At 37.5% G+C, this 288,358-nt stretch overlaps 6 protein-coding genes across 6 annotated transcripts in view; 1 reads left to right on the top strand and 5 right to left on the bottom strand.

The window, feature by feature from the left end:
- Positions 1-18,427: 18,427 nt before the first annotated feature.
- CXCL8 (C-X-C motif chemokine ligand 8) lies at positions 18,428-20,878 on the bottom strand. The gene is made up of 4 exons (XM_057728051.1): positions 20,752-20,878; positions 19,629-19,764; positions 19,258-19,341; positions 18,428-18,819 (listed from the first exon to the last, which is right to left on the bottom strand). Exons 1-4 carry the CDS (start codon positions 20,813-20,815, stop codon positions 18,798-18,800), a joined length of 306 nt encoding a protein of 101 aa, XP_057584034.1. The 5' UTR covers positions 20,816-20,878; the 3' UTR covers positions 18,428-18,797.
- Positions 20,879-110,860: 89,982 nt separating this feature from the next.
- Positions 110,861-167,962, top strand: RASSF6 (Ras association domain family member 6). The gene is made up of 11 exons (XM_057728050.1): positions 110,861-111,096; positions 122,680-122,775; positions 143,466-143,544; positions 147,443-147,582; positions 153,411-153,508; positions 154,832-155,016; positions 157,966-158,067; positions 158,611-158,662; positions 163,400-163,518; positions 163,609-163,706; positions 163,805-167,962. Exons 2-11 carry the CDS (start codon positions 122,711-122,713, stop codon positions 163,878-163,880), a joined length of 1,014 nt encoding a protein of 337 aa, XP_057584033.1. The 5' UTR covers positions 110,861-111,096; positions 122,680-122,710; the 3' UTR covers positions 163,881-167,962.
- A 1,352-nt stretch (positions 167,963-169,314) lies between these two features.
- On the bottom strand, positions 169,315-208,323 carry LOC130849277 (alpha-fetoprotein-like). The gene is made up of 14 exons (XM_057728049.1): positions 208,237-208,323; positions 207,086-207,137; positions 206,798-206,939; positions 203,853-204,064; positions 200,085-200,217; positions 196,771-196,868; positions 195,817-195,946; positions 191,134-191,348; positions 189,524-189,656; positions 187,797-187,894; positions 185,751-185,889; positions 183,096-183,322; positions 176,889-177,021; positions 169,315-170,135 (listed from the first exon to the last, which is right to left on the bottom strand). Exons 1-14 carry the CDS (start codon positions 208,319-208,321, stop codon positions 170,091-170,093), a joined length of 1,842 nt encoding a protein of 613 aa, XP_057584032.1. The 5' UTR covers positions 208,322-208,323; the 3' UTR covers positions 169,315-170,090.
- A 3,795-nt stretch (positions 208,324-212,118) lies between these two features.
- On the bottom strand, positions 212,119-233,800 carry AFM (afamin). The gene is made up of 15 exons (XM_057725487.1): positions 233,684-233,800; positions 231,254-231,302; positions 230,813-230,945; positions 229,103-229,314; positions 228,186-228,318; positions 227,487-227,584; positions 226,572-226,701; positions 224,009-224,223; positions 220,835-220,967; positions 217,939-218,036; positions 216,795-216,927; positions 215,828-216,051; positions 214,883-215,015; positions 212,959-213,020; positions 212,119-212,269 (listed from the first exon to the last, which is right to left on the bottom strand). The coding sequence occupies exons 1-14, from the start codon at positions 233,769-233,771 to the stop codon at positions 212,985-212,987; spliced, it is 1,815 nt and encodes a 604-aa protein (XP_057581470.1). The 5' UTR covers positions 233,772-233,800; the 3' UTR covers positions 212,119-212,269; positions 212,959-212,984.
- A 10,543-nt stretch (positions 233,801-244,343) lies between these two features.
- AFP (alpha fetoprotein) lies at positions 244,344-262,942 on the bottom strand. Its single transcript, XM_057728385.1, has 14 exons — positions 262,858-262,942; positions 262,322-262,373; positions 261,260-261,392; positions 259,032-259,243; positions 257,802-257,934; positions 256,759-256,856; positions 253,898-254,027; positions 251,806-252,023; positions 249,962-250,094; positions 249,331-249,428; positions 248,616-248,754; positions 247,184-247,407; positions 245,917-246,049; positions 244,344-244,399 (listed from the first exon to the last, which is right to left on the bottom strand). Exons 1-14 carry the CDS (start codon positions 262,940-262,942, stop codon positions 244,355-244,357), a joined length of 1,833 nt encoding a protein of 610 aa, XP_057584368.1. The 3' UTR covers positions 244,344-244,354.
- A 9,627-nt stretch (positions 262,943-272,569) lies between these two features.
- The window catches only part of ALB (albumin), a 16,105-nt gene continuing 316 nt past the window's right edge, over positions 272,570-288,358 (bottom strand). Inside the window, exons 2-15 of the mRNA XM_057729184.1 lie at positions 287,787-287,844; positions 286,795-286,927; positions 285,296-285,504; positions 284,600-284,732; positions 283,685-283,782; positions 282,069-282,198; positions 280,897-281,111; positions 279,627-279,759; positions 278,422-278,519; positions 276,864-277,002; positions 276,035-276,258; positions 274,817-274,949; positions 274,085-274,152; positions 272,570-272,738 (exon numbers count right to left, since the gene is read on the bottom strand). Coding sequence (XP_057585167.1) covers positions 274,111-274,152; positions 274,817-274,949; positions 276,035-276,258; positions 276,864-277,002; positions 278,422-278,519; positions 279,627-279,759; positions 280,897-281,111; positions 282,069-282,198; positions 283,685-283,782; positions 284,600-284,732; positions 285,296-285,504; positions 286,795-286,927; positions 287,787-287,844 — 1,745 coding nt within the window. The 3' untranslated portion in view covers positions 272,570-272,738; positions 274,085-274,110. The remainder of the gene's footprint in view (positions 272,739-274,084; positions 274,153-274,816; positions 274,950-276,034; positions 276,259-276,863; positions 277,003-278,421; positions 278,520-279,626; positions 279,760-280,896; positions 281,112-282,068; positions 282,199-283,684; positions 283,783-284,599; positions 284,733-285,295; positions 285,505-286,794; positions 286,928-287,786; positions 287,845-288,358) is intronic.

Here is a 288,358-nt window from a genome sequence, read left to right as displayed (position 1 = left end):
CTGCAGAGCTTTCATACAATCGACCATACACTCTTGTATTCTAGTACCTAGCACAGTGCTAGGTATCAGGTGCTCAAGGAATGTCACTTCCTTCCTCTCATCAAGAGCACCCTAAGAAGAATGCATGAATTAATTTGAGGTGCATTAACATCAGCCACCCAGACCCTACTTACCACTTGGAGAAGTGAAGTGGTGGTGACAATGGAAACCTACACTATTTGAATTGGGTAAAACACATTTTATCAACAAAATGTTACATGTCACCATCATTTCTAATCATCTATTGACAGATCTCTTTTTTGGGGAAGGGGGGATTAAAAAGAAAGACTTTCTTCCAGGAAATATATGTATATATACACACACAGGCACACACATATCTGTGTCTACCTGTCTCTCTATCTATATATATCATCAAGATACTAGACTGTAAATGTCTGGCCTACGGTAGGCACTTAGAAAATGAGGGAGAGGAAGAGGGAAAGGATGAGAAGGAAGAAGAGGTGAAAGAAAGGAAAGGAAAGAGACGGATAAGGGAAAAGAGAAGGTAGAAGAAAGGAAGAGGATGGGAGAAAGGGCCTGGAAGAAAGATAGACAAAACAGTATCAGACTATTGGTGATCAAATCACCCTGTAATTGGTACATAGGATTGTAGGAGTTCACCGCTGTGACTAACACGACGTAGTCTAAGGTGGTTCCATAAGGACAGATTTGAATCCCCCACCCATAAACCACTGCTGATTCATTTGTTATGTGAATTTTATGGGGATTCCCTTTATTTCATGTGCACGGTCAAAAGGAGATTTTCTACATTTAACTCAATACTTTTAAGTATTCAAAAAAGAAGTTTTTTTGGTCTGCCAACTTACAAAACCAGAATTTCATTTCTTCCCCCCAATTCATTCTCTCTATTTATTAAGCTTTGCATTGTTTTAAACACTGTTGTATTGTTGTAGACACCAGGGGCACAAAAGTAAACAAAATAGGCAAATACTTTCTAGTGGGGAATGATATTAACTAATAATAAGCTGATAAATATAAAAATTATTGAGTATGGTAGAAGGTAATAAGTGCTACAGCAAACCCAGAATAGAGCAGGCTAAGGGGGATGAGGAATGTGGTGATGGGTAGAAGGGCTCATCAATGGGGTTGATGAGCCTAACACATCAGTTTTCACTGCTTAAAAGAGGACTTTTATCTTAGCTGGGAATTCACATGTTACAGTTTGTGAGCTCTAGTTTATCCCTCACTATGGCTCAAGTTTTAAAGGCCCAATTGTTCTCTGATATCCAAGTATTTAAAAGTTATTACACAGTCATTATCCTGAGCCAACATCCAGGTGAGCAAACTGTGTCAAAAGAGGGAGAGAAATACATCATAATGAGGGAAACAGTGCAGACCCAGCTTCACTAGGGTGGAGATGCCAACATAAGGCTGTAGAGATACCCATCTCATGCATATGGTGCAAATGACAAGGCTTCCCAGAAAACTCACAAGAAGTAACTGTCCTCTCTAATAATTCTGTTAGCCCACTTAGAGGAGCATCCTCTCTTTGGTAGCTTTTATGCAATCAACTTACTTTAGGGAAAAAAAGAAAGAAGAAAATACAAGACTCGCTATTTGGAAAATCGTCTGAGGTTTTGCTCTTATAAACTTTGGCTTTGTCTTTGTTTATGAAGAGGAACTTTATAAGCAGTGATGTACCCATTGATACTGGCTCTTGAAAGCAGATTATTAGACACAGAAATTTACTAGCCAGCATTAGCAACTTAAAAAGAGCTATGGTGAAAGTATTTACACCTCAGAAATTAGCAAATGAAAATCAGGGTCTTTATTTTGGAAAGCTTTTACCAGCACTCCACTATCACAAGATTTTTTTTCCCCTCCTTGTGGTAGTCAAGAAAAAGTGCCTCTCAGATCTCTGACGGCAGGGTGCCTAATTGATTGTTGGCTTCAGGTGCTCTGCTCTGAAATCTACCACTACTTTTGCGCCAACGCCAGGCTTCCCAAGCTTTGCTCCTAGCTGACAATGATGGCAGAAATGCTAAGATAGACTCTTTCCTAGGAGATGCAAATCTCTGACAGGTGACTTTGACTCTAGGATTCTGCAAAGACCTTACCAAACTTTCTTTCACACTGCACTGCAGTCCAAGATGCCTCCTTCCGACCTACCGCCACTCCTCACGTCACCCTGGATCAGACCTGTACCATGGTCTGATGACTCTCCCAGCCTCTTCCAGCTCCCTCCACGTTTTCTTTCAAGTACATTTACTCTGATATACTTCTTGCATATCTAATCCTATCTACGTCTGTTCTTCAGAGGATCCAGACTAACGCACACATTTGCAAGCACGTCTTTAGCTGTACCCACCTTAGTATCTCTGAATTAAGACACTGTCCTGTATTTCATCATCCCTGATCTATTCTTCCACATACAGTAACTCTCAATTCTATCCGCTAGCTTCCTATTCCACAATGAACTCTTTCCCTTTCATCCATATTCTATTCTTCTATACTTCCTCACAGAATGTTTACTCATTGTTGTTTAAAGATTTTTATTGAAGTGCAACATATATACTGAAAAGTGCACATATTTATCACTGAGTTTCAACTGAACTAGCTCCCAAATCAAGATACAGAACATCATCAGTAGCCCAGAACCCTCTTTCTAATCACATCCTGTGTCCCAAGGGTTACCATGATTCTGGCTTCTAAAAGTACTTATTGCTTTTTGCCTATTTTTCTTCTCTATACAAGTGGAACCATATAGTATATAGTTTTTTTTTAATATTTAGCATTTATTAATACATGCCGTGTTCTATAAACTGTGCCAGGAGCCTAATACACATTATCTCACTTAATTATCACCACAGTTCTACAAGGAATGTTATGATTTTCCTTAGATAAGGATGCTAACCAAAGAGTTCCAACAACACAAAAACAGAGGAAGAATCAGTCTGCAAATATCGTATATAGATCATCATGTCCTGGCAACGCTCAGCCTTGAATGCTCCAGAGCATGGCTGGTGTAGTCTGATCCACTGAGTTTCTGTCCCCTCCCAGAAGGGTGAGGCCTCTCTGGCCTAATTTTAAAGAGAGGTAAATGTTGGTTGGTACTTGCATGGGAAAATATATGTGTCATCTTCTTATATCCTTTGTTGACATCCATCGAAAATGGCATCCACTTCTCCCATATGAAACCCCAGCCTTGAATATACAAATCTTCATTTGAAGGCAACAGACATGTTCACAAATAAGTGAGATCTATTTAAACAATAGGGTTTTCCATTAAAAAACATTGTAAAGAGATGACAAGAAAATATTTACACAAATCTCTGTTTGCTTCCTTTCCTGCAAAGTTAAATCCCTGTAATGTGCAAAGTTCATCCCTTTCTCCTTAATGAGCCATCGTGTATAACACATTGAGAACAATAAGAGATGCCCTTCTTCTGCTATTGTTAGTTTTTGAGCCAGGATTTGACTAACTTTAGAATCCATTTGTAAGTAACACACAATCTCATGAATGCCTTCGGGGTAGCTATTACAAACATTTTAATAAATTAATAACCTTAAAATGTTATCCGAAATGTTAGCATAGTTTAAGAATAATTTTATAAAATTTAATGCAGTATTTAATAGTATTCATCCTGTGTGGACACATTTATTTGTTCTCTATTCAGTTCTGGTGCAGCCTACTTGGTTAATCTTAAGTGTGTAAGAGGAAGCATGATTTGTCAACGAAAGATTTTTTAAAATGACTTTATTTTAGGTTTGAGTTTTGTGACTAAAGATATATTATTATTATATGCATTGGAAGTTAACTGCTTATCACACCATCCAAAGTAAAAATATGTTTTATTACCTTCTTTTGGGAGTTCTTCCATTTTCCTCTTTAGATACCCAATCAGATTAGTTCTGCTTTGTGTATTTGGGTTTGTTGTTTTTTTTTAAGATTTATTTTATTATTTATTTATTTATTTGGCTGTATGCGGTCTTCGTTGCTGAGCGTGGGCTTTCTCTAGTTGCGGCAAGCGGGGGCTACTCTTAGTTGCAGTGAGCAGGATTCTCATTGAGTATATAGGTTTTTGTGTCTGGCTTTTTAAACTCAACGATACGGTTGTAAGATTCATCCCTATTTTTGCTTATAATTGTAGATAGTTTACTCTCAATTCTCCAATGCTTTAGAATATGTGAATATATCATAACTGACATATATTCTATTGTTATAGACTTTTCAATAATTTCCAATTTAGCACCACTACAAATAGCACTGCTATGAATGTTCTACTATATGTCTTTTTAGGAATGTATGTGCATAGTTCTATTTGGTTTACATAAGAAAGAACTTACTGGGTCATATGTCTTGTGTATGTTAACTCTAGTACACGCCGAGAAACGGTTTTTCAAACTGTGCCACTTACATTCCCATCAACAGCCTTTGAGAGTTCCAGTTGCTCCACATCTTTACCAAGATTTGGAATTGTCTCTCTCTTTTTTTTTTTTCTTTCTTTCTTTCTTTCTTTCTTTCTTTCTTTCTTTCTTTCTTTCTTTCTTTCTTTCTTTCTTCCTGTTGGGTCTTAGTTGTGGCTGGCAAGCTCCTTAATTGTGGTAGACAGTTTCCTTAGTTGCAGCTCACTGGCTCCTTAATTGTGGCTCATGGGGTCCTTAGTTGTGGCATGTGAACTCTTAGTTGTGGCATGAATGTGGGATCTAGTTCGCTGACTAGGGATTGAACCCAGGCCCCCTGCATTGGGAGCACAGTCTTAACTGCTGGGCCACCAGGGACCCATTCTGATGGCTGTGTTCATTGTGCATCTGCACAGTTGTGTAGGTACTTAGATGGATCTCTAGTTGCTTTGTTTCTGATGCATTATATCACAGAGGGTGATTTCTATTGATTCTTATTCTACTTCTCTGTTAAGTTCTACTTGCCTTTGGATCAGGAATGTCACTAATTTTGTGTCTTTCTGGTATGAATAGAAAAATGGTCATCTTCCATTCCTCCTCCAATTCTTTGCAGTCATTGACGGATAAGGTGCTACTTCCTAAAGCAGCACTTTAGTTTATGGATCAGTGATGCAAATTTTAACACCTTACAGTAACCTGAATGTGTTCTTTGGAAATGATCTGCTAGGACAATTCCTTGCACTTAGAGCCACAGCCACCACATGCAGGCTGGCAGAAATGCAATATTCTCCTACTCTTGCCCTGAGGCTTACCAATATAAGAGGCTCATTCAGGTGGTTTCCAATTCTGTCGGCTTTGCAAGGATGGGTGACTTCTCTTTCCTCTCCTTTCTACCCAAGCCCCATAAAATTTTTGATATCTCAGAGTGTAGAATTTAGTCATGTGTACACTAAATGTACCCAACTTTGTTTCCAAAAGGACTCAAATTCATTTTTTTTTCCAAAACATCAAATATCAATAAAACCTTTATTTGCAAGATATTATCATCCCTAGCATTCAAATTTTATCTCCAGAATTGAAAGACTTTCAGAAATAGGTTTCTGAAATCTCTTGTGTCCCAGTTCTTTTTCTTATCACCCAACTGATCCCTAATTCTATACGCCTTGATTTCAGAGTGACAAATACAAATTCTACATTTTGGCCAGAGTTAGCAAAAAAAGAGTACAAAAAAAAAAAAAAAAAAATGAGGACGTGCAGGTGTTCCTCATGGTTGCATAACTTATTTTCATGACCCCAAAGCAATAACATATACTAATAATCAAATGATTACAGACTAAGTTCTGCTCTTGTCCCAATATTTTTTTTACCCACAATCATCTTTACTACTGCAGTAAGTGCAGGCTATGTGCTTGGAGAGGATTTATGCAACCATACAGGAAGAATTATTTTAGCAGGCTGACACATGTTTCTCTTCCCAAGGAAAACACACATGATTTATAACTTTTAGAGTTTCATTTCTTCAGATTGTTTTTCCAAGAATAAGTGACTAGATGATTATTAACAATCCTCCCAACTCTGCATTTTCATGATTCAGCACTTGGCAAGATCCCTAAAGGATGTAAACTTATGTTTTGTTTATTTGATATATTTTATAGTCCTCAAAACATTTGGCCCATGTCAAGGGCTCTTAATATATTTCATTTTAGTTTTAGTTTTTAAGAAAATAATTACTAATACTTAACAATTGCAGAATTAGAGACTGAAAATTCTCTTTAAAAGTAACATTTAAAGCCCTTATAAAAGGAGTCAACAATTTTAAAAGTGATCTAGTAAGACAGAGTATCAATAGATAATAACAGCCCCCACAATCACCACCACAACAATAATAGTAAAATGTGAGCTTGACCTGTCTATGATACAGTATTATTACTAGCAGTTACACCAATTCCTAATGATTCATCATAAGTCCAGTACTTTTCCATAGATACTAGTTGCAGTTGTTGAGTATGATTATCTGTAATTAAATGAAATATTAATCCCTTCAGTTGATATAAATACAATGTCCTCAGAGAACAGAGATCAGGGAGAGAAAGGAGAGGAAAATATAATGAAAACAAAACATTTTCCAGAATTCCCCATAAAAATAAAATTGTAATTTTTGACAAAAATACTGTAATGGGCAAATAGAAGAATAGGTGAGTTTTCCAAAAGGTGCTAAATGTGAGTGGAATTATTACATGTGAGAAAGGAGAAGAACTTGACGAGAGAGGAACAGAGAGTGGAGGAAATGAATCAGTGAGATGTAGACTACATGATCTACAATGGGCTCCTTTTCCCCCCAGCTTGTATTATGACAGGTTTCTAAATGCATAGACAGTATGGCATTTGGGGGTTTATGTTTGGGAATATAATCTGCTGAAGACCTGGGATTTTCACCCTGATGATCACAGCAGAATGAGTAAATTCCAGAATCTCACAGAATTTGTGCAGTAGATTCTGGGCTGTCACAAAGCCTTGGACATTGTAGTTAGGTCAAGTTTAACCAGATGCCCAAGGGCAGGAGGGTTCTAGCTGACGTCTAGTTATAAAAGTAATCACTACAGTACTAAACCCTTACTAAGACATGGTGGTTGTCTATGAGGATTCAGAGTTGCACAGCATATGGGATATGGCAGATTTGACTGTACTTACGTCAAATAATAGTACCTATGACTACTTTCTACCCAATACTTCTTAAGGAAAAGAACTGTGTCTTACTCATATATATCACCTGAAGTTTCCAGCACAGAGATGAATAGGTGTTTGATAATGAATTCTTGTGAAATTCACTTAAATGAGCCTGACATTTAATGGAGATATAATGGAGAGATGTAGTGGAGAGAAGATTGCTTTGGGGATCTGAAGACCTAGTTCAAATCTTGGCTTGGGGTAAAATTAAGCAAGTTTCTTAGATTTTCTGAATTTTAGTCTTCTCAATTGCAAGATGGTTTAATATTACATTTCTCAAAGTGTGTTAAAATGAGACTATAAAAGTACCAATTAAATAATAGGCATATGAATGCAACATACATGTTTAATTTACATTTCATTGTCAGGCCTTCAAAGGTTGCAAATCTTTTACACTAAAATTCAGTAGGGTAAAGACTATTTTTCTTATATATAGAACAATCCTTTTGCTTAATTTTGTATGGAAAACGGGCCCCTGTGAAAAGAGGCTCCATGAAATCTTTATGTGAAGTTTTCATCATAGTTTTTAGTATATCTATATACAGCTTTTGGTGGCAACACTCATCTCTGAATGGTGAAATAACTATAAATGTACATAGTTCTTTTTCTGTGTAAAATGAAACAACTATTACTACCATTCAAAAGAGTAAATTTTTATTTATACTGATAGTAAGGAAAAATTCTATTAAAAGTGTCTTTGTCACTAGTTTTTGTAGTAATATAATGTTTGCATAAAATACCTGGCATTATTTGCCCACTATTTTCATAGAAATTCAGAATTCCGAGCTAACTTTACTGTTGCTATTAGCACTATATCCCCTCAGTGGCTATGACCTCCTTAAGCTTCTAGAGGAAAAGCAAGGATAGAAATTGCTCAGCATTGCAGAATCTTGGGAAATTTTAAAGGACTCATGATGATTGTTGCAACATGGAATGAGGAAATGGTACATTTTAAGCCCAACTCAAAACTATAAATTTTTTCAAATCTTTATATAGGTTAATATTTATTTTTCTATGGCAATATCTTTTTCTTATACTCTCTTCTATACCACAACAGTCCACAGCCAGTGATTCCTGGCAGGGGAATTTCAGGAGGGAGAGAGATTGAACATCCTCAGAGAGCTCATTTAGTAATTGTATATTTTTCTCATGAGTCCTTGGTCCTTGTATCATAAAACAAGCACCAATGAGCAAGAAAACAATCCCCACATAAATCCAAGAATTCCTTGCATTTCGACTCTCAAGATTTTGCTTCCTTGTAAAGATATATTTTCTAGAACATCAGATAATATAAATCCTACAGATCAAATTGGGGAAAGATCTAATATCACAAAAGTTTTAACACATATGATATCAAAAGCACAAGCAACAAAAGGAAAAAAAAACAGATAAATTGGACTTCATCAAAACTAAACACTTGTGCATAAAAGGACACTAACAACAGAGTGAAAATGTGACCCAATGGAATTGAGAAAAATATTTGCAAATCATATATATATAAGGGGTTAATATCTAGGCTATATACGGAACTCTTACATCTCAACAACAAAGCAAACAACTCAACTTAAAAATGGGCAGAGGACTCAGACATTTCTCCAAGGAGGATATACAGATAGCCAATAAGCACATGTAAAGATGCTCAACATCTTTAGGGATCGTTAGGGAAATTCAAGTCAAAACCAGCTTAAGATACCCTTTCATACTCATGAAGATGGCTATAGGAAGGAAGAGGAAAGAAAGAAAGAGAAAGAAAGAAAGGAAGAGTCAAGGAAGGAAGGAAGGAAGAAAAGAAACAGAGCAGGAGAGAAGGAGGGAGAAAAAGAGGGAGAAAGGAAGGGAGGCAGGCAGGGGGAAAGAAGGAAGGAAAGGAGGGAGAAAAAGAAATTACATGTTGATAAGAATGTGGAAAAAATTGAAATCTTGTGCATTGCTAGTGGGAAAGTAAAATGGTGCCTCTGTGGGGGAAAACAGTTGGGTGTTTCCTCAAAAGATAGAATTGCCATATGATCCAGCAATTCCACTTCTAGGTATATTCCCCAAATAATTGAAGGCAAGGGCTTAAATAGATATTTGTACACCAACAATCATAGCATTATTCACAATTCACATTCAGACTATTATTCACAATAGCCAAAAGGAGGAAAAGACCCAAATGTCCATCTAAAGATAAATGTTTAAACAAAATATACATACGTACGGCGGAATATTATTCAGCCTTAAAAAGATAAGAAATTCTGACACGTGGTACAACAGGGATGAAGATAATGCTAAGTCACATAAGCCAACTGCAAAGGACAAATATTCCACTGACAGTAAACACCTAGAGTAGTCAAATTCATCGCTGCAGAAAAATTGAAGGGTGAGGATCAGAGGCTGTAGGGGAAAGGGGAGTGGGGAGTTATTGTTTAATGGGTACAGAGTTTCAGTTTGGGAAGCTGAAAATGTTCTAGAGATTATATAGTGGTGATGGTTTCACAGCGATATGAATACACTTAATGCCACTGAACTGTAAACATAAAATTGTTAAGATGGTACATTTTGTTATGTATATTTTATCACAATAAAAGTAAGTTTTTACACAATAGGGAATGCAGGTGACCCCTGACAAATAGATAAATGATAGATAGATGATAGATAGATGCATAGATAGATGATAGATAGATAGGTAGACAGATAGATACAGAGGATTTTTATAATTATATAGAAATTTCCCAACTTGAATTAAAAAAACACAGATAGGGCAGCCTTGAATTCAAACTTAAGTTTCATAAGTTGGGAATCCAGTATAGCTTATCCAAATTCCATTAACTATTCCTCACCTACGTGTACTTAACATATAGTACTTTCAGACTATCTCTGTCCTGGGCTGCTATGTTCCTTGCTATTCGGGCTCAATAAAAAATCTCAAAGTTATGTTAGAATTAGGCTGGAGGACATTCTGAACAGTCAGAGGCAGACACAGTACAATATGTATAAATACAGCTGATTCACTTTGCTGTACAGTAGAAACTAACACAACATTGTAAAGCAATTATACTCCAATAAGGATATATAAAAAATAAAGTAAATAAAATAAAAGCAGGCAAAAACTATATTGTATAGAACAGGGAATTATAGACATTATTTTGTAATAGCTTTTAATGGAGTATAATCCATAAAAAATACTAAATCACTGTGCTACATACATGAAATTAATATATTGTAAATTAACTATTCTTCAATAAAAAATATAATTAAAAAAATAGAAAATCAACCTTAAGCTATTTGATAAAGATAAAAAAAGTAGAAATTCAATCTCAGTTATTACATCTAGAGAACAAGTAGGGGAACGTAGTTAGGAGGAAAAAGAAAGGACCAGAAGCTGTGGTTGCCAACACAGATGACAAGGCAAAAGAATATGTCGTTCAAGAAAGGTGGTTTGTTGGTTTGGTGCTTATATTTTTATGCACCCTTCCAGTACTAGCTTAAGAACTTGGGAAAACTGAAGCTCAGGCTCAAGTCATCCTTTAAGCCACTTATCGGTAGCTGGGGAAAATTGAGTTTAAAGAGGCAGTAATTAACACTTTATTCTCTTAATTTCTTTCAGTTGTCTCTATTTTGTTGCATTTCTTTTTAATTGGGCATAGTATAGAACTAAAGAATAATTTGACTTTTAAACCATATTTATTGAACAGCATTTTATTTGTATATCCCAACTTTCTCCACCATTCCAGATGCAAAAAATAACACCAAAAACGTTGTGTTCAACTTATGTGATCCAATGTTGATTATCCAATCCTAACCTAAGGCAAGTAGGCTTGAGTGGAACCATGGAATTAATTAAAGAAGGAATACGTGTAGTGCTGGAATTTGCTATCAGACAAAAAAAAATTGCTTTGAGGGATTAGTTCTTACCAGTGAATGCTGTGGTCCATGTTGGCAGCCTAAAGAGTTTGACTTGGCAAGTTCTGTGTTTTAAGATAATGTTAATCACTATGACCCCAGACAGACCATGTATTCTCCAGTTTGCCACAATTCCTATGACCTCCTGCTGATGGTACTGAGCTGTTACATGTATTTTTCTAACCTATTTGGTCACCAAATATGACTATCATTATTGTGGTAGATCCTTGACATAGTATGAGGATATGGCTAGAGATTTGGCAAGTTCTCAAAGCCCAGCATACTTCAGTAGCAGACCTCAAGGAAGGGAACACAAAACCGTACAGATGTGGTTCATGGTCAGTTTAGCGCCATCGTTGCCTAAGGGACATGCTCCCCACACACCAGATTCGAAGCCCCTGTACCAGATTCATTGTTACTGGCAGAAAACGACAAATAATGCTGTAGGGTTTGTATGTATTTATTTTTGGTTCCCATCTCCCCACTTATTTTTTTATAGAAATTTTTAAAGAACAGTTTTAGATTTAGAGAAAAATTGAGAATATGTTACAGAGAGTTCTCATTTCCCATATATCCCACACCCAGTTTCCACTATTATTAACATCTTATATTAGTAGGGTACATTTGTTTCAATTGATGAACCAATATTGATACATTATTGTTATGAACTGAATGTGACTCCCCAATGTTGAAATCCTAGCCCCCAATGAAACGTTATTAAGATGTGGCGCCTTTGGGAGAAAATTAGGTATGAGAGTAGAACCCTCTTGAATGGGATTATTGCCCTCAGGAAGAGAGATGTGAGCTTGCTCAGGCTCTCTGCTTCCTGCCATGTGAGAATACAATCAAAAGTTGGCAGACTGCAAACAGACAGAGGATCCTCACTAGAACTCCATCATGCTGGCACAGATTTCCAGCCTCTAGAACTGTGAGAAATAAATGTCTTTTTTTTTTTTTTTTATAAACTACCAAGTACATGGTACTTTTTAATAGCAGCCTGAACTAAAACAATTAATATTAACCAAAGTCCACACTGTATTGCTATTTTCATAAATTTTACTGAATGTCCTTTTTATGTTCTAGGATCAATCCAGGATACATTACATTTCGTTGTCATGTCTCCTTAGACTCCCCTCAGATGTAACAGTTTCTCAGAATTTTCTTAAGATGAGCTTGGCAGTTTTGAGGAGCACTAGGCAAGTATTTTGTAGAATGCCTCTCTATTGTGATTTGTCTGTTTTTCTCATAATTAGACAGGGATCAGGGGATTTTAGGAGAAAGACCACAGAGGTAAAGTGCCATTTTCATTATAGCATTGCATTCTGTCAACACCATTTATCACTGTTGCTGTTGACTTTGACTGATGTAGTGTGTTTCAGGTTTCTCTACTGTGAAGTTACTCTTCTTCCTCCCCCTTCCATACTGTATTTTTCGGAACCAGGTTACCATATGCTGCTCACACTTTAGGGGGGCATAGTTATTCATCAGCTCCTTGGGGAAGAGGTATCTATGAAAATAACTTGGAATTCTGCATGAGAGGTTTGTCTCTTCTCCATTTGTTTATTGACTCAGTTATTTATATCAGTATGGATTTAAGAGTATTTGCTTTTTATATGGGGTGGTATATATTAATACTACTTTATTTTGTTCTCAATTTGTTCCACTTTGGGCCATTTTTCCAGGTTTCAGTTGGCTCCTGTTCCTCTTTGACATACTCTCACCAATTTTTTTTTTTTTTTTTGGAGAAAGGCACTTCCTTACTCTCTGATGCTGGGAAGATGCTCAAGATTCATCTTGTATGTTTCCTTACCCAGTCCTATGAGCAGATATTCCTCCAAGGAGCCCTGGTTCATTTTTTTAGAAAATGGTTTTAGGAACCAAGAAGTCAGTGCTAGGTGTGCTTGCTGCTGCTAGTGTCATTGCCTCTAGGTCCTTCCTGACAAAGGAAGGAAATCTGTGTTTACTAACCTATTTATATACACATATCCATAAATACTTCTACTGTGTCCATCTGTATCTCTATTAAGCTAAAAATGAATTCACACTGATTTCTCCATCTCTAATTCATTCAGACATGGATGATTTTAGCCTCCTCCTTTTGCTTATCTGAAAATTTCCACCGTAACAGTGAAGAACCTGGCTCTCATTAGCAGCCATCCATTTGTTTACATGTTCAAGGAAATTGTTGAGTTACAGATGTAACAGTATCAAAATTGTCAGCCCATACCCCTTCCTGCCATAGAGTTTTCAGAAGTCAAAATTTTAAAAGCTAAATCTATAAAAGCTAATGTACTGTTATGCATAAAGCAAGTATAAAAATAGCATTTACTCTATTCTTATTCTTATCCACACAGAGCATATCATATTTTAAAATCAGAGTTTATGTACCTTTGTTCACTATAAAATCTGGTCAAATTTTTAAATAATTGGAGAAGATATAGATTGGAAAACACACAGCTTATTTAAAATCTATGTAACATTACATGTGAAAGATGTTCAAGTTCCAAAAAGTAGGTGATATTAACTTTTATCTCTATTTTGAGAAAAAGAAAATAAAACTGAGAATTTTAGTAAACCGGGAGAATGAAAATATTCCCTCAGAAAAAATGTAGTGCTAGACAAGGAACTTATAAGGAGAAGTTAGAGTCTTTTTCATATTAGTACAGGGGTCTGACTCAAGCTTTACAGGAGGATCTTGTAAATATGAGATTTGTTTTAGCATCCAGATATATAATTGTGAATGGAATCAATAATAACAAAATTTCACTTAAGAAAATTTTGGAATTAACTGTTGGTGGAGGGGTGATTCACATGCCATGATGAGGCTGCTGAAGACCTCTGAGACCTGAGGAGAAACAAGTTGTCACTTTAATAAAACATGTCTCTACATGGGATTCCTGTAAAGGGGCATGGTGAATACCCATGGAAGCATAAAGAAGTAAATCTAGGCAGAGGTATCTACATTTAGAATGTGTTCCCATAAACATTTTATTCAGGGGAACACTGAAAATATAAATGTGAAGGCATTTTGAAAAGCATGGGATGAATGGCAGAAGTGGAAACAATCACATCAGAACATGATTAAAACATGAGCTAAACCGTGCCCATGAAATAGAATCGCTAGATACATTAAAAACTTATCTTCAGCCCAGCACCATGATCTTTTACAAAGCTATTAGAATGTTCCTCTAGATAAAGTCAGAAGCAGATTTTGGCTGGAAATAGCTACAAATGGTTCCCCATCTTAATTCTCCAACATGCTATGATTTTAAGTCCATTTATCATTTTGCCAAATAATGTTTAAAAGTCTTGTAACAATAATATTTATCCAACTTGATTTTTATGTATGGGAATGTGAAGAGCACAGAAAGCCCTCTTTCTCTACTCATTAAGAGTTGGGTTCTTTGACCCTCAAGTAATCTTTTGGAGAATTTCTGATTGCCCCATCTGTAAATCTTGTGGGAAGTAATAAGCCTGCTATTTGCTTGTTACAGGAAAAAATTCCCTATTTATTGTCTGTGATCTTTGCAAACTCAGCAGATGGTTACCAAACTTGAAGCTGCCCACCATCTTTTTAAGCGGGTAATGGGGAAATCGTTATCTAAGCTTTCTTTTGTTACTGCAGGGTTAATTCAATCTTAAGCAACTTTTTTTTTAGCTGTAGGGTAATGGGGAAATGGTTATCTATGCTTTCTTTTGTTATTGCAGGGTTAATACAATCTTAAGTAACTTTTTTTTAGCTATATTACTACCACAAGCAAAAATCAAAATAGTTTTTTATCCTTTCTTCTGAAGTTTTCAAACATAGCCTGGATAGCAAAATAGATCTATTACAGTAAAAATAATTACCTATTGATACTTATTTACTAAAATCTTGAGAACAAAAGATTTTGCTTAGGTAACTTCAACCTTTGAATCTATTTTCTGATGCTTATCTAGCAAAAAAAAAAGGGCAATTATGAAAATTACTTGATTTGTTTGTCGTATGTACAATGTGTGTGTTATAATATTTTACACAATTCAACTTTAAGTAAGCATTTTATTATCTCTCCATACTTTTTATTGTGTATATCTGTATATTTACATTTGTGTTTCTATTTGGAAAAATTTGATGTGTATTTTATAATCCACACAAAGGGATTAAATGTATAGGGTAACAGATTGCATGCTCAACTTTGTGTCTAAGTCTGTGTCTATACAAGAAACACATGTCTACATACATACTTTACTAACATCATTGAAGCAAAATAAAACAAAATTTTCAATTCCGCAAGTTTATAGGCTTTTCCTTCTCTCTCACTCTTGTTCTCATATCCTCTCCTCTCTTTTTCATTTTTCCTTTTTGGCTTATTTACATGATGCTTAATCTTCAATATGATCCACTTAATTGCCTTTTTGATGGAATATTTTGTTGTCTTATAGACAGTGATAATATAGATGAGAGAGTGAGGAAAATCATTTGGCATATTTTAAAACTGATAAAAATGGAATTAAGAGGTAGATTTTTAAAAATATTTGTTATGAAGATTAACCAAATTGGTGCGGATGTCTTTATTTTGCCTTCAGGGTTGGACACTGGTCTTATTAAGGATGTGTACTTATCACATTAAGAGGTTTTGTATAAGACTGGGAGTTTTTTGATGATTCAACCCGCAAATGATGCTAAAAAGCCCCCAAGATCAGATTTTTGGGTTGCTTTGTGTGGCTTCCTATTTCTTTTTGGAAAGAGACCCAGGAAAAAGAATAGCTTATAATGCTCACCATTTAAAATGAAGGGAATCTGAATCCTGGTTTTTTTTTTTTTTTTTTCAATTTTTTAATTCCAAATCTAAGCCCTTTAGAGCTTTCCATAGTCCATTTAGCATAGCTTTATCTGTTAGTACTTGTTCTTTTCTAAGCCAAACTCCTGTCATACTGAAATTCTTTCACTTCTCAAATCACACAAATTACTTCTCCCTTGCCTTCTAGACCACTTTTCCCCATGCTTCCTTCTTCCCTTTATGTGGCTAACTCCTACTCATCCTTCAGACTCTAGTTTAGATTTTCTCAGGGAAGCTTAGGCTACTTAAGTTAGATAACTCCTTGCTATCTGCTTCTGAAGAACCCTGTATCTCTCCCATCATCATTTTATTAAAATCATTTGTTTATTACCTTTTTTATTCACTGTGTATGAGATCCACAAGATGACTACAAAGGTGGGTAGGACAAGGGAACCTGAATTTGAAGAGGAGACTATGGAAATGAAATTTAGGCAGACCTCTGAGGAAGAGGAGGCCCTACAGCAGGGCCAGAGAAGATCTATTGGCAGGGAGAAATTAACTCTAAAGGGAAACAATGTTTCTAAGAACAGAAACTACTGGAGTTGAATTTTCAGTTGGTTCCTGTGTGTGCATCTTTTATTAACTCTATTATGCTGCACACCTTTGCATTAACGTGCATTGGGAATTAGGAGAGAATGGGCTTTGCCCCACACCACTGATCATGTTGACTCAGAAAGGAAATGGGAGTTGCAGGTATCCAGGGTGATTGTAAGGAGCTAAATGACATGAGAAAAGTAGATTGCAGTGTGAACTAACAAATGAGAAAGTAAGAGAGGACTCTTTTCCTCACCCCAAATTGTGGAGCTTTAAAAAAGGGGGGGGGGGAGGCTTATAAAACAGCAATAGTAAATGAGCTGGGAGGTGAATAAATGTTAATCAAAGACCTAAGATCCTTGTCTTTTTTTTTTGGCACATGGGCTTAGTTGCTCGGTGCCATGTGGGATCTTCCTGGAGCAGGGATTGAACCTCTGTCCCCTGCATTGGCAGGCAGATTCCTAACCACTGCACCACCTAGGGAGCCCTTGTTGTTTCACTAGAAATGTAAAGTTAAGAACTCATAAATTGGATTTCTTAAAACTGTGGATTGTTACTTTTTATTATTTCTGGGAAGTTTTCAACCATTCACTTTTAAATGTTGACCCTTTCCTCTCTCATCTGCTTGTAAAAAAATCCAGTTGGACACCAATAAGACTTTATCCCTGACTCCTCTATGTCTTTGTTTCTATTTTTCTTTCCAATTTACTACTTCTTTATCTCTCTGATTTAAATTCCAGATAAAGTTCTTTGGGTTTATTTTCTAATCTCCAATTTCCTTTTCAGCTGTGTCTAATCTGTTATAAAACTCATTCACTGAGTTTTTGTTAGAATGTGTTTTTACTTTTAAGAGTTTTGATTTGTTTTCAGACATGCTCAGACTTTAAGCATATTTAAAACTTTTTTGCCTCAGATGTACAGTTTTCCTCAATTAGCTGAGAAGTACCTTATAATGTGTACCCTCTTGCCTCTTTCACTGAGTGCCCAGCTGTGTTCAGCTGTACAGACACCTAGGCTACCTGTTGAAAATCTGAAGTCACCCATATTAGCAAAATGATATACAGTGGGGAGTTGAGAAAATTTCCATCATTCTATGGAACAGACTACTGATTGTAACCTATCTCTGGAAAGGAGTTATATTTTTCTGCAAATAAAGGTTGGTAAGTTTCCACTTAATATATAAAATACTAAGGGGAAGAATTTATGTTTTCTGAATCAAAATATGATTTTTAATATAAATGAATAAAAAAATAAATCTTAAACCTACCAAAGAAAAACAGACAAACCCCTGATGACATTGACAATGAATTTTATTTCAAATGTTTTATAGTTACATTCATATTTTCATACTCTCAAAAATAGCAGAAAGAGGCTCTTTGGGAACACATAAAAGCATCTTAAAGTAAAAAATAAAGTTTATGTTAAAATACACAATAATTTAAATAAAATTATGAGAATCTAACTTCAGAATAAATAAGAAATAGCAAGAAATTATTTTATTCATATTGCCTGGTGCATTTTTGCTGTTTTGAGAAAGTCATAACTCAGGATTCAGGTAATTCATCTCAGTACTGCACAATAAGGCTTGCAGTGATGAGACCAGACCAGGCATATCAAAAGCAGAATTGCCAGGCAATTAAAATTTCAGATAAATAATGAGGTACTTATGTTAAAAATTATTCATTGTTTCTTTGAAAGAAAAATTAACTAGATGTCCTTTTTGGTTTTTTCTTTCAGTTTGCAAAATCTGAGAGCTATGATCATAATATAACAACCTTGATCAAAATAGTTCTGTAATACAAAATCACTTAATATATAAAATAAATTCACTACCATCATTATACTCTTACTAACAATGCTTTTTTCCCAGTTCTCCAAGTTCACGCACAAACAGTACTATATTTGAGGCTCAAATAAATATATAAATAATAAATAAGTTAATAAGTTACACTTGAAAATAACTTATATAACTGAATAAAAGTTAAAGTGCTTCCACATGACCTCACATCTCTGTGAGGCAAAATGGTGGCTGATACTTTTTCTCCAGTTTGGGAATAAAGAAGAAACTGAGGCACAGTTGAACAGAGACTCATGAATCCTAGCCAGCAGACTAGGGTTGCAAGATTTAACAAAAAACAAAAACAAAAAACAGGATTTACAGCTAAATTTGAATTTACGGTATACAATGAATAATTTCTCAAATATAAGTGTGTCCTACATGGAACAATGTACATGGGACATTGAAAAAATATTCATTGTTTTACTTAATATTCAAATATAACTGGGCATCCTGTGTTTTATCTGGCAACCCTACACCAGATCCACACAGTACATGAGGCATTGAAGTAGATTTGCTTGAAGTTTCATGGGCATTTTTACCAGGGAATTCTTGGAAGCAATGGAAAATGGGGTTCTGGTTATTTTCTTTTTTCATGCGCCTTGCTGCTCAGCTCTGAAAATAAATAAAATAAAATAAAAAGTTTAAAAATTACTAATGTTCTAATAAGGAGGAGTGTATGGTTCTTGAAAATACATTTATTATAGAAATTAAGGTAGTCTTAGATATTCGTGTGTTAGAAATACTCTATATTTTCAATTATAAATAGAGAGATCAGATAAGTTATATAAACCAGCACACTTCTGCGATTGAGAGGGAGTCATACTAATGACACAGGGCACAGGCATATATCCACACTGCCCTGGACAAACTGAGATGTGTGACCTCCCAATCATGAGTACAGCAAACTCACTAGTGATGCTATTTTTTTTTTAATCAAAAAGGCAGATACTTAAAAGAAAATTTGCAGCAGCAGCAGGAAATTTATAGGTTGACTCTTGGACTGTATGTCACAGGATAAATAAAGAATCTAAATTTTTTTTAAAAACTTACCTCTTCAAAAATATCTCCACAACCTTCTGCACCCACTTTTCCTTGGGGTCTAGGCAGACCTCTTTTCCATTGACAAGCTTAACACTGAAATGAGAGAGATATGATTAAAATCAAATGTAATGGGTTTCCAGCATTCCTTTGCCATTCAAGTCTTGGTTCCTTAAGTACAGGCATAAAATCTAAGTCCAAACTAATTTTTAGCTGTGAGTCATGGAGGGTACCATACTTAAATGCCATGGAGACAAAGAATCTTTCCTTTCTGTTTTGCTCACGGTGTAATCCTAGTACCTAGAACTTTGTTGAATTCTTCCACCTTCCTCAATTCTAGGTTTACTAAAGTAAAATATCTAATCACTTTTGAAATTACTTACATGATTTCTGAATGTTCGCAGTGTGGTCCACTCTCAATCACTCTCAATTCTTTGATAAATTTGGGGTGGAAAGGTGTGGAGTGTGTCTTTATGCATTGGCATCGAAGTTCTGAACTCATTCTTGCCAGAACTGCAGCTGTGAAAAAAAAGAAAAAAAAAAAAAAAAAAAACAGCAGTTAAGGATTTATTTCAACAACAGGCACAGCTCGACTAACTTAGCGCTTGTTAATTCCAGTGTGATCATTTGGTGACTATGTGTTTGGTAAACATCACATCTTTAGCAAACGTATTCCTGAAATCGATGGCTGGATATTCTCCTAGCCCCTGACCTCAGTTTTTGTCTTTATGTTAAAAGCAGTCGTTCCTGACAACATTGAATGACATAAAGACTTGGAGTTGTCTTTGGGCAATGTTGACATCCTCATGGTACTTTTTCTGCTACTTTACATTGCATAATCCTCTGTGATACCGCAATGCTATTTATGGTAGGCAAACTAAAATCCACCAACAGGGAAATTGCCTTCAGGAAGAATTAATAGAATTATATGCGAGCTGCACAGAGATTGTCTTATATATTAGCAAATCCTTCATGTTTAAGAGTATATATATATACCATATAAAGTGTTTATGGTATATATTTATATATATATATGCACATACCACAAACATTCTAAACTGTATTCATTTCATAAGAGGGATCCCAATAAGGTTTATAATCTGTCTTTAAGCCAAAGAGCAAATGATAGTTGTCTGAAGCTCATCAATTAAATAGTACATGGAGTCAAATTAACTGAGCTACTTTACTCAATATTAATAGATAATATGGGTAAAGTAGACTCTAAGTGATAGATTTATGTTAAATATATGTATACTACAGAGTACGAATGATAGTAACAGAATGTCTATATAAATCAACCTTTATAATTTCTAAATAATTTTCAATTATATTATATTGATACAACCTAAAAAATTAAAACTTCAATTTAACATTAAATGACTACATGATGGTTTTCTCTTGCTGAATAAAAAAGATGTTTGTTACCAAGGCGTTCAGGATAACCTTGCTGTCTGAAGATCACATTTAGACACAGGAAACTTCTGTAGATCAGAAGGATGTGCTTACCTTCAGACAGAGCTGCAGAAAGCAGGAAAGCTGCCAAGAGAGCAACAGCCAGCTTGGAAGTCATGTTTACACGAGGTGCTTTCTTTCTGGTTTCTTCCTGGCTCTTGTCCTAGAAGGTTGTGAGCTCTGCTGTCCCAGAGGACCTGTGTCTGATGGGGCACTCCGTGGCTTTTTATATTATCGTACGAGCAGGGAACAAGTGCACCCTCATGCTTACATCATGTCAGAGGAAATTCCACAATATGCAACCATCTGCCCGCCCTTTGAGAGCAGACCTGAGTCATCTGACTCCTTTAGTGATTTGTTTCTAATCAAATTTTCAGCGTGATTGAAGTTTTATTTGATGTTTCAAATGATTTTATTGATTTTGTTTAAAAATGTTTCTTTTAAAATGTTTCAAAATATTTTTTTAAATATTCAAGCTTCTCGGTTTGATACATTATTGTCAGTGATAGTTCTTTTTATTTTTATAAATAACTTTATCATGGTTCTATCTGACAGCTGTTGGAGTAAGGTCATTTGTGATTGTTCTTTTATGGCATAATCATTTCTTGAGGTAAATTACATGTGCTATAGTGATAGAGAAGGTAATCTAGTCAACCACTTTTATTGCGGACATAATTTATGAGAAGTCCACTTCTAAGCGTTTTGGAAAGTTTCCAGGAAGCATTTCTGCTCTCACAGAGCACGTTACAACTTTTCAAAAGATTTGGCTTTTTAATGTATGTTTGATAGAGTGAAAGAGTATATCTTTCAGTTCAGTTTCATAAATATTTATCAAGCAACTTCTGAGTAATCTAGAAGATGGGTAAGACAGGAATCTAGAGATGGATAAGATGAAGTACTTGTTTCTAAAGAGTTCAGTCTATCAGAAAAAGAAAGCAATATAAGGACCAGATTATATTACAGAACAGACAAGTAGTACCAAGATGTTTATTCCAACAAGGGCACAAGGGTAGAATCTTCCATAAGCATTTTGAGCAGAGTATTGAAGTACAGAGGACTCTAATGGAGGAGGATGAAGGGAAACAGCACTTTCTAGATAGGGACGCTGTTCAAAGACACTCCAGTGATAAAATGAAGAATTGTTTATGTTCCAGGATGTGGTTCACTGGGCTTACTTGGCTGGGATGGGATGAGGTGGTACGTAGTGGAAAGCTAAGCAGTGTATGCTTAGTGGAAAGAGTATCTGGGCTTAAACCCTGGTTCAGCCACCTAATTTTTGTGTGGCTTTTAAGTTTTCTGAATTCCAGTTTCTATACCTATAAAATGGGTTTAATAACATCCACCTAGCTCATCAAGTTAATATATGTAAGCTTCCTGGCTTAACTTTTACCTGGTGAATTCCCATCTACCCCAAGAGCCATGGCTTGTGTGTCTCATTTTCATTGGATGATTGACTTCCAAACTGCAAAGATATTCCACCAAAAATTATTTCCTAAAAATCTTATTTGCCTTGGAGGATTCTTGAGAAAAGATTGGTTTCTAAAATACCAAGTTGAGCCAGATTTCAGCATGTAATGCAATAATGTAATAAAACAGAAACAATATCAATATGTTATGATTTGCTAGAATTTAAAGCTCCAGATCAAAATCTGATTGTGTTAGAGTTCAAGTTACCATTTCAGATTGAAAATCTGGCCTACAGAGTCTTAAAATCTGTGGAATTCCAGAATTCTTGAGTAAATAACTAGTTTAAATACTGATATAGGATTTAAATTAAATTCTTTGACAAAAAAAGTATTGAAAATTAAACCAAAAGTAATGATGTTTCAGAATGTGAACATTGTGGTTTGGGGAGAAAACTAACTTTGTTGAAAGATCTGTGTAGCAACCCCAACTAACTTCTTAAATATTACCTCATTTTACTTGATAGCAGGGACTGTGTTGTGTGTGTTTTTTAATTCTCACAACAGCGGGATAAGTAATAATGTCCTCATTTTGCAGATGAGGAAACTAAATAATGTCTCCAAGTTCATATATCTAAGTAGTGGTGGTGCTGATAGTTTTAGTCCTGGTCTAAAAGCACATTTTCAAAGGACAGTTAAAAGGACTTCAAGACACTGGGACACAAAACCACCTTTGTATGACTCAGTGAAGTTTCTTCGTGTCTCATGGGTCCTCAGAGATTAGTCTGGACTTCCTTGGAAAGGGAACGCTAAGGAAGGGAGCTTTCGGTAGTAAAAGTCTGCCCACCTCTGGGCAAGTACAAAATTTATAAAGAATGCAGCTCAATGCAACATCTTCCTTCTTTCCCAGGAAACTTGATAGAGCGGTGAACTTATCCACACAAGTGTGTGTGAAGGGGTAATGCCTTTCCGAAGAGGTTATTAGGTTTCTGAACAACCATGTTTCTTTCTTATTCTTCCTCTAACCAGCAGAAGACTGGAAGACAAAACAGAACCTTACATCAATTTCTGTAGTGAAGTAAATGTTTATTATATACATGTAGTTCTTACTGTTTTAAAATCTACTATTTTAGGAACTTGATTTTGTTCACTTACTTATTAATATATATTGATTATCTGCTAATGCCAGGTGTTACAGTAGGAGATGTGAATACTATGTAAATAAGATATAGTCTCTGACTTCAAGGAGTTTGCAGTCTAATGTATAACATGGACAATTAGTTACACAAGCAAGTACAATATAGTGGATGTGTATTATAATACAGATTAATTATACTACGCTCAGGGAGCAAACAAATGGGACCTCTGATGAATAGGGTTGTCTGAAGAAACAACTTTAAAACTGTGACTCGGTATTGATGATGAGTAGGCTTCAGACCAGTAGAGTAGGGAGAAGGGGTGGCTGCTTTGCTAGTGTGGGGAAAGCAAGTAAGAGGTAGTAAGATGTAAGAGAATATGGCCCAACTGAGTTCCTGAAATTGCTGAGCATTGCATGGAAAATATGTATGGAGTAAGGAGAGGACAAGTTAGGACCAGATATGAAACTAAGATCTGAATCTTAAAGAAAATTCTCAGTCTCTTTGCTTCAGTAATGCTAGTTTGTTCAGCAAAGACATATTCTCATAGGGAAAGACCCTGAAGTGATGAGTTCAGTGCATTGTCACTAGGACCCAATTATACTAGTGGTACCACTAAGACACTCAAGAGTTCTGAGGAATTGCAAACACTCCTCTACTTTTTCCTCAAGGTTGCCTTTGTATTATTGCAACTTACCTAAGCACCTCTTTTCCCTATCTATCCCTTCTCCTCACCTCTTCCCTTCCTCTTCTCTGCATCCTGACATCATCCTTAGAGGTTGAGCTAATGAGTTCCATTCAATCTACATGCTCACACTTTTCTTCATAATGGAGCATTCATTTATAAAGCAAAAGGATATCTTTGCAAATGTTGTTGATTTCTCAGTGTGTAACCTTGATGCGTTATGTCCTTAGACCCTGTTCACCAGAGGTAAGGATGGGCAAAGACCAAGCGACTAGAGGGAGCAGTATTTCTGGTCTTGTCCCACTTCTGTAAAGGTAACCCTATGAGTTATTGCATAGTAAGTAAAAGGGCTAAGTTGGGTTAAGTTAAAAAAAATGGCTAATTAACCTGTTTGAGAAATGCTGCTTCAAAATAGAGCAGAGTGGAGTCAAAAGTTTAAATGAAGAGCAAAGCTGCACATAAATACAAGTGATATTTTGTCACCCTCTAGGAATGAATGGGACTATTGACCATTAATCTGTTTATTTAAGTTCCAACCAGCACTTAACAAAGAGCACCCAGGGATCTTCACCATAGACATGGGACCAAGTCCATCATCCAGGAAAGAGAAGAGCCGAAAAAAAGAGCCAAGTCAAAGATAGGTATTTACTTTTTCCACCTTGACAAGAAACTCTTCTTCTTCCATCAAACTCCTCACAAGAAAACTGAATGTCTTTTTAGCGTGTTAATTTTTGTCCCACCACCACCTCTCCACCCCATTCCCACTTCAAATAGGTATTTCAGAATTAGGAATTTTTTTGTACGCCTAAACAAAGTTGTATTCACATAATAAAGCAAAATGTGGTGGGGAAAACATGGGCTTTGAAGTGAGATGAACTTGGGTTTGACTCTCTTACCCCTGCTGATTAACCAGGAGACGGAGAGCAAGTTGATTCTATGCTGGCGTTCCATCTGCTGCTGCTAAAATTTGAGGTGCCTTTCCCCAAACCAGTAGTAAAGTCTCAACTTTTTTCTCCCTTTGAGGAAATTAGCCTCAGCTCAACAATCCTCAAGGTTCAGAGAACCACAGACACATGCTAAACACATGTCACTGAATTTGACTTACAATGTTGTTAATACTAAGATCATAAGCATAAAATACCTGCCCCCTGAAATTTTAGTCAATAAGACTGAGTAGTTGAGTTAAAACATGTTCTTGCCTTTTACAGATAAAAAATGTTTATCTGTACTTTGTTAATATGATAATTTAATCTCCTCCAGTGCTATAGAACTTTTCAGTTCCATCTCCAAATTCAAATGTCTCCAGTTAACAATTTGTAAAAATACTATGAAAAGTTGGTCCATGCTGCTAAAAGTGTTACACCTTTTAAAGAAAAGACATTTTTCAAAGCCTTGACAAGTTAGAGAATGGAAACAGCTAAATGCTTTGGTTTTGAGCAATGTCAAGTTAGAGTAACTTAAATGTAAGGGTATGCATGGCTGTTGGACTAGGTCAAACCTGCCTTCAAGCCTGCTTCCACCACTTATTAGCCGAACAACCATGGGAAATTATTTTAACCTCATTGTCCCAGTTTCCTCATCTGTAAAATGAGAATAACCCTAATTCCACAGGATCACAGTGAGAGTTAAGTGAGGAAATATGTGAAAAATGTCAAGAGTCGTGCCTGGCACATATGAGGTACTCAATAAATGTCAGTTTTTTTCCCTCTAATCTGTCCCTTAAGTCACACTTAACTTTGCCTGGAATGGGAGAACTTTATTAAAAAAAAAAAAGTTTACCAATCAAACAGTAAAGATGTATTGACACAACAAATTTCTTAAAGCTTACAGCTAACTGCTTTTTTTTCTTCTAATTATAGAGCTTTCTCTTTTTTTATGCCTAAAAATCTAATTCACATTTAAGTGTTAAAAAATACACAGAGGATTGAGTATTGTTTTCAATTCTATCTCCCAAATCAATAAAGATTTTGAGATGGAGTTTGAAGGATGGGATTGGAGGAAGAGGCTGGTTCTGGAAACAGACATTTATTATGGACTTGGGAGATCTAAGATCAGCCTGTCTTTGGTATAAAAAAAAATTAAATGTAATTATTTTCTTGTAGTCACTTCTTTGTCTTATTTATGAAAAAAAAGTTTTATAGATTGTTTACTTCAGCCTTTATAATAAAATATATATCTTTGAAATAAATTGTTATTTGCCACTAGGACTTCTTTCATGTGAAGTAAAGATCATAGGAAATGAAATCACTTGGCAGAAAGGGAAGTTGCTGTATTAGAAATGACTGGACTTATGCGTGCATTTAATTATGCCTTGAGGTGACCAAGCCCCACACAAGCAGTTGAATCAAGGGACAGGAGATAAAAAAAATAAAAAAAGGTTTTAAAAATGTTGATTCGAGGTTGTATAATTTTATAAGTTTATTCTTCCTCTTTTCTTAAAAGTTTATTACTTTGATCTTTTGTTCTTATAGATGTGCTATTTTTAAAAGCTGAGTTGAGATGAAACTCTTAGCAATTTGAAGAAAGCTGAAAGTGGAAAAACAGATCTTATGTTGTAGTTTCTATATTTTGTTTCTCACAGTTCTCCTTTCTTAAAACTTTGTTTTGAAGTTTTTGTTTCAAAATATAAGCTTCACCTCAACTAGTTCTTTTCCCCACTTTGGCCTTAGGGATCATTGAAATATTTAAGACACAATTTGATTGGAATCCAAACTCCATGTCAGACTCTGTTAAAAAGAGCTCAACCCATCTGTGCCGTTGTTGATATAAGTCTTACTCACTTGACTGGAAATTCCACAAGGTCAGACACCATGTCTGCCTTATTTACACCGTGTGCCAGCTTCTAGCCCAATGTCCGCAGCAAACAGGTGCTCTACAAACATTTCTCAAATGCAAGTAAAAATTCCCCCGTTTCGCAGAAGTTTTCCCACCAAGCGCAATATCAACAAAAGGAAGTAAAAATGTTTATCTTTGTATATTTTTGTTAACCCTCGGGGACCATTGTTTAATTTACATGAACCCAGAAGGATCCATATGGAAACTACAGTTTTAGTTCATGCTCTCACTCAGTGGTAAAAATAGTAACAGTTCAGCCAGGCAGAAATTTCTTCCTTTGGTCAATTAACCATCCAATGCCTTGTAGGCTGCTCCTGGGCTGGGGTAAGAGGTGTAACACAGCAGGCAAGGGGAGGGGTGGAGAGCAATGTTCGGTGGCCATAAGTGACTAGCATTCACTGATGCAGGAAGCCTCTGCTGCTGCCTTCTTCCCATCGCCCATGTTTCACAGACCTTGCAGAGTCCAGAAGACCACACAGATAGTATTTCCAAAGGCCAGTGACTGAACTTGAATGGTGACCCACAGATTTAGTCTCATTAACCTTAAACGTGCTAAGACTAAACAGATCAGCTTCCCTTGTAGATATCACCGCAATGGTTCTTAACCTTTCTTATTTTAACCACTTAATCCTTTAAAAATATAAGGAAAGCTCTGTGCCCTCTCCTTACCCCTAAATCCACCTAAGCCTGAATATACAAAGTTGTGCAGTAAGTTTCAGGAATTCACTAAACTTCATTAGAAACTATTTAGGAGTAAAATCAGTAAAGGGTATATTAGAGGTAGAACACTTGAGAATAATGAGTGGATCCTGAGTTTACTGTCTCTAAGTCAAGTAAACTGAAAGAGAAATGATATTTTCTGCCCGCTGCTTGCTGTCCGCGCATAATACCTCCAGGACAGAGGCTTCAGGAAGAAATTCTTGACGTTCTCAAAAGAGAAGGTGGAGATGGATAAGGACAAGGATGAGAAGGTAGAAGAGAATCTACGTATTCAATGAGTTCAAGATATAAATGACCTTCAGTTTTCTTGTCGCCCACAGGAGGAAAGCCCAAATCCATCCACAAAGATGAAAAGTGAGTACTGCTTTCAACTGATGCAATCTCCTTAGCTAGTCTGCTGAAAGGCAGTGCCAGTGGTGTAAGGCGACTAAGATAGAGGGTGAAAGTTTATTCTTTTCACAATGCCCTTCAGCTTGCCAAATAGATATATAATTCAAGAAAAATCCATGTGATGTTTTCACATAAAAAGAAAACAAAATTAGAAAACAATTCAGATTGTGTATGGGTTTAGAGATGTGAGCCAGTCTTTCAGAATTTCCCAAACTTATGCAAATTAAGGATAGAAAACTTCTTTATCCATTTCTTCTTAATCTGGTGCCTTGTATTATCTGATTTCCAAATTGGAGACCCTTTTGTCTCTAGGCAGTTTATTTTCTCAGCTAATATAATTTGCTATTTGCCACATCTAGGGCATTCTTTTTCTTGATTATATCATGTTATCATCAAAATTAAATCCCTCCTCGTGGTCCCTAAACCAGGAAGAAGGAAATCACCACCCTCAGAATCTAGTGGAGTTTTGAAACAAAGGAAAAACTGTCCACTCCAAACCTGTTGGATGAACTTTCCATACACTTCCTTTTCCCTACCTGTGGGGGGTGAATCTGGAAAACACCACTGGCATTGTCTCCTACAAAGTTGAAGATAAAAGCAAAATGGGCAGAATGCGCAGCAGAGAGGAGAAATAGGTAAGAAGTGACACACCCAGCCAGAAAAGCAGGACCTTGAAAACACACACTAAGGACACTCATTGAGAAATGAAGCAGGTATTGGAGAGCCAAGGTTAACGGGGAGAATTAAAATGCTTTAATCTTTTCTGAGCTCAACTTACTTAGGCATTAGCGATGACTGCAGAGAGTCCTCTTTCAGGAATAATTGTGCTAACAGGACCTTATAACTTAGTACATTGTATGTTTTATTTTCTGTGGTAGGCACAATAACCCTATATTTTTGTATTATTTATTCTCTTTTAACAGATGAGGAAACAGACTCAAAGAGATTAAGCAATTTGCAGGTGGTCACCCAGCAAGTAGGAGAGAGAATTAGGATTTGAACCTAAACAACAAGTCCAGAGATTCTGTGCCACCTCAAGGAAGTTTCTCTCATGTGTCTGTAAATCTCTCAGACTTGGTTTTGAGCACATTTCCCTTCTTTCTCCCACCCTCTCCTGCCTGAGAGGATTTAGAAGGCTGGAACAGAGAAACTTAATTCAGCGAGGGGGACACCATAATCCAATAGAAGAACTAGTTCCTCCTCCTGTCAAAGCCTTGGTTTTCATTTGTAAAATCAAGGCGTTTGCCTATACAGTCCCTACTACCTGACGCTTTATTCTACAAAGCAGAGTATATGTGTAATAGGTGGAGAACTCTCCTTGGGAAACTTGACCACCAGTGCCAGGAGAGGACACTTGCCCAAACCTGAGATTCCACAAAACTTGAAGAGAATGTGCACTTGCCCTTAAATGTAGTTAACTAAAGAGTGTCACTTGCAAGGTTCTCATCAACTTTCAGAAGAGCTTTAAGTTTGATGGGTTGAATGAAGAGTCTAGAATTGGAGGTCACGGGGATGGTGGGTTTTACCATCAGATTCCTATTCCCCCACCTTCCAAGAATGAGAGGAAGTGCTTCCTGTGCTCCTGTCTCTTCTCACACCGTTTCCCCTTACTTGGTTTCCTCGTGACTCTTAGGTCAGTTGCAGCTGTTGACCCTTAATTGTGAAACAAGTAATGTGGTTGGAGTTGGAAACATTTTTTGAAAGAACTAAAGTCCATCTGATTTGTTGGAAAGCAAAAACGTCAGATTTAATGGCTATTACTTGAAAATATATGTAAAGAGACCTTATTTTCCCATTATTCATCCATTTAACAAATATGTACAGATTACCTTCTATATTTCAAACACTTATCTAGTTGCTTGGGATATGTTAGTGAATAATGTGAGTACAAATGGCTGCCCTTGGTTTTAGTTGTATAAATTTGATGGGGGAAAAGTAGGGCAGGGCAGCGGGGTCAGGGGGTCAGGTGGGTGAGGGGGTGAGCAGCTTACAGCACTGGGGAGTCCAGGGAAGCCTCCTTGAGAGGTTGAGATTGAGCTAAGAATTGAAGGATATAGGAGCTGGCTAAATGGCTATGTGGGAGAATATTGCAGGCAAAGGAACAGCTCGAGGTAACAGTTTGAGTTGGGAGCTTGGTTGTATACTTGAGGCATAGGAACGAGGTCAGCATGGCTGATGCAGGGAGAGGAAATAATGAAGAGGAAAGGAGGACAAAGAGTAAGGGGCTAGATCAGATAGACTTTGTAGGTCATTATAAAGACTTCAGCTTTTATTCTGCATGGAGAGCCATTGGAGGGTCTGAAGCAAGTTGGTGACATGATCTGACTCTCTAGCTGCTGGGTGGAGGTGGGGCAGGGTGTGGGGGGTGGGGAGGCAAGAGTTTGTAGGGAGAGCAAACGCAAATCAAGAAGCTAGTGAGGAAAGCCAGGAGGGAGATGATAATTGTTTATACCAGGCCAGAGTGGTAATAGCAGAGGTGGTAACTAGTGGTCAGATTCTGGATATTTTAAACACAACACAAAATCCTGAGAGATTGGGTATGAGACGTGAGAAAAAGAAGTCATTGATGATGTGAGGTATTGGAAGGATGGAGTCTCCATCAGCTTAGACACTGGAGACAGTTTCTAAACTACTGTTGTAGAATTGTTTAGGTATGGGGCAATTCTTGCTTAATAGAAGTCTTCCAACTGCATTCTGAGTGGAGCTCCTTAATTACATCCATCGTTGCATGAAGTGGTGGCTTTAACTGGTAGTGCAAAGAAGACTGAGGCAAGAAGGAGGTGGAAATGAGGGATAGATTAAAATTTATTGTGTTCCAATCACTGTACTAGGTTCTTTTTTTAAAAATAAAATTTGTATGTGTTTAAAGTGTACAATATGATGATTTGATATGCATATACATAGTGAAGTGATTACTACAGTCAAGCTAATTAACGTATCATTGCCTACCATTTTTTTGTGCGATGAGAACACTTGTAAGCTACCTGCTTAGCAAAGTTTCAATATTCCATTCAGTGTTATGAACTAGTCACCAAGCTATACATTAGATCTCCAGACTTATCCATCCTACACAACTGCAACTCTATAATTTTAACCAACATCTCCCCATTTTCCCCACCCTCCCACCCCTGGTAGCTACTGCTCTATTTTCTGCTTATATGTATTTGATTTATGAGATTCCACATATAAGTGAGATTATGCAGGGTTTTTTTTTCTTTCTATGTCTAGCTTATTTCAGTTAGCATGATATCCTCCATATCTATGCATGTTGTTGCAAATAGAAAAATCTTCTTTTCTAAGTCTGAATAATATTCATATATATACATAATTATATATATATATATAAAGCAACTTTTTTTCTTCCAGCTTTATTGAGATATAATTGACATACAACATTGTATAAGTTTAAGGTGTACAATGTGTTGATTTGATTCATTCATCCATTGATGAATGCTTGGGTTGTTTTCATATTTTGGCTATTATGAATAATGCTACAATGAATATGGGAATGCAGATATCTCTTCAATGCACTGATTTCACTTTTTTTAGATATATGTGCAGAAATGGGATTGTTGGATCATATGGTAAATTCTATTTTAGTTTTACAAGCAACTTCTATACTATTTTCCATAGTGGCTGCACCAATTTATATTCCCACCAGCAGTACACAAGAGTTCCCCTTTCTTCACATCCTGGCCAACACTTATTATCTTTTAGGGTTTTTTGTTTTGTTTTTTTTTTTTTTGCTTGCTTGGTTTTTGTTTTTTGGTTTCGTGTGTTTGTTTGGTTTTGGTTTTGTTTGTTCATTTGTTGGTAATAGCCATACCAACAGATGTGAGGTGATGTTTCATTGTGGTTTGCATTTCCCAGATGATTAGTGATACTGAACACCTTTCTATATACCTGTTGGTCATTTGTATGTCTTTTGGAAAAAAATGTCTGTTCAAGCCCTTTGCCTATTTTTTAAATCAAGTTGGGTTTTGGGGTTTTGTTGCTGCTGTTTTGCTACTGAGTTGTGTAAGTTTCTTATATTTTGGATACTAACCTCTTACCACCTATATGGTATGAAAATGTTTTCTCCCAATCTCTAGGTTGACTTTTCAGTTTGTTGATTGTTTCCTTTGCTGTGCAGAGGCATTTTTAGTTTGATGTACCTCCTCTTGTTTATTTTCCCTTTTGTTGTCTGTGCTTTTGGTGTCATATCCAAAAAAATCATTGCCAGGGACAATGTCCAGGATCATTTTTCCTATGCTTTCCTCTAGGAGTTTTATGGTTTTAGGTCTTACATTTTAATCTTTAATTCATTTTGAGTTGATTTCTGTATATGGTGTAAGATAAGATCCAGTTTTATTCTTTTGCATGTGGATATTCAGTTTTCCCAATACCATTTACTGAAAAGACAATTCTTTCCCCATTGTGTATTTTTGGTGCTTTTGTTGAATATTAGTTGACTTAGGTTTGTTTCTGGGCTCTCTAATCTGTTCTGTTGTTCTGTGTGTCTATTTTTATGCCAGTACCACATTGTTTTGATTACTATGGGTTTGTAATATAATTTGAAATTAGAAAGTGTGGTATCTCCAACTCAATTCTTCATTTTCAAGATTGCTTTGACTATTCAGGGTCTTTTGCAGTTCTACACAAATTTTAGATTTTTTCCCCATTTCTGTGAAAAATGCCATTGGAATTTTGATAGGGATTGAATTGAATCTGCATTTAGTTCTGAGTTTAATAGGTTCTTTCTAAGTTAATGTATTCAATTCTCACCACAAATGTATGTGTTTGGTGTTATCATCTTCATTTTACAAGTGAGAAAACTGAGGCTAAGAGAGTAAACAAGCAGCTGGGCTCAAATCTGAATTCAAGTCTGAACCCTGGACTTTCTCACCCCAAAGCCTGGGCCCTTTCTCCTCTGTAGAAAGAAGACCAGGCTGGGTGCAGCTCCAGCAGCCTATAGACAGTTTATACCTCGATGGCCTAAGTTCTGAAAACTATAATGCCAAAGATCATTTTAAGCTTAGAAATTAAGGGTTATAAGTACATCAGGAAAAGCTACTGATAGGTCTGAAGCTGCTTAGAAGAGCGAAAAGTGCCTCATCACCACCACCTCCATAAATCTATTTAGTAACATCTGTGGTTTATAAACAGAGTTTATCAACAGGGTATGGGTGAGGGGTGGAAGTATATTTGTCCAGAGTCTTGCATTCACAAAAACTCTTACAGTTGGTCTTTGCTGTTATCACTGAATAAGGTCACACCCTCAACTACAGAGATATATTGACAGGATTGAAAAGATTAGATATTTAGTGTTTAACTTCAAACTGTTTATCCCATCCTGGATGCAGAGCCTGAATGCACTATGAAGTGTTTTATTTTTAATAACGTGACTATTGCAATATATTTGTTCAATCTTAAGAGTGTAATTTATTCAATACAGGCAGTTGGTTTATTTTTAAAAGTCTTTTAATCCTGTTTTGACATTTCTTCTCTTTTTTCTTCTTTCCTTTCCTTCCCTTCTCTTCTTCAATATACTCATATTCTTGAAAAAGAGGGAGTGGCTCATGCTTATCTTGACCTTTCAGGCGATTCATGAAGGAAGCCTACAGAACTGCAAAGCATTACCTACTTTCACAAATATACCATGTAGATGAAAAAGAAATTCTGAAAAAATAAGATATGTTGTCTTTCCTGTGTTAAATAAGTCTTCCTGATGCAGGTCTTAAACTGTGCTCGACGCTCTGGGTGCTTTAGGAGTCCTGCAACCTGGTAAGGTAGTGTGTAGTAAGTTACTATCGGTTGCCCTTAATCATATCTAGGTAGCACTGTAGAAAGGTTTCTAGATGGAAAAGGCGAACACAAAGAATCCTTGAGCTGTTCATTCTGTCCCAATACAAGCCCCACCTTGTGGTCGGAAAGCAGCAACAACATCCTCTTGTCTACAAAAGAATTGCCAAAAGATGGGGCTCAGAGAGTTTTAGGAAATGCAGCTAGGACTTCCGGCAAGCAGGTCATCCTCTGTTCCTCAGCTTTTCTCACTTCTCTGGAACTGTGCCAGTTCACTTGTTCATTTCCTGCATGCGTGCGTGCATGTATGTGCGTGCATGTATGCATGTTTGCTGTTGCATTTAAACAAACATGCTGAGCTTGGCGTTTGCTATGTCTACCTCCTTTCAGTTTCATCTTCATCAGAATTTTCCAAACCTCTTGGAAATTTGGCTTCCCAGATGCTTATTCTTCCATTTACAGTGTTAGGTCAAGTGAGCTTACTCTGAATTGCCTCAGCTTGGAATCACCTTGAGAATTAAGGTGTAGCCTTAGCAACGTGGCTGCACAGAGAGTCTATGGCTGTGAAATGTGTGCGTGTGTGTTGGGGAAAGGGACAGTCTGTCTGTCTGTCTGTCTATTCAGGGTGGGAAGGGGTGAATGGAGGAGAGACAAGAAAGGATGGATAGGAAGATGAGGAAAGGTTTTAGGATTCCTCAGTTTTTCTCTCCAAAAAGCAGATATTACCTTAACATCAAAGACTATTAAGATGGTCACATCAAAACAGCTCTGGAACATGTACCTATGCAGTGTACAATAGTACAGCCCTTTTCAAAAAATTGTGATAAAATACACATAACATAAAATTTACCATCCCAACCATGGTTAAGTGAACAATTCAGTAATAATAAGTACATTCTCATTGTACGACCATCAATGTCATCCATCTTCTGAACTCTTGGTACTGACTTCTGAATAAAAATTATCTTAGTTCAAATTGAGGTTCTGATATTTACTGGAAGCGTATGCCTGAGGCCTCAGTTTATCTCACCTATAATTTTTTTTTCTTCAAAGCAAACTCACAGGGCTGTTGTGAGGATTAAATAATAATGTTTGTAAAGTGCTTAGTATATAAGAAATGATTCATTACTATTATTAGTAAGATTTCTGGAATTCTAGCCACTTGTTACTTCGCCGTGAATGGCATGGAAACTTTTCACCATGATCTTGTGATGTCAGATCCCTGGCAAATACACCATGTTGCTGAGTAGATTCCTTGTGTTATTTTTATCATTTTTATTGTTATTATTTTTAGAGCTGCTTGTCATTTACTATAGCAGGGAAATGGGCCCATATTTTTAACAAATTAAAAAAAAAAATTACCTGCCAAGGCAATCAAGGTATAGTCATTTGAACAACTCTTTTACAACACATTCAAATTATCTACTTATCTCAACAACTAGAGCGGCAAATGCTCTGAATCAGTGAGGCAGGCCCTCGGTGGGGAGGGGCGGGGTTGGGTCTGGGCAGCCAGATTTTGGCACAGCTTTGATAGGGCAGTCCCCATCCAAGAAGTCAGGCTCAGAGACCACAGCTCATCCACATCCCCTTCTCGTGACTTCTGTAGCGCTTGCTAACCCAGCGGACCGTCAGGGAGGGCACAGCCTACTTATCCCCCTAGCTCCGCTCCCACCTGGTGTCCAATCTTCCCCCTTCCTCTCCCAACCCCCACTGCCCCAAAGTATATCTGAGTTCAGTGCCATAGCCTGTCAGGGCTGCTTTATAGGCAATTTTAAGACAGATTAAATTTTAAAAACTCTTACAGGAATTATAATTTATCTCTTTTTTTGGAACCATTCTGGCTTCCCATGCATTATCCCATTCATTCCTCAAATATGACCCTTCCTCCCTTTCTCCCTCCCTTCCTTCTTTCCTTCCTTCTTTCCTTCCTCCTCATTTGTAATTCTTAATTATAAATATGACTCACATTCAGTATTAGAGAATTTGGGAAATAAAGAAAATATAAAGAAGAAACCCCAAATTACCTGTAACCTCACCACCCAGAGACAAAGATTTTTTAATATGTATGTTCCAATGTTGTTTGTTTTTATAAGCATATATTTCAAAATTTGTATTGTACTGTACAGACAATTGTCTGTTCTGTTTATTTCACCTTCCACTCTCTTGTCAGCATTTACTATCAGTCAGTACTGATGATTTACATCTCATGATTTTTAGCCTTTATAATCTATTATAACGTGGTTTTTCCAAGTCAATTTTTCAAACATCTCTTTTCTTTGGGGCTCTTTCCCTTTCTCAGCCCCACCCACTGCTCTAGGCAGAGCGCTCCTGTCTCTGGTCTGGATCATCACAGAAATCTCCTCATTGGTCTAACCTCAAGCTTCATCTCTCCACCATCCACTCATTTCTGCCAAGTGAACTTTCTGAAGTGCAAATCTAACCATGTCTTTCCCTGGTTCTAATCTTCAGTGATCTTCAAGATAAAGTTTACACTCCTCGGTTTGAGAAAAGTCCTTCTCCGCTGGGCACCTCTGGGCTCTCCAGACTCGATCTGTCTGCCTCCTCTCCTTTGGCTTCGGTCCTTCCATTCTTGGCTCTTGAAGCCCAGTGCATTTTGTCTGGAACACATTTCTCCACCCACTTCCCCTTTTTTCCTCAGCAAAGCTACTGACCCATTACAAAATCTAGGCAAAGTCTCAGCAAACCTACTGATCCTTTACAAAGTCCTCTCCACCTCGCCCTCAACCTGCCCTGTCTGGGTTTGGGTCTCCTGATTTGCCCTCCTTTAATTCTGTGAGCCTACCTCCAGCCAAGTGAGAACAGCAGAATCACCTGGAAGCCTTGTTAAAACAACTCTTGTAACTCTACTCCTAGAGTTTCTAAGAAGGTTTGGGGGGCCCGGGACTTTGCCTTTCTGTAAGTTCCCGATGTGGTCTATCTAGGGAAGAAACTTTAAGACCCAAAGCTAGAGCCCAACACACTGTATCGTAAGTGATTTCCTTTGTTTCTCCCTTCCGGTCAGTGACTTCCGTGTAGCAGGGTCTGATGTGAATCCCAAAATCCTAGTGCATGGGGAGTATATTAAAAACACCTCCTGAATAGAGGAGGCCTTCCAGGAGTCCTGACTCAGCAGCAGAGTGGTCACCGTGACTATTCGCAGTCCGCTTCCTCCCTAAGCTGTACTGCGATGAATTCCTGAGGCGTGACTCAGCAGAAATTCCTGTGCAATGCCGTTTACAGACATGCTGCAGGAGTCATGAGTATGAGCCCTTTGACCGCGTGTGGAATTTCCTGAGGATTGTGGAAATCTCCCTTTAAATCCCCTTTCGTCAATGAATTTTCTCTCACAAGATGCCTCAAAAGTAAGAATAATAAGGCATTGTTTTACTGTGGATAGATCATCCGTTGTATAAATGTATCTAACTTTGCTATTGAGTCACAAAAAGATAACAGAGGAAGCTACGTGAGGTTTATCTTACAATTTTGGTAAAAATTTTTTCCACGTGCAGGTTATTTGTATTTCTGGTAGAGGGTAGGGAGCAAGAAAGGCAGAACTCTATGTCAAGGAAAATATAATGTCATGGAAGGAAAATCCCCTTTGGATGTGCCTTGATAAAGCTTGCCTGGGTAAGATTCTGTTGTATCTACTTCCCTACTCACCATACAGACGACATGTCGAATCTAAATCTAAATTTACAAAATTCAGGTAAACAACTGTTCATTCAACTTCTCATAAACACATAAAGCTAGAAACCTAAGTGCTGCTTCCCTAAATTGTTCTTGTTTGATTTTTACATGTTAAACTTGTAGGTGTTAAGACAGTCTTTTAAAATGTGCTAATAACTTTTGTTAGTAATTTCTGTAAAACAGTGCAAATAGTTTCTATAGTGACAACAGATAAAATGATTCATGCTAGCTCCATCTTTTCGACCACCTTCTGAAAGAAATTTCAGTTTCCTTAGGCAAGCTTGCAGTAGACAGTCTCAGAAGCTAGCTTGCCTTCCCAGTACTGAAAAGAGGAAGCAAGGCAATAGGAGGATCCAGCTCCCTCGGTGCCTTTTCACCTAAATTTTTTGCAATTATTGCCTAGTCTTTATGGGGCCACCCAATTCTGGTGTCTTTTTTTCCTTTCTTTCTTCATTAATGCAAATCACTTAGTACTTAGTATGTGAACATATGTAGGGAGCTGAACTAAAAAATGACCGTTCCGTTACATATCTTGCGGATGATTGATAATTATTAGATGACTTATAGATAATACTTAATCAACAATGACAAAAAAGGTAGCCAACAATGCAGACACATTTCACCTAATTTCTACCTATAAACAAAATAAAGTATGGGGATGAACGGACCTTTTCCCCTCCCTTCTAAAATAGAACAAGATTTGCTTTGAACAATTCGGATGGCTATTTCTTTAGTTCTATCCTCTTACTAGGCATATGTAGTAATTCAATAACCAGTAAATAAAAACTCAGGAGTTCTAGTCTCTCACTCCAACAGAAAGTGGACAGTCCTAGGTTGCAGCCCAAAGATAAACTATCATCAACATTATTCAACCCTGAGCTGGAATTCAGAGACTCTAAAAGCTATACATGGAGACACACACATACATAAAATGTTTGTAATAACAGTTGATCAAAATTGCTGAATGGTAAAATGATGAGTCATTTGACTTAAAATGAAAATTTTAAATTTAAAAATGATTTTCAATATAAACTGACAAAGCAATTTAATTGAAGTTTCGATGATTCGACCTTATATATTAATTTGCCAAAATACACAATGTCAAGAATTTATCTAGCATATAATTATGACAGTGCTTTCTTCACCTTTTACTGTGTTCTTAAAAGGAATTTTGTGATTAATTTTGTCCATTGATGTGTTTCTTTCATTCATCCATTGGATTAATATTTATTGAAAGCCATTAAATGTTAGACGTGGTGTTAGGTACAAATGAATTTTTATTAAAATTTATTAGTGCTTTCCACTAAATTTTTAATAAAAATGTCTAAACATCGAATCTAAGAAATTAGTAATATCAATATTATTTTAAACACAAAATTTATCTTCAGAATGTTCAACCTCAAAAATATTTTATAATAAAAAATATTAGTTCAGCCTGGAAATTATAACAGATTATAATAGATTTCCCTTATTGTACATACAAAAGAAGACATAGTATCATCATTATAAAAAACTCTGACTAATGTCCAAAGGGGAGAGGTGAGGGGGAAGTAGAGAACGCTCATACCATGCTTCAGTTTAGCTTTATTTATTCCCCAAATGACCATATACTAGCATCCTCTTTTTTATGCTGCTTAGCAAAGAAAAAAAACAAACCTATAAATATTGGGTTACAGACAGGGAAGCTAGACACACAATAGGCACACTTGACAGCACTAAGAACTCTGAAGGGTTACGACCACCATGAAGCTCCTACGTGAATTTAATTCTTCCCTGATTCTCCCCTCCCTCTGCCAGTTATTCATCCAGATGGTGTTGAGATGTCCAGCAGGTTGTAATCAGTATATGGAAGAGAAAGCATAGGCCATTCTAACGCTTTCTTCCTGGCCATGACTCAGAGTTTTTAATGGACTGTACAGGCAACTGGACGAATGGCAACAGGAACACAGGAAATGAAGGTGTTAGGCTGCATGCTTCCTTACCATCAAGTACCAGATTGGAGCACACTGGTCCTCAATGTTCCACAGCATTGTACCACATTGCACAAGAAGCCACGGATCAATGTGGGCATCTCCTTGGAGCATCAGTTTCAATGGGTATAAATTAAAATATTACTTTTATAATACATTAAAATAATCAAGGAAAAATTATTAAGTAGGAAATGTTGCTTGCATCTTTAAGTTAAAACAAATGCTTTCAAAGGAATTTCACACTTGTATGGGTCATCAGACTTCTAAACCTGGCCCCAAATCCCTAGACTCCCTCTGCACTCTCCTGTGTCATCAGAGCTACCCCGCTTGCAGGCGCAAGGAGTGCTGGTCTACTGCCATGTCCCACTGACTCCTACTCACACCCATAATTTCTACTGTGTTTCACAATTTGCTGTAGTTACTTACATGTGTTTGTTTTCTGTCTCCCACTAGGTTGGCACTCTGTGAGGACAGAGACTGTCTGCCTCTTCCACTAGGCCCAGCATGTGGCTTAGTGTGCTGCAAACAGTGAGACTCATTAATTTCAGGACATATGTTATTTTAGGAATATTCAGGTGGAGAGTTGATTACAAGTAAAGTTGTAGAGAAGTCTGCTATCAAAGTTCCAAAGCCAAACCCCAATTCTATGCTCTACTTCAAGGGCCCAGGATCCTTGCTTTCTCTTCTTTCCCCCTTTTCAAAATCTCCCATTTAATATGCTTTTTACAATATGACAAAAGTGATTAATAAAACTTGAAGTATTCTCCCTATTAGAAAAATGTGTGTTTGAACAAGGAACAAATCCTTAAACTAAAAAGAATTGTAAGCATCTCTCAGTGGGTGGACAGAAATTATTTTTGTCACAGGACATTCCCAGTCCTCCTAACACACAGACGATTACAAATTCCAATGACTTATAAGGCCAGATTTGAACTAATCCTATGTTGGATCACATGAATCAGATTGAACTCACTTTTCTTCTGAGAAAAAGTGATTTTCAAAGTCCAAAATGAGCAGTCATTACCAGATGACATTACACAGGGTAGAAACCATAGGGATTAATTGCATGGATTTAAATCTATAGCAGGTAAAGCTCTATTCTCTGAAATATAAAGAAAATCACTTGATCCTGATAGCTTTCACTTTCCTCATCTATTAAATGAAAATCTTAGGCAGTTAGAGCAAAGATTACTTCACAGCACATTTTCTATGTGACAGGAACTTTCTTCTGGGCTTCCCATGTAGTAAGTCCTTTAACCTTACAACAACCCTAAGAGGTTGGTACTACTATTGTCCCCAATTTGCAGATGGGGACACTGAGGCAGAAGAGGTTATGCAGTTTGCCCAAGGTCCCACAGGGACTAAGTGGCAGAGCAAGAGTCAAACTCTGATATCAAATTCTAGAGCCTGCCTTCTTAACCCTACACAACGGGCTATGATGCTCTTCCAACACTAAGGATCTGCAAGTCTCTTGCATTCACCCTTGATGCACATCTGATAGAACAGTATAAGCCCATGAAGCATCATAATAAAGAGACTGCACAATCTGCAACACCTGCAGAGTGAAGAAATCATGCAGGTGATGATGTGTGCTTTGTGTGTCCATGCTTCTCACTGTTACAACAGTTATTTGAGAAAGCCTGATCTAAACCTCTCTGTTTTCAGGCTATTTTAAATTTCTATGGTATTTGGATCCTGGAATACTGAGAACACTAATAAATAATCATTAATGTGGAAAGCTTTTTCTCCCATTTGCTGATTGTAGAAGAATGGATAAATTTATCTCATGTAATCCCATTGTACGCAAGAGATAGTAATTACTGGGCCAGGGTTAAACCTAGGATTTGAGAGCTGTAAGTGTTCTTAGAAGTTATCTAGTCCAAATTCTATGTTGCAGATTATATTTCCTACTTTTCACTTATCTTGTATCCAAGGCCTAAAGTGCAGTGACAATTCAGGGAATCAAAAATAGTTGGCCATGTTTTTTCACAGGCAAGGGAGTTCTACTTACAAAGTGGGAGAAAACTTCTAAACATTGAAAGGACAACATTATTTATGACACCAGAACTAATCTATATGTCAAGACTTCTATAAAGAGTCCTTATCTGGTAACCTGACTTGGATTTGGGGTTTTATCTAATAGACTGATCTAAACAAATCATTTCCCTTTATTTCCCTTTCACTCAGAGATTTGGGTCATTTTGCACAATAATACATTTATAGAACTCAACTCTTAAAATCTTGTCGCATGCTCTCCAGACCAGACGAACTTCAGATAATGAAGTCTATCCTGAAATATCAAAGGCTGATAATTAAACACATTAAATGCTGTTACTCAATTTCTCCTTCCCTTAAAGCACTTTCTGGGCAGTGTACACTGGCTGGGATATCAGGGGATTGGTTTCTGAGCTCTTGCCCGGCTGCTTGTCTGCTCTGTGACCTTGAGAAAGCCACTCAATTTCTTTTGGACATAAGATTCTTCATTTACCAAACTAAGGGGTTAGCCTCATCTTCATCATTACTTTCAGCAGTTGTCCTAATGATGAATTTACACATGGAACCTCAACAGTGCTGCTATCATTTGATGGAACTGTCAGGAAAAGTAAATTCCTCATTTTTTAAAGTTAATCCAATCAGTCACAAACAAGTTGAAGTTTCTCAAAGTATATCTATAACAACACCATGATATGATTTGCTTTTGTTGTCTTTCTCCTTTTTAAAACTGTGAGATTTTGTATATTTCAGAAAAGAATTCACATATCTGATGTGTGTGCTTGTTTTTAAATCACAGTGTCTTTAAGATACATGAGCTCTTCAGCTAAAAAAAAGGGATGAGATGGAGCTATATGTAATGAGGTGGATAGAACTACAATCTGTCATACAGAGTGAAGTAAGTCAAAAAGAGAAGGACAAATATTGTATGCTAACTCACATATACGGAATCTAAAAATGGTACTGATGAACTCAGTGACAAGAACAAGGACGCAGATACAGAGAATGGACTGGAGAACTCGAGGTATGGGAGTGGGCGGGGGGTGAAGGGGAAACTGAGACGAAGCGAGAGAGTAGCACAGACATATATGTACTACCAACTGTAAAATAGTCAGTGGGAAGTTGTTGTATAACAAAGGGAGTCCAACTCGAGGATGGAAGATGCCTTAGAGGACTGGGGCATGGAGGGTGGGGGGGACTCAAGGGGGGGGGAGTCAAGGAAGGGAGGGAATACGGGGATATGTGTATAAAAACAGATGATTGAACCTGGTGTACCCCCCAAAAAATAAATAAATAAATAAATAAATAAATAAAAAGATACATGAGCTCTTATAACACCAAGCTTGAATATGCTGTTCTAAAGGATAACCAAACATTATAAGGAAAGTTTACAGTAATCTCTACCTATGTCTAGTCTAAACTTATTATTTGTTTGAACTACCCAATTAGGTCAGCTAGTCTTTAGTTTACTGCTATGTTATTTTGACATTTCTTTCCTTGGCTTGGGATAATTTGAGCATCTTTAGGAAAATAAATTAATTAATTAAAAGGAATTTTTAAAAAGAGAAAGATTACAATCTATCTAGTAAATATTACCTGGATTAATTTCTAGATTAGATTGCTTTAATAAGCAATCATTATTAGCATCTCGAATTTTGAGCAATTATTAAGAATGCAATTAATGACTCTGGGAAGAATTTTCACAAGTCATTCATTGATGCTTCTGAAATGTACTTTCAGAATAAATGCACATTAGTAGGCGCCACACTGTCTGACTGCCATCCTTGAAGGAGAAAATGATCAACAGTTCTCAAACAGTAACCAATTTTGGAGAGCATTTATTGAAAAAGGAGATCATGCCAAAAATATTTCATGGGAGACTTGAAACATTTCTGTTTAGCAATAACATTTTTACCTAGCTTCCTCAACTCAGTTTAACTTGATTCCACTATTGGTAGCTTATGTTTCTCGTTTGCAGTGACTGAGTCTGCCAAACTTCTCACTACTCACATCTTCTTTCTACCTTTGAATCATATACCCACAATGACATTAAAAAGTTGAGCAACAGTGCATCCAAGTTTGGGAGGATTTTCTTTCCCAAGCTATGAAATATATGAGTATTAAGAGTAATCCCTCACCTTAGTACTCATTCTCATGTTTTACGAAATAATTATACCACTCAGTTCCTCAGTTACGAGTCATCAACAGACAAGGGTCCTCTTCTAATGGTTCTTGGTTATCTCTTTGCTGGTTTTTGGTAAATATCTGAGGTAAGAGTAGTTCATACCATTATATTTACCCCTTCCATGTTCTGGTGTTTAGGCTTGGGTCTAACTTATAAAATAAAACTATAGACATGAACTTATCTTCATGAAGCCCTGATTCAGCTCTACAGAGCAGACTGAATGGTCAGACAATCCTGGCTTCCAACCCTGAGTCTGACACACTTGCCAGTGGTATGACCTTTAGCAAGTCATTAAATGACTGAGTCTCTGTCTCCAGTGTGCAAATTTGGGATAATTATAAGTACCTTGAAGGATTAACCAATATGATGAATGTATACAGAATAATCAACACACAATAAGCACTCAATATATAGCTCAATTATTATCACCGTCGTTTGTTGAAAGAATTACTTAGTGGCTCATTTTGAAGACAAATCAAATGAAATCTTAAATCGGCTTTCAGTGGACCAAGAGTAACCATGTCAAACTTCTACCTACTTAAAAGTATGAGTGTCTGTAACTTGCCAGGAAGTTGTTATGGAAGACAGTCTAACATGGAGAACAACATCCTCTTACCTCACATGTTATGGGTACTGCCATGAGACAGCGTTTCTTATGACGGTTTAGAAATCTTGTTCCTCATACGAGAACATAAATGCCATTTAGATGCACCAACCATTCTACCCAGGATTCCGACCTACAAAGTGTAAGAGGTCATGACTCTACTCTTTGACATCATGAGTCTAACCTTACAGATTAGCAACACAAGGCTACAATTTTCTTAGTTCCTTTTTTCCCCCATTTTCTTTCTTTTTTTTTCCTCTAAATTTTAACAATTACTTTAGCATCCTAGGCATTTTCATGTGCTATCTTATTTTGTCCTAACAACTCTGTGAGATAGGCATTATTATGCCCCAATGTCAGCTTCTCATTAGCTGTGAGCTATCAGAGGAAGAATGTGGGTATAACCACTCCATACAAGGGCATTTCTCTTGGCAAGGGTGCAGCTATAAGTAATTTTTAGCCAGCATTTCTAGCAGCTAGGGGATAGATGCACTAGCCCAGGAGAAAGAGGATATGAATAGGTGCCAGCAGGATCTACTATACCCTCCTTTGGTAGGAGGTAGTGGGGAAATGAAAATCAGAGCATTTAAGTAACTTTACCATGTTCCTTTATCTGGTAATGAAAAGCCAGTTCCTAAAACAGACTGCCTAGTTCTGCCAAGTTCTGCTTCTACCATACCACAACTGAAATATACTAGAAGTGCAGTTGTGAATTTATAGAAACTTCTTATGAAGGAGTAGGTTGGAAGAATGACTTTAAGTACATTACTCACTATAAAAAGTCATAATTGCTTTAAATTTCTCAATATTTAGCCCTTCATGATTTTAGCTGATAACCCCTTCACCATTGCTTGATGGGAACTGGAAAACAAATCCGTGGGCTTTCTATCCATGAAATCCACAATTGCATGCAACTCTATTTCAAGTCTTCTCAGAAATTCACTCCAAACTAGAGTCCTGTCCTTTGCATCTGACCCCATAGAGAAGTTTTTTCTTTTTATCCCCTTGGAATAATGGTCAAATTTGAGACTTGACCACAAAAAAAGTTGATATTAAACAGGCCTTTTCTTGCATGCCGCACGTCCTATAGCTCTAGTCTAGATGACATCTATAGTCAATCCTTAAACTTTGACCGCTACAAAGCATCACAAAGGTGGAATGGCCAGTACTTCAGTTCAGTCAATTATAGATACTACTTTGCCCAGGGCATTTCACAGTCATAGGCTTATAAGGAGATCCTTGCTTTGAGATAGTTTCACATTTAAGGCAAAACTGGAGAAATGCTGAGATACAGAAAACACAGAAGCCAAGAGAAGAGAAGTTTATTCTAACTGAGAGGATTGGGCAAGGCTTCTTGGAAGAGCATGCAAATAAACTAGACTTTGAAAATTGAAGAAAATTTCAGCAAGTAGAGTCATTGGAAGGAAAATATGAACAAGGAAGCAGATTGAGACACAATTTGAAGGGCGAACATTACCCCCCAAAAGCAAAGTTCAGAACTATAATCAGGAAATAAAGCAGGTAGATAAACACCTGAAACCAAGACCTAACAGCACTAAGTTTAGAAGTACAATGAGGGTCAGATTTAGGACGCAGAATATAAATAAATCTAAACCCCAAACCAAAACCTGGAGTCACAAGTAAAGAGAGATAGATATCAAGCCCAGAAAGATGACTAAAACCAACTAGAACCTAAAGATAATATGGAAAGTTTGACAGCCTCTTATTCAAAAGGGAGCTACCCAAAGACTTAGGCAAAGTCATACAGGAGGTAGGAGTGGGTCATTAGGTAGCTTTTGCCTCCTCTGGTCAAGGTCACCCTGAAGCTTCGAATCACAACCTGAACACCACAACTGCTTTTGTGGGTAACAGTTCATGAAGACATTTTGCCCAAGAATCACTTTGGAGGAGCAGAAGTTCTTCCTTGCTCCCATCCCTAAGAGAAGCATAGATCCATTTTGTTCAGGACTGGTCTTGGGAAGTGAAAAAGGAAAGGGACATCTTCATTGAACATCTTAGGTCTAATAACATAGGTTAGCAATGGCTTTTAACAACTTAGGCCTTTTTTCTTTCTTTCCTTTCTCCTCCTTCCCTTCCTTCCTTCCATCCTTTCTCCTCCTTCCCTTCCATCCTTTTCCTTCCTTCCTTCCTTCCTTCCTTCCTTCCTTCCTTCCTTCCTTCTTAACTGTTACTTAGCAACTCTCATGTCTAGTGGCTTTGGTGTTATTTCATTGTAACTAATCTGCTTTCAACTGCCTGAATGAATGTCCTAAATTAAAGTAGTAAGGAAAGAAGGAGAGGAGACAGGGGAAGAAAGAGTAAGGAGATACTGAAAGTCAAAATCAAAAGGCATTCATTTCAGGGAGCTGAACCATCATGGTGCTCAGACATAATGTAGCTGAACAGTCATGATTAAGAGCTCTCAAGAAGTGAAGCAGGAGGAAGAGATGAGTGGCAGGAAATACTTCCAAGTGCCCATTTGAACTACACACAGTGCCAATTATTTTGAATGATTGTTATCTCCATTTAATCCTCTTCACATTGCAAGTTGGTAAGTTTCTAAAAGTAAAATCACACAGAATAAAGCAAACATCTTTTAGCTGCATGCATCCAAACTGAAGTGTAACTCAGCTTGCATTTTGGACCAATTTTGGACCACTAGCAGGTCTTCACTGACCTTTTTTAGTTCCAGATAATGTTTAAGAATCACTGCCCTTACCAGATTAAAAATCATAGTAATATGTTTTATATTTATACAGTTGAATAGCAGATACAGCCTTATTTATGGATGAAGAAAGAGTGATGAAAATGTATTATTTGTTTCTGTTCTTATTGGGCAATTACCCATAACTGGAATCACAGCTTTAAGGAAACCATTGGCATAACTAAGCATAAGCTTACATGGTTTCTGGGGATGAATGAAAATCATTACTAATGCCAAGGCTTCTTCAGTTTTGAGGGTCCTTGTTATATCTCAGTGAGGCCACTGTCAGCTCTAATTCTGTTTATATCTATACAAATATGATTGAAGATTAAAATGTTTTCATAAATATAAAACTAGTTACTCCATAATCAGAATTAAGACCTCAACAGTTCTTGGCCTTTGCCTAACCACTATGTAGAACATCGTTATTTAATTCAACAGAGATTTGGTATCTGAACATGTCAAGACATTGTTGGAATTTCACAAATAATTTTTAAAACATTTGGCACAGAGATTCAAGATAGCACTAAATAAAATTTTTTTAGATGATCAGATTCTGAGCACGAATTTATACGTTAACTGTCCTCTCAGCCTGTTTTCTATTATTTGAGAATCTCTTTTTTGATATCTCTTGTTTTCTTGGAACAAAATCTACCTTAAAGTAATATTTTTGGGTGTCAGCTTGTGCCCAGCCCCAGGAAGCTATTCATTAAACCAAAAAAGGGTGATAAAGAGAAATTCTCCCAATGAACTTCATCACAAGACTCTCATGACTGTCTACTTCTAGCACTTAATGCTGAGCCTGTCCATTTTTATCACTGCTATTCATCAAATATCTTTTTTGATAAGTTAATTGTTTAAAAACTAATTAACAACTAATATAGGCTAGGAACTATGTAGTCTCTGGGATAAAATGGTGAATGAGATAAATACAGTTCCAGCTCTCATAGAGTACACAGTCCAGCAGACTCAACAGTCCCCCTAGTTAAAGATTCTGAATTTTAAAGTATGTGGCTATACAATTTCCAGAGGAACTATTCACATTTCTTTACCCCTTGGTTTAAAGTGTTGATGTTAAAAATAGTCTCCATGGGCATCCCTAGGAGGGATGAATGCTTTACAAAGGTCATTAAATTATCATGTGCTACAGCACAGATCCCATGAATAGGGTTCACTCTTTCCCCCACTCCCACACAGTGAAGTAAGCACAGCACCACCCAAGCACCCATAAGATCTTGAGAATACTCAAAATATCTATGTTCAATCTTTGTGTTCACCTGCAAGACAAAGCCTTATGACCATTTCTGACAAACAGTATAGTCTACAGAATATCTGCAGATGACACAGGTGAGAGCGTTCCTTAGTAGTCTAGGTTTACCTGCTCAGAGGTGTTGTGTGGGCATCCCAAGACAAGAGCAGAGAACTGGTACCCCTGGCTATGCCTCCCAAATCCTTTCCTGTCAGCTGGTTATATGATTAGAAGAAAATCATTTGGCCTGGCTTATCTCCAATTAAGAACCGAAGGACTTGGGCCAGAAGAGATAGAAAATTTTGACATTGCATTTACTTACATCATTCCAAACTTTGATTGGAGGTATGGCTGAAGACACTATTGGGGACAAATAATATCACCAGCCTTTGGTCACTGTACTTTTCGGTGAAAATAACTAATACAGCTTCTCCCTTAGGATAAATGGTTCTTGGAATTTGGAGAAAACACTCACATGGGAGGCCTCACAGCCCATAGTTCACATGAAAGGTATCATCACAGTAGATATATTTGGGCACTCTGTTTTCAGTGGTTGGAAAGAGCTAATTCCAGTTTTTTAGGGCTAATGTGCAAAATAAGGGAGATACACTTATAAAGCACCTGACAGAGTATCACAGAGATTAAGTATGAAGACTCTCTTATTTTAGTCCATTTTTCTTTCATCATCCCCCTTCTTCCAGCTGTCCCTTAATGATGAAAAAACTTATTTCTAAAAATTCAGTTATGAAGCAAATTCTGTGTATCAGATCTGATTTCTCACTATCACATTTTGTTAAAGTATAAATACATTTTATGGGGAAAAGAGAATCTACCCTAAGCTTTTATGAAATTCCTCTAAGATATATTTTATTTCCTCACATTTTAAAAGTTGCATTGTCTTCAAAGATATAAAGTCATGCATTCCATTATAAATAAAATTTATTATTATAAATAAATATATATATATAAAATTATGAATATGATTAAATTTTACTTTGGAAAGTCCCAAATAGATTCTTTTTTTTAAGCTCTTTATTGGAGTATAATTGCTTTACACTGTTGTGCCAGTTTTTGCTGTACAACAAAGTGAATCAGCTGTATTCATACATGTATCCCCATATCCCCTCCCTCCCGCAACTCCCTCCCACCCTCCCTAGCCAAGCCCTCTAAGGCATCACCCATCATCGAGTTGATCTCCCTGTGCTATGCAGTAGCTTCCCACTAGCTATCTATTTTACAGTTGGTAGTGTATATATGTCAATGCTACTCTCTCACTTCGTCCCAGTTTCCCCTTCGCCCCCCACTCCGTGTCCTCAAGTCCGTTCTCTACATCTGCATCTTTACACTTGCCCTGTCACTGGGTTCATCAGTACCACTTTTTTTGGATTCCATATATATGAGTTAGCATACGTATTTGATTTTCTCTTTTTGGCTTACTTTGCTCTGTGTGACAGACTTTAGGCCATCCACTTCATTACAAATAACTCAATTTCATTTCTTTTTATGGCTGAGTAATATTCCATTGTATATATGTGCCACATCTTCTTTATCCATTCATCAGTTGATGGGCATTTAGGTTTTTTTCCATGTCCTGGCTATTGTAAATAGTGCCACAATGAACATTGTGGTACATGTTTCTTTTTGGATTATGGTTTTCTCAGGGTATATGACCAGTAGTGGGATTGCTGGGTCATATGGTAGTTCTATTTTTAGTTTTTTAAGGTGCCTCCACACTGTTTTCCATAGCGTTTCTACCAATTTACATTCGCACCAACAGTGAATAGATTCTTAAAAAAAAAAAAAAGCATCGACTGGGTTCATGTTTTGTGCCAGATGCTATGCTGAGTATTATGTTGCTGTACAAATATTGCTTTTAGTTAATTCATGTCCAGATGCTGTGAGGAGAGTATTAACTTATCTATGGCATTTCACCTAGAAGCTCACTTTCTCCTCTTCAGCTTTCCTTTGTCCCCTGGCTTCTAGGACACTGCACTTTCCTGACCTCCCTCTACCTCCTTCAACATTCTTGGACCTCTTCCCTTCTCTACTTACCCCACTTCTGGTGACTTGAAATGTCTTTACTACCTGGCAACTTCCATAGTCCTATGTGCAGCCTGCTCCCCTCTGCTCAACTCCAGACTTGACTATCCAATTGGCTTCTTGATATCTCACTTGGGAAGCAATAGGAATCTCAGAATTAACTTGTCTCAAATCATATATGGTCCTCCTCAAGGGTTTCCCATTTCTGTAGCTGGAAGCTCCATCTTTCCAGTTTCACAGTCTGAAAACTGTGGTGACAGGTGACATCCCTGGTTCCTCTGTGGTTCCCATGCTCTCTTCATTTCCATTTAGTATGTTTCAGCCACTCTGATTTTTTCCCCTTGATCTCACTAGGCAGAACCCTGCCTCAAAGCCTTTTTGCTAGCTCTTCCTTCTGCTGAAGTAGTCTTCTCTCAAATGTCTTTATGACTCTCCCTTTCCCTCCTTGGAATCTTTGCTTCTTGGTGAAGACTTCCTTGACCATCCTGTTTACACTTCTAACTCTTCACCATCCTCAGCTCTGCATCTCTACCCCAACAGATATGCCCTCACACTCTCCCTGATTCACTGTTCTCTTTTTACTTAGAAGCATATGACATAGTATGTATTTCACTTTTTCATTGCTTTACTACTTGACTCTCCACAATGCTCCCTCCTCCTACACACACAATAGAATACAAACTCAACAGGTGTGAGGATTTTTTTTTTAATTTATTTATTTATTGGCTGGATTGGGTCTTTGTTTCTGCACGCAGGCTTTCTCTAGTTGCAGTGAGCAGGGGCTACTCTTTGTTGTGGTGCTCAGGCTTCTCATTGCTGTGGCTTCTCTTGTTGCAGAGAAGATGCTCTAGTCTTGTGGACTTCAGTAGTTGCAGCATGTGGGCTCAGTAGTTGTGGTTCGTGGGCTCTAGAGCGCAGGCTCAGTAGTTGTGGCTCATGGGCTTAGTTGCTCCATGGCATGTGGGATCTTCAAGACCCAGGTATCAAACCCGTGTCCCCTGCGTTGGTAGGAGGATTCTTAACCACTCCGCCACCAGAGAAGCCTGTATTTTTTTTTTTATGTGTTGTTCACAGCTGTTTCTAGCACCTAGAACAGTACCTGATACATTGCGGGCATTCAATATATATTTGTTGAATAAATCCCCATTTGGCAACCAAAGCAACTGTGGCTCAATGAGGTTAAAAACCTTGACCTAGATCACACTTTGTAAATGACAGAGCTGGGATTAAAAACCAAGCTCTGTCTGCCTCTTAATGCTCCCCAACCCTGAGCTATCAGCCTTTGATATTCATTCATTCATTCTGCTTGGCATCAAGTAACTCCATACTTGAATAACATCCAGTTGTCAACCTAACATCTCACTTGGTAACCAACAGGAATCTCAAAAAAAAAAAATGGTCATTTTCTTGGCAGACCAACAGCTCTGAGAACAAGGAACTGCTAATTGCTCTTCTCTAAGAGATGTTAGGATCTCTCACATGGGAAAAGGAAAGGACAGGACCAGAGCTCTTTTCTCACAGGACCAGGTGACTTAATGCTTCCCCTGCCCCCCATTATTAAGCTCAAGACGTATGCCGCACACCCTACTTTTCCAAGATGTTAGTCATGCACGCTATTAACACTTTAAGGAGACAGTAGGCATATGTAAATTAAATTCCAAGAAGAAAAGATCTATAAATAGGAAATTTCGTTGAATTAAAAGTTTCATCAGTGCTTAGAAGATCTTCCTCTTTACGTGATTAAGACATTGGGGACAATTGTGAAAGCTGGAGAACTGATGAAATACTGAAATGCATATGTGCATCAATTTTTTAATTATGCAGAAGAAGTTTTAAGAGCTGAACCCATATTGACTTCACACAAATTAAACTAACAACTCAGAGGGACAGAATAGAATTATGGTTAAGAACATATGGCTTTGGGAGGCAGAATGCCTGAGATTTGAACCCCAGTTCTACTAACTACTATATGTGATCTTGGACAAGTTACTTAACTTCTCTGTATTTAGTTGCTAATCCTTAAAGTTGAGGTAAAAAGAGTACCTACCTGACGGTGTTGTGAAAATTTGGTGTGTTAACACAGACATTAACGTGAAAGTGTTATTATTATTACTATGGGTCTTGATCTCCAAGTAACAGTGTGACTAGAAACCTGTCTCAATGAAGTAATGGAGGAGTTGCTTAAAACTTACAGGAAAGTGCTTAGAAACACAGGTCTGAGGTCAGATAACACTGTGTTGAAGACACATCTCCAAAGATGACTATCAATGTGGACTTGGAACACAGCTCATCCTTTCCATATCTCACTCAGTCTAAAATGAGATGCCAGTAGTCCCTACTTCAAAATATGGTAAAGAATTAAGTTAGTAAGGAGTTAAGCAAAGCCCTCAAATAGAATTTAGCTTGCAATTAGTGCTAAATCTTTAGAAGCACTCATTCTTACCACAAATAAATGAAGCTGAATTACCAGATGGAAATTTTAAAATTTAGTCCAAAGAATTATCTGATGCATGTAGACTTACATACTATTTCCCTGCAGAAAGAAGGAAGGAAGGAAGGAAGAAAAAGAAAGAAAGAAAGAAAGAAAGAAAGAAAGAAAGAAAGAAAGAAAGAAAGAAAGAAAGAAAGAAAGAAAGAGAAAGAAAGAAAGAAAGAAAGAAAGAAAGAAAGAAAGAAAGAAAGAAAGAAAGAAAGAAAGAAAGAAAAGAAAGAAAGAAAGGAAGGAAAAAGGAAGGAAGGAAAGAAGGAAAGAAAGAAAGAAAAAAAGAAAGAAAATGTTCTTCTGCTAAAAAACTTTAAACTTTCAATTTTTTACAACTCTGCTCTGTCATCTTCGACTAAGCAAAGGATAATTGCCCAAGACATTGATCACAATTGGAATTCAAGAGTTGTTGATAGCTTGGGCAGGCTTGTTCCTCAAACCTAGTCAAAACTCATTTCCCTTTTCATAATTACGTAAACCTCGTTCAGCATCCTGGCAAGAAAACAGAATGTTCCTATGTTTGTTAGTGGTGTCATAGTCATTCACCTAAATATGAGGATGCATGTTTTAGAATAACTTAAGCAGTGATGTAAATCAGAAAGATCAGACCTTCGTCAGAGTAGACCCGATCCCTAGAAATCTTGCTTAATCTTTTTTTTTCTCTTTCGCTATCCCCCAAAAGTTGAAGCAGCCCTCCCTGTGCTGGAAACCCACCTCTGTGTTTCTCTGTCTCCTTTTTCTTATTTATAAAATGGAGAAATAGTGGTGCTTCACACTCAGATGGGAGCTGGGAAGACTGAGGCCAATGTAAAGCCCTAAGCTAACTTCGGACCACACAACAAATACCATCGTGTGGTAGTTATTATCAAAGTCATCAGAGATCCAATTAATCTTCCTAAGTGAATAATCCATCAACTTTTGCTAAACTATAATCTAAATAAAGGTAATATTTCAAACTAACTCCTTAATCCTCCACTGGAAATTGTAGTTTCCATGTCAGAAGACTGTTTAAACGCCATGTCAGAAGACTGTTTAAAATAAAAAGATGTGATCCTCCTATATTTTTGTAGTTTCAAAAAGTCTCCTTTGATCAAAAAGTGCTATCATTTCTCCATTTAGGAAATTTGCATTTTAGTAAAACACTTACATAGGAGATTCCATGATAATATTATTTATTGTGTATGAGCAGCCCTTAGCCAAGTTAAAGCACAAGTATAAAGTCAAATTGTTCAGAATTAGAATCCCCACCCTCTGCTCATTGTCTGTGGGATTCTAGGTAACTCTCTGAATCCTAATTATTTTAGCTATAAAAATAAACTAACAATCTCTCCTTATAAGATTGGTATGAAAGGTGAGTAGCTAGAACCACATTAAAAAAAACCCCAGCACATCACCTAGCCCAATGCATTTCTCAATGTATATTTGAACTTTCACCCTCTTTGTAACCTTTGCTTTACTATAGTCTCAAAGTTCAATAATGTAGACATCGGTACCCATATTTAAATCATGCACAGGAGTAAAATGATTTATAGTTTGCAAATTGTTTGCATTTAGATCATTGGAAACTGAGGCTCTGAGATCTTGATTGTCTTTTGCAAAGCTGCTACGGCACAGCTGACGAGGTGGGTCCAGTTCTCCAGGCCCAGGTTGAGCAGGCTGCCTGCTCTCCACTCCCTCCCTTGGGGCCTCTCACACAGCCAATACCAGGGTGATCTATTCTTTACCTAGCAATTTTCACAAAGGGAAAGTGTCCTAGGTCTGTGGATTTTTACCTTGCTTAGAAAATTTCAATAGAAATGCTTAAGACAAGATTTTTAAATTGCAGGGGGAAGTCGTACGTGCTCTTCCGCCACGGTCCTTACTTCCTCAGACTGGGTTTTCCTCACAGTTCTGGTGAGTCACCCCTTTTGCTGCAGACACCTGGCCTGTCTGAGTGCTGTGAGGTATTGTGGGGTCTATCAAAGGAACTAACCGAGCTTCAGCTAAAATAAAAATCCTCACGAGAGTGAGGAATTAGGTCTGTTTTGTTTACAGGGGAGCTGTAATTATCTGTTGAGATTAGTACCTGAAACATAGGAGTGCTCAATAAACATTGTTTTCATGAGGCAATTTTATTTCACATGAATGGGATTCCGATTATGACTTCACGTGAAATTGCAGATCACCATGATCTGGGGTTGAGTCTGAACTGCTGCTGAATTTAGAAGCGGTGACCAGGAGTTGCCCATCTCATGGTATCTCCCCATCTGGACAGTAAACTATTCTAGGGCAAGGGCTGGGTCTTGCCTCTTGAGGAAAGAATACCTAGCATGGCATATACTGAATACATGCGTATCCTCACTTTGAGGAATTACTTTGTCTACGTCACTGAGTTTCTTTGACAGACATAATAGGAGAATTCAAACAATTTGGTCTATACAAAGGGGCATAGGTAACATTTCCTTTAAAAAATTTAGAATGCTATTGTCCTAATCTACAATTCAGTCAGCCGAGTTTTGGTTAACAAAAGAAAAGAAAAGAAAAGAAAAAGATTGGCATCAAAAGCAAAGGAGGTGGAGGGTTTAAGGGCTTTTTCAGTCGGGTCAGGGAGAGGCCTCTCCATAGAGAGCCCAACTTCCAGTGGCCACATTGCTGGAGTCTCCTTCCTGCTCTCCCAACTCCTTCCTTATTTAGATCTCATGAGGTAATTCATTTCATCAAAGGGGAATTTTTATACAGAAATATTCAGAGGAAACTCTGACTTAATATAACCCCTTAGCAAGGAAAAATACAGTAATTAATATAAAACAAATTTTCCCAATTGGTTTGGGTAAATTTCCGCTTTGGCTTTCTGTAGCTCTTCCTCCAATGACTGCCTTTCTAGCCTGCCTTCTACGTAGCCCACCCACCTCCTGCTACAATTGTTGTGACTACAACTCTAGAAATAGAGAACAGAATAGCCAACCCTAGGCAAACACTCAGACAGCTGGAATGTTATAAATTGGGAATGTCTCAGAAAACAAACATGTTCAAATCTTTGTAGAACAACATTAAAACCAGCCATTTCCAGTGAAAAATATCTCACTGTGCAGTGTAACAACTAAAGGTCATCACCATAATACAAATAGTGCTTTTCTTACAACCCATTCTCCAGTTAACTGTGAGCTCCAGGAGAGCAGGGTCTTTGTGAGTACCCCCAGCACCTAGGTCTGTGACTAACATATAGTGAGCTATAGCCGTACATGGTGGGGAGTCAATGACCATTTGTTGGATTGAATGCACTTTTCTGTGGCCCTTGTAATAATGATAACATAGTAGCCATCATGGTGTAATTAGTGCCCAAAAGGGGAAATCAGGGACTTGACTACCATCAACTAACTTTGAATGAGTAACCTCTTCAAATCTCTCTTTTCTCATCATAAGATTGAGAGAGTTGGGGTCGATTATTTTTTAGATCCCTTCCACTTGTAAATGTTATCTCTCTCCACCTTCACTTAGGCTAACTTAACACACCTTATCTCAGGGCATGCAGACTTTTTTGGCTGTTGCATGGAACAGTGTTTTCAGTAGAAATGGGGTGGGGGCAGGAAAAGTGGACCCAGAGCTGGGCATTGAGAATTCCTACTTGGAATCTATACACAGTAATTTGGGCATCCAGAATGTTTCACCAGTCCAGGACATTTGGGAAGGGATGTTCATGAGAAATGAATTCTTGGTCTTTTAACACTTCATTTCTAGACCCTTGGTTGTTGTCAAAAGAACCACGGTCACCAATCAGTCCATGAGGACAAATGCCTGGGACAAGCATCCTCTGTCACAAAAGCTGCCTGGCGGGAAAACTAGAAAACTGAAAGCTAAGGGGAAAACGGAGCCACCCAGCAGAGAACAATGCAGGTGGAGGCCAGAGCTCCCAAGGGGAGGATGACGTATGGCATGACAGGTGGAGCTGACCAACAATGGGCTCCCATAGGACCCAGGGACTAGAACTCTCCTGTTGTAGAATACTTACTTTTTCTGGCTATTTGTTTTATTTTAATGAAACTTCCTTTTGATGTATTAATGGCTGCTGCATTTTCACTTTGAGGAGTTAGTGTTCAGATTCTATTAGTCATGAGGAGAGAGTTTTTTTTTTTTGAGTTGCATCTTGAATAAAGTGATATGGTTTCATCCTCAAGTGCCAGGCATCTCTGTTCCCTGGTTTAGATGACAATTACTATTCCTTTAGTGAACCCTAGTTACTCTGAGATGGGAAGGGGTGGTTGAGAAAGAAATAGTACTTCAATGAAACCTCCTGGTGTTCTCATCCTGCCCCAGGGCCTCTCTCACTACCAGCCCTATTTGTAAGGCCTTGGCCTTTCTGTGAAATAAACTCTCCTTGGCCCTATCTTGGAGGAAAATTGGAAGAGCTAGACTCTAAAGTAAGCTAATGTCATCCATAGTCTAGGCCAAAGAAAACCTGAAAATGTTTGGCACAAAGAAATTGACTTCGAGAAATTTTTTTCCATGTAGTATTTGCATAAATTTGTCATGGGCCTGCCATTTCAATAAAAGGGGGAAAAGAACATGACCTTGAGTCTGCTGGCATCCTGTTGCCCTTTGCAGCCAAGGTCAGATTGTTTCACCTCTTCCTTCATTGCTGCTCCTCTTAGTGGACTCAAGCCTGCCAGAGCTGAAGCTACAGATGATTTTAATCAAAATTATATGTGCTATGAGTGAGCAGGCTGAATTGGGCAACATTTCATTTGGCTAATATTGCAGTGTCTTGAGTCATAAGCCTGACAAATAACTACAGAACATGAAGCAGCATATGCTGAGTCAGTGCATGTGAGAAAGAAGTTATAGCTAAAGGTTAAGCATAGCAGGCACTCTTGGGACCACCATCTGACTCCACAGCCTTATTCTAAGGCATAGATTCCTCTCTTTTAATTCGATGACATTTGTTCCTATAAATTTAATGTAAACTCCAGACCTTTGGAAACATATCCCAAGATACATGATGAAGAGTACCTCGTATGCAGTCTCCTCCTGTCCTATGAAAGTCTCCCACCAAGAATTGATAATATCTGTCAGCTTATTAATTTATGAGAAACTTGATGTCTCTTTAAGTGATAAATGCAAGTTGAGAAGTGAATTCTTACTCTTGAGATTCCAACACTTTAGAAACTCTTCGATGAACAAATATAAATTTGCTCTTTGTGTTAACAATGAAAAAGAGAAAAAGATTTTCTTAAAATCAAACAAATTGAGTGTCTTGACAAATGGGTTAGGTTAAGTTCCTAAACCATCAATCAGTGGGTCTACTTTTATGTGGTAGTTTTTTCAAAGATCCATTGAGGATTCAAGAAAGACAAGACCATACTTCTCCATTTTTCTAATCATGCCCCATTGTTCTATGTTGTAATAAAATGATTTTAATTAAAGTTATTCCATTAATTTTCCAAGAAATTATACTTGAAAGAAACATATGTTTACACCCTGGATATAGATGTCTCATCTAGAAGCCTTAACCATTGAAACCATACCCCAGTCTCTTCCTAAAACGTTCTCCTCCAAAACTGGGTTCAAAGCACTGTCCTATGAAAACTATGAGAAGAAAAAGTATAAATAGGAAAAAAAAAACTTTTCTCAAAAAGATAAAATATAAAATAATCATAATAACTTTATTTTCAAAACTCAGGTCTTCAACTATTTCTTTCAGAATATCCACAACTCTTCCCCCAAGTCCAACCCTCCCCATGGAGGGACATGATATACCACACCCTTTCTCTGTCTTGATTAGTAATTTTAACTTCTGGGTACACTCCTTAAAGACAAGGGTCATGTGTACTCCATTCTCTCATCCCTAGGGTCTGACCCAGAGCCCGAGGCCTGGCACCATCCTTGCCCATGGACCTGTCTCCTCAGGCATAGTGCGAGCTCCGTGACAGAAGGGATTGTCTTATCAGTGGCTCTCAGAGCCCTGCTCCGAAACTCGATGTCTAATATATGCTTGTAGAGGTACTAAACTGAACACATGTAGAGCCTCCAGAACTGTGTCCCTATTGAGACAAGTGGGAACAGCACTGTCCTTGTCCCCCATGGCCTAAACGTTAGTCTGACAAATAGCTGAAAAAATTATAAAGAAAATATAAGATGGGAATAGGTGGGAGTCCAAAGTGGCTTCTGAGCCCTATTCCACTGCCTTGGTCACACATTTCTCTTACTGTAGCAAGGTCACAGTTGTTGACCTTTAGTTCACCTAGTTCTCATCCCGTTCAAGTCAGCTGAGGAAGCTCATACCCCTTCCTCCTACTGTTTTCTCCTATCCCAAAGCCCTTTTGTCCTTTTATAGCTCTTTCTAGTGCTTCCCTCCCTGCTGAGCTTATTATCAGCCCTTTGTCTCCAGCTCTCTCCCGGATGAATCACAGAGGAGGGTGGGAAGACAGAGAGCTATGCTACCTGCAGGATAATCCAATCTTCTACACCACTCAGGTTAACGGTCTTCTAAACTGTGCCCCTCGGTCATCTCAGCCTGTATGAACTCAATCCCAAGAGGAAAAACAATTTTAAAAGCTCATTCTGCTACTGATGAGTTTTGTTTCAAATGTGTTGATTCTGAGGTCCTTAAAGGCATGCAGAAAAGAAAGCTGTCCAGGCAGATTAAAACACAGGCTTCAAATCTCAGAAGGAGGTGAATAGTTCAGCTCTCCATGGCTTTATAGGGAGAGAGATCAGAATCAACACCAACACAGAGTCTGGACCACCAGGACTCCAGAGCTCCTTGTTCGAAACCAGACAATTTGGGGAGCCTTTGCAAAATTTCATGGTTAATGGCTGAAAAGAACATTAACACTTACACACAGAATTCTGGCCCTTGGCAGACCCTTCAAGGGCATTCCCCTGGGGTCACCTCCTCTGTTTCAATATGGTTTTCTTTATTCCCTGTATTTTTTTTAAAAGAGATAATAAATACATCACATTTTATTTTTATTTACTTATTTAGGCTGCACAGGGTCTTAGCTGAAGCACGCGGACTTCTTAGTTGCAGCATGTGGACTCTGAGTTGAGGCATGCGTGCAGAATCTAGTTTCCTGACCAGGGATCGGACCCCGGCCCCCTACATTGGGAGTGCAGAGTCTTACCCACAGGACCACCAGGGAAGTCTCCCTCTATTTTTTAAAAACAAGAGATCAAGTGATAAGAATACGAAGCTATAGTTTAAAACATCATTATAAAGTGAACATATTTGTAACCACCATCCAGCTCAAGAAGAAATACATTCTCAGCACCCCTACAACATCCTTCCCGATTCCAGGCTTTCCCTCTGCCACGCAGGTAACCGCTTCCTGGTTCTTTTGTGTAATCTTTGCCTTGCCTTTCGTTACGGATGTATTCCTAAACCATACAGCTCGTTTGCCTGGTTTTGTACTTCATATAAATAGAATCGTACTGTTCGCATTTTTGTGCCTTGATTTTTCGCTCCGCAATATGTTTGTGTGATTAATTCGTGACATTCCATGCAGTTACAGTTGGTTTATTTTCTTTGCCATTAGTGGTTAAGAGCAGAGACTCTAGAGCCAGACTGGGCTTAAATCCAAGCCCTATCACTTGCAGATATGTGAACTTGTGGAAATTATTTCATCTCTTTGTACCTTTATTTTAATTTACCTGCAGTTGATTTTGGGGTATAGTGTAGGTTAGGGGTCTGTCTCAGGTGGACCTCTGTAGGAAACAGCTTCTGAGACAGTAATTTGCACACATGTGGTTTATTGGATAATGCTCTTAGGAACAATACCCAGCAGAAAATGAGGAAAGTAGGGTTGGACAAAGAAAACTTGAACTTGAACTTGATGCTAGAACAGATGCAGCAGAGGCCTCAGCAGGTTCCATGTGGAGCTGTGGAGCTGGAATAGCCCTTCCAGGATGCCTCACATTGATAGACCTTTACCCCCAAATCAACCAGTCTATTGAGCTAGGCTATCCTCAGGGAGAGGGCACAGCTTTGAACAAGGTATCTTCTTCAGGCCAAAGGAAATTCCTCAGGTGGGATTCTACCCTGAGCTGTCAGCTAGCAATACTCCTGGAAGCTGGGGAATTCGTGCTACCATCCTGAAGGGTAGATCTGGGCAGGTGTCACCACATCCAATACAGGATCTAATTTAATTTTTGCCCATACTGATACTCAATTGTTCCAGCAGTTTTCTCCAATGATATGTAATACTACCTCTTTCATCTTAAGTATTCATGCAGAAGTCTATTTCTGAGGGTTTTTTTTTTTTCAATTCTGTTCCCTTGGTCAATTATCTAATTATAACAGATCAATATCAACATATGTATGGATAATTGACCAATGGAAGAGAAACAAGAGGAGAAGTTTTGACCTATTAGATATCAAGAGTTTCTATGTTGTTCTTGGCCCTTAGACAATCTCTCAAATATAAATATTTGAGAACATGAAATATCCTCACCTGTCTTGTTCACCTGGAATACATAGTTTACCACTCATCCTTTAAGGCTAAACTGAAACATAATATCTCCTCAGAAGCTTTCATTAGCCTCAGGTCCTTCTTTCGTTGTGATTTTTCATTGCCTCAAGAGCTGTCTCATAAGTTACATAGGTTCAAGTCCTGAATCAAGTCATATTGCTGTGTGATCTTAGACTAGCTACTTAATCTCTATGTGCTTCAGTTTCCTCAAAATTTTTCCGTGAGCATTCAATTTAAAGTATTTATTATATCACTGTTTAGCTTTTATAATAGAGCTTGAGTTGTTCTTAGTTTCCATTCTAGATGATGAGGTTCTTCAGTGCTGGAATCATGGACCATTCATCTTTGTACCCCCATCTCCTAGCACATGGTTTCACCATACGGAAACAACAGAAATTCAACACAGTACAGTTCATAATATGGAATCCATTGGCTCACCAGAAAGAATGGTCAAAGATATTCATACATAAGTCACTTTCTTTTGGCAATAAAGCCGCAACACTGGAGAGTTTAGTTTAAAACCATAAAACTAGCAATTCTTTCCTTAATTCAAAGCCACATATCCCACCTACTCTTTTCCCCAGGTAAAGGACACCCCTCTCACCATCATCACTGCTGTACATGGAATCCGAGATTTTCCCGCGGACTAAGGGAAACCGATAAACTCAAGAATAAGAAGGAGAATGAGGAGGAGGAGAGGGAAGGAGAAGAAGAGAGGTAAGGGGAAAATGAGGATAAAAGGAGGGAAAGGAAGGAGAAAGGAAAATGAAGAAGAAGGAGGAGGAGGAGGGAGAGAAGCAGCAGGGGGAGGAGGGGGAAGAGGAGGGAAGAAGGAAAGAACAATCACAGCAAAAGAAGAAATAAGAAGAAAAGAAAAATGTAAAATATGTTTATATACTCTTTCTCATAAAACAACTTTTTAAGATGCTAAGCAGGATATCACTTAACATTCCAGTCTGATCTCCTTTGGACTGCTTTTCTAAATAGCTGAGCTACTCCAAGGAGAACGAATAAACAAGTCCCAGAAGTGAGGTTAACTATCTAGAGGGTGTACCAGTTAGGACAATGAATGAGTATGCCAAAGGCAAACATTCTGCTTTTACCCTGGAAATTCTGGAAGTAAGTTTTTGACATTTTAAAAATAGCTACCTGACCCCTGTTTTCAGGTATTGTACATTCAGAAACATTGAAGTTCATTTTTTCAAAACATGTCTGGTTTGTTTTGCTTTTGAATTTTTATTTTAATAAACAGGAAGCTCAAACATTGGACTGTTTCAATAATGGATATGTGGAAACTATAGTGGTCTGGGGCAGGACAGAGTAAATGTCTGATGAATGATTCTAGTCATTTAATCACCAAATGACACCAAATGGCAGGGTCATTTCAGATTTAATGCAACAAAAACCTTGTTAAGAAATAGGACCCTCGCCTGCTGTCCATCTCCCTTGTTGAGGTTGGATGTTCAGAGTGTCATACGTCATTGTCTCCCTTCTACTCTGTCATATTTTTACTGAAGAAGTTGCTTGTGTCATTTATTATGATGTTATCATGTCAAAAGACAATAAGAATGGGCTCGATAGGAATCAAATTTACTAAAGTAAAAATGGAACCAACAAATTTCCTTCTCATTTCCAGAAATGTCTTTGGGAAAGTGGATGTGAAATTGTCAATTACGTAGGATTCTTAGCCTTGTTCCTTGCCAAGGCTGTGGAAAGAGGACACAAAGGGTGAGCTGACAGGGCTGTCCTCAAGGCAGGTCATGGGGCTCAAGAGCTGCTTAGGTCTATTCACAAAGTCAAAAAGAATCCTTCCCTTTGTTGTATGGCTTATGTTGTGAGCCTGGGGAATCAGGAGGTTTTTCTTTCCCAGAACTACCTTTGTTTTCATTCAAAGTACCATGACATAGAGATCATGGCACAACTCAGTGAAGGAGAAATGCGTCTCCTCCTTTGGGGCTTAACCTCCTGTGGAGCTGTTATTTAGGTGATCCTATGACAGGGCTCAGAACCTCAGGAATGTTAGTAGGTCAGTAGGGCATTAGGAAAGTAAGCTATACTGGCTGCAGTCATGCAAGAACAGACCTGGGGAGTTTACTGTTGTTTTCCTCCAGGCACAAGTGAAAGAGTGCGTTGCTAGCCGTGCCATGTGCAACTGGATGCCACAGTGTTTTAGTGGCAAAGCTCTGACTAGATAAAGTATTGCACTAATGAAGTGAGTGACTGAGGAGGCTAAAAACACCTGAGGCTTTCAGAGTGTGCTCTATTTATTACTCTCCCTCAGCACACAACTAAGTGAAGAGTAGATAGTCAGGGCCAAGGTTCATATCAGCATGGCGATGGCCTTTCCAAGTGTGGTGGGATACTTTATGGGATTACTATTCTATATTTTATGCTCCCTGTGCTTTTTGTACCCTCTTGGCTCAGGGAAGCTCCAAATTTGTTTGTTCTAAAGCAGAAATCTAAAAACTAGCATTTTCTTTTTTTGGAAAAGGGTAAAGTAATTAAGAAGGTTATCCCAGCAGTCCTGCTGGGGGACAAGAAAGAGGAGAGTGTCTTTGAGGAGAAAGAGACTTGAGAAGGGGAGAGAAGGTACATTATCCTCGACTAGGAAAGACAGTAAGATTTGAGTTTTTACTAGGAGAATCCTGAACTTTTCTCAGATCCCCGGAGAGGTGACAGGACTCTGGGGAAATGGTTGATTTTATACCTAGGAAATTTAGACCCAAGATCTGGAGTTCCCAGCTTGGCAAAGACTTCTGTATTCCAAGCAGGCATCCCTGCACTTCAACGAACCACTTGTGGGCTTGTAAAATTGGTCTCCCATGGATTTTAAGACCAGAGGAACATTCTCCAAGTGTTTTCTTTTTCATATGTCTCCAGGGATCTTAGAAGTATCTGGGAGGGGAACCAAAGAGTCCCATTAATGATTTAATGAAATTAAATCTCTAATGACTCTGGGAGAATACTAAATAAGGTCAAATTTAATATTATTTCTTTAAATGAATGTGAATTTTCCCATACACTTAAGTTTGTAGTGTAAGATTTATATTCTTTACCCAGTATTGAAAATAAAAAAGTGTTTAAGAGATAGTGGATAAGAGATGACTTTTATTAAGGGCAGGTCAGGAACCCAGAATTTAAACTTATGCTTACTGATTTTGCTATGGGTCCTAGTCTTAAATGCAATAGACATAAAATTGAGCTAACGACCACTTCTTGTCTCATAAAGCTTTGCCTGTTATTCTAGGTATGTTTTTACGACTCAAAAAATGCAAGATATAGAAAATTGTCTGCATGAGAATGTGTCAGAAAAGAGTCGCAGTCCAGGTACATGAAAACAGAGAGCGCTCTGTACAATCCAAAGATTTTCAAGCCTTAAAAAATGATTTATTTATTTAAAATAATGTTTATTTAAACAAAATTTTATCATCAAATTATCAGGATACTCCTTAGTAATATGTGAGTATAATATTTGATCTGTAGGATTCTGAGAGTGCAAAAATAATCCTTCAAAAGACTGAGCATTACATGGGATGTTTAAGTACCATAAAGTTAGTGAAAACTGGAAATTTGTCATTTTTCTTGTATGTTAAACATTAGACAAAATTTGTCAGGAGTGGTGCTTCAAATTTTGAATTCAGAAAGACCACCACCACATCCACCAACATGGAAAATTTATATCTCCATGCCAGACCTCTTTCTATATTCCCTACGGCTTTATTCAATTGCTCCTTTGCAAATACCATTTGCATACCTAAAAAGCATCTCAAATATGGCATATCCAAAATGAAACTCCTGTTCTGTCTCCTGCACACAGCCCTGATTCTCTCTTTCAGTAAAGAGCTAGTCCATTCTGCAAGTTGCTCAAGCTAAAACTTGATTGTAGCCATCTCAGCTCCCCTTATCCCATACCCACATTCAAACCATCAACAACTCCCATCTGCTCTCTATTTAACAAGTATCTAAAACTCATCTACTTCTTAGTTCCTCTTCTGCTACCACTGAAGTCCAGACCACCATCATCTCTCACCTGAAGTATGGCTATAGCTTCCTATTGGTCTAGTTGGTTTATCTACTTCTTCCCTTCTACACCTACACTCTATTTTCAGTTGAAAACTATTCGTTCTGAATGAGAAAAAGAAACAAAGGCTTTTGTTAAAGTACAAGCCCCCACATGTTACTACTAAGCTCAATATCTCCAGGGGCTTCCCATCTCACTAAGATGAAAGTTCAAAGTCCTCATGGTGGCTTTCAAGTCCCCATGTGATCTCCTCCTCCCACTCTCTGACTTCATCCTCTGACATTTCTGCACTTTGCGCCATGTGTTCTGCCTTCTTGTCCTGGCCTCCCTGCAGCTCCTGGAACATTCTAAGTGTCCCCCACCCAGAGCCTTCCTCTGTCTTGCATGATCTTTCTTGTTTCCTTCTGTTCTCTGTGCACATGCCCCTCTTCAAAGAAATCTTCTAACTACACTATTAAAAAAAACCCAGCAATCCCCTAGCACTCTCTATTCTTCTTAATCCCTGTATCATTTGATTTACTAATTTGCTCACTCTACCAGCAATTTTTTTCATTTCAAATTAAGCAGTGAAAGCATCAGGATTAAATAAACATTTTTACAAAGAAAGAGCCAATGAAGCTGTCAAAGAAGTGTCATACTTCCTTTTCTTCTCCATTTCTCTCCTTTTATCATCTACAAATCAGCCTGGTCTGTTTTTACTTACCCTGACATTGTTTTTTATCCTAGTGTCCGCACCCAGACTCCTGGGCTTTCATTTCTGTGCACTTCTTGTATGGAGTGGCTTATAAACTACTTAACTTCTCTCAAATGTAAATTTACTCCTTATAAATAGGTACAAGCATCTGTCTGCTCCGTTATGTCTTCTGATGTATCTATACCTGAACATTTATGTAAAACACCTATTATTTAATTATAAATTGCTTTTCCCCTATTTCTGCCTTATGTTATGGAGAGAATACTATATCAATTTCTACTGAATTATATTGCAAAGAGATTATATTGCTTCTGAATTTCATTTTTAAATAGTAGGGAATAGTATAAAGTATCTGATGATAAAGACAAGTTTGGATCTGTGTGGTTGTAGGCAACCATTCTCACACAACTTCCTCATTTGAAAGATGAGGAAATAGAAGCAGAGATGTCCAAAGACCATGGTGTTGGCACAGAGTCAGGGCTGGCACAGGACGGGTATAGAGTGATTTTCGTTCACTCCTCTTTTTACGTAGCAGATGCCTTAATGTGGTTAAGTTCTGAAATCGCTAATAGAAGTGTTTGTTAAATTATCCCTCTTGCCTAAGAATTTTTCTTTTAAAGGGAAATTTTATTCCTGATTGGATTATGTATAGTTATGTCAATTAAATTTTAATCCTAATTCGATTGTCTGAAATCCCTCCAATTCTTCATCTTTTTACAGAAGTCTATAATTTAAAAGACCTGACCTTTTACAAAAAATAAAGTATACCAGCTCATAAATATAACCTTTCAAAGGGCCATCACACACAGCCATATCGTGCTGTTGGTTTTAAGTGTTCGGTTTCTACTGATTGTTCAGTGAAGTCACCCCACCGACACTCTTGTATTTCAGTATCAAACATATGCAAAATGCTTATATGGTGAGAATGTCTTTAATTTCCATAGACTAGCTCAGTACTGCAGACGTGAAATCAAACATTGCATGGAGACACCTGCAAAAGTAGCAGCTTGCACATTTCACATGTAAATATGACAGTGTCCATGAGACAGAGGTAGCAAACTCCGCTCCAGATTGTGGACTAAGATATATTTTGCTCGTAAAATTGTACCAGTTGAGGCCCTACATCATGCACAATACACTGCAGTCAGCTTTGAAAGAGTTGAAAATAAGAGTGTGTATTAAAATGACTTGGTTATATGGTTATACAGCCTCATTGCAGCATCACGTGACGATTAAGCAAATATTTGTGAGCATCTTCTATGTGTGAGGCGCTGAAGATATGAAGATAAAAAGGATGAACTTTCATGGGACTGTCTGCTCCTGAAGGAGAGAAAACCATGTCTTTCATCTGTGTTCCTTCGTAGGACGGCTTAGCATGATGCTTTGCACAACACATGTTCACATAATTGAACAAAAGATAATAACAAGGATAGTTAAGAAGAAAATAGCCAACATGCTGTTGACAGCAACATCCAGCAGGCCTGGCCCAGCGCCCAAGGTCCTTAGGTCTTTTCTTGTTGTTTTGTATCTCTCATAATTTTTTTAAAATAATATCCTGAATAGGGGATGAGAAAGTCTATCTCCTCCTCTGGGAGTCATCGAAAGAGTCAGGGAACTGTTCCAACTTTAGGCCATTAACACTCTGGCTTGAACCAAGTCAAAACATTATTATGTAAACAAAACTGTAATACACTAAAACACTCTAGACTCCCTTTCATACTGTTTACCACTGGAAAAAAATTGAGTTAACAATGTGTTTCTTTTCTTCTTTTCTTCCCAAGCATTATTAATGATAAAAGCCCACAAATAAACCAGTCTAAAATGTCAAGATGTATCTTGCCATCATTTCTGCTTTCTCCTCCATTAATGTTATCCTCCCACCACCTTAGTTGTATTCATCAGCTTTTCTCTTCACCTCGTGCCCGTGATCACCCCCAGGAGATGAGCTCAGAAGTCTAGCCATCCCTTCCTCCCTGAGGAGTCCTCTGAGTTGGCTTCAAGGAGAGTTCAGAGACTAGGAACATCCCTCACCTCTCTAGCCCCTTACTCTGCAGTGCTCTGGCTCCAGCTAGCCCACCTCTGACACCTTTCCACGGCCCTTCCAATCCTGACATTCGTTCATGAAGATGATCTGTGTTCAAATGTTGTCAACCTCTTTCTCTAGTAAAATGTCATTCAAGATCGGCACCACCTACACAGTAGTAAGTAAACTGTTCTCAGCATTTGAGAGACATACTTCTAGAGGCCTGTGAATATTTATATTAAAATAGGTAGGGTGAGTGTGTAGACAGATACAGTTTTTCTTTCTTTCTTTCTTTCTTTCTTTCTCTTTCTTTTTTCTTCTTCTTTCTTTTTCTTTCTTCCTTCCTCCCTTTCTTTCTTTTTCTTTCTTTCTTTCTTTCTATCTTTTCTTTCTTCCTTTCTTTCTTTCTTCCTTCCTTCCTTCCTTCCTTCCTTCCTTCCTTCCTTTCTTCCTTTCTTTCTTTCTTTCTTTCTTTCTTTCTTTCTTTCTTTCTTTCTTTCTTTCTTTTTCTCTCTCTTTCTTTCTTTTTCTCTTTCTTCCTTCCTTTCTTTCTTTCTTTCTTTCTTTCTGTCCATGTGCCCACACAGGAGCACTTGACCCTGCTGCCTACTCCTCTGCTACTGAAAATCTCTTCCACTGGCTTCCCAGTGTTAGACAATTCTGGTTCTACTTGGTTTATTTTGCAGAGTCCCCTTTCTCTTTCATGTTTTAAAATATTGCTATTTCTCTCTCAATTCCTTTTCTTTTCATTAGAACTTCCCGTACCCAAATAACAATCTATTTGTTAGTAACTCCCAGCCTATATTTTCAACCCAGACCTCTCTCCTAAATTGAGGAACTATGTGTCTATTGTCACTTGGACACACCTACTTGGATGACTTATGGTTCGCCCTAACCAAGTAAATCCCAAACTAATGCATCATTTCCCTCCTGACACTGGATCCGCCCTTCTCTTTTTGTGAAACAAGACAGCAACTGAGCTGTCTAAGCAAGAACGCCAGAATCTCTCCCTGACTTGTTGCTCTCTTTTAACCTCCCAAATCCTATCAATAACCAAGACTTCTATTCCACTGACATCAGTAGTCCACATACTCATTATTTCTCGCCTAGATTACTAGAAAATCTTGTTTCTTGCTTCACATCTTGCTCTATCCTGCTCCATTCTCTAAACTGCAGGCAGAAACGATTTTTTATTTTTCAGAAATAATCTTTCTAAAACACACAGCGATTATAGTATTCCTCACCCTAAAAAATTCTGCAATGGCTTTTCTATTGCTCTTAGAATAAAGACTAAATTTAATTTGGGAGTTTTAAGACCCCCCATTAATGAGCGCTTGTAGAGTTCTGCATGGTTTTCTCCCACACAGCCTGCTTATACTCTAAGATCCAGTCACACTGAAATTCTTTCAGTTATAAAAAGTGACACATTCTTTGTGGCACTGGACTTCCTGGAACATTTATACATCACCCACAAAGGAAACATTTATACATCAAAGTTTACATTGCTTATATCTCAGGTCTTGGATTATAGGTAGTTTAATTTTTTTGCTATTGTATTATTGAACTGTTATACAATGAACATGTATTACTTTTATAATTAAAAATTCAATAATTAACATATGCATACATGTTGACCCAGTAATTCATCCTGGATATATATACAACAGAAATGCAAAGATATATATTTTTTTTCACCAAAGACCCAATTACTTGTGACTCTCTGCCCTTTCAAATTAATTAAAGGCAAATATATTAGATTTTTAAAATAATAGTTGCTACCAGGTAAAACATACAATGGACCTTTCCATACAGCTTTGCAATTTCCTATGAAATTACTTTGAAATAAAAATTTTTTAAAATATAAGTCATTGACGTAAATAGTACCTACTAGTTTTAGAAAACGTTCCTCTGAAAATCAAAATTCAGTTGGTAACTGAGTGCATGAAAGAAAAACATTGATAAGATATGTCTTCATTGTTAATTTTATGGTTTAGAAAACATTTCTTTAAGTGAATCATTTGAGTTACTTATATTTATTGAATATAGAATTTATTGAAACATAATTATCAAAGAGGTACATGCTGAACTATTGTTCAACAGTAATAAGTGTTTCCTTTTCCTGGTTCCTAGAACACAGTGAACACAGATTGTGAAGGCTCAATGTGACAGCTAGAATAACAAACCACAAGTATGATGGAGCTCCAAAGGCAAGTGAGGATTGTAAAAAAAGTATATTTAAGGCAATGGCTATTTTCCTTGTGGGAAGTGTGTCATCTCAGTCCCCAGCAAGATGGTGTGGAGAAGGCGTGGGAGAGGAAAAGGAGTGCATTTCTTCTGGGGGCACATGGCAGGCTGGATTGCCTGGCATGGCAGTCAGCAACAGCAATCACATCAGTGAGCGCTGCCTCCTCCTCGCTTCCAAGCTCCTCCTCTCTCCACTCGGGTCTCCTTCTTGTCCAGCTCTCCTCATCTGCCCACAATCCATCAGTCACACAAATAAAAAATTTTGAAGTATATAGTATAGTCTGTAGATGGAAGGTGTTGCTAGCAATAATTCTCCACTTGGAAGACTTAGAGATTTCTCCAGCACCATCCAGCCAAAACCGAGCTCTTGATACTCTCTCCACAGACAGCCTCACCTCCAAGGCTTCCTCAGTTTGGTAAACGTTACCATTAACCACCTAGTTGCTCAAGTCAAAAGCCAAGAACTTACCCTCTTCCCTGTCATATTGCCATTTAATCCATCAGTACGTCCTCTTACCTTTACATTCAAAATGCTTCTCAAACCTGTCTGCATTTCTCCACCTTCACCACTACTACGTCAGTCCAAACATCATCATCTCTTATCTGGATACAATACAACAGCCAGGGTGATCATTTAAAAAGTGAATCAAACCACATCACTGCCATGCTTATAAACTTTCAAAGACTTCCTACTGTAACTAGAATAAAGTACTCATTTAAATGACTTCTTATCATAGCCCCTCAGGGTTCTCAAACTCTAGCATCTCAGGTGGCACTCAGGTGGCCTTTTCCTGATCCTGAAACATGCCAAGTTCAGTTCTGTCTTAGGGTGACTAAAATCTAAGGGAAAGAAAAAAGCAGATGAATAAGAACCTCAAAGGAAATAGAACAGTTCTTCTGGATTCAATGTTCAACATGAAATGAAGAGAAAAGAAATAAGGATACTGCTGAATGAGATCTATGCAGATTATGGGTAGGCGAAGTTCAGTGGCATTGTCTATTGATTTTTGTTAGTATGACTATTCTGCATATACTTCTGTTTGCTCTTATTGCAGGGAGCATTTTTTTCCCTGGTGGGTTTTGGGTGGAGTATAACTGTGCTTTGCAAAGATGTTGACAACTTATATTTGAAAAAATGAAATCAAAGCATTACTCACCCTATAACTACTGCCACACTGCCCAACTTCCCCCAGTTGCCGTTAAGTCTCTTTTCATTTGAGGTAACAAAACTTCTTTTTATCTTAAAAGAAAATGAAAGAGAAAGAGAGGTGGAGATTTAGATAATCACCTGTTGAACACTTTCCATATAAAATAGGGATACGCTTTATACATATTTGTAACCAAGACCCACCAAAGGTCTGGGGGAAGTTTCACTCTCAGTCTTAAATATAGATTTGTTCTTTTTCAGTCATAAATATTAAAGCTAGCCACTCCATATAAAGACTCCACTCCAGGTGCTGAGTCAAAACTTTTTACCCTTGTTTTTTGGGCAGAGGTGTCTATTTACCTAAGATGTGTCCTTTTGTCTATGGATAAACAATCGGCTGACATGAATAGCAGCTTTGTTATCTCAGTAGCCAAGGCACAAAAGAGAAGAATGAACTCTACCTAAAATCATTCTCTGAGACAGGTAGGAAAGAAGTTGGTTACTGCGCTTAAAGTATCAGTTGATATCAGTCTACAATTCCAGAGGACTGTGGACCAACTGTCAGAGAGCTCCAGTTAAGGTGTTCTTAAGCTAGAAAAGCTGCTATAATTCTATCTGATGATAAAACAAGTTAGGTCAAAAAAGACCTGAACAGTAAACACGGTGAGACAGAAAAGCAGTCACTTCTGTTTGTCTGAAATGACGACTTGTGTGGAACACCACTGTATCCTCCTCCAATCAGTCTCAGCCTTGGGCTAAAACACAACTTACAGGTCTAATAAGCATCTACCTGTTGCCCCTAGAATTCTAGATTTTCTGGCCATGTGTTTTATCTCTATATTTACTGCTTGAGAAAAGGGAAGATGCTTCTGGAATATGAAGCAATAACAGGAAACCATGAAGGGCAAAATGCTGTAATGGAAAAAAATCCCAGACTGAGAATCAGGAACCTTGTTCCTCACCCTGTATCATGTCTCTGGCTTATTTAAAATGCCATTCCCCTGTTGATTTCTACTACTCATCTGTTATATATTTTTCATAGCCCTGATAACCCCATGACATATATATTTATCTAATATATTTATTTGTTTCCATTTTCTTGTGTCCATGACTAAAATGTAAACTCCATGAGAGTAGGGATTTCCATTCGTCTGTTGCTGTATCCCAGCACCTGTAACAGTGCCTAACAGACATTTGGAGTGAATTAACTAAATGCGCCCAATATATTTGACCATCCTTTAGAATAAGTCAAAATGTTGGGCAGATGGAGAAAGAAACTGTCAAGTCTATTTTCTACCCTCTGGTTTTTCCTCTGCTCCCTCTTCCTAAGGCTTGATAATGGCTTCTTCTCAGGAGACAATTACAGATCATGGACAATATGTAAGTTTCTCTGTTTCTTGTTTTCTGGAAATGACCATAAAGCTGTAATTTTCTGAGAGTGACCATTTATAAGGTGCTTTTTACATATTTAATTGTCCTGATAACAAAGCAATGGCTATAGTTTAGGGACAGAATCTTGAGGGGTAGGAACCGATATATAGGGTAACCTATAACGTGTGTGTGTGTGTGTGTGTGTGTGTGTGTGTGTGTGTGTATTTCCAGGTTTGGTTTGATTACTCTGGCATAACTGCTCAGGTTCAGGAAACTTGTTTAAACTTTAAAAATATTAATAAAACCTAGTGATTATTTAGACAGTTTTCTCTGCCCCAACCTTTCCTGCAGCACAGCCGCCCCACCCCCAACAGCAACAAAAAAATGGGCAGTGCAATTTCCTACCTTCACAGATCCTAAAGAAAATAGAGGAGAAAAAGAAGAAAATGTTCACTTTCTCCTTCCTTCTTGGATTTGGATGTCAAGTCACTAACATTTCAGAAGCATTTGTAAGTTTTAGTTTCCTGAGTGATCCTAGATAGAGGACCTCCTTAAAGGATGTTTGTCTGATAGGTCATCGAGTTTCTGCTTTTTTCAGAAAATGTGTCCTATTCAGATGACTCAAAGCCATTATTTCCATTTCCACCACAAGTTTCTAGACAACCTGTTGGACCGGTCTACTTGAATGTCCCGTGAACGTCTTGAGAATTTCCTTTCCCTGAATTAGACAATAGTGGAACTACACATGCTGACTGTATCCTTATGTTAAATAATGCTGACCCCAAGCGAAATAAGTTGGCTTCTTGATCCAGGAAATACTCTTTCCTGGAAGATGAGGCTGAGAGCCAGTCACACAGTTTATTTACCAAGATTTAGCAGCTTCACATCAAGTCTTGCTTCAAGATCTGTGCCTCAGTGTGCCCACGGATCTCTACCACCTCTTTCCTAGAAAAACCCCCCTAAAATGCTATAACTTCCCTTACTTAATTTACTATTTTGAGATATCACTAAAACTGCATAGTGTTCTAATAAACAGTGTTGCTTGATCAACAGGTTTTCCTGGTAGACATTTTGGGAATTGACAGTCAACACCTAAGTGCAACTTTTTGAATCTGACCTCATTATTTCCTCTCCAACCTTGCTCTTTCTCCTTTAATGACACTGGAACACACCCGACACAGTCAGCTAGAGACAGAATTATCCTTGACTATTCCCATTCACCCCCAATAACTAATCAATCTTAAAGTCCTAATAACATGGTTCCTTAAATATTTCTCAACTTTCCTCTTTATTGCTGCTGTGTCCCCACTCTTTTTCCATCCCCAGCCTGAATGTTTCAGGCAATAATTCCACCTGCTAGTGTGGAATGATTGCAGGCTAGCATAGCGTATGCTGCCTAAATCCCACAATGTGATTTAAATCCACATCTCCCAGGGTGAGGGTTTGGGGGCTTCCCACGCCTTCACCTTCCTCTACAGATGAGGAAGCAGGATTTGCTGGGCACTGTCTCTCCTCCCTGAACAATATATCCCCTCTCTTATACAACAATGCCACCACCTAGGCTCACCCAATGGTTACTGTTACCGCTGCTTGCTAAGTTAGCTGTAACACAAAGGATTGTGCTTGGACCATCTTGGAAGGAAGATGAGTTTGAAGCTATGAAGATGATTTTGAAGGCGAATGCTTTCATCTTTCCAGAGTCCAGCATTCCTTCGGAGAAAGCAGCAGACTCTCACCCCACCAATTCCATAGTGGTAGCCACAGGAATGTGAAAAAAAAGTGGCATTTGCCTGTTTACCATGTCCACCTCATCATCTCATGGGCCACAATTTTTAACATTTTTACCAACAATTTGACATCTTTTTATTTTCTTCGTTTCTCTAAAACTGGCAAAGTGCTAAACTGATGTCTCAAAACTGAAGTGTCTGGATCTTGGCTTGCAGAGTACTCAGAAGAAGGAGCAACTGAGAAGAAAGCCTTCAGTTGTTTACTTACAGGCTCTGCTAGACAGCCTTCTCTCAAACAAAATCTGAGCCCCAGGTGAGGAATTTTCTGGTCCTGAGAACTCAGAATTATAAACTAATAATATGAGCTGACTGTGGGCTGAGAGAGGAGCTGTGAGGACCCCTCTCACCATATAGGGATCTTCTTGCTGCCCTTAATGTTTACATACTTCAGTGTTATTTTCAACAGCATCATTAGGTCAATAGCACACTTGGGCACGGCTTAACATGAGGCAATGCTCAAGGTTTGTTTTTGTTTGTTTGTTTGTTTGTTTTGGGGAGGGGGGTCCCTCCCAAGTCAGCAGATGACCATTTAAGAGGAAATAAGATGAAATATGATTAAATTACATGAAGCTGAGGAAACTAACCCAAATATGCAACTGAAGCATCCTTTTACAAAGAAACTGTTTATATTTATTGAATGCTAACCACGACCACACTTAACAAAACCTTATGAGGCAGCTGTCATTATTATATTAATTTTACTGAGGAAGAAATAGAGAAGGCACAGAGTTTAAATATTTTCCCCAAAGTCACACAGCACCTAAGTGGTGAAGCTTGGATTTAACCCTGAGCCTACCCACTTAACCATTTTTACCAGAGTTTCTCAAAATGCATTCCACAGGAAAGTAATTCCACAAGATTCTCCATAAAAAATTATTCTGGAGTCATTTATATTACCTTAATTCGTTGCAACTCACCATTAACATTGTCAAATAAAGAATCTGAAGAGACCTGTTTAACTTAGTATTACACACACTTTCACACACTTTCTTGAGCACAGCACACACTTCTGCATAAGCACCACTAACACCCCAGCAAACACACAGTTGCAGAAATACAAGTCCACTGCGGTGACAAAGGATAGGATCCCAGACTCCCTTCATGTTTTTTCTGGCTTCAGGCACAACATATCACAAAGAGGCTTGCTCCGTATTTCCCGAGTCACACAATAGAAACTCTTTCAAGTGAACCTCTAAACATCTACGACAGATTTGTGTGGGTATACCTGTGTATCTGCGTGGTCTTTAGCTTTACCTGGTTGGAAGATGCTCCAGGATAGGCCAGTCAAAGTCTTACTACATAAGATCACCAAGCCAAGTGCTAGACAAGGGTCATAACTACTCTGTGGCTTCCTAAAAATGAAAAAATAAGTTACAGCCAGCTGGCTGCTCTCTGAGGTCAGCGAAAGTTTCTATAGGCAGGCAACTATGAAAAATTCAGCTAGTGAGTTGTTAACAGGAAATGATCATATTTTGTTCTCATGGATTGGAAGAATAAATATTGTTGAAATGTCCACACTACCCAAAGCAATCTACAGATTCAATGCAATTCCTATCAAAATTTCAATGGTACTTTTCTCAGAAACAGAAGAAACAATTGTAAAATTTGTACCATAGGAGACGCAAATAGCCAAAGCAATCTTGAGAAAGAAGGACAAAATTGGAGGCCTCAGGCTCCCTGATTTCAAACTATGCTACAAAGCTATAGTAATCAAAGCATTGTGGTATTGGCATAAAAGCAGATACATAGGGACAGAAGAGAGAGAGCCCAGCAATAAACCCACACATATATGGTCAATTAATTTATGACAAAGGAGTCTATAATATACAATGGTAAAAAAGACAGTGTCTTCAACAAACGGTGTTGAGAAAACTAGACAGCCACATGCAAAAGAATGAAACTGGAGTGTTTTCTTACACCACACTAAAATCAACTCAAAAAGGATCAAAGATTTGAACATAAGACCTGAAACTGTAAAACTCTTGAAAGAGAATATTAGCTCCTTGCCATTCATCTTGGAATTTTTTGGATTTGACACTAAAGCAAAAGCAAAGACAACAACACAAACAACAACAAAATAAACAAGTGGGACTACATCAAACGAAAAAGCTTTCACACAGCAAGGAAAATTGCCAACAAAATGAAAGGCAACCTACTTATTGGGAGAAAATATTTGCAAACCATATATCTGAAATATGAGAAACTCATACAATTCAATAGCAAATAGACAACCACAGCAAAAACCCAACTTTATTAAAAATGGGCAAAGGACTTGGACAGACATTTTTTACAAAGAAGACATGCATATACCCAACAGGTATAAGAAAAGATGTTCAACATCACTAATCATCTAGGAAACACGAATCAAAAACATGAAATATTACCTCATGCCTGTTAGAATACCTGTTATTCAAAAAACAAGATGTAACAAATGTTGGTGAAAGATATGGAAAAAATGGAGCCCTCACACACTGTTGGTGGAAATGTAAATTGGTGTAGCCACTATGGAAAACAGTATGGAGGTTTATCCAAAAAAATTAAAACAAAACTGCCATACAATTCAGCAATTCTACTCCTGTATATTTATCCAAAGAAAACAAAAACACAAACTCAAAAAGATATATGCATCCCCATGTTCTTTGGAGCATTATTTATAACAGCCAAGATGTGGAAACAACCTAAGTGTTCATTTATGAATGAATAGATACAGAGGGAATATTATTCAGCCACAAAAAAGAAGGAAATCTTGCCATTTGTGATGACATGGATAGACCTTGAGGGCTTTATGAGAAGTGAAATAAGTCAGATACAGAAAGGCAAATACTCTACGATTTCACTTATATGTGTAATCTAAAAAACAAACAAACAAAATAACACAACAATAAGAAATAAAACAAGAGTCAAACAGAGTTCATGGATACAGAGAATAGATTGGTGGTTACCAGAGACAGGGGGTTTCGGGGTGGGTAAAATGCGAGAGGGGGGTTAAAAAGTGCAAACTCCCAGCTATAAAATGAATCAGTCGTGGGAATGTAATGTACAGCATGGGGACTATAGTTAGTAATAATGTATTTATTGTATAATTGAACATTGCTAAGAGAACAGATCTTAAAAGTTTCATTGCCAGATAAAAAATTTTATAACTATGTATGGTGATGGATGTTAACTAGACTTATTGTGGTGATCATTTCACAATATATACAAATATCTAATCATTATGTGGTACACCTGACACTAATATAATGTTAGGTATCAATTATATCTCAATAGGGACAAAAAGAAATACACCCTGTACCCATACCTATTTTTTGGTTCTTGAAATAACATATATTTTCATACCACTTGGTAAATAACCTCTGCTCTTATTCTCTGAGTGCTTCACAGTCATCTTGGAAGTCTGAGACACCCTGGAATTCCCCAGGGTCCAGGAACTAAAGGGTTAATGGCCAGCACAGATGAGCTCCAAGCCCTTGCTTCTGTATTTGGCAAACATCTCCACAAGTTGCTAAATGTTTTTAATATCAGCCCTGTTCAGGGAGTGAATTTCTTTTTGAAAAGTCTTTTGGGAGCCCAGAGGATGAGGTGATTAATTTTGACCCTGGAGATTTAGGAAGCCTATAAGGCAGTTGAAATGTAAGTTAAGTCTGTAAGTGACCAAAATAAACCTTTCTTCTTCTAGCTAGTTTTCTTTGCTTTGCTGTCTCTAATTACCTCTATATTAGAAAGTAATATCATTACTTAGTTTTAAAAAATCATGTATAAATAAAGAAAAAAAAAGGAACTTCTCTGGTGCTGCAGTAGTTAAGAATCTGCCTCCCAATGCAGGGGACATGGGTTCAATCCCTGGTCAAGGAAGATCCCACATGCTGCAGAGCAACTAAGCCCGTGCACCACAACTACTGAGCCTGTGCTATAGAGCCTGCATGCCACAACTACTGAAGCCCGCATGCCTAGAGCCCGTGCTCTGCAACCAGAGAAACCACCGCAATGAGAAGCCCACGCACCACAACGAAGAATAGCCCTTGCTCACCACAACTAGAGAAAGCCCTCACAGAGTAACAAAGACCCAACGCAGGCAAAAATAATAAACAAATATAAATAAATAAATAAATAAATAAATAATAAGTAAATAAATTTTTTAAAAATAAAGAAAAACAAAAAGTTCATCAGAAGTTAATCTTTCCCATTCCAAAAATATATGCACCTTACAGGCCTCAGAGAAACAATTTTCAGACACGAAGTTCTTGCACTTGCATTGTATAGTGTCAGAGCACACACTGGTTTTTCCAAGTTGTGGAGCTCTGGACTAATTATACACCTCTTTTCACTTCAGGTTTCTTTGTATTCAAATGAGATCATGAAAGTCCCATTCCAAAAGGTTGCTATGAATATTAAGAAGGATAATGCATGTAAAGTGCTTAACTCAATGCCAGTACATAGTAGATGCTTTTCAAAGTTGGCTATTATTAAGACAAGTCAGAGTAATACTGCAGAAACTTGGGCTCAGGCAAGTCACTTCCTCCTTCCAGGAACTCTGTGTCATGTGATGACAGTTTTCTCAATGGGTCCTTGGCCAATCCAAGAAAGCAATAGGTGAAGGAAGCTTCTTTAGGTGGGAACCATATAAGAATGTGTCAGGCAGCTAATCTCACCCTGACGCACAGGTTCTGCCAGAAACAGGGTGGGTAGCCAATTACAGGACCTTCTGGTCTCACCAGTAATAAAATCATTTAAGGAAACACAAATTAGAGTAAACATGGCTTGGTACTAATCAGGAAGACCTTTCTTCTCACCATTGTGTTATCTACCAATGCAGCCTTGAAGTGGAAATTGTCTTCAAATAATAGTAAAAAGCAGTGGCTAAAATGTAGTGAATTCTTACTATACAGTCTCTGGGCTAAGCACTTTGTTATATGTTCTCAAATTTTATGCTTACAATAACTTAATGAAGTAGTGCTGTTTTTATGCCAATTTTCCAGAGAAAAAAAACAGGTCTTTAGAGAGGTGAAGGAATCAGCTGTGGTCACACACCAGTAAGTGCATCAGTGCTTTGATCTGATTGCAGGGAGTCCAATTCCAGAGCTAATACTTTTAGTAACTCTTCTGCACTGTCTAACTGGGTCAAACCCATTGCCTTGCTGAAATAATTCATTTTGAGTCATCTATAAGAAACTGTACGTGTGATATAGATGCAGCTTTTCGATGGTGAGAGAAACAACCAAAATATTAGATTTTGGACCAGGACACACCACTATGTTTCATCAACACTTTGCACATATTGCATGGTTTCCAAAGATCAGAAACTCTTGTGTTACTTGAGCAATGCTAACTGGATGCTTTATTGATTAAAATATATTCCAACTGCATATGACCTGTTCATGAGTCTTCTAATCTCCAAGTAGGGATTATTCCTCAATACCACAACCTCTGTCATCTGCTGAACCACTGGAAATTTCAGTATCTCCTTCAGATGAGAGGCAACGATGAGGTTCAGGCATCCCAAGTCATGTGGATGTTAAGTGGGAAGATTATGTGATAAAGTAGTCAGATTATTACACTGAAAACAATGGAGTCAACTCGAGAATTTAACTCTCCTGAAACTAGGAGCCTTGTGACTGAATTGGTTGGTTGTCTTGGCATTGTCAAGGGCTTGCCCCGCAATAGATTTTTTTTTTAATTTTGAAAGGAGTCTGTTTTATATTTAACACATATGTAGCCCTTCTGTATTGGGTACATGAAGAAATTCATAGAGAAAATCCCAGCCCTTGAAAATTTTATATTTTAACTTGAAAATAAAGAAATTATAGAAAAGATATTTAAGAAAATTTGAAACAAAATATTGATGAAAAATGGTGATCCCAACTTTCAGTATACAGATGATTTTGGCACCTATCTTGCGTAGCAGAGCAAATTTTTAAGTTGATGCCACCAGTGTATAGGCTCCATGTAGAACTGCTAAAGTTGCAATACATCTGAATTGGGATAGACACAAATGATGATAATCTTACCTACTTACACAGTGTTTTCTCTGTGGCATACAATGCTTTCATTTAATCTTGCTTACAGCCCTATGACATAGGTAAAGAAAATGAAGCAATGAGGGGAAAAGAGGTGCATCAATTCACCTGATGTCATAGAACTTGCAAGTGGCAGAGCTGGGATTTGAAGCCAGAAAATATGACTCCAGAATCTGAGATCATCACCACCATACTCTGACTCAGTGTTACTCCTTAAAGATCAGCTTTAAGCCCAGGGAAACTGCTACACATAAGGAACCCTAGGGAGGAAGCTCGTGCTCTGGGAAGATTGCAAGAGCTACTGAGAATGATGGAAAAAGCACAAACTAACTGGCCAGAATGACCAGCCCTCCGAGAACGGCCACTTATCAAGAGAAGGCAAGGGCGGGATGACTGCCTAGAGGTGCTGCTGTGTGCAAATGCCCCTCTGGCCCTCAGGGTTCATGTTTCTGGAGAAAGGAAGGGTATCGGCACAGGTGAGCTCTCCTGAGCATCATCCCTACAGAATATAAAGCGTTGCAGCAAGTGACCAATGGTGACCCAGGACAGATGAGTCACAGGTCTCTGCCTTCCAGAAAATCACATTCTAAAGTTCCTTATTAGAGGCTATTCTTGATTCTCACTTCCCTCAGACTTTCCTTATATATCTGTAAGTATTTCATTTTCAAGAACTTTCTAGTATTATACAGTGGTTTCATCTTTTTCAAACTGAGAAATGAGTTGACAGTCCACATTAATCAGTCAACTTAAGAAAACCAGCCAAACAAGTTATAACAAATCCTGTGCCCTCAAGCCTTGCTCTGATTCAGCCATAGCCATCAGTGAGGCTTAGGATGTGATGAGCTGGCTCCCAGCACTACTGATATCCCTCAGCTATGGACTCTGGGACCAATGTGCAGCAACGAGCTTGAGACGAATAGAGGGTTTTGTGCTTATGAAAGAAGTCTAAGGCCCACATCTACTCTGTATGTGCCAAGGAATGCCAATTCATGAGTTGACTCTGTTGACACCATTTGATACATTCACAATAAACTGGAGGATCATTGACAAGCTGCCTGAAGTCTGGTGATAAGAAAATTAGGAGGTATTCATTAATGACAAGACAAGGACTTTGTCTTATAACTTTGCCAGTTTAACTTTGCATGAAATTGTGTATTTTGAGATTATTTTCAACACAACATTTATCGAACATCTCCTATGAGCCAAGAAATGTGTCAGCTTCTTGGGATACAAAGATAATAATACACACTCACCACCAGTGAAGAACTTGTAATACAACATTACTAGAAGCGACAAATGTCCATGACATATTAGTACAGCAGGAGCAAAATTTGTCCTCTTTCCTCTCCAATTTCAAATTTAAATTTGATGTTAACCTAGCACTTGTTTACAAATAAAAATGTAATTTTGCCTTCTTAGTCTTAGATTTTGAAAATAGCAGCAAAAATCATACTGTTTTCAACTTTTAGATGAAAACTTTTAAAAAGCTTTTTATGGCAATGCAGTAAGAACTCTTTTACTAGAAACAAAATTTCCAAGATGCAAATTAAAGCCATTCTCATGTAAAGAAATAAATCAGTTTGGGGATAGCAAGCCTGCTGATGATCCCCTGAGGGCCAATGTAATTGCCTAATTCAGAGATAGTCTGAACAATGAAGGACAACTGCTAATGGTGTTTTAAAGACCTGCGGTTGTCAATCTACTAGCCTATCCTGCTTTTCCCTGCTAAGAGGATTCTGATTTGACCATGTGCTCTCCACAATGTGACGATGTGAATTCTGCCCAGGGATGAATTATGAGAAATCTAAGTCCACAATGATAGTCCCATCCTTATTTGTCAGTGATTGGTTCAGGAGTTGACCTACGACCTGTTTCTTCCCAGTTAGATGACAGGGCAGTCAGCTAGGGAGTCTTCTGGATAGGACTTTCTCCCCTGATAAGACAGAAGTGCATACACTCTCTTTCTACTAAGGACATTGTCCTCTGTAGGTATGATGCCTGTGCAGGTATGATATTTGGAGTTACCACGCTCATCATGTGATAAGGTCAGGAGAAACTTGAAAACATGGTCAAGCTGCCGAGCCATTCCTCAAACCATTATTTCATGACTTCCTGTTAAGTGAAATCATAATAAACAATTATTTACGCAAATGAGCAAAGTACTTTGTCCCAAGCTCACAGATAGCAAATAGGAAGGGCTGAGATTTCAAACCTGAATATAACTGACTCAAAAGCCATTGGCTTGGTTGTCTATGCCAGGCTAAAGAAGTTAAAAAAAAAAAAAAAGTAAAAAATGGGTATTAAGTATCCTGGCTTTCTCCTTTAAAGGCACACCACAGAGGTGGATATCCCTGTGCTGTAGCCTAGACAAGTCCCAGATCCGTTCAAGAGTTTCTGCTTTCTGTGCCAGAAGTCAAGGTCAGCTGTAGGGCAGCTGGTAGCAATTTGACCAATGGAGTTTAGCCAAATGATCCTTAACCAGACAGTTTGGTTTAAAGCTGCTTTAGGAATTCAAATCTAAATCTCAGAAGTATCAACAATTCTTAATAGCGTCAGCATAAACAAATATTGCCTGAATAAGCATTCCTCTTGATATTTAGTTGAGCATAAATTATCTTTAAAAACCTTTCAGGGACTTCCCTGGTAGCGCCGTGGTTAAGAGTCCGCCTGCCAATGCAGCGGAAATGGGTTTGATCCCTGGGCCGGAAAGATCCCACATGCTGTGGAGCAACTAAGCCCGTGCATCACAGCTACTGAGCCCGCACACTAGAGCCAACAAGCCACAACTACTGAGCCCTCCTGCCACAACTACTGAAGCCCAGTGTGCCTAGAGCCCCTGCTTCGCAACCAGAGAAGCCACACACTGCAACGAAGAGTAGCACCCCACTCACCACAACTAGAGAAAGCCCATGCACAGCAACAAAGACCCAATGCAGCCAATAAATAAATAAATAAATTTATTTTTAAAAAATACCTTTCAGAGAAGTCGAATTTCTGAAGGTGTTAATATTATGTCAAATACTTTAACAATTTTTTTCCTAATAAAATTGTGTCATCTTGTACTGAAGACAGAGGTATGTATTTTTCACAAGTCAAAGTTACTGACATTTTAAGAAAGGTAGAGCAATTTGAAACACTTCTGGGGAAAGAATAACATTCTCCTATCACGGATAAAGATGACAGTGGCCTCAGATGTAAAAGCAATTCCTGGGAGAAATGTATATCAGATCCACAATGAGATATCACCTCACTCCTGTTAGAATGGCCATCATCAAAAAGACAAGAGATAAATGGTAGTGTGGATGTTGGGAAAAGGGAACCCATGTACACTGTTGGTGGGAATGTAAATTGGCACAGACTCTATGGAAAACAGTATGAGGTTCCTCCAAAAATTAAAAATAGAACTACCATATCATCCAGCAATTCCACTTCTGGGTATTTATCCAAAGAAACCAGAAAACACTAATGTGAAAAGATATATGCACACCAATGTTCATTGCAGCATTATTTACAATAGCCAAGATGTGGAAACAACCCTGGTGTGCATCAGCAGATGAATAGATAAAGAAAATATAGTACACACACACACACAATGGAATGCTATTTAGCCATAAAAAAGAAGGAAATCACGCCATTTGTGACAACACGGATGAAATCTGAGGTCATTATGCTAAGTGAAATAAGTCAGCCAGAGAAAGATAAATACTACCTGGTATCACTTACACATCAATCTTAAAAACAAATTCATAGAAAAAGAGAACAAATTTGTGGTAACCAGAAGCAGGGCATAAGGGGTGGTGGAATTAGATGGAGGTTGTCCAAAGGTACAAACTTCCAGTTAAAATACAAATACACCCTAAGGATGTAATGTACAACCCAATGATGACAGTTCACACTGCTGTATGGTATATTTGAAAGTTGTCAAGCGTGTAGTTCCTAAAAGTTTTCATCAGAAGGAAAAAAAATTGTTTGTAATTATATGAGGTGACAGATGTTAACCAAACATATTGCGGTAATCATTTCACAATATATGTATGTCAAGTCATTATGCTGCATACCTTAAACTTATACTGCGATATACATCAATTATATCTCATTAAAACTAAAGGGGAAGAAAGCAATTCCTAGGAAAGAGAAAATATCTTTTATAAAAGACTTTTTTTCCCAGAACTGGGTGGTGGCAGAAAGAGAAAGCAAAATAGGCATCTTAAGGCCTGGCTACTCACAGTATGGTCCGGGAACCAGCAGCAATGGTGTTGCCTAAAAGCATACTGGAAATGCAGAGGCTCGGGGCCCACCCCAGATCTACAGGATCAGAACTTGCAAGTTAACGAGACCTGTGGTGATTCACATGCACTTTATAGTTGGAGAAGCAAAGCTTAGAGCAACGATTCTCCAGCTTGGCTGCACTTTGCATTTTCTGCAGAGCTTTAAAAAACACTGATGGCTGGGTCCAACTCCCGGAACTCATTTAATTGTTCTGGGATACGGTTGGGGCATTGAGGTTTTTTGAAGTTCCCGAGTGATTATAATGTGCAGCCAAGCACTGATTCAGTGGGCTGATGTGGCTTTCCAGCTTATTTGTTCCCCTCAGTGACACTAGGAAGTGTGTAAGTTTCTCAGTTTTAGACTTGAAGCCATGAGATCCTGTGACAAAAGAGTGCTTTACGGGACTACCTAGGTGGCGCAGTGGGTAAAAATCTGCCTGCCAACACAGGGGACACAGGTTGGAGCCCTGCTCTGGGAAGATTCCACATGCCACGGAGCAAATAAGCCCCTGCGCCACAACTATTCAGCCTGTGCTCTAGGGCCCATGAGTCACAACTATTGAGCCCATGTGCTGCAACTATTGAAGCCCACGTGCCTAGGGCCCGTGCTCCACAACAAGAGAAGCCACTATAATGAGGAGCCTGTGCACCACAATGAAGAGTAGCCCACGCTCACAGCAACTAGAGAAAGCCTGTGTGCAGCAACAAAGACCCAACGCAGCCAATAAATAAATAAAATAAATAAATAAATTTATAAAAAAATAAAGAATGCTTTACGATCAGATGTAGGACACTCAACAAGAAGTCATAGAATTCTGAGTGTAGACATGCTTTATATAATAGATCTCTCCTTAAGACTTACGTATTCAATGAATCTTTATAAATATGAGTAATTTTCGTGCTCTTTATTCTATCATTCATTATGCTAGACAATTCTTTTTTAATCATTCTACAAACTCTTACAAAGAAGGTATTATTGTTCTTCTTTCACAGATTTGGAAACTCAGGGCTCAGAGATGTTAAGGCATTTTCCAAAGTCTCACACCTGACAAACAGTACTGTCAAGATTTAAGGACTGGTCTTTCTGTCTCCAAAGTTGATGTTCTTTCCCTTGATCTAATTGCTTCCATATACGTAAGCACAAGCCATATTCCAAATTCATCATTTGTCATTTCTGTAAATATAAGATAAATCATTTTGAAAGGCAAAGAGCTATTTGAAGGAATCACCCCAATTCATCTACTTATACATTACAAGTTTATATAGATTTTCCCAAAGGAATGAATGTAGTCCCAACTCCATCATTAGCCCTCACTGGATGGGTTTTAAAACAAGTAACCAGGGTTACTGCCATATGCCTATATTCAGCTTTCTAGTTACTTGAGCTGATGGAAGTAAGCAAGGAATAATCGAAATGTTATTGCCCTGGATGGGTTTAGCAGGCCTTCTGTGGTGATTTTCCTAACAAGAAACTACAGAGATCCCATAAGTTGCTGCTGGTACCCTCTATTCAAAACATTTAAGAATGAAATTTACACTGCAAAGGAAACTCCCTATCATGAACACCTGGCAGGGCTTTTCTGGTGGCATTTACAGCACAATGTGCTGTAACACATCACATCTTCCATACTAGACTGCTAGTTTCTGGTCAAAGAGCTGAGTTTACTTAAAATAAAAATGCCCTAAGGATGGGAAGAAAAACCTCCAAAACACTCTGGGCAGTGTGTACATGCCCATACAGATGAAACAATGCCTTAGAGAGTCCATCAAATGGCTACTTCACCTGCAAATACATTGTTCCAAATACTTAGAAATTGATAAGCCATATGTTAAGTGCTGTATATGGAGCATTCCACTGACAACCCCTAACAGCTCTACAAGAAAGATGTTACTAATTTCATCTTACAAATGAAGGTGCTGAGGCAAGGAGAGCTTAAGTGGCTTGCATAAAACCATGCTGCTCGTACTTACGAACCTAAGGACTGAGTGACTGCAACTGTCTAGATTCCATGGTGTTAGCTCAATACTGCCACTTATAGGTAACATGGGATATCATTTCCAATAGGGCAAAGATTCAAACTGGAAAGTCCTGGACAGGCCTGACCAGCATCTATTCCCTCTGTTCCCCCTACACAACAGATCTCTGATTCTCCTTTAAGGAAGTGCCTGCGGTAACCATGTAGTAACCACACAGTAACCATGATGTGAAAGTGGACCTATCCATTTCTATCTCCAGTGATGGTCAATCAGCCTATTCTTACACCCCTTGCAGCTATGCTCAATGTACCTTAGTTCAATCTGCATGAAGAACAGGAAATATCATCTGATATGCAAGAAGCACCACTTTCTATCCTGGAAATGGATGGAAGCCTGTCACCCCTTTGTGACCATGCATCTTGGTGACCGTGGGGTGACATCTGGTTGAGGATACAGCCAGAATGAAGAAATAGAGCCAAGCTCTTAACCAAACATGGCTGATGCAGGATCGTCCTTTGGTTTTCAGTTACAGGAGCAAATAAATCCACATTATTGTTTAAATCCCATTGACTCAGGTTTTCTGCAACTGAAAGTTCATCAACAAACAGACACCAACACTATATACTTTGGTGTTTGAAATGACTTAAATGAGGGATTTACTTTCTACATGCTGTAGTTTTAATAAGGGCTTCCTTGTGGACATCTTCTTGGGATAAAAGATATAGAATTACCTCCAGACCCAAGCAATAATCATCATATCATTTTTACGCAGCTCATCTAGATTTTGTCATTTGAAATTCATCATAATAGGTTCATAAGACTAAAGGCATCCACACTGAGTCAACCCTATTACTATTTACCAACTTGTGTAACTGTGTGAAATACAAGTTATGTCAAACTCAAGGAAAACAGGTTTTATTTTCTGAGAATTTGAAGGAAAGGTTATCAGTCATAGTTACCTTTAAGTCTAAGAACAGGAAACGATGTTGAGAAATAAAACATGACCAAACGAATTGTTTCTCATTTTGTTCAAAACCATTTCCCCCATGAACTTTTCCTCTAGGAATCCAAAGAAGTACATAGATGGAGCGTGACTCAGTCTCTCCACTGACCTCATTTATTGACATTTGGAAATTTTGCTCCCCCACGTCAATACCCTGACACAGGTCTTTCTACTTATTTACCTGCAGGCAGTTGGCTGGGAGGAAACCTCAAAGTTTCAAAATGCCATACAAACAAATAGCAAGACGTGCACCAACCAAACAGAAACTGGACTATCATCTTTCCGTGAGCATTTCTATGATAAACAAACAAACAAATAAATAAATATCACATTTATTAAAATACTTGGGAAGGAGGGAGATTGCCAAGTATTTAACACATTTTTTGTCAACCTATTACTTGTCTGAAGAAAAGGATACTGAAAAATAGAGGAAATCAGGAGAGAAAATATTATGTACATTAGTGATGTGAACCTAGAAAGCTAGATTAAGATCAATCAACCTTTGCCTGCAACGTTCTAGCCAAGTGAAGTTGAAATTACTAGCAGGTGAAGTAAGGAAGGTGCCACACCCTCCACTGGGACGCCACCACGGTTGAACAAGCAGTGCTTCCTGCTCATCGTGTGGGGGGAAATCGACCCTTGGGGAGGGGATGTCTGACGGAAATGGCATTCATTCGGAAGAATTTCCTTTTAAATTTGGACTTGTGTTAGCTGATTTGGGGGGAGGGTTCAGAAGCAGGCCTTTGCGCTGGATTGAATGTTGTCAGAAAGTAGAGCAATTCTATGGTTGGGTCTCTTAATAAATCTTTCTTTTTTAATTTTATTTTTTATTTGTTTGTTTTTGACTGTGTCGGGTCTTCTTTGCGGCATGCAGGATCTTTCGTTGTGGTGCACATAGTCTCTTTGTTGCAGGCTCTCAGCGGTGGTGTGCAGCCTTTTCTCTAGTTGTGGCGCGCAGGTTCCAGAGTGCGTGGGCTCTGTAGTTTGCGGCATGCAGGCTCTCCAGTTGAGGCGCGCGAGCTCAGTAGTTGTGGTGGGCGTACTTAGTTGCCGTGTGGCACATGGGATGTTAGTTCCCTGACCACAGATCGAACCCGCATCCCCTGCACTGGAAGAAGGATTCTTTACCACTGGACCGCAGGGAAGTCCAAGTAAATTTTACCTAGATAGAGGGATATCAAGTTTGAGGCTAAAACTATAACAAATCGGGAGGCAGCAGGCATGTTGATCAGCCTGGATAGGGGATGTTTGATCATTCTTGTGGCTTAGCCCACATTCATGATTTAGTCTGCGTTCCGCTGTGGTTATGGAGTGGTCTTGTTTGTGTCTTGATTCATCAGGGTCACAGACAGCCTTGTCCGATGTTAGTGTTCTGTGAAATTGTTTATTTCAAAAGAAGAACATGAAGGTCTCCCTGGGAGTAGCAGCACTGCTCCTGGAGGTTAGGGACAGCTTTTCTCTTTCTCAAAACCATACAAAATTTTCAGCATCAAATCATATAAAACAATTCTTCCTAATAAACAAAGAAAAACATCCAAAAAGACTGAGAAAGAGATTTGTAAAGTTATAATGTGAGTGAGGAGAAAATTGTTTTATCAAGTTAACAGCAACTTTCATTAGACAAGCTGATAAAATCTCATCTTCATTCAAATTCAAGTAAATTTTTTAGACTTCGTCACTGCAGTTTCAAAATTAGCCAAATAAATTTTCTTTATGCCAAGAAAAACTGGGCAGAATTTTTAAGAGTCCACAAATACCTGAGCTGGAAATATTTACAAAGCATGGGCTATACAGAAGCATACTTTGATGTACGCCGCAGCAAACACGCATGACCCTTTTGAAAAGTGTCAGGAGGTATAAAGATATACTTTTTTTTTTAAAGCTCTTTATTGGAATATAATTGTTTTACACTGTTGTGCCAGTTTTTGAGGTACACCAAAGTCAATCAGCTATATTTATACATATATCCCCATATCCCCTCCCTCCCGTGACTCCTTCCCACCTTCCCGATCCTGGCCCTCTAAGTCATCACCCATCATGGAGTTGATCTCCCTATGTTATACAGCAACTTCCCACTAGCTATTTATTTTATAGTTGGTAGTGTATATATGTCAATGCTACTCTCTCACTTCGTCCCAGCTTCCCCTTTGCCCCCCTACCTCGTGTCCTCAAGTCAGTTCTCTACCTCTGCGTCTTTATACTTGCCCTGTCACTGGGTTCATCAGTACCTTTTTTTTTTACATTCCACATATATGAATTAGCATAGGGTATTTGTTTTTCTCTCTCTGGCTTACTTCACTCTATATGGACAGACTATAGGTCCAGCTACCTCACTACAAATAACTCAATTTCATTCTTTTTTTATGGCTGAGTAATATTCAATTGTATATGCGTGCCACATCTTCTTTATCCATTCATGTGTTGATGGGCATTTAGGTTGCTTCCATGTCCTGGCTATTGTAAATTATGCTGCAATGAACATTGTGGTACATGTTTCTTTTTGGATTATGGTTTTCTCTGGGTATATGCCCAGCAGTGGGATTGCTGGGTCATATGGTAGTTCCATTTTTAGTTTTTTAAGGAACTTCCAAACTGTTTTCCATAGTGGCTGTACCAACTTACATTCCCAGCAACAGTGTAAGAGGGTTCCCTTTCCTCCACACCCTCTCCAACATTTATTGTTTCTAGATTTTGTGGTGATGGCCATTCTGACCGATGTGAGGTGATACCTCATTGTGGCTTTGACTTGCATTTCTCTAATGATTAGCGATGTTGAGCATCTTTTCATGTGTTTGTTAGCCATCTACATGTCTTCTTTGGAGAAATGTCTATTTAGGTCTTCCGCCCATTTGTGGATTGGGTTATTTGCTTTTTTTGGTATTAAGCTGAATGAGCTGCTTGTATATTTTGGAGATTAATCCTTTGTCAGTTGCTTCATTGACAAATATTTTCTCCCATTCTGAGGGTTGTCTTCTTGTCTTGTTTATGGTTTCTTTTGCTGTGCAAAAGCTTTTAAGTTTCATCAGGTCCCATTTGTTTATTTTTGATTTTATTTCCATTATTCTAGGTGGAGGGTCAAAAAGGATTTTGCTTTGGTTTATGTCATGGAGTGTTCTGCCTATGTTTTCCTCTAGGAGTTTTATAGTGTGTGGCCTTACATGTAGGTCTTTAATCCATTTTGACTTTATTTTTCTGTATGGTGTTAAGTGTTCTAATTTCATCCTTTTACATGTAGCTGTCCAATTTTCCCAGCACCACCTATTAAAGAGGCTGTCCTTTTTCCATTGTATATTCTTGCCTCCTTTGTCAAAGATAAGGTGCCCATATGTGCGTGGGTTTATCTCTGGGTATACTGTGTTTTTTGAGTTAGTAACACTGATCATAAGCCTTTATCTTTGTAAATATTCTTTAAAAATAGAAAAATTACATGCTTAAGATGTTACCATCAAATTATTAGTAGTAATTAAAATTTAATAGCATCTTAATTTCAAACAATAAGAGAGACAATAAATTTGCATCTAAGTCTCCTAGATTATTTACTAAGGCATAATTCAACTGATCATCACTGGAGGTGCAATCGCCCATCAAAGTTGTCCTGCTGTTGATTCCAATGGTTCTTTTATTTCCAGCTTATCAGTCATTGGATGTGGGCAGGGCCCAGAAGGGTATGACCTTAGGTGAGGTCAGCTCACTTTGGCAGGTCACCTCAGCAGCTGATGCAATCGCTGAAGTTTCTGAGCTGAAGTTCATCTGCTCACAGTATTCCGGTAGTGTTACTGAGTCCAAGCTCGTTCTGCTCACCCCATGGGTATTGGGGCAAGGAATAAGGACTTTATTCAGAAAGCTGGGAGTCCAAGAAGATGGCAGACTAAGGTCCTAGAGAACCATCTTCCAGGTGTCTGGGTGTTAGTTTCTTTTATAGAACAGAGGAGGGTAAGTGAATAGGTAAAGTAAAAAAGACCGTAAGTTTTGCAAATGTCTCCTGGTTTCGCCAGAGTCGGGGAGGGGATGTGTTCATTTCTTCTTTTCTGCAGCCTTTCACAGGTGGGTTGGGGCAGGGTGTTCCTTGTGAGCTGAACAAAGGTATTTTAGTTTAACACTCAGACAGAGGGGTCAATGTTCCCTGAGAAGGGCCATTATGTGTGCTTATAGCTATAGGCAACAGCTTTTAGTGATTAACCTGCAACAAAGGTTACAGGGACCTACTTCCTCACATAGATACAGGGAGCAGCTCTTCCAGGATTCTTGGGCTCTCTCTTCTTCCCAAGGGAAACTTGGGTGAGGAAATGAAATAGGAAGAACTACGGTCCCAACCACCGCAAGTGATATGGTCTCCCTCCTCCATTATCCACTGTACACTTCCTTTCTCTTTAGCTGGCACCTCTGCTGTCTTAGAGCCTTCCTGGTGACATGATTTGAAAATTCATCCTCAAAAAGCCTAAAGCCCTGATCACCATAACTGTCTCAAGGCAGGATTACTATACTTGTCTATTTTCCATCAAAATTGGACAAGAGAGTGCCAAGCGAGTCCTAAGTGGTCACCTAAGTTTGACCCACTAGTAAGGGAGGCTATATAACATCACATTCAATCAGAGGACACACGTTCCACAAAGGAAATGAAGGAATCAGCCCATGACCACGGGCTTCGATGGTACTTAACACAGTGCCTGGCACCAGAAAAGCACTCATCATCCTTAGCAAATGTGTGAGGAAGGAAAAGGAGCCTGCTATGCAGATGGAATTGCTTTGGGGTGTGTGTGTTTCTTTTGTGCCTGACGCATAGGAGGTGCTCAATACATATGAATTTAATGAACTATAAATATGCATCTACATTTTGCAGAGTAAGGAATTTTTAATCATTAACACTCTCCTCGCTCTCCCCAAACAGCATAGGAACAGCTAATCTCCAACCTCGAAGGAAGATGACTCTGTATTAAAGGATACAGATTTTTTCTATTTCTACTATATTCCATTATATAGTTTACTTTCATATTTCTATTATGTTAATGCTTTATAAGGTTTCTAACCCTCCTGAATTTGCCACTCCAGTCTCTTATCTCCAGGTTGGAGAAAAGGCTGATTACTATTCTTCCTTTAGGTGTCATAAATGAAAAATTACAGTAAAAACAATAGTAGTATGGACAGCACAATTAGTTACTTTATTACTAGCTCAGGTGGCAGATCAGGTAAGGCTCTTAATCTGTGACCTCTGTTATATAAAAAGCAGGCAGCTGGATCTCAGCTCCTTTCTATTTTAACCATGTTTGTTGACAGCTTTTTCGTTCAGTGGAAAGTGCATCTGCAGCCTCCAGAAAAAAGTGTCTCAGTCTCTGCCACTAGAGGGCGCCACAGCCTAAGACCTGAGATGAGGTTGCCGCTAAGGCCCCTGCACTGCAGCCGCCGGGAGATACCGCATTGTACGGCAAGGCGTTGTTTTTTGCTTTATTGTAGTGTAATGTATTGCCTTGAATTGCATTAGATTAAGTTGTGTTATGTGATACAGATTTATATGGTATTTAATTAAATTGCCTTAGAGAAAGTGTTCTCTATTTGCTACTACGTTTTTATAAGTGATGCCTATAATTTGTGCCCGTAATTGTCATTTTCTTAAATCATAGTGGCTAAAATTGAAGCACAATAAAGCATAATTCATCTCAAGAAATCTTCATCAGACTCATTTAGAAAGAAGCAAAATGTTCTAGTTGAAAGGGCGTGGGTGATCCAATCTATCCTGTGAACCACTGCCTCTTCAGAGCCTAGAACGTTGCTTGCACACAGTAGGCACTCAAGAACAAATTTCAGTGAATTAGACACAGTTCTAGTCCATGTATGCTATTATCAGGGTGAATTTGCGCAAATTATTTAATTCAATATTTTTTAGAGTGGGACCCTTATTACCCATAGTTGAATCATCTGGGTGTTTATTTAAAATGTTATTTCTAAACTGCCTTAGACCTAACACATTAGCACACCTGTGAGCTGATGGTGGTGGAAATCTGCATTTTTAATAAGCATCCCATGTGTAATTGAGTTTCAGAACTACTGCCTTAATTTACTTCTGGTCTCAATTTTCCACCCCACATTCATCTGAGGAATTCATGAATTAACTAAATCAATTCCTTGGTGCAAATACCTCTATGGAGTCATCATCACTTGTAAGGGATAGAAAATGTCAGGTCTCACATTGCAGAAGCAGAGCTCAGTCAGGGAAGAGTGAGACGGGCTTCCTCCCACCCATCGCTTCCAGTCCCTGCCTTGCTCAGCCACCAGCAGGGCCCCTGGATGTGAAGGTGAGGGAGCACGTGGTCCAGCAGCAATGGTGGAGGAGGGGTTTGTACTCAGCCTTGGGAAAGAGAAGCAGCAGACAGTGGTCAGTGCTTTACTGTATTCCAAAGCCTGGTCCCTGGCCAGCAGCAGAGCATCACTTGGGAACTTGTTAAAGAATGCAAGTTCTTGGATTTCACCAAGGACTGACTGAATCACAAACTCTGGGACCAGGGCCCAGGAGGGTAAGTGCTAACAAGTCCTCAGGTAATTCTGACGCACACTAACGTTGGAGAACCAGTGCTCTGTCTGAATGCAGTGCCGCCAGGGCCAGCTGAACGTGGGGCACCCGAGTCCCTGCCTGACTCCCTAGATGAACTCTGGGCCCCTGCTGACTTGCACGCGCAATGGCCTCCATGTGCAGTGGCCACAGGGTCATGCTTTTCCTTCAAGGATCAAACGGTGTTTAGCAAGAGGACCTTCTTGGAAAATCTCACAGACCCTTAAATAAGTATCAAAAACACTTCTATAAACATAAGTGTTTATTCTGACAATGTCACTTTGAAGCAGAAAAAAAGAAATATATCACCATTTTGTTAATGGCTTCCATACAACTAAAGAATGTGAAAAGGGCTCGGCTTTAAGATTCAGGGGAAATAGTCTTTTTAAAATTCTCTATCAGAGCATCTTGTCTATTAAGCTAAAAGTTTCCCCCTAAATATGGTATTGGCCTAAGATATTCACAGGCATGCATGGGAATGGTGCTCAATTTTATGTCTTCAGGCCTCAAAAAGACCTTCACAATGTGTTTAAGTAAACTGCAAAATAGTCCAGCAGCAGCAGAAAGCACTCCCTTCTGAAACAGAGGGCCTGGTACTATAAGGACACATTAAAATAGAATTTAGCACCATGCCTTTCACCTAATAATGTAGTCCAAAGTAAATATAATTATTGGCATATTAATTCATCTGTTAACTTCATCAGTGAACAAATATTTTTGTGTCTACTGCATTCCAGGCACAATTGTAACCACTACGATTACAAAAGGAAACTGAAGAGATCAAAATCTCTGTCCTCATAGAGTTTATAGTCAAGTGAAAGGAGATGAACAGTATACAAGGGCAAAAGTGAAATGCAGTAAGTCCTATGGAGGCCCCACTGTTCATCGCAGCACTATTTACAATCACCAAGATATGGAAGCAACCTGTGTCCATCAACAGATGAATGGATAAAGAAGATGTGGTACACATATACAATGGAATGTTACTCTGCCATAAAAAGCATGAAATAATGCCATTTTGCAGCAACATGGATGGACCTAGTGAGTATCGTACTAATTTAGTCAGACAAATTTCATATAATATCAGTTATATATGAAATCTAAAATATGATACAAACGAATTTATTTACAAAATAGAAACAGACTCACAGACACAGAAAAGAAACTTATGGTTACCAAAGGGGAAAGCTGGGGAAGAGATAAATGAGGAGTTTGGGATTAACTGATACATACTACTATATACAAAATTGATAAACAATAAGGACCTACTGTATAGCACAGGGAACTATATTCATTATCTTGTAATAACTCATAATGGAAAAGAATCTGAAAATATACATATATATACACACATATATTGAATCACTTTGCTGTACACCTGAAACTAACACATTATAAATCAACTATACCTCAATAAAAAAAAGTCTTTCTGCTTTTCTGTACATTGGAAATTTTTTTATAACAAACTGATCAGTTCAGGTTTTGCTACCCCAGCACTTGTTCCCATGGAAACTTCTGCTCATGGGTTTCTGTCCCAGCAAGTCGTGATTCTCTGTACATGCCTGTTGGCCTCTGCAATTTGGGGGAAGTGGTTTGACTATGACCTCACTTCTCTTACAGACCTAAGAAGAGTCATTGCATTTTCAGTCTGCTTAACATTTTACTTGTTAGGACAGAGTGATGACTTCCACGCTCCTTACATGCTAGGTCAGAAGTCAGAAGTCTCTACTTTATTCCTTAGATTTGTGTCTGAGGCCGTGAAGAGAAGGTCTGCTGGTGGCAGCTGAGGGGCCGCCTTCACAGGGGGACTCTCTGAGGCTTTGGACACAAACAGTACAACTGGGGCCTGGTGCCAGTGCAGCCGAGAGCAGGAACATCTCTCATGTATCTGCTGACACATGTACCACTTTGGCCCTTCCACGGTGACAGTATTGGAAACCTCAGGATAAAACACTCAGGCTTGGACATCCTGCTCTTCACAAAGAAACCCAGCAACCATGGAGGTGCGGTGGCCTCAAATGGTTGCAGATGGGTGTCAAGGAGGAGGAAATGGAGGACTGAGTTGTGATCCCTAGAGAAAGCTAGAAGCCCTGAGAAGGGATTTTTCCAGGGCTGAGCTCTGGTGCCGGGTCAGCAGAGAACAAGTGGTAGTGAAATATGGGGTTATGTTTACCCCAGGTTGAGCCACATTTGACTCCCATGAGTGTTCACCTCTCCTTTTACAGAGGTTTCTGAGTTAAGACAAATGATTAGAGCAAAGAGAGTTAGGCACACAGCAACCCTCTGTGGCAACAAAGAAAATGTGTTGAAATCTGCAGTGTAACGAGCCACACATAGGTCAGGTGCAGAAAGGAAAACTGGCAACGCGTGTCCTGCAAATGCCTCCTCAACATCACTGAGCATGGGTGTCGGCCACCTCAAGTTCTCCAGCTTTATGAAGAATGGCAAAGAAACCAGACTCAGAGTAAGAGATTGGCAGGGACAAGGGCACCCTCTGGCTATAAAATTCCAATGGAAATGTGAGCCTCTGAGGTTCAGGTTCCAGGAAGCTGTACCAATAGGAGCCTGAAGTTAGGAAAGCCAACCCACTACTTCTGATGACAGCTGATGTGGAGTTAGAGAGCTGCTGATGGGTTAGTTAATCCCTTCTTGTGCACTGGAAGCCTGAAAATACATCTTGAGTCCCAACCTACGAGAGCTCAGCCTTCTGCAAGCAAAGGTGGCCACGGGACCTTGGTTTGGATGCAGGAAGCCAAACTGTGAGCAAAATGAGGCAATGGGTTCTCAACTCCCATCTCTGCTATCTAGCTCTTTACCTTTTCCCCAGGCTTTAATTTTGCTGGGGTGCGTGTCAGGGGATGGGGCAGCTGGTAAGATTGATGTGGATTGATGGTCACACACGAAATTTGGAGGAGGAAGGAGAGCTGCTTCCCAAATAACCCTCCCCTACTTCTTTCTCTCTCATGCACTGACTGTGAAGAAGCAACACTAGTCCCTAGAAAGATGCTGTAGAAACTGAAACATTCTTCCTGGGGACATCCCTCATGGTCCAGTGGTTAAGACTTCGTGCTTCCAATCCCTGGTAGGGGAACTGTGATCCCACAGGCCATGTGGCACTGCCCAAAAAAACAAACACAAAAACAAAAAAGCATTCTTCCCTTTGTCTGTTGCCCTTAATAGTTACAGTCTTTGAAAACTCATTAAATTCCAAGCCCTTTTAATAGTATTCAACACTCTAAGAAATTTAGACACATCTTGATACCCAGATCGTGAAAACCTTATGTGTGTGTGTGTTTATTCATATTTATACGTGTATGCAGGGGTGCATGTGTATATGTTGGAAAGGGGAGGGGCAAAACTGGCAACTTCTTCAGGCGTTAAATTAATAGCTAACACTTACACATGTGCTTACACTGTGCAAGGAACTGTTCTAAAGGCTTCGCACATTCACTCTACTCATTCATTCAACCCTCACAACAACCCTATGAAGTAGATATTACTGTTTTCATTATTACCCCTACCCTACAGACAGGGAGACCAGGACACAGAGAAGGCGGGAGTGGAGACAGGATTGGGATCCAGGTTATTGGTGCTACAGGCTCTAGGCTACAGGAGCTCTCAGCCTGGGGTCCATTTAAAAGGCTGGATGGGTGAGTCTACCTGATTGTACAATTCAATTCTATTCAATTCCACTTTGGCTGCTAAAAGAGATTTTTTTACAGTCGTTTCCTTGTTCAGAACTTTGCTTGCAGGAACACATTTAGGAGATTGGAACCTTTGCCCGTAGGATAGAAAATGACAGATTAGGGGAATGGAATGTCCCATTTCAAGACATGTCTGTGGAAAAAAAATTTAGAACATCTAGCTCCTTTGACCTCTTCCCTCCTTCCTTTCAATCAGACTTTCTGACATTCCTCTTCTCACTGACAGGCATCTTACATAGTCCAAGACCAAAAGAAAACACCCCACTTTCTCCCTAAACTCTCCAGGGCTGCCGAGCAACGCAGGGACTGAGATGCATTTATCTGCCAATGGCCTGTCATGAAGGTCAAGGACAACTAAAATGTCAAAGACAAGGTGGGTTTGACTTATGTGATTCAGATTCAGATGAAGAACTGTCTTCATCTGTGCAGTAATTATGTAATGGTGATTGTAGCCACCATCTAACTAGTTGCCACTATTGATTGGGCAGTATCTTAGGCTCTCACTAATCCATAAGATAACCCTCTTCCGTATTAGCTCCAGTTTAGAGACAAGGAAACTGAGGCTTCTGAATTTCCTTGACTGTCTTCACTCCAGCTACCTTTGATTTTCCTCAGTCTTTTAATTTTCCCTGCTCTCTCCTGCTCCAGATTTTTTGCACATGCTGTTCCTTCTGACCAAAATGTTCTTCCCCCAACTTCCTTTAAATTCGATACAGTTGAGAACTTACCTAAGTGTGTAATTATACATTCATTAGTGTCATTTTTAAATAATGTCTGTCTTCCACTTGATACTCTGAGGTCCATGAGAGCAGGAATTACAGGTGCCTTTTGTTCAACATTATATCATCAGAAATTAGTGCAATTCCAGGGACATGATAGGGACTCAATAGTATAGGTTGCACTAATTAGTTTGCCCAAATTGGCAGAGCTAAGAGTCAAACTAGTTCTGCCTGTGTGTACTGCCTCCAACATACTCATGACATTTTACAAAAAGAAACCAACTTTAAATTAATAACCCAAAAAGAGGTGCCAAGGAAAATGAGCCGGGCAAACAGTGGCACAACCACAATTGCAAAACATAGGTCTTGGGCTGAATGACATTGCAAAGTCTTTCAGTTTTTGAGTTCACGGAGACAACCTATCCTTTCTGCCTGCCTTCTCTCACAGTTACCTCTCCATCTGTCTATCTAGGAATCTGTGTCTTTGGTTTGTACTACTCTTCCTACTCTTTCCTTGTCCCAGACCTAATTTCAGTTGTCTTCAGTCTAAGTTTGTCACTTATAGATATAGATACAGATATAGGTATATACATGCATATACAGATAGACATATATGTCTATACTTTTGGAAAGGATTAAAATGGATATTTGAGTCACATTGGAAAACCAAAAACTTCAAACTAAACTTTTTGCTAATTTTTTTCATTGGCCACAGCCTACTTTCATTTTTTATGTAGCTTCATCCTTCAGTTATAACTCATAACTTCAGTCTTGGAAGCATCATTTTTGAGATCTCTGCCCTCTCTTGTTCACACCTCAGTAAATAGTGATAACAGCTACTATTAATTGAGCAACTATTATGTGAAAGGCACATGGTACTTCACTTACTTCTCCTTATATAACTCCTTCTGAGGTCTCTATCAAGATTCTCATTTCACAGATGAGGAAACTACGGCTCCAAGAGGTTAGCTGCCCAAGGCACAAATGCAGTATGAAGCAGGACCCGAATTCAAATCGCATCTGATTCCAAAGTCTCTGTGTTCTTTCTGCCACACTGCAAAATGGACAGAGCATTTAACTCAATTTAAAAGAACTAATAAAAGCATCTCCAACTGCAGAGTCTGCTTGATCCTCATGAATATGGTAAGGGCAGATGCCACTTACCTTTCCCTTCATTTCCTGCAGACAGAAAACTAAGAGCCCTTGACTAAATAGTCACCTGGAAAAAGTCTAAGAAACTAATTCCATGTTATCTCTCAGAAGAAAGATAAAGCAGTAAATACAACTTATTAAGTGCCTCCATTGTGTCAAGTACTTTCCAAATGTTAACCTGTTTACAACAATGCATAGAATATTATTCTCGTTTTGTAGGTGAGGGAAGCTTGGACAGGTTAAGAAATTAAATCTCAAGTTTAGTTGTGAGTTTTTTCTTTTCCCTTTATAAACTTTTTCTGGGCAATTTCATCCACATGAATGTTTAAAACACCAGCTAAATGCTGATTAGTCCTAAATCTAATGGGTTCTACCCCTCTCCTTGTTTCCAACCAGCAATTCTTTTTTTCCTTCAGTTTCTGGACTCCCCTGCTATACACTCCTCAAAATTATTGGGCACCCTAAAGAACTTTTGCTTATGTAGATTATATTTATCCATATTTACCATATTAGAAATTGAGAAAAAAACCGAACTTACCAATTAATTTATTTAAAAAATAAACTGATTACATATAAATCATATAACATATTTCATGAAAAATAACTATATTTTCTAAAACAAAAAAGTGTGGAAGAGAGTTCCATTGTTTTACAGTTTGCAGATTTCTTTGATATCTAGCTTAATGGAAATCATCTGGGTTCTTATCTCTGTTCCTTCATTCTATCTGCTATAATTTTGACAAAAACTGATGCCCCACTGGTATTCCATATATAGTTGGAATGAGGAGTATTTTAACAGATTCTCCTTTTTTAAATTTTTAGGTAATTTTATGGGTCTTCTTCTTTGATATTACACTGAAGTTCAACAAGTGGGAGTTCTTAAAAATGAATTGCAATGTGAAATCTGAAACCATATCAATGAACTTTTTATACTCTGATATAATAAAACCATCTGGTCTGTCTTGAGCTTTGAATGGATCTTTTACCCATGCAAGATTCTGTAACAGTATGTATTGGTCATTTGGAAAATACTGGTTTAATGACTTACACAGTTCTTCCAAATGTTAAAACATTTCATTATATAATATCAAAAAATCACATTTGTCAATATTACCACTGGTCTTATCAGGAAAGTGTTGAAGAATTGGGAAAACTCTTCCAAAGAATCACAAATATATACTCCAGAAAAATCACAGAAAACATATTCAGCATCATTAATCATTAGGGTAATGCAAATTAAAACCACAATGATATACCACTGTATACCAAATAGAAAGGCTAAAATTAAAAAGACTAGCCATACCAAGTGTTGATGAAGATGTGGAACAATTAGCATTTGCATGTGGACAAAATGGGGAGCAGGCTTACAAAGGAACATGAGGCCACTTCTGAGGGTGATAGACATGGTCATTATCTTGAGCGTGATGATGATTCCATGGTGCTATACATATGCCAAAACTTAGTAAGTTGTATGCTTTAACTATGTGCAGATTATTATATGCCACCTATACTGAATAAAGCTCAATACATGACAAAAAATCCGATTGTCCAAACTGAAAGTTAAAGAAATGTACCTGGAATATTCCCTTCTCTTAAATTTCACATTGCATATTCACAAGTAATATAAATTTCCTTTGAAATCTAGTTATGTAACTATCTCCATTTTCACTGTCAACAGTGAAAGAGGATTGGTGGGAAATGTCTGATGCCTGATAGAAGCTCAATAAACATTTGTTAAATAAGAAGATAAATCTTCATCGGAACCTGCAGCCATCCCAAGTAAATGTACAAGCTAAGTAAGATCACTGTGGTGACTATGCAGATGCAGTTTCAAAGCAAGCACCATTGTCTACAAGCAGTAAGGAACACATCAGTACCTGCCTGTGAGTAGGAGTGAGGGACTACAAGGGGCAGGAGGGAAATATGGGGGTGATAGAAATATTCTCCGTCTTGTTTGCAGCAGTGGTTACAGGGTGTGTACATTCGTCAAAACTCAAAAGCGTACACTTAAAATAGGTGCATTGTATTATGTATAAATTATATCTCAATAAAACTTATTCAAGCAAAAAAGCTAAATCATAGTGTGGGAGAAACTTGGGAACTGTTCCTCTAGATTCCTGGGGTTATTGGACCAACAAAAAATAATGCAGCAAACTATAGAATATTAGATGTCAAAAGCAAGAGACTATATAGCTGTGAAAATTAGTAAAAGATATACAGCCTAAATGAGAGAGGTTCAGATATATTAACATTAATTCCAGATGAACATTTTACTCTAACTAATAAGCAGACACTACTCAGAAGATATATAATTACAATTACTCAAGTGTTTAACCCAGTTCTGCCAATATGCTGTGATCTTTGTGATGTCACAAGAATTTACCCCAAGAAGAATCCCTTAGTGCCAACAGGATATGTTCCAGGAGCTGCATGTTATGACTGTAACTAATACAAACTCAACTTACCCTGTCTTCTGAAATTATGCAAACATCTATGCTTAGAATGTATGATGGAGTAGCCAGAGTTATTAAGGTTAGGACAGAAAGAAATTATGGATCCTTCTAAGAAAAACAGTATTTAATATTTTATAACATGTTTTATGTCTGTCGTTATGTATGATGCTTTTTAAATGAAAAAGTAAAAAAAAAAAAAAACGTGTTTTGTTACACCCCCCCACCCCAAGTATGACTACTGAGCCAAGTATGTGCTGTAAACAACAGGATGGTTTGAATAAATGTGAGATGATGGGAGCTGTCAATATGCACGTCCTTTAGCAATAGTGCAAGCATGAAGTATGAGTACAGAATATATCATATACATTCAGCATCAATGAGAACTGTGTTATTTGTTTGATATTCATATATCCATGAATTCCTTGAAAATTCTTAATTTCATGTATTCTATCCAGGAATCCAATCAAATACTCCATTTTTTTGATTAGAAATATGGTCATCATTACAATACGTCTCTAAAAAAACATCCAGGCTACAACCTGACTTTCAGTAGCATTCAACTATTGGATTGGCCAAAAAGTTCGTTCGGGTAATGGAAAAACCTGAATGAACTTTTTGGCCAACCCAACACTATATTGAAGTTTCGGTACACTGATCTTAATTGCTTATAGGCTGTTATCGCATAGAATTGAATTTTTCACACATTATTATTATTATTACTATTTCTTTATTAATTCTTTTCCAAAACTTGAAGAGAGGTCTTACATGGTATTAAGAAGTCTGTGTGTTGGGGGAGAAGGAATGGAGAAACAATGCAATACAGATCAAATAGGCTAAATGCCATATTTAGAAAAACAGCAATCACTGTCACATTCCATTGAATTTCTTTATGTTTTGTACACAATTATCAGTTTTTAAAAGTAGTACCATTTAGAGTGAGAAAATGACTACTGCTCATTTCATTTACTTGAAAATGATTCTCTACTCACAGAGTACATGTGTTTATATATATTGACTATTAACCTCTTATCAGTCATATCATTTGCAAATATTTTCTCCCATTTCTGTAAGTTGTCTTTTCCTTTCGTTGACAGTTTCCTTTGCTGTGCAAAAGCTTTTAAGTTTAATTAGATCCCACTCATTTATTTTTGCTTTTATCTCCTTTACCTTAGGAGGTAGATAAAAAAATATTGCTACAACTGATGTCAAAGAGTTTTCTACCTATGTTTTCCTCTAGGAGTTTTATAGTGTCTGGTCTTACTTTTAGGTCTTTAATCCATTTTGAGTTTATTTTTGTATATGATGTTAGAAAATGTTCTAATTTCATTCTTTTACATGTAGCTGTCCAGTTTTCCTTGCACCACTTATTGAAGAGACTGTCTTTTCCCCATTGTATATTCTTACCTCCTTTGTCATAGATTAATTGACCATAGTGTGTTGGTTTATTTCTGGGCTCTCTGTTCTGTTCCATTGATCTATGTGTCTGGTTTTGTGTCAGTGCCATGCTGTTTTGATTAGTGTAGCTTTGTAGTATAGTCTGAAGTCAGGGAGTGTGATTCCTCCAGCTTTGTTCTTCCTTCTCAAGATTGTTTTGGTTATTTGGGGTCTTTGTGTTTCCATACAAATTTTAAAATTAACTTTTCTAGTTATGTGGAAAATACCATTGGTATTTTGATAGGGATTACATTGAATCTGTAGATTGCCTTGGGTAGTATGGTCATTTTAACAATATTAATTCTTCCAGTCCATGTTGGTGAAGATGTGGAGAAAAGGAAACACTTGTACACTGTTGGTGGGAATATGAATTGGTGCTGCCACTGTGGAATATAGTACAGAGGTTTCTCAAAAAACTAAAAAAAGAACTACCATAAGATCCAGCAATTCCACTCCTGGGTATATATCCCCCCCCCCAAAACAAAACAAAACAAAACAAACAAAAAAACATGAAAAGCACTAATTTGAAAAGATACATGTACCCCAATGTTCATAGAAGCATTATTTAAATTGCCAAGATACAGAAGCAACCTAAGCATCCATCAACAGATGATGGAAAGAAGTGTGTGTGTGTGTGTGTGTGTGTGTGTTTAATGGAATATTACTCAGCCATAAAAAGGAACAAAGTTTTGCCATTTGCAGCTACATGGATGGACTTGAAGGGCATAATGTTTGAAATCTCTTTTCTCCAATGGCAGTGAAGACCGAATGGAGTCCATCTCAATGTTGAGGACTTTTAGTTCCTTGAAGGCAGAGTTTGTCTTATTCATCTTTGTATGGCCGTCTCTGCATCTGCCTGGCACAAAATTTTTCTTTTTCCTTTTCTGTTTTTCTAAAAGAAAGGCAGGCTGCTACATGCAGTGCTTCATTCAGTTGTGTCTGGAGTCTTGAAAGCAAGGCTACCCTAAGTTTTCCTGCAAATGGACCTTGAGAGCTTGTTGGGTGATTCCAGTAGGGGAGCACAGCTACTCGTATACCCTTGACCAAAGAACGGTTCACCTGTGTAATGGAAGGTCATCCTCTTTGACCCAAGGGAGCATGCAGTGCAGGAAGGACATTCATGGAGGGGTGAGGGAGGAAGGGGACACCACCTAGCCAGCCAAATCAGCTGAATCAACCCTTGCAATTAATGGGGTGACAGATGTCTCAGCAAGATCAACCTTACATTCCAGTAATTTTTCAATGTCTGACTAAGCTGAATGCTCTCCACTGGCCATTATGCTCCTGAAAAAGAGTCCATTTTGAAGGTAAGAAACTGTCTCTCAGAGGAAGAATAAAATGCATTACAAATGGAAATTATTTTATCACTTCTCAATAAATATGATGTTTTTCATTGTTCAAACTGTAAAAGCAGTTGTGTGGCATTTATGCCCGTGATTAGGACAAACTAGAGCCTGATTCAAAAGTGAATATAAGTAAAACATATACAATAACTACAGAAGGGTGAGGCTTTTTAGGAATTCATCAACTGTATGGAAGATTTTAAATGACCTGTACATCAATAACAGCATAGCTTTAATTAAATTTTAGGGGAATTTTAGGAGGGAATTTCTCCTCCCTTATTTTTCTCAATAATTTTTTTTTAAAGGCAAAGTTCTAAAGTCTTTGTTTTCATTAAAAAAGCAATTATATGTTTCTTAATTTAAACAGGAAATGATGGTTTATTTCTCAAGTTCAAGATAAATGTTGAGATTTTCCCCAGAGAATTAATATTGTAATTATAATTTATTAAGATCTCTACGGCAAAATTCCTAAATGTAAAATGCATTTATTTTAAGCTTTACATATTGGAAAAGTAATTTATCATGTTGCCTTATCAATGCTGGGCTTCCTTATTAAGGCACTTTCTACTTGGGTTTTTATTGGAAGTCCCCTCATTGTTTGGAGCTCCTCTGCTTCCTTTTTTTACTTCATTTAGTGCATAGCTTTGGTTTCCAGTTCAGCTTCAGATACCTAGCAAGGGATAGGCTATGAAACAAAATGGTATGAGTAGCCCACAGCAATTGGGTCACGGTTCTAGAATCAAGAAATTGGTTTTTCTCTTGTATTTTCTTCCAGTTGCAATCATCTTTAAATATTTTTCAGGAGTGATTTAGTGGAATATAGAAATGACCCAATCTAATTATATCCATATCTCTATTTTTTTTCTCCTTTTCTCTTCCATTTCTGTAGTGATTGGGTCCCTGCAGCAGAATTGTATTAGGAACACATTGTGATCCTAGTATTTCTCTCACTTTCCAATTAATAATATATTAGTGTATATGCATGTTCATGTGTGTATGCATGTGTGTACATGTGTGAGAAAAACACACCAAATGCATCAGCCTGTGCCCTAAAACATACCACCCCAAGAGTTAGTGGCTTAACACAACAGCCATTGATGCAGCTCATAGTTCTGTGGGTTGGAAATTTGGGCTAGGCTCAGCTGGGCAGTTCTGCTGTCCTCTGTTGGACTCTGTCATGGTTCCTCAGTCAGCTGCAGGTTAGCTTACTGGCTCTGCTTTTAGTCTGTCAGTTGGGGTAATGAAGCAACCAAGCCAAGCATCTTTCATCATCCCACAGGTTAGCCCAGGTTTGTTCATATGGTTGTTCAGGGCCCTAAGAGCAATAAGAGGGTATGTCCCAGTGCACAACTGGTCTTCAAGCCTCTGCTTATGTCACTGGGTACTGACGCACTGACCAAAGCAAGTCATATGGCCAAGCCCAGAACCAGCATAGAAAAGTCCTTCTATGCGTTACAGGGAGACAGGAATAAATCAGAGCTATTACTTCAGTCAATCCACCATCCACTTCAATGCCTTAAAAGAAAGCATCAAACAAGAAAAATATCTACTTTTAGGATCCTTTACTCTCTAGGTCTGAAGCCATTAACTACTAATATGGATTAGCCTGCTGGCCTGGGGGAAACTGCCAATGACAACGGAAAATGGTGAAATCACTAAATGTAAACTACATCATTATTATTCTATAGTGAACAGCTATTTTTGTATCATGAGGCTAGAATAACCCAGAAAATTTTAGAAATAAATGATGTTCAGGTTATACTGCCAGATGTTAAGCTGTACTAGAAAGCTCTTATAATAATATTGAACCGATGCCAGTGCACCTAGATAGGTCAATGGAATAAATTTTAAATTCTAGAATCATGTTTAAAATATATATATGCTGTTAATACTAGATAAAAGTATCACTTCAAATCAGGAAAAAGTATGCTGTTTATTTATTTGCTCAGCACATATTTATTAAGCCACCATTAGTTGCTCAGGAACCAATGTTTCTTTAGCCTTTGACAGGGACCTGGCATTGTTCTAGGCACTGAGGACAGAACACTGAATCTAGAAGTCAAGGTCCCTATTTTCATAGAGCTTATGTTTTAATGACAGGAGATGTAAAATAAACAGGTCATCTAAAACAATAAATATACATTCAATAATAAACAGAACAGTAAAATACATTCGGATAGAAATAATTGCCATTAATGCAATAAAACAGACTGTGATAGCAAAAGACTGGAGGACTTATTTAAAGAGTGATCATGGGAGGCCTCTCTGAGGAGTAACATTTGAGGGAAAAAAAAAAACAACAGAAAAATGAAAAGAAAGAAGCTGTGACAAGAACAGAGCTTTCTTGGCAGAGAAAATACCAAACGCAAAGGCAGTGAGGCAGGAACCAGCTTGATCTGTCCCAGGAACAAAAATCAAACCAGGACAACAAGAGAGAGTCAGTAGCAAGTGAGCAGAGAACTGGTAAGGTCAAAGATGTAGGGAGTTCAGATCTAGATTTCATCCCAGATGCAGGGGGACAATGGGCAGAAAGGTTTTCAGCAAAGGAGATGAAAGGTGGCATTGTGATCTGTTTTTTGTTTATAGAAGACTATACTGGCTACAGGTGGAGAACGGACTATTGTGGGACAACAACAGAGGCAGAAAGACCAGTTAAGAGGCCATGTGTAGTATCTGAGCAAGAAGTGATGGTGGCTAATCTGGGGAGTAGTTGAGATGCAGAGACTAAGATACAACTTTAGGACTTGCTGGGAGTGGAAGGATGGAAAAAAAAGAATTGAGTGACTATTAAACATTTGGCCTGAAGAAACAGACTAACAGATATAGAGAACAAGCTAGTGGTTACTGGTAGGGAGAGGAACAAGATACGGGTAGGGGATTAAAAGGTACAAACTACTATGTATAAAATAAATAAGCTACAGGATATGTTATACAGCACAGGGAATATAGCCAATATTTTATAATAACTTTAGTTGGATTTTTATAACCTATAAAAATTTTTAATCACTATGTTATACACCTGAAGCTATTATAATATTGTGAATTAGCCATACATCAATTAAATATATAAGTAAATAAATGAATAAACAATAAAACTTTGGCCTGAGTGACCATGAACTGCTAGTCATGTGCTAGGCTTTGGGGATAAAATAGAGAAGACATAGTCCTTACCTTATGGAGTTTATAATCTATAATTATTCAATACATGCTACTTGGTTAATAACTAATAATTTTTAAAAATTAATTTAGATTTAAATATCATAGTTGTTAGCATCATAAAGTCCAGATGGGTTAAAATGTTAAATTTAATAGATAAATAATACCTAAAAAATAAATAAACTAAAAGAAAAAATATATATATATTTTAAGGGTGGGAAAGATTTTTAACACTGAGGTGTAAGCAATAAAGGAAAATATTAATAGATTGACTAAATTTTTAAACTTTTGTAGGTCAAAAATCTACCATAAACAAAATTAAAAGGCAAATAATACTGGAAAATATAGTTACAGCACATATGACAAAATGATGATGTGATTAATACATAAAGAAATCTTAGAAATCAAATACAGAAAAAATGAACAAAGAGTACAACAAACAAAAAGCAAAAATACAGAGTCAGTCTGAAAGTGGGTTCAGTCTTACAGGTAATCAAAAATATACATATTTAAAATAGGATATGATTCTTTGACCTTTCAAAATGGTAAATGTCTAAAAGGAGAAAAGTAATCCAAGAGTTACTCAAGGAGTATAAAATTGACACTTGAGAGAAATTCTTTAAATATGTGTATTACCTTTCATCTGGCAACTTCATTTTTTGAGATGTCTGAATGGCATAATCATGGTTGTGTGCAATTATATGCAAAGATTTACTGCAGCACTGTTTATAGTAATACAAACGTCTCATGACAGGGAATGATTAAATAAATAATTGTATATCCTTATGGTGTAATACAGTGCAGCTAGTTAAAATCACATTGTGGAAAAAAAAACTGATAGGTGGTAAATTGTTCATAATATGTTTAATGTGATAAAAGCAGGTTATAAAACAATAAATAATCCATAGAGAAAGTATGCCAGTAAAGACATTCCCCAAATTGTTCGTGGTAACTATGTTTGAGAGATGGAATTGTAGGTGACTTTTTCCCACTACATGTCTGTGCTTTTCAAATTTTCCACATTGTACATGTGCAATTATGTATTTTTTACATTACAAATTAAACATACATATTTATAAAATGTTAAGTACTCCAGAACAAAAGGAATCACTGAAACTAGTGAAAGGAAACCAGTTAAAAACCAGTAATCAGAATAAAGCCTTCAAGGATGCTTTCAGATAAAAAAGGCAAAGCAAGGTTTCTCTGATACTGACAATAAACAAATGCAAAAAATGGGAGTGGGGCATGATTTGCACAAAGAGGTTCTGGAGCCCAGGAGTTGTGGACACGGCAGCTCCTGTTAGTCATCAATCAAAGGTGAGTCTGTACCAGCAGTCACAAAGGGGGGGTGTGGGGCCAACATGGCCATCAAATGAGTACCCACAGGTAATACCAAGTCCCAGTGTCCTCATATGTGAGGTGGTAGAAGCTTTGATTGTGATCCAATAAGCCCATTTGCCTGATTCAGTTTGGTTTATTAAAATAGCCCAAAGAATGATCAGTCTGATCATCCCTGGTCTCCACGCTCCACAAGGTAACTAGATAAACTGTCTGACCTTCTGAGCACAGAGAATCCTTAAAGTTCTATAACAACATGTAACCTGCAAATCTAGAGTGATGGTTGGTCTGTTAATTTGACATTTGAATATGCAGGACACCAGAAATCAACTCTGCCTACTGAACGCAATGTACAAATTATATTTAATTCCTTTTGAGGGCTCTGAGGTTTGTACCTGTAAAATAACCTCCTTTTTTTTTTTTTTTTTCATTATCAAAGTGCTTTACATAGGAAACAGGTAAAGTACCAGTGATACCAAAAAGTGCATTTGTGTGCCTGTAAATAAATGCACTATTTCCAGACCATCTGTCATCTGAGTGTCTAAGTTTTTGGTGCCCTTTTTGGGGGTCTGATTTTATTAATTTTAAGTAAAAATAAAAAGCTTTGGTATTTGGTAGTTTTCAAAGAGAGCGCTCTTCTTTTTTTTTTTTCTTTTTTTTAACTGTCAGTTCCTTTGTCCATTCCTTTCTTTTTAATTGAGGTGTAATTGACATCTAATATTATATTCGTTTCAGGTGTACAACATGATTCAGTATTTACATATATTGTGAAATCATCACCATAATAAGTCTAGTTAATTAGATTTTAGTGCCTTTTTTAAAATTAGAGGTATTGAGGAAAAGCAGTCTCCAAACACAATTCACTAGGCAGTGACTAAATTGCTATTCATTTCCTCTTGTATACTTTTATTATAATAGTTTTGAAATTTTGATGTCTCCCCGATTCTTCTGTGAAGCTTATTTTAAAAATACCCGCCGTCTACCCCAGATCTACTGGATCAGAGTCTCATGGGTGCTGGGGCCCGAGGGTTACGAGAGTTTAGCAAGACACAGAGGTGGCTCTGGTTCACTCTGAGCTGTGAGAACCACTGCTCTGTGTGAAACGGTGGCAGTAAGGAAAGGAGGCGGCAAAGGAACAAGGGGGGAAATTAAGAAATTTCTGATTAAAAGAGAAAATTTTCAAAAGAAAGACGTGAATAATGATATTCAGTCCTAGTTGGTATCATTTCTTAAAGGCTATTTCTCTACAGACTAGAGAGGAGAGATTAGAATCCGTCCAGTTCAGAGGGTAAAGCGTTAACCAGCAGGTCACTTCACTTGTCCTCAAGATGTGTGACAGGAGCAAAGGAGTGTTCCTATCAGCTGCTCCGAAGAAAGTAAACACTCCCAACATGCACTGAGGCACAGGGAGTGGCTCAGGTTTCTAACACTTCCCTGCAGTGGCGAAAAGGAGTAATAATTAACAGCTTCTTGGGCTTGATGTTCCTGAGAGGGTCACTGCCAGGCGCAGAGGGAGCCGCGCTCTGGCAGGAGCGTGCGCGCCCCTCCTCCCACACTTGGCTCCGACCTCCCCCTCCCCCTGCCCCTCCCCCTCCACCTCCCGGACAGGTGAGCGAGCACGGACTCTCCGATGATCATCTGAGTTTGTGACTGAGCAGGGGAACAAACTCCGGAGCAGGTTCAGCTCAACAACTAAGGTAAAAAGTCTCCTCTTACACACAGTGCAGCAGGTGAAAATGGGGATGGGGAAAAAATCCCCTCTAATCCACTCCCTGAGGTCAAGTTGAGGGCAAGTTGTTAGAAAGCAAACTCCGTAGGTAGCCAAGTTGAAGGTGCGCTTGTGTCAGAGCAGCCTGAAACCCGGACATACTTTCCCTTTTGATTTTTTCAGAACACCCTTTCCTGACCAAGGTAAGAATGTGGGGAGGGGGACGGGAAAAGAAGGAAGGGCTTGGAGGTAAGTGTGGTCACCAAACCCACCTCCCTTTTCTAACAGGGGTCGCACTCAAGTTCTTTACCGGGAATTGTGGTTTGCCTGGAAAAGATACTAGACTCCTGTGACTTCTCCTTTTTCCTGAGTATACTTATGGTTGCAACGTTGCATTCAACCAGCCGACTTGAAAGGTCTGAATTGAGGGTTCAGCTAAATTTTATTATTTTCCACAAATCAACAGAGACTTCTCTCTCTCTGTCTCTCTCTCTCACACACACACACACAATTGAAAAGGATTTCTGAATAATTTAAGACTGCAGCAAACAATGAAAGAATAATCATAATTAAATGGGAGTCCGTGAGTTAAGCATCCAATTCTGAAGTAAGAGAGGTTCACATCTTGGCTTTGCCACTTACTGGTTTGTCCTTTAGCAAGTTACTTAACCTAGCCAAGCCTCAGTTTGTCGTCTTATAAAATAAACATCATAACAGGATCTGCCAATAGGGCTTTGATGGGAATTAAACACTTAGCAAGCCTTCTATAAATAGTGCCTCCAATTAACAGTAAGAAATTTGCAGCTCTGCCAAGGGGTCCATTGTCAGGGAGGTTGAGCGGAGCTGGTGAGACCAGACAGTATGCGGGTACTGGAGTTGAACTGGTTTCCAGTGAGTGGGTCCAGGACATGGGAGCAGATGGCAAGTGGGAAGAGCATTACCTCTGAGCAGCAACGAAATTATGTGGCTTCTTGCCACTTTTCAAATAGAGTATACTGGTGGCAAATTCAAACTTTTTGCTACTCAGTCATTGTTACTCAATATAAGAAGTCACACATATTAATCTGTTATTTCTAAGAAGAAACTATAATTTTATATAGGAGAGAAACACTCAATCCCATGTTATGGAACCCATCAATTTTGAGTTTTATTTATAAGTGAGACTGCCCCTGAATAACTCTGTTAAAATTAGACCATATAGTTGATGTTCTTATATTGTAGCACATATTGTATTGTTTGTAGTAAAATAATATAGACTTTTACTTGTGTTTATGGACAAGAAACATAAAGAATGATACCTGTGTTTTGTTGGTCTTTACCACCTAAACTTAAATTACAGAGAAGTGAACATACTTTATGAATTTTTATTTAAAGGGCACTTTTGTTAATGTTGCTGATAGCTCTATTAACGTGAGTAATTTTGAGGAAGGAATAAACTTAGTAGGTGTGACTAGCAAAGTATTTCCACTGGTGACATTTTATCTATTTTATTAATATAAAACACAAATGTTTTGCAGTTGATCTTAGCTTAATATTATCATTGTTTTAGTGGATTCAGTTTCCAAATTGCAGAGTTGAAAATCTGCAATGTATCTACTTTTCCTTTTTTTTTTTTTTGAGTTGGAAGGAACTTTTTTTTCTTTCCAGTTTTATTGAGATATAATTGACATATAGCACTGTATGAGCTTAAGGTGTACAGTGCAATGATTTGACTTACATACATCATGAAATGATTCCCACAATAATTTTAGTGAACATCCATCATCTCACATAGATACAAAATTGAAGAAATAAAAAAATTTTTTTTACTTTTGATGAGAACTAAGGATTTACTCTTTTTTAACAACTTTCATATATGACATATAGCAATGTTTTTTGTTGTTGTTTTTTCACATCTTTATTGGAGTATAATTGCTTTACAATGTTGTGTTAGTTTCTGCTGTACAACAAAGTAAAGCAGCTATATGTATATGTATATCCCCATATCCGCTCCCTCTTGAGCCTCCCTTCCACCCTCCCTTTCCCACCCCTCTAGGTCATCACAATCATCAAGTTGATCTCCCTGTGAGCAATGTAAATTGTGTTTATCATTTCCTACATTGCATCCCTAGTACTTATTTATCTTATAATTGGAAGTTTTACCTTTTGACTATCTTTGTCCAATTTCCCCTCCCCGCCAACCTTTTAATTAGATATTGACTGGAGAATTGGAGATAGAATTCTAAAGCCAGCTAAACTGGCCTGTACTATGTTATTGTCCTCCAGGGCTTGATTGCACTTAGTGTAGTTTAACTAAAACTTGTAAAATAATCCAATCTATTTAGAATAAATTATAGTATGAGTGTTCACTAAACATTTTTCAAAGAGGAAATATGCCTTTACACTGAATAAATATTGTTAAAATTTCAACGTTACTTGACTATATTTCTTACTAGGCATTATCTAAATAACAAACAGTAGATCCAACTGAGATAAATCTATTAACCGCATGTGAGATTAATTTATTTAATCACATAACCAGGTATAAATCTTCCTAAAGTCTATTTTAGTATATAAATTTTTTTCTACAATTTCTAATGCTTATAAAATTTTGTGAAATATTATTAACTGTTTTGGTCAATCAGAAGAGAGAGAAATAACCAGCAGTAATTAAGAAAAAATTAACTTTTCTGGTTACATTTAAAATAGTATAACATATATGTAATATGTCTTTTTAACATGTAATTTAAGATTTCATATTTGATACTTGTTTTAACTTTCTAAAATAAGAAGCATCCTGTACTTTTCAGTGAAATAGAAATCTAATGCTAACAGTCAATTTACTCTACAGATTCTTTGGTTACAATGCAAACAAGGAATTTAGGATTGTTAAAGATACATGGGCTTCATATAAAAGTTTAGATTTTTAAAAATAATCAAGTAAAGGTCAATTGAAAATACAATCTCTGAGAAAGAACTTCTTTTGAATGTTCTCTCTTTTCACTAAAACCTAGGGTTAGAGAGGGTTGCAAAAAATTAATCTTTAAAGCTATCAAGTATAGTGATTTCATCATTTCATAACATCATCTCAAGTACCAAAGAAACCAATACTACTTCTTTCAGTAGTTGAACATGAAAGTGTCTCTCTCTTAAGGGGTGAGGGTGTTATATTATCTTAGTAGCTGAGATATTTGAAGGACATCTCCATCATTATCCCAGAGTCCAGTAAATGGAGCTCAGGAGGAGAAAGGGGTGATTCTTTAGCAGCCCACAGATGAACAAGAAAAAAATGAGCCATAGCCTCTTTGAAGTCAACCTTAGAATTTCCTCTTGGAAACCCAGATGAAGCAGAGCACCTTGAGCTATTCCATAGAAGCAATTCCAGAGGATGCCATTGGCAGATGGAGTAGCTCCCTCCCAGGCTGAGTGGCAGTGAGATGCCTTGAGTCCTGAAGTGGCTTCAAACTAGCTCACTTCTCCTACTGCTTCTGCTTTTCTTACCTCCCTCAGGGCACTCTGGGGAGAGTGGAGCACATGGCATGAGAGCCATGTAAATATACAATAGCATACTAAAGGTATGGCGTGTCAAATTAGATTGCACTGGACTGACAGTGATGGTATACTCATACAGAATTCTGGTTGTTTGATCCACATGATGTTTAGTCCTGTCTTAAATTCGAGCACTGTAATATATTTTTTTAAAAATTTATTTATTTATTTTATTGACTGTGTTGGGTCTTCTTTACTGTGTGCGTGCTTTCTTTTTTAGTTGCGGTGAGTGGGGGCTACTCTTTGTTGTGGTGCGTGGGCTCATCATTGCCGTGGCTTCTCTCGTTGTGGAGCACAGTCTCTAGGCGCCTGGGCTTCAGTAGTTGCAGCACATGGGCTCAGTAGTTGTGGCTCACGGGCTCTAAAGTGCAGGCTCAGTAGTTGTGGCGCATGGGCTTAGTTGCTCCGCGGCATGTGGGATCTTTCTGGAGCAGGGATCAAACCCGTGTCACTTGCATTGGCAGGCAGATTCTTAACCACTGTGCCACCTAGGAAGCCCCTGTAATACATTTTTATCTCAAAACAAACATTCCCAAACTGCAATCAATATCACTTAATAAAGTGATAGTGTTCATAGTCCAATGCTCAACTTTCACCATCTCTGCAAATGAGGCACATTCTTTAGGAAAAATATGGAGCCAAATATTTCCCAAAAACCATGCTCTTCTTGACTTGTTTGCTGTTTTCTAAGAATTGGGTAACAGTTTGAATTATAGATGTTTTGTCGCATTTCCTTGAAGTGGTATAATTGTATATGACTCTACGCTTCTCTACTACAAGTTTCCAGGTCACAGCTTAGAGAAAACATCTTTATTTTAGAGCTAAATACATATATGTAACTTTTCATTGCTTCTTCAGGCCAAAATAATAATTAAAACAAAATCCTCCTTGTGTACAGCCTTTATCTTAATTCATAATTGAAATACACACTCGCTATTCTAATGTTATACTCTCTGCTCTTTGTTTTTAGTAATTTTTATGATGTGTTATTAAGCTATGTTTCTCATATGTGATTTAGAAAGTACATATGAAATCAAAAGGAAATAATTATCACTTAATTTCATAGCTCTCAATTTTACTGTTAATATTTATGTGCATCTCTCCACATGTTGAATATACAGATATTCATTATTTTATATATGTTTTCTCTGCATACTTGCATATATACATTCACTCTAGGACACACAAAAACAAAATAAGCCATCATCCTGTTCTAGAGGAAATCAGATAAAATAAAATATATTTAGGGAGAGAAAGCAGTAAGTAATTAGAAAGCTGCAGATATTTTGTTACAAATGTTCAAAGGCAGGAGAAATTCTCTTTGGCTATAGAACCCAAGGAAGTTAGCACATGTATTTTTTAGTTCATTGTAAAATTATGACCACTTTGCCCCTTCCTGTACCCGGGGGCCTCAGGAATCTAGCGCTACAGATACAGATGTAGGCTACACTTCCTGGCTTAGCACAGTACCAGGCACAGAGAAGGAATTCATGAGATATTTGTTGATATACAAAGAAGTGAACTAAGTTTTCTACTTTTAAACAAGTAACCATTTAATTAATCCATGCTTGGACCAAGGAAGGTACTTTAAATGACTGACCCTTTTAAGTTAATTGGGCTTCACCCCCGCATCCTCTGGCCTCATTCTGGTAACTGACCAGTCCAGTCAAGCCAACATCTAGGCAAGATAGAGCAGGAAGAGGTGAACCACTGATGCTCTCAGATGCTCTCAGTTCTCAGCGTTGCCCAAATACCAGTGATGACTTATTCTGCTTTCTCAGGTTCCTGATCCATGTTGCCTGTTCAGACTCATCTATCTTCCTGGTCTTCTCTCTTCCCAGTTGAGCCTCCAAGGTCTATTTGAGCCTAGACCTGCCTAGTACTTCCAGGACTGTTTATTTCTCCCGGATTGAATTACTTGCTTATTTAATTCTATATCTCTTGAGCTCTACTCTGTCTAGACATAATTAAAAAATAATAGCCAAACATTAAATAAGTGATATTATTTCATACACAATCTAAGTCAATGAACTCTGGCCCCAGGATGGGAGAGCCCTGTATGAGTACCCCTCCCAGTAAAGTACACAGATTTTTAACAACTACCTTCCTCCTCAAGTCATAGTGTATTATGTTCTACCAAAATAATTAGGCTTCTAGACCTGTGATTTTTCTTTTTTCATAAACCTTTCTGCTAAACATAACCTCTGATTATCCTCCTCTTAAGCCTTTTGAGGAAACTAGCTCAGCCCCAGAAATCTACCAAGTCTTTATAACTTAGAGGATATTCACAAAGGTGTTACCATATTTTAATTTGCAATGAATCATAGTTAATGGGAATAGAAAGGGGAAACTATTTGAATTCATAGATCTGTTTCTCACTTCAGCAATTAATAATAAAATGAGGCTTTTACCAAATCACATTTTTACCTTTCAGGTATTTCAATTGTTTGAATATTTTGTTTAACTAACATTTGCATTCACACATGGTCAATATTATTTCTTGTTTAATTAGCATATACTGCTTATGAAGAAAATTTTTATCCTGTTTTCATTTTTCTTTCATAATTTCCATTCAACAGTCCTTTCTAAGGTCAGAGAATAATGTAAGGGCTTTTGAAATTATTTAATCACGTCTTCTGAAGCTAGCTATGATTTGCTTCGGCATAGGTCATGAGTTTGACAATACAATTACATAACAATTGTTTGCTATCTTTAATGATACCTTAGGTAATTTTTTTTATGAATACAAATAGAGTGTGAACCAATCAGGAAGCCACTGCTGTGATTCTTCAGCCCATCACCATCAATTTGCACTTTGTGCTTCTTCAGTTCAAAATATCCCTGACTTCTAGTCCCAGTTAAAATATCATATTAACTATGAAGTCAAGAAAAGTTTTATTAATAGTAACTCATCCTTTGGGCCACAGCTACAACTTGACATTTAGTCAGTCACTCAACATATTTATTAAATTCCTTCTGTGTTCTAGGCAAAATTCTAAGAACTGGATGTACACAAGTAAACAAATTTTTAAAAGCCCATATCCTAAAAAGCTCATGTTGTAGTTGGGTAAGACAGACAATGTGAGTAAATAAGATCTTTTCAGAAAGTGATGCCTGCCTAGATGAAAATAATGTGATAATGACTGACTGAGACTTGCTTAGGGAAAGCCTCTGAGAGAAGAGACACAAGGACTGAGGTCCACATCATGGGAAACAGACAGCCATGTGAAGGTCTGAGATAAGGTGCTCCAAGCAGGAGGAGCAGCAAGTTCAAATCCCTGAGGCAGCAATGAGCTTAGGGAGTGATTGAAAACCAGAAGGAAGGCCAAGGTAGATGAAATGTAATCAATGAAAGAAATAATGAAGGGAATGAATACTGAACAGATTGACAGGATCTTGGGGGTCATCATAAGGAGGTTATATTTTATTCTAGTTCATTCTTGGAAATCTGTGCAAGGTTTTAATCATGAAATGACAAGACCTGATTTGTTCTCTAAGATTATCATTCTGGATGCCATTGTGGAGAATGGAATATGGGTTGCATGATACGGTTGCAGGGAAAGCAGTTAGGAGGCTGATGCAGTAAAATCCAAGAGAAAGATGGTGGTGGGTTGACTCAGAGCAGTAGCATTGGAAATAGAAGCTTCTGAGTTGCTTATTGGAGGTACCAGTAGGACTTACTTTCATCTAGTTATGATGAAAAAGGAAAAAATAAGACTGAGTTTTAGTTTTGGTGCCCAGTTGAGTAGATGGAAAAGAATTGTGAAGGAGGGAATTCTGGAGCATAGAAGAAAGTCACTGAATCTGGTTTGGCCATGTTGCTGTTGAGATGCCTGATAGACATCCAAGTAGTGATTAAGTAGGTAGTGACATGAGTCTGGAGCTCAGCAAAGAGGCTGGGATGGAACTGGATTACATTACCTGGAAGAAAGTGTAGATAGAGAAAAGAGGATGGCTGAGGATAGACTGTTAGAACAAGCCAGCATTTTATATAAAGGAGGAGTGATCATATAAAGGAGGAGTCAGCAGAGAAAACTAAAAAGTTGAGACCTGTGAGAGAGCAAGGAAATAAAGTAAGTTATTGTGGTTGCTGTTTTGTCTCAAAAGTCTCCAAAAAAGTGTTTCAGAAGGAGGGAACAACAAACTTTGTCAATTGATCCTAAGAGGCAGAGAAAATGAGGAGAGAAAGTGAACCATTTGGCAAGATATAGGGAGTTGGAATGTGGAAGGAGAAGTACAGGAGAAATAAAAGTATAGAATTAAAAGAATAGATGGTAAAGAGTGGTAAATAATTTGGATACAGGAGGGAGAAGATAGAGTTTGGGTAGCAAGGTGACGACTTAGTGGTCAAGTAAGATAGAGTTTGGGTAGCAAGTGGACGACTTAGATGATTAGAGTGACAAAATCTTGGGGCAAAACTCAGGTTTTAGAAGCAAAAGCAAAGGCTATGTAACCAAAGAGCCTGGACCAAATCTCGTGACTGAGTAACTGGAATTTGTTGGGCTCATGGAGCATGCCATATCTCTGTCCCAAGGCAGCCTAAAATGCCCTTGTAGCTTCTGACCTGTGTAGTTAATTTGCCTGGTTGGCTAAGCTTCTGTCTCTTCTGGCATGAATCCGCCACAAAACTCCCTTCCAATGATGTGCTATGAAAGAGGATGACATTCCCAACTAGGGGAGCACCACTCTTTGAGCAAAAGGATATGAGTAGAAAATGAGATGAGGTATAAATCAATCATGACAATACCAGTGGGAAGCAGAGAGCGGCATCACAGCAGTGTGGAGAATAGGTCATGGGGAGATTGATACAGTCCCACTTGAGCAAAGGCTAGAACCTGCAATGATGAGCGAAAGGAAAATGGTGAGAAGAGACTTGATGATATGCGATTTCACTACACTAGAAAGTCTGGTATTAAAGAAAGCTTCAGGGCTTCCTAGGTGGCGCAGTGGTTAAGAATCCGCCTGCTAATGCAGAGGACATGGGTTCGATCCCTGCTCCAGGAAGATCCCACATGCCACGGAGCAACTAAGCCCGTGGGCCAAAAAAAAAAAAAAAAAAGAAAGCTTCAATTCTGAGTTTGGAAACATAGGTTTGGGTGGAATTGCAGAAAGCCTGAAAGTCAGGTTAAGAGACTTGGGCTGTATTTACTAAGAACGAGATCCAAAGAAGGTTTGTGAACAAGGTGATGTGATGATCAAAATGGTAAAAGCATAAAGGGAAACTAGTCAAGCGTTCAGCTTAGCGACTGTTACTATAAGCCTGGTGAGATATGCTCACTATAAGGAAAAAATATGCATCAGGCTATTTCTTTTTTCTTTCTTTCTTTCTTTCCTTCCTTCTTTCTTTCTTTCTTTCTTTCTTTCTTTCTTTGACTGGCATTCTCCTGGAAAAAGAGAACGTGTGATGTCTTTCACACAGCTTACCCCAACCAAAATGACCTGCTTCAGAAGGAAAATGAAGAAATTCCTCCCCTTCTTTTTTTAAAATAAAAAATGGAACTCTTCTCTCTAGCCTACCTTTTTATCCTGGCTATAGCTCCTATGATTCTATAGGCTTGAAGCAATGGTAATTAAATATTTGATTTCTGCAAAATAGAATAACTAGAAAATATTATATAAAATCTCTGGTCACACCCTAATGCCATTTATGTGAAGACATAAAGCAGGTTATTACTCATGTCTGACCAGTTTCCAGAGCCTGAAGGAGACTGGAAGGATGTTACGTTACGCTTAATCAACCCTGCATGTCAGAGCTTGATTTTGGCTGCCTGGTAACTTAACGCTGTGTTTGTGAGATGGCACAGGGTTTAGCCAGTTTGAATTCAGTTGCTGGAATAGAAGGACTATGTTCTCTTGCACAGCATCATACAGGAGAGAATTCTTTCTGGAAATACTCCAAAAACAGAGTTACCAAACTGCCTGATCCTTCCTTGCCTTGGGCCAGTTTCTCTAGTTTTTCAGTTTACATAGTACATTTTCCTTTTTTCTGCACACCTCCAAACAATGCCCTAGGATTTCTTCTCTACTTTAGCTAGCTTGTATTCTCATGTTGCCCCCCAAAATTTCAGTGATTGCAAAATGCTTCTTTTCGGATCATATAAGCCTTTTGGAATTTAATATCTTTTTAAAGAAAATAACACTGAGCTGCTATATAAACAGAAGTTTAAAACTAAATAATTTTTTCACAAGTATCTGGAAATTTTATGTAAAAATATAACAGCAAGACATCTAATTTTTTTTCAAAAATATTTGGAAATTTTACTATAAAATATAAAACTAGGAAGACTTCAGAAATGTTATTTCAACCAGGCAGAATTCCTCATGGGGCTTCTCTTTTTTTCCCTTTTTATACTTCTCAATAAAACATAAGCTCTGCACCAGGAAACAGCAGCTTCAAACACCCTAAGCCCATCTGTGCATTTATAGAGAGAGACAGCATCTATAGAGAGGATAACTTTTAAATCACTAAAACCTGGTAGTATCAGAACTGTGAATAAATTGAAAAATAAAGAAAATTCTTAGCATGTATTCCAAATCAAATACTAAAAATTCAGAAATAGGATTTCTTATAATGGAGTTATGCCAAATTTAGACATACTGGACACATTCATTACCCGGAGCATGGCTAGTACAGCCATCAACTGCAAAGTGATTATCAGCACATCTCTGATCCAGGATTTCACTTATAAATTTGCAAATCATTAGGATTTATCATGGGCCAACACTGCAGCTTGTCTTGTCCTTTGTTAGAAATCTTGCTCCACTCCCGTCTGCCTTTCTCTCTCCCTGTCTTTCTGTCACACAGTTGTCAATCTCTCGAATGATTACCAAGTGGAAAACCATATGTCAAGCTACAAATTTCTGGCTCATCTAGTATTTCTTCATATGCCCTCTTTATCATCTTTCTTTAGTTGGTCAAAATGAAATTATATGTTCCTCTTTCTTTACTACTATTTTGCATAAATTATATGAAGAATATAATTTTCAATTTAAAATGGGAAACTGATATCATAAGAGGATAAAGTGGATTTTTCTCAAAAGCATCTATTGAGAAATGAGAATGGAGTAAAACACCTAAATATCTTAAAGCTTATATGGAGGTTGGGGAGAGGGGTGGAAGGGGACAGAAAAAACAACGCATTATTAAATTTTCCCAAAACAAATATCCTGTGAAAATCCATGAAAAGCAAGTTTAGAGGATGCCACTTAGAAACCCACTCAAAGTGTGTTGTAGTTAAAACTCTGAACTCTTAAATTTATTTTCTTTAAGTTGAAGATTTTGGAGCACATTTCATTTATCCTCAATATTAATTCCCTTAGACATAGAAAAAGAATCTTTGAAAAGAATCTTAGAATGGACCAATTTATGGAAGATCAAACCTTTTTCAAGCTGCAAAAACAATGTTGGTAAAAAGAAAAAAAAAGAGAAAACCTTAAAGACTTTGCTTCAAATGATTTGTTCCACTACTTACCAAGTGAAACGGAGATAACACCTTTCCTCGCTGGTCTGGTCTGAGGAGTAGATGAGATAACATCCATCGCATTCAGAATGTGAAATCTATAGCAGGCGCATGGTAACCCCCCCAACCCAACCTTCATGCCCACACATAAACCACTACTTCAGAGCTCTCCCCGGGGACTTCCCTGGTGGTACAGTGGTTAAGAATCCTCGTGCCAATGCAGGGAACGAGGGTTCGAGCCCTGGCCTGGCAAGGTCCCACATGCCTCAGGGCAACTAAGCCCATGAGCCACAACTACTGAAACCACAAGTCACAACTACTGAGCCCATGCACCACAACTACTGAAACCTAGGCACCTGTGCACTTAGAGCTGCTCAAAAAGAGATGCCACCACACTGAGAAGCCTGCATATTGCAACGAAGACCCAATGCAGCCTAAATTAATTACTTAATTTAAAAAAAAAAAAACCCTCCCCAAAATACTTTCACACAATAGGGGCACAACAAACAATTTCAGTTTAAGCCAGAAAATAATTTATGAATACATCACAGGAACATACCATTAATATTATTCTACTGTTTCAGGGTAGCCTCAGATGATATCAACAAGGGAGAGATGACTATGATGGCTCACCAGTCCTCTTCTTGGATCTTCATCAATGAAAGGATGTTCATTACCAGGTAACTATACACTTGTACTGTATGTTATCCTAGTCACCAGTCATTTGTGGATTATACCTTGTGTCTATTATGCATTTTGTCATTCTAAGCTTCATTTTGAAAGCTTTGACTATATTGGAAAAACTTGGGAAATGGCATCATTACATTTTCTAATTTTTCTCATTTGCTATAAAGAGAATCCAGTGAATTAAATGCTATAAAAATAATGAGGGCTTTGTAAAATATTTCAGAAAATATGAGATGAAGAGTGCTAAATTTGGTTCTTCCATAGATATTATAATAAAGTCTAAATGTATATCAATAAAAAAAAGTATGATGTATGACCCACAAAATCAATGATATGAATCATCAGTTGAGACATTGAATTAGAAATTGAATAAATATGTTCCTGAAGACTGCAAAGCCATAGCCCATCACTCATATTTCATAAATAGTGGTCTAAATTCATCAAAAGCTAAATTTCTATTTTAGTAGTTGGCACAGTTCTCAGGAGCAGCATTAAATAAAGGATCTAAGTCTCCTCCTATAAATAATATATCCAAAAAATTAGCCTATGGGCCTAAACCAGGCCTGCCCTTGCCTCCCTTGCTCCTCAGGACACACTTCATTTTTACTGTTTCCCTCTCGATGTTAGATTATGCAATAGATGGCCGATAGCTATGGCTATTTTCTTATACACAGCAAATAGCATCTTATGTTGGTTTCAGAATAATAGAGCAGAAATTTGAAAACTGTGAAAGTAAAGGTAAGAGATGAGCCTGGCTGAGCTAGAGTGGAAGCTGAAGAGGGGAAAGACAGAAAGGTAAGAAAAAAACAAGTGGCCCTGGAATGTGACCCATGTCTCACAGGGAAGAGAAATAAAGCCAAATAAATGACAGAGAAAAGTAGTATAAATGATGCAGTACTGCACAATAAGAAAGCAAAAGGAAAAGATACAGTGAAAAATGGAATTAAAGCCACAGCTGGAGGATAACCATGAAATATAAGAGGTGAGAAGAAGGCGGCAAGTATAAAAGGATTCACTCATTCATTCCTCAAATACTTGTTAACTACTTCCTGTGGACAAGTACTCTTATGGACCCTGAGCATTCAGTGATGAATTAAACAAAACTCTTACCCTCATGGGGTTGCCTTCTAAAAAGAGGGATACTGTCAAAAAGTAGGATAAATGTAAAACAAGATGCACTATTAGATGCTGAAAGATATGAAGAATAAAAATAAAGCTGGAAAGGGAATAATGATTTCTGGGGGTAGAGAGCAGTGAGTTATGATTTCATGTAGGATGGCCAGAGAAGGACTCAGGGAGAAGGTAGCAATAGGGGAAAAGCCTGAAGGAGGTGAGCGAGTGAGTAGTGCAGGTATCTGACTGGGAAATTCCCAGGTCCCCTTCCAGGAAAGGTGACACTAAGTTCACAGCCCTGAGGCAGGCACATACCTGTAAGGGTGGAGGAAGCCAGTATGGTAAAGTGAAATAGGCAGAACAGAAGGAGAAGGTAAGGTCAGAGACACAATGGAGCCAGAATATGTAAGGCCTCATAGGCCATTGAAACTTCATCTTTGCCACTTCCAAGATGAGAAACCACTGAATACCTGAGTGACTGAATCGGTCTGGCTGCTGCTTTAAGAACAGACTGAAGAGGAGACAAGGGTAGAAGCAGAGAAATTATCAAGGAGCTGATAGTCCAGAGTCCAGAATAGAGATGATGGTGGCTTGGACCAAGGTAGCTGCCATGGAGGTGGGGGAAAATGGTCAGATTCTGGATATATTTTGAAGGAAGGAACAATAAGATTTCCTGAAGAATTAGATGTGGGTATGAGTGAAAGAGAATAGTTAGGGATGATTCCAAAGATTTGGGTCTAGAAGAATGGAGTTAACACTTTCTAACATTATAAAGACTACAGGAGGAGCAAGTTTGGGGTAGAAGGGGGTAGTTCAGTCCATGTTACATTTGAGATTGACTAATATCATCGAGGGAATAAGTGTGAATAGAGAAGTTTCAAGGCCCAAGTTTAGAAAAAAGTGAAATGAAGTAAGAAAAGTAGAAAACAGAAGATGAGGCAGAGGAACGTTGGATGAAAAGTGGGCAGAAGGAATGTGGACACTGAACAGAGAGGAGGAGCAGTGATATAGTGGGTAACTATATAAAACACCACTTTCGGAGGTCAAGGTGGCTAAAGCACTGATGAGATACAAGGGGAAGAGGGAAGTTGAAATGGGAAACTGAAATGAAAGACAGGAATTAATTTTTAAAATAAGTTCAGATGACTGATAGTGAAAGTCAGAGAAGGTAACATCCATATAAAACCAAAGGTAAGAGAGACAGAAAGAGAAGGAAATTACCTGAACATAATAAAAGCCTCATATGACAAACCAGCAGCCAACATCATTCTAAATGGTGAAAAACTGAAAGCATTCCCTGTAAGAATAGGAACAAGACAAGGGTGTCCACTCTCACCATTATTATTCAACATAGTTTTGGAAGTTTTAGCCACAGCAGAGAAGAAAATGAAATAAAAGGAATTCAAATTGGAAAAGAAGAAGGAAAATTGTCACTCTTTGCAGATGACATGATATTATACATAGAAAACCCTAAAGACTCTACCAGAAAACTGCTAGCACTAATCGATGAATTTAGTAAAGTAGCAGGATATAAAATTAATGTGCAGAAATCTCTTGCATTCCTATACATTAACAATGAAAGAGCAGAAAGAGAAATTAAGGAAACTCTCCCATTTACCATTGCAACAAAAAGAATAAAATACCCAGGAATAAACCTGCCTAAGGAGGCAAAAGACCTGTATGCAGAAAACTATAAAACACTGATGAAAGAAATCAAAGATGATACAAACAGGGGGAGGGACATACCATGTTCTTGGATTGGAAGAATCAACATTGTGAAAATGACTATACTACCCAAAGCAATTTACAGATTCAGTGCAATCCCTATCAAATTACCAACGGCATTTTTCATAGAACTAGAACAAGAAATCATACGATTTGTATGGAAACACAAAAGACCCCAAATAGACAAAGCAATCTTGAGAAGGAAAAACAGAGTTGGTGGAATTAGGCTTCCTGACTTCAAACTATACTACAAGGCTACAGTGATCAAGACAGTGTGGTACTGGCACAAAAATAGAAAGGTAGATCAATGGAACAGAATAGAGAACTCAGAGGTAAACCAAAGCACATATGGGCACCTTATCTTTGACAAAGGAGGCACGAATATACAATGGAAAAAAGACAGCCTCTTCAATAAGTGGTGCTGGGAAAATTAGATAGCAACATGTAAAGGAATGAAATTAGAGTACTTCCTAACACCATACACAAAAATAAACTCAAAATGGATTAAAGACCTAAATGTAAGGCCAGATACTATAGAACTCCTGGAGGAAAACATAGGCAGAACACTATATGACATAAACCAAAGCAAGATCCTTTTTGACCCACCTCCTAGAATCATGGAAATAAAATCAAAAATAAACAAATGGGACCTCATGAAACTTAAAAGCTTTTGCATAGCAAAAGAAACCATAAACGAGACGAGAAGACAACCCTCAGAATGGGAGAAAATACTTGCCAATGAAGCAACTGACAAAGGATTAATCTCCAAAATATATAAGCAGCTCATGCAGCTTAATACCAAAAAAGCAAATAACCCAATCCACAAATGGGCAGAAGACCTAAATAGACATTTCTCCAAAGAAGACATGCAGATGGCTAACAAACACATGAAAAGATGCTCAACATCACTAATCACTAGAGAAATGCAAGTCAAAGCCACAATGAGATATCACCTCACACCGATCAGAATGGCCATCATCACAAAATCTAGAAACAATAAATGTTGGAGAGGGTGTGGGGAAAAAGGAACTCTCCTAAACTATTGGTGGGAATGCAAGTTGTTACAGCCACTATGAAAAACAGTTTGGAACTTCTTTAAAAAACTAAAAATGGAACTACCATATGACCCAGCAATCCCACTACTGGGCATATACCCAGAGAAAACCATAATCCAAAAAGAAACATGTACCACAATATTCATTGCAGTACTATTTACAATAACCAGGACATGGAAGCAACCTAAATGCCCATCCACAGATGAATAGATAAAGAAGATGTGGCATATATATGCAATGGAATATTACTCAGCCATAAAAAGGAATGAAATTGAGCTATGTGTGATGAGGTGTATAGACCTAGAGACTGTCATACAGAGCAAAGTAAGCCAGAAAGGGAAAAACAAATACCATATGCTAACTCATATATATGGAATCCAAAAAAAGTGGTACTGATGAACCCAATGACAGGGCAAGAATAAAGATGCAGATGTAGAGAATGGACTTGAGGACATGGGGTTGGGGGGAGGGGCGAAGGGGTAGCTGGGATGAAGTGGGAGAGTAGCATAGACATAGATACACTACCAACTGTAAAATAGATAGCTAGTGGGAAGATGCTGTATAACAAAGGGAGATCAACTCGATGATGGGTGATGCTTTAGAGGGCCAGGACAGGGAGGGTGGGAGAGAGTTGCGAGAGGGAGGGGATATGGGGATATATGTCTAAATACAGCTGATTGACTTTGGTGTACCTCAAAAACTGGCACAACAGTTTAAAGCAATTATATTCCAATAAAAAGCTTAAAAAAATGGGAAGAAAAAGAAAGACAGGAAGATCCTAGAGACGAGTAAGAGATGGACATGGTAACAGGATGAACATTGTTGAGAGGACCTGAAAGATGACAGTCTGGGAGGAGAAAGGGATGAAGAAAGGGTGTGAGTGATCTGCAGGAGAAGCAGGAGGGAAATGAAATTCAGGATAGAGAGATGGTAGAGAAGATGGGAGAGGCTGTGAATAAAAGGGAAGAGGCTCACGAGAGAGTGATAGAAGGAGCAGAACAGGGTAAGAGCCCAGGACAGTCTAAGAAGGTCCCCGTACCACATGTATTTCTTCCCAGAGAACATTAGGGAAGCAACAATGATATCTCCAAAGACAATAGCCCTGGGTCTACACCAGTGTTTCTTTTTTTATGTAAATGCCTTCTGTGCAATGTACGTTTAACCTACCAGGAAAACAGATTTACCACTTCGAGAGGGAAGTTTCGAGCAGAAACAGTACACGGCATAAGAGAAAAATGTACGAACTCATGTACATATTTTCCTGTTATTCACCTCTGCTTGACTCAGGTCAGCCCGTGGAATCCTGATTCTCATCCCACCCCACCCCCTATACCCCGCCCTCAGTGCATTGCTAAACTACTCCCTGGGCCACCTCTCAGTATTAGGTTGCAATCGTTTTCCTTTTGTCTACTTCAGCTACACAGCTGCTCATCACCTCCTGGATTCCTGAAGAAACAAGGTCCTTTCTCACCGAAACCTTTAGATTTACCCTTATAATCAGATTAAGACACTCTAAACAGGCACCACATAGTCCAAATAGCAATCTGCAGGCCCCTTCTGACTCACTGGCATTGCCATGAACTAGAACCTCTCTTCCCTATAAAACCTCAAGACCAATGTCATAGAGAAGCCTCAGTGCCCTCCCTAACTCTGGTCTGCTCCAAAGGGTAGTCCTGTTCTTCCCAGTCCTGCTATTTGTACATATGTGTTTCTCTTTGTTCTTAGTCCTTGAATCCTTTGTTTCTCTGGAACATCTTTCTTCCACCTTCAGGAAGTTCTTTGTTCTGTTCTTAATTGATTTAATGTTGATTTTGTTTGTAGCCATGACCAGCCAATGGTTACTTCTCGTCCTGGACACCACATTCCTTTTATTCATCTGTGTAATCACAGTGTAAAAATCAAGATTTTTCACCAAAATAAACACCTATTCCATACATTGTTGGTTATCAAGTCTTTTCTCTTGTAATATTTTATACTTTCCCAGTCTCAGTTCCTCACTTTTCCCAGAAATCCTCCCTGAAATGCAATAAGATTTTAATTAGCCTGTTAATTACTTGTGTATGTGTTCTTGTAAAATATGAAAGTATGATTATTTTATAAATCTTATAAATTATAAAGTATTATAAATATTTCATGTATTTATATTATAAAAGCTGAGAAAATATAGAAGCATAGATTGAAAGAATAAAATTACCCATAATCTTAATACTCAGAGAATATACTGTTTAATTTTGTCATATTCCCCATCTTCTAAAGATTCTATTTTATATAATATAATCTGTATCTTGTTTTGCATACCTGGCATTATATTATAAATATTTCCCTATACTATTAAAATAATCTTCCTAAAGATGATTTTAATGACACTATATCACTCAACAATATAAAAATGTCATAACATAGTAACTCCTTTAATTTTGACCTTCAAGATGGCTCCAATATTTTGAATAGACAAGGACTAGTTCACAGAAGTGGAATTACTGAATCAATGTATACAAGTAAATCTAATGCTATTGTTACAAATTAGCTTTCTAACAGCTTAAGTCTTCTTGGCTTGTCTTTATTGTCTCATAACAGATGCTTGGTTTCCCAAGGTAGAATGTAAACCATTTGACCGTAAGACCTAAGTATCTTTTGCATCCTGTTTCCCAAGGTGAGGTACCTGGATGACTTTGATACATGAGATGATTTTAGGTTAAACATAAATAATTGGTTTAATTTGAACACGTATAGAAAGTATTAGAAAAATATAACTAGCACATGAAATCTTTGATTTCACAAACATTATTGCTCAGGACAAATAAAAACTTACTTAAAAATCAACTAAGAAAAAAAAAAAAGAAATACATTGCACCTCCAAAAAAAAAAAAAATCTAAGCAACTTCGTTGGATTTCTGTCACTCACAACCATAGGGTCCTTACTAATAAAAATACCCATCCTGAACCACATGCTATCAGAACACTCTCACTTTCTAATGTATTTATTTATTTTATTTCCCAAATAAGACTGAAAATTTAAGAGAGGGTAATGTTTCATATATAATTCTGCAAATATTAATGCAATAAGTAAGACATAATTGTTGAATAAATATATAAAAAAGAAACACCAACTAGAAAAATATTAAGTGACAACAGGTTAGACTTGGAGTTGGCCAAACTCATAAAAGCAGTACATGAATCTTTAGTTTGAACAGCACAGCCACAGCCCTCAGCTAGAATGTATCAATCACTTTCCCACAAAATAGCCTTAAAGTCAGCATTTTGTAATTTTTTAATCACTGAAAATATTTTTATAAATATATTCTAATAATTAACAATATAAGAAGAGAAAGAACACTAACGAAATTTGAGAAGCTATATGCATTTCTGTTTTATAATTGGCCTACAATGAAATATGTTACAATGAAACCGCATATTTTGGGGGAGGGTATTTCCAAAGTGTCTGCATTTCTAGTGACCCTTATGTTGTGTCATATTTTGAACTGACTGAATCGGGGACTTGTAGTTTATCTTCTGTGCCCCAGAGCCTCTTTCAGACCCTAGTACCCATGTATTATTGGCATTCCAGGTGGTAAAATAAAATAATATAGCATTTACACAAACACCGGACTTGAAGATTGCATTCTCAAAATGTGGTCCATGGGCCACCTGCCTTCCCATCAAGATGCTTGTTAACAATGCAGATGCTCCGCTCCACCCCAGAGCTAATCAGGTGATTTTGATGCATTACTGAAGTCTAGCAACTACTACTCAGAGGAGGAAAGGATGAAAGTTTGACAACTTCTGCCCACCTGACATCAACAAAATTTCTGGAACTCAGGGAAATCTTTACAAAATAGTCACCAGAAATTATAATGATAGCACTGACTGTGATATCTAACTTGTCATAAATCTGGCAAACCCCTCCATTCATGTATTCACTTAAGTAGTTATTCAGCTCCCCCTCTGCCACTGGCATTGTTCTGGCAAACAAGACAGAAATCACCAACTTATTAACGGAGGTTTATTTTCAGGCACAGAAATACGTGAAAGTGATGAAAATTAATAGGAAAATGGACTCCCCCTAATGAAAATTTTGCTTCCAGAAAATATATGATCCATGAAATAAAAGGTATTGATTTGATCCATGAAATAAGAGGTATTGATTTAATAGCACAGTAAGCAGTATAACATTTATGTCTTACTACTGGATAAGAATTTTCTGAGTTTAGAAACTTCCCTGAGTGAAGGGTGTTGGCATAAGTTACCTTCATGCTCAAATGGTTAAGGTTCCAGTTTCTGTTTCCTTGCCTGGGGTTATCACTGCTCCATTGCTTCCTGTGGTAAATATTCTAAGTGAGCTGAGTATTAAAAAAAAAAAAGTGGCTGCATATGGTTGCTTTCAAAGTGCTTTCACTTCAGGTCCTAGGTTAAAATCAGGGCATTTTAGGGGTGAGTAAATGCCAATCCTGAATTTGAAAAAAAGTTCAAATCCAGTTTCAGAATGTAGATCAGATTTTGCTCTCAGAACTTGTTAGATTTTTTTTTTCTCCTACTTAGGAACCTAATACAAATCCTTGCAAGCTGCAACTCTTCCAACAGAGGCCACAAGGCACATGTGCATTCCTGTCCTTACTAACTAACTTTAATTAGCATGATGTAATAAATTTCAGCAGAAAGTGCATCATTCCAAACAGTTTCTTTTCCCAAGCATGTTGGCAGGTGGCTGGCACCCTTTGTTGGAACAAAGGAACCAGCCACCTGCACCTCTGAGCATGAACTCAGCACAAAGAGCCAGTGTTCCAGAGGCTGCCTCCTACCTGGCCAGCAGAGCCAGAGGGCAATGTCTGCCCAGGTCCCACGGCCAGTGTCTTCTCTGGATCAAAGGAACTGGAACAAACACCGCGAACCCCAGCGTGCCCTGCAAGTATGTGTGTAAAGACAGGGCACCGCTCTTCTGAAGACCGTTGGACTTTTGTCTTTAATAAAGGATAAGGGAGTCCTCCCTGACATATTTTTATAGGCATTAGGATTTTAAAATAAGCCAGGGCAAAAAGTTTGAGACACGTGTATGACCATCTCCTTTAAAAATGAGGAATCTTTTTCTATGTGGGGGTAGCTTTGTTTTTTTTTTAGTTTATGTAGAGTTTCCCATTATTCATGTTTGGTGATCTAGTAAAAATACATTTTCATTATGAGAAATTGGATATCACGATTTCACAAAGGGGTCAATAATGTCACCTCCAGATATGTGAAAAGGGTCATTAAGCTTTATATCAAGATGTTTTTCAATGAGTATATATTGTTAACAGTCATTGAACATACCAATATGACTGTTATTCACAATAAAATTTATTTACTCCACATTTAACTATTTTATCACTTTAGTCCGTTAAAAAACAACAAGATCATCCTTCTGCCCAATACACACTGAAAATGTTTCAATAGAAAGTCTGATGAAGTCAAAATTCAAAGACTCTAGAAATAGATGACACGGAGTTTACTTGAATTTCTGGTTATGTTAGCTATGCTGGTGAAAGATCGTTCCCCTCTAAATGTTGGTCAGGATTCAGTTTTCTATATTTTATTCCCTAAACAAATAATTACTGAGAGCACACCATGAGGCAGATGCTGTACTAGGATCTAGGGTAGCAATTTTGAACGAAAATAGACAAGAGCCCTACTCTCATGGAGGTTATAATCTAAAGCCATAAATCTCCGACTTGAGCCGTCATCAGAATCACGGGAGGGCTTGGTAAGATAAAGATTCCTGGGGCCCATTCCCAGAGTTTCTGAGTCAGGAGGTCTAGGGTGGAGTCAGCATTTGTATGTACAACAAGTTCCCAGGTGGTGTATACAGATGCTGTGCTCCGGGTTCCGGGAATCACAGTGAGAACACAGCTTTAAAAGCCTGACAACAAACTGAGGTCAGTGTTCAGAAGGAAGAGAACCGAGTTCTATGAGAAAATAAGGATCTAGCCTAAGCAGGGAAGTGCAGAGATCTGAAGGAGGAGCAAGCTAACACGTTTAAGGGAGTCAGCGGGAGAGCACTCCTGACACAGGGAGCCAGCCCGGCATCCTTATGGCCAGAGGGAGCACAGAGTCCAAGCCAGTGAAGGTGCCCAGCGTGGTTGAGGTGCAGGACACAGGAAAAATCATCTCTGTAAAAGAGGCTAAAGAGGAAGAGAGACCAAGCGGGACTTCACCTGCTGTGATAAGGATTTGGGGTTTTTATACCAAGAACTGTGGAGAGACCTTTAAGGATGTTAAGCAAAGCAGATGATATGCTTACGAATGTTCTACATACTCTGGATAGAGTGTGTAGAGTAGGTGGAAGATGCCCAGAATAGAAACAAGGAGGCCGTTTAATATCCTTTTTTCCAATGTAAGGAGGATCAGTGGTCAAAGTCATGGCGGCACTACAGAAGAGCGCTGTAAAAACCTGTGTGTCAGGAAAGCCCAGTCTCTAGTTCACGCACACATAGATGGCCCTGAGGATCACTGACCACCTGTTGTGTTTCAGACACTCTAGTAATAATCCCATGGTCCAAGTGGCTGAAAGGCATATCAGTAAAAAAAACTGAAAGGCTTCATTAACAGAATAGATAGATTGTTTCCTCATCTCAAGGGAACACAGGGCATCAGACTGCGAAGTCAAGGTAGTCACCCTCAACAAGCACAAAATCCCCCAGCTGTTCATACACAAAGGGTATTCTTTTACAGTCAGCCTGCATCTGCTCCAGTCATGATGGGTATTGTGTGACACACCTGTGTTTACTTTTTAACTGGCTTTAAAAAGTATGTAGGGTATGTATTAGAAAGACCTGAAAGTTTAAATCATGGAAAATGAGAAGCAAGATCCTACCAGAAGCTGGACTCCAACCTGTTTCGTTCCCTCTTCTCTGTACCCAGCCCCACAGGAAGTCCCACCAGCTCCACCTCCAGTATCCAACTGCTTCTCACCATCTAGTCCAAGCTTCCACTATCTCTTGCCTGGACAATTACAACCAGCCTCCTAATCAGGCTACCAGCTTCCATTCCCTGTCCCTGTAATCCATTCTCCCCCAGTAGCCAGAATGTCTCTTCATAATGTAGTCACGGCATTCTGCTTGAACCCTTCAAAGCTTCCTATTGCAGACTCCTTACCGTAAGGAGTCTCTAAGGCCCAATGCGATCTGGCCGGGAGAACTTTCAGAACCTCACCTTGAGCCACTCTTCCCTTATTTTTCTCCTTCAGATATGCCAAGTCCTGCACACAGGTTGTATCTCTTGCTTGGGACAGGGCTGGCTCCTTCCCATCATTGAGGTGTCCGTTTAATTTCCATGCGTCCTGTTCAGCTTTTCTAAAATGCCCTCTTTCATGTGCTGCATCACAGGATGATGTTTATTTGTTCTTATAGCACTCACCCCTCTGTAAAATCAACGTATTTCTTTATTTGCTCTTTTATTTTTCTATCTTCCTCCTCCAGAAAGTAACTTCCATTACTGCAGGGGCCCCATCAGTTTTAAATATTGCAGTCTCCCCAGCATCTATTACATTGTCTGTTACATCGTAATCCCTCAATAAATTTTTGTTGATGATGAGTGAATATGGGAGTATCGGCGTCAAGGGACTAAATCAGGACTTTAATATTTTGGCTTGATGTATGTTACCCTTAAATACTGTTTCAAACCTAGTGGCAAGGTGATTATCTACATCAGGGCTTCTCTCCATTTTAACATACACACAAATTTCCTGGAGATCTCGGTTAAAATACGGGTTCTGATTTCTAACAAGATGCCTCCCAGTGTTCAGACAATATTTGGATAGAAGGAGTCACCTTTAAATCCCATGATAGTCAGAATAATGGCCTCCTAAAGATGTCTACTTCCTAATCCCCTGAATCTGTGAATATTTTTACATTACGTTGCAAAAGGGAATTAAGATTGCAGATGGAATTAAGGATGCTAATCGGTTGGCCTTAAATTTGGGAGATTATCCAGATGGGCCCAATGTAATCATAAAGATCCTTAAATGTGGGAGGGGAGGAGAACTATTTGAGAAGATTCCATGTCAGAGTGATGGAGTGGGAAGGATTACATAGCCATTGCTGGCTTTGAATATGGAATAGGGAGCCAGAAGCCAAGGAATGCGGGCAGGCTTGGAGACTGGAGAAAGCAAGGAAATGTATTCTCCCCTAGAGCCTTCAGCAGAAACACAGCCCTCCTGTCACCTTGGTTATAGCCAGTGAGACCTGTATTTGACCTGTAGAACTGTAAGATAATATGTTTGCGTTGTTTAAAGCCACTAAGTTTGTAGTAATTTATTACAGCAGCAGTAGGAAACTAGAACAAACCTCCTCCCAAAGAATGTCTGCAAGGACAGTGTTCTCTGGCTTCTTACTTCAGTAATAGAGGAGGAAAGGGCATAAGTGTTAATAGGCTGGTTATACGCAACTATTTTAGTTTTAGTTGCAATGTCCACCTAGTTAAACCTGCTACCTGCCAGATAGACTTCCCTTCCCCTAAAAGAATAATGTCACCATGACTCTCAGTACCCTGAGATCTAAAAGACTGGATCTCAAAGTACGGTCTCTGGACCAGCAGCATCAGAATCACCTGGGAACATGTTAGAAATGCCAATTCTCAGGACCTACCCCAGACATAACTGAGTAAGAAACTTTGGGGGTGCCATTCACCATCTGTTTCAATAAGCCCTTCAGGCAGTTCTGATGCTAGCTCTGGTTTTAGAACCATTTATCTAACTTAGCACATATACCACTGTGTTTCATGTGGCCCACACATTCAGGGCACACAATTTTTCTGTAGTTTTCAAACAGCATTTTCCTGGGTACTACATGTTCTTTGTTCTCTCCAAAACCATCAGCTACAACAGGAAACAGACTATTCCATCAAAGTGGAGGTAAAGTCCCTACTTTGGGTTAGAATAGAATGTAAAAATCAATACTGATTTGCGAGCAGAGACCATACTTCTCTGTGTTTCAGGTCAGAAAAGGAGATCATAGAGCGTAGACTTCCCTAATTCTTTCTTCCCTGTCCACAAACTGCTTGGGCTGTCCCTAGGAAGTCAGCTGCATGTGATAACAGAATCCAAGGTCTGATGCAGAAGCAGCTTATTGCAGCCGCCAACTGGAGTAATAAGCTGTGAATTTTTAAAAAATCTTTTTCATAAAAATCTTCAGAAGCCAGACCTAAGAGGGAATGAGAATAGATAAGTGTCTTCCTTTATCTGAGGTTGTTAGAAAACAAGCTAGTGTGCTAAAATATCAAATACTGATAGTTGCCCCTATGAAGGGATTCCCTTCAAATCAGATATCAGCTCTAAAACACATTCCTGCCTTCTTCAGAAGCAGGAGCGTTTAGTAAACGATACAATCCTTCTTTGCCTCTTCCTTTTTATCCCCTCTTCCATGTCTCATCAACATCTAGTGACATTGTCCTGAGTAGCTACAGCTCCTCTCTTACACAGTGGAGATTTCATAATCAAGAAAACATTTGCGGGGGGGGGGGGGTGAGGGGAGTTGTTCTGTATCAACCGACTAGCCATCAGCCATTTCACATTTTTTTTAATATTATCAAATTATACCTCAATCTTTCATCTTCTTGCTCTTATCTGAGTTCTAGGAGTTAAGGACCTGAGAGAAGCTGAGAAATCTATTCATTAATGGCTCCAGGGCCACTGTTTACAGGGGTAATCTTGAAAAGATGAATGCCCCAGAAAGCATGAAAGTCACAAAATGGCCAAAAGCAGCCATAGGGTGGTTATATGCTGGAGGTGAGACAAGCCTGGTTCTGTTACCTTATTGATTAGATTACTGATGTGTTTCAGGAGACTCCCAGATCCTTTTTACTGTCATTTGTCAGCACTGACAGAGGGTCAGGGCCTTAGGATAGAACTGCTTGGAAAAACAGGCAAAAAAATCACAGGCGGCATCATCCCAACCACCAGCAGTAATTAATGATACTTGAGCAGAGTTGCTAGAGATGTTAGAAACCCTTCTTTTTCAAGAAGGGCAGCCCTTTAAAGGAAGTCAGGAGAGTTAAACAAATGCAGGGCTCCCTGATCATTTAGGTTTTGCATTTTTACTTCAATCGAGATAGCCCTCCTCTTCCCAGCTCTCAGTATTCAAACTGTGGAACCCAATCCCTTCATTTGCAATGGAAATGAATAGCCTACTTTGCTTGCTGAGGGAAGTCTCTAAGCAAAGGTTGAAAAGCAGTTTTCTTTCCTCATTGTTTGAGCCAAGAAATGAGGCCAAGAGCAAAAAGAACTGGAGCTGTGGCCGCTTACGGAAGAGGGACTACAGAAGTTTGCAATTTTAATTCCAGAGTTCAAGTTGACATTAACGAAGGATAAAGTGGGTTAAGAGAATTCTGCTACTGCCTGCAGACGTCAGTAACATGGAATGATGGTTTTTCTTGGCAAATAGCTTAACGATAAGACTTCACTTGTTCTTTTGTCCTCATATTTCCTGGTTCACCTTTCCAAAAACATATCTGAGTTTATATTACATTTTTATGGAAGTAAAATTATGAAAACATTATGAATGTATTATGCACTTACTGTATAGAGTTTGGAAAGCATATAGAACTACAACACGAAGTAAAAAATCACAACCTTAATTCCCAGAAAATCATCAATTTGCTATCTTTACATATTAATATGTTTTTTTGTAAAACTAACTATGAATTAAGTTTTAAATTCAGTTTATTGAACCTGGCATTAAATAGTTAATCCCATTGCTAAAATGCAACACTTTGAACAAAATTGGCCGTTTGTGGTGAGAGAGCAAGCTAGCATTTTTATTCTGCCTCAATTTTTCATCTCTTTGAAGAGACTCGAATGTTGTAGTTCCTGATCTTAAACATGGCAACACACACAACAAAATGATGTCTCTCTCCAGTGCTGCTGTCACTGTGTAGTTTGGTGGCTGCCTGGCTGGGAGCCTAAATATTTTTCAGCAAGGCTCCAAGAGGCAGAAATAATACAAAGTCAGGAAGCACAGCCATGGCCACATATGTCTTTGGTGACTACATTGGGTTGTATTTTCCACTGAAGTTTATTATGCATCATGTGGCAATCTCTGAAGTTTATGTTGGGCTACCGCATGCAGCAGTATCTCTGGTTTGCCTTTGTCCAAATTGTAAGAATCACTTAGTAAAGAATGAGACAGGGTTTTTTGGTTTCCAGGTAAAGGATCCGATATCTACGTAATTATGCTGTAAATCATTACTGAAATGAGAGAGAACTCTTATTACAACTGAAATTTGACATTCATTCTGTCTGTGGGTGCAGGGCATAACTCACGTCCACCCATCGTGCTGTCCAATGTCAATGCATATTATGTTTATAAAATTAAATACAGAGTGTTTCTTCTGGCCAAATAGCGTGATAAGATTGAGGAACTCCTCTCTTGCTCAGTCCATTATTCATGACAAACGTCAGAATGTGGGTAATTCCCATCTGCTGAGCAGATGCAATTCAGACCACAAAGTGCAAAGTACATCTAAGCTTTTTACAGTCAACTCTGGATCCACTATTACTCATTAAAACTGAGCTGGGAGGCTTAAAGGAACAGGGACCCTTAAAACCCCCGGCATCATTGCCCTATACCTGTCGCCCCCATGTTACGTGTCTCCCTGGTTAGCTGGAATGACTAATTCTGGGTGTCCATGTCCATCTATCAGAGTCCTCTCTCTGCACTATCAGTGCACAGTACCAGCTTCTGTCCTGGGAAAGCTTATAATTCTGTGTGTTCATTTAGTTAGAAGTCCAGTTTATATGGAAGTTTGTTATTCCTTCATTTTATAAAAACACTATTTGTGTTATATACTATGTGATAATGTTATTTTTTTAAATCCTGGTGATATATTATGATACAGTATTTCGCATTTGAGAAAACCAAGCTCTTCTTAGAAAATCAATTTGTGTGTCACACATAAAGAATACAGGCTGTTTGTACCGTACCGACTTATTGGGTGTCCCTGTGGCTTCTAGACATCACAAATTTCTAACCTGAGAAGACTGGGTATGGAATCAGTTTCTTATCCCCCACTTTATAGCTTGGTTAGGGCAATTGAATAGTTGCTAAGCAGTCTAGGCTGGGAGGGGACTCTTTGGGGCTGAGAGGGAAAGGTACACAGATGATTTTTTTTTTCCTTTTTTGTGAGGTAGGGAGGTCCATAGGTAACATTTAAGTTAAACTCTAAAAAATATGTTACAATTACCATTGACAAGTCACCATGTATAATAACTCAGTCTCCCCTTTCCTGACTAGGAACTGCTTTGATAGCACTTTCGTGGTGGCCTTTGGATCTCTTAAACCAAATAATCCCTATACTTATTTTAGGTCTCTTGTAGACTTTAGATTCTTCTACACATGAGGGACGTTAGATCGCCTTTCCACAGAATATAGCCTTGACCCTCTATCCCAGTACCATTGCAATGGTTCCACTCATCTTCTGCCTCCATGTTGCTTTGTCCTGCAATCTGTCCACCATAAACTCCCTAGTGGCCTTTAGGAGCATCATACCTTACTCTTGCCTGAGACCTCCAGTAACTGCCCATTGCCTGCAGGGTACATTCTAAACTTCTTGACATGGTTCACAAGGTCCCTGCCTGCTTCTTTATTACTCACCATTCCCAGTTTTACATGTTCCGCTCTCAGAATCCCAACTCTTTGAGCTTTTGCCGCAAAAACTATAGAAATATCTAGGATGTCCTTGTTAACATTTCTTTTGCCTGGTAAGCTCCTCACACTCTTCTTGCTTGATCTTTCCCCTCCAAAGTGCATGAGAGGCAACATCTATTCCTTGAAGCTCTCGCCCACCTCAGTGTCTGACGGAGGCCTCTCTACTGTGCGCACACAGCAAATGTATGAATGATGCCCATCAGGCAGGTCTTCTGCTAGAGGACAAAACTTGAATCAGCAGATAAGAGACAGTCAGCTTGACAATGACTTCTTCAGCTCCTTGTGCCCTAATGCCAACAAGTTGAGTTAGAATGCTGCGGGCCACACTTTAGCCCCATGTTGCAGTAATCCGTTGTTTCATCAGGTGCATAGACTAATCATCTTCAAAAGCTCCTCTGGCAAAGTCCATACGATTAAAATGTGATGAAGCTTTAATATTTGGAACGCATTCACCGTTACTATAGTTGTTCACCTAACTTCTGGATTTTCTTTTCTAGTTCCTCACTTTATGGCACCATTAACTTACCTGATTTTATCCCAACACTATTTTACTGAACGCTTCTCTTTTTCCACATGCCAAAAGGCTTCAAAGTGTCATTGATGGTCAGAAAGATCCAGCCTGTGGTGAGAAAAATATGGAAGATTTCTGTGGTATTTAGTTACCCTGCGTTATGCATGGTTTATAGGTTGGCCAACTACCTCTGTAAAAAGTCAGATAATAAATATTTGAGGCTTTGTGGGCCACATGGTTTGTGTCACAACTACTCAACCCTGCAGTTATAGGAATAAAGCAGCTACAGGCAATAAGCAAACAAATTCGTGTGGCTGTATTCCAATAAAACTTTATTTACAAAAGCAGGTGGCCTGGGACCACAGTTTTCTGACTCCCTGGGTCATTTGGAGAGATGTTTCTGGGAGAACGATTTAATCAGGTTTTTTTTTTTTAAAAAAAAACAAAACAGAAACATTTTCCAAGTAGCTTGTTCCCAAAGAATAATCTTTCTAATTAAACATGGTCCTTAAGTAAATACTTTGAAGAATACTTGTACCATACCTTATCATGCAGTTTTATCAGACACAGAAGCTGAGGGAATAAGGTTATGTAAAAATTCATTCACTTTAATAACAACTCTCACAGCTCAGCATATCAGGAGTTGCATCCCAAGTGAACTGGAAATTTCCGTATGCTGCCCGGACACCCAATAATGAGAGCTATGAAAGTGTTCACGCTCTTTACCAACATGTTAATTTTTGGGAACTATCCCACGGCAATGACTCCAACAAAACAAAATCCCTTGTGTGCCCAGTGATATTTAGAACAGAAATATTCATTAACACTAAAAATCTAAAGTAAACCAGTTGGGAAATGGAAGAATAGCAAGGAGGAATTCTTTTTTTTTTAAATTAATTAATTAATTAATTTAGTTTTTGGCTGCATTGGGTCTTTGTTGCTGTGTGCAGGCTTTTTCTCTAGTTGCGGAGGGACAGCAGGGCTACTCTTCATTGCATTGTATGGGCTTCTCATTGCGGTGGCTTCTCTTGTTGCAGAGCACGGGCTCTAGGCACATGAGCTTCAGTAGTTGCAGCATGTGGGCTCAGTAGTTGTGGCTCATGGGCTTAGTTGCTCCACGGTATGTGGGATCTTCCTGGACCAAAGCTTGAACCCGTGTCCCCTGCATTGGCAGGGGGATTCTTAACCACTGTGCCACCAGCAAAGTCCGCATGGAGGAATTCTGTAGAATTTTTCAATGTGGTGTTTGTGTGGAGTGTATTGATCTTTAGAAATGTGCACATTAAAAATTACAAGTGAGAAAAGTCAAACAGAAAATATAGTTACGTGCTCTCAAACATAAAAATCAGTATACACGAACTCTATCATTCAGTATGCATTAAATGTTTATTGAATAAAAGCCAATTATGAGCCAGGCTCTGCTCTAAGCACTGGGAAGACAGCAGTGCACAAAATAAACCAAACTCCTGCCCTCATGAAGCTGCTGTTCTTATGGGAGGGAGACAGATATTGAAGATCAAAGGGATTTTAGCAATTACTATATCTGGAAGTTTAATATCGTGAGATGTCTCCCCCGTAAAACTGCTTATATAAAAAAGTTTTCCACCTGTTGATATGTTTGGTTTTATTTTAGGAATAAGATGTTTTCTGATCATTTCATTCAACCAGTTTGTTGAGTTCTTACTGTGTACCACATTCTCTTCCAGGCACATGAAATATAGTGTGAACAAAACATACAAGCATGCCTATTTTCTTGGAGCTACTGTCTAGTGGAGGAGATAGAATATAAGACAAATAAAATCTATACAAGGTTAGATGGTGACCAAGGGGCAGAGATAAGGAGGAAAGCAAGATATGAATGTTAGGAGAAGGCAAACTTTCAGTTTTGGTTGTCAAGAAGGACTCCTTGAGAAGGTGACTTTGGAATAAATAGTTAAAGAAAATGAATGCACTAACAGTGTGGTGGTGTCAGGGAGGTCCTTCTGAACAGAGGGATCAGCATGTACAAAGGCCCTGGGGTGAGAATGTGCCTGGAGTACTCAAGGAACATCAAGGAGGCCAGTGGCTAGAGTTCAGTGAGTGAAGGAGAGAGAAGTAGAAATGAGATGGAAGTGTAACAGGGATCAGATTACAACTGGACTTTGGAGTCATTGGTAGAATATTGGCTTTTATTCTAATGATAAGACAATATTGAAGAGTTTTGAGCAAAGGAAACAGGTGATCAGGTTTGTTTTAAAATAACTCCTGCTGTTGAGAGTAGGCAACAAATAGAGGGAGGCTTTTAGGAGACTGTTGCCATAATGCAGGTGAGAGATCACTTGGACCAGCAGGGTGGGTTAGATGAGCATCTTGAGCTGTGGTAGCACAAAGGGAAGGATGCAGCTGTGGCAGGAACCAGCATTCCAGCGGCCAGAGCTCACCTGCCACAAAGGGTGAGCTGCTAGGAGCAACAACCATTCCTGAACTGTTGATGCATCCCCAGTGGAAAGCACAAGGTCAGGCACATACTGAGTGCTTAACTTAGGCTGATTAAATGTTGCAAACAGAAGAAGAATATGAGCTGAAATCTGTTTTATCGCTGCCTCCTGCTACAGAACACTCTCCTCACCACTTTGTCTGCATTTTCCATTCTTTGGTTATTTATTTATTTACTTCTCCTATGAAAATATTTTGTTAACTGTCAAAATAAAACTAACTCATTTAAAACAAAAACAAACAAAAACAACAACAACCCCGGGAAGACCTTGACAACAGAGATGACAGTAGAAAAAATTTAAAGTCAATCTCGAATCCTACCACCCATTAGAAATATTTTGGTGTATATACTCTAGATTTTTTTTTTTTTTTTTTTTGGCCTCACCACACAGCTTACAGGATCTCAGCACCCCGATCAGCAATTGAACCTAGGCCCTTGGCAACGAAAGCCTGGAGTCCTAACCACTGGACTGCTAGGGAATTCCCTTTTACTCCAGAATTTTAAACAAAGAATATTTCTAAATGTCAGTTTGTTACTGTCAGATAAAAAGAACCTATACTTACACCATGTGGAAAATGACTCCTTCCTTGTTTATCAAGAAAGTCTTTCAAAATAGCACATAAATTAGCTATTACACATTGTATATGTAAAACTGTGTATTTATATATAAGCTTTTTTTACCCCCCATAGGAAAGCCAAAGCTTTCATCAGAGTTTCAAAGAATACTGTGACTTAAATGGGTTGAGAACCACTGCTTTAGATTATATATTCAAGTCAAACAACTTTTTGCAACCAGTCATTTCTTCATTATGGAAAATTTTGAAGGACTTTTTAAAAATCAAATCCAACTTTGAAATTATTAACACACATCTCCACCAAGGGAAAATAACCACCTAAGGCCAGATTTTATTTGTTTTACTTTGGCTATTTATTTATGAATTAACACCTTCAACATTTATTGATGACCTAAGAAGGCTTCAGTTTTCAATGACCTATGTTAAAATGACAGAATAGTAAAGATTCCACTGAACCATTTTTTTCTATACCTTTATGAACTGAAAGCACCATATTGCCTTCTATCATTAAAAAGCCTAAGACTGATTGTAACTGAATGTAATATTTTTTTCTTTAGGGAACAACTTAATTCTTTATTGAAGACCTATAACATCTTTTATAAGAACCAGAAAAATCTGCATATTCTATGTGGACAGGTAAGCCCATCAGTAGTTTGATTCACAGGAAAAAAAATTCCATAAAAGTATAGAGAAGTCAGGATAAGTTGGAGTCCGTAATACAAATGATCTGGGAGAAACAAGTGAATCTTTAACTTGAACATGATTTTTTAATTTTAGACTATATTACAAAATCCTAGCCTGAAACATCTGTGACTTTCTAAGTATTTTTTAGAATGGGCAAGTGTTTAAAATAACTAAAGTTATGACATATTTGCTTTCTGCTTTAAAAAGAGTATGAATGTCTTTTGAACAGCAATTCCACTGGAAATCTACCCTAGAAACAATTCAGCAAACATCTTTAAGGGTGCAGTTGGCAGGCTGCTGTACAAAGTGGCCTGAGATTTTTATGCCTCATTTTCCACAGGTCTCCCCACTCAGTCTTATATTCTAATGGGACTCACTTTACATTTTTACAATATCTTCTCAGTCCTAGGAAACATTAGAACTTTCTACCTACATTTTAGATCTTCAAATGTGATGGTACAGCATTGACTTTAAGCCACCATTGGCTTAAATCTTCAGTTGGGACAGAAGGAAACTTATAAACCTCTCCAGCCTTTACTAGTGAGCTTAAATGATTTAGTTTGATTGGACATTTCAATTACCTTCCCAAATGCAATTGCCTAAGGAAGTAGGAAGTAACTAATCCCTTTATAAAGAAATGGGCCTAAATTTTTTAAATGGCCTAACTTTAAATTATTTCAGTGTTGTCCTATATCTTAGCCCTCTAATATAGGTAACTGTAAAAATATAAAATTTAGGAAAACATCAAAACTTTAAGGAAATGATTTTATATTGTAATTCAGTTGTTTCTGCAGAATTCATGAAGTTAAGAAATTCATTTCCTTTAGGAAAATGTTTGAATTTTGATGTGACAAGCCTATAAGTTGAGGCATGTCATTTCTTATTCTGTGAATCAGTGCTCAATTTACAAAAGTCATTTGATTTTTTAGAATAACGTCTCCTGTCTGACATAATTTTTTAAAACTGCCTGAAGTTAAATGTACAGTGAGAACATCAGATTGATTAATCTTTCCATCTTTACTCACTGTCAATCAAGTTAGAATCCAGAATTTTCCAAGTCTCTGACTTAGCTACAGTGATGGACACTGTTAAAAGGGCAGTCCATGGAGAATAGCATGTAGCTTTCTTAATCTCTAATTAATTTAATGAATATTTATTACACAGCAAACACTGTTCTAAAAGCTAGAGACATAGCAACAAAGAAGCTAGACAATGTCCTGCCTTCATGCTGCTTACATTTTAGTAGACAGAAAAGAAACAAAAAAGTAAATTGTATATCAGATAGTGATAAAGGACTGTGGAGGGTTCAGGAATCTAAGTGGATGGGGAAAGAGGAACATTTGACCAAAGCCCGAAAGACGTCAGGGAGCAAACCTTGAAGAAGTCTGTGGGACATGCACTCCAGGCACAGACAGCAGCCTGAGTAAAGGTCCTGAGCATGGCTGGTGTAACTGAGGGACAGTGGGGAAATCAGTGCAGCAGAAACCTTGTGAGAATGGGATAGTAGAGAACAAGGAAGCTAGAGAGAGAACTGAGAAGGAGAGGGCACCAGAACGTGTGGGCTCTTATAGATCATTGTGAAGACTTCGGCTTGTACTTGGAATGAGATGGAAAGCCACTGAGGAGTTGTGATATTATCTAAAGATTCATTTTAAAAGGATCTCTGCTGTATTTAAAATTGATAACCGACAAGAACCTACTATATACCACAGGGAACTCTGCTCAATGTTATGTAACAACCTAAATGGGAAAAGAATTTGAAAAAGAATAGATACATGTATATGTATAACTGAATCACTTTGCTGTACACCTGAAACTAACACGACATTGTTAATCAACTATAACCTAAGATAAAATGAAAAGTTCGAAAAATAAAAGGATCTCTCTAGCTACTAGGAATACATAGAAGGGCAAGAAAAGAATGAGGTAGACCACAAAGAAACTATTGCAATAATCAAGCAAACAATGACAATGGTGAAAACCAGAATTAGGGTAGTGCACGTGGTGAGTATAGCCATATTGGGGATATATTTTTACGGTAAAGCTAATAGGATTTGCTAACATATTGGATTTTGAGATGTTAAGTATGAAAGAAAGATTAATGGTGACTTTAAAAATGTTGACCTGAGCATCTGGAAGGATGGGGGTTCTATTTACCATGATGGGGAAGACTGGGAGAGGAAAATATTTATGGAAGAGAAATCAAGAGTTAGTTAGGAATGTATTAAATTTGATGTCAAGTTTAACAACTGAAGTTTAGGGGAAGGTTTGGGCTGGCGATCTAAAGTTGCGAGCTATTAGTTTAGAGATGGCATATAAAGATCACTGAGATCACCAAGGATATTGGAGTAGATCTAAGGTAAGAGGCCTAAAGATTGAGACAATGAGATTAGATACATGTAAACAAGCCTTCAGGGATAATTTATTTAGTTAATTTCAAAAGAGATGTCTTCTGAAATTAAAAAGTATTCTGATATTCCTTACATGAGAAAAATCTCATTTTTTGATAATAGCTGGAGTATTTCTTCTTGAAAGCAAAAATTAGATAACCTCAGAAGAGGTTATCTATGAGTTTTTGATATAAGGGATTCATTGAAGTGTAATTAGGCCAAGAAAAGATGTTATACATCAATAACTAAAATGTAGGCTCTGCATCGTGTACTGCCATCTCAGAGAGCAAATTATGTTTGGTTGTTAAAAATGATTGATTGGTACCTGACCTCACAATGATCTGAAGTATGAACTCAAAAGTGGGAAAAAGAGCAAAACTTTGTTTCAAGAGTGACTCCAAAGTAGGTTTATCATCCAAAGAAATAATAAGCAATAGCATTTATTGAGCACTTTAAATATGAGGTCCTATGAATCAGGGATTGCTATGATTTCATTCTTCAGAAGCAGCAGCCCAGGTTTAAAGGTGTTTGATATCTTGTCCAAGATAACATGGCTAGGAAGTGGCAGAGCCAGAGTGCAAACATAGGTCTGTCTGATTCCAGAGTCTGGAGTTTTCATCACACTTTCAAATAAGAATTGAGTCATTTATGTTTCCTAATAATTGATTTTTCATAATAACAAGTAGTTATTGCATGTTACAATAGTTATTGGATAGTTGGAATATTCTTTCTATATTTTCCAAATTTACTACAATAATAACACAATACTTTAATAACAGACTTTTACATATACAAGAGAGAAATAGATTAGAAAATACATTCTATGGTATTAATATCTACATCCACAGGATAAGTGTTCAATCCTGTTTACTAATTTTTCTTTGCATAGAATTTCCTTCTTTTGTTATAATATTTCCAACTTAAAAGAGATTATTCAAGGGCTATTGATTTTTAAATATATATAATTTGTTATGCATTTTACACTGTTTTTACAGATATTACTTCACTTGTTCTGCACACTAAGTTTGTGAGCTAAATTTTTCCTGTTCAGAAATGAGAAAACAGCCACTGAAACAAACAATAGCTGTTCTTCTAATTTCTACTTTAGTACAGTTTTTAATTCTGCTTTAATTTTAAGCTAAATAGAATTAGAGAATTAAACTTCCACTTAACTGAAGAAGCAGAGTTCAGAATTTTAGCATATTGTGCCCTCTGGTGGACATGTCATTACCATTATGACTTACTCACTTAGCTGGTTATAGCTGGTTTCAAAAATAAAAGAATGTTTCAAAAAAAAATTGTTTTGTAGATAAATTTAAAAGTCAAACAACCCCACCCGGGAATTTATTTTTTATCTATTAAAGTGTCTTACAGACTTCACTTCTACATCTTCAATTAAAACATTTACCTTCTATAAACAATACAAAAATAATATTTGAGATGATTGGTTTATTCCCTAGACTGAAGATGGTGAGCTAATTGTTGAAGGAACACTGGACATTTTCTGGGGAGTAAAACGACCTATACAATTGAAAATACAAGATGAAAAACAAATCCCTTCTTTCACTGTGCTGAAATCACCAGATGTTTTTTCCAAAAGGTGAGCTGTCTTTTATGGTTTTAATTCCTTAGAAGATGGTCTTCATATTTACCTTTATGGTGTGGCTCTTGAGGATGAAAGCTCTGAAGCTTCTATACAATCTCACTTAATCCCCCAGCAACTCTAGGAAGTACATGTTCAGAAACCAGGGCTCTGAGAGGTTAGGTAGTTTGTGCAAGATCCCCATTACCATGTAGCAGAACTGGGCTGGACCTCAGGTCTGTGGGCACCAGAGTCTGTGCTCATGACCTCTCTGCTGTGTTCCTTCTCTTCTGGGAGACTGCATTCTTTCACCAGAAAAGACAAAATGTAAAGGCAAGATTTCATTAGCCCTAGTCTTATCACCAAAGGTTGTGGGGTGTGGGGGGAGGAAAAAATTTAAATTTCTCCTCTTCTTAGAACAAAGGGCTTTTTTTGCTTTCTGGAAGAGAGACTTAATTATGTTCTATCTGATTACTGTGTCCTGTCAAATAGGATCAGGACAAAGTGCATGTGAAGTACAATAAATGCACAAAACAGTATTCTGTGTGGGTTTATGCAACTGTACCTTGAATGCATAAGTTGGGCTGATATATATTTTCATTATCCTTTATACGTCTTAGAAAAATTAATAAACATTCCCAAAGAAATCACAGATATAAGTATTGTTTTCTTCCTCCTTCCCTCTCCTCTTCTTTTTTGATCCTTGACTTTCTAACTCATCTCCCTTTTGTGTCTGTGTATACATGGAGGTATCAAGCGTTCTCTTCATCCATCCTTCTATCCATAACTAGATGAGCCAGAGTTCTAGCAGGAGAGAGGATGGAGAGAGAGCAGCCAGAACCTTTTCCTCAATCTGACCTTTGGCCATAACCAAGGAAAATCAGGTATCACCTTCAGGGAAGCCCCACTTTTCCTTGGAGAAAACACTGAAGTCCCGCTATGATTTTGCACCTGGCCAATCTTTCTCAAATGTGACGCTCCAACAATTCTGAATATTTTCCAATTCTGTACAAGTCATGCAGTTTCTTACTTTCCTGACTTTCTGCCTGGAAGCTTACCTGCTTCTTGACATGCATTAGCTAGACGCTTCCACCAATCCTTTAAGATTCAGGCTGGTTAACATGTTCTCCATAAAGCCTTTTCTGACCCTTCAGTAAGTAGTAGGTGCACTGACAACTTTTCTGTATCACTTTCTGAACACACTGTTAATTGTGTTTGTATACACCTGCCTCCCCCTCTAGCCTGTGAGCTCCTCAAGGGTAAGGGGCTTGCTTTATTTATCTTTGTCCGGCTGCTCAGCAGTGTGCCAGCACAAAGAGAGGACTCAAAATTAGTATTGAATGAAGCCCGCAGAATCCCGGTGGTTAAATTACTCTGCTCTGTTGTGTAAACTATCTCTCCATCTACCTTTTCTGATTAGTCGCCCATCCAATCTAATGAAGGGCAAAGGGTCCAGTACTTATGAAGAGAAAAGAAAGACCACAGACTTAGGCAGCCTGATGAATCCCTGCATCTCTCACCTTCAGGCACTAGATGATTGATGAGGCTGATGATTCTAAATGACTAGGAGCATCATTTAAAAGTAGAAATTACCCTCTGGGCCCTGCTTTTAGGAAACTGTACAAGATATGAATTTGGCAAAATTAGCTGTCATTCTTCATATTACCTAAGAACTCATTGCAAAATTCTCTGAGCAGCCAGCTCCTTTTGATGCATTTAAATTATCTGAATCACGAAAATGTGATTAGTATGGAACACTATGGGAAGATGTCAAGGAGATGCTGTAAGCTACCTGTATTATCACATTAAAGTCATCATGATTTTGAATGGATATTCCAAGATATTTTTTTTTAATTTCTCAAATCAAAATTCAAACCCTTGTTCTTAGAAAAGCTGAATTTGGAGATGAGTTTCAGAAGCCCAGGTAGGCAAGGTATAGTGGTGCCTTTCTATATTCTGTGACAGATTATAATCTCCTCATTGATGTGCCTTTCATAGAATCCATTTGCCTTTTCTAATTGTTTATCAGAACAGTGTTGTGAAACAAACATAAATTATCTCCTTTAGTTTAAATTTGAGAAAGACTACCCTAGAAAACTTTGCTTGTCTTTTACCACAGTAATGAGACTTACTAGGAGAATATTTGAAGTGAAGTGCACACTTGTAGTATATCAGATTTTTCTGATGGGTAAGAGTCATCAGGAAAAGATTCCACTCCTCTCCCACGGAAGAGCAAGGTTAGATTCAGTTATGATTAATTAGCCAAGAATCCTTCACGGGAACCAGCTGAACACTCAGCAGGAAGGTGCAGCATAATTTGGAATGACTGTTGCTTGGTCTCTGATTCCCTAGTGGGGTGCAGAGCCACCTGAGATACTACACTTTGTCTCAGTCCAACCCTAGACAGCCTTACTCTGGTTGCCACCTCTAAGGTGGTATTCATTTAGATTCTGAGCCTTGAATGAAATTGTGTAAGGAAATGGACTATTCCCTCACTCCCTAACAATTCTTATTGTTCCCTTCCCCATACTGGGTTTCTGTGGGCAGAACTTATACCTGTACTTTCTCAGGGTCCCAGATTTAATATCTCCAGTGGATGGATGTGGAATAAAAGACGTGAAAGTTGTGTATGCAGCTGCAGGAAGGGCTGCAATCTTTTCTTTCATTTCACCGTTGGTTGGAGAGAATCATCAGTTTGTCAAGCTAGTTTGTTTTAATTATCTTTGAAATGAGTCACACTGAATCAGCTTAATGGGAGTGGTAAAAGTTTAAAAATAAATCAGTTTGAGCTGTGATCACTTGTGATCTTTTCTGGAAACAACACTATGGGAAGCACTTTGATCTCTCATACCTGGTCCAAGTATTTTGTTTTGGAAATTTTTCGTAAAAACAGACTTATTGAGGTTATGTTTGCTTGCACCAGTTTTCATTTCTGCCTTTAATGTCTTTCCAAAGTCCACTTTGACATGCTTTGGACAAGTTGTGGCGGAATGGCATGAAGAGCAAAAACTGGACAGGTGTACATTTGAATAACATCAATAGTGTTTTTCCTTTTACAGTGCGGGTAGAGAAGTGGCCACCTTCTATATGTCTATCAAATTTCTACCTCCTTTTTATTTTGTAGCTCATTAGAAAACCTCCCCGCAGTTTAAATTTGCTAATGGTGTATATCCTGAAGCTTGATCAGAGCAATGCTAACATTCCCATGCTTGGGCAAGTTGAACTATTTGATATTATGTAAAGTTCCAACCAGTTTTCTTTGGAAAACTTTGAGTAACTGCCTTCAAGCTTAGTCATGTGCACAGTTGTATGTGGAGACTTCAAATTACACAATCCAGAGCTGGAAACGGGTGGGGTTGGGGGTGGTATTTATTTTTGCTAAGATGGTAGGAAGGAAAAGGAGCCAGTCACTGACTATATTGAGCCATGTTTGTTTCTCTGTGTTTGTGTGACACCTCTAGGCTGAGAGAAGGTGAGGACAGGTGTCGAGCTGGGCAGGATTACCAAGAATTTATAGCACATCACTGGCCTGGCATGCTTAGGCTCTCTCATCTTCCCCCACGAGAGGTAGCATTGGGTTGCTTTGCCTTTTTTAGTTTCTATTTTTCATTGGTATTCTGTCTTTTCCATTGCTAACACTCTTTCTATGATAATCACATCTGCCTTTTTCAATGAATCTTCTATAGATTGGGGGAAACTGATAGTTTTATTTATCATAAGAATAACTAGAAAAGGGAGCCCTCCTACACTGTTGGTGGGAATGTAAATTGGTGCAGCCACTATGGAGAACAGAATGGAGGTTCCTTAAAAAACTAAAAATAGAGCTACCATGTGATACTGCAATCCCACTCCTGGGCACATGCCCGTAAAAGAGGAAAACTCTAATTTGAAAAGATACATGAACCCCAGTGTTCATAGCAGCACTATTTACAATAGCCAAGACTTGGAAGCAACCTAAATGTCCATTGACAGGTGAATGGATAAGGACAATGTGGGGGGATGTATATATATATATATATATATATACACACACACATATATATATGTATAATGGACTATTACTCAGCCATAAACAAAGAATGGAATAATTCCATTTGCAGCACCATGGATGGACCTGGAGAATATTATACTGAGTGAAGTAAGTCAGACAAAAACAAATATCACAAATATTACTTATATGTGGAATCTAAGAGAATGACACAAACGAACTTATTTACAAAACAGAAACAGACTCACAGACATAGAAAACAAACTTATGGTTACCAAAAGTGAAAGGTAGAGGAGGGATAATTTGGAGGTTGGGATTAACAGATACATGCTACTATATATAAAATAGATTAACAGCAAGAACTTACTGTATAGCACAGGGAACTATATTAAATATCTTATAATAAACTATAACAGAAAAGAATCTGAAAAAGGAAATATATACATATATATATACATTTACATATGTATATATATTCACTATACTTCAATTAAAAAAAAGAAAAAGGAAGAATAACTAGAGCCTGAGTGAGGACTGAAATAGTTCTCCTTTGAGTTAAAGTTACTATCTAAAGGTCTTGGACTTTTAAGACATTTGTTTTGACTGGCTATATTCTGTATAGTAGAGCTTACTAGAAAATTAATAAACAAATATATTAGGACTATCTTATCTATGCCATAAGGCTTTTATTGTGAGGCTCAAATGATGTAGAAGTTGTAAAAAGACTTCAAAGGAGTTCAAAGATCAAGGAAGCAAAGGACCATGTTCATTCATATTTACCATCATTAGTATGAATGAGCATTTTTTGTTATTGTTGCCACCAGTGACATTTGAGTAGAATTAATTGCACAGATTCCCTATGGGTGAGTATTTTTTGGTCCTAAGGGAAGCAGACATTATGGAAGAGACTCTTAGTAGGACTAAGACTGGTCCCAGCTATGATAGTTTCTGTTAACCTAGAGATCTAGGAACACCTTGGACCCCTAATGGCTCCTGAGCCATCATGAAATGGATACAGATGATGGGGATTATGATGAGGCAGACAATGAAGATGAGGATGATCGCGATAGTTTTTAACATGTATCAGCGCTCATTGTGTGTTGGGCACTTTTTAAAGGATTTCACACAGATAAACTCATTTATCGTCTCAATAACCCTGTCCGGCCTCACACTATGACCATCCCCATTTTATAGGTGAGAACACTAATGCGCAGAGAAGGTAAGTAGCTTATCTAAAGCCTGAAAGTAAATAAAAATGAGTGTTGGGCCAGCTGGTAAAAATAAGCAGTTGCCCATTTTAATTTATTCTGGGCATTAGAATGCATTGAAAACTGTTAGTACCCTATATAAATCATGATTTTCCAGAAAAGAAGTTTGTCATACACTTTCCTCCTTTACAAATTGCATTGTTTATAGCGCTCACCGCTTTATATCTCACTATAGTGGAGTCACTTTACCTAAAAATGCTTTGAATGCGATAGGAACTCAGTGGAAATTGGCAGAATAAACACTTTTGTATCTAAATGCTCCTAAGAGTATTGTGAGATATCTGTATAAGAATGGATTATGTTGGTTTCTACTAATTCCATTGGCACATACGTTTTACAGAATCTACATACGCTTGTGTTTGAATTATCATGTCAAAACATGCTTAAAATCAGTACAAGAACGATTTAAAATGCATGCTGACTACTCTGGTATAAATATAATTTTAATAATGTAAAAAATTGTTATAACTTAGGATGATGTGTCTACCTACAGAGGCCCACAGAACTGTATTAATACTGTAAATCTGAAAATCATCATAGGCCTTTTTATGAAGAGAATGATATCACTTAAAAGATTTATTACTTTTCAGGGGAATGACACGCTGGGGAGAATTTGATGATCTTTACCGTATTAGTGATTTGGACCGGACTCAGATTCCAGTGTCTGGAGTACCAGATTCCCAGGAAGGTCAGTATCAGACTGTTACTAATGAGGAGGGTTTTTAAACTAATACAAAATATGAATTTTAAATGTTTCTCTGAAACAACATTTTATATACCATTACTTATTAAACTCTGATTTTATATTAAAAAATACATCTTAGGAGCATACTAGCTTAAGTCACCACTACACTGCTCATATGATGTTTAACAACCTTACTTCGCTATATAAAAACGTTTGTTTAAATTACATCAAGTCACTTAGATTTACTAGATTAGGGAGAACTAATAGTTTGAATAAAGTTTGCATACATAAAATTGTCCAATATTTTCCCCAAGGATTAGGATCATTTGTTATACTCAGTAGCTTTGTATGTTAGACCAAGCTCTTCAGATTGAATTTTACATCTTTTGAGAAGTTGAACATTTTAGTTAGTAGATATATATACAACATTGCTGCTCAGAGGCAGATATACTGGATTCACTATATTTGACAGGATTGTTTCAAGCATTTATTCAAAGAAGAGAAATCTACTTGAACATCAAGTGAGTTCATATTAAATTTGACAAACCAATGGAAAATGCCAGCCCCTATGACATGTAACATCAGTAGTCATAATAATAGTGGTGTGATAGTAATATTAGTATTTGTCATTTACTGAGACTCAGGCATGATATCTTGTATTTAACATAGGTTTCCATTTTCATATAATATATAGACATCCAAGGAGAACCTGATGACTGAGGCTGGGGTGGGGTTCACATTCCTGGGATGGTGATATTACCAAGCTGACTTCAGACTGAACAAGAGTATCGTGCTGGAGTTATTTTCATGAATCTACCAACAACTTTCAATGTTCAGCTTAATTTCTTTCAAAGCATTCTTAATTTAGTCCTCTTTACTGTCTCTGTAACAACTCAGATTCTGTAATAAACATGATGCTTTTTCTAGGATTCCCTTTTTTTTATCTTATGGCCTTTTGGCATCTTTTATATAATGGTCCTTATAATTAGCCCTTTGACAACGCTCATCTAAACACAGGGGAATCCCAATATCTTGGCAACAAAGATATGATAAAAATCTACTTGTATTTAAGTGCCAGTGCTAAAGGAAGATGAAATATCACGTGCTTATACTCTAATTGCAATAGGATTAAAATTCCAAGGTAAAATGAAACGCAAGTGTCACCAGATGGCCCTATTCTTAAGCAAGATCATTGCTATTTTCTGTTTAAAAGCATTATAGTCCATTGCTTAGCTACATAATTACTAAGTATGTAATCAGATCCACCCACTATGCAAAGAGGTGAGCAGCTAAGTTATATGGGCTTATAACCTTTATTCTTCCCAGATTATTTATCTTATCACAGCAACACTCTGAAGCCTCATGCAAATGAAGAGCCTGAATCCCCATTGCTCTATAGAACCATGAGTGAAGCAACCCTGGTGAGGAAAAGAATGAAGCCTCCGATGATGGACAGAAAAGACAGACAGAAGCATAGGGCCTCTATTAACGGACACTTTTATAACCATGAAGTGAGTTACAATTCCATTAATGTCATCTAAAGAATGTTGTCTATTGTGCTACCAATGTCACTCAATTCAATTTACAATTAAATTGTAATAATACCATTAGATATACTACTACTGTTATTATTGGGTACTCTCTATGTGTTAGGCATTAAACTTTTTTGATGGAATATCTCATTAATCACTAAAACAATCCTATGAAGTAGATACTATTATTTTCCCTACTTTACATATGAGTTAACTGAGGTTCACAGAGGTTACGCAATTTGTCACAGGTCACACCGCTTTTAAGTAGCAGCTCTGAACTCAAAGCCAGCTTCTGTCTGATGCCAGAATCCAAGTTCTTAACCAACATGATCAGTGAACCCTAAGTGGCAGGCTCTGTGATACACGCTGGAAATAAAAAGATGACTCAGTTGATGCCTCAGTGTGGAGCTCAGGGCTTGGGCAAAGAAACCAATACATCCACAAATGGCGTTAAAATAATGTAAATGCTACAAAAGAGATTGGTTCAAAGTATATTCAAGCATCAATATCAAAATAAAAGGAAAAAATCAGCTTTAGGCCTGTTTATTCTGATCAATTAAATTCCTGATTTTCCAAGTCTTATACACATACCCTATCACTTTTTACACAAGTGCAACTGTAATTTATACAATTTGCATTCTGATTTTTTTCACTTAATATGTGTTAAATTTATATGTGCCTTTCTATAGTATTTATAAGACATTTAACTTGGCTGAAGGTAGGAAATATATCATTTTTTTCTAGAACTGAAATTTTTCATGTCAGGTACTTTACTAATCATTCATCCATTCGTTTAATAAATTCTTAAAAAGCACTCACTCTATGCAAGGCACCACTCTAAGCCCTTTCATACAAAATATTGACTCATTCATCATAAACTTTTCTATAGGGCTTTCTACCTTTTTCCTTCTTTTTCATCCTTTGGGAGAGTATCCATGTGTTTCTTTGGAGACTGGTGAGGAGAAATCTCCCTTGTGAATTCTCTGTCAAATTAGACATTTTTCTGGCTCAAGAATTTCCTCCTGGCCAACAAATAACATTGACAGTCCCCCACAGATATGCAACTACCAGTTGTCCTAGTTTCTTCTTCTCCTTAGAATTATGTATGCCATCAGCACTTGTGGGGTGACTTGTGTTAAAGTAGGCTGTGAAAGCCACATCATTCCAAATGAGCAGCTTCCAGATGGGATCTGTGGTGCTAAAAAGGAAATTGGCACTAAGTTGGCAGCATGGCATCATAGTGGAATGCTTGGTTGTTGCAGCTTGATGACCTGATTGCAAATTCTTGCTGAGCAAATAAAAAATTAGCCTCCATTCCTTCATCCTTCCTTCTTTACAAGGTTGTTGATGGGATTAAGTGGAATGACATGAGTTTAGCACGTAGCATAGTGTCTGCACAAAGGAAGAACTCCATTTACATTAGGTTTATTGCTATTGATAGAAAGAATCAAACAGAACTAAAGATATTTCATACAAATGTCATTCACTGAAATATAATAACTAGCAGAAAACAAAACCCCAAAACACAAAGCACTCTACTAATGGGTATGCAATGATGGGCATCTAGGAATTTAAGTTGATATAGTCATAAGATATGTTTTTGTACCATGAAACCTATTGATAATGCCAATAATGGATAACACACAGATTAGAGACTTAGATTGTGATGCAGTAGTCCCAAGGGAATACATTCCAAGACCCCCAGTGGATGCCTGAAACCAAGGATAGTACTGAATTCTATATATACTATGTTTTTTCCATACACACGTACCTATGATAAAGTTTAATTTATAAATTAGGCAAAATAAGAGGTTAACAACAATAACTAATAACAAGATAGAATAATTATAAAAACATACTGTAAAAAATGTTATGTGAATGTGGTCTCTCTCTCCCTCCCTCTTTCTCAAAATATCTTATTGCATTGTGCTCAACTTTGTAAGGGTGTGAGATGCTAAAATACCTGTGATGTGATGAGATGAAGTGAGGTGAATTACACAGGCATGGTGATGGAGCGTTAGGCTATTCTGGGCCTTCTGACAATATGTCAGAAGGAGGATCATCTGTTTCAGGTGATCCTGGACCATCAAGCCATGATGACATCAATAGCTGGCTCTCAGGAGCAGACATGTCAATGGTTGGGGATCTTGGGCAGAATGGAGTAGGATGGTGCAAGGTTTTTATGATGCTGTTCAGAGTGACTCACAATTTAAAACATATGAATTGTTTTTTTCTAGACTTTTCCATTTAATATTTTTCATCTCTCTCAGGAGTCTGTTTTCAAATAGGAATGATGTTCAAATTATGAGTAAAAAGTTTACGGTTATATGTTTCTTATGATTTTTTTATGGTGCATTATTAATCCCCAAGAGGGATGTGTCAGACTTATCTGATCATGGAAACTTTTTGCCAAATATTATCTAAAAGGCAGACTCTTGATTAGAGCAATTTGCGGGAAACATTTTTCTAGACAGTCAATTAGCAGAACTTTTATCTCAATCCTCAGTTGAGATATAGGCTGAACCATATGAAATTGCCAACATTGGACCATTTCTGACCAACCGAAAAGGAGTGATTTCATATGGTTCAAATTAAAACAATTTAGAACAATTATTTCCAAGTAGGAGGGAATTTTGAAATCTTAAACCACACTGAAGAATGCTGTGATTATCTACTGAAACTGTTTTGAACATTCTCAAATGATGTTTCACCTAATTTACTCTAGAAACAATATAAAGCTGCCTAAAGGCATACATAGTACAGTATTCAACAACAACAACAAAGAAAGTAAAAAATAAGAAACCAAATTTTTAAACTAATGGTCTTGGATTTTTTGTCCAAAAGAAGGGCAGTTTCAAGATATTGACTCTCCTTAGTTTGCCATATCAAGTTCTTAAAATTACATCAATCTTTTTTTTTCTCTTCTAGACATCAATTTTCACTCCAGCCTTTGGATCAGAAACTAAGGTCAGAATAAATAGTAATATGAGAACTGAAGAAGTAATAAAGCAAATTCTCCAAAAATTTAAGGTAATCTTTATCAGTGAACTGACCTATATATATCTTGTATATAATTTAACTGTAAATATAAACATAAATGGATTTTTCTGAAAAAGACCTGTAAACATGTATATCTAAATTAAATGTTCAGTTCTGAAGAATTATTTCCTATGTATAGTTGACCCTTGAACAAAATGGATTTGAACTGCATGGTTCCATTTACACATGGATTTTTTTCAGTATGTTTATTACTGTGTTTATGATATATGGTTGGTTGAATCCATGAATGCAGACCCCGTGAATACAAAGGGCCAATGAGGGCCTAGAGTACATTGATTTTGGTATCCACTGCAAGTCCTAGAACCAATCCCCTGCAGATACAAAGAGACAACTGTATAACAGCTTTTAGTAACTGTGCCCTGAGAAATTACATTATCCCCAGGGAGCAGAGAAGGTTTTATATCTGAAAGAGAAAAATGAAAGTGAAGAAACAGATACATAATTTGGGTCTGGCTGGCTTGAAAAACATTAACAACAAAGAATTCGTGTCTGTTCATTTTTTTCCATTGACAGATTGAAAATAGTGCCCAGGATTTTGCGCTTTACATTATTTTTGCAACAGGAGGTAAGAAAGCTTGATGATTGTTCTTACATGTCTCCAGTGTGTCATCGTTTTCTGCCCATAAGAAAGTCAGAAAAGCAGTTTACCTCATTCTGTGGAAGAAAGGGAGGGAGGGAGGGAAGAAGGAAGAGAGGGGGAGTGTTTTAGATTATTCATATTTCACAGTTTCAGAGGAAGACAACCTATGAATAAGGTATCCTAGAAGAGTTTATAATACAAAAGACTTTGCTTGTTGGCCAGTCATTAAATTATCTGAATGGTGATCAAAGAGCCCTGGAGAATAGGTAGAAGGTTCCCAGGAATTGTTAGGTATTTAAATTGACCTCTGTACTTCTTTCTTTTTTACTTTCCCTTATCATTCTCGCTCTAACTAGAGTCATCATTACATATCATTTCACCCTGATCTTGTTATTACCTTTTTCTTAGCACAGTGTCTGACACATTGTGGCAGTGTTCTCTCTTCCTCAGCAGAGAAAAATGTGCAGAACTTTGTGGTGGGGGGTAAAAGGTTAGCAGCAGGACATAGGGAAGAGGCTCTAGGTGGGGTGCTAGGAGCAGGGAGTGAAACAGCGATTAGAGAAATCCTAAGGCAATACTGAAATGAAATTTTTGAGAGCTTTAAAACTGAAAATTTTTGCATGTTAAATTATAGAAATAGCTCAGGTTATAATTTGTGTCAGAATGTTTGAGCCAGAAATTGAATAGAATAAAATAATACATTTTGATCTGGAACAACTACAAGAAAATGAAAGCTGGATCTCCAAACACATACAAAATTAAAGTCCTTATAAATCGAAAACTTAAATATAAGAAAGTATTAAATTTTTGAAAATTCTAAGAGCACGTGTGTGTGTGTGTTTGTATGTGTGCATTCATTCTAGTTGTTTTGGAAAAAAAACTAAAAGGTAGAAAAATTGGACTGTGTAAAAATGTATTGATAAAAGATACAAACAGATTATGAAGAATATCTGATAAAAGATTAATACCTACAATATCAAAAAGTTCTTGCAAAATCATAGTGAAAAGACAATCCAATAAAAATACAAAATATGGTAAAGCAGTTCAAAGAATAACAAAGTAACCAGTAAATATTTTTAGGGAAGTCTTAAACTCCAGGAAATATAAGTATTCAAGGAAATGCAAAAGTTAAGGAAATGTAAATTCAATCCACAATGTAACATTATCACCTATGGCTGGTGTAGATAAGGGTAAAAGCCTATGTTCATGCAGTTCTGGTGAAGAACTGACTGTCTACTTTCTTAAAATTCATTCTAGAATTATTTGTTAAAATCTACAGTATACGTATTGTTTAGCCCAGCAATTCCTCGGGTGAGAATCTATTTCACAAAAATAAAAGGACTACTACCTACAGATTTATGTGCAAGGCTATTTATAGTGACAAAAAGCTAAAGGCAGTTACCTATAATAGAGGAATGGTTTAATAAGTGATTATTATCCAGCCATTACATGAAATGAGTTAGATCTATACCAGTTGAATAGAGGGAATTCTATAATATACTTTTAATTAAAAATGCAAGATGCCTATAAATGTATGGAACATGATCTCATTTTTTAAAAAAGAATTATAAATCCCTGTGTGGTTTGTGTGATTACATGATCAGGGAGAAAGGTATGGAAAGGTAAATACCAAGCCATTAACATTAATTACTTGATTAGGGGGTTGGGGAGATACAGAAAAGATGATGGGAAGTAGAAAAGGCACAAAAAGAAAAAGCAAAAAACAAATTATGATTTTTAAAAATATATGTGTACAATAAAAATAGCAAGTGTGATATGGCCACCTTTGTGTATTGTTTGTATGTATGCATGAAGAGCTACATGAAGGGATATGCTGCTTATCCTAGAGTTCTGGGATTCCAGGAAATTTTTACTTTCTGCCTTATACTTTTCCTTATGATTACAGTAATATGTATGGGTTTTTTAACTTTATTGAGAAATAATTAGGAATAATTGGCAAATACAATTGTACATATTTAAAGTGTACAACGTGATGATCTGACATACATGTACTCTGTAAAACAATTACCAAGATCAAGATAATTAACACATCCCTCAGCTCACATAGTTAACTCTTTTTTTTTTCCTTAGGCTAAGAATGCTTAAGATGTACTATCAGTAACTTTTAAGGTTACATTAGATCCTCAAATTATTCTTCTACAAACTGAAAATTTATACTCGACCTATATAACATCCTTTCCCCTCCCTAATATATATCTTATTTTTAAAATCAGAGGGAAATGCTTATTTTTACTGTAAAATGTAGTTTTTTTAATTTTACCTGTGAAAATCATGTTTTCTTTTATAGTATGTCAAAATTTCTTATACCTGAAATCCAGAACAGAACATAATCATAACTGGGACATTTTTAGGGACAAGGAATAGAGAAAAGAATGGAGCATGTAGCACCTGTTTGGGTGGTAATGTAAAAAATAGATAGGTGTGTTTTTAATAACTTTTATCTACTAAGCCCATGATCTATAACTGTTTCTCGAATTGTAGCACACTTCAGAATTTCCTGGAAAGTTCATTTAAAATACAAATTCTCAAGCCCCTCCAGATCTGAGGAGAGTCTGGGAATACATATTTCTAATAATTATCCCAAGTGACCATGAAGCAAGAAACACTGCTCTGTAATATCAAGAATGAAACAAATTGAGGATGCAAAACCAAGTTAATGTAAGATGCAAAGGTCAAAAGAGGATTCTAGTGGGTTAATGAGAGGAGCCAAATTATGGGGTTCCCCCATTGCTTCAGAAATGGTAGAAAGATTAAAGTGGTGAACACTGAATCTGTGGACATAGGAATGGATAATGTCACTTTAATTGTGTGGAAGCCGGGCTTCTATGTTCTAGACCCTCTCTTGCCCTTTTTCCTGGGGTAAGTCCAGTCCAGGGGATGAGAACAGTTCTGACCCTTGTAACTTTTAACAGCCCAAGGAAACACATGATACTGTAGAAAGGACTAACTGGTCTACCTTTTTCCTTTCAGTCTTCTTCTACAAAGCAAACAGATTGTTCTTTAACCATGTAAGTCAGACCATGTCACACCTCTTCTCAGATCCTCCAATGGTCTCTCTTCTGGCAGTGAAGTCAGAGTCTTTGCGCTGGTCCCATTACCTCTTCTCTTCATCATTTAATAACCTTCCCCTCATCTCCATGCCAGCCATCCCGTTTCCTTGCTGCTCTTTGACAGCATCAGGCATGCATTGACCTCAGAGGCGCTCTATTTATTTACTTACCCTTTTGGCACACACACTTCCCTAAAATAGCTTCATGGTTCCTCTCTCATCTCCTTCAGATCTTTGCTCAAATGTTACATCTTCAGTGAGGTCTTCCTCTGCCACCCTATCAATAATTGCAAACTTCTCCCCTGCATGCACATATTTATACATGTGCATACTTTCTACCCACTTCCTTGCCTCATTTTCCCCCTAAATACTTATCATTATATGTAACATCTTTCACTGATGTATCTTTCTTATCATCTTCTTCTCCACTAGAGTGTAAGCTCCATGAGGGAAGTGATTTTACTCTGCTTTATTCTATAGTGTACCCAGCACAGAGAACAAGGCCTGATACATAGTTGGGACTAAAAAATATTTGAGAAAGGAAGGAGGAAAGAAAATGATTGTAAGGGCACTGTGCCCTGTTCATGCTTCATTCTAATAAAAATGAAATCACAGATGTGAAACTACTTTGACAGAAAGCGAGAAGTATTTTGTGATGGAAGTATTTATAACTTTTGGAAATTTGCAGTGCTGGCAATATACCAAATTGGAAGTTATTTCCTTCCTCATCTCATTATTATGGCTGAATGGATGAAGCCCATAGATGAATGAAATAGAAATAAAAATACCCCTGATGTGAATAACAACTCTGAATATATATATATATTTTAAATTTTATTTATTTATTTTTGGCTCTGTTGGGTCTTCGTTGCTGCGCTCAGGGTTTTCTCTAGTTGTAGCAAGCGGGGGCTACTCTTAGTTGAGGTGTGCAGGCTTCTTACTGCAGTGGCTTCTCCTGTAGTGGATCACAGGCTCTAGGTGCACGGGCTTCAGTAGTTGTGGCTCTTGGGCTCCAGAATTCAGGCTCAGTAGTTGTGGTGCACAAGCTTAGTTACTCCGTGGCATGTGGGATCTTCACAGCCCAGGGATCGAACCCGTGTCCCCTGTATTGGCAGGCGGATTCTTAACCACTGTGCCATCAAGGAAGTCCCTGAATATAGTTTTAAAGAAAAGCCAAGGATTGGATGCAAGATGAGAGAGAAATGAAGAACTGAAGATAATTACAACGTTTTGGATCTGAACTACTAGAAAGATAGAATTACATTAACAGAACTAGGAAAGATCAGTAAATATTTGTTGAATGAATGAAAACTTGTAAAGAATTTTTTAGGTGTGTTGCTTGATAAAAGGTGTAAATGGGACTGGAGATTTACCTGAACATCCAAACCAAAGGCTGGATTAATTCTAATTCTAATTAATTAGAATCCTGAGATAGTCAAACCCTGAAGGATAGCAAAAGAAAGAAGTAAATTTTTAGTTCATTGAAAGGTTTTAATTTCAATTTACTTTTTTGAGTGAGTCCCACCTGTTATATGTTCTTTTTAGGTCTCTCAAACTGAGCTGAAGAAATGAAATGAATGAACAAATTATATTTCTTTTTTTTCTTTAGGATGGACTCATTGACTGTAGTTGATTCTTATTTTTATTTGCAGAGCAGAGACGGCTAAAGAAGACAGACATTCCGCTACTGCATAGACTCCTACAGGGACCATCCAAAAAGAATGCTCGCATTTTCCTCATGGATAAAGATGAAGAAGAAATTAGCAGTGATGTAGGGATGCCATCACCCTGAATCTGTCTTTGATCTCTCCTGACTCAGCATCTCTCACACAAATGCTCTACTTTTTCATTTTTCTTTCAGGTGGCTCAGTATATTAACTTTCATTTTTCCTTCCTGGAATCCATCCTTCAAAGATTAAATGAAGAAGAGAAAAGAGAGATTCAAAGAACAATAACAAAGTAAGTCATGAGCTTGCATGCTGGGTGCTTGGTTCTTTAATAGGTTCGATGCACAAAATGTGTCTAACTGTTAATACTTTTTTTCCTCGTTATTTCAGATTCAGTACAGAAAAGGCTGTTATACAGAAATGTCTTCGAAGTAAACGGGTAATAAAAACAGAGACAACAGTTTAGCAATAAGGTCACTATTGCTAAAACACTTCAACAAAATTAGAAGGGCGTTACTACTATTTGAGTGCATAAATTTTATACTTGCATTTATACAAATATATGTGAAATTGAATCTGTAGGAAACTGAATGTGGAAAAGCTTCTCTCTCATTGAAATGAAGAGGTTCAGTAGGATTCACAGTTGGACTGAAAGGAACTTGAATTTAGTTTCAGTACTGAAATAAGCTTGGATACTATGTATTCCAAATAGTTTTTATAGTAAAATATCCAATGAACTTGAATTTAAATGGCATCTTCAGATACCATGCAGCTTAAACTTATTTTAGCTTCAACTGTCAAGAGAACTATCATCAACTCACTCTCAGAAATGATTCAGAAGTAAAAGCTGCCAGCTCTTGAAATAAAATATCAGTACATTATTACCCCACCAAGGAATCTGATAGTGATGGTGTTTCACAGCTCCTTAAACTCTAGCCTTTTCATAAAATCTAGGACTATCTTTCTATGGATAGGTGGCTTTGGGCTATCTGTAACATCAGAACTACTTGTCCTTTGGGCTGGAAAGGATTATGGACTCTGTTAAATCCAAATCGTAATTTTCTCAACCTGGGCCTTTCTTTTTTTCCCCCGCTATGTTTTACTGATGACTTTCAAAAGTGTTCTTAAGGTTTTTTTAAGTCAATTGAACTAGTTTTCTTTATTTTTCCAAACAAACATATCACAGAGATGTAATGTATTTTGTTGGCTAGGCTAATACTTGACCCGTGATAACCATTTGTTGCTGAATGAATATAGAAGATAATGCAAAGCTGTGGTAGCTGAAGTTGGGCAGGAAATCTGGAGCTCTGTCCTTTTTCTCAAGACAACTCATTCTGCAAGACAATACTCAGGGTCCTTCAGATCCACTTAACCATTCTGAAAAAGCACTGAGAATGCCACAAGTATCATCTATGATTTTATTTATGAACTCTATATTAAAATGGAGTTTTATGTAACTTTTTCCCATTCCACTACTACTTCTATTTGCAGTCCTCATAAGCATTGGATTAAACTGATTATATTACACATACTATGGGATAAGTTTCTATGTAATAAACCCAGTTAGAAGATCAATTATCAAAATATGAAACATGTTTAAGGCAAAAGCATTACTTCTCAGTGTAACCAAATCCTAAATCAGAGGAAGGTAAAAGTATGCTGTGAACTTTTCAGCCCTAGGAAATCTCTTTTATTAAGACAAGGGCTTGCATCTTTATCCTATTATCTACCAGTTAATAAGAAAATCTCATCTCACAAAAATAAAGCAAATGAAATGGTTAAAATTAAGTATACTTCTTTAAAGTAGTGTCAAGTATCTGCCATAAATGTGACAAAAGATTCATCTTTAATATATTGAAAGTCTACAAAATGCATAAAAAATACCATGCCTGGATAGAATAAATAAGACATAGGACTTGAAAAGTAAAATTTCAGAAGAGGAAATGCGAATGGCTACTAAGTATATGAAAAAAGTTGTATCTTAATAGAGATCAATTGTATTAGTCTGTATCTAATCAGGAGATAGAAACCACACAGTCATTTAAACAGGAGAAATTTAATATAAAGAATTATTTAGCTGTGATGATAGGAGAGTAACTATAAAAATGTGAAGAGAACTCTAAAGGGTAACCTAAGCCTGAGGAAGAATACCCCACAAAGGAAAAGCTTGGAGTGAGGAGTTGAGAATTTACTAGAGAAGGTGTGGTTGCAGCCCACTGGATAGAGGAGATGTCCTCTGGTTGCCCAGGACACAGCAGGGCCACAGCCATAAGACAAGCTGGAACAACCCTCTGAAGTGTGGATCAGGTGGGCAGGTGAGGAGAGAGCCTTGGGGATTCTTTGGAGGCACAAAGCCAGATCACATAGTGTCGGTGTCTGGAGGTCTGCAGAAAACAAAGTCTGAGGACACAAAGTCTGGGGGCCCAAAGCTGAGGCTGAAGGGAAAGCACACAAATGATGTTCAGGGATGCTGCCGCCAGTGCTGCTAGGACTGGGGGCTGAGGGGCCATCTTTTCAGGAACCTTGTACAATTCTGCGCATGCCTTGGACTGTAGCATCTTTGAGGCTGCATGGGACAAAGGTGGGGCAAGTGGCTTACTAAATGGTCAGCCCCACATGGCATTCTGGGAGCATGCACCAAGCTGAGAAGGTGTGGAGAGTAATGATCTGAGCTAGACACAGGCCTGTACAGGGGCTCCAGTCTGTGCCGCCACAAACCAAATCAAAAGCTACAAAAGGGGTTGGGGGAACAAATGCTAAAGAAAGCTGCGCCCTGCAGACAACTAGCACTGAAGAAGCTGCTCTGGGGAGAGCAGTGGAGGAAGAGAGTCGGCTTCCCAGAATCAGGAAAGACCAACTTCCTCCTACAGTGTTTCTCCAGCACCTTCTACTGACAAAGCAGGACATCACGTAAGCTGCAAAGGAAGCATATTTAAAGGCTCCCATGTCCATTTTCACAGGGCCAGCAACAAAGTGAATTTGGAGCCGAGACGCAATAAAATGACTGGCATGTCAACAAAATGCAAAGCAAAGTGAAACTGGTCTACTAAAAAAGATTAAGAAATGATAATATTAAATACTCAACAGATTACAATGAGATGGGCACTTAAACTACTGGTAAAAATACAAATGAATATAACTTTCCTTGAAAGCAATTTAGTAGTAAGTTCATCCTATAATTCTACTTGTAGGATCTTATATGAAAATAACCAGATATATGAAGACACCATGTAAAAATGATTATTATTTATTGTGATAAAAGGAAGTAAATAGCCTAATGTTCAAAAATAGGGGAAAAAAAAGATTAAAGAAGGAAAGAAACATTTACTCATAGAAAGTTATACAGATCTTAGAATTGTTTTCTAATAAATTTTAATTATAAGAATAAATTCTCCTTATGTATCTAGATAAGAATACAGATACAAATATCCAAAAATTTCTTATCCATAAGATATATAGATATATGTTTGTATATATGTGTATATTATTATTTGTACATAAACACTACAAACCAAAAACATGTTAAATGTGGTTATGTCTGGTTTGTAGAATTATGTATGGGTGATTCATATTTTTCTTATTTTTCTATACTTATTAAATGAACATGTAGAACTTTTTAAACCAGGAAATAGAAAATTTCTGATTAAAAAGTTACCCACAAAAAGTAGCAAGTACATACAAGCACAGAGTTCTACTAGGTGCAAAAAAATTCAAATAAATTAGTCAAGTGAGATGTTAACATACTACTGTGGTAGTTTTAAAATATATCTATGAAGTCTTTGATACTCCTCCTTTCAAGATATGAAGCCTAATCCTCCTCACCTTGCCGGCAGGGTGGACTTAGTGACTCACTTCTAAAGAACAGAGGAAAGCAGAAGTGCCAGGGTGTGGCTTTGGAGACTGGGTCATAAAAGTCACTGTGGTGTCCTCCTTGCTTGTCCTCTTGGATTGCTTGCTCTGGGAGGAGCCAAATGCCACATCCAGAGTGGCCCTGGGGAAAGGCCTATATGACAGGAACTGAGACCTTCTGCCCAAAGCCGACAAGGAACTGAGGCATCCTGTCCACAGCCACAGCCATGCGATTGGGCCATCAGCCAGCCCTGCTCAAGCCTTCAGACGACTGCAGCCCTGGCTAAGAGCTTGACTACAACCTCATGAGAGACGTGAGCCAAAGCACCCAGCTACACCACTCCTGGATTCCTGATCTTCAGAAAATGTGTGAGATACCAAATGTTTGTTGTAGTGTGCTGCTACATTTTAGGATAATTTGTTACATAACCAATAGATGATGTAATTGATTTCTGAGACAAAAATCTGTTCACTTCAGCGTCACCTTTACATAATACAAGAATATAAACTTTTGTCACAAAACCATTCATCCTTGTTTTAGGTGGTCCAAATATTTCACTACCAGTTACATATTAGTTCAAATTCAGTTCTAGATAATGTTATACATATTAATGTATAGGACCTGGAGAGGCCCTGGAGAGGACCTGTCATATTCATCTTTGTATATTTTGCTGTACTTAATATTGTGTCCTGTGTATATGATGTGCTCAATAAAAATCAGTTGAATAAAGAGACTGAATGAATTAATAAATAAATAAAAGAATGAATGAATAAATTTTCTAAAATATTTTTATAAAATCCCTTGTATATACGCCTCCTTCTCCACAAATCTGATCTAGTAGCTAAAAACATATAGAAACTTTTCCATTTGGTTTTTCCTAATATGGTGGTATATTTTATTATCTCTTGGCAGTATGAAATATACAGTTAGGCAGTGTTACTGTGGAATTTTGTTTAGGATTTTTCATCTTGGCTTCAAGAACTGAAGAAATCCATTTTCAAGGCAGTTGATGAGGTGGAAAAGATGGCAGATGTATCTATTATATTGAGATATCTACATGTGAAAGGAAAGAAAGGAATAAGATGCAATTCAAGAGGGCAAAACCCTTCAACAGCAACCATTTTTCTTCTAAATAACAGCTAAGCTGTTAGACTGAGACATTTGAAATTGTCCATATTTGTCATACAAAAGCAGCAATTTCATATTGTTGAAGCTAACCGCACTTAGCCATTGCCAAGCACTGTTTTAAGTGCCTTACAGCAACTCATTTAACGTCCATTACACTCCCATGAGGAAATTAGTCTTTCAACCTGATTTTAAAGATGAGGAAAGTAAGCCATGGAGAGGTTAGGAGATTTGCTAAGCTCTTTAGTAGAAGATTGAGGTAGGATTTGAACTTACAGCTCCAGAATCTACACTCTTAACCACCAAAATATATGGCCTAATCCTAAACTACACACCTTCAAATGGCATCTCTGTTCTCATTTGTAATATAGAAATAATACTCTACTACTACTTCATTATACAGTTGTAGGAGTTATAGGAATAATACTTTTAAAGGCTGACACTTTGCACATAACAAGAGTGTGATAAATATCAGCTATTGTTATAACTAAACTACAGTATGTCCCCACCCAGCACTATAGCCTAGGCTTTCATTAAGTCTTACTGCCCACCACTACTTTTTTCTTGTCTCAAAACCCACCCAGCTGAATCACTCACCATTTGCCCTCACACTCTCCACATCTGTCTGCTAAAACCATGCCCATTTTCTAGTCATTGGCCAGGGTCACTCCTTCCAGGAACTGTCCTGTTCTCTCAGGACTCCCAGGTTCCACATTAGTTAGCTCTGCTCTTGTGACTCTGGCAGTGTGAAATCTGCCCATTATTATAATTCCTTATGTGTTTACATCTTGTTTAAATTTGTTAGTGATCTGGTCACATCATATTCACATCATTCCCTGTAACACCTAGTGCTCAGTGTATTGAATACAACAGATACTTAAATGTTTATTGGATTTAATTTGCTAATATATATGAGCATGCTGACATTACTGGAGTGAGGAAAAACTGAAATCAAGCAAAGAGCACTATAATGAAAATTAAGTATTTTCTCTAACCAAAATCATTAATGTAGAAAGCACTAAAATATCACTGCCTATTTTTACTTCATTGCATACACACACAAAATCTGGAAACCTACGTCCAAGTGATAAGTGCTTTATGTCATCTGTGCCAGGATTTCCGGGGAAAGGACTACCATTACGAATCATCACTGAAAGCTCAAGTCAACAAAATATATTAGGACCCCTTTGTGACAGGGTCAACATCACATATCTAGGGTAAGGATGAAAGGGAACGTAGTCATGAAAGTAACTTTATTATAAAACACTTTTCATTCAGTTCATTAATATAATCATTTTCAGTAGTGGTATGGAAAGAAACCCCAAATCACACCTGGGGTCTTTTTCACTCCAGAAACCCAGCAGTCAGATACCAGTTCGATGTGGCAGCTCATTACATGCACCTGAGGCTTTTGAAAGGCCCCCTGATTTCACATTTCTGTTGCTGCTTCTGAGAAGTAGAAAGCTTATGGGGAGGAGGAAGGGATGAAAATGGGTTGTGGGAGAATTACATTAAGTAGATTTCTCTGCTGAGTAGGAAAAGAGATTTAGTGTAGACTGGCTAATGTTCTTGAGTAACATTTTGAGTAGCTGAAAGATGATGTTGGTTCTTCCTTTGAATATTACATATGCATTTCATTATTCATGAAAAACAAAATGCAGTTCTCAGGAAAGATCGTACGTTGACATTTTCTGGAATCATTTAGCCTCCCAAAAGAGACTGGCACTTTTTGATCAGTTTGGATCCCTAAAAAAAAAAAAACAAATAAATCCATCTGTGAGAAGACAGCTAAACAGCTCTGATCCCCAAACAGAAAATCTTTGACTTCCCTGCTGCATGCTTGAGATGGGTTCTAATATGCCCGCCTCTCAAGGTCTTAGAATTTCTCGTGGTCCTAGTCTCTTAGCTTAAGAACTTAATTAACTACAATGCCTCATCCACTTTCAGGGACCAGATTTGGAATAAATAAAAATTGGCTTCCTTCTTACAAAAATATGGCACTCTTTTGCTGCAGCGTAAAAACGAACAATCAACATCAGCTTCTCGTTGCATTTTAAAACAGCTCTAGGATAATCCCATGCTAAATCACTACATATTTAGGTACAGGAACTCAAGAGGAATAAAACCACTAAAATTGATCAGAATCTCTCTTCTCCCTTCACATATACTGGCATAGATCTTGATATTAAGTCCAAAAGCTTTCCCCAATTTGTACCTGTATAGTCTTTATTCAAATAAAAAATCATTTGTTGAAGCCCAAGTAGGTAAAAGTGAAATCTTTAGCTAAGTGGAAATGGGACCCCTAGGACTCCACTGCTAAGATATGAACACACACACACCTGAGGGATAGATGACTTACACTCCTAAGAGCCTCTAAAATGGTTAGAAGTCTAGTAATTTAGTTCTTCTTCCCACCTTCAAACGGTACCACACCTAAATTGTCTAGAAAGATCGAAATCTATTTAGGCTCATTTTTAAAAATACCTCTGGAGTTTAAGGTATCCTTACTTCCACAGTAACCCATGACTTTTTTTGTTTTGTTTTGTTTTAATGTTTATTTCCTTTTTTAATCCATTTTTAAAAATTGAAGTATATTTAATTTACAATGTCTATTGACTTCAGGTGTACAGAAAAGTGATTCAATTATATATATATATATGCGTGTGTATCTATCTATATATACATATATTCTTTTTCAGATTCTTTTCCATTATAGATTATTACAAGACATTGAATATAGTTCCCTGTGCTATACAGTAGGTCCTTGTTGTTTGTCTATTTTATACACAGCAGGGTGTGTATGATAATCTCAAACTCCTAATTTATGTTCCCCCACCCCTTGCTATCCCCTCTGGTAACCACTAAATTTGTTTTCTATGTCTGTGAGTCAATTTCTGTTTTGGAAATAAGTTCATTTATATCATTTTTTAGATTCTACATAGAAGTTGTATCATATGATATTTGTCTTTCTCTGACTTATTTCACTTAGTATGTTAATCTCTAGGTCCATCCATGTTGTTGCAAATGACATTACTTCACTCATTTTTATGGCTGAGTAATATTCCATTGTGTATATATATCACATCCTCTTTATCCACTCATCTATCAATGGATATTTAGGTTGCTTCCATGTCTTGGCTATTGTAAATAGTGCTGCTATGAACACTGGGGTACATGTATCTTTTTGAATTAGAGTTTTCATCTTCTCTGGATATATGCCCAGGAGTGGGATTGCTGGGTCATATGGTAACTCTATTTTTAGGTTTTTAAGGAACCTCTGTACAGTTCTCCATAGTGGCTACACCAATTTACATTCCCACCAACAGTGTAGGGGGGTTCCTTTATTCTCCACACCCTCTCCAGCATTTATTATTTATAGACTTTTTAATGATGGCCATTCTAACTGGTGTGAGGTGATACCACACTGTAATTTTGATTTGCATTTCTCTAATCATTAGCGATATTGAGCATCTTTTCATGTGCGCATTGGCCATCTGTATGCCTTCTTTGGAGAAATGTCTTTTTAAGTCTTCTGCCCATTTTTTGACTGGGTTGTTTGGTTTTTTGGTATTAAGCTGTATGAGCTGTTTGTATATTTTGGAAATTAATCTCTTGTCAGTAGCATCATTTGCAAATATTTTCTCCCAGTCTGTATGTTGTCCATATGGGAGACTGCTGACCTGCCATCTATCCGAAGACTTTGGAATAAACATTACTAGTCTATTTCTCCATATCCTGTGACATGCTTTTCAATCGTTTTTACATTCTAGATACTGCTGGACATAATTTGCCAGCATCCTTTTAAAATGTGTCACTCTCATCTCTTTGAATCCCAGTTCAATAATAGTAACAATATACCAGAAAGAATAAAGTCTATTGATGATAAAAAGAAAAAAAAAACCCACCATAAATATAAGAGCTATAATGAACTTCTGAAAAATAGAGTCATTGGTATGATATTAATCAACATATCAAAATGCAGAGATAAAAGTTCAGAATAGTGACATAAAAGATGTACGAGAAGTGAAAGACCAGAAAGTCACTGATTTCTGAGCTGCTTTGGTTCTTACCCCCTGCTCAGTCCATTATTTTAAACTTCCTAAAGATTCCTGAAGTCACTACTATCCTTTCAATATACTAATTTTTATTTAGGTTAGCCAGAATTTGATCCTATTATTTACAACTAAAGAACCCCAACAAACATATGAGCTAAAAAGAAACTGTGTAAATATATGGATGAAATAATATTTAAACATGCAAGGGCCCTGAAAATTTATCTCCTGGGTGCCCATTCTGAAAAAACACATAAATATATAACTTAAGAATGTAGCCCAGAAAAACTTAAAAGAATCCAAGAAAAAACACAAAATGGAATTTTAGAAATAGTCAGTTTTACCCAGAGTTACACTAAAAAGAAATCTTTAGTGGACAGCCATAAATCAGTCCCAGAAATAACTAGATCCAAACTGAAAGTTTAAGTCAGAGGACTTTTCAAATATAGCTTTAAGATGACAGAATATTCTATTACAAACCTGTATGGTTAAGAACCTGATATAATTTAGTGGTGTGATATATTGTAGTGGTGTGATGAAAATAGGTGCTTTACTGTCAACATGGAAAAAGAAAGGTAATTAGAAACTCAAAAATGAAGGATGTATTACGAAATCATAGTCCACATATGTAAAACAAAATAAATGTGGCATATTTTCTGCAGTTGATAGTAAGGAAAAAGACTTCACTTAATCTTGACACGTTTTTAGTGATACAGGATAAGTCATTGAACTATTAGTCAATCCATTCATTGCATGGCAGTAAATAACACTACAATTAAATACACTATTGAACACTATTTAATGGCTTCCAGTTTTTAGCATCAACCTATTGACAGAGCATATAAACCTTACATTTGCAAAGCAGGATGAATAAACCCAGATAGTGGAAGTAATGATATAGCTTTAAAAAGGTAATGATATAGCTTTTGCTGGCAAACAAATCAAAGGAAATTTAGACATGTTAATTATGTTTTGGAAAATCACTAGATGCTGACTGAAGTTGAAGGACAAAGAAATAGAATATAACCAATAAAAGAACCAAAAATACTTTACCTAAAAAAAAAAAATTGAGAGTCTACAGGTAGTATTGTTAAAGTTAGTGTAAGTCCACTATATTCTTTAAGTGACAGCAGTATTTTAAGAAACTATTAAAGTAATAACGGTATTCACTGGGAGTACTAAAGGTGAAAACTTAAACTGCTTACCTTTTGGGAATGGGAAATGTACCCTGCTCTTCTGTCTGAACTCTTGCCATGTTCCTGTCTTACTTATGTAATTTTCCAAACTTGTGTAATGTATCATAAGAAACTAAAAACAGTATCCCGGAATGACCTGATCCATATGGTTGCAATATCACATTGCTTAATCTGATCCTTGTTTTTTCTCCGGAAATGCGACCCAGGATTGCAGTAGCTTTGATAGCAGACCCATCAAGTTGTAAGCATAGGCTACTTAATCTAAACCAGCAAGTCTTTTCATGTGAACTTGTGTTGCGTCACAACTAAAAGCAGAACTTTGCTTTTTTATTGTTAAATTTCATGTATTATTTTCAAGCCATCATTTCAAGCTGCTCAAATTTCTGCTAATTCTTGTTAACTTTCTTTTATTTATATTCTGTTGGCTGACAGATAAGTATCTCAGGCTATAATTATCATTCCCCACTGACCTGGAGGAGAGAATTTCTGAGTAATTTTCTCCTTAAAACTGCTGATGTCTACAATTCACATTATTATTTCATGAAACATGAGATTCCTTTTCTTTGGAAGATCCAAATTCACCTTGTATGGGTGAATTTCTTATTTTATTCCTTCTTTTTGCTTCATTCTTATTCTTACCAACACTACAACATTAATTTTGGTTCACTTTTTTCTCCTTAGAATTTTCCTGCATTCTGGTTTCCTTCTCAAAATATGACTTCCATCTTGTCTAAAAATGTTTTATTCTCCCACTAGCCATAGCTAGAAAGGCAATCCTCAAACCTGCCCACTTTCTCTTTTAACAGACAGAACAGGTTCACATAATTGACTATTCTAATCTCAGAAAGGAAAACAAAGAAAATGCCTGTAGGTCCCTGGAGCAGTTGGTCTAACTTGGAACATCTACAGACCGCTAATTGGCTAAGCCTCTTCACTTCTGGGATCTTGGTTCCATGGAGACTCCCAAAGCCACTAGGTATTATTCCTTTGCATTACAGTCTAACCCAGACCTCTTCCACAGGCACCGAGGCACAAAGACAAATTCCTGATGATAAGATTTCAAAATATTTCGATCATATATTCCTATATTTTTTGCTAAACCTATTCATATAAGGTTATTGTTTTTGTATTCCAGTCTTACCTTTTTATTTAATGTTCCCCTCTTTCTTTCATAAATAGGTTATTTTTCAATTGTTTTGTTATTTTTGTTACTGTCCTTGGTTCCAACTTCTCACTAAGAGTTAGATGTATGAAAATATTGGGAGTGGAACAGGGGAACAGTTTATGATTATCACGTTCACCTTAGGAAAGTGGTTCTTAAAGTGGTCATCAAACCAGTAGCATCAGCAACACCATTGTTAGAAATGCAAATAATCAGACTCTACCCTAGGTTTATTAAATCAGAAATCTTGTGGGTAGAAAACACTGATTTTGTTTTAACAAGCCCTCCAAGTAACTCTGATGGACAGGAATATTTCAGAATCCCTTCCTTAAAATAATCATATGAAGATAAACTTGATCAAACTTTATAGATGATACATAATTACATATTATAAGCATTTTTTTATTTGATAAAGTTAATCTAGAAAATTTTAATTAACATGATATAGTCTTCAGAAAGCTCCTATTTTCCCCTTTAATTTGTGTAGAAATCCTAAAAGAAAGTAAAGAGGGAAGGGGAGAGAGGGGAAAAGTTTGGGCTTTCAACCATTAAGTTGAAGAGGGCTGTTAGGCAAAAAGTGTGGGGAAAAAGCACACAGAAATCTTCTTATCATGCTATTGATGAAATAGTTCCAGCAAGAAGCATTCATGCTCAAGAACAAGAACACTTCAAGGAAATTCCCTTGGGAATTTTTAGGCACAGGCTCTTCTGCGAAAGTGTTTATCTGTGTGAATATGGGGTTGTTACTCAGGTAGAGATGTGTTTTCTGAATGTTTTACAAAAAAGCAAAAGGGCTTTAAATTAAATAAATGGACACTTGTGACTATTTTCATTTTGTGTATCAGATAGTTTGAAAGTCAGCAGAATTTTTTTGTGAACAACCACATAACATTTGGAGCTTTGCAGGTCATTCAGTCTCTGTCACAACTACTTAATTTTACAACTACTCAATGCTGCTGTTGTAAAAAGCAGCTCTAGATAACATGTAAATAAATGGGCAAGGCTGTGTGCCAACACAACCTTATTTACATAATCAGGGAGTTAGCCAGAGGGCTGTCATTTGCCTACCTTTGACTAGACTCTAGATATATGACTTTTAACATAAGCACGTGTACAGTTTAGGTGAAAAAGTAGAAAAGAGCCACTGAAGGTCATTGAGGCATTCATGAAAATTGTTACCTGTGAAAACATTTCCCTGGGCCATTGCTAAACCCCAGTCCTGACTAGCCCCAGCCTGTTTTGACTGTAAAGCCTGCTTTATTATACTTTATATTTTAACCACACACTTGCATTCCTCTACTCGGATACTATTACCTACTGTATCTGAGTTTCTGCCTGTCAAGTCATGTCCCCAGCACAGTGGTCCATGCCAGGTCCCCTGCATGAATTTTCTGTGCCACAGAGCGATGGTAGGATTACCGTGATATTCTTAGGAATTTAAGTCACACAACATTACCATCTTATGAAATGTCATTTGCTTGTTAACTGTATGCAATTAGATTAATTACACAAAACAGTCTCCTGGTAGTCAGTTCGGTGTGTACGTACAAATAGACACTGTTTTCTGGTCATTGTTCTTTTATCTTTCTATTCTTCAACCCCCTATTATAATGATCTGCCACTGAGAAAAAGCAATCCTTTTCACCTGGTTTTCTAGTTAAGCCCCAAACTACATTTGGTGACGCTTCCTGATTGTGCCCCCAGAAATTTTTAGAAGAAAGCTACAGTTTGCCCAGACAGGTATTTAAACTGTTATTTCTTTAAAATTTCTTTACACTTCCAAGGTCATCTTTTCTCTACAATGACCAAAGGCTTCAACTCATCCTTCTTCCTCCCACCCCCAATTCTAAACTTCTCAGTTCATCTGGTGTCATGACTTTTTAATCTCTATTCATGTCTAACATGCCTAATTCCCTCAAATGAACATAAATATTAACATATCTTAAACCTACATGTAGTCAATTACACCAATCCACTTAGACTATGATTTTCTCCTAAACCATTCATGACTGGAATGGAGAAAGGACTTTTTTTTTAACTTTAATAAGCCCTAAGAGTGCTAAGAGAATAGACAAGGAAACAGGGATACCTCTTTTTGGAAACACATTTCATTTTTCTCTGCTTGGCAGCACGTCTCCACCAGGTAAGCAAACTCCACAATAATTGATTGGAACTGCATCTCTGCTGCATGTGGTTTCTGCTTCACCAGGTTGCTGAGGAGTCTGAATAAGAAATGAGTAGGAAAAACACAAACACTCCCTGAGTTCCAGAAGGCCAGCTTGCAAACCTGCCTTACGTATTTAAAGCTGCACACAACCCATGCCTTTGCATAGCTCTCACTCTTAGGTTTAAAGGCTCTGAAAATGCCCTGATGTCCTCATAGTTCTCACAATACCCATCTCCATCTTCATGTTTTATTCAACATATTTTCCTTCAGGCATATCTCATCAATGTAACTATTATATGAAATTTAATTACCTTTATATAATTATTACTAGGGTAAATATTTTTTCTATTTTTATTACATTGGGTGGCAAATAGGTTATACAATAAATTAGCTTTTCCTAATTTGTTACAAACAAAATATTGTTTAGTCTAAACAACGAACTTCCCAATAAATACTATTAGTATAACATGCCTGGAAGTTGAGGGCCCCTTATTTGTTGTTAATGATAAAACCAATACACTAATTTGAAACTTCAGTAGTTTGACCATCATCTCAGATTTCCCTCACAGAATGTTTTCCAACTATATAAATATCGGTGTTTCAACCACTTCAAATATTCAAAATTATAACCTGGTTTCTGTCTCTCTATTTAATAAAATAGTGTTCCAAATCTTCCAATGTTTTTTCTTTTTTTCATTCTTTCTTTTTAACTGATCAAGAGAGATTTAACTACAAAGAAAACAAGGCATAAAAGGTAGGGGAAAAGTACATTAATCCATATTTTATTGTTTACCCCAAAACCTTTGCACAGTCTTCATTTTCAAGTTCACATTGATAATACCTAGTGGCCTTATCTGTGCTTCAATAGGTATAAAGGAAAATATTTCAAAAGTTTAAGTAGCTATTTCTGTGACTTCTACACCAGAGGTCCAGCAAATATTTTAGGCTTTTTCTGCCAAGAGGCAAAATTGAGGATATTATGTAAGTACTTACATCACAAGACAGAAAACTCCAGCTCCGCCTCAGCCCTGAGGTGGGCTGCCCCAGGTGGCTGGCGCGCACAGTTGGTGCCAGATGCCGTCAGCTGGAGATGATGGAGAAGAGGGACCAGCCAGTAGGGGAGGGGGTGTGCGCGGGGGGTCTTGCTCTCTGCCCCAGTGACACGCCTTTTTCTTCTCCCCGCGGTCTCAGTGCGGGCCGCTGGCCCAAGGCAAGGGGGCTCTCTGAGTTGCTTGACTCCTGGACTGAAATGCCACCCACTCGTTTGCTGCCCAGCAGTCGCCAACAATGAAGTCCCCCACGTGAACGTGGCACCAGCGCAGGCACTGGGCAGGGCGAGCTCTGTCGCAGGCAGGGGAGGCAGGAGCGAAGCCCAGAACAGCGGTGAAGCAGAAGCTGGGCTCTGCAGCTCCCCGGCCTAGCTTGTTGAAGCCGTGCCCAAAGGACCTAAAAAGCAGCCCTGGCCGGATGGCTATAGCGTGCTGACCCCATCTAAACAATCAGATATTTAGCTTAACTTTGGACTTGCCTCTGAACTTCCCATTTCACTCCACCCTCTCCCACTGCTACTCCAACCCCGCCTTGAAGATAGAACTGAAACAGCAGCAAGACTGAAAACAAGGAAGCACAAAACAATTTTCTTTTCGGAAACTACTACAGTGATGAGGTAAGTGTGAGAAGCATGCAATCATTGCATCTTCTGAGCACCAGCAAGACAGTAGAAGCTGGGAGAATTTATCCGTGTTTGCCCCTAATTCTAAGTCCCGGGAATTTAGAAAAACTCAGAGAGGGGACAAAGATATATGTACAAAAATATTCATTGTCACAATTGATGATACTTAGAAATTGAAAACAATTTTCATGCCTAGAAACAGGGAATGGTTAAATTCATTATTGTACCCATATACTGGAATATTGAAAAGCCATTAAAATGCTGTTTTGAAGAATAGTGGCAAAATGCATACATTATAATTTTGAAAGCTACATTAAAAAATGACAACAGCCAACATCTTTTAAGTATATTGATATTTGCTATGTTTCAGACAATATGCTGATAATTTATAAATGTTACCTCGTTTAATGCTCTCCGTCACCTCCATAACAAGGTTCTATGTCATCTCCACTTTGCATTTGTAACAGTAATTTCCACAATTCAGGAATAATGTAGATCTGGGCTTATACAACAAGCCAGTAAGGTGAGCCTCCCTCCCGGAAGGCATGAGGATTGAGAACTATTTATAACTCATCCTGAGATAAGAAGTCAGGCTTGCAGACTTCCACCCATTAAGAAAGGCCTGGTCAAGTGGAGGACGGGCGTAATTCAGTGGTTCCCCAGCTGGGCCTCCATTAGACTCATTTCTGAGTTATATGGAATGAGGATAACTCTTTGAAAGAGGGCTGTAAGAGCACTTTCATGAAAGTCCTGCACACCATTAAGACACAAGCAGCACTGCCACGGCACCTGCTAAACATGCACAATCCTGGGGGAGGGATTGTATTATTTTTTCCTTACAACAACACGTAACACAGCAGAGCAGGAGACGGCAGCACCTGGAGGGCATGACCGTTCCCAGTGGCACAGGAGTGGTGCCAGGAATCATGCCTGGAGAATTCCTGGGGAGTGGGAGAGGGGAAGGGAGTTTCATACGCTCGCCCCTGAGGATTCTGAGGATAATTGCTGGAACTGAAATTCTGTATAAGCAGATAGTGGCAAGAATGTGCAAAACTTGCATTATTGTGTATTCAAACCATAGACTGATGGACAGAGGGCAACTGTGGGAGTGTGGGCTTGTATACATATATGGCATTATTTAGTCCTACACTATGCATATATTTATAACAGCTATCTCTGCGCTGTTGGAATAAAAGCATTATGTTTTTCTTCTTTTTGTATTTTCAAAATTTTCTGCAAAGATTGGGTATTCCTTTAATAACAAAGTAAATCAACATTTTTACAAAGAAACAGAATAGTATAAGCATTCTTTTTTCTGTCCAACTGTTCTGTACATATTTGATCTTTTTTAAAATTATGTTTTATTAAAGTATAGTTGATGTATGTACATATTCAATCTTCCAGTTAGACCTAAACTTGATCCCACTTGAAAGAAAACACTGTACTTGTGTCTCTGTATGATGTGTAGTCAAAACAACGGATACTATCTTTGAATAATAATTATCAGTTTTAACAACTTAATTATTATAAGTGAGAAATGTAGGCTCTTCCCATTGGAAATTTGGTGCGTGTTGTCTCAGAATATATTTTCCCACAGATAACAATTTTGCGCATGATGCTGACATTCACTGACCAACCCACAAAAGCACAGGATAGCTTCAGTCCCAGGTTACAAATACTAACCATCGTGAGTACCTCCACAGGAAGATTCCCCTACTTCCCAGCACCCACTGGGGCTCCTGTGGTCTGCTTAGGGGATTCAGGACCCCACGTGGCCAAAGCTAGTATACAAGGGGCACAGGTTTACTGCGAATTCATGCAAAATCTGGACTTCTCTTTCTTTCCAATGTCATAAAAAGGGCACAGACTTTGCAGTCAAACTTACTTTGGCTCAAGTTAGGTTCTCCCCTCACTAGTTTGTGTGATGATGGGCAAGATACTTAACCTCTCTGACCTGCATCTATAAAAAGAGAATTTGAACACCTACATTGCAAGGTTTTTGTGAGGACAAAAATAATACTATATTAAAGGGCTGAGTACAGTAACTGGCATATCCTGAAGGCCCTTAATAAATAGTGGCAAAGATAACATGAATAGTTATATTAATTATTTCACCAAATTATGGCAAAGATGATGAATAATTATAGTAATAGCACAACTTGCAACTTCCGTTTCAGATTATTGGCTGTTTCCCACCATGGTCTCTCTTCTCCCTGACTCCCACAATAAATGGTACATTCAGTTATTCGCTCAGCAAATAACTGATGAGCATTTTCATAATTTCCCTGAGGATTTGAGCTGTAGATTTAACAATAATAGAGAAACCTAACAGAGGAGGTAGGAAGGCTCCTGCATATCCGGCCTTCTTCTCTTTCCTCACAAGTTGGAATTCCAAGTATCTTCATGGCTTGGCCCCTCCCAATCCCTCTAGTCTCAGCCCCCAAAGTTTCTCTCCCCTCTCTCACCTATGGCTCAGACACACTGAACTATTCTGCTCTCTGTCCTGCTGGGTCAGCTGCTTTCTGAATGCACTTCCCCAGAGGCACCAGTAGAGGGAAGACTTGCACAACCACTGAGCTTCCAGATCAGGTAGCAGCTGCTTAACTAAACGAGGAGAAACACTCTCACTGTGCTGGGATAGGTAAGAGGAAAAAAAGAGTTCCATTATGAGAATGCAGATCTGGGAATGTGGTTTACAGCAGAGGTATCATGTCATGGTACCTTTCCTTGACACTCCAGATATAAAGGCTGCCTTTTCTTCACCTGGGGGCTCTGCGCCTTGTGGAAGCTAGACCCCTTCCCACAACAGCTTGTCACATGCTTGTGATCTGCTTGCAGTGGACTTATCTCTCCTGTCCACTTCCTCCCACCCACCCCCCATCTCTTTACCTAGCAACCTGTTATTTTAAAATATTTCCCCTAATTCTATTTAATCCCTTAGTTTTAAATTTTTAAATTTACCTTTTTAAATCTTAGATCCTATTTTTAATCCTCAACACCAAGGTGTTTCCAGTTTTTCATTTCAATGATATTAATCCTTTATTTTCATTACACTTATCCACTTTTTTATTTAAAGCACATTCTAGTCTTTATATACTGTCATAAGTCAACATTTCAACTCTGTATTTTTCTTAATTGGGTTTTAAATTTTTTTTACTTTGAAATTCTATTCCTTTTATTTTCTCTATCTTATTCCATGACCTCATTTCTGCCTTCTCTTTATAATCCTGCTGAGTTTTGTCTTTCCCCTCCAGGAGCCCCTTCACTTGTTTTTTTCTCTCTGTGTGTATGTAGACTTATGCTTTGATGATCAGCCAGAACTATATAGGGGTGAAAGCTATGGAGAGATCCCCTACCACTTCCTAAGAAATTGGAAGGCTTTGTCCAGCCTGGCCCTTAATTCCCAATGTGTATTCTCACAGAATATTCTAGAAACCTCTACATTAGCATCTCTCTGTTATTGCTTTCTCCTTACAGAAAAACAGTGAATTCACCAGAATACGGATGCTTCCTAATATTTCACACTTCTTATTATCTAGCCCTTACATAAAGAGTTTCAAGTATAAAAAATTATAACCAGCATTATAACCCCTTGTTTAGGGCACACTAACAGCTACATGTTGGTAGTTAAGCACATGTACTTTGAGCTAGATAGTGTGGGTACAAGTTCCAGTTCAATAACTTATTTACCTGTTGCATGATCTCATACTAGTTCTTCTTGCCTTCTTAGCCTCAGTTTCCTCACAATTAAAATGGGGTAATAATCTAATCTACCTCCTAAATCTGCAGTAAGGATTTGGTGAGATGACATACATAAAGCGTGCCTATCTATGCCAGAGAATTTCCTCAAGAGAAAGCAAAGCCTGAACTCGAAAAGTAAAGTATTATCTTCTCACATCAGCCTGGGCTAAAGAAAGAATGGCTAACTAAGTGTTACAATGGTCTTTGGATGCTTACTGGAAAGTTTTAAAGTCTAGTTTGTGATCAGTTCACCTTGGGAGCTGAAGAAAGGACTCCAAGTGTCAGTCGGCTTATGAATTTTAAATACTGTGATAGAACAAATGACAGCCTTGTGCTTGCTGACCGCAGGAATGTGTTTATTCCCAAGACAACAAAAACTTTGCCTCACTTGGCAAGATGATATTGTTGGACTAATAACATTTAGACCCTGCAAGAGCAAGTCCTAGAGTAAGTAAATTAATTAGAAATAAACTACCATTTCTAATGATCTTGGAGGAGAAGGAACAGAGAGGACCAGGACCTGCTTTCTCCTGAGGACAGGGTCAGGGGCATGTGAGGAGTGCGGAAAGGGCTGATGGGCACCAAAGGGGAACCGCCGCACTGCCAGGAGGTGCAGTGCTTTCAATGCATCGTGCATTGTGTTGATTCAGGGTAACCAGAATACACACACACACACACACACACACACACACACACACACACACACACGTCCTTACTTTTGCTTTTTGGTTTGTAATTCCTCCTCCTGAGTTTTGCACAAGTCGTCTTTAAGGCTAAGGACTTGGTCACAGGATAAAGGTGGAGACATGTAAGTTCCATCGACTTGCAGATCATCAAAGCAAGGCTTCCTGAAGGCATACGAGTCATCACAGCAGTGACCCACGCCAGCATTGATAGGCTCTGCCTCGTGTCTTCTGCACAAAGCTCCAAGAATTAGCTTTGCCTTCCCCAGGAAAGAATTAAAATAGCCGTAAGGTTTGTGGTCATTAGTATTATTTTTTTTATCCATAGCAAAGTATTCTCAAATTCTGGCTTCTGCTAATTCAGCCTGATTTCACTGTCTGGGAAAGAGCAAGAGTATCAGGTGAAGGCTGGTTCTCAGCCTTGTCCTCCCTCTTCCTGTCATCCTCAAGGCAAGTTCCCTTTGACCCCACCTCCCAGTTCCTCCCAGCACGCAGTTTAGAGACTGTGTTGACTGGAGGCAGGCGTTTCTTATGCTCCATCAAATTAAAATCAAGCCTCAAGTCAACATGACTGCTAATTTGACCCAGATATAAGCCTGATGATTGCACTTCTTAATTAAAAAGCTCAAATCCAACGTGTTTCTGTGTTTTATAACTGGACATCTGTAACTACACAAAACTCAGCATAAGGTAAATCACCTATAAACACTTGTTGCATTAATGAAAAAGTGAATAAATGAATGGTGAAAGGAATCCCTGGAGCTTAGTTCAGTTGTCTCCTTCATTTTCTTGTCTCCTTCTAGAACAGTCACCTTGCCTTGCTCCTAGTGTGTGTCTGACACTTATCCTGATGCTGTCTGCAAGCCTGCCTGTATGTCCTTCCAAGTATAATGACCAAAGTCCCTGTCACTTAAGTATGTGGGGATGAAGTTACTGAAACCGGTGAACATCAACATTTAATTTATGAATTTATCCATATTTGAAGTCACCAAAGAAACCACTTAAAAACAAAGTTTTAGGAATGTAAATTGAGTTCCCCAAGGAAAGCATGATTAGATAATAAAAATGATAATAAAATAAAAGGAAGAGAGAGCTGGATAATAAAAATTTCAAAATCTGCAACCAAAACAACTACATTTTATCACAAGAAAAAAGACTAACTTAGTGTAGAGGAGATGTTCTACCAAGAATATGGCACAGAGAAAGCTGTCACCAAACAAGAATTCAGTAGCATTAAAATGTACCATATGAGAGAAACCTAGAGACGAGCATACAGGTCCTGGAGTGACGTTCTCCATTTCAAGGAGGGACTAATTCACATCCCTGGAAAAAATGTCCCTCAAGACCATCCCTGCCCTTCCTCTGATTCCATTTGCATGAGTACACATATCCTAATTCAACTTACCAAGTAATTTGATTCAGGAAAAAGTGTAGCCTAGTTATTAGACCCAATTATTCCTCCCATTGAGAAGACATTTCTCATTGTAAATGAATACCTGGTGTTCTGTCTAATGAAGGTAACACTTGTGAGTTTGATGTAAGATAATAGAAAATATAAATATTTGGTCTTTGACCCTGGTTCTTGACACAAGACCCCTGGTATGCTTATAAATCCCTAAGTGATAAGAGCATTAGGAGCATCTTTTCTTCTTATGAGATGACTCGCAGTGGTTTTTTGGATGGCTGCTGGATTGGGGCTGGTCACCAGAAAGACCAAGTCATGATTAGACGCTTGGAATTTTTAGTCCCCCCCCCCCCCCATTCTCCAGAGAGGGGCAAGGGGCTGGAAATAGAGTTAATAATTAGTCATGTCCACATGAGGAAGCCTCCATAAAATCCCAATAATGTGGGGTCAGAGAGCTTTCAGATAAGTGAATACATCCACGTACCGAGAGGGTGAGGCACCCCAAATCCACAGGGACAGAAGCTCCTGCACTTGGGACCCTTCCAGGGCTCACCCTACATATCTCTTATCTGGCTGTTTTTCTGTATCTTTTTCATATCCTTCAATAAACTGGTAACTGTTTTCCTGAGTTCTGTGAGCTGCTCTCAAAAATTAACTGAACCCAAGGAGGGGGGCGTGGAAAGCTCAGATTTGTAAGTAATGAATCAGAAGCACAGGTGACAATGTGGGCTTGTGATTGACATCTGAAATGAGGTGGGAGCAGTCTTGTGGAACTGAGCCCTCAACCTGTGACATCTGAGGCTATCTCCAGTTAGATAGTGTTAGAATTGAGTTAAATTGTAGGATTCCCAGTGCTTGCTTTGGGGAAAAAACAAAACAAAACAAAAAAAACCAACACTGAGTATTGTGAGTGTGGTAATCGTGTGAGAAAAGGAGAGACACTAGAGGAAAACTGGGTGTTTTCTCCTACACATTCTACTAGGATGACTCAGTCTAAAATCAGCAAACTCACTTTTGTAGACTTGAAAATCCAAGGAATAGACATTGGGATATGATCCAGGCAAAGGCCTAGTCAATCTGACATCCCCAGTTTTTGCAACATGACAATCTTACCCCTGCCGCTAATCAAAGACAATTGGAATGAACTGATCCGAAAGAAACTCTCCTGAGGACAGAATTATTAGGTTCCATTCATAGATGTGTCCACCAACACGAGATTGATTGCTGGGGCTTGGAGTTCAGAACTTTTAACAACAGGCAAACGCAGTCAGGGATGTGCTTACCGAGTCCTCCATGCAAGCAGACTGCTGCTCAGCGTTCAGTGGGCAACATCTGGTGGCAGCAGCTGCCATGTTCTTCGTGAACACAACCAACTCCTGGGCAGATAGTTGCGGGGCTTTCTTAGTATAAAGGACTGTGAGCCTGAAAGAATAATTTCCTCTTATTCCTGGCAATGGCTGTGTGCCCAAAATGAAGAATTCTACAAAGTTTTCCTCAATTTCTGACACTGTCTCTGATATGGGATGAGCAAGTTATTAGACTGGGTTTAAGTCTATCCTATTAGTTCTTGTTCCAGTGGCCCAATGGCTTATTCAATATACCTGGAATTCTCTTTCCCCCTCACGCAATGCTCCACTCTGATCCATCTTTTTTCTACTTATGAAGGATACTGTGATAGCTAATTTGGATGGCTGCAAAATCAGACTCATGGTAAACAGCTTCGGAAATAAATATATGCACACACCATTAAAGCATGTATTGGTTGTCTATGATGTGTAAGAATAGAAGCTACAGCAGCAATCAGGAAACAGGTCCTACTCTCATGGGCTCACACCCTAGTAGAGGAGATAGAAGAGCATACTCAATGTAATGAGAGGAATGCAGAGTGCTATAGGTGCACATAGAATGGCATCTAATCCCATCCCAGGGAGGTCAGGTAGGACTCCTAGAGGAAATGACATGTGAGCTGAGATCTTACAATAAAAATGAGCTAGGTGAAAGTAAGAGAGGAGTATTTAGAAAGTCATTGATTGTGATTTTTATTTTCTTAATTAGGGGGGTTGGGAATCGGAGAGAGGGGAAGGAAGAAAGCTTAACTCTAGGATCAGATTTACCTTGCTTTTAAGATAATTATGGTTGCTATATAAAGAATGGGTTTCAGGTGGGCAAGAGGCAAAGTGAGGGAAGAAAAGTCCATGCCAGTAATTCAAGTGATGGCCTGAACTAGGAGAGTGATAGTGGGAACTGAGAGATATGGAGAGAGATTTTAATGAGAAAGACTCTATAGAACTGGATTTGAGGACAATAAAATATCAGAATCACTTATTGCATTTATATTATAATGGAATTAGGGGAAGAATTTAGCTGTAAGATCCAATGAAGCAGCCAAACTAAACCAATGGTTCTTAAAGTGTGACCCCTGGATTGTCAGCATCCCTGGGTACTTGTTAGAAGTAGAAATCCTCAAGCCCCACCGCATACTTACTGAATCAGAAACTCTAGAGGTGGGCTGTGTCTTAACAAGTACTCCAGGTAATTTTGACGCACTCTAAAGTTTGAGAGCCACATGTCTAATCCTTAAACTAGACGTTAACAATTAAACACAACAGTAAAAATAATAATAAGAAGAAGAAGTCCAATATTCTAAAACAAGAATAATTTTTCTGGATCCATTATTCTGGGCATTTAATTTAAGCTCAATATTATGGGACACTGTATCAGACTGAAGTTTTCCCCAATGCTCTGCTTCTAAAGTAAGATCTTAAAGATAACTGAAAATTGGCTCTTTTTTTTTTTTTTTTGATACCTTAATCTTCAAAATACAATGGGATTTACCAGGCTCTCTGTACACAGAGAGTTGCGTGTGGTCCCTCTGACAAATAACTGAGGTATCCATTTATCTCTACTTTTGATGGTGAAAATACTGTATTTGCTATATTGACCTGACTTGAAACTTACAGAGAAAACCTAGATTAGATCTCTGGTGCAGCCTTGACTCCAAATTGCAGGCAAGCCCCAAACTGAATGTCCAGGTGAAAGGTAGAGGGCTCCTATGAGATTGCAGAAGGGCAGTCAGGGTCTGCTGGCTCCCTAACCTCTGGGCATTGATTAGAATCTGGAAACTGGCCTAAAAAGCAATGTAAAAGCGCCCAAGGTTATGTGGACAACTATCTTATCAAGGCAAAGATAGCTAGGTTAATTGTGAACCAATTTTTTCCTTGGCCTCTGAGATTTTAAGGTTGAATATAGACTCTCAGCAACTCTCAGCAGCAGGAGTTAACAAAAACTCACTGACAAGCATAAATCTGGACAATATCTTGGAAGCATACCTGTCATGGAAGTTACTATCTCCTAATTTCTCATGTAAATCACACTGATTTTTCACACGCTCATGGCTTTCACGAACCACTCTTTGAAACTTCTCTTCCTGAAAAATAAAGATAATCAGTGTTTATCTATTGTTGCAGCAATATGTCTTAAGGTAAGATTGCAAAACCATCTTCTGTAATAGTTTAATGTAACTGTTTTACTAAACCCAGGGTTTTATTTACTTAGTGAGTTTGTAAATGTTGAAAAAGCACATTTTGCTGTAACAGGAATGGAATGTACTTTGTGGAGAAGAAAGTGGGACAGCAAGATTGATATTTAGTTTCCTGTGATATGAACACATTTGTGGGCTTAAATGGCATATTTTACAAGCATAAAGCTAATCATCAAGCCAAAAAGAGGTCCTTAAAAGTAATTTATAGATCTAAGTTAAATTGATCAGAATGTGTGTGTGTGTGTATTGGTTATTTTTAATAATAAAGCATTTTTGTGTAAACAGTACAGATATAGAGATATGGATGTAGGTACAGAAATATAGATACATATTAAGAAGTCATGGTTTAATAAAAACACATACCAGACTTGAACATAGTAAAGCACTCCACAAATACATGTTGAAGGGAATCCCATGGAATTCTCAGAGCTAAATGCAAATTCAAAGAATTCTTGAACAGTGCAAATAAAATTCCAGTGAGAAAATACAAGGGATCTTGCAGACTTAGCTCTTTGGTAGGAGCACTGGTTATCATCGCAAGTAAGCAGACCCAGTCTACCTGATCCTAATAAACAGTTTGCTATAGTAAAAATTTTATGCAATTTGCAAACTGTTTGCCTGGATTTAACACTTAGCCTTGTTCTTACTGCCTGTGTGACATTGGACAAGTCACTTGAAACTTCTGAAACAATACTCTCATTTACAAAATATAGCTAGTCCTTATGCCATTACCTATCTTACCAAGCCGTCATGAGAAAAAAATAGGACACTGGTTGTAAAGCTACTTTGTAAACTATAAACATCCATGCTCCTATAAGGGACTATTATCATAATGATGATTGTGGGTCTATAGGTGGTGCTATGAAAGGGTGCTAACCTGCAGAAGACTAAATCGCCTTCTTTTAGCCTTCTCTCCAGGAACAAGATGTTAGGTGTACCTGCTTGAGCTCAAACTGGACAAGAAATGCCTTCATGCTCCAACCCCCCCGCCCCCCATAAATAACAGAAGCCACTGATTAGCATAAAAAAGCCAGAACCACCTGGCTCCTGGTAACTTGTGGATAACAGATCAGGTCAGAGATTTGTAAGACCATCTGCTTTTTCCACGTCAACTGCACAACAGGAGCTGCTGACTGTGAGCAGTATGATTTCTGGCCTGAGACAAGGACAGTTTCCAGGTCTGCTGGACTGATGGAAACAGTCAAACTTCCCCCACCCTAATAGGTTATATTTTCATGCTACCTGGTACCATGCCAAGCAAACTTTAAAGAGAAGATTGCACGGAGAAGATTTCATAAAACATAGAATTTATAAGGCAGTGACTCACACAGAAAGTTGCTACCGTGTAATGATGTGGCCTTTGGTTTAGACGGAAATCATAGTTTCTGTGTAGTGCTTGCAATGAGAAAGAATACGCATAATCATCTTACAAAAGCATGGCATTACTAACAGCCCTGGACTTTTCCTTAAGTTTGTAATCACTTATGAGAAACAGGTTTAAAAAAAAGAATTTACCCCATTGCTATAGCATTCCAGAGGATTTTCTAATTTACAGCATTTTCCCAGTAAGTTTTGATATACTGTAGCCACTCTTAAAATCACTGGAACTGCCAACTCTGAATGTCTTCTTGAATATTCATAAAGAAACCTGTAACCACATGAAGCATATTAGAAAGTAAACAGTAAGTTTCTGAAGCCATAGTTTTCTTTCCAAAGCCAACTACGACCATGAAATTTATTCAATATTTTAACTGACTTTAAGGTATTTGAAAATCTTGGGAGGCTGGCAGGGAGGTTTTATTGGCTATATTTTGAGATAAGGAAACCACTCAAAAAAATTACGTGATTTTTTTCCAAAGTTACACAGTAGTGAGTGGCAGATCCAAACTTGAACCTAAAACATCCTGATAAGCTTCAGTTCCTGGCTCAGGGTCTCTCCTTACTTTTACTAGAAATTCCTTTCAAGTGTTTGGGTAAGGACATTTTTCTTGATCACATTTGAGGCTAGATTTTATAAATGTTAAAAATTTTTTTTTTAAGACAGTGCTGACTAGGTATTAAATCACTGTCTTCCCCTGTTTTCCACATAAGCCATCAAGCATGAGTTATCCATAATCTACACACATTCTTCTGGGTTACAAGAAAGAGAAGATTGGACTCTAGAATATTTTCAAAGGAATCATAGTACTGCAGGAGGGACACCTGAATTGATCTTATCTGACTGCCTCAGTTTACAAATGGAACCCAAAAGCCTGGGGAAATTAAGTCACTTGAACTGCATTTCAAAGCTGATGCATGACCAAGCTAAACTGGAACTCAGGTCACTCAATTCACAGTCTAACGTGATTTCCATTAGGAAGTTGTGCCTATTAACTTTTTCAGTATCAAATGCAAGTTTAGGGATAAGTGAGTTTAGGTAGTGACATTTACTTTTATAAGCCAGTGTCAAATGTACTATCAGAAATATAGCTAAAGTCACTCTACAGAAAACTTTGAAGAAAACGCAAATTCTTATGGTTTGTTGGAATTTAGTTGCTCCAGATAATACTTCACAAAGTGACTTTGGAAATATTTCAATCACTCAGTAATATTGTCTTAATATTATAAAATATTGAAATCAGTTTACCTTATGCCCCAAATAATTTGCACTTCTGAATGGACACCAGAGATGTTAGAGCTCCATCTCTTTAATCCTGAAATGCCACACTATGGCTTTGAGAGTAGATATTAAATTAATTAGAAGAGCTGGCCATGCATACCAATATGAAACCCTTACTTAGAGATGACTCTAAGTCCCTCAGAGTAAAGTTTGCCCACTCTTGACACTTGCTGTGTTTTTTAAAATTCCTATATTAGTTGTCAACATTTAAGAATCAAGAGACTTCCAACTTTCCTCAAAATGCAGTTGATCCAACCACCCAAAGCCTACATTCCCACATAGCAACAAGTAGCTAGAGGCAAATAGTAGCTGCAACCTTGGACTTCACAAGGCATTTCCTCTTGGCCATTTAACCTTTCACTCACATCATTGGCTCGCCTCTGTCCTCATTCAAGTTTGCAACCTTTCCCAAAGAATCCATAAATGCAGTATCCCATTATTAAGATTTTACAAAAAGCTATATTACTCTTGTAGGAGGTCATCTTGCTTGTCAGTGAATTGTTTGCATACAAACTGGTCTTCTGTAAACCTGCTAAGTGGCAGAGATGAGACATCAGGTTTGTGATCATTTTCTGAGTTGATAATGCATTCCCCTCGGAATGGTTCTGGCAGTTCACAGCATGGAGTGATCTTGCTAGATAGTGTAGCCTGTTTAGAGCAGGTATAATTCATAAGCTGGCTCTATAAAACATAAAAGGGAGAGGTTATCATTGATGACCTCATTCTGAACTTATTGTTATTAGTAGAAAATCAGAGAAAAACTTGGCATCTTATATTGCTTTTTCCCTGGCAAACTAAGAAACCAAAAATGTAATTTCAGTGACTAATTCCAATAAGAAAGCTTCTTTATTTGACCTTACTCAACTGTCACAAGTTCTTTTAACATCTCTTAGGGAACTTAAAGGGAGACAGACTGTACTATTGTTTTCAAGTTTAGCCCAACAAAATAAAAATGAAGAGTTTTATTACTTTCTGTTGTTGTTGTTGTTCTGGGATCCCAGTTTTGAAAACATTTTGCCTCTGTCATTTTCTATATACATTACTATAATATTACTATTACACTTACATATTTACTTATATATACATATACACAAATAAGTACATGTGTGTATGAACAAGCTAGTCTCTATACTTAAGAAACTCATAATCTAGTTGGAGAGTCAAATAATGAAACAACAATAATAATGCATTATAAAACAAATTGTTAGAGAAATGCACATATTATATTTTGGATGAAAAAAGAGAAATTGGCAATCCAGACTGGATAAAGGTCAGAGTGAAGATCTTGAATGATTTGGGTCTTGAAGGACAAATAAAAGTTCATTGGAAACAGAGAGGAAAAGCATTCTAGAATTATCCATTTTCATATATAAAGAGTCTTAGAGGTGACAAACCGGGCATACTTGGGAAATGATATATAGAACATTTTGAACTCATTGGGAAAGTTTAGTTGAGATTAAGATTAAGGGATCTGGTGAGAAGAATGTACTGAAGACCTAGATCAGAGAGTGGTAAATTGAAGCTGCATTATGAGGTCAGGTTGAGACTGATAAGGGAGTGTGTACATTAGTTAAGTGACGAGCCTGCTCTCAGTGGCTTAATAGAATCCAGTCTGTTTCTTTCTCAATAAAGTCCTTTTGAGAAGGGGAGGTGTATTGCCTCTGGGCAGTAGTTCTGGGAATCAGGCTGACAGAGGCACTGTCATCTTCAACCTGGAGATTCTAATATTGCCCTCAGATTGGGGATGTTTTGGACAGGAGATTTTATAGGCCAGGTCTAGAAACGACATAAATCACTTCTGACTAGGCTCCACCTAGGTGTGAGACTGGAGGAAGTGTCATTTTCCAAGAACTCTGTCTTAGAAAAGAACAACAAATTAAATAGACCCTTTGCAAAACTAATTAAAGGAGAAAACATATATGCAAAGGGGGAAAGGAGGTATAATTACATAACTGATGTTTTCAGTTATCAAATAACAATATTGTCATGTAGAACCCTGTATTTCTAAATGAGAAAATGCTAATGAAGGAGACTTTTTAAAAGAAAATGTGTATTTTAAAACCTGACAAAAATAAGTGCAGTTGATTCTCATTATTCATAGTAGGTATAAACACTGAATTTGTGAATATTGAATCATTTGCCCTAGAGGCAATACAGTTTTCTGCAAGTCCCTGGCCACATTTTCATCAACAGATCAAGACATAACCTTGTTTCGTGTATGTTTCTGTTTAAAAACACTTTATTTAATATACAGTAGCCAACCCCCCTTATCTGCAGGGGATACATTCCAAGACCCTCAGTCAATGCCTGAAACTGCAGATAGTACCAAACATTATATATGCTATGTTTTTTCCTGTACATACATATCTATGATAAAGTTTAATTTATAAATTAGGCACAGTAAGAGATTAACAAACATAACATAATAAAATAGAACGATTGTAATATACTGTAATAAAACTTATGTGAATGTGGTCTCTGTCTCTCAAAATACCTTACCGTACAATTTTAGTGCCTTTTCCATCTTAACTAAGCACTTATCACGTACTGTGGCCAAAACTTTTGCAGTTTGAGGTGTGACAGCAAAACTAACATGAGTTTATTTTTCCTTCTTCACAATTTCACAGATAAAATATTTGTTCTTACCATCGATCTTAGCAACCTCAGCATATGATTTTTTTTCTTTCTTTATGAAGTTGAGAATTTTCACCTTTCCACTTAAAGGATCTTTGGAGGATCCAAATCACCAGCGTTACTACTCTTGTGCACTGGGGCCATTGCTAAGTAAAACAAGGGTGACTTGAACACAAGCACTGCGAGCCCCGGGCAACCAATCTGAAAACCTATACGGCAGCTAAGTGACTAATCCCCAAGAAATGCCAGACAAGGGATGATTCACATCCCAGGTGAGATGGAACAAGATGGCACAAGATTTCATCATGCTACTCAGAATGCAGCACGATTTAAAACTTATAAGTTGTTTGCTTCTGGATTTTTCTGTTTCGTGCTTTCAGAGGGAAGTTGACTGTAGTTAACTGAAACCTCAGGAAGCAAAGTGGGGGATAAGGGGGACTACTGAGTATTGGTGATTTATTCACATTGAACTCACAGCCACCAACGCTGCTCCTCACACATGAAAGAAGCTTATCCAAAATACACATTCTCTCCACAAGGCACATCACAGCTTCTAGGAACACTAGACAACACTTTAGCACTATACTCAAGGCCATTTTAAACAGCTAAATCATCAACAACAAAAAAAAAACACAGAAATAAGAAAAAAAAAAAACAGCTAAATCCTCAACAAAAAGTACAGAAATGAGAAAAGTGGCACTAAACAGACCACTAAAAGAACACTTGTTTACAATATGAGAGCTATGATGAGAAGGCAGAGAGCATCGCCTTGTTCTATTGCAGCTGGAACTATGAGCATCTGGCAACTGAAATTTCCACTGCCTGAGCCTGCACACATCTGGGAATGACCACGAAGTGCTCTGAGTACTGATTTGGGAGTTACAAATAAATTTTGGCATGTAGGTTAATTTACAAGTACAGAATAATGAAAATTGACTAAAAAATGTTTAAATAAATCCTTAACAAAAGAAACGGAGAAACTGTCACATCAGTTAATATCTCCATCCCTGCTCCAGCTTCACAGGCAAACCTTCAGGACACAGGTGAGTTACAGTACTAAAGCTATTTCAGAGAATTCGAATGGAAAAAAATTCTAATTCTAATTTATCTTTTAAAAGTGAGCATAACTGGACACCGAAATCTGATATGGTAGGTGCCAAAGAAGAAAGTTCTAGATCCATTTCACACCTAAAGATAAATGCAAAAATTTGACATATATATACATTTATATACATATATGGAGAGAGAGAGAGACCAGAGATAATAGTAAAATAAGATTAACTTGAGCAATGTAAACATGGGTAAATATTAAGAAATCTTTTAATATAATTCATCAAAGGATATGTCAAACAACAGAAATCAAGTGACCATCTTAAGAAGACAAAAGAATATTTACTAATGTTCAGAATCCGTCCTATTCAAAACAAAACAAGACAACCTCTAAAACAGAGTGAAACATCTGAATACATAAACAGCATCTTCGTCAAGCCAATAACTCTCAACTTGTTTCCTTTACGGTCTGGAATAAGACAGGAAGGCCAGAACTATCTGTTATTTTATATTGCTTATGAATACTTTCCAGTACAATTAAATAACTGGAGATTGTTCTAGGATTCCTGTCATAGTATAGACTATAACGGGAGCTACTCTAGAGTTACCAGTTTGGCATGGGTACGCTTTATGGGTTAGAGTGTTCTCGTCAACGATTTTTCTATTTAAATTGCTGTTGTTACCCATATCCCTTAATCTGTTAGGTAATGGGACTCAAATGGTTGGTGGTGAGGGTTCCTGCCTATAAAAGTCATAGATTTCTTACTGAAATCATGATTGTAGTTTTTCTTTGTTTCTATTTTATTTTTTATCAAGATAAAAATTATTAAATCTTCAAACTTGCACGATGAATAGGAACATACTTGTAACTTATGATTTACTAAAACCTTATCAGGATTTTAACAGCTACAGTTTTTTCCTTCTCTGGGATTTTGAGACTTTACATTGGGACGTGGGGCAGGTGAGTCCTATGCTAGTGTCCAGGACCCAGCCTTTGCCCCTTGATGCCACATTTTTGTTTTTTTGGTGGTTTCTTCTTTCCTCCAGGCTGATACAGCCTGAGGGTATAGTTTGCAATTCTAGGACTTGCTGGAGATTCTAGGGTGAATGAAATACAATTCCAACTTGGAAGGAAATTAGCAGTCAGCACTAAAAATTTAAGAATAAAAGAATAAAGTAAGACAGAGTAAGGAAAGAAAGAAAGAAAGAAAGAAAGAAAGAAGGAAGGAAGGAAGGGAGGGAGGGAGGGAGGGAGGGAGGGAGGGAAGGGAGGGAAGAAAAGAAAGAAAGAAAAAAATTGTTGCATGAGATGAGAAGAGAGAGGAGGGGAGACACCATTCTGTTGGTAACATTGGGAAATGATAATCATTTTTTTTAGATTCATTTATACCACTGTCATCTTTATTTTAAAAAGTACAAGTATTTTAAAGGCTGAAGTGAGTTTTAAGAAAAGAGAAAATCTTACCCTGCCAACCACACATGCTACTGCATTACCTTCACAACAAATCTGATGCAAATTTTTAATATCCATGGCCAGTTTTGCAATTTCAGAAAAGTCAGCTTTAGGTTGCTTTTTAGTCAACAGAACCAATTCCCTAAAGAAAAAAAAAAAGTATATTTAAACAGTTTTTTGAATTCAATTTTTCCTAAAATTAGTTCTAGTTCATTTAGTAACCAGAAGAATAGAAACACATTTAGAAATGCAGGATGAAGAGAGTTGTATATTATAAATGTTCTCTATCTCTACAGTGATAGAACCCAGAGACATACAAAGATGTAAGTCACAAAATGAAAATTATTCAATTCATAATCGTGTAAATACAGTCATTTTCATCATTCAAATTATTGCTTAAAGAAGTTGGGTTGCTTAGATAGGTGATTTAGGAATTTATCTGACCCAGCTTTCCAAATAAAATTCTTTATCATAAAGACAATAATTATAAGAGGTTTGGTTCTCTCTGTCCCTCTCTTTGACAACTGAAAACCATCCCTGAAATTTTTCTAGAAATATGAAAAATGGGCTTGTATAAGGAGAACTGAGCTTCCAGGCAGCCCAATGTTGTCTTAAATTGGGGAACTAGGTGATATAAGGAAGATGCATGTCTTCAGGGGTAAACTTGGACAGAAACATAATCTGGGCCAAGATAGAGGCACACTGAGTAACATTGAATTCTCCTCCCACTACACACTCCTCCATCCCCACCCCAAAAAACACCACTGGCTTTTTCTGTTCTACATTTAGAACTAAAATCTTTCTTATCCTCCAAGAGAAAAATACCTTTTGTCCTCCAGCCTTTACCATACAGAACTACTAAGAGTGTGCATCTGAATGTACAGAATCTTGTGTGCACTGGAGAAAAGCCTAAAGGTTTTGAGCTGATGGAAGAAGTTGAAGCAGCAGATAGTGTAGGTAACTTACACTGCTTTTGCTACTTTGTGGTTGAATTTAATCCCAATTTCACATAAATGGTGATGCCTCAAAGATATTTCTCTAACGTATTTTCTGATGGGTTCTAGCTGTAATTAGAAAAACAACTCATCAAAAAACTATGGTAATAACAGAAAAAGTTCATCTCATGTTTAGTAAAGAAGAGAGAAAAACAAAAATCATGTATCTTCTCAAAATTAGAAAATTTTTATTGTCTTATCTATGAGGCCAAATGTGAAAGCATAATTTGGTGAAGGTTCTGTTTTTTGGTTTTGGGGGTTTTTTCGTTTTTGTTTTTGTTTTTATAAAATAGCATCACACTTCCCCAGAGATCGTTGGTCCCAGAACTTAGACATGTAGCATATAAATGACAATAAGAAAGTGAACAAACAAAAATCCAGAGAGCCACTAGAATAAATTTCGATGATGTCTTACAGTTGTATTTTGGTTTCATTCAAATTACTAGCCCTGTCATCTTGAATGTGTCTCCAAATGCTTATCTATGATACATGCACCAGTTTTGCAATATATATTAATGGAGTTCCCCCTCAAAGTGTTCATATTCTTTACCCCCGAAGTTTGACTTTTCAAACTCTATTGCAAATGTTTCTGAATAAATAAAAATATAATTTGTGTCAAAAGAAGAACACGTATATTTTGTTATGGTAGCAAAATTTTAGGGACAAAATGTCTCAAAAAAATAGTGATGGTTAAATGAACAATGGCACATTATTTTTGAAAGGATGTATCCTTCTAATAAAATGTACATATATTTGTCTCTAACCAAAATTATATATTCGATTTGATCACAACAATATGTGAAATAAAATCTGTGAATGAAAAAAATGAATAAAAGGAAGTATACCAAAATTGGTATCTCTGTGTGGTGGGAATATAAGTAACATTTTAAAATTTCAGAAGAGCTCTATATACTCACTTAAAACATTATATTGACCATGTGTTATTTTTACTTTGGGTAGCGGCACCTTACAATGCTTGTTTTTAAGAACAAGTTAGAAAATGTATACAGAGGCAATTTCAAACCACAAACCTGGCACAACAATAATAATTTATACTTTATAATTAATTATAAATATAATTATTATTTTTATCCTTATTTTGTTGTATTATACTTATTTGAAATCAAATACAAACAAGCTTATCCTCTTCTTCACAAGACAGTCTGTGAAGGCTTAACTTGTAAACCACATTCTCTGATCATAGGCACAATTTTTACACGATCGGCTATGCAATTTTCTCTGGGCAAGGAGTGAGAACTTCTAGGAACAGACATCCCGGAGGCAGCAAGACTAACATCACAAAGTGAGGGAAAGGAGAAAAGAACTCTCAGCTAACTTAAAAGCATCTGCTTATGCTTAACGTTATAGGGGCATGGGGATGGATCTAGAGATTGTCATACTGAGTGAAGTAAGTCAAAGACAGATATCATATGATATCACTTATATGTGGAATCTAAAAAAGAATGGTACAAATGAACTTATTTATAAAACAGAAATAGAGTCACAGATGTAGAAAACAAACTTAACGCTTATCAGGGGGAAAGAGAGGAGGGGGAGAGGTAAATTGGGAGATTGGGACTGACATATACACACTACTATATAAAAAATAGACAACTAATAAGAACCTGCTCTATAGCACAGGGAACTCAATACTCTGTAATGACCTATATGGGAAAAGAATCTAGAAAAGAGTGGATATACGTATGTGTATAACTGATTCACTATGCTGTACAGCAGATACTAACACAACATTTTAAATCAACTATACTCCGATAAAAATTTTTTAAAAAATTATAGGTGCATGTTATACATTAAGGAAAAATTTCCTCTGAAAAGGGTTAAGATTAAGAAAACTTTGTAACACATTACCTAAAAACAGTAACCTCCATAAAAAAAGTTCATTCTTCCAAAATGCCAGGTAATGAGACATAAGCCTACACAATCATTTGCTTTTGTTGTTTTTAATAATATGAAACCAAAAGGAGAAAAAAATGGCTCTCCTACTTAGGAATTCAGAATTGGCTTCTGAAGGAATTGGAGTTGACTAAGGAAAGAATGGAAGAGTGGTAAACATGTATATAAGTAGCTTTAATGATAATAGCTATGATTATTGAGTACTTAGCATGTGTCAGAGACACTTTAGATACATTATTTAATTTCTTACACAAGGTAGACAATGAGGAGCTCAATAGGATAAAAAGGTTTAGAGGAATAGAGAAATAGGGGTTGAGAGGAATATGAGAGAAATTCTCACTGAGGAGATCAAAGAAAACAGTAAGGAAAAAGTGGCGCTGCACTTAGCCTCGAGGAATTCATCAAAATGATCATCCGACTACTATTCATTTCAGCATGACCTTCAGAAAATCCATCTAGGGTGCCTTCTAAAAATGGTTATTTTGTGTTGATATTCAGAACCTTTAATGAGCATACACAAAAAGTACTTTTATCATGGAACTAATCACTAATTTGTGTCTATTCAATGAAGGAGAAAAGGCCACATGGTTAAAATTGTGTGTGGCTAACTGTATTTTCCAAAGATAGCTATAATAACTTCTATCCCGTGTTCTTCTTATAATGAGCCTTTGTTACAGTGTATTTACTTTCCCTTTCAAGCTGGTGAGGTTTTATGGTATTTCAACCAATAGAGTATAGCAGAAGTAACTTTTGAAGCCTGGTCATAAAAGGCCATATGACTTCTGCTTTATCCACTAGAATACTCATTCTTGAGACTTTGGCCATGTGTCAACAGTCCAGCTGCCCTGAGGCTGCCATTCTGTGAGGAAGCCCAAACCATCCAAGGCGGAGGGACCACATGGAAAGGCCCTGAGATAATGTGAGAAGAAAGCAACGTTGAACCAGTCTCCAGGTGCTTCAGCCCTTCAGATCCCCGGCCATCCACGGCAACCACATGAAAAATCAGGAGCCAGAACAGCCCAGATGAGCCCTTCCTGAATTCCTGACCCGCTGAAACCATAAGAAGTAATAAAATAACTGTTGTTGTTTTGAGCCACTAAATTTGGGGGTGTTTTGTTATGCAGAAATAACTGGAATATTAAATATTTATTATGAAGAGATACTGATGCTAGATCATGCTTCTCAAATTCCAAGGGCTATGTGAATTGCTTGAGTATCTTGTTACAAAGACGTCTTATTTAAGCAGGTCTGGAGAAGAGCTTCAGGCTCTGCGTTTCTAACAAGCTGCCAGGTGACGCGTATGCTGCTGGTCAGCACTCCACACTTAGCATAACAAGTCCCTACATAACAGTTGACATATGAATAGGTTACCTTTATCTGGAAGCATTCAGTCTTATTTTCTTCTTGGCAACATGACTGAACGGCTGTTTCATAGCAAGCAGACATGGTCAGGATAGTGGGTCCGTACAAGAATGGATGCTTCCTAGAAGTTTCATAAATGTACCTGTAATTTGACAAATACAAAGTTTTATCATTTAGAATTCAAGAACATGTGGGACACTGTTTCTTTCTCTTTTTTTTTTTTGTCAAAAAAATATCATTAATGAAAGAAAAGCAGATATCTCAAGTTAAGGAATTTAGTGCTTTTCTACGTATGGGAAGGTGCACGCTTTGGGCTCACTGAAATCATCCCTTTGATATGCACCTTAGCTCTCTGGGGCCTGTATTTTCACATCCTGAGTTTCCCGAGGGCTCGCCACAGGGAGCGGCTTGCAGTCTGATGGCTACTAGGCTGCGGGCACTCTTTTCAGCCCTGAGTTTTCTCAGCTCATGTTGGAGGATTGCAATCGTTGATGACTGAGACTTGCATATTGATATGGCAGGAAATATTCCATTTATAAATATTTTATTTATCAGTCCCTCCTCTTGGCCAGAAATTCGACCAATATTTGGGAGACATTTCATGACCAAATTTTGTCCCACGGCTCTGGGAGGCTCATCCAGGATCAGGTGAAATTTCTTATCTGACACTGTTTCCTAAAAACTTAGGATTCATATAGTTTTGTGGACCTGAAACTTCTAGAATTTCATGGTGACAGAAGTGGATAGCACTGTACTTCAATGTATCAAATGTTCACTAAGGACACATCACTGTGAGGTTAGACAGTGCCCCTGAAGTGACCAACTGTGCCTTCTGGGCCAGTGGGAAAAGAAAATCAGTATCTAAAATTTTTCACATTTATATAAGTAGTAGAAGGTAGAAAGTTCAATAGTCTAAACTGCTTGTAAATGGAGGATTGTACACTCGGTGAAGGGGAATTACATTTAGAGGCTACTGGTGGGTGAAGAGGAATCTCTCAGGATCACATAAGTTCTTTCTAGACCAGAAAAGTTAATACCATTGTCCTCCAAGATGGGTCCCTCAATGTTCTGGTTGGTTACTAAATCCCAGGCTTTGCTTCTCGAATTTATTCTTTACACTCATTATAGAGCCTGGGCATCAGGCCTGCCTTTTACTTATAATATCTCTTCACACTATTCCACAAAGCTTGCTCAAATTACTTGCTCCCCACCCTCCCCACCACACACAAATACCCAAGGAAAGTTGATACTGCAGACAAAAACTGACTTCATGCGCTCACAATCCACCTTCTCTTCTTGTGTTCACAGGAAGACTACTTTCCCAGCCTCTCTTGCAGTTCGGTGGGAACATATAACTGAGTTCTAATCAATGAAATGTGAATAAACATGTCATACACCACTTCTAGGCTTGGCTATAAATTACTTTGCCCAGTTCCCTAGTCTCTCTCTTTCTTTTTGGCAATAACCTTGGAAATATGCTCCAGATGGTATAGCTCCAAGATGGAAGCATCTTGCATTCCTGAGTTGCCCCTTGGAGGAGAGCTGTCAGGGGCTGAGCTGAGCTGGAGAAGATGGAGCTGCTAATTTCCAGAGTAGCCAACGAAGACAAAAAAGTCAGAATGAAAGTATACTCAAGGCTTTAATTATTTACAGGGATAGTATAAGTAAAAGGCTAAACTAGAGACAATTCTGACCCCCCCCAACCTCTACCCTCACCCCTGCCCCTTACTCTTGGAAGTTCAGTCAATGGATTTGTTTCATTTCAGCAAAGTTTCTCAAGCCCAATTTGTAGAAAAAGAAAGCAGAATTGACATTATCAAGATACAACTGCCACCCAAGGTAAGGCAAAATTCTTGGTCGATAGGAAACTTCATTGGAGCCATTCAATACCTCCGCTCTCTATTAGACACTGGGTATGCTAAACGAAGAGTTCATTTTTGTGCCGCAGTAACTTAGTTCCCGTAGACGATTTTCAGTATGAACCAACCTAATTTCAAATCTCCAAAGGCAAAGTTGAACTTAGTATAAGGAAAAAGCTTTCTAATGATCAGTGCCATTTAAAAATAGAATGTCCCTATTGTAAGGTAACAAAGGGTCACACTTGGTTGGAAGTTGTGTACTAAAATAAGATATACAATAACATCTTATAATGATCAAAACTGTTATTGAAAATTCCTTAGATAATCCAAAGATACAATAACTACACTTTGGTGTATCTATATTCTATGCTATCTTTTGATAAAACCGAAATAGCTGACTTTTCCTCCAGGTTTGATATGTTACTGTTTCCTTGGTTGAGAATTAAATAAAGTTGTTGGCTTATAATTATGAAGCAAGTAGTTAGAAAATTATTTTCCCCTGGATATTTATAGTTGTATGCACATAAGTTAAATTAGCATATAAAATAACTCCTTGATACTGACTTAATTGTAAATGTTCAAGAAGAGATTAGAGGGAAGTTGTTGTATGACAAAGGGAGTTCAACTCGAGGATGGAAGATGCCTTAGAGGACTGGGACGGGGAGGGTGGGGGGGACTCGAGGGAGGGTGGGGGGGGAGTCGAGGGAGGGAGGGAATACGGGGATATGTGTATAAAAACAGATGATTGAACTTGGTGTACCCCCCCAAAAAATAATTAAAAAAAAAAAAAGAAGAGATTAGATTCACTGCCTGAGTATTGGTTAGATTTTGTAATCTCTGAATGTCCAACCTAAACCTGATTTTATAAATCTCACCTAGAGTGGCTAGCACTTCAATAAATGGGTAGCCAAGCTCATATTATAGTTTCCCATTTGGTTGCCCCTAATGTAAGACAAGTTGGAACCGGCCCAATCCCTTGTCCCTTAGTCCTTTCTCCCCAAGTGCCTGGGGCCATTTAATTCCTTCCTTGAAGGCTCAGTAACTTCTGGGGTAATTCCACCCCTGTATAGGTGAATTAAAAGTGTTTTGTTGTTCAACATCAAATCACCCTGTCTGTTCATTCATTTGTGGTTTAGAGTTTCATATCTAGAATTTGAAATCAAACCACCACCATGTTTCTTGCACTAGATCCAGCAATCAGATCTTTCCCTTATTCCTGGTGTCTGAGTCTGTCTTGACCAGATGGCCAGAACTGCATTCCTTGAGAACAGAAGCTTTGTACTTCCCCTGTCATTTCTACCTCTCTCTGGTATTGCTTTCCTGCCTCTAAAGCCCAGTCATTTGCTCGTACCTAACTCTCAAAACACAGACTTCTATGCTAACTAGGAAACCAAAATACGAGCTTGCCTACCCACTGGCTATAACGCTATCCACTCCAGGTGAGAATTATAGAATCAGATCTTTGATATACAATTATTACTTATTCCTAAGTTCCCAATGACAGACTCTATGTCCTTGCCTATCAGATACCTCTCCTGCTATCCCTTGGTGAACCTCCCAAATACCAGCCCATTGCCTGAGCTATTACCGGCTCTCTGTTCCCAATAATCTGTTTATTATGCTTTGCCTCCTAGACTGTATTTTTCAATATCATTTGCTACTGATCTGACCAATCTAACCTTTAAGGAGATGGGTCCTTTACAGATCCCAGTCTTTTTTAATGTTTCATAGCACAGATATTTTCATGCCCTCTTGGGTTCACTGAGGGAAAAAAATAAATTGAAGCTCAAATTTTCACTTTAATTTTATATAATAAAGCATTGTGTACTCGAAGGCTTTTATACTTAAAAAAAAAGGATTTGTCTTTAAAATTGGAAAATACTCTTTTTCAAAGAACTGGCAAGGAAAAGTGACTTACCTCTCTTTCACTGGCACTTGATTCTCTCTGTCCATCTCACAGATCTGCTCAGGATTTGAAATTTGGAATATATCTCTGTAACCTGCATCATCCTTTTTGTATAATAGGAAGCACTTGTGTCTTGCTGAGTTACTTATATTGCAACAGTCGGAAAATACATGTTTGTCAACCATCCCTTGGTTATTGCAAATATACTCTAGGAAGGTAGTCATCTGTAGGAGGAAATAATAGCTTAAGGGGAGGCACTTGTGGTCTACATTTATAACCACAGGAAAGTTAAGGAATTATAAAGAAAAGGCAATTGAGTGCATAATGTTATACTCTGTATCCAATAGTTCCTGGAGATAAGCCCTTTTGCAAGAACGCCTTTTAAAAGGTTAAGTCTAAATTCCCACATGCTGGATATTGGCCAAACAGAATTTATCATTCTCGCCCTACCTACATAAGTGCTTTATTTTCATACAGCTGAGAGGTATTAAAATAAACATAAGCCAAAATGTCCAGGACTTAAAGAAATCAAGGTATTTTTAATAAGAATTATCCACCAAGAAATAGGTGTTAGTTTGCTTTCCTTGCTTCTGATTGTTTTTAGTTGGTTTCTATGGGAACTTATTTTAAAAACTGAACTCTGAGGCAATGTGTATTCAGTGTCAAATATTCAAATAGAAATGTAATGATTCAGTTTTCAAATATCTTTGAATGGCAGTAAATGTGTGTGATGTTCTAAACCTCCAATGACATATGCTTCCAGATCTGAGGGATAAGGGCAGAAAAGGGTCATCTTTTGAAATGGAAATAAGAAGAAATCATTATAAAATAAGTGAGGCTAGCCACTGGCAGAAGTACTTATTTAAAGTGTGTCTCTAAGGACTTCCCTGGTGGTGCAGTGGTTAAGAATACCCCTGCCAACACAGGGGACAGGTGTTCGAGCACTAGTCCAGGAAGATCTCACATGCTGCAGAGCAACTAAGCCCATGTGTCGTAACTACTGAGCCTGTGCTCTACAGCCCGGGAGCCACAACTACTGAGCCCACACGCATAAAGCCAGTGCTCCGCAACAAGAGGAGCCACTGCACTGAGAAGCCTGAGCACCGCAAGGAAGAGTAGCCCCCGCTCACCACAACTAGAGAAAGCCCTCGTACAGCAACAAGACCCAACGTAGCCAAAATAAATAAATACATAAATAAAATTATTTTAAAAATAAAAAAATAAACTTTATAAAGTGTGTCTCTAACATGGATGGACCTAGAGACTGTTATACAGAGTGAAGTAAGTCAGAAAGAGAAAAACAAATATCGCATATTAATGTATATATGCAGAATCTAGAAAAATGGTACAGATCAACCGGTTTCCAAGGCAGAAATAGACAAAGATGTAGAGAACAAACATAAGGACACCAAGGGGGGAAGGCAGGGGGGAGAGGGGATGAATTGGGAGACTGGGATTGCCATATATACATTACTAATAAGAAAAAAATGTCAAATTGTACAAGTTAAATATATGCGTGTCAATTTATTGTGTCAATTACATCTCAATAAAAGTTCGTAAAAAATAAAAAAATAAAGTGTCTCTAATTAGACTAATGATTTTTCTATGACTACTTAGATTCTAATAAAAAAATAGGTAGGTTTGGGGACTTCCCTGGTGGCACTCCCAATACAGGCGGCCCAGATTTGATCCCTGGTCAGGGAACAAGATCCCACGTGCATGCCACAACTAAGAGTTCACATGCCACAACTAAGGAGCACAAGTGCTGCAACTAAGGAGCCTGCCTGATGCAATGAAGACCTGGAGCAACCAAATAAATAAATAAAATAAATAAATAAATATTTTTTTAAAAAATAAGTAGGTTTTAGCCCAAGAAGATGGAGTGGAAAAATCTATAAATAATATTACTCAGCTATAAAAAGGGATGAGATGGAGCTATATGTAATGAGGTGGATAGAACTACAATCTGTCATACAGAGTGAAGTAAGTCAGAAAGAGAAAGACAAATATTGTATGCTAACTCACATATACAGAATCTAAAAATGGTACTGATGAACTCAGTGACAAGAACAAGGAAGCAGATACAGAGAATGGACTGGACAACTTGAGGTTTGGGAGGGGGCGGGGGGTGAAGGGGAAACTGAGACGAAGCGAGAGAGTAGCACAGACATATATATACTACCAACTGTGAAATAGATAGTCAGTGGGAAGTTGTTGTATAACAAAGGGAGTTCAACTCAAGGATGGAAGATGCCTTAGAGGACTGGGGCGGGGAGGGTGGGGGGGACTCGAGGGAGGGTGGCAATATGGGGACATGTGTATAAAAACAGATGATTGAACTTGGTGTACCCCCCCAAAAATAATAAATAAATAAATAAAACTTAAAAAAAAGAAAAAAAAAGAAAATTATTTATTTGTATTTAAATTGTTGATATGAGAATAACTGATCAAAATATATGTAGATTATAAGAATATGTTAGTGTTTATCAAGAATTTTTCTAATCACAAAATAGACATATTTTATAAGAGACGATAGTAATTTTCAAGATTTTCTACTAAGTGGGAAAAAAGCCTATAACAATATTCACCTTTTTCTTCTTTTTTATACTCTCTTAGGACCTTTTTAAAATTAGTACTTTATTTTCCCAGGAACCTTTATATGAGAGTAGTATTCTAGTAAAAGAGACAGAGCAACCAACTTAATAAATTGGCATTCCAGGGTACAATTCATTCTCTTGAGCATTTGTTTCTCAGAGTCTGATCTCTCAGATATGAACTGATAAACTGTAGGTTTACAATCCTACAAAGATTATATCTTGAGTGTGACACATGTACATATTGTTGCCTTAAAATCCCTTGGCTAATTATTCAATCATCTCACCTTATAATCACATCTTTTGTTTGCAATTTAGTTTAAAAAAAGAGAGAGAGAAAAAGGCAGAACATGATTCACCTACCAATTGGTGACAGCATTCTGAAGGTGACTCATGTGGCTTGAGGCTCTGGCACTTCTCTGCAAGATCTAGCAACTCTTTACCTATGGTTCGTACTTCTTCGTAAGTCAGTTTCTGAAGAAACTGTGCAACCATGATGTTAGTGCTGAAACAAAACACTTGTGTGAATGCTGAAGATAGACTCAAACTCTTTTCCATCATCAATCTTGTTTTATCACAGCCCTACTCCCCCCCAAAATAATTCATATAATTTTAAATTTCAAACAAAAGAACATTGATAATAAAACTCACGCAGCTCTTAAATTTTCCTCTAGATAATTCTGGCTATTAGTGTGCTGCGTGGCTGAAAAAAAAAAAAGAGATTTTATTTGCAAAAGATGAAATTTTCCAAATTGAAATCCCCCTTTACAATTCCAATCTATATTTATTCACTCATAAATTTCCAGATCTGCTTATTTTTACACCATAAATAAGAACAAATTATAAGAATATCTCTTTTATTGTATTTAAACTGTATTCTGTGAATGATTTATTTCTATTCAAAGACATAAAGTAGTTGAAATCTGTCATAGGCCTACAGATAGGTTGCATATACCTGTATTGACACTTCTGAATTAATTAAACTTGACTCTTTGGTTATCTAACTCTTATTAGAAGTTACTAGCACACACAAAAAACACTAAGAAAATTAAAGGCTGGCATTAGGAACAAAAGTATAAACATTAACACTTTGCCAGGCTTAATTTGGCAAAGGCAGTGTCTCATACATCTTGGATTCCCTCATCATCTTCATCTTCATCACCTCCACACATCACCTACCATACATATGCTCTCTATTGAAAACTGTCTTCCTTCTTATAGCAATAGCTTCGAAAGAGCTTAGCAGCTATCTAACAAAGAAATTATTATTATTTGCTTTTAGAGGCAGTTATTCTGAGTTCAACTTCTAGCTCTGATACTTAATATGGCCTTGAGAAAATAACTTGAGCTCTCAGAGCTTCTGTTTCTGTATCAAAGGTAAACAACTTCTACTACATTGGGTGGTTGTTAGGATTAAATGAAAGCATATGTGTGAAGCATTGAGCACAGTGCCTGGCACACAGCAGGTACTGAATAATGTAGCTCATGGGATTATTCTTGCTACTATAAACACTATTGCTGTATCTAAAATCATTTATCCAATTTTAAATACAAGTTTGAAATGTATCATTCTCCCACCTAGAGTGGAAATGAGGTGGAAATGGAAGATGAGCTCTTCCTCTGCCTCAGTGTATTAATTCTATTTCTGTATCTGTTCCACAGGTTAATTTCTAGCAATTTTCAATGACTCTATTGACGGTGATGAACACTGAGAAAAACAAGCCTTTCCATGTGTATGTTAGTAGTCATTATGTTTCACCTCCTGGCACATGGATGTATAGATTTTAAGTAGGATTCCCTACCTGCATCTAGTAAACTTCTCTGAAGAGTCTGACATTTAATGTAGCTGAAGAAAACAAGAAAAGATACGTGTCTAACAGTCTTCATCATTTCAGATGAATCTTTACAGAAGGTGTTCTATCATTTGAGAGAACTGAAGAATCCTTTTATATTCTTTCCAAGTAATTACTATTAATAATTAACCTTTTTCTGGTGAATATTTTTCCACTATGGCCACTATGACCCTCAAAAAATTAAAAAAATTCATGACAAGGAAGAAATATTTTTGATAGCATTCATTAACGAATACTGGATTTTAAAATGAGTCATGTCAATCTACTTGTTTTTTCAAGATTACACCACATAGGCCTTGGAATAAAGTAATCAATAAACACTTTTGGTAAATATCTCATTTCCTAGAAATGCTTGCTGACATGTACAAAGTTCTAAAGTGGCAGGAGATCAGGTAAACATGTACTATCCCAGATTCAGATAAATGGTGAAGGCCCAGGTTTTAGTGCTGGGCACATTTTAGGTCCCTGGAGAGAATGGAGAGCATAAGTCTTGGGAGTACACCCAAGGGAATGCAACCTAATTTACTGAGTGCTTGCTATGAGTCTGGCACTTTATATGACTGTATTTAGATAGCAATATTCTTATTTCTTGAATAATAAATTAAGACGGGGTCATATAATTTGCTCATGGACTCACAGGTAAAACTTCAGGTCTGTCTGATGTCAGAGCCCATTCCACCCAAGAGCTAGTATTAAAAACTGAGGTCCCAATATCCCTCAGCTATTTTCTTCTTTGCCTATCATCTAGTTCTTGGGTCTAGGGCAGGACACAGGTGATTACTAATTAGATAAAAAGCTTATGCTAAATGTAAAGACTAAAAGTTTTGGAAATGGAAGATCACTGGTTAATACTTTAACCATTCCTGTCATCAGTTTCCTCATTTATAGATGGAGGATTTGGACCGGATAATCTTTAAGGCTGGCAGTCCATTGCTTGATTCTGCTACCCACATATTCTCATTTCTGGTTTCCTAGGTGAAGAAATATCACAAGTGAGAGAGATATTTGCCGGAAAAACAACAACAACAAATCTTATTAGATTTGGGACACATTGGCTTATGGTGAAGAATATGGATGGCCCTGTGTGGCAGAAAACCAGGGTTAACAAAGGGAAGGCTATCTTTGGCAGGTTTCCATATGCTTTTCAGGGTCCTCTAAACAGTCCTAATGTTCAACATCTCTTTCTGTCTTGCATCCTTAGAGCTGTTCCCTTGAGATCTTACTCTAAGCCTCCTGTGACTCTCAGAAAGATACTATATAGCATAAGGAAATATATTCAATATCTTGTAATAACCTATAATGGAAAAGAATATTAAAAAGAATATATATATTTATATATATATATATATAGAGAGAGAGAGAGAGAGAGAGAGAGAGACCTATTACTCTAGGGATAGCACATCCTTTGGATGAGTGCTTCCAGACTGTCACCCATTGCAGACTTTACTAATTGATCACTGAACTCTTTCTCTCTGAACCTAGACTAGCCTTAGGATCATTCACAGCACAATGCCACATTACAGCCATTATTAATTGATTGGAGCTGGCACCTAAAGAAAAAAAAATTGTTATATGTGTGCTAAACTGATTCCTCTTTTTAAAAATTTTGGACAAAATTAATTTCTCATGGGAATCCTTCCCTCACAGTAAGAGATTCTTAAAGACATAAAAAAATGTTAAGTTCTTTATTAGTGATTAATAATAGAATTTTAGACCAGAGGAAAGACAAGCTGTGGGGATTATTTAATGGGCTTTGTGATAGAATTCAAAAGATAGTACAGAATTTGTGCTCTAAGAGAGGAATATCTCTATGCTGACTTTTAAGATCAAAAATGGATGGTGTCCAAGTTCAAGACACAATGATGATTTTTAATAAATATTATTCTTACAGCAAACCTAATTCTCGTCCAAGTCATAGACACTGAGTTTGAAAGAACCTCAGAAAGAGCAGGGCTGGATCCCTGGATCCCGCCAAAAACCTGGGTGGTGATGCACACACACATGCCGTCTTGGCCCTCATTATACTAGAAAAGCCTTCCTGCATCGAGTGAGCCCAGGCATGTTCTCTTCATTGGCATGAGTTCTGTCTGAGCAATACGGAGTGTGTGTGATTCGCCCTTGTTCCGAATCCTCTCTTCTCCAGGCAAAATATGACTTTCGAATAAATCATGCCTTTCCCTCCTTTCTTTACATCACACTGGTCACCTGCCTTTTATCAGTGTGTTCTCTGGCACACCAGAAGAGAGGGTTACATGGCAGTTTCCTCTATGATAATAGAGTCATGAGATGGCAGAGATTCCTGGGTCTCTGGTTTCATATCTGCTGCTCTTAGCGCAGCACTGGACACAGCAGCATTTGCTATTAGGGACAAAAGTGTTTCCCTTCTCTTTGCTAAACTTGTTTATTTAAGTAAAATTTCTTCCTTTTTATCCTTGCTAATAAATGAGAGTATTTGGAAAAATGGCAAAAAGGACAGAATAGCTTGGTGAATTAAACACCTATTATCTGCTGGCCATTGTATTGGATACTTTTTTTATATATAGTAATTTAATACATTTCTCTAAAGCCTTTGTGACGTGGGGATTATTCTTTCACTCTATGCCAAGAAATGGAAGTCTTAGATTGTGGGTACTTGTGCTGAGGCCACACAGCAAGTTACTGGCAGTAGGAATACAACCCCCCATCATCTCATTTAACTGTTGTTACAGTTAAATGAGATGATGCATTGAGTGCCGGTGCCATGTGCTCCCACAGCAGGGCTTTTTCTATCCTGCACCTGTGGCATCGTATGTGATTACTTACTATCCTTCTCCCCTGCCCAGCAGGACTTAAGAGCCATGTCTGATGGCCTCATATTTGCATCCGCAATGTCTGACACACAGTAGGAGCTAATAAATATTTGTTGAATAAATGCGTGAGAACCCCAAACACTATGTTCCAAATGTTAAACCAAAAGAACTTAATATTTTCATGTATTATCTCTTAGATGGTCATCACCTTTCATCTCAGACATTGAAATACCAAAAACCTTAAAAGTTTAGAGGACAGCCAAGATCATCAAGCCACGAGCCCATGACCAACCTTCATTTCCTGGCTCCCCAGTTCCTACCACTCCTTCTGCTTAGATGTAGCTGCCAAGCACTTACAGCTCCAACATAGCAGCAATTTTGGGGTGGAATGGGGGGAGAAAAGAGCCACCATCACTGATGCCTTGAGCACCTTTCCCCCATCTGAATAACAGATTTTATAAGGCACCCACAGCACAGCCATACCTAGGAGGTAGTATGTATAGTGGCTAAGAATATTCTTCCGAAATTAGAGGGCTCAGATTCAAACCATGGTTCTGCCAATTACTAGTCGTATGACATTGAACAGAGTTATTTACTTCTCCAAGCCTCAGTTTCCCTGTCTGTAAAATGAGAATAAGAAATGTTTACTTTATAGAGTTGTTACAGTTAAATGAGATGATGCATTAGAAGTACCTATGACAATGTTTTTACATTGTAAACATTCAGTCCCTGCTAGTAATAGCAGTAGTAGTAGTAACAGTAGTAGTAGAAGTAGTAGTAGTAGTAGAAGTAGTAGTAGTAGTAGTAGTAGAAGTAGTAGTGGTGGGCATGCTGAATGCCCACAACTCCCCATTTTCTTCCCAGTAGCAGCAAGAACAAAATCTGTGAGGATTCTGCCCTCACAATCACTATTTCAGAGCCCCATCTTCCATAAAGTAGTAGATTTAGCCAGTGAGCCAAAGATCCTGATGGAATGAATGACTCTTGATTGTTTAATTTTGTTAACAAGTTGACACATGACAATTAGTCTTTGAGAAAGAACTTTATAATGTTGTTTATTGCTTGCTGCAATAACATGATCTCAGATAATGATTACAGAAGAATCTTTTTACTGTGTTCTTCTCAGAAAATGAAATCCACCACAGGACAGATAGGAAGCAGGTAAGCTGGTCTTCCTCTCTTTTCTCTGAAACCTGGAAAGAAAAATAGTATCTTGTGCAGCACAAGAATATGAAACATTATAACCTGGGTGATGGAAATTCACATACATAAAAAAAAACCTGTTAGTGATAACTATGTTTTGCCTTTTGTAGATCCAAACCTACTCTCTATGGGGATCCAGGTTTCTCTTCCTGGACACTGAACACCATCACTATATCTTTTCAACATTTTGTTCCTAAAGTTTGTGAATGAGTCTTACACAAACTGTAGAGCAGAAGAGATCCTTTATACACTATTTTGAAATCACTAACGTATCACTTTACACGTAAATACTGCAGCAAGACTCTTAGAACAGGTTTACTGAGCCCTGTCTGCCCATCCCAACCCCTTTCTCTCCCTGTCGACATTCATAGATTCGGTTGCCTCTCCTTCCTGGTCCAGACAACTGAGTGCAGTAGCAGAAGGGCAGAAGAGTGGATGCTTTTAGGTATTCAGAAAACTGCTGAGACAGTAAGAGAGTGCTAGCACAAATGCAGATGTGCCAGCCCTCAGGGAGTGAGTGATGCCCAGAGAAACGTTACAGGACCAGTACTGAGGTCTGTTAGGCGTAAGGCCTGAGGGATGAGCCAGAAATTGACATCGAAGCATGAGAAAGGAAAAGCCAAAACAAGCAAATATGCTACCAACACATTTAGCCTTTGATTGAGATAGAAGTTATTACCTTTGGTGGGTTTTACTTGATGTTTTTCAAGCAACCTGACTTTTGGCTGCCAACTTGGGACCCTGAGAGAGAAAAAGAAAAAGAAAAAAAAACACATAGGAAGACTTTTGAGAAACCTCCACACTGTTTTCCACAGTGGCTGCATCAATTTACATTACCACCAACGGTTGTACAAGGGTTCCCCAAAACTGAAAATAGAACTACCATATGACCCAGCAATTCCATTCCTGGATATATATCTTAAAAACACAAAAACACTAATTTGAAAAGCTATATCCACCCCAATGTTCATATCAGCATTATTAACAATTGCCAGTATATGGAAACAACCTACGTGTCCATCAACAGATGAATGGATAGAAAAGATGTGGTATGTGTATACAATAGAATAAAAAGAGATAAAAAGAATGAAATTTTGCCACTTGCAACAACAAGAATGGACTTGGAAGGCATTATGCTTAGTGAAATAAGTCAGACAGAGAAAGATAACGACTGTATGATCTATGTATACATGAAATCTAAAAAGAACGTCAAACTAGTGAATATAACAAAAAAGAAGCAGACTCACAGATACAGAGAACAAACTACTGGTTACCAGTGGGGAGAGGGCAGGGGGGAGGGGCAAGATAGAGGATGGGGAATAAGAGGTGCAAACTATTAAGTAGAAAATAAGCTATAAGGACATATTATACAACATGGAGAATACAGGCAATATTCTATAACTGTAAGTGGAGCATAGCCTTTAACAGTTGTGACTCACTATACTGTAGACCTGTAACTTATATAACATTGTGTAGCAACTACACTTCAATAAAAAATAGGAAGAAAAATTTAAGACCTTACTATTTAAATTTAGAGAAGCATGTTGTCTTGAGTTTTGTAAAGAAAAGTTAAACTGCTCCCGTGTTGTACAGTAGACAGCGAACACTTTCTTCCAGGGAACTGGGAAACAGACAGCCCCAGCCTTTTACAAACGGCCAGGGAGTTCATCCCTCCCTTTATGTGGTTTCAAGACACACACTCACCTGGGGAAATGCTAGATGTTGATTAATACCCTCTCATTAAATCAAGCATGTTTTTCAAAAACTAGTCGTTTGTACCAAAAAAAAAAAAATTCCCACAGACTAAGCACTCACTCAGAAAAACAGAAAACAGAGGGCTCTCAACCAGGATAATCTGTGTGTGTGTGTGTTTGTGTGTGCACCTGTGAGTATGCATGAAGCATATGAGTGTGAACAAATTACATGTGTGTGCATGAGCCGTGAGTGAGTCTGGAGGGGAGTCACCAGGAAAGACACAGCGGCGCGAGGTACCTCCAGGGAGCGTCCACTGGGGCCAACATTCACAGGTGCCCGAGGCACCCGAACAGGAACCAGCGGGGACACATCTCCTCTCACCTCCTCTGCCACACTTGCCTCCCACCTCCTCACCTCACACACAGGTATTCTCTCCTGGGGGATGTTGCAGCAATGCCCAGGAAGGTGACACAGCCACCTCCTGAAAGCCCTCACTCCCTCATGTCCTTCCTGCTCCCCTCCCTTTGAGACTGATATGATCTCCTTTGCAAGTCATTTTAACTATTTATTAAGCAACTGGGTGGTATAATTCAAGGATAATGATCACCGTCCTCATTTACAGAAGATGAACTGCAGTTCAGATTAAGTGACATGACTAGGACTGCTGTCATAGAACCTATGATTTCCTGACACCTTTCATTACACCATGTTATCACCAACCAGACGGTGCCAACCCCCCCCCCACCCCATCAGAGAGACATCTGCATATTAGTTCTGTAACCATTGTGCTCTAAAACCTTGGCCTGGGAGACATGGCAGGGAGGAAGCAGGGCCCTACGGGGAGTTCTGTTTTCTTTTGTTGGACCAGGAATACCAGTTGGATTTCAGGGGAAAAGAGCTGGAAGTACCTCTTCCTTGAAGCAGGCTTCAGGCCCCTGGGCCTCACAGCACTTCTTCACCACATTCGTGAAATCCGCCAGCAATGACTTCAGCTCCTCTCCCGTAAGTTCAGACTTCAGTTTCACTAAGTTGACAAGAAACCTGTGACCCAATGATGTCAAACAGAATTCATTAAGAATTTCTTTCTGGAACCCTCTTCTCCAAAAGGCTTATTATAGAATCGTATGTCTTAGGAAACTTTATTTGGGTGAATGTAAAAAAATTAAAATATTCCACTTTTGGAAGGATGTCCTGAACCTTTCCTGTTAAACACATGGGGTGGATTGCATGATAACGTTCTTCTAAGAGTTATGTAATCATGGACAAAACTGCGTAAAATATGGGAACATATAGCAAGTCTTCATTATGCACAATATTGTAGAATGTGTGACTACGTTTGATGTTTCTGGAAAATTCATTTCCAAAGCAACCTCTATTCCCACTTCCTCAATAACTGAATTCTGTTTCTACTCCACTTGATACGGACACTACTTAATCAAAAAAAAAAAAAAAAAAAGTCGGATTCCTTGGTATTTACAGCATTGACTGAGAAAACCAAAGCAAAATTCCTGTCCCTTTTAGGCCTCTCCTAGCTTCAAACATTGAGAGATTCTCAAAGCAAACATCTGTGACATTCTCTCAAGAAAATCTGATTCATTATGACCCTTCTATGAGCTTTTTTGTGGCTACCCTCGCCCACCTTTCCAAATCACAGTCTTTTAGACACTCCAAGGCTCTAGCAAAGGAGAAGACTAGCGAGGTTTCAATTTATAATCGGAGAGACTGGACCATCTGACAGAAGGAACAGCATTATAACACCAAAATCACATATCCATTATAATAAACCTTCTCATTAATACATGATATATGTCTTCTGGCTGAAGGACGTGGTGAATGGAGGAGAGTGTTTGTACCTGTCTTTCTTCCTCTGGAGCTCCTCGTTATGAGCCTGGCACAAGTCTGCGTGAAAGGTAAATAAACCTTGAGGGGTAGATGGAGGCACGTATGTCTTATCGGCTTCCAAGCCCTCAAAGCAGGACCTTCTGAAGGCAAAGTTTGTTTTACAGCAGCGGTCCACAGCAGGGTTGATACTTCGATTTTCATTTATTCCACATAACTCTCCAAGAACTAAATCCACCTGTACCAATGAAAGGTGCAATGGAGTTCTGAAATACAGCTCGGTGAATTGTTAGCTTGTGCTAGTATCACTGTCAACTTAGAAAAACCCATGCACTCGTAACATGAAACGACGTGCAAAGGAAAGTAGAGGCTGGGGTCCTACATGACATTATAACAAAAATTCAAGCCATAGCCATTTAAATGCCTATAGATTAATTCTTGTTACTATATACACAGATTTGTGATTTTGAGCAGAGAGCTGAAAACAGCCAACTGAAAGTGGCATCAGGACTCTGTGGCCCTTAGGTTTAGTCCGCTCCTGGGACGTTCCCCACATCGTCCACCCCAGACCTAAAAAGGTCCACCCAATCCAAACTGGGCTGGAAGCGGCAATTCTCTTACCGACCTGGTGGGACCAGAGGGAGAATTTATAACATTACTTGAGATCATGCAGTGTTCTCTATCATTCTGAAACAATACTAGGATTCCAAGTGGTTTGCCCTAACAAATTACTTCTGATGTAAATAAGAAGTAAGAAAGATGATTTGGAGAACTCCGAGCAAATATTTAAGACATTCTCTTCGCCTCTTAGGATTCGGACACAGGAAGTCAAAAATAAAACTTGACCTTCCTTGCTTAATAATCTTGAAAATAAGGAAGAGAGGAAGACGGATAATCACTATGAATCAATGAGTGCAAAAATATCCTTTTTTTTTTTTTTTTCTTTTTTTAGGAACAGTCAGGTACATGGGCCAGGCTCACCAAATTATCAACGCAGGCGAACTCTTCACTCAGTGTACAGCAGGTGGTCAAAGCGGTCACCATTTCTTTGCCAAGAAAGGTCAGTTCTTCAGTGGAGAGCTGGGGGGCTAGCTTTGTGAGATTGATGAGGTAACTGAAAGAACATTTGTCTGTTTGTTCTGAACAAAAGCAGGCACCCATTTCCCTTGTCCAGCCACCTGAAACCCCGACCCTGCAAGACTAGAGACAACCAAGGTAAGGGTAACGTGAACCTCAGCTCTCTCATAAAATGGTAGAGAGCAATCTCTTCACTCCCTATTTTCCTGCACCCCTCCTCCTAGATCGCTTCTTTCTAATTTCATGATAATTCGGAAACTCAGATTTGCCCATCCTGCTTCACCTGTGAGTATAGGCGCTCCTTGGCAGCAAATGCCTTGGCTAGTGTGTTAAATCTTGCTTGAAATCCCTTGCACAGTTAATAAACATTTCAAAGGGAAAATTTAATAGATACATGTTGGAAAAGGATAATCTGAGATGGAGAAAACAAAGATATTTAATTGGCTGAGTGCTTAGCTAACAGCTTGACTGCAGAAATAGTGAAAATATATTTTTTAAACTGTGTTTTGTTTGGATTTGAAGAGGTTTGGTTTCAACACACAATACATTAGCATGGTAATTAATTAAGAAAATCCAGAACGGACTTCATATTATTCATGAATCTTCATAAAAGTGCTTAAAAATGAATATTAAAGTGTTAAATAAATCCAGGATTTTTTTTTAAACTCAATAAGAATCATTTCTTCAAACCATCTCTTCCTTGGGAAACTGTAATAACCTGAAGTTTTCTCCATTCTGCCACGCACCCCTGAAATGGGGTAAAATCCAGAAATTCTGGGCTGGGAGTGAAAGAGTCTAGTTCAAAAAAAAAACTAAAGTATTAGAGAATCAATTTGTCCAGAATCCTGTATTTCTTCAATTTCTAGCCTCATTTCTGGTAAAGGCTTAATATGAGAGCTCAATGTGCATTCTTGACTTTTGTCTTCTTATTCTTTCCCAGAGTTTATGAATTCATCATAAGGAAAAGACTGAGCTAAAATTTTGACACTTTGTGGCACTCTTTATTTTATCCTGGTCACCACTTAACCTACTTGTGCAAACAACTTACTGGTATTTCAAGTCATCCTTCCCCAAATTCTGAAAATGTTCACATTCTCGTTGTACTATCTTGAGGCTTTTCTCAGTTGTCTCATTGAATTTGTTTTCCTGAAAATAAGAACAATCATGTTAATGAACATTTTATCTAAAATTTAATCATAAGCTTCAAGTCAACTTGTCTACTTGCTTTTTTAAAATTTACATAGCGTTTTCAAACCATCATTATTATACACTACTCACTAAACTGAGGGTAGTGTTTATACATGTATGTAAGAATCTAAATCTTTTAAGTTATAGTTATAGGAACGATTTTTGCTAAGTTTGAAAGCTCAAGTTTTTCATTATCATTACCTTGTACATTTAAAGAGCTTTCCAGTCTACAAAGTGAAATTCAAATCTGATGTTGACAATGACCATATTATTTTTTAGAAAGAGGTGACAAGCTGTTTATTTTTATTTATCTATTTAGGCCACATCATAGAATGTGGGATTTTAGTTCCCAGACCAGGGATCGAATCCGTGGCCCCTGCAGTGGAAGCATGGAGTCCTAACCACTGGGAATTCCCAGACAATTATCATATTGATTCCCACTATGCAGTGGCCAGAGAAGTTATCTGGCTCTGTGAAGTCAAGTGATTTGCCTAGAATCACCCAACAAGTAAGTATTGCTACAGAACACTTTTAATCACATGTATTTTTTTATACCTTCTTTTTTGTCATTTAGAATTGAAACTTAAAACCTTAAATAATTGTTTTCAAATATTTGACAAACTCTCTCTCACATAGCATAAAATTGGACACCTACTAAGTGACCACCAGAGAGAAAACCACACACCAGTGGATGGATGCTGTGGGATGAATTGTGTCTACAATAAAGAGAATTTGCTAACACTATGATTCATTTAAGTATCAAGAACAGACCTCCTTGTTAGGGACAGTGGCAGAGCTGGATGAAACTTAAGTCTTCTTACTTCTTGCTCAAATATGAATGGGTGCTGGGCTTCCTAGGTGGCGCAGCGGTTAAGAATCCGCCTGCCAATGCAGGGAACACGGGTTTGATCCCTGCTCCAGGAAGATCCCACATGCCTTGGAGCAACTAAGCCCGTGCACCACAACTATCGAGCCTGCGCTTTAGAGCCCTTGAGCCACAACTATTGAGCCCATGTGCTGCAACTACTAAAGCCCACGCGCCTAGAGCCTGTGCTCCACAACAAGAGAAGCCATGGCAATGAGGAGCCCACACACAACAGCGAAGAGTAGCCCCCACTCACCTCAACTAAAGAAAGCCTGCGCACAGCAAAAAAGACCCAACACAGCCAAATAAATAAATAAATAAATAAATTAATTAATTAATAAAAATATGAATGGGTGTAAACTGGCATTTTTGGCAAGTGGAGGTAATTCTTTAAGTAAAGCAAAAGCAACACATCAAATGAATGAGAAGCAAATCAGAAATGTCAAATAATTAATTTCTATAATACACAAAAAGAGGCTATGAACTGATATTAAAAACATGCTAATTTCAACAGGAAAATGGATAAAAAGACATGAATAAATTGTTCACAGAAAATTTATAACTATAGTAGCTAAAATCATATGGGAAAAGTTTAACTTCATTAAAAAATTAATTGTTTTTAACACATGGTCACTATTTAGCAAAGTTAATTTCTTTCTTTTTTTCATAAATTTATTTATTTATTTTATTGTCTGTGTTGGGTCTTTTTTTGCTGTGTGTGGGCTTTCTTTAGTTGAGGTGAGTGGGGGCTACTCTTCGTTGTGGTGTGTGGGCTCCTCATTGCTGTGGCTTCTCTTTGCATGGGCTCTAGGCACGTGGGCTTCAGTAGTTGCAGCACATGGCCTCAATAGTTGTGGCTCAAGGGCTTTAAAGCACAGGCTCAATAGTTGTGGCACACGGGCTTAGTTGCTCCAAGGCATGTGGGATTTTCCTGGAATAGGGATCGAACCCGTGTCCCCTGCATTGGCAGGCGGATTCTTACCCACTGTGCCACCTAGGAAGCCCTGCAAAGTTAATTTCTATGTGCAATGTTGGTGAAGATGGGGGTGAAATGAGCCTTTTCAAACACTGTTATAGGACTATATGCTGGTAATAACTTTCTAGATCATAACTTGGCCATTTGTATTAAACTTTTTAAATTTTAAAGCCTGTATATTTTGACCTAATAATTTTCCTTCTGGTAATCTAAAAATAATGATAAATATTAATAAAGATGAATGGAACGAGATACTTAGGGTCACTTATAATATTTTTTAAAAGCTAAATAAACATCCAAAATGTCAAACATATAGTAGAAGAGCATTTAAAACAATTATTATTATGAATATCATCATGTAAAATAAAGTACTTTTTTTGAAATCTGTTCAATAACATAAAATGTTTTTATGCCAATAAATTTTAAAAATCCAAAAATTTAAGAAAATATTATTCCAATCTTACTTTTAAACACAGATATAAATATAGTCTTATAGCATAGAAAAGATGAAAGAAAAGGTTAATTATAGCTATTTCTTGGTGACAGACTCAGAAAATTTTTTTTCTTTGTAACTTTTGGTACTTTCCTAACCATCTTTAACAATCATTTATTATTTTTACAATCATAAAAAATCCAACTGGCTCAAGAAAATCCAGAGTACATACATAAAATAAATGTTTAATGGGAAGAGTTTTTTGCATCAACACACAGGATTCGTAGTTCAAAATGTTATGCTTAACCCAAACCAGTGATGTTGGTCTTCCCAATGATCAGCTCACACTGAATTTAAGGTAGACTCAAATTAGCAGTCACATTTTCTACCCTCTGAACCAGAGTGAAACTTTGATAGTCTTTAAATGTTTGTTGTTTTATTTCGTTTGTTTAATTCTCTGCGCCTACTAGGATCAAACTTACCGCATGTCTGTAACAGTCTGGAGGGTTCTTCGTGCTGCAACACTCTCTCAAGAGATCCTCATACACTCCAGTGATTCTTAACAGCTCTGGCGTGGACAGTTCTGGATGTCTCCTTGAGTATTCATAAAGAAATCTGTGATGTGTAAAATATTTTGTAAATATTAGAACTTCGAGAAAAAGCAAAACACTACATCCTGCTATCTTTTATGCTAGAGAGATCTTCTAATGCTGAGTCTGCCTTCAAATGCTAAGTTCCTCCTCTGGTTCAGTCAGAGGGTGATTTAAGAGGACATTTTGACAACAGGAGATCATTTTACAAAAGTTCTCTTCCATGTTGTGTTTTAAACTAACAATGCTTTTACCTGGAGGGGCAGAATGATTAGAGGTATTTAGCATTCATTGTTAGAATGATTTACTCCATAAAGCATCAGAAATAGTAGATCATGTCACCAATACTTTAGAAAATACGTATCGAGTATAATTCTGTTGGAAAATGCATTCAGATCTCCATCTTGAGATGGTGGGAATATGGATTTCTCCCCACTCCTGGTGTCACCTTAGGGAGAGATTGTGGAGCAGCTTTTGCTCATTCCTTCATCCTGCCACTTGTCAAACATGGGAGTAATCACTCCTGCTATCCTAAATTATTGGCCTCAGTGAGGGTATATGTGGGTATGATTTGGGGAGAAAGTGGGAAAGGGAGAGAGAAGAGGCTAACACTTATTAAGCCCTTAGTAGGTGCGAGGCACTGTCAAGCTTTGGGCATAGGAGACTGAGATAGGCTTCTTGGCCTTTATAAAACACTTTGTCATTAAACTTCACTTAACCCTCAAGACAAGTACTATTTTAAAGCTGAGGAAACGAAGTCTCAGACCAGTTAAGCACCTGGCTATTAATGGAAGTATAAAATTTGAACCTAGGTCCCATAGGATGCCTACTTCATTCTTTTTTAAACCAAGCTGACTCAGTTCTCAAAAGAGAGGTGTTGTCTTTAAGTACCTCAACTGTGCTGTTTACAATCCTCTTCATAAAAGTATCTTCTCTATTCATTCAAATTAAGTAAAAATGGTCTATGTTTTGCGGGAGCAATACTTCACAAGACTTTTTCAAGTCCAAGGGATTTTTTTCATCTCTTTTTCTTTTGCAGTCTTTTTCTCTTGATTAATCTTGGTTTTTCTGACATCATCTCTCCTGCTTCTCCATCTGCCTTCTCAGTCCCATTTGTGGGATACATTCCCATATCCTAAAGCTGTGGTGTTTTAACCTTCAGAGAATCAAGGGCTCCCCTTAATATCTCATGTAAGCCATGGACCTTTCCCCAGGAATAAAATTAAGTCTAAAAACACACCACCAAAATATTGCAAACAAAAACCTCTAGAAGCCGACCCTAGTCTAGCAGACCTAGCAGCTTGCATCAAATGTTTGCATCCAGAAAAACTTCACCTAAAACATTTCTGGCTCAGCATTTCCATTGCTGCTCTATCATTTCTCCCCAGGCTTCAAACCCTATCTTAGTTGTCATAGTGATGATGATGGAGATGATGAGGATGAGGATGAGGATGAAAATTGCTTCCATTTAGCAAACATATGTCAGGTACAAGTGAAATGCATTTCATCTATCATTTAGTTGAATTTGACCTAGCATCCATGACTCATGAGAAGCAGTAGAGCACAGCCGTTACAAAGCAGGAGTCTGGAGTCATACTGGTTACATTTGAATCCTGGCTCCACCACATATCAGTTGTGTGACTTTGTAGCAAGTTACTTAACTTGCCTAAGTTTCCTTGCCTATAAAATGAGGATAATAAAAGTGTTCTAACTTCAGAAGGTTGTTTTGAAATTTAAACTGGTTAATAGATGAGAAACACTGAAAATTTGATAAGTATTTGATAACCTGTAAGCTTCAACCCAGACCTCCTTCCAGAATTCCAGGTTCATATGTAAAATTATCTTGTGACATTCCCAGTTAATCACCTCTCAGGCACCTCAAAGTCAATGTGGCCAGATTCAAACATTCTCTTTCCCACAAAGCCTTCCCCCATACTTCCCATCTCATTGAGTCTGAAAACTACTTACCAACCACCTAAGCCCCAAACTGGGATTCATTCCAGATGAAGTTTCTAAAAAACAAAAGTGATTTTGTCCTTCCTTATTCTTCAATGAAAACCCTTCAGTGGTATCTCGTTACTTAGCATGCGTGTATAATCTGACCCATCTACCTCTCTCTACCCTCCTCTCTCACTGCAGAAACCCTATTCACAACCACATATACACCAAGCAGTTTTACACTTCTATCCATGCTCTACCCCTTCTGTCTAGATTACTAAAATTTCTTCAAGTACCTCCTCCCCATCAAGCCTTTGCAGGGTCCCCAGGGACTTCCTCCCCCTGTCCCCACATTGCCTATCATCTAGAGCTATCAGAAATTAAAAAGCATTTCTTGCACTCGTTTATTTATGAGGCTATTTCTTCTCACATCACACTTCCTATTGATGAAAGTTTATTGGGGATAAGAACCCTGTCTAACCTAGTAAAGTCCCTGGATTGTATTTTATTACCAATAAATTTTGCATGAACCAATATTCTTATATGAATTTTATCTATGATTACCTAACATACAGAGAGGTTAACTTGTCCCAGTGACTCAACCAGGACTCAAATCTAGTCCTTTTGGCTCCAACTAGTCTTACCCTGAACAGCTGGGGGGCAGCGGCGGGGGGGAGGGGCGGGGGAGGGGGCACGGCATGGCAGGTAAGCCTGCAGCTTCTTAGGCCAGACCTCCTGGGGTCAAATCCTTACTCTGTCATATTTTAGCTGTGAAACTTGAACAAGTTACTTAACTTCTCTGTACCTCAGTTTGCTCATCTGAAAATTGGGAGAAATCACAGTTACTTTACATGACTGTTATGAGAATTCAGATAGATAATGCATACAAAGTACCCAGCCCATTGTCCGGCACATATCAAGCACTCAATAAATGTTAGCCACCACTATCATAGCACAGCTGCATTTTCTTAAAATCATGTAAAAAGATTATAATGACTTTTTTAAAATTATGGGGTACCCAATACATATGTGATTTAAATGGTCCCTAGTCCTTCCACCCAAGTTAACCAAAATAGGTCGTCATAAATTTCTGTTTGCCTTATAAATGTCAATATAGAGTTATGTTACTCAGCCATGAAGTTGTCTCGGTCAGCATCTCGTTCCTCACACACATTTTCACTTTCAGTAAACTTTGCTTCTCTTAAAGATAAGTTGTTTGGTCTATCATCTTTATTTGAGTAAATTATGCACTCGCCACGCTCTGGTATTTTCTTTCCACAGCACTCTTTGATTTTGCTGGAGATGGAATCTTGTTTTGAACAAATATGGCTCATAATCTTGCTCTGTATCAAATAAGAATATGAGAAATGGCTTTATTTTCATAATTTTTTCAGGGCTGGATCTTCCTCCAAAAATAGAATGCGAAATCAACCATGTGCATAACATCTGGAATTGTTTCATCAGCTAATTTGATAGATAATTAAATTTTTTATTGATTTAATACAATGAAATTTCATATTAAGGCAAGCTTTTATTTCCCAGGATTTTAGATGATATAATTATGAAAAATGGACTCATAAGTTTACATTCACTGTGAAATATTAATCTTTTAAATACTTTATCCCTACTCCACTGGTATATTGGTATTTTAAATTCTAAATGCTATTTCTTTCCCATAAGAGTTCATCTGTACTTCAATGAGGGCCACCAAAGACATGTTACTATAATATCTATAATTCTAGATTTCTTCTCTTATGGCCTGAAGCCACATTAGCAAGTATATAGTAGAAACTCAAGAAATATTTGATAAGTGAATGAGAGAATGGTAAACAAATGAACCACCACAGCAGCTACCAGAGGAAGACTTCTTAAATGTAAGAAGATATTCTACTCATTGTTGCCATTTTCCTACAGATATTATTAATTTGAAACTGTTCAAATTATCAAATAACGTAGAAAATAATAAACCCTACTCTCTCCCCTCTCCCTACTCTTCATCCCAGTTCTGGCCTCCATATAAAGTGATGGGAATAAGGAAGAGGGTGAAGTTATCTTGTTTACACATAAGTTGGATAATATTTTGTGAGCTGGTCTAGTCCCTAGTCCTTTTCCAGACTCTCCAGAATGAGGCTGCACATTCCTCCTACTCTCCATGAATTATGTTGAGTTCCAGCTTCCCATGAACTACATTGAGTGCCGTCAAAACACCAGGCTATTCCAGACTCTGACTTTGCTCAAGCTGTTCCCCTGCCCAAAATATTCTTCTGGGGAATATTGAAGGTGAGGAATGAGATGAAGCTCTAGGCTGAGGTTAGAAATGAAATGGAGGTAGCCACCATGTTTCCAGCAAACCGCATAGAACCAAGGAGCCCATCTTTGCAAGCACATATAGATTTCACCTAAGGCCATCATCATTGCAGGCAACACATCACATATTGTCTGAGAATTCACTTCTATTTTGAATAAACTACAATTCAATTCCTCTTATTTCTACATAAAGCCATCAAAGAAAAGGATATTAAGAATACAATATGATCCCTTAGTCTCAGCTCCAAACTTCACAGAAAAATCTTCAATTATATCCTTTCAGTACATTATATTTAATAGTATACAACCAACAGCCCCATAAACAATCAAACAATAAAAAGTAAATCGCGAGTGAGATTGCTTTTCATTGAAATACAGTTAAGGACAAAATAATTTGGGGGGATATCTATTGTCCACTACTTGAAATAAAATGTACATATTTTCATATTCTAAAATTCAAGTGACCTAGTTAACATGATGTTTTATTATGAATTTAAAACAGTAAGACTAATTAAAAGTCACTAAGAAAAAGCCTAATTTCAACTAAGAAGTCGGGATATTTTTAATGAAATCGTGTTACCTTCATATGCATAAACAACTTCAACTAGGTCAACAACATATTTACAGTATATGTCCTTAGAGAATCACTTTAAAGACTAGAATAAGAGTTATTTTAATTTAGCATATTCACTTATTTGGAAAGACTGTTCCTAAATAAGTTGAAGAAACTCAGAGAAAGCAGCTCATAAAAACATAAAGATAACAAATCATTTTCTGAGCTTTACTGTTAATTTCTAATATATCTAAAGAGTATTTGCAATATTAAAGAAAACTTTAGTCTGGCCTAAATGAATGTTCACAAATTCTAAATTCCTGGAGTTTATGTAATGTGCATTTATCCATAGTAAATATAATCTGCTAAGTAATCTAAAAACAATTCCATGTATGAAAAACTCCAAAGTTTTATTTGGTCTTATTTGTTAACATTTTATTTTTTATTTTATTTATTTTATGTTATTATTTAACTATTTTTTATTAAAGCATAGGTGATTTACAATGTTTTGTTAGTTTCAGGTGTACAGAAAAGTGATTCAGTTATATATATAACTGAATATACATATATAAAAGAATATATATATATATATTTTTCAGATTCTTTTCCATTATAGGCTATTACAAGATATTGGATATAGTTCCCTGTGCCATACAGGAGGTCCTTGTTGTTTATCTATTTTATATATAGTAGTGTAATCCTTTAATCCCAACCAATTTATTAACATTCTGATTTTATTGTGGTGAATAGCCACATATTAGGACAACTTCAGAATAAAAAATAGCCACACCCAAAAATCACTACTTTTACTTGGTTTTATAGAATATTTACCCTGCCACGGATGCACTGCATAACATCCCCTTCACAGCATCCATCATATTTGGAAGAAATATCTTCTAGGAGGGAGATAAGTTCCTTAAATTCAATCTTGGGGAATTTTTGACTAAGTACAGCAATGTTTCTGGAAATAGAATTGATAAACCACTAAAACAATTTGAACAACAAGTGAGGCAAGATGGAGTTCTTTGCTAATACAGTGTAAATAGCTGCAGTCAGCATTGGTATCCTTGTTTTTCACTGATGGCTTTACCAATGTTTATACATTGCATGGCCTACATGATCATTTTGAAAATCCTAGGTTGATATTTTGAGTCCTAGATAAGGACTGAGGAAAAAAAGGCCTGAGAGATGTGCCCTCTTCCATAATTGTTATAGTAAAACACATCTTTAAAGAACCATCATTTTTTGTTGTGAGCCCATGGAAGGCATAGATAATTCATCACAGAATCCTTTCCTGCTGATCTATTTGAAGTCTCAGAATTTTTCAAGAAACACTGTACTAGTACCATTGCTAGTTGGCTAGGATAAGCACATAAAATAAAATTTATCCCTAGAAGGTAGTCTCCTAGTCACTGAATTCAAAGATAAATGGATAAGTCATGTCTAAAGCACTTAGAGGTTTTAAAACCCAGGTTGGGAACTCCCAGACCCACTCAGATTCCCAACCAAACAAGAACTAACTCAGAAGTAGTCCTCTTTCTCTCTGGGGTATCCCCATCTTGAAGATCTTCTCTCATTCTAACCCATTGTCCTGGTCTGAGTAATCCACCCAGACTGAACCCCACCTCAAAACCCTTGGGGAACTAGAAAGAGTATAAAAAAAAAAAAAGTCAGCAATGACTTAACAAAAATGGGACATAGACAAGAAAATACAAGTAGAAACAAGATACATATTATAAAACTCACATAGATTTTAAGATTTGTGGTCCAAATTTCATAAGTGCCCCACAGACATTTTTCTGATAAGAAGATAATGCTTTTAAATATTGTATGAAAGGTTCTGCCTGAAGGATAAAGAGAAAATTCTGTTGAAGCAAGAGCAAAATCCCACTGTTCTCTTATTTCTTAACTACATGCCAACCAAACAATTTCAAAGTTTGCTCAGAAACAGAAAATCTATGGGGTTTTTATCTCAGGAAATGTACATATCAAAATAAATATAAATTTGTGGCACATTATAAAGGTGGCGCCAGTCTTCCTGATGAGTGAATTACACTTGGTGGGAAGGTGAGTGGTGTAGAGTGAGCTCGTCCATCTTTACCGGGATGATTCAATTTTATGGGTAGTCAAAAGAGGACTTGTCCAAGATAGAAGATAAAATGTCATATTTACATTGGTTATTTACTCACTAGCATTTCCTTCCAATTTGCAAGGAAGACAAAGCCAGAAGAGAGGCCCTAGAAATGGGCAATTGTCTTTCAAGGGTCTTGGTAATAAGAAATTTAGATCAGTAGCAGGTGGCAAATGGGTTGAAAAACCAGTGAAAGTGTCAAGAGAATGGTTTATAAATGGTAAACAACTCTTTTGCTGTAATTTAATTGTAAGTAAAGATCTACAGTTTGGGGTGACTCCTTGTCCTTTTAATGAAATAAATGTAATACTCACCTTTGTTCGAAAGCAATTAGCTTTTTCTTGTTCTTCACAACATGCTTTAATCATCTCCTCAAAACGAGCAGCAGTAGTTAGAAGTGTAGGGGCAAAAACAAAGGGGTTCCTTCTGGAAACTTCGTAGATATAACTATAAAAGAAAAAAATGAAGGAAGGAGGGAAAGGAAAAAACAAGAAGGTAATGAAGGAATGATATACAAGGGAAGTAAAAGAGAAGATTAAAAAAGACAAGAAGATTAAGTTGTGAAAGGAAAGGTGAGAGGAAGAAGTATTTCCCATTACTGAAGGCTTCAACAGAAGGCAGCACTTTCGAGTCTCCAGTCGTATCACTGAAGTTGTTAACTCCCAAATAAGAATGATGATTGCAGTTCCAATCATGAACCCTGGGCTCTGTCTATTCTCTTTCTTTCCCTATCATGCCAGATGGTCAGCAGCTCTCCTTTTCAGGTTCAAAGAACAGCTACTTATACACACTCCATGAGAGATTCAGAGATCATAATCACTTGTGTTCAAATAAGCTTTGTGGTTTAAGCTTTCCAGAAAAGCCTCTGCTTCTGTAACTACCGCACTATTGAAAACAGATTTTTGCTAAACATCCATTGATTTAATATTTACCCTTGGTAAGCTATAACTCTCCCTTGAAAGACTATATTATGTCCTCCAGTAGCACTTTAGTACCATGCAAACATTTCTGGGGCTTATCCCATTAGAAAATACACATCATTAATGAAAAGATCTTGAAAGCACGTTTCATATCTTATTCATCTCCTCAGCAGTGACCACAGAATTTGAGACACAAATGCATGTTGAATGAACTAATTGATCAATGAGCTCAGCTATGTTGGAATAGATATTGGACTTAGCCTAAGAATAATTCTTCAATTAAATCATTTGTCTACTAAAATTAAACTTACTTGTTTAGAAAAGATTCCCTGTTATTTTTATAAGTCTGGCATTTCTCTTCAGGATCCAAAGTAGGGAGAGGAGGCAAAAATCCTACATCAGCTTTCTTGTTATGGAGGAAACAGAGCTTTCTTTCAAAGTCAACCTTACGGCAGCAGTGTGAAAAATTATGCTTTTGTGGCAGTCCCTCCATAGCACATATATTTTCCAGTAAAACATCATTCTGGACAACAGAAAAGTAAAAGAGACTTTTTATTCATTGTGACATTTTTCAACCTTCTGAGATGACACAATGGAGACAATAAGTAGTGAATGTCACCCTTTGGGAAAGAGATTCCCAAATTTTCCCAATATTACCAACAGAGCATCTTTATTCACACCCTTAACAACCATCCCACACTTTGGAAAGCTTACTCTATACTATCCTGAGGCCCTTTAACCTCTGCCTATTTCTTTACTGCCTACATTTCCCTTACATGATGGCTTTTGTCCTTGTCTCCCAAGGTGACAGGGTCAGAGTACAATGTGTTGGTAGTATTTAGTGGTAATGTTTAGTAATAGTTTTTTCGAGATGCAGATGGTGACTATTACAGGGAGGCCAAGAAAAGGGGGTGTGACAGCAGGGTACATATAGAGACAGGCAGGTAAGAAAGGTAATTCTATTTCCATGTGCTTTGCCAGGCTACTGGCTGTCCTCCTGCTTGTATAATTATGGCGTGGACTGCAAGCTCATAGCCAGGTCCTCCTGTGCATCATTACACGGAACTGCATCTCTCCCAGGAAAGTGCCTTATCCTAAATACTAAAGTCAGGTAAAATAAAATGAGGGGCCCAGATTTCTCCTTCCTGACACTGAGAGATGCTGCTTTTAGAAATCTGAGTAAGGTCTGCATTACTCACCTCCCTCACCATGATTTCTGCTATAGGCAGTTCCTATATCAATTGTTCCTCTGGGTTACAGGTAAAATTAAAATACATATTTCAAGCAGAGACTCTCATTCTGCCCCAAAACCACATTTGAATGGCTATTTAGTAGAGATGGCAGAAAATAGCGCTCCTCAGGCCCCTGTACGTTTCAGCTTTTCTAGTTTCCTCCTGGAGACATAAGCTTTTGACCACTACGTTGGTACATGGAACTAACTCTTCCTTATTCCCAAGTTGGCTTCAAGCTCCAAATTCACTCAGGTGGAGGAATTTGTTACTGGAATCTTGTAATGAAATTAGCCAGATACTCATTGTTGTGAGTTGAAAAATGTCCCCCCAGAAGTTATGTTCAATTCCTAACCCCCATTCCTTTGTGTGAGACCTTATTTGGAAATAGGATCTTGGCAGACGGAATCAATATGACTGGTGTCCTTCTAAGGCAAGAGGAAGAGACTCAGACAGAGAGAAGATGGCTACGTGACGACAGAGGCAGAGATTGAAGCGAGGCAATCGTAAGTCAAAGAACGCCAAGGATTTCTGGTTATCCCAAGAAGTTAAGAGAAAAGCATTCAACAGATTCTCCCCTAGAACCTGTGCAGGGAACACAGCCTACAACACCTTGATTTTAGGCATCTGGACTCCAGAATTGTAAAAGAATAAATTTCTGTTGCTTTAAAAAAATATGTTTTTAATTAAAAAATAAAAATGAGGGGCATAGAGCATCTTTCTTATTTCCAAGCCAAAAAAATTCTCTCAGTGTTGACAAATAAGCTTAAGAAATGCAAACAATTTACTTACAGCTAATTTTGAGCACTCTGGGAGTGTCATGTCAGCCGAGCATTTATCTCTGTATTCTGTCATGGCTTTTACCAACATTTCTACTTCTTCAAAGGATGCCTCCTGAATATATTGAGCAAATGCAATGATGGTGCTGCAACAGTCCACACAGAGTACACAATGATGACCTGCAGAATTTCGATTTATGTCCAACCAAAAACTCGTAGGAACACCCACTTGCTGACTAATGTCAGGAAATGATCAAAGTGTGAAGGCTATAAGTTTTACAACTTCTTGACAATTCAATTGCCTCATCTGAATTTTATGATTAATACTGTATTTACTTTTGATACAGTTTAAGTTTAGTTAAGTTTCTTTTGAGAAGCACTAATATTTCTGGAAGATATCAGATAAGCTTATAATAAACACTATCATCACCAAAACAAGTTTAGAGAAACTCACATATATACAATATTATCCTCTATAAATTTCTGGGTGATCCTGACATCATCTGAAAAGCAAAGATATTTAGGTTATTATATATCCTGGTATTTTTAACATTTTCCCAGTAAATAAATATATGTGATAAATTTATGAAGTACAAAATAGAAAACTGATGGTAGAAAATAATTTGGCATATTTAACATGAAGAAGAGACATCATATGAACCAAATATTAGATTTTAATCACAGTTGATTATGTGCTCCAAAAATATTCATTAAGTTGAATTGATTTGAATTAATCTCACACTGACCAGACTTTAGGTTTACTATTGATGGCTCCCCAGCCACAGATGTCAAATACAAGCACCTTTTCCATGCTAAGTATCAGGTATGACTGGAAAAGTGGTATGCAGTTTAATTGTTAAGTGATATAATGCTACAATGGTACCCAACAAGAAATATTAGAGCTTGCTGGTGGTAGTATAGATTGTAGTGCTAGTCAGATACAGATATTTAGATGATCTCTGAACTAGCCTAAGATCATTGATTCTCTCCCAATGAGCATATACTTATCAGAGCACATTTATATTTGTTCACATAGACTGTTTTCATGGAGTCCTTACTTTTGCAAAGTATTGTGCTGGATACTATGAGGGGATCAATGACAACTAAAGCATCTCACCCCGGACCTCAGGTTCCTAAATACTCCCATAGTGCAGGTGACTCATGAACATGACTCTAATCCCATGTAGCATCTACATGACATTCTAAAGCAATGTGGGTAAGTATATGACAGGGATGCTTTGTGATCTCTGGGTGAGGAGCCAGAAAAGGATTCTAGGAGGAGATGTATACGAGTTGAGTCTGGAAAAAAAATGTACAAGATTTCAGCTAGCTGAGAAATAAGGAAACTCCTCTTTCTGTGCAGAGAGAATGATGTGAGTAAAAGCATAAAGGTAAGAAATTCTGGGATGTCTTTGGAGAAAGTCTATGAATCCACTTTGATGAGAAAGTGGGTCATAAAGAAGAATAATGGAACCTAAGAAAGAAACGGGGTCCAGATTATGTGGGTCTTTCATATAAAGTTGAGCAATTGGGGCTCCAATTGGAAGCCATGAAGAGCCACTGAAAAATTTTATATAGAATAGTAATTCCATCATTTCTGTATGCTAAGAAATACCAGGCAGGTGGGAGTATGTCTGATATGCTGGGATCTCCCACAGTGCCTGACAAATAGAAAGTGACAAGAACTATTGGTCAAATAGATGGATTGGAAGAAAGAATGGATGGGGTGAAAAAAGGCAAGAAGCCTATTAGGAGACTTCTACAATTGTCCTATTGAGAAATAAGCAGGACATGAATTTTGGTAGGAGTAACAGAAGTGCAAAGGAAAACATGGATGCAAAAGATATTGGAGGAAAAAATCAACAGGATTACCAAATATAAAATAGATACCTATTGGGAAGCTACTGCATAACACAGGGAGATCAGCCTGATGAGTGGTGATGACTTAGAGGGGTGAGATAGGGAGGGTGGGAAGGAGTCGCAGGAGGGAGGGGATATGGAATATACGTAGAAATACAGCTGATTCACTTTGTTATACAACAGAAACTGGCACAACTGTGTAAAGCAATTATACTCTAATAAAGAGCTAAAAAAAAATCAACAGGATTTTTTGGTAAGTTGTTACAAGGGGCAAAGGATAAGGAAAATTCAAGAATAACTACCTTTCTTCAAGCCTTGTGACTGGGCTCACTAGCAGGCACTGTGGGGGTACCAAATTAAGATACAATCTACATCTTTGGGGCCACGGCAATACATAGCACACTGGTACAAAGTACAAAAAGATGCTCCTTTCAGGCCAGAGGGATACAAAAAGACATCTCTGAACAGATGAAGTTCAAAATGTTCCCCCTTCTTGTAGAAGAAATATAAAAGTTACCCTTTCTTTCAGGCTGACACTGCTTCAGCCAGGCTTGAGAGATATACAGGCTTGGGGAGATTTACAAGCTGTACGGTTTAAAGAAGCAGAGTCCTGCATACTCTGAAGGTGTTTACCAACTATTTGGGAGATACATCGAACAACCAAAGATTCCAGAAAAACCTTAACTCATATATAATGTTGCACTGTTACCATACACTGTACACATTTGCAAGAAATACTAGTATTTTCAATTCCAAGTTATATCTCCCAGCAACATTTCCTACACTACCATAAGGCTGGTGACCATTTGCTGGGTGGGATAATTGTCTGCCTATACATAGAGTAACATGATCACCAAAATACACTATCTGGGAAAATTAGTTCAGAATATCTGATCAGTATATGTAAACTATGGAGAGGGAGAAAAAAGCAAGTGAAAAACTAAATTGAAAGAAAACAAAGTTAAAAAATAGAAATTATCCCAACTTACTCATTCCTTAAGTGATATACAAGTAAATTTCTTACCTACATCTTGAGGCTTTGTGGGCAGGGTTAAGGATTCAGTCAAAAAGAAAAAGAAAATAACAAACCCTGTAAGTTTTAACTGTTTCATTTTTTAAGAAATCACATTCACAAAAGAAAGTAACGTGACTGAGGAAAATCAAGTTTTTATATTATTCTTTGACACTATTAGTAAAAAAGTAACTTGTTTAACCTATTTCTCATATACCTCATATTTGATTTTTATTTGATCACTCTGCAGAATTTTTTGCTAATTATTAACTAGGAAAAAATTATCTCGGTGTTTCACTGGAAAAATCTATTGAGTTAGAAAAAAAGTCCACAGGTTAAGTATGCACAATACCTAGTCAAATAGACAACCGAAAAAAAAAAATCTTGAAATATTGCAAATGCTAAAAGAGAAAGGAAAAGAATAAATAATTCATGAAAGAGGAAACATAACCAGAAAGATGCTAAATTTTGCTGATAATCAAAGGAAGTCAAATTTAAAATATATAATTTTTATATACTTCTTAGAATTACAGAAAAGAAAAAAATAAGATCTAATTGTGGTAAACACATAGCAAACCAAGTATCCACAAAAATCAAAGCTTCTGAAAAACAAGTTTGTAATAAGAATTAAGAGTCTTAAAAATGTTCATGCTATTTCAACCAATCATCAAATTCTGGGAATCTATACTAAGAACATGATCCTGGACTTCCCTGGTGGCACAGTGGTTAAGAATCTGCCTGCCAATGCAGGGGACATGGGTTTGATCCCTGGTCTGGGAAGATCCCACATGCTGCAGAGCAACTAAGCCTGTGTGCCACAACTACTGAGCCTGCACTCTAGAGTCCGTGAGCCACAACTACTGAGCCCACGTGCCATAACTACTGAAGTGCATGCACCTAGAGTCCGTGCTCTGCAACAAGAGAAGCCACTGCAATGAGAAGCCCACTCACTGCAATGAAGAGTAGCTCCCCTTCACCACAACTAGAGAAAGCCTGCGCACATCAACAAAGACCCAACACAGCCAAAAAAAAAAATAATCAGTAAAAAACAAACAAAAAATGATCCTAAACATGGAAATATTTTTTTAGTACATGATATAAAAGAAGAAATCTATTTCTTAGTTATGTCCACTAAAAGGGCCTGAAAGCAATAGCAACCACGTAGCTATTTGGTGCCTTTGGAGCACATTTTGTGCCCACACCTTGGGTTTTAAACACTCTTCTCTACTATAAGAATCCTGGGCTTCTTAGAGAAGTGAATACTTCCAGGGCTGAACCATGAAAAGTATAAAGTAAGCTGAGAGCATCGTGCCAGAAATGAAGGAAATTTTCAGAAACTAATGGGGACGTCAAAAGAAGTTAGAAACAGTTTGACAGTAAAGTAAATAATGACAAGAAGGCATTATGCTTCATTAAATTTGGGGGAAAAAAGAATTCATGAATATATACCCATACAAAATTAAAATAAAAATAGAGGAAGGAAAAGCTCTTCTCTATGAAAGAATGCCAGCTAATAACAGTAAATAATCATTTGTAACTCATAGTAACAACTGATTTCAGTCAGTTTCATGAATGGATGCTAAAGTCACTGGTGAGAAATTATCAGGCAATGGCATATTTACAATTTCAAAGTATAACTCCATAGATTATTTATTAATTACTAAGGGGAAAAGATATCTTTACAGATGGATAAGTAAACAGCAGTATAGAGAAAGAGAAGAGGTGGGGAGAGAAAAAGAGAGAGGTACAGATAGAGATAATGGTAGAGAGAGAGGGAAAGAGATGGAGACTGAGATTTATGCAACTGGTTTGGTCAGCATCTTTGGTTGCAGCAGGGCAGATCATGCTGACATCTAACTGGCCTTTTGTTAGGGTATAAAACCTGTTTCTAGGTATATTTCAACTATCAGATCAATTTGCTTTTAATTTTCTTCTCAGATATGTTACTTATTACTTCTGATAAGCAGTTCATGCCTGGCAATTGTGAATAGATGGCTCCAATTCATCTGATTCATTAATCTAACCCCTTATCACTGATAAGAATGTGATTTTTTTGTGATTATATGAAATAAGATAGCAGTCTGTGCTTAGTTAAAAACTTAAAGTATTTAAACCAGTTTTCTTCCCAGTCATTTTGAATCTGCCTGGAATTATCTAGCAGCTAACTCCCTCATTATTGGGTAATAAACTTTGAAACTTACTCAGATAAACATGCCTAAGAAGATTTGTTTCAACAGTATAGACACGTACATATACATAAGGACACAGCAAGGAAAAAAGAGGGCGATAGCGTCAGAATATTCAAAATCTCGAGAAAATCATGGAAATGAATGCAAATGGGATCAAGCTAATGGAGAAAAATAAGAAGGAACTTGAGCTCAAAATATGGAAGATGAGACCAATACTTCCCAAGGGCATTTCAGAGAAGCTCTACGTCTAAAGAGCAGATATAGGCTCTAGGGCAATAATCAGGAGATCAAGCTACAAAGCCACATTGTGAACAGTTGAATTAGAAGGCGCCACTTCCTCCTCCCTTTCTCTACCGCCACACACACATGTGTAGCATGCTCGGGTCTCAGTGGTCGATATCTTTTACCTCTAGGTCAAAATCTAAAAATGACTCATTTTTAGTTTGGGTTCCTCAAAGGCAGAACGCCAGACAAGGACTTGTAATTTATTTGGAAGGTGATTTGAGGAGGCACAGGTAGGGAAGTGAGACTAAGAAGGAAAAAACCTAATAAAGGAGGTGTTAATAAGAAGAGTTGACAGTGTAGGCAACTGGGTGTAATCCTGTCTGAGACGTGGAAGATGATTTCTCAGAATTGTCTTGCCAGAGACTGGGAAGCTGGGGCATTTATGCACGGACTGAGGTATACTTGACCAAGAAGAAGAATGATGAAAACCCTAAGGAGAAAAAAAAGAAAAAGAAAAAGAAAAAAGCTACTGGGGAGAGGGGTTGTGCAAAGCAGCACTACCGGATAATAGAACACACTCTAAAATAGCATAATGAGGACAACAGTGTGGTGTTGGCAATCAAGAGGAAGACACGTACAATTAAAACTCTGAACTTAGATTCAAATGCCTATCCATGTACGAGGAAAATTCCAACTAGATCAGAGGTCCCAATATAAAAGGGGGGAAAATGGATGAATGTACTAGGAGAAACACAAGTGAAGTGGGGAAAATTTTCCTATGATGCAAAATTCAGAGGCAGTGATAAATTCAAACACATACAAAAATTTTAAGACGTTATGGAAAAATACTATAGGCAAAGTCAAAAATGCAGAGGAAACACAGAAAAGATGGCTGCAATCTGTACTAGAACATACAAAGAGCTGCTGGAAATTTGAAGGGGAAAAAAAGACCAACAATCTGATACAAAAATAATAAAATGATATAAACAGATAGTACACAAAAAGAAGTACATTAAAAAGAGCCTTAAACCCAAAAAAGATGCTCATAATAGGAGAAATGAACATCTAATCAACTCCGCAGCCCCATTCCTCACCTATCTGATTGCCAAAAATCTAAAAGTGTGACCACATACTTTGAGGATAAAATGATGGGGAAATAGGTCCTCTCATCCACTGCTGGTGGGAATGCAAAATGTGATGCAATACCTGTAGAGGAGAATTCTGGAATATTTAAGAAAAAAATATGTAATTGTCCTTCAAGCCAACAAATTTCTATAAGGTACGTATGCTAAAAATACACTACCAATATTACTAAATGACTAAAGCATTAGGTTATTCATTGTCTTTTTATTTGCAAGAGCAAAGGATTAGAAATGATCCAAATATAAATAGAAGATCAATTAATAAGCTATAGCATAATCACACAAAGAAATTCTGTGAAGCTGTTAAAAAATTGAGGAAAAAACTTATGCATGAGATGGAGTGATCGCCAAGATTGTCTCTTTAAGTGTAAAAAGGTATAGAACAGTATATGTAGGTATGAAGCCCCTTGTGTAATATAGGTGAAATGGTGCAATAGAAACATATTTATATACATATTTGCTTAGCTGTTAAAAATAAAGAGGAGAATCGGTAACCAAGAACTGAGAAAAGCTATTATCTATAGGAGAAAGGGAGAGCAGAGCAGAAGGAATAGTGTCTAAGTCAGTTCAGCCTGCTATAAAAAAATGCCATTAAGTGGTGGGGGTTATAAACAACAGAAATCCCTCTCTCACAGTCCTGGAGGCCAGGAGTCTGAGATCAGGGTGCCAGTCTGGTCAGGTTCAGGTAAAAGCCCTCCTCTGGGTTGCAGACTGCCAGTTTCTGGTCATGTCCTCACATGGCAGGAAAAGGGTATCAGGGTGATGCTGGCCTCACATAATGAATTGGACAATATTCCCTTCTCTTCAGTTTTTTGGAAGTGTTTGTGTAGAATTAGTATAATTTCTTCCTTAAGGGTTTACTGGAATTCACCAGTTTTCTGGAGTCTTCTTTATGGAAATGATCTTAACTAAATTTTCCATTTCTTTAATGGATATAGAAATAATCAGATTACTTTTTTCTTGTGTGAGCTTTGGTAGTTTGTATCTTTCAAGGCATGTGCCCATTTCATCTATGCTGTTAAATTTATTGGCAAAATATTTTTCAAAATATTCCCTTATCATTTTGATATCTGAGGTGATGTCAACTCTCATTCCCGATACTAGTAATTTGGTTTTTTCTCTTGTTTTCCCTGAAGAATCCAGCTAGAGGTTTATTGATAATATCGATCATCTCAAAGAACCAGCATTTGGTTTCATTGACTTTTATCTATGTTTTTTTCTGTTTTCCATTTTACTGGTTCCTATTAGTTCCTTTCTTTGGCTTGCTTTGTTTTAATTGGCTCTGTTTTCCTTTTTTTTTTTTTTTTTTTTTTTTTTTTGAGCTAAGCAATGGTTCCATTTATTAAGGGAATGGAGTGTGTTTATTTAATTTTTTTTTTTTTTTAACTTTCCAGGACAATTTTTTTTTTTTTGGGCGGTACACCAGGTTCAATCAACTGTTTTTATACACATATCCCCGTATTCCCTCCCTTCCTTGACGCCCCCCCCTCGAGTCCCCCCCACCCTCCCCGCCCCAGTCCTCTAAGGCATCTTCCATCCTCGAGTTGGACTCCCTTTGTTATACAACAACTTCCCACTGACTATTTTACAGTTGGTAGTATATATATGTCTGTGCTACTCTCTCGCTTCGTCTCAGTTTCCCCTTCACCCCCCGCCCCCTCCCATACCTCGAGTTCTCCAGTCCATTCTCTGTATCTGCTTCCTTGTTCTTGTCACTGAGTTCATCAGTACCATTTTTAGATTCTGTATATGTGAGTTAGCATACAATATTTGTCTTTCTCTTTCTGACTTACTTCACTATGTATGACAGATTGTAGTTCTATCCACCTCATTACATATAGCTCCATCTCATCCCTTTTTATAGCTGAGTAATATTCCATTGTATATATATGCCACATCTTCTGTATCCATTCATTTGTTGATGGGCATTTCGGTTGCTTCCATGTCCTGGCTATTGTAAATAGTGCTGCAATAAACATTATGGTACAAGTTTCTTTTGGGATTATGGTTTTCTTTGGGTATATGCCCAGTAGTGGGATGACTGGATCATATGGTAGTTCTATTTGTAGTTTTTTAAGGAACCTCCAAATTGTTTTCCATAGTGGCTGTACCAACTTACAGTCCCACCAACAGTGCCGGAGAGTTCCCTTTTCTCCACACCCTCTCCAACATTTGTTGTTTCCAGATTTTGTGATGATGGCCACTCTGATTGGTGTGAGGTGATACCTCATTGTGGCTTTGACTTGCATTTCTCTGATGATGAGTGACGTTGAGCATCTTTTCATGTGTTTGTTGGCCATCTGTATGTCTTCTTTGGAGAAATGTCTATTTAGGTCTTCTGCCCATTTGTGGATTGGGTTATTTGCTTTTTTGGTATGAAGCTGCATGAGCTGCTTGTATATTTTGGAGGTTAATCCTTTGTCCGTTGTTTCATAGGCAATTATTTTTTCCCATTCTGAGGGTTGCCTTTTCTGTTTTCCTTAAGGTGAAAGCTGAGTTCATTGTTTTGATATGTTCCTTCTTTTCTAATATAGGTTAACTGAAGAGAACAGAGTGCTATAAAGTATAAAACAGAGTGACTTTGGTGCTATAAATTTTCTTTAAGTACTCTTTAAATGGTATCCCACAAGTTGATTACAGTGTTTTCATTTTAATTCAATTTAAAGTATTTTAAAATGCCCTTTTTATTTCTCCTTTGATTCATGAGTTCTTTAGAAGTGTGTTATTTAGTTCATGAACACTTAGAGATTTCCAGATAGCTTACTATAATGTATTACCAACTTAATTTTAAGCCATCAAGCAATTCTCTGGAATCTCCCTTAACTCTTTGAAAGTGGCATCATTGGGAGGAGACAAATTCTTTATATGGTAATCCACCAGTCCTGGGGCGGTAAGGCATGGCGAGGGAGAGGTTGGAAAAGTAATTTTTAAGAGTGGCTGGTCTATATTCACCTGCTTTCAACAGTTTGTCACCCCAGTAGAATAATACTACTATCCTCTAGACACCAGACTTTTTGGTTTTTGCAGATGTAGTTAAGTTAAGGATCTTGAGATGAGGATTATCCGGGCCAGCCCTTAATCCAATGACAAATGGATTTAAGAGAAGGGCAGGGGGAGATTTGAGACAGAGAAGAGGGAGGAGAAGACACAGACACACAGAGAAAAGATGATGTGAAGATGGAAGCAGAGATCAGAGTAAAGCAACTCCGAGCCCAGGAACCTGGGGCAGCCACCAGAAGCTGGAAGAGGCAGGGAATGGACTCTCTGCTGGAGTTCCCCGGGGGGAGCACTACCCCGGTAGATTTCAGACCACTGGCCTCCAGAACTGTGAAAGAGAGACAAAACTGTTGTTTTAAGCTACCAAGTTTACAGCAGTTTGTTACAGTAGCCACAAATCCACAAAACACAAACACATCTTCATTCTGCATACACACACCAAACCTTAAGAGTCTTGAACCTCCTCAGTGGTTTCTTTTGTTTTTGATATTAACTTCTCAGACCCATGCTTCTCCTTCTCCCCAGTGTGGCTTTTAGAAGATGGAGCTGACGACCCCTCTAGATCACCACCTTATCATAAAATACAGCCCGTGGCATGTGTATTTGTCTACATGTCCGTCAAATATTCATATAATACCTATTATGTTTTAGGCACTGTTCCTATATTGAGGATAACAGAATTGAACAAAACAGAAAAACAAAAACAAAAACCCTGTCCTTGTGGGGTTTACACTAGTGGAGGTAGACAGAAAATAAACACATAAAATCTACTATACGTGAGATGGTGATAACTGTTGAGGGGGAGGGGTAAGGACAGGTGTACGATTTAAAACACGGCAGCCAAGGAAGACTTCTCATCCAGCAAGTGATAACAGCCTGAGAAGGTGATGGAGTGAGCCCTACACATATCTGAGGGCACAGTTTCCAAGCAAAAGGTATCGCAAGGGCAAAACTATGAGCAGGAAATTAATTGGCAACTTGAAGAACATCAAGGAGGCCACTGTGCCTGAGCAAAGAGACCCAGTGGAAAAGAAGAAAGAGAAAAAGGCAGAAAGCGATTACCTAATGTAGAGTCATTGTAGAGGCTTTACTCTGAGTGAGATGAGAAGTCACTAGAGATTTTAAGTGGAAAAAGTAGTATAATGTACTTAGATGTAAAGTACATCTAATTATTTCAGTTACTATCTTAAGCCTAGAGTGCGGGTTGGGGGGAGGGTGCGGTGAGGCAAGGGTACCTGTAAGGAGAACAATTAAGCTAGTGCAGTAATCCTTGTGTGATATGATTGTGGCTTGTACTAGTGGTATTAGGAAAGATTCTGGATGTACATTGAGGGTAGAACCAACAGGTTTTGCTCATAGATTGAATGTAGGGGTGATATGGAAGAGAGGAACCATAGATGACTCTAAGTTTTCCAACTTGAGTAACCAGAAGGGTGAACAAAACAGAGGGAGACATGAATTTGGGATGAGGAGGAGTTTAGTTTAAAATGTGCTAAGTTTGGATTGTCTCTGCATTATCAACATGGAGATGTCAGGGAGGAAGGTGACCCAAGAGCCTGGCAATTAAGGGAGAAAAAAATCCAGACTGGAGATATAAAATAAATATGCGTTGTCAACATCTAGATGGTATTAGTGCATCAAGTCTATATGAGATCACCTAGAGGTAAGTTCAGATTCAGGAAGAGCAGCTCTAGGACATTGCAAAATTTAGTGGTTAAAAAATTGCAGAAAATGCAGTGAAGAAGATTGAGGAGATTCAGCCAATACGGTTGGAAGAAAATTCAGAAGCCAAGCAGAAAAATGCTTCAAAGAAAAGGGAGTGATCAATTGTGTCAAATTCTCCAGAGAGAAACCAGGTAAGCTAAAGACTTAGAATTGACTACTGGATTTTACACCACGGAAGCCATTGGTAACTTTGACTAGAGAAGTTTCTACCTTGAGTCTTTATTTATTGTTTGCTTAACTTGCTTTTTCTGAGAAGTAGAAATGTTCTAAAATCTCCAATTTACTATTGTACATGTGTCAATTTGTCCTAGCGTTTCCAATCATTTTTTCTTTATATATGTCAATGAAATATCACTTGGCTCATAAAGTTTCCAAATAATTTTATCTTACTTGAACTTTCCTCTTAACAATAAAAAATTATTTTTCCTGTTAAATGTTTCATGTTGAATTCTACTTTATCTGACTGTGACCTCTAAGTTAATACCTTTTAGAATTACACCACAATCCGGCAAAGTCCACAGATTGAAAGAAAAATGTAGCAGAATTGAAAGAAAAATGTAAAGGACAAAGCAACTGAGTTAGAACTGAAAGTCCATTTTATTTTTCTGAGCAAATGTTTTCTCCTGGAGTAGATGCCAAAGCATGAATGTGATTTTTAGATTTCTATTCAAAGCTAATACAATAAACAGCCTCCCTACCAGTGGACTGATCTTTTTGTCACCACTTACTGATCTTGCTCCTCTCTCCTCTTTCCCCCACCCATACTCCCCATCCTCCATATCTCATGAGTTATCTTCTTAAAAGCTAATCGCTCTGTTTAGACATTACTTTGGTCCCCAGTTACCTATAAGGCATCATCCAAATCCTTTGGAATAAAACCCATGAGAATCCACTCAATCCTATATAGTTTGCATGTCTTGCTTGATCTTCCATGTCTATACCCTTCTCCCACCGCCCCCATACCCCTAAAATCATTCATCATGGTTTTTATAGGCCATGTTTTCCTTTTTCATGTATTTGCCTTCCCTTTACTTGAACAGATAAATGTCTGCTCATCCTCTAAGATGCTTCTTCTTTTATTTTTTAGCTCTTTATTGGAGTATAATTGCTTTACACTGTTATGCCAGTTTCTGCTGTACAATAAAGTCAATCAGCTGTACTTTTGTATATATGCCCCATCCCTTCCCACCCACAACTCCTTCCCACGCTCCCTATCCCACACCTCTAGGTCTTAAATGTTTCTCTCTGCCAGTGTGACTTTCCCCAGTCACCACTGGTGTCACCCACCCTTTGACTCTCTCAACAATGTGCTGTTGCCTCTATAATTGTCGTAATCTTGTTGCATTGCTCTTAGTTACTTCCTTCTTTGCTGGAGGAACTGGAGGACAGTGACTACAGGACCTGAGACACAGTGAGTGCTCAATAAATATTTGCAGAATAAAAAAATAATTGATGAAAATGTTATTTGCCTTCAGTCAAAACAACTACATTACATTTAATATTTATGTTTTAAAAGGTTTATGAGCAAGACTAAGAAAAAAGTAGATGTTAAACTTTGAGTAGCATCATTCTTGATGGATCCTGTAAAAGCATAATTTCTTTTCTCATCTCCAGTTTATCTGTTGGAATACTTAAGTGATCATTTAATGAACAGTGTGACCTGGAAGCATGAAAAAGTGCTTCACTTGGGAACATGTTTTTTAGTTCATCATGTTATCTAGACTTCAGTGTTGTAAGTCCATCCCTGAGGAGCTTTCGTCTCCTACAATAACCAGTATTCTGTGTTTTGTGACCAGAATCTGCTTCAGACAATGGTATACAAAACTATTTAAAGAAATTATTTATATATTTTCATAAGTAAGCAGGCTACGAAAAAGGAAACATTTGGAGATACTTTATTTTTATGATGGAGAAATCTCACATAAAAGTCTTCATCAATTCTTTAATTCACAAAGAGCACAAATCAGTTAGAATTAAAAAGTTCACACCAAACAATAAAGACATTGTCTTCTTCTCTTCTCCCTGTAACAAGAACAAAAACATAAACACTAATTAAATTAATAGATACAAAAAGTAACTAGTTTTATTATTTTATATCTATATATACATATATCAGGTCTATATCAGATATACTGATAGGAAGGCCTTCTGATGACATTCTCTGAACCCTTTGAAATAACCTAAAAGAATTCTGAGTTAGTCAAATCACTAATTTAATATTTTTTTGTTCCAGGGTTCTTAAATAAGTTGTTTTTTTCTCTTTTTTTTTCTTTTATTGAATTGCATTTATTTTTTAAAAAAGTATTTCATGTTAGCTCTTAGGATGTATTTCACTACGGATCAATATTTGGGAAGAATCAACATTACAGTTAGCCTTATTTGAATTTTTTGTTACCTGAAGTAATTTAAACTCCCAAAGCAGCACGAGTTTTTGAAATCAGTGCTGGACCCTTCAAATTAAAAATAAAAAAGAATCATCAACAAACTAGTGAATATAACAAAAAACAAAGAAGCAGACTCACAGATATAGAAAACAAACTAATGGTTACCAGGCAGGAGAGGAAAGGAGGGAGGGGCAAGATAGAGGGAGGGGAGTAAGAGGTACAAACTATTAGGTATAAAATAAACTACAAGGATATATTGTACAACACAGAGAATATAGTCAATATTTTATAATAACTATAAATGGAGTATAATCTTTAAAAAATTGTGAATCACCATATTGTCAACCTGTAACATAAAATATTGTACATTAACTATATTTCAATTAAAAACTGAAAAAAATAAAAATAAAATCAATCAATCAATAAGAATCATCAGACAAAAAAAGTAGATGACTGTGCCAGTCGTACAGTTGACTCTCCACCAGCTGGGGGTGAATTTACAGGTTTATAGATTAACCAAGTTAAAAAGAAAGATATACAGTTCTGATGTCAACAAGCCAGGACAATAGAAACCAGAGGGAAAAAAAACTCCACTCTTATCAACAGAAGGTTTTGTTTTTTTCCTGTACCAATCTCCAAATTCTTACAAAGACTCTTCCCATCTCTCCCCTTGCTCTACAAATCAGTCACAGAAATTAAAAGATTCCAGAGAAAATACTGCTATGCTACTATTTGTTACTGTTCTCTGTGTGCAAACAAATGTCTTCTCAAAACAGAGGACATTAATCTTTTTGTATCATATTTACAAAATCTGTTTTATCAGTTTTGTTTTATCTGATTTCATTTCTGTGTCCCACCCCCCTCCACTAAAAACACAGACACGTACTAAATACATACACTCAAACACATGTAAGTATATTATCTATTGAAAAACTCAGCATTTCTAAATATTATCAAATAACAAAACTAAACTTCTAAACTTCTACATCATGAGATAAATAAAATTGGCAAAAAGGCTGAATTATAGAATATCTTTTTAAAATATAGTGATGCTATATTCAAGTGTATTTAGTAATATAAACAAGAGGCCTACAAAATGTAGCCAATTTACAAATCCAGCTAAAATTGCTAAATAATTATATTAAGATTATTCCTAACTACTACTCTGTTAATATTCAAAGGCTTGCTCCTAAATGAGTTCAACATATTTTCTATAAATACTCCCCCAATAACCTGTTTGCGCAATTAATTTTCTATTAAATTCTTTTAGCTGAACTCATACATTTTAGGCCAGAAGCTGTCTAAATTATCATCACTTAATTATATATTCACTTTACAGTTTTCTCCACTAGAAAATAAGTCAAAATTACTAATTCTCTTATCCTAAAATTACACTTCTCCTAATATTTAGTGAGAAAAGTGTGATTGTTTTTAAATATAATAAAGTCCAATCTATTTGTAACTTAAATATAAATATTTCTGGCATTATTTTAAAGTTGTAAATTAGTGGGATACTCTTTTCATTATTCATTACAAAAAATTCCATACTAAGTATTTAGAGTGTAAACACGAGCTGCACATACCTCTTCCGCAAAGCAGACTTCCTGATTTTGGCCTTGGCAGCACTTTTCCAGGAGGCCAGAGAAATCTGCAATGACGGCCTCAAGTTGTTCCTCTGTTATCTGTGGCTTTTGCTTCACAAGGTTAATGAGAAACCTACGATTTAAAACAAAACAATATACAAGAGAAGTCTGCTATGCAATGGTATTTTTCTAAAGCCTTCCTAGCAGAAAACTTTCAGAGCCCTGGCAACCCTCACCCTAAACCCTCATTCCATCAACCTATCACCAGACTTACCACATGTATCTTGTCTAATACTTTATTAGGAAGACTGAGCTAGAAACATGCTAAATGTTGCATTGGTCTGGACTGGTGCAGATTATAGATGAAACACTATTTTATAGTTCCACCATACTCATATGGAGTGAAATACAGTCTTTTTCTTATTTGCCTAAAATATTCTTTCTGGTTCTCTCTTCTAAAATATGTCTTAGCCATACTCAAAGGCTCCAACTTCCAAACCCATGCCATTCACAATTATCACACCCCTACCTGAGCACTGTCTGTCCTAAGTGCCTGTACTCTTCACTTGGTAATACATTCAGGATGGAATTAATGTTGACCCGGGGAATAAGGGAGGCTTGCCAGAGGAGGCGGCATTCTTACTGCACCCAGAAACATGCCTCAGATTGTGACAGAGAAAAAGAGAGATGAACACGTTTTCCAAAATGAAGGAAGATCTGTTACAAAGCTTGGGAGTATTAAAATGCATGGGAATTTGGAGAACATGAGTTCCACTAACTTGCGTTACTATCGTCATTACAGAATGCCTCCCACAATGAACTGAAACGTTAAATTCCATTTCATAACACCCATACTTCATGGTTGAATGAAATATTACGGTTATTCTCTTCAAAGAGTAAATAGCGTGGAAAAAATTCAAACGTGTTTTTTCAGTGCTTGGAATGGAAGTACCCAAGACTTACTGCAAAGATGTATCCTAATTACCCAAAATAGATTGCCCCTTTTTCCTCAATCCCAAAATGCATCACAACAATAGTTTAAAAGGAGACTATTTGTACAAACAGGAGATTATCTGCCCCAGTGAATTTTTCCAGACTAGAGGCTATCAAGACACTGAGACAAGACTATTTTGAAAGTTGCTTTAAGTGCTTTGGAGTAATAATGTTCTCCTGGTGAGCCTAAGAGGGTTGGGTGTGTGAGGTAGAAATCTCAACCACTATTTGGTGTTGTCAGTCTTCTCCATGCTAGCAAATAACCATTTCTTACTGTTGCTTCATTGTCTGCAGTGCTACACCCTGAGCTTGGCACAGATCCTTATGGAAGATGAACTTGTCATCAGAGAATGGCGGAGAAACATATGTCTCATCCATCACCAAGCTGCTGAAACACGGCCTCCTGTTGGCGTATGAAGAGGTGCAGCACTGGCCGACGCCAGGGTTTACGGGAGTCTCTTCATGTCTGATGCATAACTGTCCAATAATAAGGTCAGCCTAATCAGGAGAATGAGAAAGAAGAAAGCAAGGAGATGGACATCAGCCATAGGACTGATTCAGGAAAACTGTTACAGTAGTGTGTAATGTCCAGTGTAATTAACATTACAGGAGGATCTGCTGTCTGTGTAGGATCCCGTGCTGGCATATCGTAGATTCTTATTTACCCATTTGTTTGGAATAAACTTCAGCATTTAGTGCCCAGTGTCCCACAAGTGATGTTCACGACAGCCCCTGCAGCTGTTTGTGTCAGCTATTTGAAACACATCGTCAGTTTACATACATACTTCTGGAGGGGAAAGTCTCTGAAATCAATACGTGGCTTACATTTTCCATGTCTATTTAGTTGAGCTTTCCATTTTACTTTTGGGATTCAGAGAATCACTTTCTGAAGGCAAGACTAGCACAAACCTAACCCTTTCACATATATACATACACACACACACATACATACATACAGCTAATATATAGTCCTAATTGTAAAGAAAAAAGACGTGTGTGTGTGTGTGTGTGAGACTGTGTGTCCTTGAGGTTTTCCTAATGTAGAATTTGCTCTCAAAAAGAGGAAAAGTGAAAACAAAAAAAAAAAAGATACACAATTTTATTCGCAACTGTCATTTTAAGGGAAAAAAATAATCTAAAAAATTCCACCTGTAATCATATGTATGACACCAGTGACCTTGAGCAGTAAAGATCATTGGCATTAAAAACTGGAAAGTCATTTTACTATTCAGAACAAGGGACTTACCCTGTTCTCTACCCTGTACCTTGTCAAGGGCAATAAATTGTCCCTGATATCATAAAAAATTAAACTATAAAAGACAAAAATATAGGGATGGCTAAAAATAAAACAGCAAATTGTAATCTGTCAAAGTTGAAGCTGCTTCCTTTTTCACATTCAAGTAGGTATTTGGTGAAATCATGAACTGAGTGACGTGTTGGTCTTTCTGTCTTCCCTACCCATAAAGCTCGCTTGTTTGTTGAATCGACTCACTGCACGTCTACCAGCCTTTCTAGAAGGACAGGAAGCCTGCCTACATGCCAACCATTCAGAGCTGAGTTCTTACACCCCTCCGACTGCAACTAATCCAACAGGCCCAGGAAAGCCATCTCCGCATGGGTTTTTATCATTCCCCCTAAATGGGAATTATAAGGCTACTTCAAGTCCAGCAGGGCAGACACAGGATGGGACTAAAGGAAGCACTCACCGCTCCCTCACCACAGGCCAACTGTTTGTCTTCACTGAGATGGCAGCACGTGGCTCCCGCAGTCGCCATTTTCCTGGTCAAGGCCATCAGCTCAGGTGTGGTCAGCTGAGGGGCCTTCTTAGTGTAAGCAACAAGAAACCTGAAAGAAGCATTTTCCACCAAATCTTGCTGAGTCTTTCACAAGTTTCTGGACCCTCACTCCTTCTCAAAGACCCTCTTTGGCCTCAGAAGACATGAAGTCAGCTCGCTCGTTTCACCCACATGGTACCTGGACCGACGCTGGAGGTGCATGTACTCTGCTAACCACTCCTACAGTCCTCTTACACCCACATCACGACAGGAGAATAAACGCCGGGCCGCAGGCTGACTCCTATTCCCAACCTCAAAAGTTTCCTTGATGTGAACTTTGATCTTTTGGTGCTTTAACTATGACAGGCTATGATGGAATGGGTATCTTTACTGCAGAAATTTGCACAGTTTGGGGAACCCAAAGCCAGTACCACAGATCAGGCTTCACAGGCCTTCTGGCGCTCCTGAAGAGAGAGAACGGGGGAAGGCCACCTCCTGGAACGGGAAACTGGGTGATCCAATGACAATGACCCCCAGTCTGACACAGGGGCTGAAATTAGGGTAGCCATGGTGGATTAACTTAAATGTCTTTCCCTCACCAATTAATGATTTTAAGTCACTCCAAATACTGTGTAAAAAAACATACGCATTTTGTAAGTAATATTCTCCTAATTTCTGGAAGAGGCCGCAGCTTCGCTTTGCCAGAGCTTGGCTCTCCTGGATATACTTCTCTAATTCTTCTTCCTGGAAATGCAAGCATTATTACATACATTTTTCCCTTTCTGCACACATAACTTTGTATGTAAAAATTGACCAGTAGTATTTTATTCTGTTATGATACCAATCTTAGAGAAACTACTTTTCGAGGGTTTTTTAATATTAAAGATGAATTATGAGAATTAAGGCAAATGAACTTTAGGGAGATTAAGTTTAAAACTTTGTGAATCACCAAGTTATTTGATGGCAGAACTCAATCTTTGGGTAAAAAATGACAATTCTTTCTGTACAAAATTCTTGCCTTTCTGGAGCTGTTTCAAAATGAATATTATTTTTATTCTGTGCATCAAAGAACTTTTGGTTAAAACATTTTTATTTCTAAAATAAGCCAATAGTTGTTGACTACTAGTTAATCACTACTTAATAGCTAGATAGCTAGTTAGCAGACATAACTAGCTAACTATTCATCAGTAACTAGATGCTTTCAAACAAACAACATTTTTAATACCTGATATCAGACCGGTTTTTCAGATTTTCCTTAAGAAACTAGAGCAATTTACCCCTTTATCCTGGCATTCAGGAGGGTTTTCAGACTGGGAACACTTCTCCAATAACTCCTGATATCCTTTGGCAACTCTTAGAATTATTGGGACAGCAAGCTTAGTATGTCTTCTTGAATATTCATAAGTAAATCTGAAATATGTGTGAAAAAAATCATGTTGTTGAAATTGAGACAAATTATTTCTGTGTTATATGGCATGAAGTTAAATTCAAATAAATAAACCTAGAAATCAAATATGATTTCAACTATATGCATGGCAAAACTATCAATAAAAATGATAATCCCTCAAATTGTTCTAAGATGGTATTTTGTTTTCTTTTGCGCCATTTGCTTTCTTTTCTTTCAAGTTTTTCCATGTACTTTTATCTTGTGTTTTTTTTTATTGAAGTCTAGTTGATTTACAATGTTGTGTTAGTATCAGATGTATGGCAAAGTGACTCAGTTGTACCATTCGCTTTCAATTACGGACTTTAAATTTATCCACCCAACAAATATGTTTCCACTGCCAACTCTCTGCAAGCATTTTCTTTAAGCAGTAAGGATTCAAAAATGTATAAGATAAAATGTCTGACCTCTCCAAAGCATGCATTTTAGGGAGACAGAAACAAATAAGAAATAGGTCCTCTAATTTTAGGTAGTGATGAATCAGTGAAGAGAAATAAAGGAAGATAAACAAAAGGGAAAGGGGTGACAATTTAGAGTATGTGGTCAAGAAAAATCTCTTTGAGTAGCTCTTTCCGAAGAAAAACCTGGGTGAAGGGAGCCACGCAAAGTGTCTCGGGGAAGATCATTCTCAGCGGAGAAAATTTCTATTGCAAAGAACCTTTCCAATTTAAGAACTGCTTCTATTAAATGAACAATTAGATTCAGAATGTATGAATGGGTAAATTTAAAGAGAATTCTTGAATTTACTCATTGTATTCCCAGGTTGTAGAAATAGGTCATATTAGTTGTGCCTCCAATAATATTGTCATTATGGGTTTCTGAAATCTGGACTTTGTTCTTGTTTGCATAATTTAATTTAGCAGTGCAAACAATGTGTGCATGTCTAATATTAATGCAACAATACAGTAATATCCTCTGGGAATATTAAAAAGAAAACTGCACCATTATTTTCATTACTACATTAAAAGCAGACTCAAATTTAGAAAGACCTTTGGAGATCATTAAGTGTAATGTCCTAAGAGCTGCACAAATCCCTCCTCTAATTGTGTCCACTGGTACACACTGTATCATAAAGGGAAATATATTAACTTAACTGCTGGCTCCCCTTAAAGGCAAATAGAATGAGAACACATCCCGTCAGTTACAACTACCATATTGCAAATGTCACTAAACGTGTTTTGATTTCCTTAAAAAAATAAAACATGTGTTCAATAAATAGCAAATAAACTGCTACAATGAAAGCCCTTCCGTCTAGCATTATCTATTAAGTTATATTTGGGTCAAGAAAAGTTTTTAAAACATGCACAGTGAAAAAGCACATTCTTAGTTACGACCCTTCTTATTACAAAAATATCCATATCCTATTCAGAAGTCCAAAGGCGGTCTTTATACAAGTAAGCCATACAGAGATGACAATGCTTCTGATTCCAGAGAAATTGATACAAAACAAAATGCATCCTCATAAGGGAGCCAGTTAATAACAGCAGTGATGAAAGTCTCATCAGTATAAGATAGATCCTATTCCTTATTCCCTAGTTTCCTGCCTAGCTCTTTTTGGTTTAGAACATTCTAACATTATCCTCACATACTGAGCTCACAAACCATTTCAACAACACATATCTGTCAGTCACATCATAATTTTTATTTGTGTGTACATACATTTACAGAGTGTGTTACCTTGCCATGAAGAGATCTTTTTCCCTCGAAGAAAGTTGGTTGAAATCTCTCTCTCCTAAAAATCTATTTAGGTTTGGAGATAAGCCTTCAGGTTTCTCATCATTTTCTGCATGAATTATGCAATGACCAAGTTCAAGCGTGGTGGGTAATTGGCAGCATTCTGCTATTTTGCCTGACAGAATCTCTCTTTGAGAACATATGTAGGACATAATTCTTTCCTGTAATAGAAAAAGTCTAAGTTTTAAACATCTATTCTTTAATTCAGGACCTCATGACCAGTCTCAGGAAGGAAAGAAGGAAGGAAGAAGAAAGAAGACATTTACCATGTCTCCCATTTTAGCGCTTTCTCCCTACAGTACCTTTCCTCACTCCTTTCCACCTAGCCTTGTTTGTTCAATTCTTCTTTTCATAGTTGTCAGCTAAAATCTGTTTTATTCTAATAGAAATCTCTTAAAAACAAAAGACAAACGTACTCCTTAAACCAAATGACATGCAGGTTGATGTATATCTTTCTATTAGTGTTGGAAGTCGCTACTAAACATTTGCTGTTGATATAACATGGAGAGCAAACTTTGTTTCATCTTTAACAAAACCATCTGCAGTAACCCTCTGTGACCTCCAGAGGGCAGTCTATAGATAATGAAATGGCAGAGCAGCTAAGCGGCCAGAAAGAAGCAGAGCTTACATGTTCCTGTCAAAGGACAAAATTCAGTGCATTCTCAGCAGGAACAATTAGAACCCATTAGTCAGCTGTTAAAATGCAACTTATATACCATCCTTAAATTAGTATTTCACTTTAATGGAAAGGGTGGTTATGAACTCCGAAAATTGAAAAAACTAAACTTTAAAAAATGACTATACAAATGAGTAAAATAGTCAACTAAAACTAATACAACTGACCTCAAAGAAAAACAAAATCATTCTGATTACCATTCCTAACATGAAGGTAAATGCTTCCAAAAGGAAAAATCAATGCTATAGGAAAATCTGTCTTGGAGGCAGCCGCTTCAGTTCACCTTCTCCAACTCCTGACACCAGAATTCTCTGCCTCGGCTCAAAGACTCACCTTCAGGTCTCCCCTGCAGCCCTGGCTTCTTGCTGACTTTCAAGTCTATCTCAGCGAAATTGCCATGGACTGGCTGAAATGAGCATTGTACCCTCACTTTCAACCTTCTGGAAACCATGTTCCAACCTTGGTTTCAAGCCATCTAAATATCTAGGAGCAATGATTCTAAGCCTCCTGAAACAAGAAGGTGTATCACAGGGGACCAGAGAGGGAGTAATCTGGGGATAGACAGGCCTCCTGCACAACATCTAGGAAGCCTAGGATGGCCCAAAACAGACGAATGTCACACTGCTTAAATCTCAACTGACTATGGTGTGCTTGAGGGTTCTGTTTTTGGGGTATTTGGTTTTGATTTTTAATCCCCAGAGCCCTTTATTCACAACTCTCCTTGATAGCTAGCTTTCTACCTTGTAGATTAATATCTTGTGTTATTTTTTATGTTTCTTTTACTATTTTGTTGTATTCATGTAATAGTTCTATGGATATAATATAGAGTGCCCTCCACATGCCAGGCATCGTGCTGGTGGCCTATGGAAATAACAGTAAACCAAAGACTGCCATTAGCCCCAGTGAGGTCACGTGGCTTATCTCTCTTTTCAGACTGTACACGTCTTGAAATCAGTCTCTGCCTTCCTAACAGGTATTCTCCACAGTGGCTACCACATAGAAAGTATTCAATGTACGTTTGTCAAATGGAAGAACAAATGGATGGAAAAACAAATACATTAAAAGTACAGTTTGCCCCCCAAAATTCTGTGTGGAGGTGTCCCGAGAGGTTACCATCTCCTTGCAAAGTTAGAATGAATGAGCCTGGTCTAGCAAGAGGAATGCATCCCTTAAGTGAAAAGCAGAGTCAACAAAAGAGATTTCAGTTTTACCATCAAGAGGTCTGTAACTTCACTCAGTCAGCTAGTTTCCACATCCTATGACCAACTCATGACAGGCACCCTTCTCCCATTTAGAATGAGAGCAAAAGAAAGAAAAGAGAGTGGAAATATCCCTTTTCTAGGAGGCAAGACTCTTCACCCCATCCTGCAGACACTCAAGCACATTTCCTCTGCAGCATTCCTCGTGTACGTGGGCCACATCCACCACCAGTTTCTGAATTTCAGTAAAATTAGCTTTGGGAAACTTTTGACTCAGTTTAGTAACAGTCCTAAGGGGAAAAAAAGAATTAGAAATCAATCTTGGTTATCTATCAAAATTAAATAACATGTATAGAGTATTAATTAGTATCGTTGCAGCTCCAAGGAGAAAAGACAAAAATGTTCTTGTTTAAAAAGAAAAGGAAAAGTGTTATGTCTTGTTAATTCTAGCCCAGTCTTTCAAGGCAGTGGCTCTATAAACTGTGATCTGGCCCTACAAATGGTTTGGAAGTGATTTATCTTTTCTTAAAAACTTTCCTGTGAATTGCAATGATATCTTTCTTTTTGCTGTTGAACCCTGATGCTGAGTATTCAGGATCATTGTCATGAAAGGGTGGGAAAAAACTGAAAAGTATAAACAATTAAGAAATGGAAAATTCTATGAGAACAATAATCATTCTTTTACTTGGGAGAAAAAAAATACTTCTTAGAATATAAGGAAGGGTGCATATGTGCAAACCAACAGGTCAAGAAAGTGGAGCAGACTAAACACTCAGATGTGCCATCATGCCAAGATGTGTAGTGTGACCCATAAAGGCAGTAAGAAGTCAAAATTCTTATTCCTTCTGCATAGTTCATGTAAATTTTAAGAGATGTCTGGATGAGATCACTGTGCCCTAGAGCAACTAGTATTGTTGCTGCTAATGATAAAGATGGATTTTCTTTTTAAACTGAGAGCATTTAACTTTAATTATTTATGGGTAGCAAGTGATAAATAATGTCATTATAATATAAAGTCATAACTTACATTGTATTACTACAATAAATTTAAATAAAGCCAATCATGAATCAATCTTTAAGTTTCTAATAGAGTCAGAGGGTGGTTAAAGCATAATCTGACCTCTTCCAAGAAGAATCTGTCAGTCTCGGAACTAAATCCATGACTAAAACCTTTACATCTTCACTATGTACGATATTTTTTAATGTGTCATTTGACAAACAGATAAATAAACTTTAAATGTAAGTACTTAATATACTTCAATTAGGGGGTCAGATGTTTTTCTAGACTAAATATTTCAGCATAAAAATTAAAGAGTACTTTAAACCAGTTATGTAATTTAAAATTCCTAGTAATCGTATTAAAAAGTAAAAAGGAACAGGTAAAATTTACTTTAATAACATGCTTTTTAACCCAATATATCAAAAATAATATACGTAATAAATAATATATGTAATAATAATATATGTAATCAACAGTAAAACACTTTTTAACCATTTTTTGTTGAAGTATAGTTAATTTACAGTGTTATGTTAGTTTCAGGTATGCAGCAAAGTGATTCAGTTTTTTACATATATACATATTCTTTTTCAGATTCTTTTCCATTATATGTTATTACAAGATATTGAATATATTTCCCTGTGCTATAGCGTAGGTCCTTAATGTTTATAACATTAAAACCTATTAAGGAAACAGTGTGCATTTTCTTTTTCATACTAAGTCTTTGAAATCTGGTTTTACACATAGAACACAGTTCCTAATTGGCACTAGCCACATTTCAAATGCTCAGGAGCTTCGTGTGGCTAGTGGCTGCCACGCTAGCTAGTGGTGCTCTAAACCACTGGTAATTCTGATTCCTATATTTGACCTCACAGTCTCAGTTGTCAGGATACAGACAATTAGAGATCACTGACATAGCAGACAAATAGATGCAATGGAGATAAATCATGACAAGAATCTAGAAAAACTTAGCTCTGATGACCAGTAGTGTGGTCTTGGGTAAACCGCTTTAATCTGCCTGGACCTCGGGTTACTCATGTGTAAAAATGAAGAGGTTGAACTACATGATTCAATTGTTTAAGGATTTTTTTTTTTAATATTCCTCTTCATCCTAACAACAAAGATAGATGAGATAGAGAGAGATTAGATAGACGAAAGTTTGAGGATGGATTAGATAGATGGATGATAGATAGATTAGATAGATAGATAGATAGATAGATAGATAGATAGATGATGGATAGATAGGTAGATTGATAGATTGATAGATGATAGATAGATGATAGATAGATGGATAGATAGATATAGATAGATAATAGATGATAGATAGGTGATAGATGATAGACAGATAGATAGAATCAAGGCAAAAGAGAGAAAGCAAATATGCTAAGTGTAATATTTATTTAATATGGTGAGTTGAAAAATTCCAAATTTGTCTCTGAGCTTTTTTGCAGCTGGGACAAGAAAATAGACTTCAGTGAGTTACATGCTTCCATCAGTTAGGAAAATACATGCCAGTTCTTCAAAGATGACAATTTTGTTTTCCTCTGGACAGCAGATTCTAAAATTATTGCCTCAAGTGAATATTTTCATAGAAAGCAACGATTGACATAATGGACTTTTATAGCAGATTAGGAAGCAGAATTAATATAAAGAATTTCTTGTTAAGCCAGAAATTTTAAATGATACTCGAGAAGGCTAATCTACTTTGTAGAGAATCTAGGAAAATGTAGTATAATTATGAAGTATAAATAGATTGCAGTCCAGAACCTGAGTATCTAGAAGAATGGGTAAATAGCATAAATCTCTGAAGTCTTCTCTGAGTCCTCTAAAATAGACTTTAATAAGTGGTAAACAGTAGACTGATCTGTTCCTCCCAATCCTAAAATCTCACGATTTTAATCACATTAGCTCTCATCAAAGGAACTTCATTCTCTACAACAGTAGCAATGAGAAAAATGGACTCAGATTGCAAAATAGGAGTTTTGCAGCTCTCACCTTCTTCCCTAGACAGAACTCAAACTTACGTGGCTCGGAAGGTTCGGGGTCCAAATTTTCTCATTACTGCACATATATGTTGATTTAGCAAGCTGCTTTCTCTTAATTCTTTTGTAATTGTTGCTGCCTAGATAGAAAAAACAAGGTGTGAAGACAGGGTGTATTTTCCTTTATAGGCTCTAATAATTAGAAAAACAACAGATACAGCTCAAACATGAAACTCTAAAAATTTTTGCTAAAAATTCTAAATGCAATATATTTTTGTGGACCTTTATTCATTCTTCCTTTCTTTTAGATAGCTTTATGCCTATCTAAATCATCTGTGCCATACAGACTTATTAAAAGTATCTTGAAACAAAAACACTGTAACTTTCATATTGAGATAATGAACAAACAACTGTGATTTTGAGCAAATTGAAGTCTGATAATTTCTTAAATGTCTGCTGAGTCACAAAAAGTAAGATTGCATCACAGCCTGACATTCTGGGAATAGTCACAATTCTTAGGAATTTTGTTTCAGGACTTCAGGTAGCAAGTAATTAACTGTGGATGCCACTCTAGCTCTCCATACCTAAGAAAACTTACATTTCTAAACCCACGTTTCCTTGTTTGTTAAATGACAATAACACTTACGCCTCAAATTTTTTCTAAGGTTTAAAAGAAATAATGAATATAAAGCATTTACCATACTTCACTTTTCTCTCTTCTTCTGCTCCTCTTTTTCTCCTGCTACTCCTTCTGCCCCATCTTCTTTCATTTGCTTCCTTCACCTCTTACTCCTCTCTCTTTCATTTATGTTATCACCTCTACCTCTGTCTTTCTTTAGCCCATCAAACTTACTTCCTTAATAATAAAATGATTATTGGCTGAATGAATGGATAAAGAAATGAATAAAAAAAACCCAGCAACCACAGCTTTTTTAGCCCAAAGAATAGCAGAGTGCTGAAATATGCTCTATTCTGAAAATCATACTCAGCACGCAAAGCATATTTCCATTTTTAACTTTGTTTTGTTTTAGTGAGTCATAGCCATATTGAAGTTATTGGTTCAGATATCCACACAAATAGAATACCTTTGTTTGGAAGCATTCAACTGCATTTTCAGCTTTGCAGCAAGGTGGAATTATTTTGTCATACTGAGCAGCCAAAGAAAGAATTGTAGGTGCATACAGGAGGGAGTGCCTTCTTGCTATCTCATAGATGTATCTGCGAAATGAAAAGGAGCGGTAAGATTTACAAACACATTAAATTAGGACTGCTACTGCTTGGAACTGGACTTTGGAATTGTTTAAAGATTCAGAAAACAGCCATATCTTTTCCACTTGCTGTCAACATTTTCCTTACTAAAGATCCTCCAGGAAAAAGAAAAATCTGACCACATTCTATTATGAGAACAAACTGGGCAGAAACACTGACTATGATTCTTATTAAAGTATCCTTTTCAATAAGCCTATTCAGACATGTTTCTGGGGTCAGCAAGGCCAGATTTCCACTAAGTAAAACAGAGTGGTGGAGTCTTTTTTCTCATCAGTGCAGAATGATATTATCCACCCTGGCAGTCACCATAGCAAAGATGTCCTAAGGGCAGGCTCTATATCTCTCTGGATTAGGCAGCAACCTGGAAGATAGAAGTGATCAAGAGTTAAACACAGGCCTCCCCAACAGAGAACCTGGGTTCAAATCCCAGCTTGGGAATGTACTAGCAGTCTGCCTTCATCCAGTTGTCTTAACCATCTAAGCTTCAATTTCCTCATCTGCAAAATAGGAAGAAGAAAAGGAATGAAGAGGAAGACAACAAGGAGACTTGATAGGCTGTTTGTGAGTATTAACATGAGCCTATGGGTCAAGTACACATGTCCCTAAAGCATCCTAAGTGCTCAATAAATACTAGACGTGCTTATGTATCTTAAACATTCCAGGATCATAAACTTTTTTTTTTCAGGCAATTTGGTGAACACAAAACACCAAATATTTGGCTCTGGAAGGAGTCATTTTGTGCCATGCTAATATATTCTTGGGCAAGCTAAAATGAAGAGATTAGAAGAGAGAAAACAAGGTGGATCTTAGAGACTAAAGGAACAACTGGTGGGTCTCCTGTGTGTTCTATATCGCATCTATCTCCGTGCTGTGGAGACAAAGTTACACTTAACGTTGCTCACCTCATTTCATAGGGCAGGAGCTCAGCAGATGCTACACCAAACATTATTTCTCCATGTTTTAGCCTACAGCCACAAATTGCAGCATTTCTGCTTGGTACTGCACTCTTTCTGGGGTCTTAATCTACCTTTAAATTGGATCCTTACCGGTTCATGAACGTCTTCCTGTCTTTTTCATACTCTGTACAACTTGTGACAGGTTCTGGAATTTGGAAAGGTGGGATGGATGCTGGAGCAGCCTTTTTGTGTGCTAGGAAACAGTCATGTCTTTCCTCTCCACTCTGGCTGCAGCAGTCTGAAAGCCGATACTTTTCAGTAATTTCTTTTTCGTGGCAAATTTCTTCCAGAAAGGCAGACACCTATAAGATTTATTTTCAATGAAAGTCACCTAACTTTACCTAAAAATGCTGTAAAACATGTGAAAAGTTTTCTAATATCTAAAATCAGAACTGTAGATCAGGAAAATAATTCCCCCTACAAATTCCAATATATTTAGTTTCAGCCTGATAGGATAGCTTTCTTTGATGTGTTTGGTTAATGGAATTTCTTTGATGTGTTTGGTTAATGTGGTCAACCTTGAGTAATACACATGACTATTAGACAAAGTTATTTTATCTTAAAAGAATGACATAGATACTCCATGTGGCATTCTTATGATAAGACACTGATCTAAAATTGGATATTATTTTAAGATAAAAATCAAAATAATTTGAAATGGAATAAAAATAACTTCAAATACTTTTAGTGGGTCTAATTATAGATTTAGCTAAAATGTTTTAGGGAATTCCCTGGCAGTCCAGTAGTTAAGACTCAGTGCTTTCACTGCTGTGGCCGGGGTTCCATCCCTAATTGGAGAGCTAAGGCCCCACGAGCTGTGCGGAGAAGCCAAAAAAAAGTTTCAAAATGTATATTGTAAATGTTTAAAATCCTTCTTTGTTGCCTTAATTTTACCAAAATCAGGTGACAACACCACTAGTGTAATGAATGCCTGTGAGGAATACGTTGTTTCATTCATCTCAGGAAACTTTTAATTTAGCTTTTAGAACTGCTAATATTTAGAGAATCCTGGAAATCTTAACTGAGACTTCCAATTCCCAATCCACATAAAAATCATGCCTTTAAGTTTACAATGATAAATCACTGATCTGTAACATCACCTCAGATGATGTCTCATTGGATGTAAAGTTGCAATATAAAATATATTTTCCTTATTTTACATACATTTTTAGACTATCAGGTCAGGTCAAAAATAGAGATGCTAATCAGAGGTTTTTATTAAGTCATCAATTTCAGAGTTGTAAAGTACTTTATATCTTTAATAGGCACCTCCTTTACAACACTTCAGATACATTATCTTTGGGCCACTTCATTAGCTCCGTCATGACAGAGGATTCTCTGAGCTTTTTGTTCCATAATTCGCAGCCCTAATCATTTTAAAGTTCTTAGTTCTTTTCTGTATTGAGATAATAATAAACACTAATAACTGTTATTTATTGATCTTCTACATTAGGATAGCCTATACTAAAAAAAGTAGTCATTGTTTGTCTGAAATTCAAATTTAAGAGGGCTTCATATTTTGTTCTTGTTGTTTGTTTGCTAAATCTGTCAACCCTAATCTGTGCTATGCACCTCACATTCACTATACTGTAGAGTAAAGTATAATGAAGCCACTAAGGGTGTTAGTTCTAGAGCCAAATGACTTGATTTAAATCCTGGTTCTGGGCTCCCTTAAGAAAGTTACTTAACCTCTCTGTGCCTCAACTTCTCCAACTGGAAAGTTAGCATCTAACTCCTAGGATTATGGTAAGATTTAATAAATTAATATTTGCAAGCAAAGCTGATATTCTACCAATAAACACCAGCCAGGGTCTGTTGGCTCACTGGACATTCATTCTGATTCAGTAACGCCATGCTCCGTGTCACAAAGTATTTTACTGTCAATGGGTATGTAACACTCCTGAGAATAATACCTGTCACACTGACTGCTTGATAAAAATTAACTCCTACTTCTATTATCATACCCATCTCCATGACAACCCAGAAATGGAAGCTATTATCATCCTCATTTTACAGATGAGGAAACTAAAGCTCAAAGAAGTTAAATAATATGCCCATGATCTCCCAGATACTTTGATTTCAGAAACTTAGCTCTTAGTCACCATGCTTATATTGTCTCTTTACAATAGACACCCATTGTTTTCTCCTCTACTGTCTCCAGCAAATCAGAATTAACCTAAACTTTCTTTCATAAAATAGGTCTTTCGGTATTTAAATGTATTTATTTCTTATGCAGTTCCTGCGTCTTCTCTTCTGCATGCTGAGTTTTGGTCAACTATCCCAGTGCTTTTTTTTAAAGATTATTATTATTCACTCACCTGGTTTTCTAAACACCCTGCAGGCTGCTCACCGCCAGTGGATTTCTCTATTACAGTCAATACATCTTTCACCATTTGACTTACTTCCTCGTAAGTGGCTTCTTGAACAAACTGGGCAAAAAATATGGTAGCTCTGAAACAAGAATACATATGAACGCTTAAGGAACAGACTTCCATCAATCTTTTTCGCAAGGTTAGTTTTTGTTTGTTTTCATTGTCTGTTATTTTGTGACCTGTTTAGGGGATGACTTCTGCTAAAAATGTATGTGAAATTTTAGCCATCCAGGAAGAAATGTCCGTCGTCTTCTCATCTCCTTCCCCTATAAATACACATATATCTATCTGTTAACAACAAAAATAAGTGGATTTCCCCTAAGAGTGCTTCCTCCTTTTGTGGTCATCCACCCACTGCAATGTGTCCATAATTGAAGGTATCTATATTCTTTGTAGTTTTTTTTTTTTTAAGCAAAGAATTGGTCATTAGATCTCTGCCTATGTCTACTACCACCATGATCAAGGCCTGATCGTGGACTGACCCAAAGCATTGCTCTTGCAACCCACATCTGTAACACATGATTTTAAATTCCATATTAGAAATTTCAGAAGTGTGGGACAGAAAGAGAGCATTGAAGAGAACAACATACTCTCTATAAATAACCAAAAATAGAACATTTACCTCCTACTATTTGCTGCTAGGATTAAATAGTATTCAGAATAGAGAATATGGTAATATCATCCAATTGGTATTGATGAGAAAAATTCCTGAATTCATATATAGTTGCCATCAATCAGACATTATTCTTCAGTTTGTGAAATCTGATTTTGTTTGTCCCATGGATTTACAAGGAATCTAGAGGTTGAGGTTAACATCTAAGGCATGGGCCAACAGTTCAGCCTCTTCAATATCAATTTGATATTCAATATAAGTAACTTTTCATAGTATTATCTAGTTTGCTCTTATACTTTTAAAAATTCATAAGGCTATCCAATTTTGTTCAATTACCTAACTAAAATTTTCATTGCTTTGCATATCTAAAGCACCTTTATACAAGAAAAACTTACAGGTCACCTAAATTCATCTCTGCAGAACATGGGGAAGAATCCAATATGGAAGCTGGAAAGCAAGATAAACTTCATGAGAAATGGTGTTTTCAACTACAACCAGGAAAGTAATCATTGTTAGATGTAAATGTTTGTGTCTAAGTTAAAACTATACAATTTTAGAACTGAGAAGACATTAGGAATCATCTATCCAAGCATCTTAAATTTCGTACTTGAGAAAACTAGGAAACTAAGGAATAAAGTTAACAAGAATAATTTATAGTAGACCCAACACCAAAATTCAGATTTATATCTTCCAATTGTTTGGAACCATTGAACCATTCACAGATAGTGTTAAGAACTGCCGTAGTTTTGCAAAACTCTTGTACTCTTGTAAAGATACAAGTTTATCGTTCATTGAAAGATAATCACCAATTAAATATTTTTCCTCTGTGTGGAACAGTAAGTATGATAAATAAATCAAGGCAAATGAATAAATGCAAATTTAAGAATTCTCATATAAGAAAAAGACAAAAGAAAAACACAAAATACCTTACCTATTCCATATGCATTTTTATGCATTGTTCTGGATTCAGTAAAATTTAGTAGAAAAATTAGAAAAATGGATATCACCCACTTCATGGTTGCTAGTTATTTCGTTGCTGGTGGTGATGATGGGGGCAGAATATTGAAAATCATGCTGAAATTCTTTTATAGTCTTCTCTAGTAATGCCTGTTAACTAGTAATCTTTTGTTGGTATATCTGTTACTTTATTTCCTTATGTCCCAAATGGGATGACTTGCTAATAATTAACAGCATAGGGATTATTTGTGTTTTATGTTCAAGGACACAGACCTGTTTTGGGTGGAAAAAGGGGGGAAAACGTGCAAATTCATTCCATTCTGCAAATATAACAACTACAGAGCTTTCAAGGAGGTGACTTTTCCCTAAATTGCACAACAGAAGTTAATAGGGCCACAGACAAAAGACACCACACTTTGTATGAAATTCAACTAAATGCACTAATTCCTTACTGCCATATAATCAGGACAGTACAGTGTCATGCTTCGACATGAGGGCTTGAAGTCCTACCACTTATTAGCTACATAACTTTGGATGAGTTGTTTAATTTTTCTGAGCTTTATTTTCATCATCCATAAAATATAGAGAGTGATAGAATTCTTTCAAGATTAAATAAATTAATGAGTGTCAATGGCTGAGAATAGGGCCTTTCACAGAGTGGCACATAATAGATGAGAGTTTTATTTATTCATTCAACAAAAAGACGCAGTCTGCATACCAGGCACTGTTCTTTGATGGAGATAATCAGCCACAAGAAACAGGTACCACCCCTGTTCTCACTGAGTTTACTATCTAACAGGATAACAGTTGTTATCAACAATCACAACATGCTGTGATAGAGGCAGTGATAAGCAGAGTGAGAAGAAGAACACCTGACATCTTTGCAGGGGGTTAGGGAAGACTTCCTGGAGGAAGCAACCTCTAAGTGGGGACTAGGAGAAAAACTGGAGGTGGGCCAAACAAAGAGGGAGGGAAGAGTGTCCCAGGCAAATGTAGAAAGCAGTGGAAAGGCCCACTAGTGAGGGCCAGCACAGCATATTTAAGGAACTGAAAGAAATGCAATTTCAATGAAACACAAAGTTTAAAGATAAGGAAATTTACTCTATAAAGGGAATTTTTGACAAAGTAAGCAGGAGCACATCTCAAAGACCTTTCAAATCCAGTTTACACTTCATCCTAAGATAACAGAGACTACAAAAGGGAGCTAATAAGAATCACATTTGCATTTTGAAACCATCTCTTTGTTATAAAAGGAGACAAGATTGTGATAAGGAGAGCTGTTAGGATGTCTTTTACAATGATATGGTCCAATAAGTGCCCTGGGTGAGAGCAGTGCTAATAGGAAATGAGAGTTGTGGATGAATGCCAGTGATATGAATGAGTTAAAGTCAAAAGGACTGAATTATTGAATGTGTGTTCAGTTTTGTGTATATCGAAGCTTAAGACAGAGTGACAAGTTCACTCTGGTTTATACCTGTTCTTAGTGTAATTATTAAGCAGAACACCTCAGTTTGCAAGTTTGAAGAAAGACCTCCACTAGAGAAGCTGATGGGCCGTTGAATAGTACTTCTTAACTTCTGGAACAAGATCAAAGCTGGAGATGGAGATTCAGGAGTCATCAGCTTTTAGATGGTTATTATAGCCCTGTGATGGGATGAGAAAGAGGGATTATATGAAAAGGGGTACCCTGAGGAACACCAGATTTTAAAAGACAAGCAGTAAAGAGGAGCTGTGAACCAGAGTTTGTTTACTGACTGCAAATAACCCTTGATGTATATGTGTCATTGCTCAAAGTGTTGTCCAAAGTGCACAGTTCACATCAAATGTGTTTCCATGGCTCTAATTCTGATTGTTTACTTTTCAAGAAATCTATGAAACTGCTCAGAAACAGCATAGCATGGTAAACTGGACTTTTGTATCAAGAAGATGTTAATCTTGACTGTAACAATTATTAGCCACATGACTGTGGGCAAATAATTTAATCCCTGTCCTTCCAAATTTTCTCACATATGTAATGAAAATGATAATATTCCCCTGAAGTTTTTTGTGTATAGATGGAATAGTGTATTTAAAGTGTCTGATACCTAACAGACATTTTTAAAGATAATAATTATTATCATATTAGCATTGTTATCAGTATTAAATATTAGAGGTACTTTTCTTCAAAGCAATTAAGCTACACATGTGGTTGCTAGACAATGCCTTCTTTTTTAGGTGATACTGGACTAATTATTCCTTTTGGGCTCTATTTTGTTCTTTGTTGGTTTGAGTGACTGGTTGTTTGAAAGTTTCATGGCGGGTGGGATATTAATCTCTCTTCCCCTTCCTCACTGTTGCTTGTAAAAACTTTATCCATCCTTGAAGGTCTATATCAAATAATTTTCCATGAATGTATATCTGATTACTCCCTGACTAGAGAAGAATGCTATCACTTTTGGCAACCTATAGCACCTTTCAGATTGTTTTCTCTTGGTACTTCTCATTTAACCTGACATCACAGTCATTTGTAAGCTTATGCAGGTCTTCCTAGATAGTTGACTTCTTGGATTCAAGGACTCATCTTCACAACTCCTGCAGTGCCTAGCACAATGTCTGACACAAAGCAGAACCTTTTTAAGTAGAAATTGAGTGGCACTGAATCAGATTTTTGTAGTCAGGATTTATATACTAACTGTCCTCACTCTCTCATTTGACATAAATGAAAGACACATCTCTCATACCCTTCTAACCAGAGAGAGTTACTGAAATTTTTACACTCGTATTTTCTCTGATAGTCAGTGTCTAGGGGCCCTGGGTTAGATATGAGCAGAGGAAAGTACCTAAGATCATGGTTAGGAAGCTGATGAGTGTGGTTGCAAGCCATAAAGCTTAAAACAAACTCCATAGAGCTGATATAAACCAAATTCCAGCAGGATGAATGTTTCCAAAGTCCTCCAGTCCCATAGAGTCTTCCTGTCACTTGAGATTTAATTACATTTAACCCAACACTGATCCCACCTATGGAAAGCAACCAGAATTACCAGCACTACCTCTCCAGATTGCTAAGAATTAAGGAATAGGGGAAGACTGCTTGCATGTATCCTTGACACCTCTAGCTCTGTCAATATAGGTCAAGCAGAGATACAGCAAAGTAAGTCAGGGGCCAATCGGAAATAAATGTCACAAAAATCTATGTTCTATTAACATAATTTCTCCTTGTATGGGTTGACTACTCCTGCTAGGCTAGGCACGAGTCCTTAAAACAGAAGAACTGGTCCACATACCCAAATAGATTATAGACTGTTTCAGGGAAACATACTTTGAGAGAGTCTCCTAAAAGTCCTAGAACAATAACTTGCACAGAAGGAAAAAAAAGCAGGTTCTAAATACTCTGTTGTAATGACATACGCTTTCTCTAATGAGAAAATACTTACGACCCCTCTCTTCCCAGCTGCTATAGCCAAGGCAGAGCATGAGAAATAACAAAGGGGTTCTCTGGTCTACGCCATCATCAGTATGACTGTTGGATACTCCCTTTCCTTAGCAAGGTGGAGAGATGGCTGATTGTTACAGGAGATTCAGAAAAATCCCCTCCATGGTCCAGAGGTTTCACACACTCTTATGCACTGATTATTTGTATCCTATCAAAATTCATTATCTGGAAGCCCTAACCCACAGTGTGATAGTATTTGGAGACTGGGCCTTTGGCAAGTAATTAGGTGTAGATGAGGTCACGAGCAATGTGCTCCATGATGGGATGAGTGTCCTTGGAAGAAGAGACACCAGTGAGCACTCTTGCATTTGCATTTTCATTCTCTCTCTCTCTCTCTCCCTCCCTCTCTGTCTCTTTCCACTCTGTGAGGACACAGTGAACAGGTGGCCATCTGCAAGCCAGCTAGTGAGCACTCACCTGAACTGAACCCTCCTATCCTACTACACACTTATCTGGGACTTTTCAGCATCTAGAATTATGAGAAAACAAAATGTTCTGTTGTTTAAGCCACCTAGTCTATGGTATTTTGTTATGGCAGCCCAATCTGACTAAGAAACACACACACACACTCACACACCTGTAAATATGCATTCTTCTCATGAGAAATATATATAGCAGAAAAAATAGAATTATTATCTATTGTTCTTAAGCCAATCACACTGCACCCCAGAACAGAGACTGCCTGTTTCTATATAAGTTCTCTTTATTTAGAGAAATGTGGCTTACTTTTGATGTTCCTGAAAAAGAATAAGAACATATGTGCTCTCCAGTATTCTGTGGGTGGGAAGAAATTTGTGAGCGGACTGTGCTGTGGCCTCCCAATTTCTGTCATAAGAAAGGTAATAAAATAGGTCAGAGCACATCTCCATTCCCATCCTCAATACCTCATGATCGTTCTTGCACTGAATCAGTTTCACCTCAAGCAATGGCTCTGTTGTTCACCCCATCACAAAGTCAGGGAGGCCAGCTCTCTCATCCAAGACTGTTCTGAACATAGAAGAGCCAATCCTTCAGCGCTGGCAAGAAGCAGTGGAGTGAATATCTGAGTATGGCTGTGGTGCTCTACAATTTTTCCCTTGTTGCAATTTACAATAAAAAAGAAATCAAGGGAGCATCTTTCCCATCGTGCAGAGACATTCTTAGTTTTGACACTTATTCTTCTTACCAGGCATTGGAGCTAACTCTGCACTCTGCTCCCTTATAACTTCTGCTCTAGTGCCCTAGTGCTGAGCCCAGTGACATGGGCTAAGCTTATCTGAAACTTTAGGGTATTCATCTGCCTTGTTGATGTTCTTTTGCATCCCTGGAAGATGTTTGTGACTCCTGATACTCAACTCTGTGGCTTCTCAAATCACCAACCGAATTATCCCATTTGAGGTGGGTGAGGATTCAGCCTACACAAACAGGATGGACTTCCTCTCTCTGTCACTTACAACACCCTCAGTGGTTCTACTCCTTATTCTCCAGCAATAGTGCTCTGTAATTCAATTCTTCTCTTGAGATTCTTAAGGTCAGCTTTTTAAGGAACCAATTCCTAGAGCCAGATATCAATTAACTGAATGAAGAAATTTACAACAAACGAACTGGGTAAGACCTGAGAGGAGAAAAAATAAATATTTTAAAAGTGATCTGTTCATCTGATGCAGCATTTTTCAGAAATTGTCCAAGTAATTGCTTATAGTCTAGTGCTGAAGAAAGTACACACAGTTCACATGAATTAAATAAAATGGAAAAAAATAGTTATTAATTCACATATATATAAACCATCATATGTAACATTTTATGAACATAAACTTTTGCATTAGTCAGAAAACGATCTTACCCTTCCCAAAAGATAGATCTCAAACTGCTAAAGCACTTTCTTTGGTGCCATGCAAGTATTCATGTATTTATTCAACAGTTACATAAGAGAAAGAATTTGGATCCTTTTGGATCAGTTGGACTGATGCAAAAGTGACACCATTATATGGGACATTACTAGGTCTATCAGTTTTAAATATGCAGTTCTTGATTATTTTAACTTGGGGAACTTCTCATTATTTAACATCTTAAAAATAAAATGGATCATTATTAGTATCTTAAAACATAAACTTGCATGATTCAAATTAACATAAATCTCAATGTACTATATCTATTATTTTGGAAGCCCAGGAAATTGCTAAGTCAGGATTCTGTGATTTGTAGTTTAGAAAATTTATACTCCATAGCATGTCAATTTATTCATGTAATTTTTATTGAATATCCATTATATACCAGGTTATGTTAAGTGCCAAGGGAGACACATGGCCTTCTAATTCATGGTCCCTTCTGGTGAGAGGCAATATCTAGTTGAAAAGAGAGACATATAAACAAATTGAGACTATTAAATGGACCTGCTCCCGGGAGTCAGAACCATGTGTGCTTAAATTCCAGGTCTAGGACTCAGATTTCACATGTTTAAAATGGATATAAAACCTCCCATAATTATAATAAAGTACAAATGCTGTAATAAGTCAAGTTCAAAGAATGAATGTGGCATCCAAGAAGGAAGTAACTAACTCTATGCATGGAAATTTCCTCAAAGAAGGTGACCTTTGAGTTGAAATAAACAAAGAAGGGAGAGAGAAACACACCAGGCAGAAGGGACAAGCATGCGTGAAAAATCCTGGTGTGTTCATGAAGAGCATGGGTGGAAGCTGATTAGAATATCAAAGGCAAGATGAAGAAAAAGATGGAAATGATGGGGAGTCTCTTTATAAAGTGACCACAAGGAGCAAGAAGAGTTGTTAGGTGAGAAGGTAAGGGTAGAAAGGATGTGATTCATGTGTAATTCCCACATATCCAACACATCAATTGTAGAACAGCAGTCTTAGCACACTCTTAGCTGCCCCTTCATAAACCAAATCTCTAAAATCTTAACAATAGTAATAAAAATAACTGAGCCCATGTTCAACTCTAGAAGGTACGCTTCACATTTTATTCTACAGCAATGATGTTCTATGGATTTATGCAGCACCAGCATGGGTCTATGTGAAGTATACTAATTTATCAATTAAGATTTAGAATAATGAGTAGAGAAGTGATACTTACATACTTCCTCATTGTCCAATCAGTGAACATGAAGATTCTTCCTAATGTCCAGGCACCGTATCTTCCTGTTCAGATCCAGGTACCACCTCTTTTTGGCACAGTCTTCTGTATTATCAAATGCATCCCCTTCCTGGCTAATTTTATACCTACCATCTCAGAAAGGTGGCTCCTTGGAGCTTATTTGCATTGAAACAAATAAATCCTCTTGCCACTATAGTTCTCAATTCATTTATTTAATGTAATCTGATTATGTCATTATTCATGATGATTTATCATCCATCATATCACCATGAACTCTGGCTCCCAATGACTCCCTTAAATGTTATTACTGGGGTTCACTGATGATAGCCACAAATTCAAGTCTCTGGCTGTCTTAATTTCACCATTACAACTTCCTTAGCATCAGTGCAGATCAACACATCTTCCAACCATGTTTTCTCCTGACCTCGTGGATCATAATAACTGCATTTTTAGAATGTGATCTCTTTCAGTGTTAACCGCACTCCTGGCTTCCACACACAACCACCAACAGGGAGGATGGGTGAGAGTCTTGTGGTGAAGCTACAAGAGTGACCCTATTCCTTCAAGGGATATTTGTCAGGGCTCAAGACCAAGCCAGGGGAGCACAGTGTAACCACACTGATCAAGGCAAGGGAGAACATTGACTGGCAGGGTCCAGGGGTATTACAGGGGAATGATCTCCAAAGCCCTTGGAAGAGATAGACATATCCACCCCTAAAGACTGCATGACACTTGATGTGGAGATTGTGGAGGGATTGGAGTGACCACCCTGGGTGCCAGTATCAGGGAGCACATTGAATAAAGGACACCTGCCAGACCCCTGCCACCTTCGTGTACTGTAATCAGAGGCTACCCTATCAGAACACAGACAACAAAGAGCTGCTGGATGGGACCACACATACAACTCAAGCCCAAGGTCAGTGAACAGCCCAGACCCTAAAACTCCTCTTGTGCCCAATGTGAGTCACACAAAACTCATCAGTCATAACCTTACTTAAGTGGGTCGGTGGGGAATGGAGTTGACCTAAGTAACTTTGGCAAATGATATTTTGACTGGAACTTGCACTTGCCAGGCCAACCTCTCAGAACAATAGAGGGCTTTGGGCTCCTGATTTACACTTACACTCAAGTGTCTGAATTTCCCTCGGGAATTTGGTTGACCCTGGGGGCAGCAGGGAAGCCGGGCTCTTGGATCCCGCATTCTAGAGATTCTTTCTCCAAAAATTTTAAGTCCCCTTTCAGTGCATTGGCTGCAATGCCATCCATACAGGGCACCCAGAACTGCTCCCACGTGGATCTGTTCTGTGCCTTACTTAAAATTTTCTAGATCTGACTCCACGACTTTCCATGAGCCCACCATTTCCATTTCTCCCCTTAAAGGCTCTCTGAGCTTTGTGATGCTAGCAACCAATGTGGAAAACCATTCGATACATTCAACCTGAGGCCAAGATACGGGCTGAGGGCCTATGGGGAAGGCACATGGAATGTCACATTCCTCGGTGGAAAAGTCGTTTTTAACTCGGTACAAAAACCTCTGTAAGCATTATACTTAAAACTATAAAGCATTATTACTAGGGAAAAATGAGCAAGCTGTGAATAGCATGTACAGCATGAACCCACTTTTATAAAAATTTTAAAAATATACAAACCAATAAGGTTATAAATAATTTTTAAGTATGTAATTCATAAACTGATATCAGTGGCCACCTCTAGGAACAGGGAAAAGAGGCTCAATATTGAATATAACATCTTAATAATTATGAGAAAATTTCACCCTCTAACTGTTGCACCTCCTCAGTTCAATATCTTAATCATTCATTACTGCAATTTTGTCCAGACCTCCTAATCCTCTCTTCCAATAATGCTTCTCCAAACTTGTGAAACTTCTTACACTCTTCTTGTATTGTCATCCTAAACTGTCTTAAATTTCTTCTAGGAGCAGGTTGTTGTTGTTTTTTTCTAATTTAGTTAACTACCCTAGTCCCGCTTATCCAAGGCTTCACTTTCTGCAGTTTCAGCTACTCAGGTCAACTACGGTCCAAAATGTTAAATGGAAAATTCCAGAAATAAATAATTCATAAGTTTTAAGTTGCACACTGTTCCAGGTAGCAGGATGAGATCTCGTGCCATCCTGCCCTGGATATGAATTATCTCTTTGTCCAGCATATCACACCTGTTAGTCACTTAGTAACCCTCTCAGTAGTCAGGTCAGCTGTCCTGGGATCACAGTGCCTGTGTTCAAGTTGCCCTTATTTTACTTAAATAATCGCCCCCAAAGTGCAAGGGTAGTGATTCTATCAATTCAGATCTGCCAAAGAGAAGCCATGAAGCGCTTCCTTTAAGTGAAAGGGCGAAAATTCTCAACTCGATATGGAAAGAAAAAGAATCATATGCTGAGGGTGTTAAGATCTACATTAAGGACATACATTTTTATCTGGGAAATTGTGAAGAAGGAAAAAAAAATTCATACTAGTTGTGCTGTCCCACCCCAGATTGCAAAAGTTTTGACCACAGTGCATGATAAATGCTTAGTTAAGATGAAGAAGGCATTAAAATGGTACAGGAAGGCATTTGAAAGAGAAATCACATTCACATAACTTTCATTACAGTACACTGTAATCATTGCTCTACCTTACTATTCGTTGTTGTTAATCTCTTCCTAACTTATAAATTAAGCCTTATCATAGGTATGTATGTACAGGAGAAAACATAGTATTTATAAGGTTTGGTACTATCTGCGGTTTCAGGCATCCACTGGGAGTCTTGGGACTTGTACCCTGCAGATAAGGGGATACTATTGTATCCTTACAATCATCTCCATCTTCTTGGTCCCCCACATTTATTATTGAGTCCTAGTAGCAAGAAAAAGCCACGTTTTATATGCCTTACCTATACCACACTTTCTATTCTTTTATCCAGAATTATCATAATGTTAAAATATTACTTTGAATGCTTATAATCCATAACTCAGAACAGTATTCATGTTTCTTTTACATAATTAACTCATAAGGAACCAGAAGTCTTCTACTGAAATGGGGAGAGAACAGTGGAACTTTCACAGCACCTACAAAATTTTCAGGATGGCAACCCATCTTTGAAAAATAAGAGTCATGGACAATTATGGTGGATTCTTTTCATTTTTTATTAATTGTAACACAGAGAAAAGAGGCAAAATATTTAAAGAAATTTGTGTTCTTAAGACAGGGTATTGGTTAACACCAACAGAAAAGAAAAACAGATGAAAAAGCTCTGAGTTTTCATTTCTCTTTTTTTTCTCTTACTCTCAGGGTAGGCTGAAAAACAAAAGGATAAATATAATTACTGTTTACAAAATTGCGTGTGTTTCCTCAAATCAATTCAAATGAATGCCAAATTGCTTGGATGGTCTTTCTGCAACTTCCACCAATGAAAACAATTCAAGCCTGTCCTGGACTCATAGCAGCTGAATTCTTCTGTTGGGCTAGGGGAGAGGATGCAGTAATAAGGACTGTAAAGTCCTCTCTTCGTCACACAGGCTTTTCATCATTAACTCTCACAGTCATTTACTTAACATCTACTTTTTTTTTTTTGCCGCACCACACAGTGTGGCTTTACAGAATCTTAGTTCCCCGTGTCCCCTGCAGTGGAAACATGGAGTCCTAACCACTGGACTGCCAGGGAATTCCCAACAACTACTTCTTACCTAAGTTAACTACAAACAAAAGTCGTCTTCTCAAACTTAGAGCTCTAGGAAGAAAATCTTGCCATTTAGGACTAAAGCAAGTCACATTTTGAAGTGCCCAAATTTGCAAAGATATGAAGTTGGTTCCTTTCCTGAATGCACAATATGAAGGTGTTACCACATAGGCAAAGAGTAAGTTAAAATCTAATAGTGGAATAAACATCACAGTCAGTTTGAAAAATATGAAAATAATTCATGCCAAACATTTTTGGACAAATTGTTTCAAAAAGGAAGTTCATTATATTTTTTATTATGATATCCCCCAAAATACTATACCAAAATGGGTAGAACATATTTATGTTCAAACATCTAAATTTTAAAGTGGGCCTTTTTTGTCATAAGAAGAGAAATTCTCTTAAAGCTCAGCATGTTGACACACTGTAAGCTTAGTAGCAAATTATTTACTTGTAGTAGAAGTTCAATAAGGGAGACCTATCACATTCCTCAATGAGATGAATTTGTTCTTGAGCTCTATGGTTGAACCACGTGAAATGATTGATATTCAAGTGTTTCCGTATATATGAAAATGCACTTTCAGTGGTCCAGCCTATTACCTAAAGCATCCCACTGCTGAGCCAGTGTTTAGTAGAATGATTCTGTCTTCTGTGTCACATTAGGTCAGAATAGAACAGTGGTTAACTCTCAAGCCCTTGCTTGAATTTTTAATTCTAGCTCCACCTCTCACTGGTTGGGTGGTCCTTGGATAAATTACTTAAACTATTTCTTGATCTGTGCCTTCATTTTCTCATCTGCAAAATGGGAATAATAATGGTACTCAACTCAGGCAACTATTTTGAGAATTAAAGTTAATATATATAATGAGTTTAGAACAGTGGTTGGCACTGGTCAGTTGATCTTTGCTATTTTAATAATAACTATTATAATTACTTTTTTAAAAAAAATCTAAAGTATAATTACCTGAGATGCCTGTGGTCGTGTTTTTTTTAGACTAATGTTTCTCGAGCTGAAGCAACAAACTTTGGACCCTAAATACAGAGAGATGACAGATGTGGGGAAAATGTTAGCACCACTATTAGGATAAAAAAGTAACATTTATACAGCCAAAAGTAACATTTATACAAAGTAATTTTACATGTGTCACATCATTTAGTGAAATAATTTAGTACTAAAGTCTCTAGAAGGAAGCTCACTGGCATCATTGTCCCCAAAGGAATAAAAAAATTATTGTCAAGTCATGGGGGAAATATTAAATGATTCAGACATCTAAATATAAACTTCCCCACTAACCTGTAAAATCAAGCACTCAGATTCAACCAAATCTGATTCAACAAGCCAGCATTTTCAAGAAAATGTGTAAATATATTAATGTTTTGGCTTGATGATGTCTCTACCAAAAGATCTCAGGCTTTAGAAATATTTCTGCCTATATTCATAAACATCACAACTTTGGAAACAGAACAAATATTACAAACACTTAGTAAAGCTACAGTGCAACAGGAGACCAAAAAATAAATAAATAAAAAACGAGCTATTTCAGTCATTTGCTCAGACAATCATATGAGGAATGAGATTCCTGTCCCTCAAGCACATAACGTCTTTCAGATCCTTACACCACGAATGCCTAGCTTGATCCAATGCGACAGCAAAGGAAATTAGATATATTAAAATGAAGACAAGTGACTCCAGTACCTCCAAAAGAAAGCAGGCATCTTTTTCTTCAGCTGCGCAGCACTTCTCTACAAAAGCTTTAAAACTCTCAAAAAGAGCTTTCAGTTGTTCATCTGTTGCCTTGGGCTTGTGTTTCACCAGCTCAACAAGTGCACTGCATTTGAATGCAAACAGAAACAGAAAAAAAAATTTACTCACTAAAGAAAAATGGAGATGGTAAAAATGGTAGCACTGCTGCTTATGATTCTAAGTCTTAGAGCAAGACAGCTCTAGATGTGAGGCCCAGGCTTACCATTATAGGTGTCAATATTCTCATCTGCATAATGAGGGGAATAAAATCCACCTTCACAGGGTTGGTGGAAGGATCAAATTGGGTAATCTATGTAAATTGCTCGACATTTATAGTGTCAGTAAATCTCAACAAATCATTCTTCAATTAACCACTGGAAAGGATGATGTCATTGTATTTATGTTATTCAGATTTTGGAAGTTATGCCATATTGAATTCTATAAATTTAAGAGCTAAAAATGATCCTTAAAAACTTACTTATCTTGGGCTCCATTTTAAAAGTTTCTAATCTGAGAATCTTTATATTTGGTGACATCTACAGAGGCAACAGTGCTAGAGAAAGAGTCATATGGGCATGACAGGTTTTGCAATATTACTTTTAAGTCTATGTCCATGATCAGAAGCCACCAGAATAATAGCAACGTTATGTTGCTAAATTTCATGCAGTTATAACCCCTTGTGACAGCAATAGGGAGTTAAGCCTCAGAACTCGAAATCCCAGATGTTTTCAATCCAAATTGCATTCTCTAAAGTCAGATCTTGAGGGGTTGCCTTGTCTGTGGGTTGCCACAGAACAAACTGAAAATAACCATTTATGCCTAGAATTAAATTTTCATGTGATTTCTACTAACTAATTTGCTATCTGCAAAAATGCATCAGTTTGTTGTTCAGCTTTTTCTACTGGACCTAGCCTAAACTATTATTCTCCTGCAGCTTTTATCCACAAGATTATTCTGAATGATTTGTAGGCAAATTATGATACACTTTTTTTCTTTTGCTAAGAAAACAAAACTCTATCCATTTTATTCTTGACATGTTCATCAGCTTAATAAGGCCAGTACTTAAGTATTTAAAGTATATAATTACTATTTCAGAGGAAGTTGCCTATTTTAATTTGCAGATCTCACTGTCAAGACTACAAACACATGTAGTAATGAAATACTCCTCACGTTTGCTTCTTGATTTGTTTCTCATTCTCGGGAAGTGAACATAAATCTGCATGGAAGGTGAATGTTTTTTCATCAAAGGGTTTGGCTTCATATGTTTCATCGACTGTCAGAGCAGAAAAGCATGGCCGTCTGTTCACCAAGGACTCCGTGCAGCATTTGGTAATTCTTGGGCTCACTGGTGTCTTCTCGTGCAACACGCACAACCGGTTCAGTATCAAGGCCAGCTAAAAACAGGCAGGAGAGCAGAAGTTCAAAGGAAGCATAATGAAAAGTTTTCCATGAACTCCTAGCTTCTAATGGACCAAAACAAATGTTATATTTTAACTAGCAACATTGAATCCAAGGTTGATTTGAGGCAGCAATTTGCTTATTTTTAGAATTAGAAGTAATAAGGAACTTTGAAAAGTCTTCTCGTTTAATTAAATATGTCTACATTTTTAAGAATAATTCATTGAGAAAATAATTGATTAAATAATTTGAGGTGAGTCCTGAGAAATGTGTTGAAGTAGGGAAGAAATAGTCTTATACTGATACATTAAAGAAAAGACCCAAAGAAAGTACAAATTTAGAAAATGCCAGGATGGAACATTAAATATTCATGGAATTTTTTCAAAACAATTTATCATTTTGCAATCTTATCTAAGTCCTCTTTCTGATGGTCAGGATAATATAGATGACCAAATCCTGGTTGCCACTACCATATACACAACACACACACACACACACACACACACACGTTAGTCCACCCTTGTTTCTGAAAGTTAGCTTTGTCAATATCTAAAGGCAAAAATTTATCATTATTAACTTCATTATATTCTAAAAGACTCACATAGTCTTCAGTACAGGACATTCTCTCTGTTTCAGGCTGCTTACAGCACCTAGTGCCCACTCTTCCTAGGTTTCTTGAGACCTCCACGAGAGTTGGAGTTGACACTTGGGGTAGTTTCCTGGTATAACGAACTAAGAGCCTATAACAAGATAATCCATGTGTTTTCAGCCAGGCAAGAAACTGTCTTTTTCTAACACATCAGGTCAAGCAGAGATCACTTAGCCAAAATACACTAAGATGGTTTTCCATTCATAAAATTATCTTCATCTCCAGGTTGATGGGATAATGTTGGGGAAGACCTTGTCCTGAGCAACTAACTAAGCCTAGCTTTGAATCCACCTGTGCTGTATAATCTTAGGAAGGTGGCTTACCTTATCATAATTCAGTGACATTAAAATATTTATTAATTGCTGCTTTCTTTCAATAAAACCTACTGAGAGCTTAATATACATCAGTACTGTAATAAATTTGAAAGATACGGATGAATTTTCTCACCTGTAAAATGGAAGGAAATATACCTGACTCAAAAGGGATGGGGCAAGGATTAAATTAAAAGGAACAAAGTAGGCAATCAACCTGACATGGTGTTTGGCATATAATAATCATTTATTAAGAATACTAATCACCATTGAAAGTCAATGTATGACTGTAATCTACTCAAGGGAAGAGACTATGTCTCGTTCATTGTTGTTATTCCTAGCACCTATAGTTAGAAGAGTGCTAACATTTGTAAGCTGAACAATAAATATCAACTAAATGATGTGTCCCTTCTTGTCTTAACTTCCACAGATAAGGCTCTATTTAATCAGAACATTAATCTATCATCTTATTGAGCTACTGAGCTTACTGAAGACCTACTATTTTAAGCTCTGTAAAGCACTGCTGTATTTTGTTTGCTCATAAACTATTTCTTAACCTTCAAACGGCACCCTCAGTTCCTCTATCCCAAGATTTGATAATTTTCCTGCCAGACTTAAGAGCCCAGGTTTTTTGTTTGTTTGTTTTTTATTTATTTATTTATTTATTGGCTGCATTGGGTCTTTGTTGCTGCACATGGGCTTTTTCTAGTTGCTGTGAGCAGGGGCTACTCTTCATTGTGGTGTGCAGGCTCCTCATTGTAGTGGCTTCTTGTTGTGGAGCACTGGCCCTAGGCACGTGAGCTTCAATAGTTGTGGCACATGGGCTCAACAGTTGTGACTCACGGGCTCTAGAGCACAGGCTCAATAGTTGTGGCGCACAGGCTTAGTTGCTCCGCGGCATGTGGAATCCTCCCAGAGCAGGGCTTGAACCCGTGTCCCCTGCATTGGCAGGTGGATTCTTAACCACTGCACCACCTAGGAAGCCCCAAGAGCCTGGGTTTTTAAACTGCACTCAAATATAGGCCTCTTCAACTCATCAACTCTTTTATCTCATTTCCTCTGGTCTTTCTTGATGGAGAGTGATTAGAAATGATACTTTATTTTCAAGATTAAAAGTTCTATGATAGGTGGTCTATATATTGGCTTACATATTTACTAAATGAATGGGAAAAAATTAGCCAATAAGCAAAAATACTTACGCATTTTGGAACCCATACTCTCCAAATTTTTCAAAAAGTTCACAGTTTTGTTTGATTAAATTCTGAGGCTCATCCGCAAGAGGTTGAATTTTCTCGAACTGGAAAATAAAAGAATTGTGTTTAAAACATTCTACCTGAGGACCAGATGCAGGTTGTTTTTCACCCTTCTAGGCAGAATGAGATCCTTCCTCCTTTCTGCCTAAAGCCAGGTAAATAGATCTTTGACGCCAAATCTATTATATGTCTAAACTGTTTATTTGGTAAGACTGTATAAGATGAGTGATTAAGAACATTCAGACTCCAGAGTGCAACTGCTGGTGCTTGAGCCAGGCCACCTGACTCATTTTCTAGTTGCGCAACTTAACTTCCCATCTCAAAGCTTTAGAAACCTCAGTTCTAAGATGGAGATGAAGATGGTACTCACCTCACAGAATTGTTTTGTAAACCACCTGAGCTAATGAAATTAAAACAGAGCTTGGAATATAGTAAAAACTCAATAAATGATGGCTACGATTGTAAGGATCATCATTATTAAGCCATCTCTCCATTTGGATCCTGAGCTTTCTGAGATAAGAGATTTTACCTTGGTCATCCATTCCTGTGGCACCTGGCATATAACCAGTTTCTTGGTAGAGGGAAAAATGACTTTCCTCTGATTCTTAAGTTTGCAAACCACTATATGTGCTAGGAGTGTTAAATATCTCAAACATGATAAAAATCCTATTTTAGCATCGCTAAATATGCTAAAAATTCTCAAAACAGATTTTCTCTCCTTACTTAATTTCTTGTAAAATCATTCCTAAACCATCTCAAAAAAAAAAGATTTGAAAATATTCTAAATTTATAGATTTCACAATCTTTCTTACAATACTAGTACTTGATACTTAATAAAACTTGGAATCAGTTAACTTTCTTTATATATAAATTAAATCTCTTAACGTTGAAATTTACTCTACCTTCCTTTGTTCTCAGGAGTGTAAAAAGGAGAAAAAGCATGGTCAAGGTTTTGTGAAATTAGAGATTGCTCTCATTGATCTTTCTTTTCTGTTTAAGGCTATTACTCCTATAATGTTTTAAAGCACAGAATTGAAACCATCTTAACAAAAGATCTAAATTGCACTATGTAATATTCTTGCATTATTTTTCTTTCCTGTTATTGGAAACATCAGTCAAAGAGCTGCATTTTTTTCCTTCCAGAAACCTACCACTGTGGCATAGCACGCGTGAGGATCTTCTTTGGCACAGCAGTCCTCCAGTGTGCTTTCATAAAATTTGGCAACTCTCAATAGCAATGAGACAGAGTACTCAGGATGCCTTCTCGCATATTCATACAAAAACCTAATTAAGATGACAACAAAATAGGTTTAGTTAGACAGATGAACAAGAAAAACCATATGGTTACCCAAAAAAGTAACTCTTATCCTAAAGGTCTGAATTTGACTAAACCCAATACAGTAAAGCTTAGTGGCTAAGGACTTGGGGGTTCAGAGTTAAAGCTATCAAATCCTGGCTCTGCCACTTATTTTATTATGTCACCTTAGGCAACTTATTAAAACTATCGAGGCTTTGTTTCTGTCTCTGTGGAATGGGGATAATAATAGTATCTAGTTCATAAGGCGAACTGTGAGAAATATATGGTATAATCTATGCAAAACACATACTGTCTGGCACATATTAAATGTTTGATGAATGACACCTGTTACTGTTACATATATTTTGTTTGATTTGGACTACACCGCAGAAAGGTTCTGATCAATAAGTAGAGATATATTCTTAATTGTTTTCCTCTCTATATGAGTAAATTCTTGATGGGTACATAATTTTATGAAATATTATTTAGTGCACAGAATACTATTATAATTGAGCAATAAAAATGCAAAATTTCTCACTACACTTACTGACTTTATATAATCATTGATTTTGTCATTTAATTGTATGCTGCCTTGCCATGCTACCAGCCTTCTGGTCTTTTGAACAAAATACAAAGTACCTGGTAAAAGATATCATACTTTTCTTAATAGTTCTTTGCTGCCATCAGTTGGTAGGTAGATAGATACATAGATACATAGATAGATAGACATAAAGATGTATTACACTATATTTATATAAGTTCAAGAAATACTCTTTGAATGAGTGCATGAATGGATAATATGTATATAATTTATGTATATACAAAATATTTCTACACATATTTCCAGAAATATTCCTGGGGAGTAAGGAATAGCATGAGGGAGTAAAAATAAACTTTTATGATTACTTTGTACTCTTCTCTATTGATTGAGCATTTGCCATAAGTGTGTTATGACAATTTTCAAAATTCATTTTCCCCAAAAGTTTAAAGACTGGGAGAAGAAAGAGTAAAGAAACATTGTAGGTAACATGAAAATTGTAGCAATTCCAAAGGAAAGCCTAGAATAATTTCCTAAATCCTGAGACCATAAAAAACTATGAAAGGATCATTCCTTATCGACTTACGTGCCCAGGAAGACATCTTTTGCTTCTGAATAGTGTTTGCAAACTTCCTTATCTTCAGCAAAATCAACAGTTATAGCAGGCAGGTCTGCAGGCACCTCATCATTTTCCACCTCATGAATGCAGTGGGATCTTTCCAACACAGGCTTATCACAGCATTTCTTCAGTTTAGAGGAGATTGAATCTTGATTGTCACACATGTACTTGGCAAGATCCGCCTACAAGCAAGTTGATGGCAACTGTTCAACATAAATTGACATCGCTTTGCTTCCTCTCTAGACTTTTACTATGTTGGCAGAACATGTTCATTGTACTCTAAGACCATACAGATACCAACCTGCCTTCTGTGAACATTTTCAGTCTATCCTGCTAAGACTTGAGACGCAGAAAGAACTACTAAAACATTTCCACTTGATTGAGAAAAAACTAGTCAGTCATAGGATCTCATATCAGTTATTTATTAATTTGATATTTCTACTGTTAAAGCATTTAAATTTTAAACTAAAACTCAGTACTGGTTTTCCAAATATCCCCCACAAATTAAGTGCAGGCATCTTGAAACCAAAAAACTAAATAAAACCCTAGTTATACATGTAAAATAACTGCCTTAAATTTTCCAGAAAGTGTGCTAAGAGATTAGGATTCTGGTCATTGGTCATATTTTTCAGTTTGAGAAAAAGAGATATCATGTTAAATATTTGTATTTTTAACAGAGAGTTAAGAACAAATACAGAGGGAAAAATTGCATAATTTCTAAAGGTCTCTTCAGATTTCAACCTTTCTCCAGCTCCTCCCACCTCCTCAAAAAATATTCTCAGAAATCTACCTTCCTAACTTCAGTTTTAAGCTTTTGTTCTCAGAATATGAATGAAAGGGATTACAAATTATTGAACAAGCTTATCAGATCACTTAGTGAGTAGCATATCAGAAAGAAAGACAGAAAGACAGAAAAACAGAAAGACAGAAAAAAGACAGACAGACAGACAGGCAGACAGAAAGAAAGAACGAGAAAGAAGGAAAGAAGGAAAGAAAGAACCACAAAGTGGGGAAAGTATTGAGTAGATTAGAGCATAGAAAACAGTCTCAAACCACTCTCAGTTGTTTTGAGGCTAAACAAATTGATTCTACTAACTTAAGCAAGTAAGTTACCAAATAGTATACTGAGGATTCTTTACCCTGTCATCTGCACATTCAAGCAGGTCACCGTGGCAGCATTCCTTGTGGACTTTTGTAAGATCTGTCACTATCTTGGAAATCTCTGCAAACTCAGCCTTGGCATATTTCTGGCTCAGGCGAGCTACTAACCTAAAAAGGAAAATTCTCCCATCAGAATATGATTCTCAGGCAACATTTTATGTGAAAGCACTAGGATAATATGACATATGACAAGAAAATTTAGGATAAAATAACATACAGAAATAATTTGTAAGGTTTATTAGTTATTTTAATGCTAATTCTGAACCAAATTATCTTAGGGCAAAACATTTCCTTAGGGCAGAATTAACCATTGTAAGAGTATGTTTGGTGGTTAGAAGTCCAGCAATTCATGAAAGCAGAAATCAGAGAGGGATTCTAAAAAAGGCACATGCTGAGAGACATCAGGTTTGGAGCCCAGAGATGACTTCCAGATCTGACTTTATAGCTTATGAACAGTGTGACCCCTGGCAAGTTACTTAGGCTCTCTGAGCTTCAGTCTCTACAGAGTCACAACAACATGCTAAACCAAAGGGTGGGTGTGAGGATTAAATTAGATAATACATATGAGAGCATTTTATGACCTGGGAAGTACCATACAAATTCCAGTTATCCTTTTTTTTTATTGACTAAAACACATTCTTTCTGACTTCCAAAGGGCTCTGAGAAACGACATTTCATAACTTTCACAAAATTAGAGAGTTTTGCTTCAGCCTGCTTTTACCAAGAAATTGATTCAGCATAATCTCTAAGCTCATTGACAAGATGTAAAAGGCTCATATCCACAAAGCTTTCCCAAATCATTTCAGAGTCGCCCAAATCTGATAAAAGACACTTCTTCCCCCAAACCAATCATAAGTCTGTTTAACTATGTATTATTTCATGGTAGGGTTGTTTCGTTTATTGATTTGGTTGATTTTGGTGGTATAGATGGTAGGGATGACAAACAAAGATAGTTCAAGTGACAGTTTCTAGAGAGCTTGCAAAATGTCTATTTTCATTTTATTTCCTGTTCGTGTTGACTAAAAAGTGAGGAGTCTGTGACAGGGGGTGGAAGGTAGAGAAGGGGAGTTCCTTGGCTCAGATATTGAAGGATGCTTCTAGAGCTAGCTAGTAGTATAAAAACAGAGGCCCAGGCGAAAACAAGAGATGAAGAGCAGAACTAGTGCTATGAGAAAATGAGAAGAAAACTTGTTCTAATTAATTATCAGAACACAAATAGACAAATAGACACCTTCAGATAATTGGGTGGAGGGGAGATAAAATTTTAAAAGGACTCTGACTACAGCTCTATAAAAACAGTGGACCATTATATTAGGATTGCAATCATTATAAAGACATGGGAGTTTAAACACCTGTCCTAGAAGAACAAAAAAGATGTCCTCTAAATTCTTTGACAACTTAGAAAAGATAAGATAAAAAAAAATGACAAATTGTCATTGATGCTCTGGTTTTTACCTCTGTCAAGTTTCTACCTTTCACGTCCAAAAAGATGTATGTGAAAGCACTGTGTAAGATAACATATAAATGTACAATTTTGTCAACTGAACCATCATCATTTACATCATTATAAAGATGCAAACTAAGTTTAAAATACCATGCTTTTAGAGCTCTTTCTCCAAATTTTTGGATACTGGTACACCTGAATCTCTGTTTGGCAGATGAAGTCAGTACGTGTTCTCTCATACTCTCAACCTGCAAAAAGAAATCATTTTGGAAAAATTAGAAAAGAAAAATTCTACACGAACCACCCCTTCATAAGCTCAGATGAGACTATGCCAAATTAAATTTTAAAGAGATAATTTACACCTAAATTCCCAAGTACTCACTATTGGTAAATAATTATTTTGTTATGTAGGAAGAGGAAAAGTCAGCCTGGTCATAGTGGAAACCTCCAGGTAGTTCAGAAACAGCATGGAGGCATTGCTAGGGAAAAGGGAACTGAAAGTAAAAGTGGAAAAGTTCACTAATGTCCCAGGGAATAGAACTTTGCCGACTTCTTAGTTTTGTATATAATCCATTTCAATCCCTCCTCCACCAACTCTGATAACATCAATAAACTCCCTATAAAAGAGAATGCAGTGTAAATATTTACGGAATGAATGAATAAACCCAGGCTTCTAGATGCACTTAAATTCTCCCCTACTTTAAATTCCCTCTCTAATAAAAAAGTCTCATGAAAAGAGAAACAAAAACTGTGTAATGTTAAAAATGAGTTTCTGTATTTCACTATAGCAACTAGCACTATAAAAAGAGGTGGGATATTCAGGCACGTACGCAGTGATTCCCTCTACCAGATCGATTTTGGCAAATCTTAGAAGGAGGAAGGTGGAAGACGTAGGCCTTCAAAAAAGATGAAGGATCTTTGTGGGGGAGAAGACAGAGGAAGGCTTTTTTGACAGTGTAAAGAAGTTTCTATTGGAGGCTTAGTTTTCCTAAATCTAGCCATAAGATGCCCCCAAACTGAGGTTTGATTATGAATTGGTTCTTCTATTTTTCTTGTGGGAAATACCTTTGGTATCAGGCAGGCAGCTTTATCAGCAGCTTCGCAGCATTCTACAAAAACTCCCTTATATTGATGAGCATAGTAAAGGAGTTCTGGGGCATAAAAGTAAGGATGTCTTCTGGCGATTTCATATAGGTACCTACATTTTTACATAAAAAACAGACAGTCATTTTTCTATAGCAGACAGTTTTGCAGGAACATTTGTAATCTACATTCTCTCCAGAGCCTCCAAAATCCAAAGACATCTACCAATCTACATTTACCAATTAAGCTCAGTTTGCACATGATGAACTTGCCTTTGTCATTCTTTGTCAGTGAAAAGGTTAAACTCATACGTGTATATATATATATATATATACATATAAATATACACATATGCATAAAATAGTTAAATTCTGTTGATATGTTATTTACTAAAATGAAATAAATTCTGAGAATACTAAATATGTATATATACTTATAATATTTTAATACCTGTCAACTTCAAATATTTTCATAAATCATATCCTGTTTCAATGAACTCCAAAATATCTTTGATCGACTTCATCATGTAGTACTTTGTAGTATCATATATTACTTCTTTGAATGTTGTCATTAGAACAAAAGTTTCATCTTAACATTGATATTACTTTTCATAATAATATTATTATGAGTCGACCTATTCCATAATTTTTAATTTTGAAGAAAAATCTAATTACTTACTTTCCCCAAAACTTCTGTTCATTTTCCTTAAACTCGGCACACAAAGCGTCGGGGTCTGGTTTCAGCTTAGGGAGGTCTGGGTTATCATCTTTGTGTTTCAGGAAGCATTCATTTCTCTCAGGCTCTTCTTTTGCACAGCAGTCAGCCATTTCACCATAGGTTTCACGAAGGGATGCAACTGCGCACAATTTATCTCCAAAGAGAGTGTGCTAAATGAAAGAGAGCCGGCTTCAAATCGCTGGGCAGCATTTTGTTTTCCTTATGCCCAACGAATAGTGTAAGAAATTAATAACTTGGTAAACCTTGGTTAGTAAATCATGTAACAGTCCACACTCTTCTCAGATTTAGAGAGCTTCCATTGATTCGACCATCTATGTGTGATTTCCATGAGAATTAACTGTCACACTATTACTTATAGTGATAAAACAGAAGGGCAAAAAGGCAGTCAATGGGTTTAAGGAATGAGCATAACTCCTAATTCCACCTGAGGGTAAAGGCTAGGAGAGCAATCATTATAATAAAAACTCAAGGGAAAATATCCTGTAAGTAGCAGGTGAATTCACATTAGGGAGGAAAGTGTTCAGATAGTTTCTTATTTGATCTGCTCCTTTTTGAGAGGTCCAGCTTTTTAGCAGAAACCATTCAAAACTAAGGAGTAACATAATCTACCATGTATTAATTGTTATTGCATTAAAATATAGATTTTTTGTTTGAGAAGTATTTGCCTCAATGCACATTCCAATAAATGAATCTTTTCTGTCTCCATTAATTTTATTATGAAAATAATTATAACTTTAGGGAAAATATGCTTTTCAAGACAGAATTTATTAATTTTTTTAAAAGGCATTTTTTAAAATTCATATTTAGAGCAATATTAACATGTGTAGTTAAAGAACTGATTCTGCCTTGAGGCAGAAGTACATATAGAGAAAAATAAGAGGAGGAATGTCTTCAGCGATAAATAAAAAATTGTCGTGTCCCCAGAAGGGTGTATGTAGATTAACTGGTGAGAGAAACATAAACCTATCCCTATATTGAAGATCTATCTGAAAATATCACAAGTGCAAAGTTCTGATTTTTTATTGTATGTAAAATTATGAATATCCCTAAAATGAGGAATACATAGCTATACTATTATCTCTGCATAACAAGTTAGCGCACAAATCCAGTGAGTACTTTCTGAAGATATTATTATCATTATTAGCCTCTAGGAAAAGAAATCTAACTTCAAATTTTAAAAAGAAACTTCTACAAATGAAAAATTTCCATTTAAAAACACTATGACTCGTGTGTGGTTTCAATAAAGAAATGCTTTTAAAACTGTTGGTATGCTAGAACATCGAAGAAACAATGGCTATACCCACTTTTGAGCCTAGTGTACAAAAAATGGTCATTTAGTAATAACTGAGAAAACTAAAATGGGATTTTTTTTTGCTTTTTAAACATTAAAGATTATGTAAAAGAAGAAAAAATACTATTCAAAATCAGAGTATACTTACAAGTGACTTGCCACAATTTTCAGCTGACTCATCAGCAACACACGTTTTTGCAAATTCAGTTACTTCATTCACTAATTTTACATGGTCATCAAATGGGCTCTGCTGGAGATACTGAGAAAAGGCAACCAGCACCCTGAAACAAAGGACATAGGAAAATGTAGCATAATGAAATTTTAATATACAGTAGGTTGCTATGCTAGAAAACAAATAGTGTGTCTGTGTCTGTTCTATATTTTACATATCTTTCTTACTACTTTCCAGAAAGCCTATTCACATCAGCTACTATCTGAAGCCTAACCAGGTACATGCGGCTTTCTAAGCAAAGAGGATTGTATTTCCACCATGTTTAAATATATGTGAGTGCATGTCAGTAGATGCATACACATAAAGCAAGCAAGCAAAATGTATTCTAAACAGACCTAACGATTAAGACTGGGGCATTACAGAGGCCCTTTAACTGCTTAAAAAACAACACCACACACAAGTATCTTATTTAATCAGGCTGTAGGAAGAGATAGACCTTGAAAAATAAACTACTTTCTCACCTTTTACTAGATTAAAAAATATTAAAATCATCTCAAGAAACCACAGAACTATTTTCTATGTAAAGGAATTTCGTAAGCAAGTTGTAAAAGGAACCACATAGTACAATCTTCTCTACCATGCAGGTTATATAAGAGTTCTAGAACTACACTGTACAAACAGTTGCCATTAGCCTTAAGTGACACTATATGTTTAAATAAATTAAAATTAAATACTGTTTAAGTTTTTGATCCTCAGTTGCACTTGCCATATTTAAAGTAGTCAATAGCCACATGTGGCCAATGGCAACTATATTGGAAACACTGATATAGAATATTTCCATCAATGCAAAAAATCCTATTGGACAGTACCGTTCTAGAATCTTTAATGACGGGGGAATATAAGGACTTCAAAAATATAATCATCACTACTAGAAATGTTAAATTTCATTCTTAAATATTTTAACTTACAGGCCTTTGAAATTTTCTTCTCCCAAATCACTAAACCGATGAGCAATCTCACTCTTGTCTGGGAGGGAAAGAGTAAAAAAAAAAGATTTGTTTTAAATTCTGAAGAAACAACTGGTTAAGATATTATTTTTTATGTTTCTCTCCATTCGAATTAGATATTCATTTGCTCCAAGATATTGATCTCTGACTCCCAACAGAAAATCTTAGGATGATGGTGAATTATGTCTTCTGCATTTAAACAGATAAGTTATTTAACCTTAAATGATACTATTTGAAAAATCATTAAAATCATTAAATATTTATAGCTTTATATTCAAATTTGGATAAGATCTAATACTCTTGCAGTGTCTATTAACAGCCTCTGAGAGGACAGTCTGAAATGAAAAATATAAACACAAGTTCTATTTATAAGATTAAAAACACAGGTTTTATATTTCGTTTATATAAATTAAGTTACAGTGGATAGACCTTTGGGAATCTGGAGTTTTGAATTCTATCTTCAACTATATTCTGTGACATTTAAGTAAATCTGCATAAAGTTCCTTCATGTGCAATAGGAAAGACTAAACAAT

This window comes from Hippopotamus amphibius, chromosome 3 (assembly GCF_030028045.1).
Source record: "Hippopotamus amphibius kiboko isolate mHipAmp2 chromosome 3, mHipAmp2.hap2, whole genome shotgun sequence".
Taxonomy (NCBI): domain Eukaryota; kingdom Metazoa; phylum Chordata; class Mammalia; order Artiodactyla; family Hippopotamidae; genus Hippopotamus; species Hippopotamus amphibius.
Note: the sequence above shows the minus strand (reverse complement) of the source record. Positions and strands in the feature narration are given on the sequence as shown.

Bases quoted from the DNA above. Each gene is read 5' to 3' on its own strand.
- CXCL8 (XM_057728051.1), bottom strand. From the start codon at position 20,815: ATGACTTCCAAGCTGGCTGTTGCTCTCTTGGCAGCTTTCCTGCTTTCT. The intron at 19,765-20,751 runs GTAAGCACATCC...TTTTTTTCACAG, and splicing joins TTCTGCAGCTCTGTCTGAAG to CTGCAGTTCTGGCAAGAATG. The intron at 19,342-19,628 runs GTAAGTAATTTC...CTCTCATTTCAG, and splicing joins TGCGAACATTCAGAAATCAT to TGTTAAGCTTGTCAATGGAA.
- RASSF6 (XM_057728050.1), top strand. From the start codon at position 122,711: ATGACTATGATGGCTCACCAGTCCTCTTCTTGGATCTTCATCAATGAA. The intron at 143,545-147,442 runs GTAAGCCCATCA...TTTATTCCCTAG, and splicing joins TGCATATTCTATGTGGACAG to ACTGAAGATGGTGAGCTAAT. The intron at 163,519-163,608 runs GTAGGGATGCCA...TTTTTCTTTCAG, and splicing joins AAGAAGAAATTAGCAGTGAT to GTGGCTCAGTATATTAACTT.
- LOC130849277 (XM_057728049.1), bottom strand. From the start codon at position 208,321: ATGAAGACTGTTAGACACGTATCTTTTCTTGTTTTCTTCAGCTACATT. The intron at 204,065-206,797 runs GTAGGTGAATCA...TTCCTCCTACAG, and splicing joins CAGAATGCTGTCACCAATTG to ATGACTACCTTCCTAGAGTA. The intron at 183,323-185,750 runs GTAAGCACATCC...TTCCTGGGGAAG, and splicing joins CTGCTTGCATGGAGGACTCG to GCAAAGCTAATTCTTGGAGC.
- AFM (XM_057725487.1), bottom strand. From the start codon at position 233,771: ATGAAACAGTTAAAACTTACAGGGTTTGTTATTTTCTTTTTCTTTTTG. The intron at 218,037-220,834 runs GTAAGTTTGATC...TCTTATTTTCAG, and splicing joins CAGACTGTTACAGACATGCG to GAAAACAAATTCAATGAGAC. The intron at 215,016-215,827 runs GTACAAACACTC...ATTGGGTCACAG, and splicing joins CTCCAGAGGAAGAAAGACAG to GTTTCTTGTCAACTTAGTGA.
- AFP (XM_057728385.1), bottom strand. From the start codon at position 262,942: ATGAAGTGGGTGATATCCATTTTTCTAATTTTTCTACTAAATTTTACT. The intron at 252,024-253,897 runs GTGAAGAGTCTT...TTTCTATTACAG, and splicing joins TTGAGTGTCTGCAGGATGGG to GAAAGAATTATGTCCTACAT. The intron at 249,429-249,961 runs GTAAATTGCTCT...TTGCATTTCCAG, and splicing joins CTGAATGCCAGGATAAAGGG to GAAGAAGAATTAGAGAAGTA.